At 40.5% G+C, this 288358-nt stretch overlaps 2 protein-coding genes and 1 long non-coding RNA gene across 9 annotated transcripts; 2 read left to right on the top strand and 1 right to left on the bottom strand.

Moving 5' to 3' along the window:
• Nucleotides 1-160476: 160476 nt before the first annotated feature.
• Nucleotides 160477-226342, top strand: HTR2A (5-hydroxytryptamine receptor 2A). Its single transcript, NM_001001157.1, is given in 4 exon segments — nucleotides 160477-160844; nucleotides 161319-162060; nucleotides 165597-165797; nucleotides 224091-226342. Coding segments are annotated over 3 exon segments (1413 nt in total). The 5' UTR covers nucleotides 160477-160844; nucleotides 161319-161648; the 3' UTR covers nucleotides 224891-226342.
• On the bottom strand, nucleotides 193561-250508 carry LOC132346740 (uncharacterized). The gene is made up of 4 exons (XR_009496661.1): nucleotides 250271-250508; nucleotides 242121-242725; nucleotides 212855-212964; nucleotides 193561-211577 (listed from the first exon to the last, which is right to left on the bottom strand). It is a non-coding gene; the product is annotated as an uncharacterized lncRNA (long non-coding RNA).
• Nucleotides 250509-257858: 7350 nt separating this feature from the next.
• ESD (esterase D) lies at nucleotides 257859-278746 on the top strand. 7 transcript variants are annotated; one of them, XM_024999919.2, is made up of 11 exons: nucleotides 257859-257969; nucleotides 261014-261085; nucleotides 261879-261927; nucleotides 264122-264196; nucleotides 264769-264857; nucleotides 266800-266898; nucleotides 268849-268973; nucleotides 270309-270428; nucleotides 271127-271225; nucleotides 273180-273347; nucleotides 277544-277774. In XM_024999919.2, the coding sequence occupies exons 4-11, from the start codon at nucleotides 264129-264131 to the stop codon at nucleotides 277622-277624; spliced, it is 849 nt and encodes a 282-aa protein (XP_024855687.1). In that variant the 5' UTR covers nucleotides 257859-257969; nucleotides 261014-261085; nucleotides 261879-261927; nucleotides 264122-264128; the 3' UTR covers nucleotides 277625-277774. The 7 variants fall into 7 exon arrangements, with proteins under 7 accessions (XP_024855687.1, XP_024855686.1, XP_005213717.1 ...); XM_024999918.2 differs by having other exon boundaries at nucleotides 264119-264196; XM_005213660.5 differs by having other exon boundaries at nucleotides 264079-264196.
• The last annotated feature ends 9612 nt before the right edge of the window (nucleotides 278747-288358 follow it).

Here is a 288358-nt window from a genome sequence, read left to right as displayed (position 1 = left end):
ATAGTGGTTTTGATTTGCATTTCTCTGATAATGAGTGATGTTGAGCATCTTTTCATGTGTTTGTTAGCCATCTGTATGTCTTCTTTGGAGAAATGTCTATTTAGATCTTTGGCCCATTTTTTGATTGGGTCATTTATTTTTCTGGAGTTGAGCTGTAGGAGTTGCTTGTAGATTTCTGAGATTAGTTGTTTGTCGGTTGCTTCATTTGCTATTATTTTCTCCCATTCTGAAGGCTGTCTTTTCACCTTGCTAATAGTTTCCTTTGATGTGCAGAAGCTTTTAAGGTTAATTAGGTCCCATTTGTTTATTTTTGCTTTTATTTCCAATATTCTGGGAGGTGGGTCATAGAGGATCCTGCTGTGATGTATGTCAGAGAGTGTTTTGCCTATGTTCTCCTCTAGGAGTTTTATAGTTTCTGGTCTTATGTTGAGATCTTTAATCCATTTTGAGTTTATTTTTGTATATGGTGTTAGAAAGTGTTCTAGTTTCATTCTTTTACAAGTGGTTGACCAGATTTCCCAGCACCACTTGTTAAAGAGATTGTCTTTAATCCATTGTATATTCTTGCCTCCTTTGACACCACCCTTATGGCAGAAAGTAAAGAGGAACTAAAAAGCCTCTTGATGAAAGTGCAAGTGGAGAGTGAAAAAGTTGGCTTAAAGCTCAACATTCAGAAAACAAAGATCATGGCATCCAGTTCCATCACTTCATGGGAAATCGATGGGGAAACAGTGGAAACAGTGTCAGACTTTATTTTTTGGGGCTCCAAAATCACTGCAGATGGTGACTGCAGCCATGAAATTAAAAGACGCTTACTCCTTGGAAGGAAAGTTATGACCAACCTAGATAGCATATTGAAAAGCAGAGACATTACTTTGCCAACAAAGGTTCGTCTAGTCAAGGCTATGGTTTTTCCTGTGGTCATGTATGGATGTGAGAGTTGGACTGTGAAGAAGGCTGAGTGCTGAAGAATTGATGCTTTTGAACTATGGTGTTGGAGAAGACTCTTGAGAGTCCCTTGGACTGCAAGGAGATCCAACCAGTCCATTCTGAAGGAGATCAGCCCTGGGATTTCTTTGGAAGGAATGATGCTAAAGCTGAAACTCCAGTACTTTGGCCACCTCATTCAAAGAGCTGACTCATTGGAAAAGACCCTGATGCTGGGAGGGACTGGGGGCAGGAGGAGAAGGGGACGACAGAGGATGAGATGGCTGGATGGCATCACTGACTCGATGGACATGAGTCTGAGTGAACTCCAGGAGTTGGTGATGGACAGGGAGGCCTGGCCCGCTGCGATTCATGGGGTCGAAAAGAGTCGGACATGACTGAGCAACTGAACTGAACTGAACTGAGGTTCTGTAAGGTATTACTTGTGACTCATCAATGCAGATGACTTATTTGCAATGTGTTGAATTTATCCTTTCACCTGATCCTTGTAAAAACAGCACTCATTTCTAAATCTTTATTTCTCAACAGACTAACCTGCCAATATTTAAATTTAAATTCTTCTTTCCCACCTTTCAGAAAAAACCTTGCCAAACCACCAGGTATAGACACTTCTTCAACTGGTTCCCAGCACTGCTTAATTTCACAGGCTATGTTATTTTTGTTCATTTGCTCAGTCATTTCTGACTCTTTGTGACCCCATGAACTGCAGCACACCAGGCTCCTTTGTCCTCTACTATCTCCTGGAGTTTGCTTAAATTTATGTCCATTCAATCAGTGATGCCATCCAACCGTCTCATCTTCTGTTGTCCCCTTCTCCTTTTGCCTTCAATCTTTCCCAGCATCAGGAGTCAGCTCTTCTCAGCAGGTGGCCAAAGTATTGGAGCTACAACATCAGTCCTTCCAATGAGTATTCAGGGCTGATTTCCTTTAGGATTGACTGGTTATACTTGGCTGTAATTTCCCTGATGCTGGGGTTAACTTCATTCTACTGCTGAGCAGTGAGGCCATCATTACTGACAACACCTTCATCAAAGGTTATTTCCAGAGACTGGAAAGTTAATTTGGGGTTTATTCCCATGTGTGCCTTTTAGGAAGTGTCTGTTAGCTTCTTTGTGATATCCTCAATTCTAGTTTGGTTTAAAGACATTTGCAACATCTACTCTTAGAGAAGGCAATGGCACCCCACTCCAGTCCTCTTGCCTGGAAAATCCCATGGATGGAGGAGCCTGGTAGGCTGCAGTCCATGGGGTCGCTAAGAGTCAGACACGACTGAGCGACTTCACTTTCACTTTTCACTTTCATGCATTGGAGAAGGAAATGGCAACCCACTCCAGTGTTCTTGCCTGGAGAATGCCAGGGGCGGGGAAGTCTAGTGGGCTGCCGTCTCTGGGGTTGCACAGAGTCGGACGCGACTGAAGCTACTTAGCAATAGCAGCAGCAACATCCACTCTAGTTATAATGAGTCTTCCTATGGCAAAGATGAAATCTAACTCATGTCTTTGAGTGACACGAATCTGCATGCACCCTCCAAGCAGATACCTGGCTTTTGAATTAGGTTTTCCTGCATTTTTGCTTTCTTTTCATAAAGTTTATAGCAAAGATGGACTTCTTCGTGATCTTTCTGGTCACGTTCCCAAATCTCTAACAATTCTTGACCATGTTCCAAGCAAATTTCTCTCAAAGATTTTCCAAATATCAAGTAGCTAACAATCAAAATCAGCCAGGTTTCATATATACACTACTAGGTATAAAATTAAACTCCGGGAGATAGTGAAGGACACGGAAGTCTGGCATGCTGCAGTCCATGGGGTCTTAAAGATTCAGATACAACTTAGTGACTGAACAACAACAATGTTCAAAATAGTTAACTATGAGAACCGACTGTATAGCACAGGGAACCCTACTTGATGATCTTTGGTGACCTAAGTGGAAAGGAAATCCAAGGAAGAGGGAATATATGTAAACATGTGACTGATTCACTTTGCTGTATGGCAGAAGCTGTACAACATTGTAAAGCAACTATGAAGTGAAGTGAAGTCGCTCAGTCGTGCCCGACTCTTTGCGACCCCATGGAGAGTAGCCTGCACGAAGCTCCTCCATCCATCGGATTTTCTAGGCAAGAGTACTGGAGTGGGTTGCACTTTCCTTCTCCAGGAATCTTCCCGACCCAGGGATCGAACCCAGGTCTCCCGCATTGTAGACAGACGCTTTACCGTCTGAGCCACCACCAATAAAATAAAAGGCAGGGGGGAATAAAGCATGAGAGCTGTGAATAGATTATATGCAAAAACTGTCATTTTACATAAGAGACTTGAGGATCCATGGACTTTGGTATCTGCAGGGAAAGAATTGTCCTGCAGATACCAAGTGTATGTGCTAAGTCGCTTTAGTCCTGTCCAACTGTCTGGGATCCCAAGGACTGTAGCACCCCAGGCTCCTCTGTCTAGGGGATTCTCCAGGCAAGAATACTGGAGTGGGTGGCCATTTCCTCCTCTAGGGTATCCTCCCGACCCAGGGATTGAACCCGAGTCTCTTACATCTCTTGCACAGTCAGGCAGGGTTCTTTACCACTAGTGCTACCTGGGAAGCCCAAGGGGCAAATGTACTTCCTTAAGAGGAATATATTTCAAATCAAAGTAATAAATAGCCTTGTAGAATGTTTTGATAATCGAATTACTTAAAAGGAGTGAATTATATCTTTTTCTTGGTGGGGCAGGGAGGATTTCCCTGGTGACTCAGCTGGTAAATAACCCACCTGCAATGTGGGAGACCTGGGTTCAATCTCTGGGTTGGGAAGATCCCCTGGAGAAGGGAACAGCGACCCACTCCAGTATTCTGGCCTGGAGACTTCATGGACTATACAGGGTCACAAAGAATTGGACACAACTGGGTGACTTTCACTTTCACATATCTTTTAAAAAAAATTAGCCAGGCTTCAAACTGGTAGCACTAACGCTCCAAGGCTGCTTCTTCATCATGTCATTCTCTCAGGAGATCTCAGCACACACATCACACAGTGCCTCCTTTTTCTCAACATGCGTAAAATGGCATGCAATTTCCCAGCAGCAAAATCTTCAAGTTTTGTTTTCTAGCCACATGGATCTAAAACACAGCTGTGTTTTCCATGAATCCTTCACTGCAAAGCACACACATGCTGCAGAAACTGGTATCCTATTTTCATGCTGCTGTTGCTCCAGAAATTTTTCAATCTGTTTCTGAAGCTGTTCTGATAAAACATTATGAAACAAAATATAGTTGTCTCTTTCTTTCCAAAAAGCAGCTCAGGCTGATTCTCACTTCACTATAGGACTCTGTGATATACGTCTGTCTGCTTTTCGGGGGTTTTCCCAATTCGGTTTCCAGGTTCTGCATATAATGCATAAATTTCTAGCTGCTGGTTTTTGGCTTTTCTATTTCAGTTTTCTTGTCCTGACCCACAATGTCTTTGGCTTGGTTTGCTTTTTCTCTTTGAATTTCAATTCTCTTGCAATTTCTCTGCAGGGAGCTCTCTAGCTCCTGCACTAACAAAAGATGCCAAAGAGTGTTCAGGAAGAAATAATAAGAACTTAGCATTACAATTTGGATCTATAAGTGAACCACCTTTCATAACCCCTGGGAAAAAATTGAATAAAACAGTGTAGTCAAATGTAAATTATCATGAGGGCTGGTATACCTGAGTAGTCTAGAGCCAGTCCAATTGTTGTAGGTACGGGCTCTATCATTCACCAGGTATTAAATAGCTGCTATTTGTGACCTTGCACGAGTTTCCTAACCTCTCTGATTGCATTTCCTCATCTGTAAAATGAGCAACAATAGCATCTATCTTATGCATGCACGTGTGTGTGTGTGTGTGCGCGTGTGTGCAAGCTAGGTCTCTTCAGTCATGTCTTACTCTTTCGACCCTATGGATTATAGCCTGCCAGGTTCCTCTGTCCATGGGATTCTCTAGGCAAGAATACTGGAGTGGGTTGCCATGCCCTCCTCCAGGGGATCTTCCTGAGCCAGGAATTGAATCCACATCTCTTAATGTCTTCTGCACTGGCAAGCAGGTTCTTTACCAACTAGCACCACCCAGGAAGCCCCACTTATCATACAGGCTGGAGTTAAAGATTAAATGAAAACACATGTCGATAATTAATTGCATACCTTCTCACAAATGTGAGCTATTTTTACTGTTCAGTCTAATGCAAAGTGTATGACAAAGGAGAGTGGTTAGGGACTTCCCTGGTGGTCCAGTGGCTGAGACTCTGCGCTCCCAACGCAGGGGGGCTGGGTTCCATCTCTGATCAGGGAACTAGCTCCCACATGCTACAATTAAAGAGCCCACAGGCAACCAATACCCGGTGCTGCTAAATAAATAATCAAACTTTTAAAAGATTATTTGTTTTCAGGAATTGTCTGTGTCATTTTGATCATTTGGTTCAGAGGGAAGCCTTATCTTTTCCACCTCCTCTCCAGCTCTAGGGTAAAGTCTCCCAGCCCTAGTAGCCTTTCTGCACACACCACCAAGCTGCATGCTTGGTTATGTAACTTCTGAACTGCATGTCACTGTTGGCCTGCTCTCTGGGTCTCTGCCACTGGATTGAATTGAACAACCATGTTGAGGCACAAAGGAGCTTAATGAATGATATCTCTCATCCTAAGAGAGGTTCTGAACCAAGTGACAAATAAAATTGGGACTTCCCTGGTGGTCCAGTGGGTAAGACTTCACCTTCCAATGCAGGGGGTGAGGGTTTGATCCTTGATTGCAGAGCTAAGATCCCACATGCCTTGAAGCCAAAAAACCAAAACATAAAAAACAGAAACAATGTTTTAACAAATCCAACAGTCTTTAAAAATGGTCCACATCAAAAAAAGAAAAAAGAAAGAAAACCTTTAAAAGAACCTTAAAAAAAAAAAAAAAAAAGAAAACAATATAGTAAGGCAAGTAGAAAAAATAGATAATCTTTTGGCTCCCTGGTGGCACTAGTGGTAAAGAACCTGCCTGCCGATGCAGGAAACATAAGAGATCTGGGTTTGACTCCTGGGTCAGGAAGATCCCGTGGAGAAGGGGATGGCAACCCACTCCAGTATTTTTGCCTGGAGAATCCCAAGGACAGAGGAGCCTAGTGGGCTTCAGTCCATGGGGTCGAAAAGAGTGGGAGAGGACTGAAGCAACTCAGCACAGACATAACACCTTTACTGTAATAAAGATGATCTTGGAGAAGATAGGAAGGAGGTGGGTTTCCTTATACCAAGTGCCCAAAACATACAGCCTTCCCCTCCCAGGTTGTAACCATAGGTCTTAACCTTGCCTGTGAAACTGATCGCATCGACAAGGACAGATGTACTGGCTGAGGAGATTTGCTTCCAAGGAAAAGAGGGAAAGGAAGGCATTGAAATAGACCGGCCTGTTTTCTCCATCTCAAATCCCCACTGACATTGTCACATCACCCTCTAGAGAACTCGCACGATGGGGTAGAAGCAGGCTGATGGCACTGCTAGTGATGCTCTTATCTACAGGAAAGGGTACATCAGGAGGGAGAGCTCAGAAGACGCGCTCCTCCCCCAACAGGCTGGAAGCATAAGACCAGCCAATAGCAGTGTTATAGCAGAGGTCAAAATGCAAGCTCAGAATCCTATCATCAGAGCCTTGCTTTCCTGTTTCCTGCCTTGAATTTCTCAACATAAGAAGAAAAAAAGAGCGAGAGAAAGAGAATAAGAATTACCCCCACAAGCCCACATTTGAGTTTTAAATAACTCAACTTTTCTCCAATTTGATACATCTATTATATTCCCTGACATTCCAGGAAGCCCTGCAAAACTGAAAAATACCGCCAATGCTACCTTTCTGGTGCCACATGTGTGCTCAGTCACGTCTGACTCTTTGCCACCTCATGGACTGTAGCCCACCAGGCTTCTCTGTCCATGGGGATTCTTCAGGCAAGGATCCTGGAGCGGGCTGCCATTTCCTCCTCCAGGGGATCTTCCTGATCCAGAGATTGAACCCACACCTCTTGCGTCTCCTGTGCTGGCAGGCAGATCCTTTCCCACTGAACCACCAGGGAAAGCCTTCTGGTGCCACAGACGAGCACAAAGTGACGGACGTGGGGATGGACCCCACCTCCATTCAGCTTCCCTGTTTCATTCCGGTCTCACCAAAATACAAGATGACCCTTGAGACTGACCACAGACTGTGACACAGTATTTTTTTGACCTGCTACTAAACACAGTGACCCAAGACTTTCTCAAGGAAAAAAATGCGGTGGGGTGGGGGGGTGGAGGCAAATGTTTTAATTACCACTTTTCATGGCTTTGTTTCTTAAGAAAAGTTCAGAGAATTGAATGGGCAAATCTCCTGTTTTCTCTTTGTTTCGTTCCATTAAAAAAGAAAAAAAAAAAGCCAACTTCCCTGCTTTGCCCAGGGTTGTGCCAGAGGGTTTCAGAGGTGGTCTTGTTGCACACCACACCCAAGCAAGGATGTGGACCTTGTAACCAAGCTGTTCTCCTTTGTCGGTCCCACTCCCTCAACCAGTCTATTTTCTCCATATTGTGGGTGTTGTGCTAGATTTCAGAAATAAGCCCAAGTACAAAAAAGAGCTAATTTTTTCCCTTGAACTTACACAGAGGTATCATCTTCTGATGCAAACACAGGTTTTGATTAAGAAAATTGCACTTATTGGAAGCAGGGCTGACCCAAGGTTTAAAACCCCAGGTAAGACAAAGAGGTACGAACAATAGAGACCCACATGCCTCCCAAGGGCATCACTGGGAGAAGAAACATTTTGAAAAATATCCTAATCTCTGAGGTGCAAATATTGGAATAAAGACAAACTTTTAATGTCATTTTTTTAAACATTTTTTGGGGGGGTAGGATGGTTGGAATAATTGCTTTACAATATTATGTCAGCCTCTGCCATACATCAACATGGATCAGCACAGGTATACATATGTCCCCTCCCTCCTGAATCCCACTCTCATCTCCCACCCCATCCCACCCCTCTAGGTTGTCACAGAGCCCTGGCTTGAGCTCCTCATGTCACACAGCAAATTCCCACTTGCAATCTATTTTACAAATGGTGATGTGTATGTTTCTATGCTAGTCTCTCAATCCTTCCCACACTCTCCTTCCCCATGGTATTCATAAGTCTGTTCTCTATGTCTGATGACTCAATAAAATGTTAAGAAATTCCATAAGTACATAAATAAGATCATCTTTCTACTCTAACTTTTGTCTGACACTCCCAAATTAAAGCATTTCTCCAAAGAATTGCCAGTAGAAAAGCAAATGCTACTACTATGCCCAGGTACTCAGAAGTTTTTCTTTCAATAGGCTGTCTCTCTGGGGTGTTGACTTTCTTTTTCACTAAGAGATAACAGTTCCCTTTCAGGCAAATAAAGTGAACTTCCATGACTGTGTCCAGAAAGTGGGAGGATTCTAAACAGGATGACTGTACAAAATCCTCATCTTAAACACATTGATGATGCAAATCGGACCAAAAACTATGTAAAAGAGTTTCCTTTAATTTATACAAAAACATTTAATAAAATGCAGAGTATAAACCATCTATTTCCCTGGGGCATACTTATCAATGCCTCCTCCTAAATCTTACAATTTGCCAAAAATCAAAATACAGCTCAGAGTCTGTCCCACTTTATAGCAGGACAAACTATATTTTAAATGTCTACAATTTTTTTTTTAATTTTGGATGTGGGCAGAAACAAGAATAAAATATGTTTTAGAATGAAAGAGATAGGATTGTGTTGTCAGCCTCTCAAAGCACAAGCCTGGTGTACTGCAGTCCATGGAGTTGCAAAGAGTCAGGCACAACTGAGCAATAACAAACATGCTGACCTCATCAAGCTGCAGAGAAACAGCCCAGAGTCTTCAGCTGTACCTATTAATATTGCCAGATAAAATTCAGGAGGCCTATTTAAGCTTCCCAGGTGGCATAGACCTTAAAGAACCTGCCTGCAATGCAGGAGACTTGGGTTTGATCCCTGGATTGGGAAGATCCCCTGGAGAAGGAAATGGCAACCCACTCCAGGAGTGGGACTCCAAAGAGTTAGACACAACTGAAATACTTTTAGCTAAGTTTGATTTTTCACTTAGTAATAAAAAATTCTTTTAATATGAGCATGTTCCGAATATTTTATGGGACTTGGTTTCATGAAAAAATTATTGTTTGTCTGAAATTCAAATTTAACCAGACCTCCTATGTTTTTTATTTGTAATGACCTAGAAGGGTGGGATGAGGGGACAGTGAGAGGGAGGCTCAAGAGGGAGAAGATATATGTATACTTATAGCTGATTCATGTTGTTTTATAGTAGAAACTAATACAGCATTATAAAGCAATTATACACCAATGAAAAATTAAATAATAAAAAATCATTAAAAAAAAAAAGATAGTTACCTCTACACTTTGACCTTTCACTCAACTGGGCTATTAAACTCTGGTAACTGGATAGAAGAAATTAAGCTGCTTCATGAGCAAAATCAAGGCAGAAATGGAATCACTCATACTGACCGAGTCTCAGCTTTGTTTTATTTCTCATCTCTACTTCAGAGGAAGCTTTTGAGAAAGAGGACATCAATCCACCCTGCCTCAAGCAATCTAGTTTTCTATATTAATAGCTATCATCTATAAGATCTCTTCTATTTGTAAGTCAATGTTTCAAAGTGCCCAGCATATGTCTCTATGAAACTGGAACCATTTTTACCACAGTCTTAACAATCAGGAAGCTCAGGCAACAAGAAATGAAGGCATTTCACCCAAAGCAAGCAATAATGGAGGCTGACATCGAACCCAGGCATTTTGACTCAGAGCTGGCACTTTGAACAACTAAACATTCTTCCTTAGTCATCTTGTGTGCACGCTAAGTCACACCTTTTGCGTGTGCTCAATTGCTTCAGTCATGTCTGACCTGTTGCTACCCTACAGACTACAGCCCCTCAGCCTCCTCTGTCCATGGGATTCTCCATGAAGGAATACTGGAGTGAGTTGCTGTTCCCTCCTTTAGGGGATCTCCCCAACCCAGGGATCAAACCCCAGTCTCCTGCATTGCAGGCAGATTCTTTACTTAGTGAGTCACTTGGGAAGCCCCAAGTCACACCATAGTCACCTTAATTTCTGATAAGATAAATCACCTCATCTCTGAATTTAGGTCAACTTATTTTGACCTTAACTCTATCTCTTCAATCATTTAGGAATATATTGCCAATAGCCTTGTTGTTGTTCAGTCACTCAGTCATGTCCGACTCTTTGCAACCCCATGGACAGTAGTCCAGCAGGCTCCTCTGCCGTGGAATTCTCCAGGCAAGAATACTAGAGTGGGTTGCCATTCCCTTCTCCAGGGGATCTTCCCAACCCAGGGATCGAACCCAGGTCTCCCACATTGCAGGCAGATTCTTTAGTCTCTGAGTCACCAGGAAAGCCCACTCTGTTAGGCAACCGTTGACCAAAACCACCTGCCTTGGCCAGGCATGATAATAACCTCTTACGTGAGTTGTCTCACAGCAGGAAGTCCCAAAAAGGAACATGATGCTGCTGCCAAAAACCAACTAGGGGAATTTGGGAGGGGCCAGGAGGAGGGAGGAGATGCCAGCCCATAATAAGTCCTGCCAATCTCCCAGAAACCCTCACACTGGATCCATCTTGGCTGAGAGATGCACGTGTCACCAGGAAGGACCCTGCGTCACAGCGAATATGAACACAAGCAAGATGATTGGCCAGAGACACCCCAGAAGGCTAATACCACCACCATAAAACCCGAGACTGTGAGCCGTGTGGCAGCAGAGCAGTTCTCTTAGGTTCCCTCACCCTGCTGCTCTCTACCCAAACACCCCTCCCCAATAAAGTACTTTGGTTTATAAGTACATGTGTTTCCTCAGACAATTCATTTCTGAGTGTTAGACAAGAGCCCACTCTCGGGCTCTGGAAGGAGTCCCCTTCCGGTAATACCTGAACTTGTGTTTATTTTCAGTTCAGTTATCACAGGCAGTTTCTGTAAGGGGCATGTGTGTTCTTGCTCTTATACTGATTTTTTTTTTTTTTTTCCTGAAACACATCAGCTCTTTTGGTTATTTATTAGGCATCAATCAAAGCTCTAGGTAAGACAAATAAAAGGCTCTCCCTAACATCAGACAGCTTATTTTTTCACATGACCAGGATAGACTTGAGTCAACCCACTCATCCTTGGTGCCTCTTCTCAGTTCTGTGTATAAACCCAGTCACAGACCAAGACCTGGTTGTTGTCAGGAATCAATCAGAAAGACACGTGAATAGAGGAGTTTCCAGAATCAAAGAGAAGAGAACTAGAATTCTGTTCTTTTGAAAAGAATTAACTAGAACATAGAGGGCAGGAGATCCCTTCTTAGTGGTGTCACTGTCTCAAAGGCAGAACTAGGAAAGAGAATAAAAAAGAGATTTCACAGGGAGATGGAAAAGACTGGTGAGAAAAAAAAAAGGCAGTAACAACAAAAACACCCTAAAGTCATCTGAAGTTTGAAAGCCCCGATTGAAACACTGAGAATTTCCCAACTGATTAAATTTTTGAAAGCTGTGCCTGTGTTTGGGAGTGGAGGGGAGGGAAGGTAGATTTCAGGCTTTGTTCCAACTGATTTAAACTAAGACAGGATAGTTGATCATTCTGCTGAAAAGCAACAGACTTACAGAACAATGAGGGTGAGTACAGTGTTTGAGACAAGTTACTATAGTTCTTTTACTACAAAAGCAAAACATTTTTTGTTCTGTTGGATTGGCTTTTATCCCAATCCCCAAGACTTCCAGTTCAGTTCAGTCACTCAGTCATGTCCAACTCTTTGCGACCCCATGAACCACAGCACACCAGGCTTCCCTGTCCATTACCAACTCCCAGAGTCCACTCAAACCCATGTCCATTGAGTCGGTGATGCTATCCAACCATCTCATCCTCTGTCGTCCCCTTTTCCTCCTGCCCCCAATCCCTCCCAGCATCAGAGTCTTTTCCAATGAGTCAACTCTTCGCATGAGGTGGCCAAAGTACTGGAGTTTCAGCCTCAGCATCAGTCCTTCCAATGAACACCCAGGACTGGTCTCCTTTAGGATGGACTGGTTGGATCTCCTTGGTGTCCAAGGGACTCTCAAGAGTCTTCTCCAACACCACAGTTCAAAAGCATCAATTCTTTGGCACTCAGCTTTCTTTATAGTCCAATTCTCACATCCATACATGACCACTGGAAAAACCATAGCCTTGACTAGATGGACGTTTGTTGGCAAAGTAATGTCTCTGCTTTTGAATATGCTATCTAGGTTGGTCATAACTTTCCTTCCAAGAAGTAAGCATATTTTAATTTCATGGCTGCAGTCACCATCTGCAGTGATTTTGGAGCCCAAAAAAATAAAGTCTGACACTGTTTCCACTGTTTCCCCATCTATTTCCCATGAAGTGATGGGACCATATACCATGATCTTAGTTTTCTGAATATTGAACTTTAAGCCAACTTTTTCACTCTCCTCTTTCACTTTCATCAAGAAGCTCTTTAGTTCTTCACTTTCTGCCATAAGGGTGGTGTCATCTGCATATCTGAGCTTATTGATATTTCTCCCGGCAATCTTGATTCCAGCTTGTGCTTCCTCCAGCCCAGCGTTTCTCATGATGTACTCTGCATATAAGTTAAATAAGCAGGGTGACAATATAGAGCCTTGACATACTCCTTTTCCTGTTTGGAACCAGTCTATTGTTCCATGTCCAGTTCTAACTGTTGCTTCCTGACCTGCATATAGGTTTCTCAAGAGGCAGGTCAGGTGGTCTGGTATTTTCATCTCTTTCAGAATTTTTCCACAGTTAAAGAATGAAATTAGATAAAATTCAGTAACTTTCATTGATCACTGCCTGAAACATTTAAAAATGTGATTCTATAGAGGTCAAATAAATCTCTGCTGCTGCTGCTAAGTCGCTTCAGTCATGTCCGACTTTGTGCAACCCCATAGATGGCAGCCCACCAGGCTTCCCCATCCCTGGGATTCTCCAGGCAAGAACACTGGAGTGGATTGCCATTTCCTTCTCCAATGCATGAAAGTGAAAAGTGAAAGTGAAGTTGCTCAGTCATGTCCGACTCTTAGCGACCCCATGGACTGCAGCCTACCAGGCTTCTCTGCCCATGGGATTTTCCAGGCAAGAGTACTGGAGTGGGTTGCCATTGCCTTCTCCACAAGAACACTCTACATAAATATAAAAAATAACTCTTTCAATTGCCTGTTAAGTGTAACTGTTATTTGTTCAATATGGAAGACATACAGAACAAGCAAAGACAAAGCCAGACATTTCCACCAAAGACCTACACTCTCAAGGTTCTTTCAACAGCAGGTAGACTGGCTGGTTGAGAAAGGAGAAAGCAAAAGAAATTGATCTCAGACAATCTCCTGGAGCATGTTTGTTTTTTTTCCCCCTTTATGGTTTCAGATCTCAACTACTAATAAGAGAAAGTTTTATTTCTACTTTATTGTGTGTTTTTTTGGTTTTTGCATACTTTGCAATTTTTTATTGGATTCCAGCCATTGTGAATGTTACCTTTTAGGTACAAAATATTTTAATATCCTTATAAATATTCTTGAAGTTTGTTCTGAGATACAGTTAACTTTCTTGGAAACAGTTTGATCCTTTTGAATATTAGTTTACTTTTTTGCTCAACAAGGCAAGAGCAGTTGAGTCTAGGGTTAATCATACTCCATTGCCGAAGTAAGATTCTTCTGATTTCTCTAGCCAAAGCCCCCAGGAATTGTGGGTTTTTCTAGCCTGACTGGTAAAAACAGGCATAATTCCTGGTACTGGGTATGCTCCAGGCACTGTCACTTCTCATTCTTTTTGGTGGTTCTTTCTCCAACCTTGACTAGTTTTCTCCTATGTATGTACTGATCATTCTCTGCTAAACACCCAAGGAGGAGCCTCAGCAGGTCTCTGGAGTTTTCTCTGTGCAGCTCTCTTCTCTCCTGTGCTTTGTCCTACAAACTATAGCTGCCTTGTTCTCCCCTGACTCTCAGCCCCATCTAACTCAACTCAAGGAGTTCTCCTGTGTTCCTCCTCCTTGCCCCATGGACTGGACGCTCTCTAAAGGCAGTGTTTGGGGCAGTCATAGAGTATACCTCACTTGTTTCTCATCTCTTAGGGATCACATCCTGCCCAATATGATCTCAGATCACACTCAAGGGCTAACATCCAGTGTCTTCAAAACTACTGCTTTATAATATTTTGTCTGAGTCTTTTAGTTTTTTTAGGCAGTATTGTAAATCTAATCCCTCTTTTTCCAGCTTGGCCAAAAATGGTCATCCCTACTAAAAGGTTTTTGAAATTTCCACATGTGAGCCTCACTGCAATGAAGGTGGGTGACGCTCTCTTCAATGCTCTTTGATGGGAAAACAGAGACCATTAGATTCTTTAGTTCCTACCAGCTACATAACAAGAAACCCAGCTGGTTTAAAAGGATCTGTTGCTTTTTGGATTCCAAGGCAAGCTGTTGACTTAATGTAGAGGACGCCAGGGATACATAAACCAGCACTCTTGTTTCTGTTTATAATCACCAATGTATGTGCCTCAGTCTCTGGTGCTGCAAAAAGAAGATATTCAACAGTTGGGGACAGTGTGTGTCTCTTTCTCTCTACTCCTCTCTCTTTCTTCCTTTCTTTTCATTTTTTTTTTTTTTTAAGATTCACCACCTGCTTCATATCTCCCAAGAAAAATCAAGAAGAGACTCATGTCCACATTCAGGTTAGAGACCATAATGGAGGTCTGGTATATGCCTTAAAACACCATTGAAACAAAAACTCCCCTACCCACCAAGAAGGCAAAATTCAGAAAGAAATAAGCAGAGTTGCCTGGCCTAGCCATCCTGTTTTCTACTTACAGATGAGAAAACCAAGATTCAGAGTTAAATGATTTGCTCCAAATACAATACAGTGAGTAAACAATATACATATGCACTCAAATTGAGACCTGATTCTAAAACGTCTGCCCAACACACCATAATAGCACACACCCTTTCTCCAAATGCAGACCATAGTTCTACCAGCTAATGGGATCAAAGTTAACAGGGTCTCAAACAGATCAGATCAAACTCCTACCTCCTTCTCCATGGCACCATTACCAGAGGGGCTGCAGTGCTATTCCCCAGCTTCCGCTCAATTCTTATCTTCTTAGGACTGCCCTTAAGAGTCACTTAAAAGTCCTCTTGTCTCCAAAGAGATGGGCTGGTGGGATGAAGGTTGGGCGGGCAGGCAGGCTATAGCCAAGGAATGATGAGACACCAAAAAGCACCCTCCTCTAACCCTGTAGTCTACTAGGGAGTTTTCTGGTAGAAAAATGCCCGAGTAGCTGCTCGTCCATCATGTAAAAATGTTTTCCTGCCCCTCTTTTCCTTACTGTTCTCTTTCTACTAAATACTCATCAGCAGTCCTGTTGCCACTTGGATTGTAACTCTCTGGAATGGACATTGGGTTGATTTGTGTAGGGTGGTCAGGAGAGATCATATAATATTCCCTCCTCTGTCTGCTACAGATTAGTAGAAGAGCTAGTGCACAGTCTTCTTTTTCTATTCATATATCTCACAGAAGCCAAATCTAGAGTATCAAAACTCTGAATTGCTTGTATATTGGCCCCTTAACTTGAAATCAAGGCAAACGGATGAGCAAGTGATTGGTAAAGATGATACAGTGTAGATGCCCTGAAGATGCTAATATCTTAGACAAATGCAGTGTTGCCATGAGCAAAGAATAAAGGGCAAGTTCTAAGAGGCTATGAGACAATATATTTTTCTAGAAATGATATAAACAACAACACAAATGCACTAAAACGGACAAAGTCTATTATCTTTAATAGAAGTTTCTAAGTTTTCAATGTATCTTTGCTTTCCTTGGTACCTATCATTTAACTGCATGCCCTTTCATACACCCATGCCAAGTGGAAGGTGCTTGATCATACACACTGGCACAGAAGCAAGCTACTGCTTGTTCTGGCATTTCCGCCTCTCTTTAAAAAAAAAAAAAAGTCTTAGAAAACAAGTAGGCAGGTTTGAATATGTTGTGTTAAGACATCATTCCAATACCCTGGTCACCCTTCAAACATTACATCAACAGCTCCATTCAGCACTTTTGTGACCTGTGAGGCATCTTCATCTCTCCCGAGGATTGGAGATGAAGGCTCCGTGCACAGTGAATGAGCTCTGGGGCAGAATGTAAGATCGGGTGCAGTCCAAGGGCAAGGATAAATCCTGGCAGAACACTGACACCATCAGTCATGCTTTGTCTGAAGGCCACACCATAAAATCCACCACCCATTAATGTGCATTTGCTATGAACCAGCATACAAAATCAAGCTCTCCTTAACGCATGTCAGAACTATGCTAATCCCACTGATTGCTAATATCCTGTGGATTTCATTTGAATATCTTGTTTTCAACTCCAGCTCAAACCCTCTTCCTTAGGCAGATTTCTGGATCTAGAATGACACTTCTAATTTTCTTCCTGGTGTTTTTATTACTTCCCTAAATAAGGTAATTCAGCTCAGGGATTATTTACTCATGAGAATTGCCTTTTCAGGGAACCAAAAACTTGACTCCGGACTAAAGAGACCAATTCTTAGGACTAAAGAGTACAGTTAGGCTGTACTCTAGTATAGGTGGTTTACAGCTTATAGTTAACTGGTTTACAGTTAAACTAGCTTAACTGTATTCCATACAAAGTTTGACTGTAGCTTTCCTGGCAGCAGTATGATATATACCTGATGTTGGAAACAGCTATGACATAGTTAAAAACACAAGGACACTGATTACATGTGAGAACTACAGCTGTTAGCCTAAGGATTGTCATTTTTATCAAAGCTTCACAAAATCCCCTTGGTATCCATACATTTGTTCTTTACATCTGTGTCTCTATTTCTGCATTGTAAATATAATAATTTTTTTCAGATTCTACATATATGCATTAGTATACAATATTTGCTTTTCTCTTTCTGACTTACTTCACTCTGTATGACAGTCTCTAGATCCATCTCTGCAAATGACTCAATTTCGTTCCTTTTTATGGCTGAACAAAATATTTCATTCTGTGTGTGTGTGTGTGTGTGTGTGTGTGTGTGTGTGTGTGTGTAGGCTTCCCAGTAGCTCACCTGGTAACCACATACCACATGTGGGGTGGGATGAATTGGGAGATTGGGATTGACTTATATATACTATTGATATTATGTATAATACAGAGAACTAATGAGACCCTACTATATAGCACAGGGAACTCTAGTCAATGCTCTGTGGTGACCTAAATGGGAAAGAAATCCAAAAGAGCAGGGACATATGTATATGTTACCTGATTCACCTTGCTATATAATAGAAACTGACACGACTCTGTAAAGTGACTATACACCAGTAATTTTCTAAGTTTCAAAAAGCCAAGGAAAAGCAATTTATTTCTCACCTGTGTTCATTCTCAGCAAATGTTTACTGAACACCTGCTGTGTACAAGGTATTGTACTAAGAAAGCTCTGAGAAAGTCCAAGTCCCTGCCTTCATGAGGATTAGTGAGAGAGCCAGGTAATAACAAATAGGAATGATGGAAATGAAGAAAATAAGACAGGCTTAAGGTATAGAAAGTGGGACTGAGTCCTACTATACACAGGAGGATCAGACAAGGCCTCACTGGGGATACAGCATTTGCACAAAGTTCTAAATAATGTAAAATAACGCTGGTGACAAGACCTACTATAGAGCTCATGGAACTCTGCTCAGTGTTATGTGGCAGCCTGAAAGGGAGGGCAACTGGGGGAGAATGGATAGTGTATATGTATGGTTGAGTCCCTTTGCTGTTCCCTGGAAACTATCATGGTGTTGTCAGGCTATACCCCGATACAAAATTAAAAGTTGTTTTTTTTTTTTTTTAAAGAATGTTGGTGAAAACTGTGCTACTGGCAGAGTGAAGAGCAAAGAGAAAGGTTCAGAGATGCAAATGAGCCTGGCATGTTCTGGAAACGATGAGAAGGCTTATGTGTGGCTTGAATCCCATGGGGGACATAGGAAGGAAAAGGAGGTAGAGATAAAGAGATAGGCAGGGACCAGGTCATGGAGGCCCTGTGAGACGTGGAAAAGCAGAGATTAAAAATGCAAAGGATGAAGCCTGGAGTACACTCTCAGAGATGACTCCTCTGGCTACTCTGGGGAGACAGACTTTAGAGGAGCAGGATTTGAAGCAGGGTCCAGTGAACTAGACACTAAGATGGAGATTGGTAGTGCTCTGGACCAGAGGGGTAGAGAATTAATTGTTCTCTTTTCAGTATGTGGAAGCTGAAAGGCCTGCTAAGAATCTAAGCGGACAACAATTGGGTCTAGAATCTGGAGGTCAGGGGACCAGAGCAGGACTAGAGACAGCTCAGGAGACAGCAGCAAGAGGGGTTACTTAAAAACAAGGAACTGCTCGAGATCTCAAAGGAAATCTCAAAGATCTCTGCGAGGGCAGAGAAAAGACTTCAATATCTAGATGTTAAGAAGAGCCAAAGCAAGAGCAGGAAACCCAGGGAGTAGAAAGGAATCAGACTACTGCATGGTGTTACTCTGCCATAAAAAGGAAACGAAGTTGAGTCATTTGTAGAGATGAGGATGAACCTAGAGACGATCATACAGAATGAAGTAAGCCAAAAGAGAAAAACAAGTATCATATATTAATGCATACGTGTGGAATCTAGGAAAATGGTAAAGATGAATCTATTTGCAGGGCAGGAACAGAGACACACATGGGGAAGGGGGGGTGAGATAAACTGGGAAAGAAGTGTTAACATATATACACTACCCTGTGGAAATAGCGAGTGGGAAGCTGCTGTACAGCACAGGGAGCTCAGCTCGGTGCTCTGTGAGGACCTAGAGGGGTGGGATGTGGGAGGGTGCCTCCAGAGGGAGGGGATATACGTACACATGTAGCTGATTCACACTGTTGTACAGCAGATACCGATACTATATTGTAAAGCAACCATATTTCAATTTTTGAAAGAAATTCAGAACTGTCTATTGGGATCTCCATGGAAGTTTTACATCCATCACTCCATGCTATTAGATGCTGACAACGAACAACAACAACAAAAAAGTGTTTTTAAATGTAGAAAAGTTAATTATGACAAACTCTACTGAAATGCTAATAAGGAAAATGACAGAGATTGAACCACCAATGCTTCAGTGTGAAGGGCAAGTTAAACTCAAAAATAAATTTCCAGGAAACTATTTAATCTAGTGTCCAGCTTGGAAAAAAATTAATTTTCTGAGCGCATCAAAGTGTTATAACTTTTGTACCGGAATGTTTAAGAAATTTAACAAGAATATTTCAACAGCTTTAACAAGAGTTCCGTTTGTATTAAACATATTGAACTAGAACTTTAACAAAAGTTCTAGTGAAATAGTTCAGTTCAGTTGCTCAGTCATGTCCAACTCTTTGTGACCCCGTGGACTGCAGCATGCCAGGCTTCACTGTCCATCACCAAATTTTGGAGCTTGCTCGAATTCACGTCCATTGAGTCGGTAATGCCATCCAACCATCTCATCCTCTGTCATCCCCTCTCCTCCTGCCTTCAGTCTTTCCCAGCATCAGGGTCTTTTCCAATGACTCAATTTTTCACATCAGGTGGCCAAAGTATTGGAGCTTCAGCATCAGTGCTTCCAATGAATATTCAGGGTAGATTTTCTGCAGGATTGACCTGTTTGATCTCCTTGCAGTCCAAGGGACTCTCAAGAGTCTTCTCCAACACCACAGTTCAAAAGCATCAATTCTTTGGTGCTCAGCTTTCTTCACAGTCCAACTCTCACATCCATACATGACTACTGGAAAAACCACAGCTTTGACTAGATGGACCTTTGTTGGGAAAGTAATGTCTCTGCTTTTAAATATGCTGTCTAGGTTGCTTATAGATTTTCTTCCAAGGAGCAGGCGTCTTTTAATTTCATGGCTGCAGTCATCATCTGCAGTAATTTTGAAGCCCTCCAAAATAAAGTCTCTCACAGTTTCCATTGTTTCCCCATCTATTTGCCAAGAAGTGATGGGACCGGATGCCGTGGTTTTTGTTTTCTGAATGTTGAGTTTTAAGATAGACTTTTCACTCTCCTTTCACTTTCATCAAGAGGCTTTTTAGTTCTTCTTCACTTTCTGCCATAATGGTGGTGTCATCAGCATATCTGAGGCTATTGATATTTCTCCTAGCAATCTTGATTCCACCTTGTGCTTCATCCAACCTGGCATTTCACATGATGTACTCTGCATATAAGTTAAATAATCAGGGTGACAGTAAACAGCTTTGATGTACTCCTTTCCCAATTTGGAACCAGTCTGTTGTTCCATGTCCAGTTCTAACTGTTGCTTTTTGACCTGCATATAGATTTCACAGGAGGCAGGTCAGGTAGTCTGGTATTTCTATCTCATGAAGAATTTTCCACAGTTTGTTGTGATCCACACAGTCAAAGGCTTTGGCGTAGTCAATAAAGCAGAAGTAGATGTTTTTCTGGAACTCTTTTGCTTTATTGATAATCCAGTGGATGTTGGCAATTTGATCTCTGGTTCCTCTGCCTTTTCTAAATCCAGCTTGGACATCTGGAAGTTCATGGTTCATATACTGTTGAAGCCTGGCTTGAAGAATTTTGAGCATTACTTTGCTAGCATGTGATATGAGCGCAACTGTGCTGGAGTTTGAACATTCTTTGGCATTGCCTTTCTTTGGGTAATCCCAAATTCATTCTAATGAATGAAAACTGACTTTTTCCAGTCCTGTGGCCACTGCTGATTTTTCCAAATTTGCTGGCATATTGAGTGCAGCACTTTCACAGCATCATCTTTTAGGATTTGAAATAGCTCAACTGGAATTCCATCACCTCCACTAGCTTTATTAGTAGTGATGTTTCCTAAGGCCCACTTGACTTCACATTCCAGGATGTCTGGCTCTAGGTGAGTGATCACACTATTGTGATTATCTGGGTCATGAAGAATTTTCTTTGTACAGTTCTTCTGTGTATTCTTGCCAACTCTTCTTAATATCTTCTGCTTCTGTTAGATCCATACCATTTCTGTCCTTTTTTGAGCCTATCTTTGCATGAAATGTTCCCTTGGTATCTCTAATTTTCTTGAAGAGATCTCTAGTCTTTCCCATTCTATTGTTTTCCTCTACTTCTCTGCACTGATCACTGAGGAAGTCTTTCTTATCTCTCCCTTGTTATTCTTTGGAACTCTGCATTCAGATAGATATATCTTTCTTTTTCTCCTTTGCCTTTTGCTTTTCTTCCTTTCTCAGCTATTTGTAAGGCCCTCTCAGACAACCATTTTGTCTTTTTGCATTTCTTTTTTTGGGGACTGGTCTTGATCTCTGCCTCCTGTACAATATCATGAACCTCCATCCATATTTCTTCAGGCACTCTGTCTATCAGATCTAATCCCCTCAATCTATTTGTCACTTCCACTGTTTACTCATAAGGGATTTGATTTAGGTCATACCTGAATGGTCTATTGGTTTTCCCTACTGTCTTCAATTTAAGTCTGAATTTGGCAATAAGGAGTTCATGATTTGAGCCACAGTCAGCTCCCAGTCTTTTTTTTTTTTTTTTTGCTGACTGCATAGAACTTCTCCGTCTTTGGCTACAAAGAATATAATTAATCTGATTTCAGTGTTGACCATCTGGTGATATCCATGTGTAGAGTCTTCTCTTGTGTTGTTGGAACAGGGTGTTTGCTATGACCAGTGCATTCTCTTGGAAGAACTCTATTAGCCCTGCTTCATTCTGTACTCCAAGGCCAAATTTGCCTGTTACTATAGGCATTCCTTGACTTCCTACTTTTCCATTCCAGTCCCCTATTATGGATAAAACTGGAGCCTATTATACAGAGTGAAGTAAGTCAGAAAGAAAAACACCAATACAGTATATTAACATATATATATATATGGAATTTAGAAAAATGGTAACAATGACCCTATATGTGAGACAGCAAAAGAGACACAGATGTATAGAACAGACTTTTGGACTCTGTGGGAGAAGGTGAGGGTGGGATGATTTGAGAGAATAGCATTGAAACATGTATATTACCATATGTGAAACAGATCCCCAGTCCAGGTTTGATGCATGAGACAGGGTGCTCAGGGCCTGATGCGCTGGGATGACCCAGAGGGATGGGATGGAGAGGGAGGTGGGAGGGGGGTTGGGTTCAGGATGGGGGGACACATGTACCCCCATGGCTGATTCATGTCATTGTATGGCAAAACCACTACAATATGTAACGTAATTAACCTCCAATTAAAATAAATAAATAAATTTTTAAGAAAGAAAAGGACATCTTTTTTGGGTGTTAGTTCTAGAAGGTCTTGTAGATCTTCATAGAACAGCTCAACTTCAGCTTCTTCAGCATTATGGGGCATAGACTTGGATTACTGTGATATTGACTGGTTTGCCTTGGAAAGGAACAGAAATTATTCTGCTGTTTTTGAGACTGCACCATTGAAATAGTGAAATAATTAGAAAAGTATATTTCATTAGTAACAATCACAAGATCATTATCTCATACTATGTGTTTAAACTTACAATAATTTTTCCTACAGGATTATATGGGCTAATTCTTATTCTTTTCAGATGCTGTTGAATATAACTTTAATGTGAAACACTAATTCCCATTTTGAGATATTTCTGTGATTTAGATTGAAACATTCAAAAAATTTCTAACTGAAATTATAATTCTGAGTTGTGTCTTATTTAAGTTGAAATCTAATTTTAAATTTATAATTATTGAAAATGGCTCATATCCTTTCAAGAATTTGCAAAAGAAAACTAAGAATAGTTATGTTTTTTTTTTTTTAATTTTTGTGTTCAGAAGAAATGTTTATTAAAAATGCAAAACCAGTTTAAAAATAATAATAATAAAGTTAACAACCAACAAGGACCTACTGTCTAGCACAGGGAAATCTGCTCAATGTTATGTGGCAACCTGGATGAGGGTGGATTAAGGGAGAACGGGTACATGTATATATATGTATGGCTGTGTCACTTTGTTATGCTCTTAAAAATACAAAACTATATCAAATGGGTTTGAGTGAGTGCCCTGGTGGAACTGCAGCTCAAACAAGATGAAAACACAGCCCTCAGAGTTGGAGAAAATATTTGCAAATTAAGCAACTGACAAAGGATTAATCTCCAAAATATACAAACAACTCATGAAACTCAATGTCAAAAAAAAATCCAATCAAAAAATGGGTGGGAGACCTAAGTAGATATTTCTCCAGAGAAGATATACAGATGGCTAAAAGGCACAGGAAAAGTGCTCAACATCACTAATTATTAGAGAAGCGAAGACCAAAACTATAACGAGGTATCACCTCATACTGGTCAAAATGGCCACCATCAAAATATCTACAAACAATAAATGCTGGAAAGAATGTAGAGAAAAGGGAAAACTCTTGAACTGTTCATGGGAATGTAAATTGATATAGCTACTATGGAGAACAGTATGGGAAGTTCCTTTAAAAACTAAAAATAGAACTACCATATGACCCAGTAATCCCACTACTGGGCATATAGCTTGAGAAAACCATAATTTAAAGTTTAAGCATTCAAAAAACTAAGATCATGGCATCCAGTCCTATCACTTCGTGCAAATAAATGGGGAAACAATGGAAACAGTGACAGAATTTATTTTCTTGGGCTCCAAAATCACTGAAGACAGTGACTGCAGCCATGAAACTAAAAGACACTTAGTCCTTGGAAGAAAAGCTATGACCAACCTATATAGCATATTAAAAAGCTGAGACATTACTTTACTGACAAAGGTCCCTCTACTTTAAGTTATGATTTCCCCAGCAGTCATGTATGGATGTGAGAGTTGGACCATAAGTGCTGAAAAGCTGATGCTTTTGAACTGTGCTGTTGGAGAAGACTCTTGAGAGTCCCTTGGACTGCAAGGAGATCCAACCAGTCCATCCTAAAGGAAATCAGTCCTGAATATTCATTGGAAGGGCTGAAGCTGAAGCTGAAGCTCCAATACTTTGGCCACCCGATGCGAAGCACTGACTCATTGGAAAAGACTCTGATGCTGGGAAAGATTGAAGGCAGGAGGAGAAGGGGATGACAGAGGATGAGATGGTTGGATGGCATCACTGACTCAATGGACATGAGTTTGAGCAAGCTCCGGGAGTTGGTGATGGACAGGGAAGCCTGGAGTGCTGCAGTCCATAGGGTCACAAAGAGTCAGACATTGACTGAGTGACTGAACTGAAAGTTTAAGCAAATAGAAAAATGATATTTAAAAGCATCTAAAGAAAATGGAAATTAGTCAAAACCCTATGGGCAAATGTGAAGTACTGACAAGGTAAATCGTGACATGAGTAATCAATAAAAGTTTGCAGAAATACGATAAAGCAAAAGGTAAAATCAGATAGGTGGTGAGGACAACTAAAACTCCAGAAAAGATTGCTATTCTGGATCAATAAATCTGAACTAGTGAGAAAATAACACAGATACGTCAAAACAAAGACGTCAAATATTAAAGCTGAGATACTAATTGCCAAAACTAAAAACACGAAGCTGACAAGCTACCAGAGAAAATGCATCAAAGAATATTAAAAAGGTAGAATGTTTGGAAAGAAAAACAGATTTGACACAAATATTTAAACTGAATTTAATTTTCCTTGAAAACATCAAAAACGCATTTTACATGAAATGATGTGAATTAAAAGCCATTTTAATCTCAACTTAAAAATTTCAACTCGCAAGTATTTCCAAACTAGCAACACAAGAAGAGAATGAGAGTCCTATATTTTAAGCATCAGTGTAAATAAATGGCATTAGTCGGTATTTTCTGTTTTCAAGTCACAAGAGAAAAACTTCTAAGAGGTCCGGTTCATCTATTTAAGCCAAGACTCACAAATTACAAGTGACAGTCCAGCCAGCAGACTGGCTTTGGGGGGTCAGGGTCCTTCCCTGTCATTTGTGCTGAGGAAAGACAGAGACAAGAGGTACAGGGCAGGCGTTAGGGCACCATGGTTCAGAGACTCATCTTTGGAGCCAGACTCCAGGGTTCAACACTTGGATCTTTTATTTACAAGCTGTGTGACCTTGGGCGAGTTATTTAATCACTGTGTCTGAGTTTCCTGATCTGAAAAGAGATAATAGTAATATCTACCTTACCAGTGTGAGGATTAAGTGAAATATTTAAACAGTACTTAGAACAGTCCTTGGCACAGAGTAAGCTAACCAAGTAATGTAAGTTATTATTAGAGTCCGAGTAAAGCCAGAATTAAGAATATGAGCTTCACCCAGAAGAAAATAAACACTGGTGATTTTGGAGCAGGAGAGTATGGTATATAAGAAAATTAATCTGACAGTCTTGAGAGTGAAATTCACGTCTATAGCTTATCTCCACTGCTAGGTTACAAGGTCCCTGAGCACAGAACTTGTATCATGCTGCTGATGTGTTATGCAGCTGATCACATAGCTTTAAGCACAGAGCTGTGCCTAATAAGAGGCTTCCAGTAGATGAGTTTGTAGAATTGAACTGAGTAACTTTAAAGAGGAATTGGACTCCCTGGAAGTCCTGTGATTAAGATGGTGCTCCCAATACAAGGGGTATGGATTCCATTCCTGGTCAGGGAGTGTGGATCCCACAGGGTGAGATGCAGCTAAAAAAAAAAAAGTTAGGAAGAACTGGTGGAATTTGGTGACAACAGGAAGATACAGGAAAATAAAGAAGATCCAAGCATATTTTTCATGTTTTAAGGGTGCATGGTGGGAAAAACATGGCTACCATTTTTTAAAAAAGAAAGTTGGAAGAAAAGTTTAAGACAGTTTGAATTTGAGGTGCGGGTAGTACGTTTAGATGCAAATGTCTAGCAGATATTTAGAAATGTAAGGCTAAGCTTGGAAGATAAGATACGGCTATAAATACAAATTTGGGGATCATCTGCCTCAATGTGTAAAAATGAAGTTGCTCAGTTGTATCAGACTCTTTGCGACCCCATGGACTGTAGCCTACCAGGTTCCTCCGTCCATGGGATTTTCCAGGCAAGAACACTGGAGCGGGTTGCCATTTCCTTCTCCAGGAGATCTTCCTGACCCAGGGATTGAACCCAGGTCTCCAACATTGTAGGCAGACGCTTTACCATCTGAGCCACCAGGGAAGTCCCTCAATGTGTGAGTTACCACTATAAGAGCAGATGGAGCTACTAAGAAAGAGAACATAAGAATAAAAGAAGAGGCCAGAGCAGGACGTGGGAAAAGCCAAATGATTAGAGAGGTTTACAGAGTTAGATTCTGGAAGGATCAAAACAGGACTGCAATGAACAGAGGTAGAGCAGTTAATTTTAGATATCTACCAAGACACCACTTTCTTGATTAAAAACACATCATACTACCTTGGTCTGCCATGGCTCAGCTGGTAAAGAATCTGCCTGCGAATGCAGGAGACCCAAGAGACAAGGGTTCAATCCCTGGGTCAGGAAGATCCCCTAGAGAAGGAAATGATAACCCATTTTAGTATTCTTGCCTGGAAAATTTAATGCACAGAGGAGCCTGGTAGGCTACAGTCCATGAGACCCCAAAGAGTTGGAAATGACTAAGCATACGCACATACTGCCGAGCTTCCAAAAATCAACATAGCTTCTAAACAATTCTGCCTTCATCTCCTTTCTATGGACTAATTTGAACAGAAACCTTATCATAATAGCTATTTTCTCCTTTTCCTCGGTAAATGTTGAAGCACTCAATATCAAAAATCCAAAATGATTTACTTCATATACTTGACCAGAGCTAAAATAGGAACTGACATTCCTGCAAGGAAACAGTAAAATTTGATGTCAGACAGAGCATGTTTTTTTCTTCTCGCAGTAGGAATTTTCTCTTTGTTAAGGTTTACTTTTTTTTTTTACTTCATATTTTCAGTAACTTAATTTGGGCTTGGTGGAAACTTTTTTTGAGGTGAATGACATAATAATAGCTAGAATATTAACTGGCATGTTCAGACAGGGATGAAAAACTATTTGAGAATAATGCAAATTGCAAGAACAGGAAGAGGGTGCTTAAATATCCAGAAGAACAAGTACAAACTGAATCTTTTTTTTTTTTTCCCCTGCACTCTTAGCAATTGGCACTTGGGTAAATCATGTGAAACAATCAGGAATGAGAAGTTTCTGACCGATCTGATAGCCTCTAAGAAACGTGTAGGAAGCTTACCTAAGTAATGGTAGATATTTCACAAAGATTTTTTTTTTCTTTTTTTTTAAATGTGAATACATGGAAAACAAAGATATTAGGGTTTGCTTGGGACTATATCCTAAAAACAAAACCCTAAAATTATGGAAATATATTATTATCTATTACAATTAACAAACACCTTTACTTATGTTATAACCACAACAGGGCATTAATTCTTAGGAAGAAAAAATGAATGTTGAAATATGACTTTTCTTTTTTTTGTTTGACTTTTCAAATACAAGTATGCTAATCAATTCATGCTTGATTCTTATAGATGATCATAAAGAAACACGTTTCACACACACAAAAAGGAATCTAATTTTCTCAAGGGCCACTTAAGCCTCTGATATCCAAATCAGTATTTTTAAATCCATCGCTTCATGACCTTTGTTTCTCTTTGTCAAACAGTGTAAGTCTACCACATTTTCAACTCACAGCGGCTTTTCAGGTGATTAATCACCTTCATGGGTGGTATAAAATCTAAGCTCGCCGCACCAGTATTTGAGATTTCCCTTCGCAACTGATCTCCGTCCCATTTGCATTAAACTTTCAAGTGTTTACAGTATTTGACATTGGACAAGGCTCTTCTTTATTTTCACAATGCATATGGAATAGATGCTCATGTTGTGACCAGTGAGATGCTAGAAAACAGAATCATTTTTTAAGAGCACACTTGAACAGAGGAACGTATTCCTGTAAAGACAATTTTGGTTTCCTCTTCAACTGTGTAAGGTGTTTGAATTATAAATATCGATTCCACAGACTTATCAGGCTATTTTTTAGGTTGGGTCATCCCTGTCTCTAACCCCAAAGACATGACATAAAAGAACAGGACAAACATCCAAAAGCTGAATAGCAAAGAAAGGACTATTTTCCTCTATCCCAAGGTTCAAATTAAATATGTGAATTCAAAGTAAATGAGCACTTTTCATTGGTAATAATAATAACTCAAAATTTACTGACAGATCATTATTTCCCAACAATGTTTCACTTGCCTTAATTCTACTTTTCTTTCTCTCTCACATAACCCTTTAAGTTGAGTATAATATCATCTCCATTTAACAGGTGGCAAAAGTGAGACTCAGGAAGGCTAGGGAACTTGCTAAATTTATAAAACTATTAAAAATATATATTGGTGTATAATCACTTTACAGTGTTGTGTTTGGTTCTGCAGCACAACCAAGTGAATGAGCTACGTGTATCCATACATTCCCACCCTCTCGGACCTCCCTCCCACCACCCTCTAGGTCATCACAGACCACTGAGATGAGCTCCCTGTGCTATAGCAGCTTCCCACTAGCTATCTGTGTTACAATCCAGTCCAAAAATAGGCAGAAGACCTGAATAGACATTTCTCCAGAGAAGACATACAGATGGCCAAGAGGCTAATGAAGGGATACACAACATTGTTAATTATTAGAGAAATACAAATGAAAACCACTATGAGGTATCACCTTACACCAGTCAGAATGGCCATCATCAAAAAAATCTACAAAGAATAAATGCTAGAGAGGGTGTGGAGAAAAAGGAGCCCTCTTGCACTGCTGGTGGGAATGTAAAAAAAAAAAAAATTAATTATGAGATTTACAAGGGGAAAGATAGGGGTAGGGAATTTAGATATAAACTACTATGTATAAAATAAGCTACAAGCATATATTGTACAGTGTAGGGAATAGAGTTAATATTTTATAATAACTGTAAATGGAGTACAACCTTTAAAAATCACGAGTCATTATGCTGTACACTTGAAACATATAATACTGTGAATAAATTCTACCTCAATAAAAAATTTATAAGAGATATACAAACTGACATGGTTTATATAAGAAAGGTTAAAGATTTTGATGCAATGGCATATGCAAACATTTTATTCTTTGGGGAAATGGTAGTTTAAATTAGACTTATACACTAGCTCATAGATAAGACAGCTTACTTATGGTGATTAGAGATAGAGAGAGATGAAAGACCAACACATTCTTTACATGCCAAATAAACTATGAGCTTATGTTTCTAACTCAGGTTAAATATGTTCCTGCACATTAGCTGCCAAGGACCGGAAGAATCTAGGAGATTATCTTTTGAGAACAGAGGTTAATCCAGAATTCCTTAGAACCATAATGGTGTCTGTGAGGGGGTAACCATGGCTTCAGTTGTTCTGTCTTATATATCCAATAATCACTACATCTGACACTGATTTCCTTATGGGAAGGAAGCACTGGAACGAACTCTCAACAGCTAGACAATTGCACGACCATTAATTACTGAAACAGTGAAAATACAAGCAAATGAAGTCAAATCAGTAGCAGTGGTGGTGGTGGTGCTCATTTGCAAATTATGACTACTAACAAGCCTTAGGCAACACTGACATTACATGATATATTCACAGTGCTCTGTGGTGAACTGAGGGGGAAGGAAATCCCCAAAACAGAGGGTTTATGTATACACATGACTGATTCATTTTCCTGTACAACATAGAAACTAACAACATTAGAAAGCAACTATACTCTAATAAAAAATTATTAAAAACATGAGAGTATCCAATTTATGACCATGGTTTAGACAGATATTTTGAGCATTAGGAACAATTTCCAAAGTGCCTCCTTCTATAGAACCAATAAAAACCAAATCCTTTCCCTTAAAGTCCATTGATGGGTTATTTTGAATAAGTGGCAGAAACAAGGACTGGAATCTCTAACATTAAGTTATTCTTTAAACATTCTAAAAATTTCAAAGGTTTATGATTCCTTTTGCTAGTTCTCCTAGAACTATAAAAATGTGCATTCATCAGTGCAAGTCTAACCTGAAAACAAGCAAATAAATAAATGAGAAAACAAAAACCTACAGATCTACCAGCTCCCTGGATATCACTGATGTACTTTGGGATCTTCACTGAGAGGTTTTTCAAATGACTGTTCAGTTCCCATCCATGGAGAATAACGGTCTCCTTGAACACACTTAAACCAAGCTCCTCCGAGCCATTGGCTGGTCTAGGCTTGGCCTTGGGTTTCTGTCTCTTGTCTTTGTAGAGTCCAGTTTTTTGCAAGAATTTTTCTAAATCAGCTTAGACAGACTTTCCCACCCAAATTACTCACTGACTACCATCCTCCAGGTAATAGTTGATTACTCTGGTCTGCCTATATCAAGAATTCTATTAGTTCATTTTAGCAAAAAATTGGGCTTCCCTGATGACTCAGCTAGTAAAGAATCTGCCTGCAATACAGGAGACACAGGACGTGCAGGGTCAATCCCTGGGTCAGAAAGATCCCCTGAGAAGGAAATGGCAGTCCATTCCAGTATTCTTACCTGAAAAATCCCATGGGCAGAGGAGCCTGGCAGGCTACAGTCCAAAGGGTCACAAGGAGTTGGATGCAACTGAGCACGCACAGCAAAGAATTACTCTACAGTCTTAGAAATTTTCTATCTTCTTACCCCTACCCTGCTTCTCGGCTATAAATCCACACTTGCCCCTGCTGTATTGGGAATGGAGCCCAGTTCTATACTGAGTTCTCTTTCCCCAATTACAACATTTCCTGAGTAAAATGTGTTTTGACTACCTTCACCACCATCCAGTTCTGCTTTTCTGTGACAAATGGATCCATTCCAGTATATGAAATTGATATTGATGATGACTACAGTCCAGGTACTCTTCAGATATCTCCAACTGTCTTTGAATCTATGCCTTAGTTTCTCTATCTCCAAGTGGGAGATAAAAATTGAATCTCCTTTACTTCGAGGACTAAATGAATTAATACAGGTACAACACTTAGAAGAGTACCTGGCATATACCAAACATTCATGACATGTTATCTACTTATTATTGTTACCAAATTCTGTATCTATAAGTTGTTTTAAACCTCCAGTGATTTAACCATATGGATATTTCAGTATTATAAAGTCTTCTAATTAAGCTCTACATGCTTGCCCTTCAAACAAAATTTTCAGATACCACATATCCCACAAGTAACTCCAGGTAAAGAAGTGGAAATCTGTAAGTGACACATGGAAAATTATTTCATTGTTTTTTGTTCATACATAGGTGGCTCACATGGCAAAGAATCTGCCTGTAATGCAGGAGACCAGGGTTCAATCCCTGGGTCAGAAAGATCCCCTGGAGAAGGAAATGGCAACCCACTCCAGTATTCTTGCCTGTGGGATTCTATGGACAGAGGAGCCTGGTGGGCTACAGTCCATAGGGTTGCAAAGAGTCAGACATGACTCAACGACTACTACTTTCAAACATACCAGTATAAATGCATGCTACATATTCACATGTGAATGGATTTTAAATCTTTCAGGGTTTTAAAAAGAAATAGTACCAGAAATATGAAAAGTGAGTCATCAAGAAAAGCAAGGTAGGTATCAATAAATCAACCTATCAGAGACTACAAAAGGAAGGGATTAATAATATTCTGTCACATTGAACCATGCCTGACTCTCACTGGGCTCCACATAAATTTATCAAGTTGAAATAATCTGAAGATACCAGGCTGTAAATAAGTTTTCCTGGGACTCAACAAATGCTAACTATTGTTACTATCAGTGAAAAGTGCTGAGTCACTTCCAACTTACACATTTGGTATTTGCAACACCCATTAGTTTCTTTTTTTTTTTTTTTTGATTTACCAAGCTTTATTGTGCCATTGTTAACCGTGCCCTCAGCCCAATGACCTGCCTTAACAATATGTATGCATTTTAAATTTTTGTGCAAGCTAATTATAGTGTTATATTATTAATAATATATTGACTGTAAGACCCTGTGCTTATTTTATACAATTTAATTTTCTCAACAGCCCCATTTTATAGAGGAGAAAATTGTTTCTTGTTTAAACAAATTGAGCTAGTAGGCGGCAGGGCCAGCTTCTATCTCAGATATGTCCTGTTCCTAAAGTTAGGCCGTTAACCATTTGGCTGAGCATACTTTGCAGTTCTCTAGAGAGGGAAATGTACAGTAAAAAAATATTTGTTGATCAGTAAAACTGCTTTTGTTTATCATTAGGACTTTCAGACATTTGCTTTCTTGATTTTAATCCCTTGTTCATGTTCATTGTTAATTTTATGAAACATGGGCCTGTGTGTTTTGTAAGCAGTATAATTATTTTTCCCAACCAGTTCTGTTTTGCTTTTATTGCTCTTGAATAGGAAGAAAAAAAGAAATTGTGATTTTTTAAATTTTCAAAATGACCAACCTGTCTTGGTAATTACAAAGGAAAACCAGAGGATATTTTAAGAAAATATATTTATTTGGCAGGTGTGACCTAATGGTTAGGGTATTGGCCTCGGGTTGGATAATAAAATTATCTTGAAAAAGTGAATTTCACTTATAAAAATAGTTATTTTATTCCTTAATGATTAAATTGGTATTAAAAAAATCTTTTATTTTTCATGGGAAAGTTGTGAAAAGTGTTATAATTATTTCAATCAAATGTTTAAGTCATTCTTAAGACAATTAAGAATGACAGTTTTAATTTTTTTATTGTCATTTCAGAAAAATCTTAGCATTTATTTTTTTTAATCTTTATTTTATTTTATTTTTTTTAATTTTATTTTATTTTTAAACTTTACATAATTGTATTAGTTTTGCCAAATATCAAAATGAATCCATCACAGGTATACATGTGCTCCCCATCCTGAACCCTCTTCCCTCCTCCCTCCCCAACACCCATTAGTTTCCAATCAAAAAGTTCTAGGGAAACGTGTTGCACAGATGAATAGATAAGTAAACAAATGAGTTAGGTCAATATCACTGTAACATGAGCATCTCTGGTCTTCTGTCTTTCCTCAGTCTAGGGCTGAAATTTCCTTTTTCTCTACCTGTGTATATCTCCTTCTTGAGGTTGCTTCCTCCCCCTTAGTTTTACTTTATTTACTCCCTTTTTTTAGTATGTGTGCTGCCTTTTTTCCTTTTCAATCTCTCCAATTATGTAAACAAATTGGTAAGTTTTAGCTTAAAAACAGAAGATTGGGAGGTTCAAGAGGGAGGGGACATATGGATACCTTTGGTTAATTCATGTTGATATATGACAGAAACCAACACAATATTATAAAGCAAGTATTTGTCAATTAAAAATAAAAAGGATGATTGAATGAATGCACATTTTAAGCTTACTTTTCTTCTCAAAACACCTCTAAAATGAATATACAGATTTATTTTTCCCCCAAAGGCATAAATCCTCAAGGGCAAAGAGACAAATGTCAACAAGATTTGAGAAGCTAGGAACCAGATGGGTGGGCAGTAAATGACTTAACAAACCTGCAAACCCAAAGACCAGTCTGGTTAATGGGGAGGCTCTCGAAGCAACCAGTGTATACTACAGTTCCCTGGTACTCAGAAATTGAAGTCACCTGGTACCCCTGAAAGGACTGGGTGAAGGTAGAGCTGACTGGTTGAAAGTCTGTCTAGAAAGAAAAGAGATACCCTCTTCAATCTCAAGGAAGGGGTTTCCCTAGTGGCTCAGATGGTAAAGAATCTGCCTTCAATGCAGGAGACCTGGGTTTGATCCCTGTATCAGAAAGATGCTCTGGAGAAGGAAATGGCAATCCACTCCAGGATTCTTGCCTGGAAAATCCCACAGACAGAGGAGCCTGGTAGGTTATAGTCCATGGGGTCACAAAGAGTCAGACATGGCTGAGCAACTAACAACAACACCCTTCACTCTCAATGGAAGAGAGAAAATTGACTCTCTGAATATGATAAACTGGGCAGATTCTCAGGAGTACCCCCAGGCAGAGTTAGGAACAAAAATATCAAACCCAAACTTGGCTAGACTGAGCGAAAATCTACTCACCAAATGGTGAGATCCCCAGCCACTCCCCCACTCAGATCTCAGAAGAGAGTCAACTAGATATTTACCTTCCAAAGGTAACTGAAAGTCTTTTCAAGGAAATATAATGAACCTAAGAGGAAAAACCTAATGATACAGAGGGGTGAGTGATCGCCACCACCAAAAAACAATGTATAGGAACCCCTATCCCCAAAACACACACATGGTGCTTAGCATCAGGGTTTTCAGTCCCTCACCCTTAAATAAGACGGGTGAGCCTGAGAACACCAGGTATTTGAATAGGGCCTCTCACGTAGCAGAGACTGAATCCATCAGGGAAAGGGAAATTGGAAGAAACATAGATCTTGCAGGGAAAAGAAAATAAACCAAAGATCCTTTTCTCTCAGACAAGGGAGAGAAAACCTTACAGCTATGAAAAAAAAGAATAGGATACTACAAACGTGATATTCTGGGACAAAAGAGAGCTCTTGGAAGTTAAAAATGCAATGATAGAAAGAAAAAAATTCCAGAGAAGGGTTAGAAAGTAAAATTGCAGAAATCCCTCAGAAAGTGGCTCAAAAGAGCAAAAAAAAAAAAGAAAGAAAGAAAATTAGAGAATCAGCCTAGAAAGCTCAGCATCTCAATAAAAGAATTCCATCAATAAAAAACAAAGAGAATCAATACAAATAAACCAAAGAAAGGATTCAGACAAAGTTTCCAGAACTGACATATATGAACTCTCAGATTGAAGACCCCACTGAGTATCTAGCTCAAGAGAAAAGGTCAATCCCAAACAAGCCTTTTCCTAGTGGAACTCAGAGTCTACGGGGAAGGGTTCACAGAGTCCCTTCTTTAAAGTTAGGTTCTAGAGAAAGAGGAATCAGAAGGATGTTGGTCTATTCAAGATGACCCCAGAAACTAGGAGACAACTGAACAATGATTTCAGTATTCAAGAAAAAGTATTCCTCATCTAATTTTCCCTGAAAAGGAAACTACTAATGGTGAGGATTAAAAAAAAAACTCAAAATTTACTCTTCTGCATCCTTTCTTAGAAATCTGCTGGATGAACTGTGCTATAACAGGAATATAAACAAAGAAAGAAAACAACGTGGACTACAGAACTCAGGGCTGTCAACACAGAAGAGCAACAAACATAATCTTTGAGATAATGGTTAGAGAGATCCCAGGACTAGAGTTGTGCGACAGGTCTAGAGAGGTTCCAGTACTGGTCAGAGCAGAAACGCACAGGGCTCCATGCAGGATATTGGGCTTCCCTGGTGGCTCAGCACTAAAGAATTCACCTGCAGTGCTGTAGATGCAGGAGACATGGGTTCGATCCCAGGGTCAGGAAGATCCTCTGGAAAAGGGCATGGCAATCCACTCCAGTATTCTTGCCTGGAGAATCACATGGACAGAGGAGCCTGATGGGCTACAGTCCGTGGGGTTACAAAGAGTTGGACACGACTGAAGCAACTTGGCACACACCAGGCAGGATGTGACCATGAAGACTGAGTTTACAGGGTGTTTGTCTATGAATACATACAGAAGAGATTTACATTTTAAGCAGAGTCCTGAGCTGGATTAGTAATAAACCCCTAAAAAGTAAGTAAACCAGAATGCAATTGTTAAAAATCAAGGAATAAGGGAAATGTAGTATACCACATGGCCAAGTTGTGAAGAAATGCCACAATCACAATTAATATACAAGCTGAACATAGATCAAACTAAAAATTAGATACAGGAAGATGAGTGAAGGATGTATGTGTGTTGACTGGAGGAGGAAGAAGATGAAATTTTCATCCGTCATACAGGGTGGTCACTTGAGAAAAATAATTTATTCAAAATAAATTATTTAGCAAGATGAATATAAAATACTCAAAGAGGCAGCAAAAATAGCTAAAAGGGGTGATATTTGGAAAATAGGAATGAGGGGAGAAGGGAACCAGAGAGCTCTATTTTTCACAATTGACCTCATAACATCATTTGACCTTTTAAAAATTATGGATGTGTACCACTTAATGAAAACAAAAACAAAATTGATAAAGGGATTGAGGAATTTACATTATTTTAATTTTAAAAAGTCTTGCTTCTTATTAATATTTTAAAACTCAGATAGTATGAGATGGCTGCATTTTCTCTTTTACCTGAAAGATCACATTTTTTAAAAATTTATGTGTGATCTTCTGCTTATCCCCCCCCCACCACACACACTGAGAGTTATGCGTTTCGAGTAAGAATGCAGTGACCATTCCTATTTCAGAGAGGAAATCCTCTACGAATTGCCCCCACCCCCTACCCACTCTGGCCTTTGTATTCCTTCAGGACCTACCCACAGTCCTCTCATAGCAATTCTAATTCTTCATTTTAATTATTTCTTTCCATGTCTAACTTTTGTTAGTAAATACCGAATTGCTTGAAGACAGAATTTATCTTATTCATTTTGCATCTCTACATCTAGCCTAGAGCCCAGGAAAAAAAAAAAAAAGAGAGAGAGACTACTCAATTAAGAAGGGAGAGAGGGAGAAAGGAAACGAAGAAGAGACAGAGAGAGAGAGAGTTTAAGGGGGAAAGGGGACTCATTGTGAGCAAATGTCTGGATGTTGGATATGACTCACAGAAAAAAAGACATTTGGAATATTCCAAGATTTATTAATAGTAGTGCAGTCTAGGAAGAGAAGCTAGTGAGAAAGAATGAGAAGGAGCTGCCGGAGGATGAGAAGGAAATTGAAGATATGGAATCACAGAAGCACAGGGACGTAGAAAGTAAAGATTGGGATGGACACATATACACTATTAATACTATGAATAATATGGATGATTAATGAGTATATACTGTATAGCACAGGGGACTTCACTTAATGCTCTGTGGTGATCTGAATGGGACTGAAATCCCAAAGGGAGGGTATATATGTGTATGTACAGCTGAGTCACTTTGCTAAACAGAAATGAACACAACATTAACACAACACAAAATTAGCACAACATTGTAAAGCAACTATAATAAAATTAATTTAAAAAAGAAAAAGGAGCATTTCTTGGTCCTTCAAGGTCTACAGCATCAATGCTACCTAGAGACCAGGTTAGATGAGGGTGGAATTACCCACGAGCTTTGCACACTGACATAGCTGGGGTCCTCCATAAGAGCCACTTCCAGGGAGGGGTGGAAGGAAAAGCCACATTGGGCTGGTTGGCAGGACAATGTAACTGAAAACACAAATACCGGAGGAAGAACAAGCTCTGTGGGAGAGTTTGCTAGAATAGAGGGCAGTAGCAGGAAGAATCGGAGAAGGCAATGGCACCCCACTCTAATACTCTTGCCTGGAAAATCCCATGGATGGAGGAGCCTGGTAGGCTGCAGTCCATGGGGTCGCTAAGAGTCGGACACGACTGAGCGACTTCCCTTTCACTTTTCACTTTCCTGCATTGGAGAAGGAAATGGCAACCCACTGAGTGTTCTTACCTGGAGAATCCCAGGGATGGGGGAGCCTGGTGGGCTGTCGTCTCTGGGGTCACACAGAGTCAGACACGACTGAAGTGACTTAGCAGCAGCAGGAAGAATATGTGAAGCTTAGAAAAACATTCATACAAATATTGCTGAGGCATAATTGCATGCTAATAGCAACAATCCAGTAGAGAGAGAGAAATGGTGATGGGAGAGGAAGAGGACGCTACAGCAAGAATAGATCTTCTGGGAAGAGGAGAGAGGGGTTGTGGAGAGGTTGGCTGACCTTAGCAGAAAGAACAGACACTTCTGTTCTAAGGGGGTGGGGGAACATGCAGGAACAGAGAAAGTGGGCTTGATACAATTGACACTAAGAAAGTGAAGTAGTTCTCATCTGATTGCATCTATTTTTCTAATAAATATGCAGCATTTATGGACAATGAAAGGAGAGATCTCTCTTCTGAAAGGAATAAGACTGAGCTGGACAGACAAGGAGAGATTCCAAATAGGTTTCTAGAATAAGATATATTTGCTGGAGATGAATAATAATCATAACTACAATACCAAGCTCTGAAACATGCTCGAGGAAATAGTAAAAGGTTTTCTATATTTGTAAAGAGAAAGGTACACAATTTGACTTTACAACCAAGAAACCACTGTGTTGTTTTTAAGCTCTAGGTAATAGTCCAATTCAGAGAGCATTTAATAATAGACATTTTCAAAATGCAAAACAGAAAAAAAAAAAGCCCATTATATAAAGAGCTTACATATGTTTGGCATGCTCTATTTTCTTTAATTCTCATGGCAACCCTATGAAATAATTATTATTTCTCTTTTGAAAATGAGAAAACCGACTCTCCAAAAGACTAATTCAGCCAAATCACACCGCTGCCAAAGAGCCAAACTGAAAACTATGTCAGTTTGATTCCTAAGTTCAGCTCTTTCTATGACCCTCTACTCAGAGTCATCCATAACTTCATAAAATGCCATAATTTGTAAATGCTCTCTTTAGCTAATACTCCTAACTTTAAGAGATTTGTCATTTGAAGCACCATTTTTAGTTTATTCAGAATTATGTATAACTCAGTTTTATAGTGATATATGCGGAATTCATTCCTTTTCTTTATACATATTAATAAGCATCACTTAGGTATACCTCTCAAGAATGGTGGGAGATGTAACTAGAAACAAGAATCTATTTAGAAATAGCCTGAAGAGCAACAGGCTCTGTTTCAGGGCTCAGATGCTCAACATATGTCAGGATTAAAACAAACAAACAAAGAAAACCACTGTCTTCTGTTAAGTAGTACAAAGTACAGAAGCACTCTGATACAACATCTGGCACAAGTGAGCAGTCACCTGATCACATAAGAGACATCCCCAGGCACTCTAAGAATTTATTCTAAAACTACTGATCAGACACAGATTGAAGGGGTATCGGACATAAGGAACTTTTAGTTATTTGTTTCAATTCTAAGTGTGGCAAGTGTGGAGAAAATTGAAGGAAAGCACTGAACTGAAAGCATTGGTAGATATCTGAGTGCTAAACCTGGGGAGGCTGTTCAGTTCAGTTCAGTCGCGCAGTCCTGTCCAACTCTTTGCAACCCCATGAACTGCAGCACACCAGGCCTCCCTGTCCATCAACAACTCCCAGAGTTCACTCAAACTCACATCCATCGAGTCAGTGATGCCATGCAGCCATCTCATCCTCTGTCGTCCCCTTTTCCTCCTGCCCTCAACCCCTCCCAGCATCAGAGTCTTTTCCAATAAGTCAACTCTTCGCATGAGGTGGCCAAAGTACTGGAGTTTCAGCTTTAGCATCAGTCTTCCAAAGAACACCCAGGACTGATCTCCTTTAGAATGGACTGGTTGGATCTCCTTGCAGTCCAAGGGACTCTCAAGAGTCTTCTCCAACACCACAGTTCAAAAGCATCAATTATTTGGTGCTCAGCTTTCTTCACAGTCCAACTCTCACATCCATACATGACTACTGGAAAAACCATAGCCTTGACTAGACGGACCTTTGTTGGCAAAGTAATGTCTCTGCTTTTCAATATGTTATCTAGGTTGGTCATAACTTTCCTTCCAAGGAGTAAGCGTCTTTTAATTTCATGGCTGCAGTCACCATCTGCAGTGATTTTGGAGCCCCAAAAAATAAAGTCTGACACTGTTTCCACTGTTTCCCCATCTATTTCCCATGAAGTGATGGGACCAGATGCCATGATCTTAGTTTTCTGAATGTTGAGCTTTAAGCCAACTTTTTCACTCTCCTCAACAGGCTTTTTAGTTCCTCTTCACTATCTGCCATAAGGGTGGTGTCATGTGCATATCACTGATGTCAAAGTCCATTTTGACAATGGACAATCATCCCCTCCTGTCTGGCCCCATTTCTATTTCACAAATTAAATAAGAGGTTTGGCCCCTTTCAGTGGTCTTCAACCCCAGCTGTGTGTGCTTAGTCGCTCAGTCATGTCTGACTCTCTGAAACCCCATGGACTGTAGCCTGCCAGGTTCCTATCTATGGGGATTCTCCAGGCAAGAATACTGGAGTGGGTAGCCTTTCCCTTCTCTAGGGGTTCTTCTCAACCCAGAGACTGAACCCAGGTCTCCCACATTGCAGATGGATTCTTTACTGTCTGGGCCACCAGAGAAGCCCTCAACTCTGGCTATGCACTGAAATCTCTCATGGAGCTTTGAAACAATATAGGGTCTGCATTGTAAATCAACTACTCTTCAGTAAAATTTAAAAACAAACAAAATATAGAATCCAAGTCAACCCAGATCAATAAGATTAGGCTCTCAGATGGTGTGACCCAAGCATTGACAACATTTTATTAAAACCTCCCCAGAGGATTCTAACATGTCAGTCAGTTCAGTTGCTCAGTCGTGTCCAACTCTTTGCAACCCCATGAATCGCAGCACATCAGGCCTCCCTGTCCATCACCAACTCACAGAGTTCACTCAAACTCACGTCCATTGAGTCGGTGATGCCATCCAGCCATCTCATCCTCTGTTGTCCTCTTCTCCTCCTGCCCCCAATCACTTCCAGCATCAGGGTCTTTTCCAATGAGCCAACTCTTAGCATGAGGTGGCCAAAGCATTGCAGTTTCAGCTTTAGCATCAGTCCTTCCAATGAACACCCAGCACTGATCTCCTTTAGGATGGACTGGTTGGATCTCCTTGCAGTCCAAGGGACTCTCAAGAGTCTTCTCCAACACCACAGTTCAAAAGCATCAATTCTTTGGCGCTCAGCTTTCTAAGGGACTAAAATTCTCCAGGCCAATGATGAGTTCTGTGTGGGAAGTTTATGATGCTTTAGCTAGACCTGTGGATGGGATCTTGATCAGAAGACCTAATCATACTGATTAAACCTCATCCTACTTTCTTAAGTCTATTGGAACTAGCTCATACCAGTGCTTAAAAATTCTCCAACCTTTCAGAGCAGTTGAGTTCTGCCTCTCTCCCTATTGCAAGAGTCTTGAATAAAGTTTTCCTTGCCCATATGACTCTGTCTAGTGAGATTTTTCTTTAACAAGGAGTTTGAGTTTCTAGTGATACTCACTGCAGAAAAATGCAGATGAGCTGAGTGGTCTCTTTTCAGGGAGATTCAGAAGCAGAACATATAAACCAAAGATCTCTCTCTTGCTATCAATACCACGTCCCAGGGCCCAGGTTCATCTCTAAAAGACCTCAGCATCTCTGAGATTTTAGATCCTCTCGGGCCCTTCCTTGTCATTGATATTATTTTGGATACTTAAGTCTGCACTAATTCATTTATTAATGTTTATTCAACATCCATACACATCACCCAACAATGAATGGGACCTTCTATGGAAATCTTACCAAAAAAAAAACAAAACAAAAAAGAGAGAGAGAGTCCCTTGGACAGCAAGGAGATCAAACCAGTCAATTCTAAAGGAAATCAACCCTGAATATTCATTGGAAGGGCTGTTGCTGAAGCTCCAATACTTTGGCCACCTGATATGAAGAGCTGACTCATTGGAAAAGACTCTGTTGATAGGAAATGTTGAAGGAAGGAGCAGAAGGGGGCAACAGAGGATGAGACGGTTGGATGGTATCACCAACTCAATGGACATGACTTTGAGCAAACTCCAAGAGATAGAGAAGGACAGGGAAGCCTGACGTGCTGCAGTCCATGGAGTTGCAAAGAGTTAGACACGACTGAGCACCTGAACAACAGCATTTACTACTCCCTGAGGTGCAGCATGGAGAGCAGAAGAAAAACACTGGTTAAAATTAAATAAAAGAGAAAGAGTGTTTTCTATGTATTGTTAAGTCAAAATAAGCTCAACGTGCAATTTCTCCCTTGACACTAAGCATAAACACCACTGTCTGCATATTGCTCCAAGACCAACTTGGGATTTGAGGTAGGTTGTTCCTCCTCTTTGTGCTGCAGTTTCCTCAGCTCTAGGATGAAGGCACGGTACTGGATGCTCTTATTTTTTGCATTATAAACATGATTTGTCTTTTATCCCAGCATAACAGAAGGTGACCCTGGAGAAGTATTCTGGCCTGGTGACCCTGGAGATGTATTCTGGCCTGGGAAACCCCATGGACAGGGAAGCCTGGCAGGCTACAGTCCATGAGGTCACAAAAGTCAGAGCCAGACAGGACTTAGTGACTAAACCATCAACACCACCAACAGAATGTAAGAGTGAAACAGAATCAAAGGGGAGGTGGAGGAATTCGGCCTGAGATTTCCCTCACCTCAGCCTAGCACACAGTCTGATACTGCCTTGATTGATAGCTGAACCCAGTGATGACATGAAAGGCATTCTCAATTTTCCAAATGAAGTACCTTCTCAAAGATTAGAACAGAGAATCTCAACCTTGACTACACGTTAGATTAACCTACAGAGTCTTAAAACTGATTCTCGGGTCCAGCACCCCAGTATCTAATTTAATTGGTCTGGAGAGCAACCTGCCTGTGGATCAGGTTTTTTTTAAAGCTCTTCAGATAATTCTAATACGTAACCGAGGGTGGGAACCACTACCTGAGAAGATGGAATTTAAATGCCTTAATGCATTTCAGAGGTGCTTACTTCTAGTGTTAAACTAACAGAAGAATATGTAGGAATGCACATCTAGGAGTAGCAAACCGCATTAATATTGTTAGTAGTGTAAGTGAAGCAAAGAAAAAAGTGGGCGTGATGATGAACCAAAGGATGATGGGCTGTACTAAAGAGAAGACGACAATACACACAAGCATAAAACGGCATGCCCAGCAAGGGTAGGCTGCAATAGAAGAGCGGAAGGAAAAGAGGAAGCTGTGTGCATTGAGTGTCCACTGTATTAGCCATTCTGCATTTGTTTCCCTATTTTTTGACATCCCCCAGAGACAGGTGTGATGAGATAGCCATTGTTATCATCATCTCACCATTTGGAAAGTGGCTCAGTCACATTATATAACTTCCCGCAGGGTTATCCAGGGCCCATGCTTGTACTAAAAATTCAGGTCCATCCAAAACTCATAGTCTATTTTGTCCAGATTATTAATGAAATGACTAAGAACAGACTTGGAATTCATCAATTTGACAACTACTTCTTGCCACAAAATAGACACTCTTATCATGTGCTGGCACTCAGACCACTGTCTATTTTTCAGCGTCTATTTTTCTTCTGGACATGGCCAAAAGAAAGTATGTTAATCTGATAACTAAGACTTGGCAATTTCTTATCAAAGTCAGCTAGGCCAACTCAAAGACTCATTATTTTAAGAAAAAAATTTGTAGTTCTACTACATAGATGTTATGTTTATAACTTAACTTTGATCATCTTCACAGATGTTGAGTTTTTCCTTGTTGTTTTAAGGTTGGCCTGTTAATCATACTTACACATATAGGTGATGTGTTTTTGCTATTTGACTTTTCTCAAATTACTAGTTTCAAAATTATTTTCTCAATTAGACCATGAAATTTTGTTTCCTTCATTCAGCTTTCTTGGATCTATGCATGTTGATCTAATCATTTAGGGTCACAAGCTTCCAAGTAACTGCTTTTGTGCCTTTCCTCAATAGATATTCTGTGCTCTTCATCAATACATATTAAGCTCTTAGGCTATATTTCCTTCCAGCCACACTTTTTAATCTAACATCTAAGCCCCTTTGGTCATCACCCAACTCCTCATTTGTCAATGTCACATCAATGGCAGCTCTTTCCCCTGGCAAATTTGTAAATACAAATTCCATTCTTGGTTCTCTCCCCCTCTTTAATGAGTCACAATTCATTCGGGTCTTCCTCTTATCTTCTTTCTGCAAACCAGAGACCTACAATCTGAGTCCTATTGTGCCATGCTCTTTCCGTCTAATTTGCTCTGTGCCGTACTGGTTCAGCTTTTGGCTCTGCACTAGGAGAGATGGTGTTTTGGGCCCCCTTTCATTCTTCAGAGAAACAGAAGCAATTTAACTTCCTTAGCTCTGATTCATAGATGCTTTCTCACGCTTAGGGCTTTTGATGTTCTGTTGCTCACTCGATTCAACAAATAACTGAACATTCCCAAATTTACTTGCTGGCCATCTAACTCCTTTGTCAGGGAGTGTATTTCCCTAGCGCTTTCAATACCTGACATTCAATTAAAAGTGGGACACAGAGAAGCAGGCCATGGTGAGCAGAGCCTCTTCCTCCAGCGCTGTCTTTTTTGATTAGTTGGCAGCCAGAAAAAGGCTCCCGGATGCCAGCTTTCAAAGTCCCTGAGCTAAGAACAAGGGAACAACTGGACAAAGTGATAATTCCGCTTCCTGAAGGGGCTCCAGGCATTGAGCCAGGGAAAATGAATGCCATCATATTTAATAGTTTAACCCAAGAGAAGTTGAAAGGGGTAAGGGAGGTTGGCGAGTTGCTAGAAACTGGCTGAAAGCCAGTCCATCCCTGGATTCAATCCTAGACTTGCCAGCAACAGGTAAAAAAAAGTCCTAGAAAGGCAGTGGTCACTGTGGGTTAAAGAACACTGGATCCTTTTCATAGAGTCTGTACAGTAAAGGAGCTCAGATTCTCATACATCATGAGAGAGGGAAAGGGTTTCCCTGGCCCTTTTCTCTCCCACAATGGAGACTGAATTTTCCTCCAGTGAAGCAGCTTTAGGGCTTCCCAGGTGGCGCTGGAGGTCAAGAACCCACCTGCCAACGCAGGAGACAAGACACAGGGGTTCAATCTCTGGGTCAGAAAGATCCCCTGGCAGAGGGCATGGCAACCCACGCCAGTAATCTTGTCTGGAGAATCCCATGGACAGAGGAGCCTGGGGGGAACTACAGTCCACAGGGCTGCAAAGAGTAGGACACGACTGAAGCAACTTAGCACACACGCGTACACGCAGGCAGGAGATTCAACTAATTTAAGAGAAGGCAATAGGCCATTTCTCACTATCCATGCCTACCACAAAAGCATTTGTGAGTGTTCAATACAAAACCTAGAAAACAAGTAATCAATACATTGTATTATTCTTAATTAATTGGCTGCAGTGAGAACAAGTTCCTTGTAAAATTAAGATAAAAATACTTCTTTATAAAGTTGTGATGAGAATTCAAAGATTAAAAATGCCTATAAAAGCAATCAAAATAATGTTGACAAATACTCGATAAACTGGAGCTACTCTTAACATGTATGCATATTTCTTTTACTCTTTTATTTAGGAGCTAATAAAGTTCTGGAAGCAAACTCAATAACAATAACCCAAAAAATGTCCCCAGTGATAAGAAACATCAGCCACACTGTAGTCTGTACTGCTCATTCAAACCTCACTATCTCACATCCTGACTCTCCAAGCAAAATCATCAAAACATCTCCAGTTCCGGAAACTCTATCCCCTAGATTTTAAATGGTAAGAGATAAAGGTCCCAGGGAACAACAGCCTTTAAGAGTATAAATAAAACAACAACAAAGTAAGTAATAAGGAAAAGCAATCAAAAGCAGAGGGATGAAGGAGCCCAAAAGAAAGCACCATTAACAATGCCAAACTCTGCACTGATGCAGGATCAAATAGGAAAGTGCTTTGGGGTCTCTGGATGCAAGGTGCTCCATGGATGTCAACAACCGCATTATTCTTGCCTTTACTACAGTGAAGAATGAAGTCACATGAACAGAGGGCACGTGATCTCAAAAGCTCTGTATCTGCCCGTGGCAATTTTCAAACTAATCTGCACAGCTCAACTCTGTAAAGAAAAGAAATAAAATACGTCTTAAATTACCCCATGCATAACACACTTTGGCGGAAGCTGATGGTTAAGCCCATGTCCTTGTTATTAGCATGTGTTGCTACCCCAGCTCCAACTGTCTTAGGTCTTTAATCACTGGGAAAATTAATCTCACAACAAGTTTGTTCACAAGAGAAAGAGGCTGCCATGTGACAGCTATTATGCAAAATATTAACCAACACAAAGTACATGACCATTATTTTTGTTTTCAACAAATGTTGACTCTAAATTGTGTTAGATGGAGTTAATAATAGCATAGTTCTTTGGACAGAAGAAAATATATTGGCACACGGGAATACTTCTATTAATCATCAGATTGGAATGATCATTTCAGAAGCCTGTTTAGAACATTTTATTAGTATCTAGCAGAGAAAGACAGGTAAACTCTGAAAGCATTTTACAGTGATCCAAAATGAACATTTATTAAGTGTTACTTCTGAAGACAGAAGTACTTATTTCAATATCTCCAAAATTCTTAATGTGTATATACCAAGCTGCATAAAAGGTCAGGTGACCTTCCCAGAATAACAACTCCCAGTTAATAGCAAAGGTGATGGTAGCAAGCCTTACCTGTATGACCATACATACTCCCATCACAAGAGAAATACAGGCTGGAACTATGAAGGGATTGCAGACTACTGCACTATAAATGCCATTTCTAATTTTGTTAAGAATGCTGATTCTTTATTTGGACTAAAGTCTACCCCAACTTACTTCCCCTGGTGCTTAGCTAGTTATGACATCATTTAAATATCAATAGAGTCAAATCAATATTTGTCATTGTTATGTTAAATGAGAACAACAGAGAAAATATCAATAGTGACTTCTTAGCTGTCCAAATGGGCCAATTTTGCCAAAAGACACTTTCTAAGAGCATTGAGTTATCTTATATAATCCTCTGATTATATCATCAAACTGAAGGGATCTCTAAGACAGGGCATGGTGAACATAGGGACATGTATAAGTGCATGTAAGGGACATATAAATGCCTGTCGATGCTTTTACTTTTTATTTACTAAAGGGTACACAGGACTCTGACAGTTATCAAATTTATAGATACAGATTCACATGCAATTGTAAGAAATAACACAGAAATTCTGTATACCCTTCACACAGTTTGCACATCTTGCAAAACTATGATACGATATAACAGGGATACGGGAATTGTTAGAATCTACCAGACTAATTCAGATTTTCCTTGTGTTCAATGGTGTGCATATGCATATCACATTCTATAAAATTCTATAACATGCATAGGTTTGTGTATCCACCACAACTTCTGATTTTTTTTTTTTTGGATGGATTATTCTATTTTTTAATTGGAGTACAGTTGCTTTACAATGCTGTGTTAGTTTCCACTGTACAGCAAAGTGAAGCCCTACATGCATACATACATCTCCTCTTCCTTGGGTTTCCTTCCCATTTAAGTCACCACAGATGTTTTCTTTTATAATGCCAACCACCTAACCCCCAACCCCTGCCAACACTCATCTGTCTTCCGGTTCTCTAATATTATCACTCCTAGAATGTTATACAATTGGCTTTTAGAGTCAGCATAATTCCCTTGAAAACAGACGCACGTCATTGGTTGTCTCACTAGTGCGTTCCTTTTTATCACTGAGTAATATTTATCTGGGCTAAATGCCCAAGAGTGGAGTGGCTGGGTCCTATGGTGATCGAATGTTTCTCTTATAAACAATGGCCAAACTTTTCAAGTGGCTGTACTACTTTAAATGTCTACTAGCATGTACGAGTAATCTAATTTCTTTACATCTTTGCCAGAATTTGGTGTCACCATGTCACTAAGTTTTTAACTTTTTTTGACTAGGAATTTTCTTTTAATTTAATAATTCTTATCATACAAACAAGACACCTCTTTATAGAAAAATCAGAATACAAAGAAAACAAAACTTGTCATAATTCTACCAGTCATTGATAACTACTCTTAATATCTCTTATTATCCTGATATATATTTCTAAAATCAGTGTTAACTTTTAACAAAGTAGAACCTGCCATTTGTGACCTTTTTCATCTCTTAACAAATGTATCATAAAGCCTTTTCATACACAATAACTCCCTGGTTGTCCAGTGGTTAGGATGACCGTTTCACTGCAGAGGATGTGGGTTTGATCCCTGGCTGGGAAACTTAGATCTCACATACAGTGAGATGTGGCCAAAAAATATATAGACAGATACAGATATACTAGAGCTATACTATATTATATTGTTGGCTACATGATAGTTTAAAGAGTAATTTCTGTAGACTGTCTAGCTCTCTAGCAACTAACTATTTAGAAACTTGGTAGCAACATGTATAATATTTTCATTTCTGGGTCTAGTGGAATTGATCCATTTATCCAGGCATGTAGTGATATCTCATTGTGGTTTTAATGTGTATTCCTTAAGTGTTTCATAATGTTGAATGTCTTTTCATGTGCTTATTTGCCATCTGTATATCCAGTGTGGTGAAATGTCTGTTCCTGTGTTTTGTCTATTCTCTAATTGGATTGTAATTTTACAGTTGAATTTTGAGAATTCTTATATATATACATATATATATGAATATACACACATGCTATTTTTGTAAGCTTTGGAAGCATTAAGCCACTAAAAATGCTACAGTGAACAGTAGATCTTACGGCTTTGAAAGAGCCATCAGGTCATCTGCCAAACTACCTCCTCTCTCACAGGCAAGGCTGCTAATGTTCACTGAGCATATAACCAACTGGGCCCCGGCAGAGCACGTGGCCTGCCTGAGTCGTGCATTGTTAGTGGATGACAGGGTAGACTTGCTGGTGATGGAGAAACCACCTCCCTCATTTCCTCCAGGGCCCCGGGACTACATCTGCAAAGTTGAGGTGACACTGATGCCGTCTCCAGAAATCCTAAAATCCAAGTCTATCCAGAAGGTCATTTCTTCTCAAACTCGTAATGACACTGGCCGAGCAATCAGTGTCATCTGTCCCTGGTGGCAGAAATGACTGTTCTGGTCCATAGCTTCATGCCTCTCACCAGAGCTGGATAAAATAACAATTCATAAATTGAAGAGCTTCTGTTCCACTGCTCAAATAATAATTTATCAAGTAACACTGACTCACGCTCCTTAGAATACAATGAATGTGCATGACAGAGTCAAGTTCTGAGAAATTTTAAATAATGTCATTTGCAACAACACAGGATGGACCTAGAGACGGTCATACCAAGTGAAGTAAGTCAGACGGAGAGGGAGGAATATTGTATGGCATACCTCATATGTGGAATCTAAAAAGAAACCACTCAAATGAACTTATTTACAAAGCAAACAGACCTATGGACTTAGAGAACAAACTTAATGGTTGCCAGAGGAGGGATAGTTGCAGAGTTTGGGATGGACATGTACACTGTGCTATAATTAAAATAGATAACCAGCAAGGATCTTTGCTGTATTCTACTGGTTAGAAGCACCTCATAGATTCCACCTGCACTCAAAGGGGAGAGTTATACAAGAGCACATTAGTTTTCTGACAAAGGTCCCTATAATCAAAGCTATGGTTTTTCCAATAGTCTTGTATGGATGTGAAAGATGTGAGAGTTGGACCATAAAGAAGGCTGAGTGCCGAAGAAATGATGCTTTTGAACAGTGGTGTTGGAGAAGACTCTTGAGAGTCCCTTGGACTGCAAGGAGATCAAACCAGTCGATCCTAAAGGAAATCAACTCTTGAGTATTCATTGGAAGGACTGATGCTGAAGCTGAAGCCCCAATACTCTGGCCACTTGATGCAAAGAGCTGACTCATTGGAAAAAGACCTTGAAGCTGGGAAAGATCAAAGGCAGGAAGAGAAGGGGATGACAGAGGAAGAGATGGTTGGATGGCATCACTGACTCAGTGGACTGAGTTTGAGCAAACTGAGGGAGATAGTGAAGGACAGGGAAGCCTGGCATGATACAGTCCATGCGGTTACAAAAAGTCAGACATGAGTGAGTGACTGAACAACAGCAAAATAGTTCATTGGAAGTGATCTACTGATGTTTAATTATAGGGGGGAACCTTTCTTTTTTAATATCACCCAGAAGGAATCAAGACCACAGAGTCCACAGAGAGTAAAGTTACATTTAAGGTAGAGCTGCTCAGTTTTCAGGGTGGCAGGTAGGATGGACACAATCAAGAAACCGATGCAGGGGCTTGCTGTCTTAGGAATGTGTCTCATCTGAATCAGCATGAAGGGGGAAAAAAGGCAATTTTTTCACTCAGTGTTTGTTTGGGGAAACAACATGGTTCAGTGTCCATTTTGTAGGGGAGTAAAATGACATTGCACAGGGTTAAATAATTATGTTTCCAAACATCTTGACAAATTCAGGGATATTTCTGCTTTATCCTCTAAGCCATTCCCTCCAATCCCAGTTCTTCTACAGTGTCTTGTCTTTCTCTCTCAAACTTCAAAACGAAAACAAGTCACTTCTTCTCTCCTCCCTCAACATTCTAATGAAAGATTCTGACATTTGACAACAGTGATGTCATCTAATTAAAATTCTTACCGCAGGGAGTGGAAGGAAGAATGAAAAATGTGTCTTAATATGAAGGATAATTAAGCCTTCTTTCTCCATTTTAAAAGAAACTCATGATGTCTTTTGATAACAATCTGTCCCAAGAAATGTCTCCATCCATGTTTCTTCATCTGGTTATGAAACCTGCAGATTTCATTTATAAAGGTTCCAATATCATCACTCTGGGTCACCCATTCCCACAGTTTCAGCCTTCTGTGTAGATGTCCTCCAAGTGAAATCACGTAACCTGAACATGCATGATCATTGCACTGGCATGACCTTACCATATATGTGTTCCTGATGCTTCAAAAGCAATGTATCTGAAAGAGCCCCTCTCTTCATCTTTTAATCTCTCTTGCCTTCACTATTCCTGTTAAAAGGACCACCCTCCTCCCCATTTCTCAGATTGAAATTCTGTCATCTTTATTTGCTCCCTCCCTCTGGGGGATTTTTTTTCCTTCCATCCAAACCTCTGGAGTGTTTTACCAGGTGTCCTAGCTCTTGCACCCCAAGCTCCCACCTCCTTTCCTGCCCACCTTCCTTATCTCCTGTTGTGGAGTTTATTTCTCCTTCCACCCTTCCTTCCGTTCCTTTTATCATCAATTCTACCCACGCTACTTCCAACATGATCTTTTTAAAAACACCTCACATCATGGCATGACCCTATTGAAAAGCAGTGAATAGCTCTCTAAACCATAGGGAAAAAATTCAAACTCCTTGGACAGGGGTTGAAAAATCTTCAGAATAAGGTACCGACTTATCCCAGCATTATCTTCTGCAGTAATTACACTCCCACTGTGTCACCCAGTCACAGGCACTGACTCACCAATCTTGAGCCTGCCTTCACCTGATTTCCCCTCCTGCCTCTCATGCATCTCTCTGCCTGGAAGTCCCTATATCTCTATACGTACATCCTCTCTTCTCCTCATCTATAAGCAGTTAATTTCATAGCCACATGTCTCCTGAAGTTTTCCAGACTTCCTCATCTATCTCCTCATTTTTGGATAGGACATACAGCAGTGGAGCACTTCCATGTCACTCCACATTAAAGAAAATAGAACACAAAGGAGGCCCCTTGTTCTCTAGGACATCAAGAAGTCTTTGATTACATAAAGGTTCCTTTTCAGAAACTTTCCTAGGAAACAATTTCTCAAAACTCACCTTTTTCAAATATTCATTAATTTTCAAATTATATTCCAGGAACCTATTATAGGTGTTAAAGAAACAAAGATAGGAAGTCTGACTACAAGGGACTCAGGATCTGACAGGAAACACAGATAAATAAGACACTATGGTGGGGGTTTAGTTGCTAAGTTGTATCCGACTCTTTTGTGACCCCACGGACTGTAGCCTGGCAGGCTCCTCTGTCCGTGGAATTCTCCAGGCCAGGATACTGGGATGGGTTGCCATTTCCTTCTCCAGGAGATCTTCCCTGACCAGGGATCAAATCCTCATCTCCTGCATTGGCAGGCGGATTCTTTACCACTGAGCCACTATGGGTTGCCACTATAATAGATTATAAGCGAATCAAATAAGTAGATCGGATTATTCTGTTGGGAGATGGAGGAAAAGGGATTTGAGAGATGGCTTTACTGAAGAAATGACATTTAAGTTGGACTGCAGATTGTGATTTCGGCCATGAAATTAAAAGATACTGACTCTTTGGAAGGAAAGTTATGACTGACCTAGATAGCATATTCAAAAGCAGAGACATTATTTTGCCAACAAAGGTCCGTCTAGTCAAGGCTATGGTTTTTCTAGTGGTCATGTATGGATGTGAGAGTTGGACTGTGAAGAAGGCTGAGCGCCGAAGAATGGATGCTTTTGAACTGTGGTGTTGGAGAAGACTCTTGAGAGTCCCTTGGACTGCAAGGAGATCCAACCGGTCCATTCTAAAGGAGATCAGCCCTGGGTGTTCTTTGGAGGGAATGATACTAAAGCTGAAACTTCAGTACTTTGGCCACCTCATGTGAAGAGTTGACTCATTGGAAAAGACCCTGATGCTGGGAGGGATTGGAGGCAGGAGGAGAAGGGGACGACAGAGGATGAGATGGCTGGATGGCATCACCGACTCAATGCACACGAGTTTGAGTGAACTCCAGGAGTTGGTGATGGACAGGGAAGCCTGGCGTGCTGCAATTCACGGGGTTGCAAAGAGTCTGACACGACTGAGCTACTGAACTGAACTGAACTGAACTGAACTGAAATGCTATAACAACATTTTTGAGCATTTTTTATATACCAGGCACTTTAAATATATTTCTTTCACATGATCTTCTCAATCACCATATGAAGTTGATATTATTATTATTCCATTTTACAGGTTAGAAAAAAACAAGACTCAGAGCAACTGGGTAATATTGCCCAATCCATGCAGTTAATAAGTGGAATTGGGATCCATACTCAGGTCTGGATAGATCCACAGTCTAGGCATTGGTCATTGCTTCAACCTGAACTCTAGATCACAGCAAACTGGATGACAATATCCCCACTTTAGCTTCTCACAAGTTTCAATGTTGAGCTTAGCACTGTAAGTTTTCTTACCAAAAAAGTACACTGAAGCACAAGCAACACGTGGCAACATAAGCTTTATTGTGTATTTTGTAGAGAAAATTTTGGAGAAGGTCACACAAACACCCTTCAACTAATAGTTCAAATTTTTCTATTAAGACATTTCTAAGTTCCTATTGATACATCCCTTGTCACCCAGCCACCATCTGGCAGTTTCTCCTCCTCTCTCTTTCACGCTATGCTCTTCGCTTCTTGCTCCTAAGATATACAGAGCAATTCCACTCAAGCACATGAAAAGTCATCAGAGTGATCAGGAAAAAAAAAAAATTAAATGCCTCTCATGAGGATCCTTGATCTAATATCTAAAATTCTATCTGTAATTTGCTGCCTGGGGACTTACCTCACATGCTAAATATATTTATCAGGAAATTCTTCCTCCAAAATGCCACGCTGCCACCAGAAATAACTCTGGTAAATAAAAATTTCTCCATAGTTCTACAGTATTAGAGTGGCATTCTTATTTTGAAATATATTAATGTTATTTTCTCTAATGCATTTCTGTATATGCAACCTTTCAATCAGATCCAGTGAGGAAGATAAAATCTAAAAACTAGTAGTATAGTTTAACAGATATGAATTTGCTATACGCGTGTTAAAGAATTGAGAAAGCAAAGGGAACACAGAAGTAACAGGAAAATAGTAATTGCAGGAAGCAGCTACCCCCTGTAGGGCTGGAGGAACAAAGAAAAGATCACTGAAGCTCAGAAGAAGGCTCAGGAGCCAGGATTCAGACCTCTGAGGAGGAGGAACAAATAATGCTGGTTCTGGAAGTGTGGAGAGAAACTCACAAGTGGAACTAATTGCCATTGCCCATATTAGAGGCCAGTGCTGGGCCATGTGATGAAACAGGAAGCAAACAGGAAGGAGTAAGTCTCTCCTCCCTTATCCAGTCTTCCAGTCTCCTACAAAGTCCCAGGGGGCCCTAGTGATAAAGAATCTGCCTGCCAATGCAAGATATGCAAGAGATGCGGGTTCGATCCCTGGATTGGGAAAATCCCCTGGAGAAGGAAATGGCAACCGACTCCAGTATTCTTGCCTGGAGAATCCCATGGACAGACGAGCCTGGTGGGCTACAGTCCATGGGGTCACAAAGAGCCAGACACGACTGAATGACTAATGCTTTCACTTCCTTTCAGTCTCCTTCTGGTGCCGCGACTGTTAAAAGACAAAAGTGCTTTTCTCTTTATAATCTCACCAGTACAAATCCTAGTAGAACTAGACATCTTAGGTTCTGAGAGAGAATAGTTTGACAACCAGGAAATGATCTCTCTAGTTAACCTGAGTCAACTACCTGCCTGAGCAACAGAGGCAGCAACTGGAGTAGTGGTGGAGGATAAAGATTTGTACAACAGGGATTCCATGGAATGATGAGATTCATATTTATCTTGTAAAATTTACACAGTGATTTCTGAATCAGCAAGCAAGATGAGAGGCTAACACTGTTTGGAGACAGTGACTCTAGACACTGTCTGGAGAGAAAGATAATTTTCTAACTGCTTTTATCTCATCTTAAGAGATAAGCCTAGAGGACCAGATAATTAAGTTTATCTTTATGCATAGGGTAAAGCTCTATACAGTCAGCAAAAACAAGACCAGGAGCTGACTGTGGCTCAGATTATGAACTCCTTATTGCCAAATTCAGACTTAAATTGAATAAAGTAGGGAAAACTACTGGACCATTCAGGTATGATCGAAATCAAATCCCTTACGATTATACAGTGGAAATGAAAAATAGATTCAAGGGATTAGATCTGATAGAGTGCCGGAAGAACTATGGACGAAGGCTCGTGACGTTGTACAGGAGGCAGTGACCAAGACCAGTCCCAAGACAAACGCAAAAAGGTTGTCTGAGGAGGCCTTACAAATAGCCGAGAAAAGAAGAAAAGCAAAAGGCAAAGGAGAAAAAGAAAGATACACCTATTTGAATGCAGGGTTCCAAAGAATAGTAAGGAGAGATAAGAACACCTTCCTTAGTGATCAAGGCAAAGAAATAGAGGAAAACAACAGAATGGGAAAGACTAGAGATTTCTTCAAGAAAATTAGAGATACCAAGGGAACATTTCATGCAAAGATGGACTCAATAAAGGACAGAAATGGTATGGACATAACAGAAGGAGAAGATATTAAGAAGAGGTGGCAAGAATACACAGAAGAACTATACAAAAAAGATCTTCATGACCCAGATAATCACAATAGTGTGATCACTCACCTAGAGCCAGACATCCTGGAATGCAAAGTCAAGTGGGCCTTAGGAAGCATCACTACGAACAAAGCTAGTGGAGGTGATGGAATTCCAGCTGAGCTGTTTCAGATCCTAAAAGATGATGCTATTAAAGGGATGCACTCAATATGCCAGCAAATGTGGAAAACTCAGCAGTGGCCACAGGACTGGAAAAGGTCAGTTTTCATTCCAATCCCAAAGAAAGGCAATGCAAAAGAATGTTCAAATGACCCCACAATTGCACTCATTTCACACTCTAGCAAAGTAACGCTCAAAATTCTCCAAGTCAGGGTTCAACAGTACATGAACTGTGAACTTCCAGATGTTCAAGCTAGATTTAGAAAAGACAGAGGAACCAGAGATCAAATTGCCAACATCCACTGGATCATAGAAAAAGCAAGAGAGTTCCAGAAAAACATCTACTTCTGCTTTATTGACTACACCAAAGACTTTGACTGTGTGGATGAAAACAATATGTGTAAAATTCTTAAAGGGATGGGAATGCTAGACCACCTCACCTGACTCCTGAGAAATGTGTATGCAGGTCAAGAAGCAACACTTAGAATTGGACATGGAACAATAGACTGGTTACAAATCAGGAAAGCAGTATGTCAAGGCTATATACTGTCACCCTGCTTATTTAACTTCTATGCAGAGTACATCATGAGATATGCTGGGTTGGACGAAGCACACGCTGGAATCAAGATTGCTGGGAAAAGTATTAATAACCTCAGATATGCAGATGACACCACCCTTTTGGCAGAAAGCAAAGAACTAAACAGCCTCTTGATGAAAGTGAAAGAGGAGAGTTAAAAAGTTGGCTTAAAGCTCAACATTCAGAAAACTAAGATTATGGCATCTGGTCCCATCACTTTATGGCAAATAGATGGGGAAACAATAGAAACAATGACAGACTTTATTTTGGGGGGGGCTCCAAAATCACTGCAGATGGTGTCTGCACCCATGAAATTAAAAGATGCTTGCTCCTTGGAATAAAAGCTATGAGCAACCTAGACAGCATATTAAAAAGCAGAGACATTATTTTGCCAACAAAGGTCCATCTGGTCAAAGCTATGGTTTTTCCAGTGGTCATGTATGGATGTGAGAGTTGGACTAAAGAAACTGAGCACCGAAGAATTGATGCTTTGGAATTATGGTGTTGGAGAAGAGTCTTGAGAGTCCTCTGGACAGCAAGGAGATCCAACCAGTCCATCCTAAAGGAAATCAGTCCTGACTATTCATTGGAAGGACTGATGCTGAAGCCGAAACTCCAATACTTTGGCCACCTGATGCAAAGAACTGATTCATTTTAAAAGACCCTGGTGCTGGGAAAGATTGCAGGTGGCAGAGAAGGGGACGACGGAGGATGAGATGGTTGGATGGCATCACAGACTTGATGGACATGAATTTGAGTAAGCTCTGGGAGTTAGTGATGGACAGAGAAGCCTGGCGTGCTGCAGTCCATGGGGTGGCAAAGAGTTGGACGTGACTGAGTGACTGAACTGAACTAACATGAACTTTTACATAGGATATAAGGAGAAAATTACATAGATAAAATGATAGCTTAAAGTTTGCTTCTTCCAGATCAGAAGACTGCCGGAGGAAAGAGGGATACTGTAAAAGTGAAAAGATCAAAAACAAAGGTTTTCGTTCCCTTGATCCCTCTTGATGTCAAACCTCAAGGGGAGAAGGCAGTGGGAAACCTCAGGGTAGAAGAAAGACAGTTCAAACACATTGTCATTGGAGACACACTCCCTGGGCATGCTAGGGGAAGCCTTGTTCATAGCCATTATCAAATGGCACAGGTTAATGCAGCAGCAATGTGATGGGAGGTAAGTAAAACGCTCTGATGTGAGGTGATGAATAGTCCTTGTTTCCCATGAGCTGTGTTAGGTACACAGGGAAAGAAGAAGGGGCCACATGCCCCAGAGAGCAGATATGAATGCGCTGAAAGGCCAGTGGGTAGGCGGGAGCCTGGGGAAGAATAAAAGAAGGCATAGCGTGCTGGGTCACCAAGATGGACATAGAGATCAATGGCTAGAACCACAAACTTAAGGTAGGCTCCAGCCCTTTGCCCAAGTTTGGGCAGAAGAGTAGATGCAGCCCAAGGGCCATCGACTGAAGAGAGGGCTGCACTCATCTAAAGAGTCTAGAGAAGATCCAGAGGTCACTGTGCCAGTCCAAGCACTTCGAGGGCTCTGTTGACTGGCACGAGGCTTCTTTTTTCCTTTCCTTTCCTTACTCTCCTTTCTTCCTTCTCCCCCATCTCCATCTCCTCCCTGTCTTCTAACACAATATTCCTTAAGTTTAACTTGGCTAAATAGCTTCGATTCCTGATGTATACTGTCACAGACTATACACATGCAAGGTAAGGAGCAAGGCACAGTTGACCCTTGAAGAACACAAGCTTGAACTGCACGATCCACATGCAGACTCCTCCAACAAATATACTGGAAAGTATTTTGGAGAGCTGGTACAGTTTTAAAAAGCTCTCAAACCACAAAGCCTGAAAATACAGAATTTTTTTGTAAAGTTAGGTATGCCATGAATGCATAAAATATATGTAGATGTACACATTTTAACATTAAAAAATGTGTTAATCAACCATCTACATTATCAGTAAATCTTCTGGTCAATAGTAGGCTGTTAGTAAGTGGGAAAATTAAAATTAGAAAAATTTAAAAGTAAACTATTGCTCTATCTTTAAATATTGAGTTTCAGGCAAGCAAGTTTGTGTCCCCACTATAATATTAATTCATATGTTGAAACACATACTATTATTTTTAACATTGACTCTGAATTTTCAAGAAGCCATGTAATATAAGAATTTATGGACATCTAGGTTGCTTCCATGTCCTGGCTATTATAAACAGTGCTGCGATGAACATTGGGGTACACGTGTCTCTTTCCCTTCTGGTTTCCTCAGTGTGTATGCCCAGCAGTGGGATTGCTGGCTCATAAGGCAGTTCTATTTCCAGTTTTTTAAGGAATCTCCACACTGTTCTCCATAGTGGCTGTACTAGTTTGCATTCCCACCAACAGTGTAAGAGGGTTCCCTTTTCTCCACACCCTCTCCAGCATTTATTATTTGTAGACTTTTGGATGGCAGCCATTCTGACTGGTGTGAAATGGTACCTCATAGTGGTTTTGATTTGCATTTCTCTGATAATGAGTGATGTTGAGCATCTTTTCATGTGTTTGTTAGCCATCTGTATGTCTTCTTTGGAGAAATGTCTATTTAGTTCTTTGGCCCATTTTTTGATTGGGTCATTTATTTTTCTGGAGTTGAGCTGTAGGAGTTGCTTGTATATTTTTGAGATTAGTTGTTTGTAGAAGAAACTCTTTAGCTAGACCACCTGCCCAAAAATCTGAGCTCCTTCACTTCTTACCTGGGTGGCCTTTGATAATTTGCTTAACTATGCTTCACTTTTCTCATCTTTAATAGAAGTAATAACAGTTCCTATTCAACTTTATATATGTAGAGCTTTCAGAAAATTTCCTGCACACTGTTCAATAAATGCTATTATGATGCTAATGATGATTTATCAGGAGCCTTATCCGAGTTGTAATCATCATCCTTTATCACCTCCAGGTTGGAAGGGTGGCACAAAGCATAAAAGATACGAACTCAACTGAAAGGGGGCCAGCTCTTTAAGATCATCACCATACTCCACAAGAGAAGTTAGTTTCTCTGAGTAACCAACATGGCAGGATCTGAGAGTCAAAAGAGGTCTTTTCCACCCATATGTAGTGGGTTGGCCAAAGGGTTGCATAAGACATTACAGAAAAACCCAAATAAACATTTTGGCCAACCCAAGTGGTACTAGCGGTAAAGAACCACTAGATCTTCCCGAGTCAGGAAGATCCCTGGGGAAGGAAATGGCCACCCACTCCAGTACTCTTGCCTGGAGAATCCCATGGACAGAGGAGCCTGGCAGGCTGCAGTCCTCGGAGTAGTACATGACTGAAGTGGCTCAGCACATGCAATAGAACGGAACCACCAAAAACAACAAAAAAGCAGGTGAGAATTCCAGGTGCTGCTCTATCTGCACCTGTCCCTTTCTCATTATTTCTAAGTGTTTAATTAAGAAGGACCAAATACATTTCAAATCTACAAATGAGATTAGAGGCTTCGTACTGTAAAAGTTTAGATGCTGGAATTTAGATGGTCCTGCAGAGCATTCCTGCCTTCTGTAATTCAGAGCAGTGGCAACAATGGCAAAGCCATTAGAATCATATCCACTCCCTGGCATTATTCAGTTTTTATCTTCTGAGGAGGAACAAAAGCCATAGGGTTAAGAGGTGGCAGTACTCCTCTCACTTCATTCTCCCTCCTAACAGCTATCACTGCAGGTAAGTTAGTAATAAAACACAAAGGGACTCTTCTGAATGGATGTATCTCCCTTGGAGCCTAATTGATACCATCATCTTAGAATTGAAAGGTATGATATAATCAGGAAAAACAGTGTTCCATATCTGTTCCAATTTCTTCTGATTTACTGCATTTTAAAAGTAATTTAAGACAAGGTTTGCTGATTGCAGATTTTTGTGTGTGACAATTCCCAGGTGGTGCAGTGGTAAAGAATCCGTCTGCCAATGCAGGAGACACAGGAGATGCAGGTTTGATCCCTGGGTCGGAAAGATCCTCTGGAGTAGGAAATGGCAACCCACTCCAGTATTCCTGCCTGGACAATTTCATGACAGAGGAACCTACGCCATGATTCGGACACAACTGAGCATGCACACGCACACAAGAACCATTCTTAACTGTTTCATTGAAAAAAAAAAAAAAGCAAAGGAGAACTTTTAAAGAGTTGGACCTCATTCCAAAGAAGCCTGAGATAGTCACATGATTTTAGCAAGACTCCTGCCCAGCACCCCCCCTCGCAGCCACATATCGTCATCTGCTTTAGGATTAATCTGATTCATTTCCTTTCTCTCTGTTTATATCAGCCACCTAGAGGCCATCCAGACTCCCAGGTCTTTCCTCAGGTCCCAGACATTATTTCTGGAGACGTCTCAGCATAAACACAATATCAGACACAGCATCAGCCCTACCCCAGCACTCACTACCCTCTTTCTTTTCTCCACACCACTTCTCAGCACCTGACTTACTACAGGCTTGTTTGTCTGCCCCTCCACACTAGACTTAAGCTTTACAAAGGCAGGAAGTTTTGTCTTGATCACTGATATAGCCCACAATTTAGTGTCATGTAGATGGCATATAGTTTGTTGAATAAATGAATGAGTGAATTCACCCCTCCTGTAAGAGTGGAGATGACTCTAGAATTGATCTCCCTTCTCCTTTTCTCTGGTGGACAATTTCACTGGGTAGGCAGAGGGGAGGGAAAGAAATGCCATAAAGTTGGGAAGATCATCCATTTTATTTTTTCCCAAATTTAAGATCTTTTCACCTCTAACCTCTGAGGGTCTCTGAGTTCCTTTGTGACTTGATTAAAGGGATGATTCTAAGCAGGAAAGTCAAGGTCTGTGCATACACATGGCCATAAATCAGGCTTTTCTGCATTAAAACCCTTCTGTAACTCCTTGGGTGAAAGCACCCTAACAAGTAAAGCCAAATATTTAAATGTAGGAAAGGCATATCCACAGTAGGAATACTCAAGAACAATGAGAGTGCTTGATAAAATCTCCATGCTAAAGCTAGAGTCTGACTCTGCATTTGAACAGACAGTATAACTTTGATTCAATTCAGTTTTTCCATCTATAAAATAGACTTTTCACTTTTAACTCACAAAGACACAAGAATTTGATGTAGGACTTTCACATTCTGATTTGGGGAAATTCCATCTTGCTGACATTTTACATCAGAGAGAGTCTTTATAAAGTCTATTATACAAAATCTTAATATTGTCATTTGATCATGTTACAGACTTGATAAGCCGCGCTAGATAATGTGGCCAGGCTAATTTGGATGGGATACAGAATAGGAAGGAAATGTTCAGTCTTGAGAATGGAGTAACTTTAGGTATTTAATTAATATGCTGATTCATTTCAGATTCTGGAAGCAGAATATCATCTGCTTACCAGCAGTCCAGGACGATACTCAGAGACACAATGGTGGATAGTAGTGTAAGAGTTTCAGGCAGGTACAAGCAAGACTGTCCTGCTAAACTTCAGATTTCCTTTCCTAAGCATGAGGAACTTTCCATTCTAACCCATAGAGCTCCAAGAAGTAAAGGGAGAAGGATGTTTATGGAAAGCAACACTTCCCTCCTACTGCTGTTTATTTCTTGCAGAGACAGCTTAATTAGTGTAACTCTGACCCTCTTCACCCTTATACTTTGCTAACGTTGGTTAAGTGAAGTGACTTTTCTAATTGATAAATTTGGGGACAATACTGGGTTGGCCAAACAAGTTCATTCTTTCCATAAGATGATATGGAAAAACCTGAACGGCCTTGCTGGCTAACCCAATAGTTGGGGAAGCTTGACCTAATAATTTTTCCCCTTGGGAGAGAGCTGCCCTGCATAGCATCACTCTATAAACTAATCAGAGGTTGATTTCTGCAGAGGTAGGCCTGTCCTGGTCAAGCTCTGTCTTTAACAGTAAGAGCAAACCTGGCCAATCCAAGGATTTAATTCAGGCCCGTTGTTTCTTACACTAAGCTATTTGCCAGTCAAACTCCGTCTTTACCTGTTTCTCACATGGTTCAGAATCCAAGCAGCAAAGAGAGTTTTATGTATCATGACCTCAACACCTTATGTTCTCTTTTATTCATTCCATTTTCTAGTCAGTCTGAGCTATTAATTGTTCTCTATACTGCATCAAAATGTCTTTGTTTTCATCTCTTTGCCCCTACTGTTATTTCTGCCAAAAGAAAATATTCTTTTGTTTAGTTGCTGCATCTTCAGAAATTGTTTTCATACTTCAAGACCAATGCAAATACTTCCTTTTTCAAGATAAGCTATCTGCCCTCAGAGACGCTGTCTTTTGTTTCTGTTTTATCTCTAGTGCCTAGCATAGTACCTGGCACATATTAGATTGCTAAATGTATTAAGAACTGTTGGAATAAAATGAGTTGGGTATTAGGAAACAGATGATCTCCTGCTTAGAAAGGATTCAGGCATCAGTTCCAAGATAATTCATGTTCTTACCTTCAAGAAAATCAGTCTGAGGGATAAATACGTATAAACAAAAAGCAAAAATCCATCACTTTCTCCTTTAAAGTATGATTTTTTTTTAATGTATGTGCTTCATATCCTCAAATAAATCCTAAACCCCTTGAAGAAGGGCAGAATTCAGAATGCATTATATTGTATATTGTAGAAAATGTGTATCTTTCAACAAATAAATAAATGCATAAGTTGTTAAAGTAAAAACGACTTTCCAAAACTCTGAGGTTTCATTAAGCTGCTACATCAATGAATGCTATAACCAACATGAGCAATTCTCCTTCTCTACTCACCACCCCAAGTCAACAATGGATTCAGTCCTAAAATTCCCAGTGAGGTCAAGGAGTGAAAAGTTGAATCAAAGGCACTTTCTAATGTACCTGATGCACACTTCAGTAACAATCATGGCCACTTATGATGGGAGGCTACTGGATATTCTACTGGATTCTGTCAGGCCTAACCTCATATTCAGGAAGTTTCATTACCTCCCGCCCTCTTTGGTTCATATGCTGTGTGATTTCCTATTAGTGAGGCTGTATTCCCTGACTTTAAGTGTGAGATGTGTACAGCTGGGCACCAGTGGTGATCCACATGATGATGATGAAATGCATGTGTCATTATTTCTCTTGTCTTATCAAAAAAAAAAAAGAAGAAGAAGAAGAAGCTTGAAGAGCTAAACTGTAGGTATTTGGAATTTTATGAGAGCACTCAGGACATTAGGGATGTGTCTATGCTTTAAATGTGTTCTTTGGAAGTGCTGATACTCAGACCCAGCTTTTGAGTGTTTGTTCGCTAGAAGACATGCACTGAAGCACTCAGCATAGTTTTATCTGTAATAGGCCAAACCTGGTTACAACCCGAAGGTCCATCAACTGTAAGTTAATGAAAGCATTGTGATACATTTGTAGAATGAAATACCATACAAGGAGAAGTGTGAACTACTGCTACACAGTTCAGTTCAGTCGCTCATCGTGTCCGACTCTTTGCGACCCCATGGACCACAGCACGCCAGGCCTCCCTGTCCATCACCAACTCCCACAGCTTACTCAAACTCATGTCCCGAGTCAGTGATGCCATGCAACCATCTCATCCTCTGTCGTCCCCTTCTCCTCCTGCCTTCAGTCCTTCCCAGCATCCGGGTCATTTCAAATAAGTTGGCTCTTTGCATCAGATGGCCAATGTACTGGAGTTTCAGCTTCAGCATCTGTCCTTCCAATGAATATTCAGGACTTATTTCCTTTAGGATGGACTGGCTGGATCTCCATGCAGTCCAAGGGATTCCCAAGAGTCTTCTCCAACACCACAGTTCAAAAGCATCAATTCTTTGGATGCTCAGTTTCTTTATAGTCCAACTCTCACATCCATACATGACCACTGGAAAAACCATAGCTTTGACTAGACAGACCTTTATTGGCAAAGTGATGTCTCTGCTTTTTAATAGGCTTTCTAGGTTGGTCATAGCTTTTCTTCCAAGGAGCAAGCATCTTTTAATTTCATGGCTACAGACACCATCTGCAGTGATTTTGGAGCCCCCAAAAATAAAGCCTTTCACTGTTTCCATTGTTTCCCCATCTATTTGCTATGAAGTGATGGGACTAGATGCCATGATCTTAGTTTTCTGAATGTTGAGCTTTAAGCCAACTTTTTCACTCTCCTCTTTCGCTTTCATCAAGAGGCTTTTTAGTTCTTCACTTTCTGCCAAAAGGGTGGTGTCATCTGTATATCTGAGGTTGTTGAGATTTTTCCCAGCAATCTTGATTCCAGCTTGCGCTTCATCCAGCCTGGTATTTCTCATGATATACTCTGCATATAAGTTAAACAAGCAGGGTGACAATATACAGCCTTGCGGTACTCCTTTCCCTATTTGGAACCAGTCTGTTGTTCCATGACCAGTTCTAAGTGTTGTTTCTTGACCTGCATAAAGATTTCTGAGGAGGCAGGTAAGGTGGTCTGGTAGTCCCATCTCTTGAAGAACTTTCCACAGTTTGTTGTGATCCACACAGTCAAAGGCTTCGGCGTAGTCAATAAAGCAGAAGTAGATGTTTTTCTGGAACTCTCTTGCTTTTTCGATTATCCAACAGATGTTGGCAATTTGATCTTTGGTTCCTCTGCCTTTTCTAAATCCAGCTCGAACATCTGGAAGTACCCAGTTCACGTACTGTTGAAGTCTGGCTTGGAGGATTTTGAGCATTACTTTGCTGGCATGTGAGATCCTATGAATGATAAGCTATCAACCAACAGATTGTACCAGCACAGATGTTTAAGTTGTAAAAGTCAGATGCTTTATGTACCTGTAGAAATGCCCCATAAAACCTCTTGTTCACAAAAAAACAGGAAGGGGGATCTGAGATGACAAACTAAGAACTTCCAGAGTAAAACTTTTATTTCCTGAGCAGGAAAAACTATAAAACAGTGAGGCTTAGTTTGAATCTTACACTGAGAGGTAATCCAATTTAGTTTTTCTCTCTAGGATTTCAGAAATTCAAACAGGTTTAAATAATTTCTTAGCCCCCTTTATCATAAATTGTATATAGTGAATACTAAATAGAGAAGGCAGAGTTTAACCTGAAAATGCACAGCCCCAGTGCAGAGAGTTTTGGAAACAGACAACTGGAATTGAAACATTTGAAAATCACCGTAGATTCAGAGAGCATCCCCTTAAGCTCTGGAAGAAGGGGGCCCTGCTTCACGGTCCACAAGTCACATGTCCCCATGACTTGGAGGACTGCTCTTTAAACTTCCTAGGACTCCTCTGGTGTCAGGGACAAATGGCAGCCATCCTGGCACAGCACCACAAACCCAAACCCATTCCTTCTTCTTAGGGCATCCTCTGACCTTCCACCCTGTATGGAAGGTTGACCAAAGCCCCAGGAAGCTCTGTGGCTTAGGCCTGTGGGGTCACCCTGGGACTCCATGTTCAGCCCCGTTTGAGGAAGGGAGGGCCATGCAGGCAGAGTATTTCTTTTCTGGGATTGATATAGGGCCTCCTGTAGAGAGCTGACACACTGATTTAGGGTAACTTACATTTTTTTATAGAGGAAGATCCCCCAAAGGAGGAAATGGCAAACCACTCCAGTAATCTTGCCTGGAAAATTCCATAGACAAAGGAGCCTGGTGGGGGGGTCTATAGAGTCATTGGGGTCAAAAAGAGTCAGACACAACTGAGCGGAAAAACTGCTTAGAGACTGGGCTCCATAAACTCTAGGAGCAACCCTGGCTTCAGAAAGTTCAGAAGATGTTTTTTCCCCTGATTTCTAATATTGAATATATAAAACACTTGGCAATAGAGAAGTGCATGGAATTATTAACAGAGAGAAAAGATAGAGGCGGAAGAAAAAAAGAGATTGACTTCAGGTTGGTGCAAAATGACAGTGATATGGACACTATAGTGTCCATTTTACAGATAGCAAAACTAAGGTTCAGAGCATAGCTTAGCCCTTGTTAACACAGCCATTAATCACCTCCACCATCTCTAGGATGTAACTGGACCAATCTTAGATTCGAGAAGCAAACACTGAATCAGAAACAGAATGATGCAGAAAGATATCTAAACATTCGACAGACACGTTCTACACCCCTGTCTCCATGGAACATGACAGACACTCCTGTCACCATGGGAACCCAAAGACCTACAAAGACATGGCTCGACAGGCGATTCTCAATAGGCCATTTTCATAGCTATCCTGTAGCAGTGTTACTCTCCACACGCCATCCTTTTTTGTTCTGGACCAGAGTGACTTGATTAAACCATCACACAGGGTCCCACCTGGACCTTCAGACAGTGGACAACCCCAACTGGGATCACCAATATGGCTCCAAATATGTTTTTTCCTTAATTTTATCCTAGACACACTGAAAAAAATGCATGCTTTGTGTCACTCATGATTTTTTAAACTATAGAATCCATGTTAAACCTATATTAAAAACTCAAAGAATATTACAAGGAATGAGCCTGGAGAAAAGAACTACTTGAAGGTAAAACTCAGAGAAATTAGCTAATTAATTATACAACTGACTTAAAAGGTGCCTGAAAGGTAAAGAAGCCCAGAGACTGGAGATAGTTTTCCAGGAATCATGTGTGGGTCGAATAAAAATTACTTCTGCATAGTGAAATTAAGTTAGAGCTAGAAATTTCTGAGAGGAAACAGCCTTTAGAGGATAGCTTAATCTTGAAACATTTATCACCTGAGTAGGAGAGGAGACAGAAATGCCCTGTGGGTGGCAGTGACTTAGGTTAGGCGACTCCATGGCTCTCTCCCCAGTTTTATTTTAACCTTAGCAGGCAGCCCAGTATAAAATAGAAAATTCCTTAAAAAAAAAAAAAAAAACACCTTTCAAACAGTCCTCACAGCTATATTCTGAAGGATGGCATCCTTTTGCCTTTTCATTTTTAAGCCCTAAACCTTCCCCCACCCCCAAAATCAATTATTCATGAAAACTTTACTAAGCAGTTGCCTGTCCCAGCAGTAAGTGTCTCTTTAAAGTTACTCTGCTGGATAATTAGACTTAATGCATACAGGAGCAGAACTAAGATCATTTGTGTTACAATGTTTTAATAATGGCATTTCCTTTTTACTGTGTAGACATAATGGGCTTCCCAGGTGGCACAGTGTAAAGAACCCCTCTACCAATGTAGGAGACAGAGATGCAGGAGATATGGGTTTGATCCCTGGGTCGGGAAGATCCCCTGGAGTAGGAAATGACAACCCATGCCAGTACTTTTGCCTGGGAAATCCCACGGACAGAGGAGCCTGGCAGGCTACAGTCCATGGGGTTGCAGAGAGTCAGACACGACTGAGTGACTAAGCACACACACGCATGTAGACATAATACGTATGAACTCTTCTAACTTTTCAGATCAGGTGCATCTATTTCCCTATTCCAGATCTAACATAAAGAATATTCTTGAGCCATTTAACAAACCAAATCATTTCAGCATGCTTTTAATAAAGAAAAATATTAAAATAATGAGGCATTAGTACTAATGATCAATAATTACTTTTAAAAATTCTGAAAAAAAAAATTTAAGTCTAAAGTGCCACAGATAAACGTAAGAAATACAAACATACGTACAAACTAGTATCTGATTTACCCCTATGATTCATAACCTTTGCGTAGTTGAATAACAGTGCTCATTTCCAAAGCTAAAAAGGAAAGATTCAATACTCTGTCTTCACTTTAAAGAAACCCCAGTTGAATCAAGCATCAGTTTCAGTTCAGTTCAGTCACTCAGTTGTGTCCGACTCTTTGCGACCCCATGAATCACAGCACACCAGGCCTCCCTGTCCATCACCAACTCCCAGAGTTCACTCAAACTCACGTTCATTGAGTCGGTGATGCCATCCAGCCATCTCATCCTCTGTCGTCCCCTTCTCCTCCTGCCTCCAATCCCTCCCACTATCAGGGTCTTTTCCAATGAGTCAACTCTTCGCATGAGGTGGCCAAAGTACTACAGTTTCAGCTTTAGCATCATTCCTTCCAAAGAAATCCCAGGGCTGATCTCCTTCAGAATGGACTGGTTGGATCTCCTTGCAGTCCAAGGGACTCTCAAGAGTCTTCTCCAACACCACAGTTCAAAAGCATCAATTCTTTGGCACTCAGCTTTCTTCACAGTCAAACTCCACATCCATACATGACCACAGGAAAAACCATAGCCTTGACTAGATGGATGTTTGTTGGCAAAGTAATGTCTCTGCTTTTGAAAATGCTATCTAGGTTGGTCATAACTTTCCTTCCAAGGAGTAAGCGTCTTTTAATTTCATGGCTGCAATCACCATCTGCAATGATTTTAGAGCCCCCAAAAAATAAAGTCTGACACTGTTTCCACTGTTTCCCCATCTATTTCCCATAAAGTGATGGGACCAGATGCCGTGATCTTAGTTTTCTGAATGTTGAGCTTTAAGCCAACTTTTTCACTCTCCTCTTTCACTTTCATCAAGAGGCTTTTGAGTTCCTCTTCACTTTCTGCCATAAGGGTGGTGTCATCTGCATATCTGAGGTTATTGATATTTCTCCCGGCAATCTTGATTCCAACTTGTGCTTCCTCCAGCCCAGCGTTTCTCATGATGTACTGTGCATATAAGTTAAATAAGCAGGGTGCCAGTATACAGCCTTGATGGACACCTTTCCCTATTTGGAACCAGTCTGTTGTTCCATGTCCAGTTCTAACTGCTGCTTCCTGACCTGCATATAGGTTTCTCAAGAGGCAGGTGAGGTGGTCTGGTATTCCCATCTCTTTCAGAATTTTCCACAGTTTATTGGAATCAAGCATAGCTTTTAACATAGGTTAGACATAGTTCAGGATCACAAAGGAACTTACTCTCAATTCCATTTAGCAGAAGACACTAGCTGCATACGTAAAACAAGTACATACCAAGTTATGGTTCTTCTTCTAAGTTCCCCAAACAACTCTCCTGGTATTTATGGAGCTTCATTTTATTCTGAAGTAAATGTAACTCTCCTCATATGTAACCCAAACTCACCTTTTGATGAAAATGGCTGTAACTGGCATGTTTAAATTTCTCTCCTCGCCCTCCATTCTTTTGGGTGAAACACGTGACTCAGAGATGAGAGCTCTATTGCCACGTTCAGTAGAGACTTTTAAAGAGGCATCAGATGGCTGAAGTGACACTGAGGAAGAACTATAGGAAAGGAGCATTGCCCCACTGGCTGAGCTCACACTCCAGCTCCCCACTACACCTGCAGCAGACTATCCATCTATCATTAACCGATGTGAAGCTGGATCCCCTTAGGAATGCAGTGAAGTACTGAATTTGCCTCAAGGACAACATCGGGGTAAGAACTGCAACCGTTCATGACTGATTCTGGGATCTGACATGATAAACACCATGGGAGAGACACACATGGGAATTAGGAGAATGGAAACGGAGCAACTAATCCCAATAAATACTAACTGTTATGAATACATTGGGAGACTTCCCTGGTGGTCCATTGGTTAAAAATCTGCCTTACAATGCAGGGAGCTCAGGTTTGATCCCTGATCTGGGAACTAAGACCCCACATGCCCCTGCTGTGGTGCAGCTACTGAGCCCACGCGCTCTGGAGCCTGCCTGCCGCCACTAGAGAAGCCGAGCGCGGCAGCGAGGATCCCATGTCCTGCAACTAGGCTGAACACCAGCCAAATAAATATTGCCCCCAAAAAAGAGCTTACTAAATGTTGATTTGCTAGATGGGTGGAAGTTTTAAAAAAGAAATGAAGACATGGGGGGAAGACTGCTCGGGGTGGGGGCCCTGAAATGGGCCTTGGGAGTTTGGAAATGACAAAGCCAAGTGTTCATGCTTGAGTTTCAGATACAAAGATTAATCTCAGTCACTAAATAATTATAGAAAAGGGATCAGGAGAGATGATAAGTTTGGCAAGCAGACAGTCACTCAAAGAGGTCAGCTAGTTGCAGTGAGAGACCCTGAGGGGGAACATGGGAGGGAAGAGTTCAGCCCCCTGGGGATGTCAAGACCCTGGAGGGTCTTCCCCCCAGGTCTTCATATCATCTTCCAACTACACATGCCCTAATGTGCCCTAATCTCCTCTTATAAGAGCACCGGTCGTGTGTTCTGGATCTCATTTCAATGTCACACCTCTTTAAAGGCCCTATCTCTAAAAATAGCTACATTCTCAGAGATTGGGACTTCAGTACATTATGATTTTAGGAGGGACACAATTCAGGCCATGACAGATGACCAAATTCTGACTGAGTTTTAAGGGTGTTTATCCTGAGATTAAAATAGTACTCTTCCTTGACTGTATGTAAATTAATGGGAACAATAAAGTATAAGCATCTAAGTAGGCTGACTGGTGTAGACAAAATTATGAGGAAAATAAGACCTTTATATTTTCATACCTGTATATGGGAAATGTATAGATCTTTTCATTTTCTCTGAAGGAAAAAAAAAAAGTACATCTTCAAGAGACAATGAGTAAATCTCAAATAAAATGTTCAAGTAAAAGAACTCCAAGTGAAAAAAGCAGATGAAGGCTAGACTTGTGGAGAGCTTTGAATACAATCTAAGAAATGTGGAATTGGTAAAAAAGGAAGGTAGGGACATTTTTTTCTTTTAAACAAAGGAGTACCAAGAACCAAACAGTTCTTTTCTAAGCTTAAATTGATGGGTGGGTTGGTGAGAGAAAGAATGGGAATCTCACAGAAAAGAGAAACCAAGCAAAGAGAGCGTAAATCAAATGGCAAATGTGCAAAGACCGGATGGGGATGATGGAGAGAAAAAAAGAGAAAGTAGATTAGATTTAATAATGAGTTGGAACTCAGGAACTCGCGATAAGAATGAATGAAATTTAACGCCAAAATTTAAGCCAGCTTATTCATTGCCACCTTTCATAGCAAACAGTGTTTCTGTTTTTCCATTTTCAATACCTAATTAAATTGTCACTTGAAAAATATGGAACAACAATTTCTGTTGTTAGATGTCTGTGTATTAACTGATTTGCTTTTGCAGAGCAGTGAATACTATTTAGAGAGATAGCTATATTTCCCCCTCAGAATGATCTTTCCTTTGGTGAAATGTTAAATTACTCACAAAAACTTACTTATTAAATTGGCTGTAACTGCCACTGTTAAAATATGATGGCCAACATAATTGGCCCAAAAGTGACCGCTAATGTCTCGTTCATAGGGAACATGCAAATTAATTGTATTGTTTCCAGTTCCAAAGCTCAACACTTCCATTACCCATCAGTCAGTCCCTGTCGGCATAGCCTCTCTCTCACTAGGCTTACTTACGCCATGACTGCAACTCCCTTCTTCCTGAAATAACAGTGCTGTGGCAGGAAGTAACTGCCTCAACCTAAACAGTGGGAGTTTATAGCCTCACTGCCATGGATTTAGGTTCCAGGTGCCTCAGGTAAAACTCACAAATCATAGATGGCTTCATGACTCATCCCTTTCACTTCTTCCTCTTCTAAACCTTCGCAAGGGCATACACGCACATGCACACACACACGTGCATTGCTCAACACTGGCCCAGCTCACTTTGAGCATCTGGCTTGGCTTCCTCACTCAGAACTTCTGTTTTTCTGATATTATAACTCTGCCCTAACTGTAGCCCACCTGATTAGAGCCCTTCTGACTTGAACTGCTTCTGACAACTCCCTTCTGCTAAAAGCTGGATGCTGTACTTAATAATCGTAGGCACCCATTAAGGTCTTTCCAGGAACTGTTACAGGGAAAAGCCAATTATGACTCCATATTGGATCTGTTTCTTTTACTCTAACCTTTGCTTCCCATTGCTTTTTTTTTTTTTTTTTCACTAAAACGATACTCTCCATACATAATAGCCTGCCTTGGGGAACTCTGCCCCTATGCCTAATGTTATACCAAATGCCTTTGTTCAGAACCCTGTGCACCTGTGGATGGCTACAGGAAGCAAGAAATTAACACATCTCCTCCCTGATCACCTGACCTGCCTCCTGAGAAACCTGTATGCAGGTCAAGAAGCAACACTTAGAACCAGACATGAACACTGGACTGGTTCCAAATTGAGAAAGGAGTACGTCAAGGGTATATATTGTCACCATGCTTGTTTAATTTATATGCAGAGTACATCATGAGAAATGCCAGACTGGATGAAGCACAAGCTGGAATCAAGATTGCCAGGAGAAATATCAGTAACCTCAGATATGCAGATGACACCACCCTTGTGGCAGAAAGTGAAGAGGAACTAAAGAGCCTCTTGATGAAACTGAAAAAGGAGAATATAAAATCTGGCTTAAAACTCAACATTCAGAAAATGAAGATCATGGCATCCAGTCCCATCACTTCATGGCAAATACATGGGAAAACAATGGAAACAGTGAGAGACTTTATTTTGGGGGGCTCCAAAATCACTGCAGATGGTGACTGCAGCCATGAAATTAAAAGATGCTTGCTCCTTGGAAGAAAAGCTATGAAAAACCTAGATAGCATATTGAAAAGCAGAGACATTACTTTGCTGACAAAAGCCCATCTAGCCAAAGCTATGGTTTTTTCACTAGTCATGTATGGATGTGAGAGTTGAACTAGAAGAAAGCTGAACACCAAAGAATTGATGCTTTTGAACTGTGGTGTTGGAGAAGACTCCTGAGAATCCCCTGGACTGCGAGTAGATCAAACCAGTCAATCCTAAAAGAAATCAATCATGAATATTCATTGGAAGGACTGATGCTGAAGCTCCAATACTTTGACCACCTGATGCAAAGAGCCGACTCACTGGAAAAGACCCTGATGCTGGGGAAGATTGAGGCAGGAGGAGAAGGGATGACAGAGGGCAAGATGGTTGAATGGCATCACTGGCTCAGTAGACATGAGTTTGAGCAAACTCTGAGAGATAGTGAAGGACAGGGAAGCCTGGCACGCCGCAGTCCATCGGTCAGAAACAACTGAGAGACTGAAAGACAGCAACTTCTCCCTGAGGTTGGCCATTCCAGTAGATATTTCAAGATTAATGGCTTTTTTACTTCCTCACCTCCCACCCTGTTCTAAGAAAGAACATGGCATCCAGACCCCATAAGATGGTTATTTTGAGACATCAGTCTGCTATCTTCTCAATCTGCCAGCTTTCCAAATAAAGTCCAATTGCCTGCCTCAACACCTCATCTCTTGGATTTCTTGGCCTGTTGTGTGGCAAGCAGAGTGAGACTGGACTTGGAACAGAATGGACCAGACCACAACCACCCACCTGAACTTCATTTCCTCGGCTACCAGAGCTTGACTCAGACCACCACGCTTACCAAAGTAGACATTCTTAAAGGTTCAAAAATATTCAAAAGCAGAGACATCACTTTGCCAACAAAGGTTCGTCTAGTCAAGGCTATGGTTTCTCCTGTGGTCATGTATGGATGTGAGAGTTGGACTGTGAAGAAGTCTGAGTGCTGAAGAATTGATGCTTTTGAACTGTGGTGTTGGAGAAAACTCTTGAGAGTCCCTTGGACTGCAAGGAGATCAGCCCTGGGATTTCTTTGGAAGGAATGATGCTGAAGCTGAAATTCCAGTACTTTGGCCACCTCATGCGAAGAGTTGACTCACTGGAAAAGACTCTGATGCTGGGAGGGATTGGGGGCAGGAGAAGAAGGGGACGACAGAGGATGAGATGGCTGGATGGCATCACCGACTCGATGGACATGAGTCTGAGTGAACTCCAGGAGTTGGTGATGGACAGGGAGGCCTGGCGTGCTGCAATTCATGGGGTCGCAAAGAGTCAGACACGACTGAGCGACTGAACTGAACTGAAAGGTTCAAAGCAAACTGATTTGATTGTACTTATTTGATACATCCTTAGGAATTAGATCATATCCCATACAGACTGGGTTTCCTCCTTCTTCCCCTTGAGTTTTTGTTTCTAAGCTCTCCAAGCTAAGCCCATGTGAATTATAATACTAATTCATCCTGAAATTTCAACACAGTTGGCTTCACCAGAGAAGGGGAAAAGTTCATGCTCCATGTATCCACAACTCTAACTTATTCTAAAAATAGCCACAAAGCTATCATTATGGTTAGTCAGGTAATCAATGTAAGGAAATATGAACAAACCTGAGGCTTAGTTGACAATTCTAAAACCCTTAGGGAATCCATAAATTCGCTGTCTTCAAAACTGCAATAAATAACATGTCAGATTGCAGTTAATGAAAGGACAAACAACTCACATTTTTCATTATGGAAACATAGTTCATTGGTTTTTAAAGGGAATCCTACAAATAACCAGTGACAACAATCTGTTAAAATTGTCTTGACTCTAGAAATTAATTTAAAACCTTCAAAAGTGAAAAATTCTAAAAATTAGTTGTCACAAAGTGTCCCCATGTACTCTGTGAGTCTATTTTACTTTATCTTAAAGTAATACTTATGTGACTAACCAAATCCACTTGGCTATATATTTTCTTATGGAAAAAAAAAAGTGTAATAAAGCAGAAAGACTAGGAAATTGGAATAAGAAGATATAGTGTACCTACCAGTGTTCAGTTGAAAATAACCAAGTCCATTCTGGGAAATGTAAGCAGACAGGGAATTTGTAAAAGACTTTTGAACTGACAGAATCTCTGTGGGTTCTGGAGAACCAAACATACTTGCTACACACTCTGACACATTGGAGCTTGTTATTTCTCAGCCCCAGAGAACAGCTAGCAATTCTCCCAGGTGTCACCACTGGACTAACCCCAGAAGCTTGGCCATGGTGACCCTACACACTCAGACCCACCCCAACATCACTTCCTCCCTGCTCACAGCCACAGCGGTTCCTGTCTGTATCCTTCTTACACAGCTTCATCAGTTTTGTAGAACCTAAGCCACTTGTCTGCGCTGTAAGCAGGAAGGGAATCCGAGAAATCGTTGTGAGAACGGTCTGGAGTGAGCCAACCTAAAGTATCAATCACAGTCTGTTCCTTTGACAGTTCAATGTCCTTTCACACTTTCTTATAATTAAACTTCCAAATAATAATAAAGCAAAACAATGCTTTTGCTTAACTTTATGCAATGTTGGCTTAGATGAGTAAAATGATGCTTACCTCTTTTTTAAAATTGGTTTTTATTGGAGTATAGTTGCTTTACAATGTTGTGTCAGCTTCTACTGTGCAGCTATACATGCACAGTAGAATCAGCTATACATATATATATATATATATATACTCCCTCCAAAATTTAAATAGTTGTTCATAGCAACACTATTTATACTAGTGAGGACAAGGAAGTACGCTGAATGTCTACAATAGTGAGGATATGGAAGTATCCCTTATGTCTATCAACAGAGAAATGGATAGAGAAGATCAGTGCATGTATGTGTATATATATGAGTGTGTGTGTGTGTGTGTGTATAAAATGGAATATTACTCAGCCACTAAAAGGAATGAAATTAGGTAGTTTGTAGAAACATAATGGATCCAGAGGGTGTCATATAAAGCGAAGTAAGTCAGAAAGAGAAAAATAAGTATCAAACTCTTACCTCTTGCTGCTGCTGCTGTTGCTGCTAAGTTGCTTCAGTCGTGTCCAACTCTGTGAGACCCCATAGACGGCAGCCCACCAGGCTTCCCCGTCCCTGGGATTCTCCAGGCAAGAACACTGGAATGGGTTGCCATTTCCTTCTCTAACGTATGAAAGTGAAAAGTGAAAGTGAAGTCGCTCAGTCATGTCCGACTCTAGCGACCCCATGGACTGCAGCCCACCAGGCTCCTCCATCCATGGGATTTTCTAGGCAAAAGTACTGGAGTGGGGTACCATTGCCTTCTCTGTCTTACCTCTTAAACCCTTTCAAAAAGACCTATGGTCTTATCAATCCCTGTACCCATCTCATGTAGTTCTCCTCTAGTCTAGTACAATCTTATCTTGATACTCTGTAGGCTAGTGACTAAATTATGCACATGCACAATTTACCCGTAGGGGAAAGAGTGATGGAAATGAAAACTTTGAGCCTGTAAGTCGTCTTCCTTGAAGCTTTGGACCCCAGGAAGTAGGATCCAGCCCACTGGCCAGTATTCCTTGTGCATCAGAACTATACTGTGAGGGATGCCTCCAGGTCTGCCCAAGCTAGCACTTCATAGGCACCTCCCACCTGATAACCTCAGCTGATCATTTAAATGGCCACCACACCCCTAAACCCCTGTGTGTCCCACTCTAATACTGCAGGACCTTCACGACATTCAAACATGTCAGATCCCAAATCCCATATTTCCAATTAATAATCTTGGTCCCAATTACTAAGTTAACCTATAGATTTGGACACACTGGTTCTACCAGGTCCTAGCTCCATTAACTGCTTCAGGTTTTTGGACAATAAAATGGGAACAGCATGGTATGGTTTTTTTGAGGATTAAAAAATATGGGAAAATTCCTACTATAATGAAATGAAATTTATCTGATGGGTTGCCATCAAAATTGTTTTGGGTGGACAGAACATAGAATAGGTGAGGAAAACAGATAAGATACTGGACTAGAGTACAAGGAAATGTTATAGCAGAAGTTACAAGAGGATACTCCTGAGGGAGATTGTTTTAGCCAGTTCAGCTGCTATAACAAAAACAGCATAGATTGAGTGGGAAAAACAACAGTTCTGGACCTAGAAGTCCAAAATCAAGGTGCTGGCAAATTAGGTTCCTTGTGAGACCCCTCTTCCTGGCTTGCAAATGGCCACCTTCTGGTTATATCCTCATATGACCAAAAGAGACAACTCTTAAGTCTTTTTCTCTTCATTTTTTTTTCTTCTTCTTTTTCTTCTTCTTACAGGGCACTAAGCCCATTATGGGGGCTCCATCCTCATAACCTCTGTTAAACCTAATTACCTTCCAAAGACCCCAGCTCCTAATATCATCCCACTGGGGTTAGGGCTTCAGCATATGAAGTTTGAGACGGAAGCATGCAGTACCTAACAGACTTGATGAGAGAAACCACACGCAGGACAGCACTGCTGTTCAGGAAATATAGTAAGAAATAAGCCAGCCTCATACATTACAGGAGCCCTTGAGAGAATCCATTTTACAGAACGGTACAACGACCACAAGAAGCAGTGATCTGGAGGCATTGCCACATAGCAGCAACAGGCTGACCCTCTGGAGTCAGATAGAAACGCAAACCCCAGCTCTGCAAGTTACTAGCTTTATGATCAGGGGTGCTTCAGTCTCCTCATCAGTAAATTTTAGACATTTTAGCAAAGCTGCATGACAATCATGAGAGACAGTGTATATAAAATGCAATACCTGGCATGTGGAAGATACACAATAAATATTTTATTAATATCCACATCTATGTTTTAGGTACCATGTTAGGTTCTTCACAAATCAAGTGGCAAATGTGAAAACGGGGGCTGGGGATCACTTCAGTTGTGTCCAACTCTTTGCAACCCCATGGACTGTAACCCACCAGGCTCCTCTGCCCATGGGATTCTCCAGGCAAGAATACTGGAGTGAGTTGCCATGTCCTCCTCCAGGGGATCTTCACAAGCCAGGGACTGAACCTACATCTCTTATGTCTTCTGCATTGGTAGTCGGGTTCTTTACTATAGAACCCAGGAAGCCACCTGGGAAGCACACTCTCATAAGAGTCTAGGAAAATCCTGTGGTAGTTTGTTATCATTGACATGGCCATTTTACAGATGAGGAAACAGAAAAGCTAAGTGGCTTGCCCCAGATATCAGCTAATAAAAGGCTGAGTTGGGATTCACACACCAGTGACCTTACTAAAGAGCTTGGATTCACCTGATAATTTCTTTGTCCTCTAGAAAAGGGCAGATATAAGAACTAGAATAGATTATCTTAGCCTCATTACCAATTCTAATCTAAAACATCAAAAAATATTTACTTAATACTCTCTAAACAGTAAAGAAGGAAGTATTATGTTGGCCCAAAAGTTCATTCAGATTTTTCTGTAACATCTTATGGAAAACCCAAATGAACTTTTTGGCCAACTCAATACATAAAGCAGTTTCAAAAAATCTTTCTGTCAGTAGCAGATACAAAGTAAATATTTCCAGACCAAAAGGAAGAACCCTCACTTAAAGTGAAGTGAAGTCGCTCAGTCATGTCCGACTCTTCGCAACCCCATGGACTGTAGCCTACCAGACTCTTCCGTCCATGGGATTGTCCAGGCAAGAGTACTGGAGTGGGGGTGTCATTGCCTTCTCCAAACCTTCACTTAACTTGGGGACAAAAGCCACTAATCCAAGATGCTTAATTATTAAGGAAGACTAAGAAATAAAGAAAGAAGACAATTTGGGGCACAAGATGGCTGCAGAACAGTCCCATAAGGGAGGAGTAGACACCTCAAAACACAGTAAAATTCAGTGTAAGGATTTTCTAAACTGAAACATTTAGCAAAGGATAAAGACGATGATTCCCTGACTTTATCACAGTGTAAGAACTAGAGTGAGTAGGAGCAGACAGAGAGGCTAGTTGGAAGCCCAGAGAAGTGGAGCAAACCATAATAGAAACTCCTTACAGCAAAGCAAGCCATTCCTAGAATGCAGAACTCAGCCCAGGCACTGGCTGGCACTTTCACGGCAGCTTTCTCTGTCTCAGGGGAGCAATGAGACTGAGGCTCATTATGGAAGGGCCTTAGGACAAGGAGTGGGCTTCCCTCGTGGCTCAGCTGTAAATAATCCACCTGCCAATGGAGGAAACTTGGGTTCGATCCCTGGGTCGGGATGGTCCCCTGGAGAAGGGAATCTTCACTTCAGTATTTTTGCCTGAGAAATCCCACAGACAGAGGAGCCTGGCAGGCTTCAGTCCATGAGGTCTGTAAACGAATCAGCTGTGACTGAGCAACTTCACAACAAGAGTAACTCAGAGGAGGAGGAGGTGCATCTGGTTCCCACTGACAACTCTCAGACCAACTGGCACAGCAACGTGGAGCCGAGGGCCTATACAGCTTTGCCTTCATGGCCTTGGTGGGCCTCAGAGTAGATGATCTCAAGCAGAAAAAAGTGTGATAATCCAGATCAACAATTAGCCTGGGTGAATACATGTGAATGCAGCAGCAGCAAGGCAGTGAAATCGAAGCTGTCCCTTTAAACCAGGCAGGGGAAAAACCCAATAAACTGTAAAAATTGTGAGGAAGATGACCTTCTCCTCCCTTATGCCTAGAATTAATTTGAACACTGTCAGACTATAAGTCAATTTTAAATAGGTTATGAATAGTCAGATCAGAGGGGGGAAAATGAAATGTGCTTGTATGAAAGTTTACTCTCTTTCAGATCAAAGGGCAGACACTAAGAATATGGCGGGGTGGGAAACCCTGGAGGTAAAAAAGATTCATTTACCAAAGACACTGGTTTGGGAAAGAAGAGGTGGGGAAGAAGAGATATTGTCTTACTGTCAGGCAGTGTTCTCCACCATACTTTGCAGTATCTTCTGCCTCTGATGCCTTAATCCCCAGTTGGTAGTAAAGTGAACGTGTTAGTCGTTCAGTTGTGTCTGATCCTTTGGAACCCCATGGACTAATAGCTCGCCAGGCTCCTCTGTTCATGAGACTCTCTGGGCAAGAATACTAGAGTAGGTAGCCATTCCCTTCTCCAGGGGCTCTTCCCAACCCAGAGATTGAACCCAGGGCTCCAGCACTGCAGGCAGATTCTTTACCGTCTGAGCCACCATTCTGGTTAATCTGCTATCAATAAGAGCAACATTTAGTCATCAGTGGAAGAGCTTTAAGTACTCTTTTCCTTTTGATGTCTGTACTGATCTACTTTCCATCAGTCTGGATTCCTGAACAAGAAGAGCAGAGAGCACAGCCTATGACAGTATGAGGCACAAGGGAAGACAGGCCATCACCATCTGAGCTGAGATTTCAGAGCTATTTGTTACAGCAGCATAACCTACCCTGAATGAAAGCAGAAACTGGTACCAGGAATATGGTGACCCATATTATAGAGGGATAACATTTGACAACATGATCATCTATGATAGTTTGGAAAGCTAACATATTAATACTTAGTGAACATGTTGAGCTTCCCTAGTGGCTCAGATTGGAGAAAGCAATGGCACCCCACTCCAGTACTCTTGCCTGGAAAGTCCCATGGTGCAGCAGCCTGGTAGGCTGCAGTCCATGGGGTCGCTAGGAGTCAGACACGACTGAGTGACTTCACTTTCACTTTTCACGTTCATCCATTGGAGAAGGAAATGGCAACCCACTCCAGTGTTCTTGCCTGGAGAATCCCAGGGACGGGGGAATCTCGTGGGCTGCCGTCTCTGGGGTTGCAAAGAGTCGGACACGACTGAAGTGACTTAGCAATGACTCAGATGGTGAAGAATCTGCCTGCAATGCAGGAGACCTGAGTTTGATCCCTGGGTTGGAATAATCCCCTGGAGAAAGGAATGGCTACCTATTCCAGCTGGGAAATCAGCTGTGAAAACAGTGACTATAGAAAGCAACATAATAATAAACTCTAAGAATTATCTTATTCTCTTCTTACTCTTGCCTGGAGAATCCCTTGGACAGAGGAGCCTGGTGGGCCACAGGCCATGTGGTCACAAAGAGTTGGACTCAACCGAGCAACTAACACTGAGAACTGAACATGTATCTCCAGAAGTGGTTAGATATCAGAACAGTATAGTATGTTCTTAGCATCCTTAGCTTCATCTATGGGGTGTATTAATTTGCTATCACAAACTGGGTAGCTTTTACAATAGAAAGGTATGCCTCAGTTCTGGAGTTTAGAAGTCCAGGATCAAGGTGTTGGCAGAGCTGCTTCCTCCTGAGTATTTAGAGGGACAATCTGTTTCATGTCTCTGTGCTATTTTCTATTGTCTTAATGACAATCTTTGGCATTCCTTGACTTGTACATGCATTACTGTGAGATCAGCCTTCATCTTCACATGGTTTCAGTGTCTAAATATTCTGTCTTTATGAGGACGTATGTTATATTGTGCATCCAATGACTTCAACTTGATTACCTCTATAAAGATGCAATTTCCAAATAAGGTACATTTGGGGTCAGGGAGGTCTGTGGGGCTAGAACTTCAATGTATCCCTCGTGGAGAATACAATTCAACTCCCTACATAGGTATGACAAGAGAGTTGAAATCAGGCAAGAATAAGTCACATTCCTAAAGATGCTTAATGAACACAGTGTTGCTTTCCCAATTAATCTTAGGCATATGTGATAACCAGCATCACAAGTTTGAGCCCTTTCTAGGGCTCTTTGCTCCCCAGACCCCTTGAGCTGTAGCAAGAGGCATGACTGCCATGGAATAAATGGACTCAGAGCAGGGCTTCCTAACAGAATGAAGTTCAAGCAAAAAGAGCTTAGAAATGAATTCCCATTTTTCCTAATGCAAACTTGTGCTAATTCTGAGTCTGAATTCTCCTCCTGCTGCACACATTTCTCATGGGGGATAAATGGTATAACTTGAGGTAATGAGCCTTTGCAGTTAGGAAACTGATGGGAAATCTAACAAATTGCAAGATCTTCAAGTGGTTCTTTTGGGAGAATCCAGCATAACAGTGAAGGCAAACAGAAACAAATTCACATAAAGCAAGAAGAACAATTCATATGTTTTTCCCTAAGGATGAAAGAATATATTGTTCTCAGTGTTTCTTCCGGCAATGATTTTATCCCACAGTTGCACATGTCTCTGGCTTATAAAATGAGTGAATCAATCAAAAGTGATTAGGCACAAGCATGTTCTGTTATCTGGAGAGTGTAAGCAGCCCCTGTCATTCTTACAAATCTAGGATTCCTGAGCTAGGATAACAATTCTATGGTCTGAATCTAGGGAAGTTCAAGTAACACATGTTTTACAAAGCCGACCTGAGGAAGCAGGAGGCTGATTCTCATCTAACGGGATTTATTCAACCTCTACTGACCTTTCTCTGCTCTATGATATTTAGATTCTCATTCATTATCACTTAATCATCCTCTAGCAGTTCCATATTTTAGTTTTTCTCTCCCAAATTATTCAGTGTATGCTTTTTGAAAACAGAAACCATATCTAACAGAGGTTATAGCTGTGAAAACACTTAGTGACTATAAAAAGCAACATAATAATAAATGCTATTATCATTGTACCTTATTCTAAAACAGCATGGAAAATACCATCATTCAAGCTCTATAACAAATGATTACATTTCTCTCAAGTCTACCAGAAGACTAAAATTAATTTCATACTAATTAACTCCAATCCACAAACTAAATCTCAGTTTTCAGCTTTAATCTTGGCTTTACATTTATGATCACCAAGAAAAAAGGCCACAGGTTACAGAATGTCATGATTTCACAGTTTCCAAGGGGGAAGATTAAGATATGGTATGATGATAAACTCATTGAGAGATTTTGAAAGTTAGCTCTTTGACGTCCTTGTTATTTTTTCAGGAGAGAGGAGACTTTCAAGCTTTTTAAAATATGAATGCATATTTAATCTGAAATGATATCACAATGACAATAAACGCGGTGCCTGAGAACATAGTCAGTAAACACTTTCCAGCTGATTAATAGGTGTGAGACAACAACATGCCATACGCTTCAGCAGGACTTCTCTGACACAGAAGGCGCGAATGACCCACAACAGAAAGTTCCTATCACCACCCTCCAAGAATCCTCAAGCCTGAGGACCTTCCTGGGGATAAACGTGCTTGTGTGTCAAACCAGCAAATAAAACTGAGAATACAGAAAAGACCACAGAGGTAGAAGTGAAGCAGAGGCGCTGTGAGGAGGTGGCTATGAGTCAGGATCTGGAAATGAAAACCAGGCAGACAAGACATAGATCAGAACATTGGAACATAAGGCAAAAACCTACAGCAGAAAAGAAAATGGAACATATATCCAAAATAAGGAGTGAATACAAGCAACGGCATCTGGCACACAGCCTAGTTCACAGAACGTGCTTGGTAAGTGTTTGGGGTTTTTTAATGATGATGTCATAGTTCATGGGCTCAGACGCACTGCATTTCTGCCAGACTCCATACAGGGTCCTTTTGTCCTTCCCCATCGCTATAAGACACACTCTGACATACACTGGTGTGCTAACCTGACAACAACCAACAACAGATACCAACAAATTACATCATGAGGAACATTTGGCTGAAGAGATGGGTTAAATAGCAGAATCTTCTCTTCTCAGGATTCATTTGGGATGCTCTACAAAAGACCGATCTTGTCACCAGCGCCCACCCAGTGTCTCCCACGGACACAGCCTGATACCCAAGTGGAGGGATGCGGCTAACAGCAGCTCATCACAGCTCTCTGCTCCCTTCTTCCTCCTGGCCAAATCTGTTATCTCAGACACAGCAACCAGAGGAAAGGGTCTCCTGAGTTTTACAGAACCGACAGAAGATCAGACGTTCAGTCTGGGGAAGTCTGGCCACCACAGGTACTAAGTCAAAACCAGGGTATAGTCTGAAAAGGAAGAACCATATTGGAAACTGGCTGCATGATGAAAAGACAAGGAAATCAATCTATAAGTCAGACAGATTGATTTCCTCATTTTACAGATGAGGAATCCAGGTTTGGGAACTGCTCTCAGGTGCCTTGGCTGGCTGGTAGCAAAACATGGGACTAGAGACACATTTCCCAGCACCCAGAGGTAACATCTCACCTGCCACGCTGCGGCTCCTCAGGACAAGGGGTGGTGAACACACCTGGCTCGGAATGCTCAGGGACCAGGCATGTTCTGGTGATGTGTCTCCTGAAGCTCCCCTTCCCATCTCAAAACCAATCACCCTTCCTCCATCCCCAAAGTAAAGGGGAAGAGCACTTCCTCTTTTATTTTTTAAATTTCCAATGGCACTATTATTATATCCACTTTAATGTCTTAAATTTTACTTTTTTCTTTTTAAATTAATTTTTATTGGAGTATAGGCGCTTTACAATGCTGTTATAGATGATCTTATCACAGTCAAGCACGACCGAAGCGACTTAGCATGCATGCAAAGTATACACTGCTATATATACACTAGGTTGGCCAAAAGGTTTGTCCAGATTTTTCTGTTATATCTTATAGAAAAACCCAGATGAATTTTTGGTCAACCCAATATGTATAATGCTCTATATTGTATTTCCATATATTAGTGTAATATTCAGAGAAGGCAATGGCAACCCACTCCAGTACTCTTGCCTGGAAAATCTCATGGGCAGAGGAGCCTGGTAGGCTGCAGTCCATGGGGTCGCGAAGAGTCGGACACGGCTGAGAGACTTCACTTTTACTTTTCACTTTCACGCATTGGAGAAGGAAATGGCAACCCACTCCAGTGTTCTTGCCTGGAAAGTCCCATGGGCAGAGGAGATTGGCAGACTACAATCAATGGGGTCGCAAAGAGATGGACACAACTTAGCAACTCAACGAACAAACAAAACTGATGATTTGCAAATATTCTTCACTCTTTTGAATGTTTCCTTTGCTGTGAAAAAGCTTTTTTAGTTCGATATACTCCCACTTGTCTATTTTTGCTTCTGTTCCCTGTGCTTTTGGTGTTATTTCTAAGAAATCAAAGATGATGTTATCAAGATTTTATAGTTTTCTTGTAGGAATATCATAGTTTCAGGACTTATGTCTAAGTCATGTAATTTTTATCCTTCCTTCTCTTTATGTGGTATATCATGCTGATTTTTTTAACACTGAACCATTCTTATATCCCAGGGATAAATCCCACTGCTCACGTTGTACGATCCATTCGATGTACTGTTGAATTTGGCTTGCTAGCACTTTGTTGAGAATTTTTACGTCTATATTCACCAGGGATATCACTCTATGCATGTGCACCCTGTAGCTAAGTCGTGTCCAGCTCTTTGTGATCCCACAAACTGTAGCCCACCAGGCTTCTGTGTTCACAGAACTATCTCAGAAAGAATACTGGAGTAGGTTTCCATTTCCTCCTCCAAGGGATTGTCCTGTAGTAGTATATTTTTTGTAGTGTCTTTGTCTGGCTTTGGCATCAGGGTAATGCCAACCTCAAAAATTTAGTCTGGAAGTCTTTCTTCCTCTTCAACTTTCTGGGAGAGTTTGAAAGGGATTGGCTTATCATTATCCTTTAAATTTTTGGAAGAATTCTCCAAAATTCCTGATGGCTAAGCCATCAGGCCATAGCCCTTTCTCACTGGGAGGTTTTTGGTTACTGATTCAATCTCCTTACTAGTTACACGTATGTTGAGATTTTAATCTTCTTAAATTTCTTAAGACTAGTTTTTGACCTAACCTATGATCTATCCTAGAGAATATTCTGTGTGTTCTTAAGAATGTGTCATCTGTTACTTTTGGATGAATATTACACATAGGTCAAAAACCAGTCTTAAGAAATTTAAGAAGATTAAAATCACACCAAGTATGTCTGTCTGGTCCATTTGTTTTATAACATTGCTCAAGTCCTCTGTTTTCTCATCTTCTGTCTGGATGTTCTATTCTTTCTTGAAAGTGAGATTTTGAATATTTTTTACTATTATGTCACAGCCTCTTTCTCCCTTTAGTTTTGCTAATATTTGCTTCTTGTATTTGGGTGCTCTAAGGTTGAGTGCTTACATATTTATTATACATATTATAGTTTCCTACTAGATTGACTATTACTATGTAAAGTACTTATTTGTCTCTTGTGACAATTTTGACTTAAAATCTATTTCATCTGATATAATTACAACTACTTCTGCTCGCTTTTCATTACCATTTGCATGGAATTATTTTCCCATCCTTTTACTTCCTGCTTATGTGTGTCCTTTAATCTAAAGTGATTTAGCCATGTACCCCAATATTCATAGTAGTACGATTTACAATATCCAAAACATGAAAACAACCAAAACACTCATCAAAGATTACTGGCTTGAGAAGATGTGGTGTATATGTACACAATGGAATAACACAAAGTCATAAAAATATTGCCATTTGCAATCACATGAATGGACCTAGAGAATATCTTAGTGAAGAGGGTCGAAGACAAATACAATCACTTATATGTGGAATCTAAAATATACTACTAATGAATCTGTATACAAGACTTCAACAAGCAGACATAGAAAACAAACATGATTATCAAAGGGGAAGGTAGGGAAAAATCAGGAGTATGGGATTAACAGATATAAATACTACGTATAAAATAGATAACCAACAGGGATTTACTATACAGCACAGACAGACGAGCCTGGCAGGCTATAGTCCACGGGGTCGCAAAAGACTTGGACACGACTGAATACGCATGCACGTGCAAGGAATTATATCCTGTAAAAACCTATAATGGAATGTAGTCTAAAAAAACAACTGAATCATTTTGTTGTACATCTAAAACCAGCACAATATTATAAATCAATTATACCTCAATTAAAATAAATTAAAAAAATTTAAGTGATTTAGCATGTAGGTATCTTTTAAATTCATTCAGTCACTCTATATTTTGATTATGGAGTTTAATTCGTTTACATTTATTTACATCAGTAATTACATTATCAGTAATTACTGATAAGGGAGGTATATTATTGTCATTTTGATCATTGTTTTCTGCTTTATATTTTTTGTGTTCCTCTTTGTGTCTCTTGCTGTATTTCCTGATTCTTCGTGGCTATTTTGTAGTGTCATACTTTGATCCATTCTTATTTTCTTTTTTGAATCTTCCATAAATATTTTCTGTGGTTACAATAGGACTTACATAAAACATAGCTATCACAATCTATTTTGTTGATAATAAATTATCAATCACAAACAAAATCATTTTTATTCTTCCCACATACTTTGTGATATTGATGTCACAATATCCAATAAGTCTCTACTCATCAGAATTAAATTTGCCTCCCATTTTAAACTTAATTATGATGAGTAGAGACTTAACTCTGCCTCCCATATTAAAGGGCTTCCCTGGTGGGTTAGTGGTAAAGAATCCATCTGCAGTGAGGTAGTGCCAGAGACACAGGTTCAACCCGTGGGTCAGAAAGATCCCCTGGCTGAGAGTCTGGGAACCCACTCCAGTATTCTTGCCTGGGGAATCCCATAGACAGAGGAGCCTGACGGGCTACAGTCCATAAGGTCACAAAAAGTTGGACATGACTGAAGCAATTTCAAACTACCGCTCAATTGCACTCATCTCACATGCTAGTAAAGTAACACTCAAAATTCTCCAAGCCAGGCTTCAGCAATATGTGAACCGTGAACTTCCTGATGTTCAAGCTGGTTTTAGAAAAGGCAGAGGAACCAGAGATCAAATTGCCAACATCCACTGGATCATCGAAAAAGCAAGAGAGTTTCCGAAAAACATTTACTTCTGCTTTATTGACTATGCCAAAGCCTTTGACTGTGTGGATCACAATAAACTGTGGGAAATTCTGAAAGAGATGGGCATACCAGACCACCTGACCTGCCTCTTGAGAAACCTGTATGCAGGTCAGGAAGCAACAGTTAGAACTGGACATGGAACAACAGACTGGTTCCAAATAGGAAAAGGAGTACTTCAAGGATGTATATTATCATCCTGCTTATTTAACTTCTATGCAGAGTACATTGTGAGAAATGCTGGGCTAGAGGAAGCACAAGCTGGAATCAAGATTGCTGGGAGAATATCAATCACCTCAGATATACAGATGACACCACCCTTATGGCAGAAAGTGAAGAGGAACTAAAAAGCCTCTTGATGAAAGTGAAAGAGGAGAGTGAAAAAGTTGGCTTAAAGCTCAACATTCAGAAAACGAAGATCATGGGCATCTGGTCCCATCACTTCATGGCAAATAGATGGGGAAACAGTGGAAACAGTGGCTGACTTTATTTTTCTGGGCTCCAAAATTGCTGCTGATGGTGACTGCAGCCATGAAATTAAAAGACGCTTACTCCTTGGAAGGAAAGTTATGACCAACCTAGACAGCATATTAAAAAGCAGAGACATAAAAAAAAAAAAAAAGCAGAGACATTACTTCGCCAACAAACGTCTGTCTAGTCAAGGCTATGGTTTTTCCAGTGGTCATGTATGGATGTGAGAGTTGGACTATAAAGAAAGCTGAGCACCGAAGAATTGATGCTTTTGAACCTGTGGTGTTGGAGAAGACTCTTGAGCATCCCTTGGACTGAAAGGAGATCCAACCAGTCCATCCTAAAGGAGATCAGTTCTGGGTATTCTTTGGAGGGACTGATGTTGAAGCTGAAACTCCAATACTTTGGCCACCTGATGCAAAGAGCTGACTCATTTGAAAAGATCCTGATGATGGGAAAGATTGAGGGCAGGAGGAGAAGGGGACGACAGAGGATGAGATGGTTGGGTGGCATCACACACACAATGGACATGCGTATGGGATGGACTCTGGGAGTTGGTGATGGACAGGGAGGCCTGGCGTGTTGCGGTTCACAGGGTTGCAAAGAGTCAGACACTACTGAGCAACTGAACTGAAGCAATTTAGCATGCACACATGCTAATTTTAAACGTCATTTTCAACTTTTACAAACAAATTTAAATGTCTATTTTGTACTTCAAAACATTAAGGAAAAAAGACTTTTCATAAAAATTATTCTCATCTTAAATTTAGTATGATTAGTTAAAACAAAGTAACAACTACAATGCTGATTAGCATGATCAAAGTAACAATGATACACATATTTAAACTGAAAATGTACAATCACAGATGCAAATTTATAAATGTATCCACTATCTTTGGTCCAATTTCTACCATGCTCACCATTCTAGCAGCTTCTCAGATAGGAGAGCATGCATCTCAAGCCTTCTTTGCTGGAAGCTTAGCAACAAGAACCTTCAGGCATCCACATACATTTCGTTCCTCTTTTGTCTCTACTATTATACACGCAGTTTGACCTCTTTTTAAATGGCTTAAATAAAGTCCTGCCGTAAACAAATGCTTGTTGACAAATACAAGTGTAATACTCAAAGAACAATCTGCCTACCTTCCAACTGTTCTTAAAATGAGAAGCCACAGAAGAAATGTGTCAGAAAAAAAAAAACCAAAACACACAGATCAAGCCAATGAGGAGCAAGTTTTCATGCTATCTCCAATCCCATTAAAAGGAGCTATTTCATAACATTTGCAGTGTAAAGAGTCCTGCATATTAAATACCTACATGATGCATGCATGCTAAGTTGCTTCAGTCGTGTCCAACTCTTTGCAACTACGCCAGGCTCCTCTATTCATGGGATTCTCCAGGCAAGAATACTGGTGTGGGTTGCCATGCCCTCCTCCAGGGAATCTTCCCCAACCCAGGGTCAAACCTGTGTCTCCTGCATTGACAGGCAGGTTCTTTACCACTAGCGCCACCTGGGAAGCCCTTTCTGCTGCTAAGTCACTTCAGTCATGTCCGACTCTGTGTGACGCCATAGACGGCAGCCCACCAGGCTCCCCTGTCCCTAGGATTCTCCAGGCAAGAACACTGGAGTGGGTTGCCATTTCCTTCTCCAATGCATGAAAGTGAAAAGCGAAAGTGAAGTCGCTCAGTCGTGTCTGGCTCCTAGCGACCCCATGGACTGCAGCCTACCAGGCTCCTCCATCCATGGGATATTCCAGGCAAGAGTACTGGAGTGGGGGTGCCATTGCCTTCTCCAGGGAAGTCCTTACATACCTACAAATTTTAACACATGTAGAAATACCAACTAACTTGTCTAGGACCTGAATGATAAGGAGGAATCTGGGCCTGAAGTTTCTGGAGGCAAGGTTTTCAGACAGAATAATCTGGGCACATGCCTAGAGATTGGATGAGTTTGATGTGCTTTAGGGAAGAAACCAGAGACCGTGTCTGAACGGGTTTCACATGTGATAGGAGAGCGGGAAAAAGATGAGCTTAGAGATGGAGACACGGGCCAAGTCAGGTAGGAGACTTAGACCTTGGCAAGAATCTGAATTTTATTCTAAGAGATGTAGAGAGCCACTTGACAGTTTTAAGAGATCTGGTAGATGTGCCAGAAGGCTCGCCCCAGCTGGTATGAAGCTTGTGGGCTCTCTAGATGGGGTGGGAATGGAAGCTGGTAGAAAGCATCAAGACAGGAGGTGGGGGCAGTTTAGAATAGAATGGTATAGTGGAAGCTGGGAGAGAGGGCAGATTCAAGATAGATTTTGAAGATGCTGCTGATAAAGACATAATCAGGAGATAAAGGCAAGAGAGCTAACAAGAGTGAATCCTGGGCTTTGGGCTCTGGTGGCAGAATACCTACACTAATAGAATATGGACAGTCTGAACAGTGGGCTTAAACATGCAAGACAAACGTTCATAAAGATCAACTTAAAATTCTGTACCTAAATTATTACTTTTTAACCCATTGCAAAAGTTTTAAAAGATTTGGTTTAACACAAGTGTATGTGAAACTGGTTTTGGAGTTTCCATTGAGTCCATACTTAATAGAACCCCAGACAGCAAGCAACAGAAAATACGGTTGCTACTGTACCCATATGTGTGTTTTAAATACATATGTGCAACACGTAAACACAGTGTTATAACTCAACATTGTATTACAGAATTGTTTGCTATTATAAAGCTTTCATAACGATCATTTTATAAACTGCATAATATTCTATTAAGTACATCAAAACTTAAATAGCCCTGTATGGAATATACAGGTTATTCCCAGTTGTTCTACGATCTATGAGTTCTCATAATGACTATCATGATGCACATAGTATTTTCAATATTTGGGCTCATTTCCTCTGAGAAAAATCCTAGAGATAGAATTTTTGAGTTGGGACCCATTAATATCCAACCAGTACATATTAGTACAGCCATTCTGATTGATGTTCATATTTAGTCATACTGAAACATGCCATGTAAGTTAGGATATAACCACTGCCCAGCACCTCCTGAGTACCCACTTTTCCCATCATTAACCCCTCCTTTGGAAGTATTTTGACATCTCGAGGATCCCAAAAGGAAAGTGTCAACACCTGGCTACACAAAGTGGCTCCAGCATTGTGACCAGGGTCCTGACTGGTCACTGGTAAAGCATTATTAGTTGTTAAATATCGTGATACTCCAGGGTCACGGGTATTTAAGTTCATCATCGTCATGGTGCAGTGCTCAGTCGTGTCCGACTCTTTGCGGCCCCGTGGACTGTAGCCCGCCAGGCTCCTCTGTCCTTGGGATTTCTCAGGCAAGAATACTGGAGTGGGTTGCCATTTCCTCCTCCAGGGAATCTTCCCAACTCAGGGATTGAATCCACATCTCCTCTGTCTCCTGAATTGCAGGCGGATTTTTTAACCACTGAGCCACCTGGGAAGCATTTAAGTTATAACATTTATATAAATTAGTCCAGCTTTAACAAATGAACCGTAACTTTTATTGATAAATTGGTTCTATAACATTCAAGGTGGAATGACTATTTTATCCAATTCATTCTGATTCTTCTAGACTCTTCTGGGGCTAAGACTACCTCATTAAGTTGCCCTGGGTATTCCCCAGCTCCCACCCCATTCTCCATGTACCACACAGAGGCCTTTCTTCCTCCCTGAGACATTACAAAATAGTAGAGTCTATTTCTTTTTCTGCTATCCCTCTCCTCACCTCCACTTCAGTACATTTTGGTCTCTACAGACAGGTTTTCTTTCCTCTGTCCCGTGTAGGAAGAAGCCTATAAATATTTTTATTTGTTGATGGTGCACAGTCTATATTTTTACATTTTTGATTTGTTGGTGGTACACAGTCTATATTTTTTTGTGTTGTCCTAAAGAAACACAGGCTGGAATCAAGATTGCTGGGAGAAATATCAATAACCTCAGAAATGCAGATGACACCACCCTTATGGCAGAAAGTGAAGAGGAAATAAAAAGCCCCTTGATGAAAGTGAAAGTGGAGAGTCAAAAAGTTGGCTTAAAGCTCAACATTCAGAAAACGAAGATCATGGCATCCAGTCCCATCACTTCATGGGAAATAGATGGGGAAACAGTGGAAACAGGGTCAGACTTTATTTTTCTGGGCTCCAAAATCACTACAGATGGTGACTGCAGCCACGAAATTAAAAGACGCTAACTCCTTGGAAGGAAAGTTATGACCAACCTAGATAGCATATTAAAAAGCAGAGACATTACTTTGCCAACAAAGGTTCATCTAGTCAAGGCTATGGTTTTTCCTGTGGTCATGTATGGATGTGAGAGTTGGACTGTGATGAAGGCTGAGTGCCGAAGAATGGATGCTTTTGAACTGTGGTGTTGGAGAAGACTCTTGAGAGTCCCTTGGACTGCAAGGAGATCCAACCAGTCCATTCTGAAGGAGATCAGCCCTGGAATTTCTTTGGAAGGAATGATGCTAAAGCTGAAACTCCAGTACTTTGGCCACCTCATGCGAAGAGTTGACTCATTGGAAAAGACTCTGATGCTGGGAGGGATTGGGGGCAGGAGGAGAAGGGGATGACAGAGGATGAGATGGCTGGATGGCATCACTGACTCCATGGACGTGAGTCTGAGTGAACTCCGGGAGTTGGTGATGGACAGGGAGGCCTGGCGTGCTGTGATTCTTGGGGTCTCAAAGAGTCGGACACGACTGAGCAACTGATCTGATCTGATATGAAAGACATTAGAGCTTTGAAAGATCACAAAAGCAGTATTTTCAGGGCTGGTAAGGGACCAGACAGCTCCGAACTCAATAAGTTATTTTTCTCTCTCTGAAATAAGTATTTGAGGATACCTGATCTTGGCAAAATCATTGTCTTTATTTAGTTAAAAAAAAGAAAAGAAAAGAAAATGCATATAAGTGATTTATGCTGAACATGCTTTTCTAAAAACGTTGAGCCAAAGCAATCAATCAGACATGGATTATTGCATGGTATGATAGTCACTACTCAGGTGGCTATTGCAATATACACCCTAAATTTAGTATACTCCAAGTCACTTTTGGAATATTTTCCACAGCTCATCTCCTTTCCTTTTAGCAGTTAGCTTTGAGAGTCACTCCTAAAGCAACATGGTAAGTATTGATATAACATCATTCATTTAGAATAATAATAGAACAGGTGGACCCAGTTCTGAATGAGTGGTGATTTAATCCAGGGGTCCCCATCCTTTTCAGCACCAGGGACAAGTTTCATGGAAGACATTTTTTTTTTTCCCACAGACCAGGGTAGGAGAATGATTTGAGGATGATTCAAGTGTATTACATCTATTGTGCACTTTATTTCTATGACTATTACATCAGCTCCACCTCAGATCATTAGACATTAGGTCCTAGAAGTTGGGGACCCCTGATTTAATCCACAGAGAAAATATATGATGGAAATCTGAGATGCTATGAGGCTATCTTAGGAAGAATCATCATTTTGCAATCTACTAAGGAAAAGTATCCCCACAAAAGTGAGGGTAGGAAAGATGATGCTCTTAGAAGAAAGATGGCAGCACTGGGCCAGCTCACACTCAACCCTATGCTTCCAATTATGCATTCAATTTAGTTGAGACAGAATTATGCTCCAGAATAAGGCTTCCTACTTTGGATTTCTTTTTTAATGACTATACCATGGCCTGCCCAGAAAACTTCTCCTTGACAAGTTGAAATAGAAAACAAATAAAGGAAAGTAAATATAATCCCAGTCCCTAAAATGACGTATATACACGTACATACTTGAAGCAGAAAAAGAACGGCAACAGCAATCCAAGTTGACTAATAAATTTTAGAAAAAGTGATAAAAATCCATAAGAGTCATCATAGCAAAAATAGTGATGAAATTGGTGGTTAAATATAAAATAGAGTTCTTGGTGAATGCTCTGAGTTTAATCTCAGAAAACATCAGCTTACTATGAAGATACCATGTGGATTAATGCAATTTAAGTACCAGAATGATTTTTCAACTATTGGATCAAATATCATTCAATTTACAAGAAAGCAAAATAGATCGGAAAACAACAGGTCCATGTCTTCTGTATATTAAAAAATCCAAGAGTTTGCAACAGCAGTGATGCTATATATTTAACAACCAGTTTTACAGAAAAGAAACTGATCTGTAGTGCTTGCCTATTTCCATGGTGTAAATATTATTGCCATGGCAGATTTCAACCTGCTGACACAAGTCACCGATTAGATTTGGAAAAAGATGGGCACAGTTGGCTCCTGCAAACTGGTACAAGCTATCTCCAGCACACCACTGATATAGAGGGCAACAGACAATATATCATGTGAGTTCCAGTCATAAAAATAGCTTCATTAAGTATTTATAGTCTGTGGAAACAGTACAGCTTAGTGGCAAAAAGCTACACTTTGCTGTTTATATATTTGGGTGATAAACCCTTCCCGTTTACTATTGCGTGGTCATTTGCACATAATAAAGTTGCAGTGGCCCCCCTGAGCCGCAGCTTCATTTTTCAGTTTCCCAGTTACCCAGGGTCAACCACAATGGGAAAATATTAAATGGAAAATTTCAGAAATAAATAATTCATAAGATTTAAATCGTGCACCACTCAGAGTAGCAAGATGAAACCCTGCACTGTCCTGTTCTGTCCCACCGGGGATGTGAATCATCCATTCGTCCTGCTTATCCCATTCATTAGGCACTCAGTAGCCATCTGGTTCTCAGACGGACTCTCTAGGTACTGCAGCTCTCATGTTCAAGTAACAATTATTTTACTTAATGATGGCCCCAAAGTCCAAGAATAGTGATGCTGGGACTTCAAGCAATGCCAAAGAAAAGCTATAAAAGTGCTTCCCATCAGTGAAGAGGTAAAAGTTCTAGACTTAAAAAGAATCCTGTACTGAGATTGCTAAGGTCTATGATAAGAATGAAGCTTCTGTGAAACTGAAAAAGGAAAAAAAAAAAATTCAAGCTGGTTTTGCTGCCACACCTCAAACTGCTAAGTTACACCTGTGGTGTGTGACAAGTGCCTAGTTAAGATGGAAAATGCATTAAATTTGTACAAGAAGATACTTTGACAAGAAGATAAACACCACATTCACATAACTTTACTATACCATATTGTTGTAATTGTTCTATTTGTAATTACTGTTGTTAATCTCTTACTGTGCCTAATTTAGAAATTGAACTTTATCACAAGTATATACACATAGGAATAAACAAGTATATATACATATATGTCCATGGAATTCTCCAGGCAAGAATACTGGAGTGGGTTGCCATTCCCTTCTCCAGACCATCTGCTTGACCCAGGGACTGAACCCAGGTCTCCTGCATTGCAGGTGGATTCTTGACCAGCTGAGCCATCAGGGAAGCCCTAAAATTACTTAAATTAATTTTTATAATTGTTCTACTTTATAATTACTGTTGTTAATCTCTCAATGTGCCTAATTTAGAAATTAAACTTTATCACAGGTATGTACATATAGGAAAAAAACAAGTGTATATACGCATATATAAACACGTGTGTATATACACACACACACACACACACACACGTGTCGTGTGTGCTGCCACTTCAGTCATGTCCAACTCTTTGTGACCCTATGGACTACAGCCTGCCAGGCTCCTATCTCCATAGGATTCTCCAGGTAAGAACACTGGAATGGGTTGCCATGCCCTCCTCCATAAATACTCTCACTATCTGTGGTTTCAGGCATCCCCTGGGGGCGTTCTTGGAAGTATCCCCTGTGGATGGGGGAACAATTGTATTTCAGTGTACCTAGATTTACTTTTCTATACACACAACGTGCATAAGAAGAGTATTCGCTCTATATTACATAAGAATATAACAATGCATGTGATCACTGGGCACAGGACCTAGTACGTGTGTGTGTGTGTGTGTGTGTGTGTGTGTGTGTGTGCTTAGTCGCTCAGTGGTGTCTGACTCTTTGTGACCCCATGGACTGTTACCCGCCAGGCTCCTCTGTCCATGGGGATTCTCCAGGCAAGAACACTGCAGTGGGCTGCCATGCCCTCCTCAGGGGATCTCCCCGACCCAGGGATCAAACCCAGATCTCTCGCATTGCAGGCAGATTCTCTGCTGTCTGAGTCACCAGGGAAGCCCCGAGTACATAGTATAAAGGAAAAACTTACATGTTCAGCTATGGATAGAATACACCCAAACTCCTTAATATAACCCACATGGTCCTTTCCTAGCTACCTGGAAAACCACAGCCCTCAGCTTTCTTCTCTTACACCCCCTTATAGCCAATGGCCAACTATAGTTCCCTGAACAGGCTCAGCAAGTCCAGACATCGGTTTGTTATTCCCTCTCCCACTTTCCTCTGGAGTAAATACGTATTCATCCTTTAAGTTCCTACAAAAATCTTTGACTCCTCTGCCAATCTTTCCTTGACCACTTAGTTCCTGGATCTTTATTTTTATTATTGGACAATAATTGTTTTACAAAATGTGTTAGTTTCTGCTGTACAATGAAATAAATCACCTATGTGCATACATGTCCCCTCCCTCTGGAGCCTCCCTCCCACACCCCATCCCAGCCCTCTAGGCCATCACAGAGCACTGAGCTGAACCCCCTGTGCTATACAGCTGCTTCCCACTAGCTGTTTATTTTACACATGGTAATGTATACATGTCAATACTACTTTCCCAATTTGTCCCACCACTCCCTTCCCATCTAGTGTCCACATGTCCATTCCTCCTGTAAAATTGATCACGCCTTTCTCCATGCTTCTTCATCCCTTGTTCATATCTTCAACACTTACCATATTGTATCTTAATCATTTGTTTACGTATCTGTCCACCCAATACATAATTATTTTGTAAATGATAGTCTAGTGTCTTGACAGTAGGTTAGCATGCTCCTCTTTATACCCCAAGCCCCCGATAGAGTTCTTGGCCTAGTGCCTCACATATTTTTTGATGATTTATTGAATAAAGTCCAAACAATAACTGAAGAGCTGGAACAAGAGAAGAAATGCAAATTGAGTTCCCTTAAGCAAAACTAGTACTTCTTAGAGAGTAATAAATTCAGACAGCTTGCTATATTCATTGGGGTCTAATTAGAAGACAAAAAAAAAAAAAAATACCAGTAATTTGAACAAGGACAGTATTAATACCAAGAATTGTTACCTGGGTAATAGGTAGTTAATTACTGAAAGGAGTAAAAGAAAATATTAAGGTATAAAAGGGCAGCCACTTCAGAAAGCTGTTGCCACTATTAAGCTCAAAGAAGTGAATAGGGAACCTAGAAACTTAAAGGAGGGGTCTTCTCCCGCAAGAGAGAGATTCTGACATTTGAGAAGGAACTGGCGGCTGCAGAAACACGTAGCCGCTAACCAAGGTGAATAAACAGGCTCCAGGCTACTTGCCAGAACCATAGGCAAGCGACCCACTGAGCTCTGCTCTGCTTGATGTCACAGGAGAAAAAGAGGAAACAGAAGGAAAAAGGTCCTTCTCATATTATCTTGCTGTCCTTTCCACAGCACCATCTATTGGCAGAGCTTAATATCAAGCCAGTTGGTAAAGGATAAATGCAGCCGTATAGCCAAAGCTATAGTTTTTCCAGTCTGCATGTATGGATGTGAGAGTTGGACCACAAAGAAGGCTGAGTGCTGAAGAATTGGTGCCTTTCAATTGGGTGCTAGAGAAGACTCTTAAGAGTTCTTTGGACCGCAAAGTGATCAAACCAGTCCATCCTAAAGGAAATCAACCCTGAATATTCATTGGAAGGACTGATGCTGGAGCTCCAATACTTTGGCCACTTGATGCAAAGAGGTGACTCACTGGAAAAGACCCTGATGCTGGGAAAGATTGAAGGCAAAAGGAGAAGAGGGAAGCAGAGGATGAGATGATTAGATAGTATCACTGACTCAATGGACATGAATCTGAGCAAACTCTCAGAGACTGAAGGACAGGGAAGATTGGTGTGCTGCAGCCCATAGAATCACAAAGAGTTGGACATGACTTAGTGACTGAACAACAAATGCAGTTGACAAAGCCTATATCCATTACCAAACATTAGGACAAAGAGTAGGTTTAGAGCTGAGAAGTAACTGATAGCCAGCACATTCCTGCAACTGTAATAAGTGAAACAAAAACCAAGGACCGCTGCTCAGGTGCTAGGAGCAGAGACTCAAACCATCAGCATCTTTTCTCTCCAGTCCCATCCTGCTCTTCTCTTAGCGAAACCCTCATTCTACCTTTCAACCATGGATGGGCTCTTTCATGAGTCAGAGATCATGACCACTATCACCAGCCAGGACCATCCTTTCCAAATCAAGACCGAAGTGGAGGCTGAGGATTAGCAAGGATCCTGAAGAATCTCTGCCGCATTATAAATAAACTCTGAAGGAATTTTGAATCATGGTCCCAGACCCCTGCTGCCTTCTTTAATGAGTTTCTGTGCCCAAGAGGGTGTACAACTCCAGTGTCTTAAATGACACATGCTCATTTCTATAGGGCGGAGATAATGGGCTATAACTGTAGACGCACACGGGGAGGATAGAGAAAAAGGAAGAGCTCCCCCAAAAGAAGGGGCAGAAGACAAAATAACAAACACCTGCTTCAGATACTTCAACAGTATCATCCTATGCCTCATTTCTCTCTCCTTCAGACCATTATTTAAGATCCTGCTACAAAGCTCAGTCTGCAGATCTACTACTCAGCAGGCAAATTCTGCTTCTACACAACCTACTTGTTCAGTGCGTTTGATCTCCTCTGCTTCCATTTCAGCAATGACAGAAATAGATGGCCAAGGGCTGGTGGTGGACACCATGATCAATCTCCGTGGAGTGAGTCATAATGCTGGTCTCGTTTCATTGCCGCAGCTTCTTGATGCGGGGTGAAAAGAATTTGAAAGGCAAGTTAAAGTTTCATAGACAAGAGAAGATATGTTTAAAATTAAAAACCTCCTTTATAGAGAACCAATCATGATTATGACCAAGGGGGGTTTTATTTAAGGAGAGGAATACCCACTTAGATAGTACCTCATTTAGTGAGCCCAAATTATTCATCTATGATTTTAAAAACTTTCAAAATTGTTTTACTGAGCACCTGGACATCAGTTAGAAATGTGATTAATTCCCTTAAACTGTAATTATAGATTTAATATGGTTGATTGCTTTGAGGTTATTAAAGTATCTAAAATAGCAAATAACTGAAGTTCAGTGATTCCAAAATTTATAATACCTTAACATTAAAGTTAGTTATCAAAATGGTGAAAAAAAATATTTAACTTTGTTTCTTCTTGCCCCGTACTCTGACACAGTGATAGTGCTATTTTCAGATGCTCTTAAGAGTTTTATTAATCTAACCAGACACAAAAGAAAAAGATCATAGCCACACAAATCAAGGTTGCAGATTCTAGTTGTTGGCTAGGAAACTCTGCCTTGGGACCTTGATCTGACTGTAATGACCACAGTGATTCAAAGAAGTGACACTGAGCATCATAAGCTGAGTCTTTTTATATAGTAAATGTTTTAAGTTTCATTTAAGTTGGTGCCTTTTCTGAAAATGATGTATTCTTCAACTTTTGGATTTCTTGGTCCCTAATCCCTTGGCCTGTCTCTATGATATATGAATCTAGTCTATTTGCATTATTATTAAAAGTATATACTTTTTCTAGAATCTTTAAAATTTTAATTACTAGAGCCATCTAGGGTTTAATCTCTATCTCACCTCTTGAGCTGTTAGACTCAAGAGATTAGGCTATTAGAGATTAGGCTACTTTACTAGAAATGAATTTTTGAAATTTCCATCTTCTTGATCAACAGGTCTGATTAAATTTTACATTTAATTTGCTGGTTATTTCATATGACCACAGTGCTGATCACTATTTCCTTTTCTTGGTAGAGCTCCTACTTTACACTGGATTCCTTTCCTCCTTACACAGAAACAAGTGTGTATGTGCATGCACGCGCATGCATGCACACATATATTTAATTAAAAATACCACACATAGTAATATTTCCACTGTAAAAAATAAAAACTTTAAAACTATCCAAATATATCTGTGCTCCTTTTATATGATAACTATTCTTCGCACACTTAACATCAACCATTTTTACTCAGGGTGTTAGAAATTAGCATCTGTAAAAAGCCATGAATTTATAACTATTATTATTATTTGATGCAAATTTCTAAGGGTTACTGTTGCTGAGTCCTCTTAAGTAGATCTCCTCACTCTTTTACTGTCCCTTACATCTCCAAAAGCATTTTTGCTTTCTGACAACAGAATATTCCACACATAGATTGATTTCTTTCCTGGCTTGAGGAGGAAATCAAACACCTCCACAAGATCTGGTCCCTTCTATGCAGAGGACAAAACTGGACATCAAACAAACTCTGGACACTAGGGGTGCAGTAAAGACATGCTGATGGGCGAAAGACAGATGCTATTGGACATTTTTTTTAATGTCTGAGCCGGAATATGTATTTATCTTAAAAGTATGACTTCAAGTTAATTTTTCCAATTTAATGTATTTTCATTCCCACCTTTCCTTATAATATGCTATTTCATCAACCACTAGGATTTGTTTCTACACTGAATTAAGATCTTGATAGTTCAAACAAACAAAAAAAAACCTTGAAAAGGATAAAAGTTTAAGATTCTGCATTGCTTATACATCCAGAGGATATTTACATATAACAAACTAAAAGTAGAGTCATATGAGTAATTTTTTAAGCAAAGTATAACTCAGAAGTAAAGAGAATTTGGAAGTAGAGTATGGTTCATGATTTTGGAAAGCAGGATTACAATATAACAGTGGGAAATCCATGTCTGTCGTTCTAGACAAAGAATTATCATTCTTCATCTTTCTTCTTTGAAAAAATGTAGAGCAGTAGAGGCTGGAGGACTAACTGAAGAGAAAAACATGAAACATGTTCATAAAATAACTCAGTCAATTTCATGAGTCCATGGATAATGATGATAGATAAATCATTCCTACTCAAAGGAAAATTTTATGTATTTTTGTCACAAAAATATTTAGTTCAAAATCATCTATTTGTTGAAAGTAATGCCATGGATGGTGATATACTACTTCATTTTGTATTCATGAACGTAATGAAATTTGATTCAGCGAAGATGGTGGCAGTGGCAGTTTAGTTTTTCTTAAATTCTTCTTAAGAAGAATAATCCTACCATTCAGAAGACTGAGATCATGGCACACGGTCCCATAACTTCATGGCGGATAGATGGGGAAACAATGGGAACAGTGAGAGACTTTATTTTGGGGCTCCAAAATCACTGCAGATGGTGACTGTAGCCATGAACTTAAAAGATGCTTGATCCTTGGAAGAAAGGCTATGACCAATCTAGACAGCAAATTAAAGAGCAAAGACATTGCTTTGCCAACAAGGGTCTGTCTAGTCAAGGCTGCGGTTTTTCCAGTGGTCATGTATGGATGTGAGAGCTGGACTATGGAGAGGACTGAGTGCCAAAAAGTTGATGCTTTTGAACTGTGGCATTGGAGAGGACTCTTGAAGGTCCCTTGGACTACAAGGAGATCAAACCTAAAGGAGAATCAATCCTAAAGGAAATCAGTCCTGAATATTCACTGGAGGGACTGATGCTGAAGCTGAAACTCCAATGCTTTGGCCACCTGATGCAAAGAATTAACTCATTGGAAAGACCCTGCTGCTGGGGAAGATTGAGGGCAGGAGAAGGGGATGACAGAGGATGAAATGGTTGGATGGCATCACCAACTCAATGGACATGAGTTTGAGTAAGCTTCAGGAGTTAGTGATGGACAGGGAAGCCTAGTGTGCTGCAGTCCATGGGGTTGCAAAGAGTTGGACACAACTGAGCAACTGAACTAACTAACTAAATTCTACTATATACAGCAGGCGAGTAGCCAGAAAACAAAGAGATGATCAACATCTCCAACAAACTTAGGTGACAAAGTATCTTCATATACCCCATAGTAAGGGCTGGTATAAACAAACTTTTAGTAGCTATCAGATACAGAGCATCTGTATCATAGGAAGCATAAGAAAGAACTGGGTATCCTCCACAGTCTAAGACTACAGTCCTAAAATAGCCAACAGAAACTCACTGGAAATTCCAGAAGGCCAATGTGAGAACAGCAGCCGGCACTGGGTGAATTTTGCATAGTCCAGTGGTGGGTGAGGGTGTGGGCCCTTGTGGTGAGTTTTGAAGAGACTGGAGCAGTCTGTGTCCCATGGACTCAAAGTCAACTGCCTAAACTCCCTTACAGGACAAAGTCCAACACTGAGCATGAAGTGCTAGGAACAGAATCCAATTGAAAGACACAAGGTCAATGGAGAAAAACGAAGGAGGTGCTCACATAGAAGCTGAACATGAGAACAGAACCAGGAGATTGAGAAGACCCACGATACTTTGTGTGGGTGCAGTGAGTCGTGTCCAACTCTTTGTAACCCCATGGACTGTAGCCCACCAGGCTCCTTTGTCCATGGTATTCTCCAGGAAAGACTACTGGAGTGGGTTGCCACTTCATTCTCCAGAGGATCTTTCTGACCCAGGGATCGAACCTGCATCTCTTGCATCGGCAGGTGGATTCTCTACGACTAGTGCCACCTGGGACTGTGTAACCCTACATAAAAGAGTTAGAAGGGTTAACTGTGGAGCATACAGTTAGAGAAGTTATCTTGAACGAATGGCTTTCTATAAGTTTAACAAAACTGATTTTATATAAAAATAAGCAACAGAAAAGAGAGGTCAATCTCATAACAAGTTAATTAATGCACATATTAATATAAGGGGAAAAAAAGTAAAATGTGCCCCTGTTACAGTAAGAGATCCGGATGTTGGAAAGCAAACAGGATACCTATGGAAAGATAAATACATCAAACCAACTTTGATTTTACACAGATCTAAAGGGTTTGTGGTGTTTTTCTGCAGAGAATTGGAAAAGTCCACAGGACAGACATCAGAAGCAGAGCAGCCATTCCAAGCAATGCAGATACAATCAGCCCAAGAATGAACAATATCCCTCAATCAGCCCAAGAATGAACAGAATGTTTCAAAGCAGCTGAACATGGTGTAATTTTATTTCTGAAATGAAGATAGCTTTATGCTTGGCACAGAGATCAGATTAACTTTGATTACAAGGAAGCTAACCTCTATAGATGGGCTTCCCAGATGGCTCAGTGGTAAAGAATCCACCTGCCAATGCAGGAGACGGAGGTTTGATCCCTGGGTCAGAAAGATCTCCTGGAGAAGGAAATGGCAATCCATTCCAGTATTCTTGCCTGGGAAATCCAACAGACAGAGGAGCCTGGAGGGCTACAGTTCATGCGGTCGCAAAGAGCTGGACATAACTGAGCGACCAAACACACAACCTTTACAGAGGTTTCCTTAGAGAAATCTCTAACAGATTTCTTTCCAAGGAGACAGGTACCTATGAGAGTTGAACTTGAGCAAGTTTACAGTTATTTTAAGAGATCTGTGTATCTTACATGTTAGTAAGCAAATGCTTATAGGCTGAAAGAAGATGTCATCCACATAAAATGTTCTGACTGTTCAAATATAAGTAGTTGATTTTGTATTTAATAAAATTCCGAGTATTTCAAAAATTACTGAACTCAGCTTTCTCTAACATTTAAGAGACGTTCATGTATGTTCAAATAAATAAGATTTTCCCCTGCTTTTTATTTTGAACAATTTCAAAGCAATTGGAAGCACAGCACATGAACAGCCATCTGTCCTTCACGTAGATTCACCCATTTGTGACATTACTGGCAATATAGTTCCATTCTCTCTCATTCTCTTGGGTGCTCATCTATTACTTTTTTTTTTTCATTTTCCTGATATATTTGTAATTGAATTTTAGACTTCACCTCTTCACCTTTAAATACTTTAATGTCTCCTAAGATTAAAATTAAGGAGATATCCATTCTACACAACCACAATATGACTCTCATACCTATTGAAGAGGAGAAAGAGAGGGGGAAGGGAGGGGAAGAGGGACACTGAATTTAAATTTTACCAATTCCTAAGAATATTTTAAAAGTTGGGGTTTTTCCTCTGATCCAGGATCTAAACAAGATTGAGAAAATGAATTTGGTTGTTTTTCTTTCAGTCTCTTTTAATACAGAAGTGTACCCTTTTTCTTACGGCATTGAGTTTTTGCCAGAGGCCAGGCCAATGGTCTTGTAATAGAATATGTCATGTAATTAACTTGTCTGATTGATAAATCCACTGACTAAAAGATTCAGCTAATATATATATTTTTTTGCAAAAAATGTTACAGGGGTGCTATTGTATACTTATTTCACTAAATCAGGACACATAATAATCATTGTCTCACAATAAGGAACATTAATTTGATCACTTGCTTAAGTGAATCACAGGCTTATGTTCTCCAATGCAAAGAAAGATTCACTTCTGCCTCTGTAAATCATGTTAGCTAATTCTCAACAAGATATTAGCAAACTGAATGCAACAGCACATTAAAAAGAATCATTCATTATTATCAAGCATGATTTATCTCAAGATAGCTCAACATACACAAATCAATACATGTAATACACCACATTAACAGATCAAAGGTAAGAATCATATGATCATCTCAACTGATACAGAAAAAAATATTTAGCAAAATTGAACATTCTTTCATGACAAAAAACAATAAGTTGGGTAAGAAGAAAGTCCAGTATAGAAGGAACATTACTTAGCATAATCAAGGCCATTTACAACAATGCCACAGTTAATATTGTGCTCAGTGGTGAAAAGTTAAAATCCTTTCCTCTAAGATCAGGTACAGGCATAGAATCCTACTTTTTGCCATTTCTATTCAATAGAGTATTGGAAATCCTACCCAGAGTAATTAGACAAGAAAAATAAAAGACATTCACATCAGAAAGGAAAAAGTAAAATTGCCTGTTTGTAGCTGATATGATTTTATATAGAGAAAACTCTAAAGACTTCATTTAAGAAAAAACTATTAGAATAAATCAATTCAGTAAAGTTGCAGGGTACAAAATCAACATACAAAAATCAGTTGCATTTCTATACAGTAAGAGTGAACTACCTGAATGAGAAATTAAGGAAGCAATCCCAGTTATAACAGCATCAAAAATCAATAAAACACTTGGAAATATGTTTAACATGTTTAACCAAGGAGGTGAAACATGTGTACAACAAAAACTGTAAGACATTAATGAAAAGATTGAAGAAGATACAAATAAATGGAAATAGATTTCATGTTCTTGGATTGGAAGAATTGATATTGCAAACATGTATACTACCCAAAGTGAACTACATATTTAATGCAATCCTAATCAAAATCCCAACAGCATTCTTTACAGAAATAGAAAAAAATTACTCTAAAATTTGAAATCACAGAAGACCTTGTATTAATATACTCAAAGCAATCCTGAGAAAGCACAAAGCTGAACCCATCACATTGCCAGATTTTAAGCCTTATTACAAAGTGATCAAAACAGTATGGTACTGGTATATAAGTAGGCACACAAGGCAGGGGAATAGAATAGAGAGTCTGGACATAAACAGTATGTATAAGGTGAACTCCCGGCAATCTTGATTCCAGCTCGTGCTTCCTCCAGCCCAGCGTTTCTCATGATGTACTCTGCATATAAGTTAAATAAGCAGGGTGACTATATAGAGCCTTGACATACTCCTTTTCCTATTTGGAACCAGTCTGTTGTTCCATGTCCAGTTCTAACTGTAGCTTCACACAGACTTCTCAGGAGGCAGTCAGGTGGTCTGGTATTCCCATCTCTTTCAGAATTTTCCACAGTTTGTTGTGATCCAATCAAAGGCTTTGGCATAGTCAATAAAGCACAAGTAGATGTTTTTCTGGAACTCTCTTGCTTTCTCTATGATCTAGCAGATGTTGGCAGTTTGATCTCTGGTTCCTCTGCTTTTTCTAAAACCAGCTTGAACATCTGGAAGTTCATGGTTCACTTACTGCTGAAGCCTGGCTTGGAGAATTTTGAGCATCACTTTGCTAATGTGTGAGATGAGTGCAATTATGCGGTAGTCTGAGCATTCTTTGGCATTGCCTTTCTTTGGGATTGGAATGAAAACTGACCTTTTCCAGTCCTGTGGCCACTGCTGAGTTTTCCAAATTTGCTGGCATATTGAGTGCAGCACTTTCACAGCATCATCTTTTAGGATTTGAAATAGCTCAACTGAAATTCCATCACCTCTTCTAGCTTTGTTAGTAGTGTTGTTTCCTAAGGACCACTTGACTTCACATTCCAGGATGCAAGGAAATCAGTCCTGAACATTCATTGGAAGGACTGATGCTGAAGCTGAAGCTCCAATATTTTGGCCACCTGATGCAAGAACTAACTCATTTGAAAAGATTCTGATGCTGGGAAAGATTGAAGGCAGGAGGAGAAGGGGACAACAGAGGATGAGATGACTGGATGGCATCACTGACTCAATGGACATGAGTCTGAGTAAACTCTGGGACCTGGTGATGGACAGGGAGGCCGGGCATACTGCAGTCCATGGGGTTGCAAAGAGTCAGATACAACTGAGTGACTGAACTGAACAGAACAAGGTTCTTAACTGGAACTGAGTAAGGAACTGAACTGAATAACTAATTTTTAACAATGGTTCCAAGACCACACAATGAAGGAAAAGGACAGTCTCTTCAATAAATAGTCCTGGGAAAACTGGATATCCGCATACAAAAAAATAAAATGGACCTCTATCTTACACCACTAACAAAAATTCAAAACAGATCATCTAAACATAAAACATAAAATTGTATAACTGCTAGAAAACATAGGGAAAAAGATTCTTGACACTGGCTTTAGCAAGGATTTCTTGGATAAGACACCAAAATCACAAGCAACAAAGACTGCAATAAGCAGGACTAAATTGAAGAGCTTCGGTGTAGCAAGGAAAACAGTGAATTGAAAAGGCAACCTACAGAATGGGAGAAAATATTTACAAAGCATACAGATGATAAGGGCTTAAAGTTAAAATAAATATTAATAACTCATAACTCAATAACACAAAAAGCAAATAATCTGATTACCAAAAAGGCAAAAAACCTGAAGACATTGTTCCAAAGATTACATATAAATGTCCAATAGGTATATGCAAAGATGCTCAGCATCACTAGTCATCGGGGAAATGCACATCAAAACCAGTGAGATATCTCCTCATACCTGGTAAGATGGCTTTTATCAAGAAGATAAGAGGTAAAAATTCCTGGTGGAAAAAAGAGAGCCCTTGTATACTGTTGATGAGAATGGAACTTGGGTTAAGCCACAGTGGAAAACAGTAACAGGTTTCCTCAAAAAATTAAAAATTCTGTTAATAATATATTTAAAAGGGGAAATCTATGTTGTAACCTAAAAGACAGATCAAGGTGGACTTTCTGGATCATGAAGTTAAAATATTTATCAAAGTATATACCCAACAACAATGATACTTTATAGTCCTGAAGAATTTAATATTGAAATAAACAGCTGCATAAAAATAAACACCATCTTTTTTCACATAAAGAACCTATTAGTTCCATATAATTTGAAATAGGTATTAAACTACAGATATGGAAATAAAAAAGAACCAATGGTATAATTAGAAAAGATTAAGCATAAGTACCAGGTAATAATATTATAAAAAAAAAATTAAAAATTCATCTATCATATGATCTGGTGATCCCATGCCTGGAATATACATTCAAAAGAATCAAAACCAGTAGCTGAAAGCAATACCAGCACTCCCATATTCATTACAGTGTTATTCTCAATAGCCAAGGTACAAAAACAATAGCCTAAGTGTCCATCCACAGATGAATGGATTAAGATGTAATGTATCAGATCAGATCAGATCAGTCGCTCAGTCGTGTCCGACTCTTTGAGACCCCATGAATCGCAGCACTCCAGGCCTCCCTGTCCATCACCAACTCCCAGAGTTCACCCAGACTCACGTCCATCGAGTCAGTGATGCCATCCAGCCATCTCATCCTCTGTCGTCCCCTTCTCCTCCTGCTACCAATCCCTCCCAGCATCAGAGTCTTTTCCAATGAGTCAACTCTTCACATGAGGTGGCCAAAGTACTGAAGTTTCAGCTTTAGCATCATTCCTTCCAAAGAAATCCCAGGGCTGATCTCCTTCAGAATGCACTGGTTGGATCTCCTTGCAGCCCAAGGGACTCTCAAGAGTCTTCTCCAACACCACAGTTCAAAAGCATAAATTCTTCAGTGCTCAGCCTTCTTCACAGTCCAACTCTCACATCCATACATGACCACAGGAAAAACCATAGCCTCGACTAGACGAACCTTTGTTGGCAAAGTAATGTTTCTGCTTTTGAATATGCTATCTAGGTTGGTCATAACTTTCCTTCCAAAGAGTAAGCGTCTTTTAATTTCATGGCTGCAGTCACCATCTGTAGTGATTTTGGAGCCCAGAAAAATAAAGTCTGACACTGTTTCCACTGTTTCCCCATCTATTTCCCATGAAGTGGTGGGACTGGATGCCATGATCTTCGTTTTCTGAATGTTGAGCTTTTTTTTAATTTTATTTTATTTTTAAACTTTACATAATTGTATTAGTTTTGCCAAAAATCAAAATGAATCCACCACAGGTATACATGCGTTCCCCATCCTGAACCCTCCTCCCTCCTCCCTCCCCATACCATCCCTCTGGGTCGTCCCAGTACACCAGCCCCAAGCATCCAGTATTGTGCATTGAACCTGGACTGGCATCTCATTTCATACATGATATTTTACATGTTTCAATGCCATTCTCCCAAATCTTCCCACCCTCTCCCTCTCCCACAGAGTCCATAAGACTGTTCTATACATCAGTGTCTCTTTTGCTGTCTCGTACACAGGGTTATTGTTACCATCTTTCTAAATTCCATATATATGCGTTAGTATACTGTATTGGTGTTTTTCCTTCTGGCTTACTTCACTCTGTATAATAGGCTCCAGTTTCATCCACCTCATTAGAACTGATTCAAACGTATTCTTTTTAATGGCTGAGTAATACTCCATTGTGTGTATGTACCATAGCTTTCTTATCCATTCATCTGCTGATGGACATCTAGGTTGCTTCCATGTCCTGGCTATTATAAACAGTGCTGCGACGAACATTGGGGTACACGTGTCTCTTTCCCTTCTGGTTTCCTCAGTGTGTATGCCCAGCAGTGGGATTGCTGGATCATAAGGCAGTTCTATTTCCAGTTTTTTAAGGAATCTCCACACTGTTTTCCATAGTGGCTGTACTAGTTTGCATCAAGACAGTATGGTACAGGCACAAAGACAGAAATGTAGATCAATGGAACAAAATAGAAAGCCCAGAGATAAATCCACGCACATATGGACACCTTATCTTTGACAAAGGAGGCAAGAATATACAATGGATTAAAGACAATCTCTTTAACAAGTGGTGCTGGGAAATCTGGTTAACCACTTGTAAAAGAATGAAACTAGAACACTTTCTAACACCATACACAAAAATAAACTCAAAATGGATTAAAGATCTCAACGTAAGACCAGAAACTATAAAACTCCTAGAGGAGAACATAGGCAAAACACTCTCTGACATACATTACAGCAGGATCCTCTATGACCCACCTCCCAGAATATTGGAAATAAAAGCAAAAATAAACAAATGGGACCTAATTAACCTTAAAAGCTTCTGCACATCAAAGGAAACTATTAGCAAGGTGAAAAGACAGCCTTCAGAATGGGAGAAAATAATAGCAAATGAGGCAACTGAATGTTGAGCTTTAAGCCAACTTTTTCACTCTCCTCTTTCACTTTCATCAAGAGGCTTTTGAGTTCCTCTTCACTTTCTGCCATAAGGGTGGTGTCATCTGCATATCTGAGGTTATTGATATTTCTCCCAGCAATCTTGATTCCAGTTTGTGTTTCTTCCACTCCAGCGTTTCTCATGATGTAATGTATATTTACATATATAATGGAAATTATTCAGCCCTGAGAAAGAAGGAAATCCTGACAGTGTGACCATGAGAATGGACTTTGAAGGCATTATGCTAAGTGACAAAAGTCAGGCAAGGAAAGACAAGTATGATCTCACTTATGTAAGGAATCTAGAAAAGGTAAACTCATACACAGTAGAATTGTGGTTACCAGGGACCGGAGGTCTGGGGAAATGTTTAAAGGTACAAACTTGAAACCAGTAAGTAAGTTCTGAAGATCTAATATATCGATATCATAATACAGGTAGTAACAATCCAGTATTACAAACTTTAGAGCTGTAATACAAACTTTAGATCCAGGAATACTAACTTTATATCTATATATATATAAATATATAGTGGGTGCTTGTGCTCAGTTGCTTCAGTCGTGTCCAACTCTTTGAGACTGCATGGACTGTAGCCTGCCAGGCTCCTCTGTCCATGGGATTTCCCCAACAAGAATACTGGAATGGGTTGCCATGCCCTCCTGGCCGAGGGATTGACCTGCGTCTCCTGCATTGCAGGCAGATTCTATACCGTTGAGCCACTGGGGAAGCCCCCATAAATATATCAAATAGACACATTATATACCTTAAAATTACACAATGCTGTATATCAGTTACATCCCAATATTTTTAAATGTAAAAAAAATAACAAATTATCCAAGGGATGATATTTCAAGACCACGTGAATTTCCTGTTCCCAACAACATTTGACCATTAGCTTAAATAACTATTGATATAATTCTGCTGGAAGTACCAAGACAGTGATTTTCTAACTTTATTCTTTATGCATTTATTTGGGCTTCCCTGATGGCTCAGTGGCAAAGAACCTGCCTGCCAATTCAGGAGATGTGGGTTCAGTCCCTGGATTGGGGAAGATCCCGTAGAGAAGGAAATGGCCACCCACTCTGGTATCCTTGCCTGGAGAAAATCTCATAGACAGAGGAGTCTGGTGAGCTATAGATCATGGCGTCACAAGAGTTGGACATGACTTCACAACTAAACCACAACAACAATGCATTCACTTACTAATGATCAATAGAAATGAAAAAAACTACTGTGATTTGAGAGTACAAGTCTTCAGAGAGGTTAGAAGCCACTTTGTCTAGGCAGACATGAGACATTAGGCTCAAGATTATGTAAATGTCCCACTTCCCCCACACGCTCACTGCACCACTGCACAGGACAAGTATTTTTCCTATTAGAAGCTCTGATGATTGACAGCCCTGCTGTCTGAATTATTTGCAAAGATCTCATTATTAGATTTAATAGGGATAAACATAATTTTCTTTAAAAAACTAGAACCTCTTTATTCCTGACACTTAATATTAGGATTCTAAAAAGCTGTATGAAGTAACTGAAAAAGCTGGCTTAATCTAGACTGTGAAAACACTAAGCAAATGACTCTACAACCTCTACCTCCATACATGCTGAGAACAATGAAATTTTAATATCTGCTGCCTAATTTATTTTTATTTTCTTTAATTTATGATATATTTAATACAAAGACTACATGAGGCCAAGTTGTTAAACTCTTGTACAAGACTGGTTACTTTGTAATTTGTGATTCCCTGGATTTTTCTTGAAAATCAGCCAGAAATTGCTACAGGTATAGAATTTAGCAGTTTTGAAACTGCATTGAAGGATAAGAGGGACCATTTTCACTATGGAGATCCTTCAATAGGCTCTCATATAAGAGCCTGACCTACTCATATTCAATGCCAAACCAAGATCAGCATCAGTCCTGACTCTGTGAGGTTCACAAAAGCATATGTTCAAACAGGGGTTTCATTCTTTAGAAATGTCTCCACAATGTGTATAACAAGGTTTTTGTTGTTATTGTAAAGATTTCAAGATTTATTATCAAATCTGCTTGCATGATTAATGAGCCACTCTTTTCTAATCAGGAGTCATCTTCTCCAAGGGAGATAGATGGTAGATATTTAAAATATAGCAGAAATCCAAGGTCATTATAGTCAGTAGTCCATACTTACCTTCTGGATTCTGCTGTGCGATTTTTTTATTTTCATTGTTAATCAAATTTGAAGGATAATAATGGAGTAAATACTTGCTTGTTGAAAACATTAATTTGTAGGAATTATGAAAATGAAGTATATAAAAGTAAATAATCCTTGAATGAAATTGAGAAATGGTTGAAATCTGGGGGTGGATCCTGAAGAAGGGCCAGCTTCTTGAGAGAGTCAATTCCTAGGCAGGTTGGTAAGAAGTCCAGGGTCCCCAAGGAGGAGAAAGGGGTCTGGGGCTCTTGAAGCAAAGACAGGGGTCTAGAATTCTCGAGGAGGAGGAAGAGACAAACATTTTTTTCTCTCTACATTCCTTAGTCTTAGTCACACAGAATGTTTTTTTCTTTAAGCCCAGAACTGATGATTAACCAACAAACAACTCAGTTTAAACTCTGTACTAAGGATTTTATGGAATTGTCACTCAGTATCTTCAAGGAAGATTGTTTTCTGCTAGAATATATCTTCAGACAGAGAAGGCAATGGCACCCCACTCCAGTACTCTTGCCCGGAAAATTGCATGGATGAATGAGCTTGGTAGGCTGCAGTCTATGGGGTCCCTAAGAGTTCAACGACTGAGCGACTTCACTTTCACTTTTCACTTTCATGCATTGGAGAAGGAAATGGCAACCCACTCCAGTGTTCTTGCCTGGAGAATCCCAGGGATGGGGGAGCCTGGTGGGCTGCCGTCTATGGGGTCCCACAGAGTCGGACACGACTGAAGCGACTTAGCAGTAGCAAGGATTATACAACAACAATATATCATGCCTGAGGACAGTTTCTCCTTCCTAAAAACCTTCTGGCTAATCCTGTTATCTTAAATGTATATTATGGGAGTGAGTCCAGTAAAATTTCTACAACCTTGAGACATTCTTTTGATTTATTGTAAGAACTATCTTAAAAAGTCGATAACTCCCTTGCTAAAGACTAGCAGGGGGACACTCTCTGTCCCCCTGCTGATGTCTATGTCAGAAACTTTCTCTGTCCCTTTTTATACTTTAATAAAACTCTGCTATACAAAAGCTCTTGAGTGTTCAAGCCTGGTCCCTGGCCCCGAAGTTAAATCTTCTTCTTCGGAGATCACGAATCCAACACCATTCACCATAAGCTATCATTCTCAAACAGACGATGCTTTTTCAGAAAAGACTTTTTTTCAGATCAAAACAAACACTATCCTAACAGAATCCTAATAAATTTTTAAGTATATTTCCAAGTATGTTTCAAACAGAATTCTTCTACATAAACATCCAACTGTAACTAGCAAGTTCACAAAATACATAGAAGTTGGCTTGTTAAAAGCAAAATGCATTTGTTCTTGAAATCTATCCTTTGAATAACTATAAATAAGTCATTCATTTAAGACTCTCCACCTAACATTCAGCTTGGATTAGCATAGTTCTTACCAGAGTTCTTACTCAGAATCATCTGGTAAGATTTAATTTTAAAAAAAAGAAAATGTGATGTACCCCAATGTTCATTGCAGCTTCACATAGCCAGGACGTGGAAACAACCAACATGTCAACTGACAGATGAATGAATAAAGAAGTTGCAGTACATAAACAACGGAATATAACCCAACCATAAAAAGGAATGAAGCTGAGTCAGTTGTAGTGAGGTGGATGAACCTATAGACTGTTATACAGAGTGAAATAAGTCAAAAAGAGAAAAACAAATATTGTATATTAAAGCATACATATGGAATCTAGAAAAATGGCACCAATGAACCTATTTGCAGGGTAGGAATAGAGATGCAGACGTAGGGAACAGACTTGTGCACACGGATGGAAGGGGAGGGTGGGACAAATTGAGAAAGAATTGACATAAATACACCACCATGTGTGAAATAGCTAGCTAGTGAGAAGCTGCCATATAACATAGAGAGACCAGCTTGTTGCTCTGTGACGACACAGAGGGGTGGGATGAAGGGGTGGGAGGGAGGCTCAAGATGGGGGGGATATATATATATATATACTCACGGCTGATTCACAGTGTTGTACAGCAGAAACCAACACAACATTGTAAAGCAATTATCTTCCAATTAAAAATAAATTTTAAAAAGTACATGTGCTGAAACACACACCCAGGCACTCAGATTTACTGGAGATTATTACTAGAGTCAGGAATATACATATTTTTAAAACTCCCCCAAATGATTCTGAGATGTACTGCCATTTGGGGTGAGTCAGTGGAGAGAGTAAATGCAGATAGGTTCAAGCAAATATTGCCTAACTAGTTAGACAATCTTGAGAAAGACACTGAATATCTCTGAACATCCTTTCATCTGTATGTAACTGAGCCACACACCATGAAATGTCATCAAATATTATATTTCACATTTTAAAACCATTTTTGTAACTGTTTTAATTCTAAAAATCTGTCCACATAATTAATGTTTCATTTTTATTTTAAAAAGCTATTACTAAAGTCAAAGTGAGTCTTAGAGTGAGTAGTATCCTAGGATAAGGAAGTAAGAATTAGACCCAATGAAAATGCCCCAAAGTTGATGTTGCCGCTAGCTACTGTCTCTGCTGCGCCTCAGTACCAGTCAAGAAGGGCCTTAGAACCTTAAGAAAATTCAGTCTTAAAAGTCAAGGCAGGCCATTTGAGTCCCTGAAAACATGAATCTTTGTAGGAATGACACCTAAATTGGGGTTGTCAAAGTCCTTTTTTTTTGGGTACCATCTCAGAATGTGATCTTAAAAATATTACCTTAAAAATAAAAGTACCCAGAATTCATCCTAACCAAAATTTCAAGTCTCAAATTTAAGTTCTTATACAAGTTCTGCCTCTTTATATCATCTTCAAAAGACCCATATGTTCTTGCTTCTTTGTCTTAATTGCCTCTCCTAAGATAGTTCTCAGGAGGATAGCTAACCTTCATGTGCTTGGGACCATCACATATTAATACTGTTCATCTCATTCTATTGAGGAGGAAGAGCTTTCTAACAGTAACACTGGAACACCTGCAGTAGGGGCTTCTCTTCCACAATGTACCGCTAGGGGTTGTTGGATTATGACCTCTCTCAGTGTATTGCTGCTGCTGCTGCTGCTAAGTCACTTCAGTCGTGTCCGACTCTGTGCCATCCCATAAACGGCAGCCCACCAGGCTCCCCCGTCCCTGGGATTCTCCAGGCAAGAACACTGGAGTGGGTTGCCATTTCCTTCTCCAATGCATGAAAGTGAAAAGTGAAAGTGAAGTCGCTCAGTCGTGTCCAACTCTTAGTGACCCCATGGACTGCAGCCTACCAGGCTCCTCCATCCATGGGATTTTCCAGGCAAGAGTACTGGAGTGGGGTGCCATTGCCTTCTCCGATGAGAGCTTCTAGTATAACAAATTTAAAAAGGGGGCAGGGCAAGATGGCATCAATGGAAGACCTTGAGCTCACCTCCTCCCATAGGGAGATTGAACCTATACCCACATATAGAACAACTCATCCTGAAGACCTGAGGGCTGAACAGCTATTGCACGTTGAAGGACCACGTGTAGAGAAGACAGACGTGGTATCCATGGGAAACCTACTCCAACCTGCAGTAGGGAGGGATATAGCTGAGGGGCCTGAGCATCTGGGACGTAGCAAAACAAACAAAAAAACCCACAGCAGTTTAAAGGGCATCTAGACTATGGGGAAAGAAAATCCATTTACTAACCCTACAGCTTCTGCCAGAAGATTAAGGAACTGCTGGAGCCCTCTCCAGGGTCAAGGGCTCTGAGGAGCATCACCAAGTCCCTTCATGAGTCATCTCAGCCCACACCTTCTACTGAGTGGTTGTGAAGATTAATGATATGCTTTCATATGAAAGTATTAAACTATTCTTTTTACAAGAAATGCTGGTTTCTCCTATTCTTCTTTCATTTCTTCTTTCTATCCTTTCTGTTCTTATTATCAGCTCCTCAAAGAGGAGAGTATGGCAAAGCTCCTCAAATAAGAGTTGCTGAAAGTAGGGTTAGCAGAGAGGTCTATTGGACAAATCAATGAGAACCCCAGACCACAGCCTCCTATCAGCTTCCACTAGATGTGAAATTCTTAGGCAAGTGGAAGTCTCAGTATCTCTACAGATGCTGCCTTGCTCAAGACTGACCAGACTTTAATCTGAAATATGAAATTGAAAACTGCATTTATCCTGACAGGTCTCCTCTTGAAATCAAGACAGTACATCTCTGCCAATTCTCCTTGGTTCTTGGGATCTCAGAAAACTGTTTCTGTTCTCTTGGTGACAGTAAGCGGGATAATATTCAGCCCTGAGAGGCAACCCAAGTAGACCCTCATACACATTTGTTTCCACACTTGAGCACTAGTTGAGTTTCTCCAGTCAAAATGTACTTCTAATTGAGTTGTGTTGGCCTGGGGACAATTGTGAAAGAGAATGTTTCTGATTAACCAGGACTAAGATCAACAAGCTTTGATATGGTAAATAGCAAAAATATTGTGCTGCTATGTCTACATGAGTTAGTAGAAATGTCACTCTTGTACTATGAAATAGACATTGAACAAAGACACAGACATTGGCAAGAAGAGTGGAGGACTGCAACTTGGCCTATAACTCAAGTAGTAATTCTTTAGCACTTAAATGCCTAGTGGGGTACGATACAATAGAGGGGGAACATCACAGTTTTTAAGTGAATCAAAATAAAATAGCTAGTAACTCTTGAGACTTATCATCCACGCTAGATTTCAACATCGAAATTATAAAAGAAAACATTTTATATTTCCTATGGCTGTTCCACATCCCTACCAGATAAACATCCTCCACTCAGTAAGCCTTGAATTTAGTAAGCCTAAAACAGAGATTGGCAAACCATGGTCTGCAAGCCAGACACCTATTTTAAAATAGAATCTTACTGGAACACAGTCATACCAGTCATTTGTGTATTACTTACGGTTGCTTTTGTAACAGAAGAGTAGATAGGGCAACAGAAATTGTGTGACCAATAAGCCTGAAATATTTACTATCTGGTCCTTTAGGGAAAAAAATAGTCAATCTAAATTCTAAGCAAAAGTTTCTGGCTCTGGGTAAGATGGAATGAACAAACTCCTCGCTGTCTCTTCCACTGAATTCAGTTTTAAAACCTGGACAGAATATAAAAGGAAATGATCAGGAGACTGAAAAGTAGTGGCAAGTGGGTTGGTGAAAAAGACTACAATTCAGAGTAGTACCAAACCAGTGGTGAGTTCGCCATTGTCTCCCCTGTGTTTGGAAACCCCATCATTTGTTCCCCTACGTGGATGCAGCAGTGGACATCCATTCCGACCAGGATAACTAAAGCCCCAGATTTCTGGCCAAAAGTCTGAAAAGGAGATCCCCAGAAAGCTAAAAAGTACTGAAGATATTGTAGTGGTGAAGAAGCATATGAAAGTGACTTCACAAAGTTTATTAATTCCTAGGAACACCCCTGACCTGTGTACACATGGACAAGATCTTAATCAGAAAATGAAATATTTTGAGAACTGGTCCCAGGCTTGTCACTGGCTGATGCACACGTGGCATATATTCAAATAACACTGCAAAGGCTTTGAAAGCTGAGTTGACGTTAGAACTACAGTGCAATGGAGGCAATTTTAAACTTCCAAATTAAACCTGATTGGGCATCCAACGGAGAAGGCAATGGCACCCCACTCCAGTACTCTTGCCTGGAAAATCCCATGGACAGAGGAGCCTGGTGGGCTGCAGTCCATGGGGTCGCTGAGGGTCGGACACGACTGAGGGACTTCACTTTCACTTTTCACTTTCATGCATTGAAGGAAATGGCAACCCACTCCAGTGTTCTTGCCTGGAGAATCCCAGGGATGGGGGAGCCTGGTGGGCTGCCGTCTCTGGGGTCACACAGAGTCGGACACAACTGAAGAGACTTAGCAGCAGCAGCAGGCACCCAAAACAAATTTTTTTTCAGCGTTCACTGTAGAATTTAACAAGATCTATAATCTCACAGCCTAATATTCAAAATGTGTCAGATTTAATCCAGAATTACTGAGCATATGAAAGACAAAAAAAAAAAAACCCATCTCCACTTCACATGGGAAAGAAAACCTACAGACATCAACCCGAGATGAGATAGATACTAGATCTATCTGACAGACTTTGAGGCAGCTGTTGTACAAATGCTCCAGCAAGCAAGTCTAAATACTCCTGAAACAGACACAAAAAATAGGCTGCAAATCAACAGATAAAGAAAATCTGAAATTCTAGAACTTAAAAATACAGTAAAAGAAATTTAATGGAAAGGACTAAGAGTTAAAACTCTCCTACCAGAGTCACTAGTACACATTTTTTTTTCTTACAACCCTATACAGACATCCCTTCACCAAAATAGTATAATTAAAAGCTCTGGGTCTCAAATTCTATAAAATTTTTCTAAAGATTCATTGTTGCTCTTTTGAACTACCTCTAAAATAAGTTTCAGTTCAGGTTCACTTGCTCAGTCATGTCAAACTCTTTGAGACCTCATGGACTGCAGTACGCCAAGCTTCCCTGTCCATCACCAACTCCTAGAGCTTACTCAAACTCATGTCCATCAAGTCGGTGATGCCATCCAACCATCTCATCCTCTATCATCCACTTCTCCTCCAACCTTCAATCCTTCCCAGCATCAGGGTCTTTCAAATGAGTCAGTTCTTTGCATCATATAGCCAAAGTACTGGAGTTTCTGCTTCAACATCAGTCCTTGCAATGAATATTCAGGACTGATTTTCTTTAGGATGGACTGGTTGGATCTCTTTGCAGTCCAAGGGACTCTCAAGAGTCTTCTCCAACACCACAGTTCAAAGCATCAATCCCTCAGCACTCAGCCTTCTTCACAGTCCAACTCTCACATTCATAAATGACCACTGGAAAAACCATAGCCTTACTAGACAGACTTTTGTTGGCAAAGTAATGTCTCTGCTTTTCAATATGCTATCTAGGTTGGTCATAACTTTTCTTCCAAAGAGTAGGCGTCTTTTAATTTCATGGCTGCAGTCACTATCTGCAGTGATTTTGGAGCCCAGAAAAATAAAGTCTGACACTGTTTCCCCATCTGTTTGCCATGAAGTGATGGGACCAGATGCCATGATCTTCGTTTTCTGAATGTTGAGCTTTAAGCCAACTTTTTCACTCTCCACTTTCACTTTCATCAAGAGGCTCTTGAGTTCTTCTTCACTTTCTGCCATAAGGGTGGTGTCATGTGCATATCTGAGGTTATTGATATTTCTCCTGGCAATCTTGATTCCAGCTTGTGCTTCTTCCAGCCCAGCGTTTCTCATGATGTATTCTGCATATAAGTTAAATAAGCAGGGTGACAACATACAGCCTTGACGTACTCTTTTTCCTATTTGGACCCAGTCTGTTTTTCCATGTCCAGTTCTAACTGTTGCTTCCTGACCTGCATACAGGTTTCTCAAGAGGCAGGTCAGGTGGTCTGGGATTCCCATCTCTTTCAGAATTTTCCACAGTTTACTGTGGTCCACACAGTCAAAGGCTTTGGCATAGTCAATAAAGCAGAAATAGATGTTTTTCTGGAATTCTCTTGCTTTTTCCATGATCCAGCAGATGTTGGCAGTTTGATCTCTGGTTCCTCTGCCTTTTCTAAATCCAGCTTGAACATCTGGAAGTTCCTGATTCCTGTACTGTTGAACCCTGGCTTGGAGAATTTTGAGCATTACTTTACTAGTGTGTGAGATGAGTGCAATTGTGCAGTAATTTGAGCATTTTTTTGGCATTGCCTTTCTTTGGGATTGGAATGAAAACTGACCTTTTCCAGTCCTGTGGCCACTGCTGAGTTTTCCAATTTTGCTGGCATAATGAGTGCAGCACTTTAATAGCATCATCTTTGAGGATTTGAAATAGCTCAACTGGAATTCCATTACCTCCACTAGCGTTGTTCGTAGTGATGCTTCCTAAGGCCCATTTGACTTCACATTCCAGGATGTCTGGCTCTAGGTCAGTGATCACACCATTGTGATTATCTGGGTCACGAAGATCTTTTTTGTACAGTCCTTCTGTGTATTCTCACCGCCTCTTCTTAATATCTTCTGCTTCTGTTAGGTCCATATCATTTCTGTCCTTTATTGAGCCCATCTTTGCATAAAATGATCCCTTGGTATCTAATTTTCTTGAAGGGATCTCTAGTCTTTCCCATTCTATTGTTTTCCTCTATTTCTTTGCACTGATCACTGAGGAAGTCTTTCTTATCTCTCCTTGCTATTCTTTGGAACTTTGCATTCAAATGGGTACATCTTTCCTTTTCTCCTTTGCTTTTCGCTTCTCTTCTTTTCACAGCTATTTGTAAGGCCTCCTCAGACAGCCATTTTGCTTTTTTGCATTTCTTTTTCTTGGGGGATGGTCTTGCTCCCTGTCTCCTATACAATGTCATGAACCTCCATCCATAGTTCATCAGGCACTCTATCAGATCTAGTCCCTTAAATAAGCTTACTAACCACACACACACAAAAAAAAGTTTGTTATTTTTACTTTATGGTTATATATTAGATTTGCTTGTTTGCTTTAAATAAAACTGGTATCATCAAGCTCTGTTTTTCATTATAGGCAACCAAGTTTCTGACAAATACATGTCAGATATTTGCCACATTTACTGGGATATTTTGTGCCAGTTAGAATGTATCAAAGACAACTGGGTTATATCAAGAAGGTAAGGAGCTAATTAGAAAGAGTTTCTATCCAAAAAAAAAAAAAAAAAGAATGAATGCAATTGATTGGAAAACAGTGCACTCTTAAAAATCCATGAATTGATAATATTAATGTTAAAATAGGTAAAGGGAAAGACCAAAAAACCTCATTTAACAACTTTGGAAGTAACTGGGTCAATAATTCTTTATTCTGAAAGTTAACAATTAGAAATTAAGAGGAAAGAATTAGTCATTCTACCTTAACCTACATGAACTACATTTCAGGATAACTAAGTAGTCTTGACTGATGATGGAAAGCTATTTCTTTAATCAAAATACTCTAGCTAAATCATGTAGGGAGGAAAAACAGATTTAGAAAATCACAATTTTATAGTCCCAAAGTAAAATAATTGAGCCAAGCAACACAATCAATGGAAAGAAACCATTAGATGGAAAGTTGATGGGGAGCTTCACAATGGAGGGATCAGGATTTCAGGATTAAGACAACCAGACATCACTGTCTTATGTGATGCAATGGGAGCATGTAGCATCCTTCCTATGAAGTATTCTTGCCAAAAATGTGGAGCTAAAATCAAATCAAATCTCTAAAGCTAATGCTAATTTATCAAAGCAAAACAAAACAAACAAACCAAAAAAAAAAAATAATAATAATCAAAGAGTAGCATTAAAATACACATATTAGACAACAATATATGTTGTCTACAAGAGACCCACCTCAAAACAGGGGACACATACAGACTGAAAGTGAAGGGCTGGAAAAAGATATTCCATGCAAATAGAGACCAAAAGAAAGTAGGAGTAGCAATACTCATATCAGATAAAACAGACTTTAAAACAAAGGCTGTGAAAAGAGACAAAGAAGGACAATACATAATGATCAAAGGATCAATCCAAGAAGAAGATATAACAATTATAAATATATATGCACCCAACATAGGAGCACCACAATATGTAAGACAAATGCTACAAGTATGAAAGGGGAAATTAACAATAACACAATAATAGTGGGAGACTTTAATACCCCACTCACACCTATGGATAGATCAACTAAACAGAAAATTAACAAGGAAACACAAACTTTAAATGATACAATAAACCAGTTAGGCCTAATTGATATCTATAGGACATTTCACCCCAAAACAATGAATTTCACCTTTATCTCAAGCGCACACAGAACCTTCTCCAGGATAGAGCACATCCTGGACCATAAATCTAGCCTTGGTAAATTCAAAAAAAATGAAGTCATTCCAAGCATCTTTTCTGACCACAATGCAATAAGATTAGATCTCAATTACAGGAGAAAAACTATTAAAAATTCCAACATATGGAGGCTGAAAAACACGCTGCTGAATAACCAACAAATCACAGAAGAAATCAAAAAAGAAATCAAAATATGCATAGAAATGAATGAAAATGAAAATACAACCAACCCAAAACCTGTGGGACACTGGAAAAGCAGTCCTAAGGGGAAAGTTCATAGCAATACAGGCATACCTCAAGAAACAAGAAAAAAGTCAAATAAATAACCTAACCCTACACCTAAAGCAACTAGAAAAGGAAGAAATGAAGAACACCAGGGTTAGTAGAAGGAAACAAATCTTAAAAATTAGGGCAGAAATAAATGCAAAAGAAACAAAGGAGACCATAGCAAAAATCAACAAAGCCAAAAGCTGGTTCTTTGAAAGGATAAATAAAATTGACAAACCATTAGCCAGACTCATCAAGAAACAAAGGGAGAAAAATCAGATCAATAAAATTAGAAATGAAAATGGAGAGATCACAACAGACAACACAGAAATACAAAGGATCATAAGAGACTACTAACAGCAATTATATGCCAATAAAATGGACATCGTGGAAGAAATGGACAAATTCTTAGAGAAGTACAACTTTTCAAAACTGAACCAGGAAGAAATAGAAAATCTTAACAGACCCATCACAAGTACGGAAATTGAAACTGTAATCAGAAGTCTCCAGCAAACAAAAGCCCAGGTCCAGATGGCTTCACAGATGAATTCTACCAAAACTTTAGAGAAGAGCTAACACCTATCCTACTCAAACTCTTCCAGAAAATTGCAGAGGAAGGTAAATTTCCAAAATCATTCTATGAAGCCACCATCACCCTAATACCAAAACCTGACAAAGATGCCACAATAAAAGAAAACTACAGGCCAATATCACTGATGAACACAGATGCAAAAATCCTTAACAAAATTCTAGCAATCAGAATCCAACAACACATTAAAAGGATTATACACCGTGACCAAGTGGGCTTTATCCCAGGGATGCAAGGATTCTTCAATATCCACAAATAAATCAATGTAATACACCACACATTAACAAATTGAAAAATAAAACTCATATGATTATCTCAATAGATACAGAGAAGGCCTTTGACAAAATTCAACATCCATTTATGATTAAAAACTCTCCAGAAAGTAGGAATAGAAGGAACATACCTCAACATAATAAAGGCTATATATGACAAACCCACAGCAAACATTATCCTCAATGGTGAAAAATTGAAAGCATTTCCCCTAAAGTCAGGAACAAGACAAGGGTGCCCACTTTCACCACTACTATTCAACATAGTTTTGGAAGTTTTGGCCACAGCAATCAGAGCAGAAAAATAAATAAAAGGAATCCAAATTGGAAAAGAAGAAGTAAAACTCTCACTATTTGCAGATGACATGATCCTCTACATAGAAAACCCTAAAGACTCCACCAGAAAATTACTAGAACTAATCAATGAATATAGTAAAGTTGCAGGATATAAAATCAACACACAGAAATCCCTTGCATTCCTATACACTAATAATGAGAAAATAGAAACAGAAATTAAGGAAACAATTCCATTCACCATTGCAACAAAAAGAATTAAATACTTAGGAATATACCTACCTAAAGAAACTAAAGACCTATATATAGAAAACTATAAAACACTGGTGAAAGAAGTCAAAGAGGACACTAATAGATGGAGAAATATACCATGTTCATGGATCAGAAGAATCAATATAGTGAAAATGAGTATACGACCCAAAGCAATCTATAGATTCAATGCAATCCCTATCAAGCTACCAATGGTATTTTTCACAGAGCTAGTGCAAATAATTTCACAGCTTGTATGGAAATACAAAAAACCTCAAATAGCCAAAGCAATCTTGAGAAAGAAGAATGGAACTGGAGGAATCAACCTTCCTGACTTCAGGCTCTACTATAAAGCCACAGTCATCAAGACAGTATGGTACTGGCACAAAGACAGAAATATAGATCAATGGAACAAAATAGCCCAGAGATAAATCCATGCACCTATTGACACCTTATCTTTGACAAAGAAGGCAAGAATATACAATGGATTAAAGACAATCTCTTTAACAAGTGGTGCTGGGAAAATTGGTCAACCACTTGTAAAAGAATGAAACTAGAACACTTTCTAACACAATACACCAAAATAAACTCAAAATGGATTAAAGATCTCAATGTAAGACCAGAAACTATACAACTGCTATAGGAGAACATAGGCAAAACACTCTCTGACATAAATCAAAGCAGGATCCTCTATGACCCACCTCCCAGAATACTGGAAATAAAAGCAAAAATAAACAAATGGGACCTAATTAAACTTAAAAGCTTCTGCACAACAAAGGAAACTATAAACAAGGTGAAAACACAGCCTTCAGAATGGGAGAAAATAATAACGAATGAAGCAACTGACGAACAACTAATCTCAAAAATATACAAGCAACTCCTACAGCTCAATTCCAAAAAATGAACGACCTAATCAAAAAATGGGCCAAACAACTAAATAGACATTTCTCCAAAGAAGACATCAGATCAGATCAGATCAGTTGAGTCACTCAGTCATGTCCGACTTTTTGTGACCCCATGAATCGCAGCACGCCAGGCCTCCCTGTCCATCACCAACTCCCAGAGTTCACTCAGACTCACGTCCATCGAGTCAGTGATGCCATCCAGCCATCTCATCCTCTGTCATCCCCTTCTCCTCTTGCCCCCAATCCCTCCCAGCATCAGAGTCTTTTCCAATGAGTCAACTCTTCCCATGAGGTGGCCAAAGTACTGGAGTTTCAGCTTCAGCATCATTCCTTCCAAAGAAATCCCAGGGCTGATCTCCTTCAGAATGCACTGGTTGGATCTCCTTGCAGTCCAAGGGACTCTCAAGAGTCTTCTCCAACACCACAGTTCAAAAGCATCAATTCTTCGGTGCTCAGCCTTCTTCACAGTCCAACTCTCACATCCATACATGACCACAGGAAAAACCACAGCCTTGACTAGACGAAACTTTGTTGGCAAAGTAATATCTCTGCTTTTGAATATGCTATCCAGTTTGGTCATAACTTTCCTTCCAAGGAGTAAGCGTCTTTTAATTTCATGGCTGCAGTCACTATCTGCAGTGATTTTGGAGCCCAGAAAAATAAAGTCTGACACTGTTTCCACTGTTTCCCCATCTATTTCCCATGAAGTGATAGGACCGGATGCCATGATCTTCACTTTCTGAATGTTGAGCTTTAAGCCAACTTTTTCACTCTCCACTTTCACTTTCATCAAGAAGCTTTTTAGTTCCTCTTCACTTTCTGCCATAAGGGTGGTGTCATGTGCATATCTGAGGTTATTGATATTTCTCCCGGAAATCTTGATTCCAGCTGTGTTTCTTCCAGTCCAGCGTTTCTCATGATGTACTCTGCATAGAAGTTAAATAAACAGGGTGATAATATACAGCCTTGATGTACTCCTTTTCCTATTTGGAACCAGTCTGTTTTTCCATGTCCAGTTCTAACTGTTGCTTCCTGACCTGCATACAAATTTCTCAAGAGGCAGATCAGGTGGTCTGGTATTCCCATCTCTTTCAGAATTTTCCACAATTTATTGTGATCCACACAGTCAAAGGCTTTGGCATAGTCAATAAAGCAGAAATAGATGTTTTTCTGGAATTCTCTTGCTTTTTCCATGATCCAGCAGATGTCGGCAATTTGATCTCTGGTTCCTCTGCCTTTTCTAAAGCATACAGATGGCTAACAAACACATGAAAAGATGCTCAACATCACTCATTATCAGAGAAATGAAAATCAAAACCACAATGAGGTACCATTTCACGCCAGTCAGAATGGCTGCTATCCAAAAGTCTACAAACAATAAATACCGGAGAGGGTGTGGAGAAAAGGGAACCCTCTTACACTGTTGGTGGAAATGCAAACTAGTACAGCCACTATGGAGAACAGTGTGGAGATTCCTTAAAAAACTGGAAATAGTACTGCCTTATGACCCAGCAATCTCACTGCTGGGTATACACACTAAGGAAACCAGAATTGAAAGAGATATGTGTACCCCAATGTTCATCACAGCACTGTTTATAATAGCCAGGACATAGAAGCAACCTAAGATGTCCATCAGCAGATGAATGGATAAGAAAGCTGTAGTACATATACACAATGGAGTATTACTCACCCATTAAAAAGAATACATTTGAATCAGTTCTAATGAGGTGGATGAAACTGGAGCCTATTATATAGAGTGAAGTAAGCCAGAAAGAAAAACACCAATACAGTATACTAATGCATATATATGGAATTTAGAAAGATGGTAATGATAACCCTGTATGCGAGACAGCAAGAGACACAGATGTTTAGAGCAGTCTTTTGGACTCTGTGGGAGAGAGAGAGGGTGGGATGATTTGGGCGAATGGCACTGAAACATGTATAATATCATATGAGAAATGAATAGCCAGAACAGGTTCAATGCAGGATGCAGGATGCTTGGGGCTGGTGCACTCGGATGACCCAGAGGGATGGTACAGGGAGGGAGGTGAGGGGGGGTTCAGGATGGGGAGCCCATGTACACCCGTGGCAGATTCATGTTGATATATGGCAGAACCAATACAATATTGTAAAGTAATTAGCCTCCAATTAAAATAAATTTAAAAAAAGATAGTTTTTCTGTAAAAAAAATAAAATAAAATAACATAAAAAATAAAATAAAATTACCATGTATAAAAAAGATAGCAAGTAGGAAGCTGCTATGTAGCATAGGGAGCTCAGCTCAGTGCTCTGTGATGACCTAGAGGGATAGGATAGAGGTGTAGTGGGAGGGAGTCTCAAGAGGGAAGCTAGGTGCATACTTATGGCTGATTCATGTTGTTGTACGGCAGAACACAACGACACACAACACAATTTTATGTATGTACACAACATTGTAAAGCAATTATTTTCTAATTAAAAATAAAAAATTTAAAAAGCAAACACAAAAAACAGGAGCTAGACATACAAATTACATGACACCACAATGAAGCAAACAAAACCATTCTAAAATTAGGAACTTCTAGAGGTTTCTGTTGACAAGCCATTGACCAGGTGTTGCAACTAATCAAAATGTTATGAAAGTGAAAAATAAGGATGGGGTCCGTATAAATGACGGAGAAGGCAATGGCACCCCACTCAAGTATTCTTGCCTGGAAAATCCCATGGATGGAGGAGCCTGGTAGGCTGCAGACCATGGGGTCGGGAAGAGTCGGACACGACTGAGCGACTTCACTTTCCCTTTTCCCTTTCATGCATTGGAGAAGGAAATGGCAACCCACTCCAGTGTTCTTGCCTGGAGAATCCCAGGGACGGGGGAGCCTGGTGGGTTGCCGTCTACAGGTTCTCACAGAGTCAGACACGACTGAAGTGACTTAGCAGCAGTATAAATGAAAAGTCTTAGGATACATAACATCCAATGAATATATCTTTCTTGGATTCTAAGTTGAAGGAAAATTGCAAAGAGGCTTCTTTGCACCTTTGAAATGATGGTACTGCATAATATTAAGGAATTAACTTTTATTAAGACAGTGGCACTGTAGTTATATTTAAATATGTCCTTTTTAGAGATGTACACTGAAGCATGAAGGTATAAAATGACTGATGTCTTATATTTGACTTTTAACACTTCAGAAATAGAAAAAAAGAAAAAGCTTTAGATAAAGCAGTACGGAAAAAATTCTGATAATATACCTTGATGTTGAATATACGGAAACTCATACTAGTCACTCTACTTTTCTGCATGTTTAAATTTTTTTCTTAAAAATATTTTCACTAAAAACTGCTATTGATCAAATCTTAAAGATACTCCAAAATCTGTCAGCTAAGTTCTAAAAGTATCTCTGAAATAAAAGATTTGGGTGCATTTGCACCCTCATTCAAATATGTGGTTGTTCTCCCAAGGTGCATATTTTGAAGGAGCAAAAGAAGCAAAACTCTGAGCTCTAAGTTCTAATGTATTTTCTTTAAACTGCAGGCACTTTTATCTGTAATCTTAACATGTCTTATTATTCACCATAGGTAAAATCATCACACCTTTTTTAAAAACATCAAAGCCCAGATCCTCCATTGATAAGGGAAAGAATATGAAGTGGAGAGAACACTGACTATCTGAACCACATGACCATCCTGCTCAGCCAGAGATTTACCTTCTTATTACTTATAGCTGCTCCAAGGGGGCCTGCCACTCTTGTTTAATATTCTGACCTAGGTCACAACATGGGCTTCCCTGGTGGTTCAGTGGTAAAGAACACACCTGCCAATGCAGGAGATGTAGGTTCGATTCCTGGGTCAGGAAGATCCCCTGGAGGAGGAAATGGCAACCCCCTCCACGGTCCTGGCCTGAAAAACCCCACAGAAAGAGAAGCCTGATGGGCTACAGTCCACAGGATGGCAAAAGAGTCAGACACGACTTAGCGACTACAGAAAAACAACCAGGTCCTAACACAGGACCCTTTTCTTACACCCTCAAGTAAAATTGAGTCGATGCTGAAACATTTACACAAGATTTTAGTTAAAAATTGGGAATAAAATGACACCAGGAGTAACATAAAACTATATCAGGGCTGCTCACAGAGTGGCCATTGAACCAGCAGCATCAGTATCACTTGGGAGTCTATTATGAATGCAAATTCATGGACTCCCACCCCAGACATACTGAGTCAGAATATCTGGGGATAGGGCCCAGGAATCCTTGCTTTGAGAAGTGTTGATATAATTCTTTTATAAGTTCAAGAATCACTGAACTTGATAACCTCTAGAGATTCTGAATCGGTTGGTTTATGATAATCATCCTCAAACTTGGCAGCACATTAGAATTACCTGGGGAGCTTTTAGAATTCCTAACACCCAGGATTTACAACAAACCAATTAAATCAGAACCCTGGGGTATATTCCAGGCATCAATAGCTTTTAAAACTCTCCAAAGAATTCCAATGCACAGCCCAACTTGAGAACCATTGGTCTAGAATATGGCATGACCCAGACATCAGAATCTTTTATAGAGCTCCAAGATGATGCTAAGCGCAGCCTGAGTTGAGAACCAATGAATGATATAGTTTAAATTCAAGGTACATCAGTTTCAACAAGGGGTATTCTAAATCATCTCACTGTCTGCTTTCACACATCATGGGTCATTTTTTCCCCTCCATGCCAGGAATCCCCACAAGCATGCCTTGATGCCGAAAAGTCCAAGGAAATAACAGTGAAGATGGTCATTCTCTCTCCTCCCTTTTTGTATGTGCCTTTCAAGTTCTGATGATTTGCCTTCTGCAGATGTATGATGTCAGGAGTATCAACCTGATTTTGAGAGGCCCCACTTCTTACTCACAGGGAGGAGAACTTATCCAAAAGACTTCAATAGAAATTGTATCAAAAAAAAAAAAAAAAAAGAAATTGTATCAGAATCTGCCTCAACACAGTAACTTCAACATTTGAACATGAGACACTAACTTAAAATAGTAGATAAAACAGTTTATGTTACCTATGTATACCAAAAATAATGCAAATAAATATTTCAGTGTCCAGAAAAAGAGAAGTAATTAAAGATATATGTATACTATATATATGTGTAAGCTACTCTGTGGTTTATACTTTAACTGATAATAGAGCCTATGGGAATTAAATACTTTAAATTTCCAAGTTTTCTGAGAGCTTTAGATTCTAAAGAATAAATCTGTCTCTTACTGATGCCATTCTGAACTACCACCAGGGTGATACCACCATATAATGAACTGTGCTTGAGATTTATACAGACCTTCATTTGAACCCAAATCCACCACTTACTAGGTATATTGAATTAGTGATCCTGAATGAGTTATGTCCTCTATTTGAACTTTGATTTCATGTATAAAATGGGAATAATAATCCCTATACTGAAGGGCTTTTGGGAGAATCCATATATGTGATACACTAACAATTTGCTTACCATATGATTTGTGATCAATGATGGATGTTTATTATTGTTTCCAGAATATTCATGTCATTTCATGCCTCCAGGATTTTGACACTCTATTTCCTCTGCCTGGGATGCCTTTCCCTTTTGTTAACCTTTCATTCAACTAACACATATTTTTTAATATTTACTATGTGCTGGACCTTACTAGGCACTAAGGATAATTTAATTCTTCATGTAAAGACAACCCAAATTGACAAATGCTATGAAGGAAAAATATAGGATAAAATTCAAGTGGACCAAGGGGGCTTCTAGTCTGAGGTGTCATCAAAGAGTGACAAGGTTGAAAGCATGGACTGTGGAGACACTTCCGACTCTGCACTCCACTAGTTGTGTGACCTTGGGCACATTATTTCAACCTCTGTGTTCTGTTTCCATAGTACTTAACATACAATGTTGTTGGGACAATTAAATGCTGGGCAAACAGCATAATATCTGGCATATAGCAAGTACTTAAGTCTTAATCTGGTGAAAATCCTCTTGCCTTTAAGTGTTATTGTTTTCTATGAAATTTTTCCTACCATTAGTGTAGTCCATATAGTAGAACACAATAAGTGTTGAAAGAATAAATTCCACATGTACTGCAAAAAAGTCAGAAGTTTACATTAAGTTATATATAGTATTTCAGTGAAGTATGGAAGCATTCACTTGGCCATCTAGCTCAAGGTCTTCATTTTAACTTCCATATAATAACTGCTCATATATTCCACTGGCTTCCTCTCTATAAGAATTTCAAAGGGAAGCTAAGTTTTAACATAGAAAACAGATTCTTTGCTTGAGGATAGCCTTTTTAAGTTTATTTGTGAATTAATTTTGTACCTGTCCATAATATTATCTTTAACTTATAAAGTTATATTTATCAATGCTTAATTAATGTTATTTTCTGTGTATGGCTATTATTAAAATTTCTATTTTATAAAGGAATAAATTATAGCTCAGAGGCTAAGTAACATGTCCATGTGCATAACTAGTAAATGGCACAAACTCCCTCCAACATGTTTCCAAATTTCATGACCTCTCACCTTCTTTCACTGCAGCTGTAGACCAAAAGACACTTGTCATACTTAAACCCATCAATTTTAGTAAATGATTACCAACATCTCCTAAATACTCCAGTCTGAATCTGTCTTTATGTTCACAGATGCCAATGCTCCACTACAACTAAGCCCCCATATAATTAGATTATGTCTAGCAAATCAGCTTTGATATAATTATAACAAGAATAAATCTTAACATTTATATTTATTATGTGCCAAGCACCAATCAAAACACTTTACAGGCATCATTTCTTTTAATTCTCTCAACACCTCTGTAAGGTAGCCAGTCCCATTACTCTATTTCACAGATGAGTAATTTGAAGCTTAGAAAGGTTAATCTAAGCGACAGAGTTCAATTTCCACCTTACATTCATATTCAAAGCACTAATTTTTAGCTGTTTTTTTTTTTTTTTTTTTTCAGTCTTCTCAGCCTATCTGTGTTCTTGGTTATGGACATAATAGCATTTTAACATTTCATATTCCCAGTCTTTCCTATTGCTGGAATTGTTGTTTCCTGCTTCAACGTTATTGTTCTTCTTTATCATAAATTGCCTGTAAAATTTTTTCACTGAAAGGGTACCAGACTGGCTTTGACAATCTCTCTGTTGAATTGTCAGGCCCCATTCCTAAAAATTGTGTCTATCGGGGATCTGGGGGTAGGTGGCTAAAATAGAATTACTAAGCTAGGCCTCTTTCTTAGCTGGTATGGACTTAGAAGTCCATGAACTTAGCTGGACTTAGAAGTCCATGAACCAAAAATACATCCCCACTATGACTCTCAAGCAGATAAATGCAGAATAGCCAGCAATTAGCTTGAATCAAGTCATGATGACCCCTGGGCACCACTTACAAGTTGAATAGAAACTGCTGAGCTATTGTAGCACCATCATCACAACAGCTGGGGAAATATGCTATTAGTTATTGAGTGTTCCAGATGGTCAGTCAGACACGTGCATCACAATACAAGTTACCATACCAGCTAAGTCTTGGATCAATTTACAGGTAGGAAATTGTGTGTAACCCAACCTCTACAAGAGCACAGATCCCTAAGAAATGGAGAATTTAAGGAAGGAGAAAGGAGAGACAAGGCAGATAAGTCTTGGCTAATTCAAGATCCCCACCCTCTTCCACCTGCTGAGACAGGATTGCTTGAAGACAGCTATTGCTGGGGCTAATTAGCAAGCAGACAAAGGAACCATTGGCAAGACCACATACCATTGAAACCTTTCTCAGGAAGAACACAGGCAGGAACAAATAAGACCTGAGTTGTGTGTGTGCCATTGAATAGTTACTGGAGTATTTAATCTTGAAGGTAGCACGAATTTTTGGAAATCACATAATGTTTTGTAGAATAGGGCAGTAGAAGGGGCTTCCTGGTGGCTCCGTAGTAAAGAATCTGCCTGCAGTGCAGGCGACACAGGAGACATGGATTTGATCCCTGGGTCAGGAAGATCGCCTGGAGGAGGGCATGGCAACCCACTCCAGTATTCTTGCCTGGAAAATCCCATGGACAGAGGAGTCTGGCAGGCTATAGTCCATGGGGTTGCAAACAGTCAGACACGACTGAAGCAACTGAGCACGCAGCACACACAGGACATTAGAAGCTACACGTGCTCTCAAATCCACAAAAGCCTCCATTTCTCTGGCAAGATAGCAAATGGCATTTAAAGGATTAGGTGGTAAAAATGTCAAACGTATTATTTAAAATAACATGAGAGAAGGATCATGCAGAGAAACAAACTTGGATCCCTATCTTACATCACCCACAAAAATTAACTGGAATAGATTAAAAACTTAAAGACTTGAAACTATAAAATTCCTACAAGAAAACACAGGAGGAAAATCTCCTTGATATTGGTCTTGGCAATGATTTTTTTGCATATAGTGCTAAAAAAACAAACAAAAAAGACAAAGATCAACAAGAGACTTAGATACAGAGTGAAGTAAGTCAGTGAGAGAAAAACAAGTATTGAATAATATTGCGTATATGTGGAATCCGAAGGAGGAGCCTGGTAGGCTGCAGTCCATGGGGTCGCTAAGAGTTGGACACGACTGAGCGACTTCACTTTCACTTTTCACTTTCATGCATTGGAGAAGGAAACGGCAACCCACTCCAGTGTTCTTGCCTGGAGAATCCCAAGGATGGGGGAGCCTGGTGGGCTGCCATCTATGGCGTCGCACAGAGCCAGACACGACTGAAGCAACTTAGCAGCAGCAGCAATATGTACAGATTAACGTATTTGCAAAGCAGAAACAGAGACACAGATGTAGAGGAAAAATGTATGAATACCAAGGAAGGGAGTGGGGAGAGGTGGGATAAATTGGGAGATTGGGATTGACATATATACACTATTGATGCTATGTATAAACCAGATAAATAATAAGGACCTACTGCATAGCACATGGAACTGAGTGCCCTGAGGTTAACTAAATGGGAAGGAAATTCAAAAAGAGGGGATATATGTATACATATAGCTGATTAAGTTTGCTGTCCAGTAAAAACTAATGCAACATTGTAAAGCAACTATACTCCAATAAAAATTTTTAAAAAACCAAAATAAGAAAGAAGCCATTCTGCTTTTCTATCTAGCACTGCCTAACACCATAACCCAAGCTTGGGGGCTTAAACAAACTCTTTGTATCAACCTCATAGCTTTGTGGGTCAGGAATTTGGAGAAAGCCTGTCTGGGCAACTCTTCTGCTAATTAACTCTTCTGTGATGGCATCACTGTGGATCATTCATTGGTGGTTATTGGTAGGAATAAAAGGTCCAATATGTCTGTGTTCACAGGCCTGGCACCTTAAGGTGGGGTCTCCTCACCTTCTTCATGCATCCTCAGAGCCTCTCTGAGGGCCCTTCAGCAGGGCAGTCTGACTATGTGTTAGACTGGCCAAAAAGTTCATTTGGATTTTTCCGTATGATTGAATAAGCTTGAACGAATGTTTGGCCAACCCAATACATGTGGCCCAGGGGCCTAAAAATGAGCATTTTAAGAGACAAATAGAAACAATGGCCAGGCCCAGAGCTGGTATGGGGTCAATTCCCCAAACTCTATTGGTTGAGACATCACAAGCCAGCCCAGATTCAAGGAAAGTAGGCCCACCTCTCAATGGAGCCATCTTTCATCTGCTACCAAAGAAAACAAGTTTGGTCCAAGGACAAGTAGGTATTTTCCAAGGAGAAGATACTCTGCACATTTATAGAGTGTGCTACACAGACTGCCCAATCACCCAGCCGTACACACTGATTTTTATGGAGGGGACCTGCAGAACAGAATGAGCATAAACGAAAGTCCTCAGGGTGTTTGTAGAAAATTGAGGAGACTAACAGCTCTACTTCAAGAGAAAATATAGCCCAGGCTGAGGTAGAGGGTCTTGTCAGTGTCAGACATGGAAGAGACCAGGAGCCACTTGGACCCTAAGCCTCCCTTCTGCACCCCAGCCTAAGGTAGGCAGGGTACGGTCACCCCGCATGGCCACCTCGTTACCTCACACAGGTAAGGTGTTTGCAACCCCAGACCTCAGGGAAAAGGGGCTGATTTTGTGGGTGTAGAATGAGTCAGAGAATGCACTTCTGTTTATACTCTTATGATCTCCCTTTTCTGTTAAGGAAACATGGGGCCATTGCTTAAAAGCCAGTTACCTTGAACTTCTGCTGAGAACACAGAAGCAAAGTTTGCCCCCCAAGTGGGCTTGTACACATTGTGAAAGAAAATGATAGTCATTCAGTCATGTCTGACTATATACCCATGGACTATAGCCCCCAAGGTTTCTCTGTCCATGGACTTCTCCAGGCAGTGGGTGGCCATGCCCTCTCCTCCAGGGGATCTTCCTGACCCAGGCATCAAACTCGGGTGTCCTGCATTGCAGGCACACTCTTTAACATGTGAGCCACCAGGGAAACAAGGAAGTACCCACTGTATGAATGGAAATAAGCAATTCCCAGTGAATAATGGAGAAAAGGAGACGAGGGTGGCAGAGGATGAGATGGTTAAATAGCATCACCGACTCAATGGACATGAATTTGAGAAAAACTCCTGGAGACAGTGAAGGACAGGGAAGCCTGGTGTGCTGTAGTTCTCAAGGTCAAAGCATCAAGTACAACTTAGTGACTGATCAACAATACTTAGTGACTATCAACAAACAATGGATTTCTTCCTCATTTCGGCATTATTGCCAGACTGTCTATTCAAATACTGCAGTAAAATGTTCTTGCGGAGGTAGAGGTAGAGTTTCTTGTTCCAGTTGGGAGATTTTCCTTTATATTCATGAGAATGTAATACGATGGGTTCCCAGGATGAATGTGGGTTCATTCACTAAGCAGACACAGTCAGCTCTCATAGTCCTACAGACTCAATTACTCTACAGGCATCTCAGCACTATACCAAAACCCATGCACATGGCAGCCAGCATGGACAGTATCATTTCTTTTAGAGGTGAATGAAAATAGTAATCTGAGGGAAGAAACCAAAGGAAAAAATATACAACAGACATATTTCTCAGCTAGTTTCCTCTCTTCGTATATCCACCCCTATTCCAAGCAGAAATGGAAATCCTATATGGCAACCAGAACATTGTTTTTGATTACCATTCTGATCATCTGATACTCTTGGCATTTTTTTAAATATGTCATTTGTTAACTGTGTGATAGAATATGAAGCAATGTTAGGACTCTGGCAGATGCAACTGACAGAAACTCAAAGTCAAATGACCTTAAGCCTAAAGAGGGAATTATTGGCTCAGGAAACCAACAACGTTAAGGGAGGATGCTCTCAAACCCAGATAGATCTGGAGGCGTGAGTGATGTTGTTCATACTCTTTTTCTTCACCTCTGGGCTCTGCTTGTCTCCACTTCTTTGTATATATTTGTCTCATTCTTTCCTACTAGAGGCTTACAGGTTATTCCTCAAAAGCAAGAGACATTCTGTCTCCTAGGATCAGTATTTAAAACCTCACAAGATTCCACTTTAGTCCTCTTGTATCCTATATCCTCTCATCCAGGAGTGAGAGACATGGGGGTCCCATGATCAGCCTGGCTGGGTTCTGTGACAACCCCAAGGCCAGCAGGCAGCATACAAGGCCCATCAGAATCCTGGGCTTAAGAGAGAAAGATGGGCACTGGGCAGTCATGTCCAGGATTGATCATGTCCCCATCACATGATCAATCCTGTGTTTCGTTAAACTAGAAAGCATGTGTTAAGAGATTGGGGTTGGGGCGGGGTGGGGAAGTAAAAAAAAATCTAACAGTTTACAATGCAAATAAAAGATTTTATTCATTTATTCTTTTCTATGCCACTCTAATCTGCTTTTATTTTGTTGTACTTCCATTCTATTCTATCCTATCTTAATCCCCATGTTATTCTACTTTACATAGAATGAGTTTAACGTAGCTACAACTATCTCTTCTCTCATAACACTTTCAGTGCCCTTGCTATGGAATCATTCCTATCCTACAAGCACACTGCCAAGTTTCCATCAGAAGTGGGCCCACCTACAATTTAAGTACCCTGAAATTACCTGGATCCGCCCAGATAATCCAGATAACCTCCCTGTCTCAAGGTCACCTGGTTAAAGACCTTAGTTTCATCTGCAGTTTACTTCCCCTTCACCATTTAATGTATTTCCAGGTTCTAGGGTTTGGGACACGGACATGTCTAGGGGTTGTTATTCTGCCGACCACAGACCCCAGGGCTGGCTGACCCTGGTTGACTTGCCGAGATACTCTTGTGATGAGGACTTTTGCTTCTTCTTCCCTCAGTCATCTTGATTTACTTTTTTTTTTTTTTTAAACTTTACATAATTGTATTAGTTTTGCCAAATATCAAAATTAATCTGCCACAGGTATAGATGTGTTCCCCATCCTGAACCCTCCTCCCTCCTCCCTCCCCATACCATCCCTCTGGGTCGTCCCAGTGCACTAGCCCCAAGCATCCAGTATCATGCATCGAACCTGGACTGGCAACTCGTTTCTTAGATGGAGAAATATACCATGTTCATGGATTGGAAGAATCAATATAGTGAAAATGAGTATACTACCCAAAGCAATTTATAGATTCAACGCAATCCCTATCAAGCTACCAACAGTATTCTTCACAGAGCTAGAACAAATAATTTCACAATTTGTATGGAAATACAAAAAACCTCGAATAGCCAAAGCGATCTTGAGAAAGAAGAATGGAACTGGAGGAATCAACCTACCTGACTTCAGGCTCTACTACAAAGCCACAGTTATCAAGACAGTATGGTACTGGCACAAAGACAGAAATATAGATCAATGGAATAAAATAGAAAGCCCAGAGATAAATCCACACACATATGGACACCTTATCTTTGACAAAGGAGGCAAGAATATACAATGGATTAAAGACAATCTCTTTAACAAGTGGTGCTGGGAAATCTGGTCAACCACTTGTAAAAGAATGAAACTAGACCACTTTCTAACACAATACACAAAAATAAACTCAAAATGGATTAAAGATCTCAATGTAAGACCAGAAACTATAAAACTCCTAGAGGAGAACATAGGCAAAACACTCTCTGACATACATCACAGCAGGATCCTCTATGACCCACCTCCCAGAATATTGGAAATAAAAGCAAAAATAAACAAATGGGACCTAATTAACCTTAAAAGCTTCTGCACATCAAAGGAAACTATTAGCAAGGTGAAAAGACAGCCTTCAGAATGGGAGAAAATAATAGCAAATGAAGCAACTGACAAACAACTAATCTCAAAAATATACAAGCAACTCCTACAGCTCAACTCCAGAAAAATAAACGACCCAATCAAAAAATGGGCCAAAGAACTAAATAGACATTTCTCCAAAGAAGACATACAGATGGCTAACAAACACATGAAAAGATGCTCAACATCACTCATTATCAGAGAAATGCAAATCAAAACCACTATGAGGTACCATTTCACACCAGTCAGAATGGCTGCGATCCAAAAGTCTTCAAATAATAAATGCTGGAGAGGGTGTGGAGAAAAGGGAACCCTCTTACACTGTTGATTTACTTTTTAAATAAAAAAATTTCTTAACAACCTCAAAAAAAAAGAGAGAGAGAGAAACAGCCTCCCCCTCACCCCCGCCAATCCCTTCCTGCGCTGCCAACTACTGCAGCTTCTCAGCTCCTCTTTATAGCCCCGAGCTCCTCACCAGGACCTGCATAGCCCCATGCGATCTGACTGCTGCCTGTTTCTCCAACCTCACGTTTCTTCCCCTCCCCTCTTACTCTCTTCTCAATCTATGTCAATCAGACTTTCATCCCACTCACATCCCAAACTGACCTCTTATCAACAAGGTCATAAAACAGTATTAATTTTGTGATTCTCAATTCCCAGTCCTCTCTTTGGTCATGCCTCAGCAACATTTGGTGCTCCCTGGTCATCTTGGAAGACCTTCCTCTCGGACTTCACAACACTTTTCTATCCTGGGTTTCCTTCCATCTCAGTGGCTGCTCCTCCCCATTTTCCTTTGCCAGCTAGCCCCCTGCCCCCCAATTCTCTTACTGACTTCTCTCTGGAGCACCTTGGAGCTCAGGCATTTTCTTCTTTTCATCTCGATTTACTCCTTAGGCAATTTTCTCCCAATCCTATGACTTCAAAGATCATGTAAATGATGAGGAATCTCAAATTACTCCAGTCCTAATCCCAATTCCAGGCTCACGTATTCAACTACTTAATATCTCTATTTGAGTGTCTAAGAAGAACCTTGATTTAACAAATTTAACATTTGCTCTCCATCTCAATATATGCTTCTCCCATAATTTTTCACGTATCAGCAGATGGCAACTCCATCTTAGTTACATGGGTCAAAAACTTCAGAGTTATCCTTGACTCCTATTTTTTTTCTCATACCTCACTTTTACACCATCAGCAAGTCCCACTGGGTCTACCTTCACAATATATCCCAAATCCAGTGATACCTTATCACATTCACCAACACCAGCTGGCTCAAGCCTAGATTATTGCAGCAATCTCCACCAAGACTTTCTTCTTCTATTCTTGCTTCCTTCAGTCAATTTTTAATCCAACTCAAAGCATTCTTGTGTTCTTAGGCCCCACACTTCTTACCAAGACCTGCAGAGCCCTACATAATCTGATAGTTGCCTGTTTCTTCAACTTCATATCCCACCAGTTTTCCCCTCACTCCCTTCACTCTAGCTCCACTGGACTGTCTATTGTTCCCCAAGTATCCCAAGTCAATCATACATCTAGGATATTCACATTTGCTTGTCCCTCTCCCGTTAGCTCAGATGGTAAAGACTGCTTGCAATGCAGAAGACCCAGGTTCGATCCCTAGGTTGAGAAGATCCCCTGGAGAAGGAAATGGCTACCCACTCCAGAATTCTTGCCTAGAGAATTCCATGGACAGAGAAGCCTGGCGGGATGCAGTCCATGGGGGTCACAAAGAGTCGGACACCACTAAGCCATTAATCCTTTCTCCCTGGAAAGCTCTTTTCCCAGTTTCCCAGGATTCTGCTGGTTGTTCAGCTCTTAGCTCTAATATATCCTCCTCAGAAAGATCTTTCCAAAGAATACCATCTAAAATACTCCCCACTGCTCTCTATCCTCTAACACTATACCATTGTCCTCCTGGGCAGTCGTCATCACCTGGCCCAACATTTACATACTAGTGTATCTATGGTGATCTACCTTCCCAAATAGAATGGACGCTCTATAAGGGAAAACCATAATTCCATCCTGTTCACATAAGCATGGCTCAGCAGTAAAGAATCCACCTGCCAATGCAGGACAAACAGGTTCCATCTCTGAGCCAGGAAGATCCCCTGGAGAAGGAAATAGCAACCCACTCCAGTACTCTTGCCTGTGAAATCCCACGGACAGAGGAGCCTTGGCAGGCTACAGTCCAGAGGGTCACAAAAGAGGTGGACACAGATTAGTGACTAAACAACAACAATTCACATAAGTATACCCAGCACCAAGAGCGCTGCCTAGATAGTGGGAGGCCATTAATAAACAGTTAACAAATGAGGAAAATGCCGGAGGCTGTTTAAGAGAAACTGGGGGGTAGGAGGGGAGGAGAGCATGAAGAGCTGTCAGGGTAACTGGAACTGGAAAGAGGTTACAGAAAACATCCTTCTTTTCAATTAGAGCATTTTTATCAGACAGATAAAATCTAATTACATTTGCAGGAATCTAACTGATTTTTAAATACTGTTCAAAAGGCACAGAAAACACTGTAGAGACTGTCAAACTCCTGACAGGAAAATGACAGTTGAAATTTGTCAGGAATATGTAATGAACATCTTCTGCCGGAGGAGGCGATGATTAATAGATTGTATTTTAGAACTAATATGTTGAAGTGATGCATATGGAATTTGATAGTTTCAAAGATGTACAAAGATGGTTATATGGTATTTCTTCCTCATTTATTATTAAAGATTATTGATATTCATGATTTACTTATAGTTTAAAGTTTCTCTCTTATAATCAAAAAGAAATATTCAATACCTCATGCCTCTCCATATTGAATTTGTTCATTTATACACAGTTCTCAGACTGCCCAAGTATTGCAGAACTAAGTAATTGGCATCTCTTCTCAAGAAGAGAACACATAAGGAATAAGGTAATAGTTCTTAAAAACTTTAAGAGTATATATATACACACATATATATAGATAGAGAGAGAGAAATCATCTCCCAGAATAGCAGCCTGCTTTCACTATCCCAACTGAGTAGGTAATGAGCCACAGGACTGCTGACCTTCCTAAGGAGAAGCAGAACAGATGTGGACAACTGATCCCCAAGCGGACCATTCAGATGGTCTCTGCCTATAATTCTGAGATGGTCTTCAAAAATTCCAGCAAGAGAATTTTCACTTCCAAGAATAAAGAGTAGACATAGTTTTTCCTATTCCTTCCACTAAGCATAGGTAAGACCCCTAGATGTCATATATAAAATCAACATAACACTCTGAAAGGTAGAAAGTGGGAGGCAGAGTGCTGAGGGCCCATGAGACCTAACAATGCAACACACAGGTGGTGAGTTTCTGGGTTTTCTTTTGGTCTCATGTAACCCAAACCAGTGCTGGAGAGAATAGCAAGCAACCTGGAAACACCAACAGCAATAAACAAACAAACAAACAAAATGCCTCAACCAGAGCCTCTCTCAAGCCAAAGGATCAGGAAAGCAATAGCCTGGGAAGACAGAAAGGCCCTAGATAATAACCACTCTACTTTGCACACCAAAAAGTAGACTGTGGTCCCCATTTTGTAAACATAGCTGTGGTCGTTAGAAATAGGTGTTGCAGTGGTAAAGAATCTGCCTGCCAACACAGGAGATGTAGGAGATAGATTCAGGTTTGATCCATGGGTCCGATATATCCCTTGAAGTAGGAAATGGCAACCTACTCCAGTATTCTTGCCTGGAGAATCCCATGGACCGAGGAGCCTGGCGGTCTACAGAGTCACAAAGAGTCAAACACAACTTGAGCACGCACACATCACCAAAGGAACTTGATCTAGAAGGACATGGGAAATAGTCTTATTACACTTAAATCCCCTACATACAAACAAGTTCTGCTCCTAGAACATTTTCCTAAGTCCAAACAAGTTAGCCTTGGTACCCAACTAACACAATCAGCTACTTAGCATCATTGATTATAATTGTAAACGTGCACTTGCCCAGAGTAATTAACCTATGATATAGGATGAGATGGTTGGATGGCATCACCAACTCAATGGACATGAGTTTGAGCAAATTCTGGGAGATGGTGAAGGACTGGGAAGTCTGGTGTGCAGAAGTCCATGGGGTCCCAAAGAGTCAGAGAAAACTTAGCAACTGAACAATTAACCTATGATATAAGTATATAATGGCACTGAGATGTTCGATTTCAATGGAAAAATCTATTGTTTTTCCAGTAGTTGAATCAAGTTGTTTTGATTCTACCTCACTATTTATCATTAGCTCATCCTCAATAATCATAAAAATGAGAGGAGAATATTTAAGGGAAACATAATTGTTTATAGGACATATTTTTTCAAGCTGGATAGCATGAAGTGGAAGTCACTCAGTTGTGTCCAACTCTTTGTGACCCCGTAGACTGTAGCCTGCCAGGCTCCTCTGTCCATGGGATTCTCCAGGCAAGAGTACTGGAGTGGGTTGCCATGCCCTTCTCCAGGCTGAATAGCATGAGTGGTCAACAATTTTTATTACTGGGCTATGTGGAATTGTCCAATTAGCCTAAGCCTAATTGATATGAATTGATAGCCTAAGCCTAGTGCATATCAATGATCATTGATCATTCTTATGTTCTCAATGTGCCCCCAAATAAATGCAAAAGGTGATTCTAATCCTGTCTTAAAAATAAAAGAGAGAGAGAGAGAAATGATACAATCTAAGACATAATCCTCTCCGAAGCATTTTTCTCAGGTTTATTTAAAATAGCAATTATCCCTCTCTCTCATGAAATCCAGATTGACAAAAACTAGTCTCTATAACTGTTTCAGAACATGTTTGCTATACACAGCAAGGGGCACTCACACTGTTACACATTAAGCTTGGTCTACTAAATATAATCAGTTTTTAACACTCTCACAGACAATAAGGGGACCACATCTGCAGTGGGCCAGTGAACTGATTGTCCATGAGTAAGGATTCTGGGATATGCAAAGGTAAGCAGCAAAAATTACTCCATTCAAAGTGAGGCTGGTGAGGTTGTATTGATGACTTTGTGTGTAAATCTAATCACTTTGACCTATCTCATAGCTAGTTTTATGACAGCAAAAGGTAAGCCGGAGCCTGGAGCCTGTCATGAACTAGTCCTATTGAGAATAAAAAACTCAAACCAAAAAGCAATACAATATTTTAGAAATTAGAGACCTTGTACTATGCCACTAACAGAAAGTGAAAGTGAAGCTGCTCAGTTGTGTCCGACTCTGCGACCCCGTGGACTGTAGCCTGCCAGGCTCCTCTGTCCATGGGATTCTCCAGGCAAGAGTACTGGAGTGGGTTGCCATCTCCTTCTCCAGGGGATCTTCCCGACACACAGATTGAACCCGGGTCTTCCACGCTGCAGGCAGACTCTTTATCACCTGAGCCACCAGGGAAGCCCCATGACACTAAAAGTGCTTTTTAAATAGGGAGATATGAACCAAAATTGCAAGATGGTCGCACACACTGTGAATACCAGGATGGCACTTCGTCATATACTCTAATCTTAAGAGAAGTCTGGACCCCAGAAACGTTACCTTCAGGCAGTTTGACATTTTAACTCAGCAAATTATAAAACCATTATGCCTGACATTTTCTGTGAGTGGGACAAGTTTCCAACTTGCTTCTGCTCCTGTGCAAGTAAGGATTCAAATGAACAGACATTTTAATAAGATGAGCAATGCTATCTGAGTGTATCATACACAGCGCCTTCCTTTCTTACCTCATAAAAGTGCTTTGTTATGGAAGCAGATTAACAGCTATCATAATTCTAATCCTCTCGGTTCCATTTAAATTCTAATCCTCTCAGTTCCATTTATTGAAGGCCCACCACACACCAGTTACTCTACTCGGTACCCCGCAGCTGTCATCACATATGATCCTCACAATAATCCTATGAGGTAGAAGAGGAAATGGAGGCTCAGAATGATAAACCAGCCTAAGGTCACAAACCAGAATACAATATTGCTGCCAAGAAAAGTCAAACACCTCCTGAATGCTTAGAAAAAGGGAGGAGAAAGATGATGGTTGAGGTGGTAGGTGAGCAGGAGAGGTGGTGGGTGAACAAATGGGACTTTTATTCTTATTTTCTATATCTACTTTTTTTTTTTTAACTGGGAAAATAGGGTTACTTTTATAATTAAACAGAAACTACTGAATTCCTTGATCTGATAAGACACTTGTATGGAAACTGCAAATCCCTTAAAAGCGAACACACAGCCTGCTCAAAGTAAATATTAGACAGAACTGAATAGGGTTAAAGTAATTTATTCTTCTTTCAAAACAGTGAAAGCTAAAACCAGAGAGCAATTAGCAAAGTATAAGTAATGTGATTGTATAATATGTATAAAGTACCATTAGATTACAATAAATGCACAGATACCCTTGTATAAAATATAGAAAAGGTATCTAGGGAGTATTTATCAATGTTCTAACATTAGAAAATGTCAATGATTCTCAGCTTCTGCTGCACAAGTATTTCTATGGAGTTTTTGTTTCTGTTTTAATGAAGAAAATTTGTCCCCATTCCAGATGACCTGAATCTAAATTTCTAAGGCAAAATCTAGGTATAAGTATTTTGAAAAATCTCCATAGATATTTGTTGAACAGACCAGTAACTGAGAACCCCTACTAAAATTGTTCCTTTAAAAAAATAACTCAGGGTCCTCCCCACCTACACCCTATAGTACTGCTGATTTTATTGGTATTTGAACTACAAAGAAAGGAACTGAAAATTAGAACTCAAATCTTTTTTTGTTCTTTGTATTTTGATGAAAATTTTTGTTTTGATGACTTTTGCTTAAGAAAATAGTGTGTTTGTTGTTCATTTAAAGTGAAGGCAAGATCATGTGAATTTTTTTTCATGTAAGGGTATGCAAATCTTTTTTATACCAAATATCTCAGTTGATAGAATATTAATTTTTTACACATTTTCCAAAACGTTTTAGTAAATGTTTACTGAGCATTTGTATACCAAAAACTTCTCAGCAATTCTGCTCCTAAACATATGTTCAACAGAAAACACTTATTTACCAAAAAGACATTGACTAGCCGAATAATAACAATTCATAGTAGCCCCAAACTAGATACTATCCAAAACACTCGTAACAACAGAATGAGTAAATTGTGGTCTTAACCTAGTAACAACAGGATGAGTAAGTCACACAATGACTGGCATAAATCAGTCAACAGCTACACCCAACAAGGATGAATCTCACAAAAAGATGTTGAATAAAAGTTGCCAGCAAAATAGTACATACTGCAATAATTCTACTAACATAAACTTTAATAATTGATAAAACTCATTTTGCTGTTAGAAGTGGACAGAGTGACTGAAAGGGAAAATAAAGGGGATCTCTTATATGCTGGAACTTTTCTGTTTCTCATCCTGAGTGCTGGACACCTGGGTATGTTCATTTAAGGAAAAATGCATCAAGCCACACACTTATAATATGCGAACTTTGCTGTAACATATTATATAACAATATAATAAAGGCAAAATAAAACTAAAATGTCCATGGCAAAAGAAACAGGAGGCATTAGGCAGTTTAAAATTTAAAAGCCAAGACATAATAAAATCCAAAATATATAGTCAAAGAAAATATGATGCAATAGATTAAGAAAAATGGAGACACAGATTAAGATTCCAACACCAGCATGGGCCTGTGAGATTAAACTTGGACATAACTCTTGACTTCTGAGGGGCATCTGTGTCATGGACTCTTACTTCACCTGTCTTGCAGATTTGCTCCCAGGACCATATAATATATACATAAAGCATAGTACTTGTCACATGGTTCTATAAGCATTTATTTCTCTTCCTTGGCTTTAGAATAAGACATGACTGTAAGTTTCAAAGACATCTGCTGGATGAATGGACAAAGAACCTGTGGTACATATATATACAATGGAATACACTACTCAGCCATAAAAAGGAACGCACTTGAGTCAGTTCTGATGAGGTGGATGACCCTAAAGCCTATTATACAGAGTGAAGTAAGTCAGAAAGAGAAAAACAAGTACCATATATTAACACATACATATGGAATCTGGAAAGATCGTACTGATAAACCTATTTGCAGGGTCGCAATGGAGACACATAGAGAAAGACTTTTGGACAAGGGCCAATAGGAGGAAGGAGAGGGTGAAATGAATGGAGAGAGTAGCATGGAAGCATATACACTACCATACATAAAACAGATAGCCAATGGGAATTTGCTGTATGACTTGGGGAAGCCAAACTGGGGCTCTGTAACAACCTAGAGGGGTGGGAAAGGGTGGGAGGTGGTTGGAAGGTTCAAGAGGGAGGGAATATATGTATACCTATGGCTGATTCTCCTGATGTACTCTGCATATAAGTTAAATAAGCAGGGTGACAATATACAGCCTTGACATACTCCTTTTCCTATTTGGAACCAGTCTGTTGTTCCACTTCCAGGTCTAACTGTTGCTTCCTGACCTGCATACAGGTTTCTTAAGAGGCAGGTCAGGTGGTCTGGGATTCCCATCTCTTTCAGAATTTTCCACAGTTTATTGTGATCCACACAGTCCAAGGCTTTGGCATAGTCAATAAAGCAGAAGTAGATGTTTTTCTGGAACTCTCTTGCTTTTTCCATGATCCAGTGGATGTAGGCAATTTGATCTCTGGTTCCTCTGCCTTTTCTAAAACCAGCTTGAACATCAGGAAGTTCACGGTTCACATATTGCTGAAGCCTGGCTTGGAGAATTTTGAGCATTACTTTACTAGCATGTGAGACTAGTGCAATTGTGAGGTAGTTTGAGCATTCTTTGGCATTGCCTTTCTTTGGGATTGGAATGAAAATTGACCTTTTCCAGTACTGTGGCCACTGCTGAGTTTTCCACATTTGCTGGCATATTGAGTGCAGCACTTTCACAGCATCATCTTCCAGGATTTGAAATAGCTCATCTGGAATTCCATCACCTCCACTAGCTTTGTTCGTAGTGATGCTTTCTAAGGCCCACTTGACTTCACATTCCAGGGTGTCTGGCTCTAGGTGAGTGATCACACCATCGTGATTATCTGGGTCGTGAAGATCTTTTTTGTACAGTTCTGTGTATTCTTGCCACCTCTTCTTAATATCTTCTGCTTCTGTTAGGTCCATACCGTTTCTGTCCTTTATCGAGCCCATCTTTGCATGAAATGTTCCCTTGATACCTCTAATTTTCTTGAAGAGATCTCTAGTCTTTCCCATTCTGTTGTTTTCCTCTATTTCTTTGCATTGATCACCAAGGAAGGCTTTCTTATCTCTCCTTGCTATTCTTTGGAACTCTGCATTCAGATGCTTATATCTTTCCTTTTCTCCTTTGCTTTTTGCTTCTGTTCTTTTCACAGCTATTTGTAAGGTCTCCTCAGACAGCCATTTTGCTTTTTTGCATTTCTTTTCCATGAGGATGCCTCAGATATGCAGATGACACCACCCTTATGGCAAAAAGTGAAAAGGAACTAAAAAGCCTCTTGATGAAAGTGAAAGAGGAGAGTGAAAAAGTTGGCTTGAAGCTCAACATTCAGAAAACGAAGATCATGGCATCTGGTCCCATCACTTCATGGCAAATAGATGGGGAAACAGTGGAAACAGTGTCAGACTTTATTCTTCTGGGCTCCAAAATCACTACAAATGGTGATTGCAGCCATGAAATTAAAAGATGCTTACTCCTTGGAAGGAAAGTTATGACCAACCTAGATAGCATATTCAAAAGCAGAGACATTAGTTTGCCAACAAAGGTCCAGCTAGTCAAAGCTGTGGTTTTTCCAGTGATCATGTATGGATGTGAAAGTTGGACTGTGAAGAAAGCTGAGCGATGAAGAATTGATGCTTTTGAACTGTGGTGTTGGAGAAGACTCTTGAGAGTCCCTTGGACTGCAAGGAGATCCAACCAGTCCATTCTAAAGGAGATCAGCCCTGGGATTTCTTTGGAAGGAATGATGCTAAAGCTGAAACTCCAGTCCTTTGGCCACCTCATGTGAAGAGCTGACTCATTGGAAAAGACTCTAATGCTGGGAGGGATTGGGGGCAGGAGGAGAAGGGGACCTCAGAGGATGAGATGGCTGGATGGCATCACCAACTTGATGGACATGAGTTTGGGTGAACTCCGGGAGTTGGTGATGGACAGGGAGGCGTGGCATGCTGCAATTCATGGGGTCACAAAGAGTCGGACACGATTGAGCAACTGAACTGAACTGATGGCTGATTCATGTTGATGTATGGCAGAAATCAAACCAATATTGTAAAGCAATTATCCTTCAATTAAAAATTTAAAAAGACATCTGCTGTTATACTTAAATGCAGGAAGAGTACATAACCAGTAGTCTAACTCAACATCAGTGTGGACAAGTGTACTACAAAGAATGTCCATGCCAAGATAGAATTAGACAATTCCAGGGGATTTTTGAATATTCCAACATTACATGCTTTTCTAGGGTGGGAAAACAAATGGTAGGTGGTGACTAAGCTACCAGACAGACAGATATGTGTATATATTGTGCTGCCTGAAAGAATATCGGCTGTGACAGAGTTTTTAACAACCAGGAGTTGTGATCCTGATTCAGCTGAGTGTCACTGTAATAAGTGTCACTGAACATTGAAGGAAGAAGTGATGATCAAACTCCAGGAGCCAAATTCCAATGCAGCAAGTGGAAAAAGAAGACTGTATATTAAAAGATTTTAAACTGCATGGCAATTGGCACTAGCATGTTTCCATTTAAATAAGGCAAGTCGGTATCAAATTTGGCAAGAGCTAGTGTATTGTTAGGCTTGGTGCATTGACTGGCCTCAGGAAGCATTACTATGAACACAGCTAGTTGGGATGATGGAATTCCAGGTGAGCTATTTGAAATCCTAAAAGATGATGCCATTAACATGCTGCACTCAATATGTCAGCAAATTGGGAAAACTCAGCAGTGGCCAGAGGACTGGAAAAGGTCAGTTTTCATTTCAATCCCAAAGAAGGGTAAAGCCAAAGAATGTTCAAACTGGACAACTGCATTCATTTTACACACTGCTGCTGCTAAGTCGCTTCAGTCGTGTCCAACTCTGTTCAACCCCATAGATGGCAGCCTACCAGGCTCCCTCGCCCCTGGGATTCTCCAGGCAAGAACACTGGAGTGGGTTGCCATTTCCTTCTCTAATGCATGAAAGTGAAAAGTGAAAGTGAAGTCACTCAGTCATGTTCAACTCTTAGCGACCTCATGGACTGCAGCCCACCAGGCTCCTCCGTCCATGGGATTTTCCAGGCAAGAGTACTAGAGTGGGGTGCCATGGCCTTCTCCACATTTTATACGCTAGCAAAGTGAAAAGATCAAGCCCAAAAGCATAAGACAGAAAGGGGAAACAGCCTCATTAACCTCATATTTCTACAGTCATACTCAACCTCAGAAGATGGGAAGAAAGTATATACAATGCCCTCCTACAGTAGCCAAAAACATGGAAGCACTGGAAATAAATATTCACTGATAAATGAATAAAGAAAATGTGATGTTCACATACAATGGAATATTATTCAGCTTTTAAAAAGAAGGAAATATTCCCATTTGTGACAGCATGAATTGCCACTGAGGCTTCCCCAGTGGCTCAGTGGTAAAGAATCTGCCTGCAAAGCAGAAGGTGAAGGAGGCCTCATGTTCAATCCCTAGGTTGGGAAGATGCCCTGGAGGAGGGCATGGAAATCCACTCCAGTATTCTTGCCTGAAGAATCCCATGGACAGAGGAGTCTGGCGGGCTACAGTCAGTCCATGGGGTCGCAAAAGTCAGACATGACTGAAGCAACTTAACGCACACATATAAATACACACATAATGTTCTCAAGGAAAGAAAATGTGACAAGAATTTTAGACTAAAGTGTAGAGTAATGTTTTTGAACTATTAAACACTCAGGGAATACAGTTCCATGACTTGTTTTTTAAGAACCCACTAGAGAACAATCTTCAATCAACCAAGAGATAACTAGACAGCAATGGCAAAAATAGATGTTGGTAAGCATTCTCCCCAGCAAACTGTAGGACTAAGCCTGGAGCAGGTGTGAGGACTATGATCACAAAATGGATTTTATGTTATTGGGCCCCAGAATCATTTAGAAATGATATAATGAATACAATTGGAAAAGTCAGAAAGAAGGTAAGAATGTGAAAGAAGGTAAGAAAGAAGAATAAGCATGCTGATTTTCTCTTCCCTCATAGATATTATGTAAAGCTGATAAGTAAAGGTGCATGTTGTGCATGCTAAGTCGCTTCAGTCGTGTCTGACTCAGAGCAACCCTATGGACTGTAGCCCCCCAGGCTCCTCTGCCCGTCGGATTCTCCAAGCAAGAATACTGGAGGGGGTTGCCATGCCCTCCCTTCAGGGGGTCTTCCCAACCCAGGGATTGAGCCCACATCTCTTACATCTCCCAGGTACACATACACTTAAAGTAAGAAGAGCTATAAAGACCTTGTCCACAGGCACAGCTCTGCACAAGTCCTGTGTGTTACATTTTCACGGTGCATTTGTACGTGAAGTTATTTTCTCCAAATACATTACAGCCTTTGACTTTTCTTTATGGCAAATTATCTAGAGGAAAGCACTTGATCTTTGTAGAGAAATTATGTGGAACCAAGTTTCTAAAATGCACTTAAAATAAACATTGATGGAAATGGTAAAAGCAGAGAATCTCCAACTGAGGGATAAAGATACTCCAAGGAGAAGTCAGGGTTTTAAGTGGATAAGATTGTGGCTTCCAAAAACTGTTATATTTCTTAGGCCTTGAAAGTTAACAGACATATGAAAAGAAATTTTTCATAAGCAGCAATACTTCACAGACATTATATTCACAGATACCTTCATTAGAATAATTCTCTTTTATAGTGAGTCGTTTTATTAGAGCCCAACAGTGGTTCATAAAATGTGAAAATGTTCGAGCTGCCAATTTAAAGAACCCTGTGTTAGATGTGGGGAAAATATTAATAAATTGTTTGTAGAAATATAAGTTAGTATATTATTTTAGATAGGTATTTTGTAGTATCTTTGAAATTTAATATTTTCAATACTAAGACATGATTTAGCCTGTTTAACAAGAAGAGACCAGTCAAGTGAATCATAGTGTACCCTTCACTAGAATTCTATTGCCCAAATTTGTTAAAGTTATACATATAATTAAAGTTTTAGTAGATATATATATATATATATAATCTAGGCTTCCCAAATGGCTCAGTGGAAGAGAACCCACCTGCTAATGCAGGAGACACAGGAAACGTGGGTTTGGTCCCTGGATGAGGAAGATCTCCTGGAGGAGGAAATGACAACCCACTCCAGTGTTCTTGCCTGGGAAATTCCATGGGTAGGGGAACCTGGTGGCCTATATAGTCCATAGGGTCACAAAGAGTCGGAAATGACTGAAGTGACTTATAGCGTGCCTTATCCTGGAAAACACAGTCCAGAGTAACTTGAGACAGAAAATAGAACAGAAAGAGTAACTGTATCTCAGTGGATAGCATGGCCTTAGGAGAAGCTACATCGCGGTAACGTTCTTTCCCATTTCAGTAGTTTATGGGGCCCTACCAGATATTTTATAAAAGGCCCTGAGGAGTTTAACTGCCTGAATTATCAATATCAGGCGAAGAGAGGAAACAATAATTTGGCTTTAAAAAGTGACCTCATGAAGGTGAAAACTTGCCTTTTCTGCTACACTTCTGAGGAAGTCAATACTTCATCTTGACGGGCTATTGAACCCACTGGAACTGACGAACCCAGTGTACAATCCACTCATTTCATCCCATCAAAATCCAAGACTCCCTTTCTGCCACATGGCCACTCACCACAAAGAAGGGAGAGCTCCAATCTGGGTCAAGACCAAGGTCACGATTAGGACATAAGTGCTATTTAATAAAAGATACAGCCTTCATTGAGAGGAACAAAGAGGTTAAATAATCTATTCCAAGCAGTGAGCTCTGATTATTTGCCTTTTAGATCAGTGTATTTTTCTCTCACAGGCTGTTTTTCTCATAGCACTAGTTTGGGAAAATTGACCAAAAGTGTTTCTGTTTCTTGGAAAGTACCTCAACCGTCCATCTCCCCACCCCGACTGCCTTATCTAGAACTTGAGTGGAAGACAGAAGAATTGTCCAAGAGGCTGTTAGGCATGGCTCTGACCCAACAAATTAACCCTCACAACCCACGGGGTTTAGTCTGGCTCACTGCGTTCCCTAGTTATGAATAAGAAGTAAATTTGCCTGGAATATTCCTTCAGCACATACCATAGACAAATCAACTGGGTGTCTATGCCCACAGTTGAGACAAAATTTGGAATCATGCTCAAACATCTTTGAGATTCAACCAACAGATGTATGTAGAACTTTATGAAGGCAATTCTTTGAGACTAGCAAAAACACTGCCTCACAATAGCTTTCTTGTCTTTTTTTAAGAAAAAGGTTATCCTTTTGCTGTATAGTGAGCATCTAAGTAATAATATATTCATTTTTCCCAACTCTAGGATATGCCTGGCAATGGCAACCCACTCCAGTACTCTTGCCTGGAAAATCCCATGGACGGAGGAGCCTGGTAGGCTGCAGTCCATGGGGTCGCTGGGAGTCCGGCATGACTGAGCGATTTTACTTTCACTTTTCACTTTCATGCATTGGAGAGGGAAATGGCAACTCACTCCAGTGTTCTTGCCTGGAGAATCCCAGGGATGGAGGAGCCTGGTGGGCTGCCGTCTATGGGGTCGCACAGAGTCGGACATGATTAAAGTGACTTAGCAGCAAAGTAGATATATCAGGAAACAAACTTACACTTTTCAGACACTGACCAACTGGAGTACTATTTGCCTCTCCAGTGAGAATGTACCAAGTGGCCTCATGACCTGAAATATATGCCATGTCTCTTAAAGTACCTAAGTATGACTTGGGCACCAGAGCCAGTCTGATGGAATAAAAACACATAGCAAAAAAAAAGAAAAATGGATAAGCCAAGTATTACCTTCCACTAACAGTGGATAGTCATTGTTTTACTAGTCTGGGCAAGAAATCTTTATTTGACAAAGGGGTCCATTCCATACAGTCCCCATGAAATAGTCAATCACTTTGCCCTCATCTCTCCCAACAGGTATGGGCAGGTACAGGTCCCAGACTGGCCACCAATTCAAGGGCTCCATTCCCCCAACCAGAAGAATCTGCCTGCAATGCAGAAGACCGGTTTGATCCCTTGGTTGGGAAGAGCCCCTAGAGAAGGGAACAGCTACCTACTCCAGTATTCTGGCCTGGAGAATTCCATGGACTGTATAGTCCAGGGGGTTGCAAAGAGTTGGACATAACTGAGCGACTCACTTTTCATTCCCCTAGCCACCATGACTGGTTTAGAGATGGGCATGTGACCCATGCAGGTCCAATCAGGGTCTTTCCTGCAGGTAATATAGGAATATTATAAAGTTAAATCATAAATTATGTAAATTCAGAACCACCAACAACCATCTTTCCCAGCTTCATGAAAGAAGTCAGGTGTAGCCCAAGAGAATCAGGTTAACTGAGAGGAAAATAGATTTCAGAGACAGAAATAGTCTGCATCTTTTTAGCCACTGGATCCAGCCATGCCTGAAGTATCAGTTCCATCCCTGGACTTTTCAATTACATAAGAATCTCCTTTGATGCTTCTTTGTCTTGGATTTCTCCCATTTACCAACAATAATCTTGAATAATACAACTGCCATGCTTAAAAGAGAAGCTATTTTTTTTAACATCTCACCTTGAAGCCAGTGTATCTCAGTCATCTTCAGAACATAAGATCATTCCTGGTTCTCTTCTTATGACCTTTAATTAGTTTAAATATTTTAAAATAATTTTGTTTATAAACCTAACACATACGTGCTTCAGAGAATTTATCAAATCCAAAGTAAACATAAACAAGAAAAAATGACTCTAACTCTTGACCTAGATGATTACTATGAATGCTTTCATGCATTTCCTTTTGGTCTAGGATCATGCATACGTGTTTTTTAAGGCTGAGGTCACACTCTATGGAATTTTTATCCTGCTCTTATTTGACACATGAATAACTTCCCACGTAATGAAATGCTCTTCAACTATATGACTCTTAAAGCTAAATGCTCTTTCCTTTGCCTTCTCTCCTCCCTGAAATATCTCCTTCCCTTGGCTTCTAAGACTAAGCGAAGAGAATATTTCTGTTTTTCCTCCTTCCTCACCATGCCTACACCGTAGCTTCCCTGACTGGTTCTTACTCACCTCTAAACATTGAGGTATCCCTGGATTCAGCTGTCCAACTGCTTCTTTGTCTGCTCAGATGTTTGGAAAATCTCACCCTATTTCATGTCTTTCAACATCATCCATACACTGACAATTTCCTAATTTACATTGTAGCCTTGTATATCTGGACCCTTGTATACAGCATAGTCACTTGTTGGTCACAAGACATCTTAAGTTTAACACGTCCAAAACTGATTTGATATTCACCCAAAACTTGCTCTCCCTTGAGGCACTTCAATGAAGGGCAATTCCATCCTTCCAGCTATCCAGATCTAAAAAACCTAGTAACCTCTCTTTCTCATATGCCATATCCTATCTATCCATCAACAAGTACTCTTGACACTGTCATCAAAATATACACAGAATCTGACCATTTCTCACAAACCCATTACTACTACCCTAGTCCAAGCCGCCATCCTCTCACGTGAAATGGACATCCTGCTTCCCTCCTACCCACTACCTAGCCCTCACCTTATTCTGTTCCCAAAGCAGCCAGAGTGATCAATTTAAATGTATCTAAGAGCATGGCATACTCCCACCCACATCAAATGGCTTCCCATGTCACTAAAGGATGAGCCAAATCCTTTCTCTGGCCTGTGTAAGGTTCTCCACAGAACTCCCAGCCCACTCATGCTATTCTAGCCACACCGGCCTCCTTGTTTTTTCTCACCCATCCCAGGCTTGCCCCAGCACCTCAAGGTCTTCACTTGGAGAAAAACTTGCTAAACATTCTTCACCCACTCCCCATATATATGCCCGAATCATTCTATTTCAAGTCATTGATCAAATACAAGCTTCCCATAAAGCCTTCTCTGACCACCTACCATTACAAATCTACTCCAGTCCCTATCCCAGGCTTTATTTTCTTCTAACACCTATCACTTGTAGACATTATGTAACTTACTATTTATATCCTTCCACCTCACACTCTCAGGACAAAATCCACTCACCACATCGTTCTTGTATACTTTAACATTTTCAGTGAAACTGTTCTTATTTCTTAGTAAGGTCACCAACCAACCTGTGTTGCCAAAATCAATGGATTCCTCAATGCTTTCATCTAAACAGGCATCTCAAGATGGTACACTTCTCAGTTGGCCTCTTTTTTTTTTTCATTTTTATTTTATATACGAGTAGAGTTAAGAGTTGGCCTTTTTCTTTTTCTTGAGACACTTTCCTCTGTTGGATTCTATGACATGGGACTCTCCTGCTTGTCTTGCTGCTGCTACTGCTGCTAAGTCGCTTCAGTCGTGTCCGACTCTGTGCAACCCCATAGACGGCACCCCACCAGGCTCCCCCATCCTTGGGATTCTCCAGGCAAGAACACTGGAGTTGCCATTTCCTTCTCCAATGCATGAAAGTGAAAAGTGAAAGTGAAGTTGTTCAGTCATGCCCGACTCTTAGCGACCCCATGGACTGCAGCCTACCAGGCTCCTCCATCCATGGGATTTTCCAGGCAAGAACACTGGAGTGAGTTGCCACTCCGCCTTTTCCACCTGCTCGTCTTACCACTTCTCAAAGGGGTTTTTTTGTTTGCTTGAATCCTTCAAACCCTTAAGATTTAGAGTATAAATGTTGGCATGCTTGGTCCAAGGCTTCTGTTCTTCTCTGTCATAACCTTTGCTCTTTAAAGTACTGTGATGTGGGTTGAGTAATGATCCCCAAAGATGCCCATGTCTCAGTCCTCCAAACCTGTAACTATGGTACCTTAAAATGGTAAGCACAACTTCACAGGTGTGTTTAAGGCTAAGGGCCTTGAGATGGGGAGAGTAGTCTGCATTTGTCTAGGTGAGCCCAATCTAATCATACAAACCCTTAAACATGGAGACTCTTTCTCAGCTTCAGAGAACCAGGGTGGTGACAGCATGAGAAGAAATCACCTTCTAGCCTCTAGCTTTAAAGATGGAAGAAGGGGCTACAGAAGCCAAGGAGCACAGATGTCCTCTAGAAACTGGAAAATAAGATTAGATCTAAGCTCCCCTAGACTCTCCAACAAAAATGCAGCCCTCTTGACTGTCCCTCTACACCTCCCTGACTGGAGTAATCCAGGGCTCAGCCCTCAGACCTCTCTGCTTTCATAATCCCATTCACTCTCTGGCCGATCTCACCAAGCTTCAGACTTCAGGTACCATCAACATATCACGGACAGCCAAGCTTATACCTCAACTCCATACTTATGCTTACCACCACCAAAAACTCCTTAAGCAAATGAATTAAGGCAGAAATACTGTCCATCTTCACAGTACTAGCTCCTCAAACTGTCTGACACAGCACTTACTTTTTATCTGTGAAATTAATGAGTATTATTAAAACTAGACACCCGTGTTGGCAAACTGAAAAGACAGACGACAGGGTCATTAGCTCATTTCAAGTAGTGGTTTCTTTTCACACATGCCAGTGGCATTAACAGAAGGCAACACAGGACCCTGCTTTCCAAGCGTGCAGTGGTCAGGGGGCCTGGCTTGTTCCAAACCTCAAAACTGGAACATCCAAAGGAAATGATGGACTGATTACACACCACTTGGGAAATCTGTGAATATTTTTTTTCTTCTCATTCTTAGACGATTAGTAAGATTTGAGTAATAGAAATCTCAGGGGCATATTCTGAAGAAAGAACATGGAATAAATAAATTCTATGCTGCCAATTCAGCACAAAATCAGATACAACTAAGTGGAGGTTAAAGCGGCCGCTGTCTTTAAAAATAAAGCATAAAAGGACAGACAAAAGAAGGAGCTAGTTAGTCTATGCTTCTTTGAATAAAAATGAGTGACTACCCCAGACATCCCGGCCATTTAAGTTTCCCAGATTGCAATCTACTAAAAAGAAAAAAATCAGTATACTTGCACAGCAATATGAATGACTCTTACAGTCATGCTATTAAGCAAAATAAGACAGACGCCAAATGAGCACGTACTACATGCTTCCATTTAAATGAAGGTCCAAAAAAGGGAAGTTGCACCATGGTGGGAACGGTAGAGATCTTGATTTGAGTAACGGTTACATGAAGGTATATATTTATCAAAATGCATTAAACCATTTCAGATCTTAACAATTGAATGAACGCAAAATATAATGTGATTTAAACACATAGAGGTTTCCTGCAGTGAGTACTCTGGGGGCTGGAAGGGGAGTGGGAAAAACAGAAAACAAATGCCTTCACAGCAGGATCTCTCAGAGCCCTTAACACGCTTCTGTGCACTGCTCAGTGGTAAAGAATTTGCCTGCAATGTGGGAGACCCAGGTTCAATCCCTGGGTCAGGAAGATTCCCTGGAGGAGAAAAGGGCAACCCACTCCAGTATCCCTGCCTGGAGAATCCCATGGACAGAGGAGCCTTGTGGGCTACAGTCCATGGACTTGCAAAGAGTCAGACCCAACTGAAGCGACTTAGCACGTGCACTGTAAAGTCCTAAGATGAGGCTACAGGATACTGCATGTTCCAGACTCAACTGCTCAAAGAACTTTATTTTTTCTTACATATATTAACATTTATAAGGCATGAATATTTCAGAACCCAGTAACTTTAGCCTGGAAAAATTCACACAAGGGCCATGAATACAATGTCAGTCATTGAAAACATAAAAATCAACGTTTTTTAGTGAATCCCCCAGAATAAACTAGTTGCAAAACGCACACTTAGAGAAAGTCCAATTAAGTACTGGAGTACCTCTGCCCAAAATAATAAATTTCATTTTTATATTAGTGACCTCCCAATTCCTTCTGGCAATAATTAGACAGTAAACCCTATCTCTACTACCTAAGTGACAGTGAAAGTGAAGTCCCTCAGTCGTGTCCGACTCTTTGCGACCCCATGGACTGTAGCCTATCAGGCTCCTCTGTCCATGGGATTTTCCAGGCAAGAGTGCTGGAGTGGATTGCCATTTCCTTCTCCAGGGGATCTTCCCGACCCAGGAATTAAACCCAGGTCTCCCGCATTGCAGGCAGACGCTTTACCGTCTGTATCTATTGAAGAACTCCAAGTTAGTAGCAAGAAAGCACTCATCCATATAGTCAATAATTATCTTTCTGTCTCTGTAAAACATGCAAGTCTTCCTTAAGTGGCATAAAGGCGCTGAAACGCAAGTTTAAAATTGGAAGTCTTAGCTTGGGCTCCTCAGGAACACTTGTGTGTAGATTCACTAGGGAAAGCTCCAGACCAACAGCTGTAGGGAAGCAGGGCCAGACAGGGGGAGGACTTTAACTGTGATGTAACCACCACAAAGGTGGGGCACTCTGGAAGAGGGGAGGGATCAGCTGAGAGCTGACAGCTGCCAACACTTCCGGCAGCAGATAGAGTGAGAGCCTTAGCCCTGAAGGGAGAAATGAGTCCCACCACAGTGTCCACAACAGCAGCCAGGGCACACCCTTTTCACCAGGCCCAAAGGGGTGTCTGATCTGCAAGAAACCATCCTGACCAAGTCTAATTCTCACGCTATTAATAAACAAGCTCTATTTAAGTACCAGGAGCCAAGGATTGAGATTTTGCCCATATTGTTTGGTCCTTAAAAGATTTCATGAAACTGCAATAAAAACTACAAATTATCTCAGATGGTTACTAATAGAATTCCCTCATAATATAAACTATATATCAAGAAACTCACACGACTACCTTTACCATGACTGGAAGCCCAGCTTTTTTCAGGTAGAATAATGGTCTGAGAACATGAGCTTTAAGACTGATAACACAGCACTCAATATAACAAGATTTAGCATCAAAAAGCTTTAGAGTCACTTTCCAACACTAAAGTGTTTCTTTTTTTAATATATTCTCCTTTGCCTTTCTTTTCATTTGTGATTTTCAAAGTGATTCAATTTTATACTTTAATTTTTAAATTGATATATAATTGACTTACAATGTTGTGTTAGTTTCTGGTGTACAGCAAAGTGATTCAGTTATATATAGACACATATGCATACATATACATATATACATACATATATAATATATACATATGTATGTATGTAAATATATATTCTCTTTCATATTATTTTCCATCATGGTTTATTATATGATATTAAATATAGTTCCTTATGCTACACAGTAGGACCTTGTTGCTTCCTTTGCCTTTTATAAATAAAATTAATTTAGTATCCCGTTGGATAAAACAATGAAAAAGGAGTTAGAATTTTCTCCCTGAATCAGTTCATTTATTCCTTAACAATGCATCTACCAAGGACATCCCATTAGGGGACATTGTGTTTGGTACTGAAGGTACAGAGATGAATAAGAAGCTCACCATCTAATAAAGACGACAGACATGTGAACAAGTGACTATAAATCATTCATTCATTCCACAAATACATCTAAGAACCAACTATATATACCATGAATAATAAAAACATAGTCTTTGCCCTTCCAGCGCTTGCATGCAATGTGAGACACATTCAAATAGAAGGTGTTGTAGTCTCTGCCTCCATGGAAAAAATGCATGGAAAGCTTTCTAACAGTAAGCTAAACAACAATAGTAACAACAGCAACTAACCTTTACTGAGGGTGTAAAATGTTCCAGGCAAATACACGAATCTTAACCCTCAAATCAATCCTCGGAGGTAGGTGTTATTATTACGTCCTATTTACAGATGAGGAAGTCACAGCACAGAGAGGTTAGTAACTTCACCCACATCACACAGGCGGTAACGGTTGGCCTGGGATTCAGAGGACATAACATTGGAACTGAGCCTTGAAAGCTGAGTAGCAATTTGCGAAATGGACACAAAAGTGGTGGGGGAGTATTCCAGACACGGTGAACTAGAGTAAAAATGCTTAAAAATCATCAGAAATTGACAAATTCATCTGCATGTAGGCTGCTGGTGGGAGGTGAACAAAAGACCCAGCCTGAAAAGTGGGAGCAGTGGGGGATGGACAAAGACAGGAGCCACGTGCCCTACGGAGACGGAAGGAATGTTGGCACAAAGTAATATCAGTAAGAATACTAATAAGAATTAAAAACATAGGCTAAACATTTCTACTCCTTATCACATTTTAGTTTTACTAAATGAAAATGAAGCAGCTTGACTGTCTGGGGTTCTACTCCTTGTGAGTAACAGAGCTGTGGTTCAAACCTGGGGAACTCTGATTCAAAAGCCCATGCTCTCTCCATAGCTGGCTCTACAATATGTGGCAATCACCCCCCACCCCACCCCATCCCTACAAGGGAAGCAGAGGAGTCGGAGGAAGACAGGGAGGCAGAGGGGGTGGATTCCTGCTCCAGCCCAGGAGACAATGAAAAAGTGAAAGTGTTCATTGCTCAGTCCTGTCTGACTGTCTGAGACCCCACAGACTGTGGCCCGCCAGGCTCCGCTGTCCATGGGATTCTCCAGGCAAGAATACTGGAGTGGGTTGCCATTTCCTTCTCCAGGGACTCTTCCCCACCCAAGTATCGAACCCCAGTCTCCCGCATTGCAGGCAGACTCTTTACTGTCTGAGCCACCAGGGAAGCCCAGGAGAATATGATACAGCCTTTAATCAAAGAAGTGAGGGTTGTAGGCTGGAGAAGAGATTTGAGAAATGTGTACACAGAGGTGGCCCTGGAGACTTCTTAAGATCAGGCAGTGAAAAGGAGGGAAGAGATGTGGAAAATAGCCAGCTGTCTGAGAGACAGTGATTCTTTAACCAAGTGGAAGGATGGAAATAAGCAGGAAAAGGTGGGGGCAGAATGGGAGAGGGGAGATTAAGATGCTCAGGCCAACATCTCCCAAGCTAGAGATAAAAGGGCCTGCTGGACAACTAAATATCTGAGGCAAAGCCACCGTGAAGGTACAGTTTTGGCCAAAAACATGAAGGAATGAGAGAGGAGGTGTATTTGGCTAAGAAAAACGTAAAGAATAAAAAGATGAACAGAAACCTAGAAAACCTCAACTATTCAGGAAAGAATCCATTTTCCCATCTGTAAAACTAAGATACATAGACAGAGATTCCTGACATATCTGCCTTCTTTAAAAATCTGAGAAGGGGCTTTCTTACAAGTAAAGGTGATTCGTTAGTGTTATCTCTGGAAAAACTTATTCTCTTCCCTGTGTGAGGTATTGGATTACTTCTAGGGGGTATATTTCTGCTGAAGAAAATAAGCTAGTTGAATGGTGTGTTTAAAAATTTGAAGAAAAAAAAATAGTACTAAGAGCTTCTCAGCGTTATTACCAAAAATCTGCTAGCCATTCTGAGCCCAAATCACGGATGTCAGTAATGCCACTTCAGGAATAAGCTCTCTGCCTGGAAACACCAGCGCTCCGAGGAAATACCATTCTCCGCCTTTATTTACATTCTCTCTTCACCCTTCACCCTAAACAGTATTACAGTGAGGCTTACCTGCCTTAGGAATCTGTACCAAAGGCGATTTCTCCCGTTTCTCTCTTTAAAATTAAAAAAAAAAAAAAAGAAGAAAAAGAAAACTTCCCACTGTTAATATGTAGCAAATGGGGGGAAAAAAAAAACAGCCCTTCTGGTCCGCCCTCCCTGACTGTTGCTACCTTGCAGTTTATGACATAGACAGAGGGAGGGCTGCCGGAGTGAACCAGGCGGCGGTGGGGAGCAAGTCCCTTGCCGGGGAAGCGGGAGTCCCTGGAGCGAGCGGCTCTGCCCACTGGTAGCCCGCGACGCGGTCCGCTCGGCTCCGAGTGGGGCCGGGGACCATGTCTCCGCGCGCCCGGCCCGGCGAGCCCCGCGGAAGGGAGGGAGCACCCAGCCGGGCGGGGGCAGAGGGAGCCGCCGCGGACCTGGCAACGCTGGCACTGGCTCGACTCTCCCAGACAGTTTTGAAGTCAGCAAAACAGAAATCGAATTACTATGATGCTGGCAGTGGCCGCTCGGGGAGAAGGGGCTCTCTCTGCCGGCTTGATCACCAGGAGAGATGCAGAGAGTCACAGATGAGCCAAGCGTGTCTCCCGGGCGGACCCTGAGGACCCGTGTAAGTTGCCGTGTTCTCCGGCTTGCTGTATTTTACGGTTGTGTCGTTTTCTTTCTTTCTTTCAAGCCTTTCTGGCTTGAAAGGCTGCTTGGCCGCCATGGAATTGTTTCGATGAGAATTCCCAGTGTGGAAAGTTGATGATCCTTAAGACTTTTTTTTTTTTTCTTTCCCCTTTTCTTTGATTAACTAAGCCACAGAATACAAGCTGAAATTCCTGAAGGCAGCCGGGGCAATGCAACCCAAGACTGACAACTATAACCCGAAGTACCACTATACTTACTATGGGGTTAACCCTGGATGTGTTTTTAATAGCCTGCCGGTACTGTAGGCTGCCTGAAGCCCCACTGTTTGGGATCGAATGCTATGTTAATGCTGCTGTGGCTAAACTAGTATGATCAGTGTAACCAATGGAATGAGATAGAGCTAAATGACAGTCCTGGTAGTTAACAAAACTTTTCTCTTTTTTTTGGCCAGGATCACATTTTTATCCCTGACTCCTCAAAACTGAGCAACCTCTCTCTTAAAAGTTCATGCTGCTTTTCTGATCTTACTTTGGAGAGAAAAAAGAAAAGAAGCTAGACAGAGGATTCTTCTGAAACTGTGAAGGAAAGCACTATAAAGAAGCCACCGCAGTTCTTTAGCTACTATTGTAATAATGGAAGAAGAAAAGCCAACCGATGGAGCCCAGCACATACGCCAGCCTCATTGTGACAGAGCTTGGGGACATAAAGCTGAATGGTGACCAGAGCCTGTAACCGGTAAGGTTTTTCTTACACTTCATCTGCTACAAGTTCCGGCTTAGAAATGGATATTCTCTGTGAAGAAAACACTTCTTTGAGCTCAACTACGAACTCCTTAATGCAATTACATGCTGACACAAGGCTCTACAGTACTGACTTTAACTCCGGAGAAGGTAACACTTCGAATGCATTTAACTGGACCGTGGACTCAGAAAATCGAACCAACCTTTCCTGTGAGGGCTGTCTCTCACCACCCTGCTTCTCCTTACTTCATCTCCAGGAAAAGAACTGGTCTGCTCTGTTGACAGCGGTAGTGATTATACTAACCATTGCCGGAAACATACTCGTCATCATGGCAGTGTCCCTAGAGAAAAAGCTGCAGAATGCCACCAACTATTTCCTGATGTCACTCGCCATAGCTGATATGCTGCTGGGTTTCCTGGTCATGCCCGTGTCCACGTTAACCATCCTCTATGGTGAGTGGCATTTGCTTCCTAGCTGTACCCACATGGGTAACAAAACGCGTGCATGTCATTAGCAGATGAGTCCGGGCTCAGGGGACCAACTAAGCGTAAGGCTTTGTTTATGGAGGAGGGGCTACCATGTTACACTACTTAAATTTTAAAATGAGATCACATTTTAAAAGATCAGACAACCTGTACACTGTGATCATTGGAGAGTTTTGTGCTTTGAAACATATACAGTTTACGTAGGGAGATAAAGCATTGTGCTTAAAAGCACATATGTTTTACTCCTGTATTCTTGCCTGGAGAATCCCAGGGATGGGGTCGCACAGAATCAGATACAACTGAAGCAACTTAGCAGTAGCAGTAGCAGCAGCAAGACAGTCCTAGAGCAAGAGCATCTGTCATATCTGAATCCATTTGGTTTTCAAGCCTTTATATTCCCAACCAAATATCCCAGCCTTCAAGACAGGCCAGTTTGATCTTGGTCACACTGCTTTCAGCACTTCTAATGGAGTGGTAAAACCTTCCCAGTTCCCTTGGAATATTTACAGAGAGAACATTCGTGGTGCAGTGGGTTCAATGTTAAAATATGCAGCGTCTCCATTAGAATAAATGACTTACACCAATTTTAATTGTTCCCTGCCTGAAGCCGCATTAATTTGGAGGTGTGCATTTGAATTCTACCCCTCAGCTCTTTAAAAATGCATATGAATAAACTCCTCCCGAATTGTTTGGAGGAGGGTGGGAAACAGGGGAAGAGATTCATCTTGCTTCTTCTCAGTGGAGTTTGAAAGAGTCAAACCTCTCAGCAATTCAGCAAACACTGGGACGACTTCAGCGGGAAGCAGAATGTGATATTCTTTCCAAATTATGAGTAATACAGCCAGATTCCTCCCTTTAAAAGTGGAAGAGGAGGGGAGAATATTGAGAGTGCTGACTCAGGCACACCAGCCGGTCACCCAGAGCTAGAAACAGGTTATGGACATTGTTAGAAGGGATTTTTCTGGCTATGTCTTAAGAGCTAAAATATGTGTATCAATCCATCCCCAAGGAGTATGGAGGAGGAAGGAGGTGAGCAAGGGAGCGTGGGCATCGGGTTTGCACAGGGTCCACAGCGCTCCTTGCAAGGCCAGCCCCCGCTTGACGACTCAAAATGTCACACCAGGATGATCTGATTAAATTCGCTTGTCATTTCCCAGACATCCGGGAGAGGTTCCCGCTTCCTAAAACCCTGCCACGTGGAAGGCAAACTCCAGGAGTGGGAGATGACTCCCAGAGGGCCCATCTGGGAACCCAAGCCTGAGTGAGAGGCGGGGAAGGGTAGGTACTCCGGAGCGGCGAGTGGGGCTGGCAGCAGTCAGCCAGGTTAGCAAGTCGAGTCCAGCCCGGCGCCGCCGGCTCGGGGTGCAACGGCGCCCCCTGGTGGCCACGGCTCTGTGCGCAGTTGATTCCCATCGAGAGACGTGCCTCTCCTTTGGCTGGTCCCCAGACTCCACAGAAATGCCCCCTCCTTATCCCCACCACTAGAGAAAGCAATGGCAACCCACTCCAGTACTCTTGCCTGGAAAATCCCATGGACGGAGGAGCCTGGTGGGCTGCAGTCCATGGGGTCGCTAAGAGTCGGATACGACTGAGCGACTTTACTTTTCACTTTCATGCATTGGAGAAGGAAATGGCAACCCACTCCAGTATTCTTGCCTGGAGAATCTCAGGGACGGGGGAGCCTGGTGCGCTGCCATCTATGGGGTCACACAGAGTCGGACACGACTGAAGTGACTTAGCAGTAGCAGTATCCCCACCACGGAAACCCAGACTACGGTCCCCCGCTGCCTCCTTGCAGAGAAAACTCCTCCCACGGTCAGCATCAGTTCCGACCAGGCAGAGGGTGGCTTCCTCCCAGGCACTGGGCTCTCCTTGGAGCTCAAGCTCTCTGCATGTAGCATGAAAGGCTCCACGTCAGACTTGTCTCCTGCACTTTAACTTTTCTAAACATCAGTGGTGGCATCTTGGTAGAGATAGTTTGTGGATAGAGAGTTTGTTCAGCTTTGTGGGTCCAGAGCATGGGGAAAGATGGTCTTCATAATTTTCCTTCTTAACATGTGTCCAGATCTAACACCACGGCTTAGATTGTCATCAAAACTAATGAAGGTTCCTATAGCCATTTGATCTCCCTCTAAAACAGATACAGGAGACTGTGTGTCCCTCAGACATATCCTATCTTCTTAATATAGCAGGTGACTTCCTGCCCTGCATCTCACAGTGGATCCTTTGGGTAGCTTTAAGTCAATTTAATGTTGAGATCCAACTTCCACCCACCCTCCTAGATATCAGATCAGATCAGATCAGTCGCTCAGTTGTGTCCGACTCTTTGCGACCCCATGAATCGCAGCATGCCAGGCCTCCCTGTCCATCACCAACTCCCGGAGTCCTGGATATCAGGACCCCCAGAAAAGCTGTCCAACTGATTCTAATGTGCACCCCCGGGTGAGAACCACTGCCCTAGGTAGTGGTTGCCCAAGTGTGGCTCCTGGACGGGTAGCATCGGTACCAGCTGGGAAATTGCTAGAAATGCAATTCTTCCTGCTCCACTGCACATGCATAGAATCAGAACACCTGGAGGTGGGCTCCAGTGGCTCATTTTAAGAAACCACCTCAGAGAGTCTGAGGCTCCTTCAAGTTTAAGCATCATTTCCCTGAAACAGTTCTCAGAAGAATACCATCCTTTTCTTCATCATTATCTTCATTCCTCCTTCCCCACCTCACGTCCCTGCAGTTTGAGTTTAATCCCCAAAGCATTATTAGGGAAGCTTCATTTTCATGAAGGCATATACCCAGTCTGTGGAGAAGGGCATGGCAATCCATTCCAGTATTCTTACCTGGAGAATCCCAGGGAGAGAGGGGCCTGGTGGGCTATAGTCCATGGGGTCGCCCAGAGCCAGACACGACTGAAGAAACTTAGCATGCACACATGCCCAGTCTGGATTTTTAAACATTTCTTCATTCACACCAATAGCATTTTTGGCAGACTGCTAAATGCCATCACTGTGCAAGACTGAGCAATTGTAATAATGGCTAAGAGGTGGCCTAACCTCAGAAAACCTACAGTCTGAAAAAAAGTAAGTCAATAAATAAGTAGCTATAGGATTCTTTGACCAGGCTCCCCTGTCCATGGAATTCTCCATTTGATAGAGGAACCCAAAGTACATCATAACTCCCAACCTAAGTCATTAAAAACAAAAAGAAAAGTAGGTATTGTTAGGCAGAGGAGACGAAACAAGAGAAACCCTGAAGAGACAACAGCCTGAGTTCACAACACACCAGCATGATTCTAGCTATAAGTTTTCAAATCTTGCATTCAACCAGAGCAGTCTTACTCTACTTCAGTACAGTTGACATCAGGCTCCTCTGAAGTACTGAAAGTATCTTGTGTTGCCCTTTGCTGTTAACTGTGCCTTTTCCCAGGATGAAAACTATCCAAGCAGGGTAAATTTCATACGCCAGAGAAGCTCCAGGTCATTCACTAATGCTAACCTTCTGCATCCCAGGGTACCGGTGGCCTCTGCCCAGCAAGCTCTGCGCTGTTTGGATTTACCTGGATGTGCTCTTCTCCACGGCCTCCATCATGCATCTCTGTGCTATCTCCCTGGACCGCTATGTTGCCATTCAGAACCCCATCCATCACAGCCGGTTCAACTCCAGAACTAAGGCGTTTCTGAAAATAATTGCTGTTTGGACGATATCAGTGGGTAAGTGGAACAGTATTTCAGACTCTCACTTCAAATGACAGTTCATGCCTTCTAAGTAGACTTCTGTTGTGGTTTTTTGTTTGTTGGTTTTTGCGCTGAACCCTGACATCCTCAATCGTTCTATTTGCTACAAGATAATGTTTATAGCATAGTAAATCTCAGCTTTGCTTTAGGAAAGAAAAATCTGTTAATGTCACAGGCTGACAACGTAAATTTGTATTGTTTTGCACAAGTAAGAATATACATGTACACCGATAGACTCAAATCAGAATAACTGTGCTATGCATGTGTTCAGCACTAAGTCCTATCCAACTCTTTTGCAACCCCATGGACTGTTGCCTGCCAGGATCTTCTGTCCATGTGATTTCCCAGGCAAGGATAATGGAGTGATTTGCTGTTTTCTTTTCCATGGAGATCTTCCCAACCCAGGTATTAAACCTACGTCTCTTGCATCACAGGTGGATTCTTTACCACTGAGTCACCAGGGAAGCAATGGTGCTATAGCCATCTTCAAAAACTTTTCCTATCTTGTGCTTTCAAATGCACAAAATTCAAGTGCCTGAATTTCTAAATCTTGAGTTTCCCAGAGACCTCAATATTTATAATCACTGGATTTGTGGTCAATGTAAGAAAACAGAGCCCAATACTGGAGAATGCACAGTTTCTGTGGGTAGAGAAAGGTGCCAGGCACCGTAACTCAGAGGGGGAGGTAAGGATGACAGACGGTGGCAGGACTTAGTCAAAGAGAACCCAGCACCTCCGTAAGCTTCCTCATCCTGTTATGATACAACATGCCAGAGGATTTCAACCCACTTCACTTAGGCTGATTACACACCTTCACCTGTTGCCAGTATTGATTTTCTGTCAGACACCTAATAGTCAGAAAAGCCCAGGTAGTGGAAGCCAGAGAGAGCTCCCAGGCAGCTAAGTGAATTGCACCCATCACCTCAGCCCGCGTGGTTCGTAACCAAAGACTCCCTGGGAGTCTTTTTTTTAAGTTTTAAAGTTGCCAAGTGGAAACCACAGTCCCACCAGGACCACTTAGCTGCCAGTGTCTGCTCACATGAGAAACTATGGATTCGTTGGCAGGCTTGCCATCAAGGACTCGTGGGAGTCTACTCACAGTTTTGTAATGATGAAAAATGCAAATGAATTATTGTTGAGTCACTCAGTCATGTCCAACTCTTTGCAGTCCCATGACTATAGCCCGCCAGGCTCAAGACATTTCCTGGGCAAGAATACTGGAGTGGTTGTCTTTTCCTTCTCCAGGCGATCGTCCCAATCCAGAGATCAAATCTGAGTCTCCTGGGTCTCCTACACTGGCAGGTGGATTCTTTACCACAGGGATAGCAAGCACAATAATAGAATAGCTTTGTGGTTTTCAGGGCCTATGGTTTGCCTTGCTGTTAAATACATCATCTGCAGAGGAGGTAACTCCGTTTTATGGATGAGGAAATGGGTTCAAAAAGTAAAATGGCCAAAGCTAGTGAATAGCAAAGATTGTGCTCGATTATGATGGGAACTTATTTAATTGACTTAAGGGATCACCCCTGGTGGCTCAGACAGTAAAGAATCTGCCTGAAGTGGAGACTCAGGAGACCCGGGTTCGATCCCTGGGTTGGGCAGATCCCCTGGAGGAGGGCCTGGCAACTGATTCCAGTATTCTTGCCTGGGAAATCCCATGGACAGAGGAGCCCGGCAGGCTACAGTCCATGGAGTCACAACAAGTCGGACACAACTGGGCAGCAAACATGATGGGAACATTAACAAACTGCATTGGTGTGATTTCAGCATTTTTAGAAGTCCTAGCTATTCTCCATTTTAAGCTTCACAATACAGTCTGAAGCAGACAGAGTGGAAGATCTTATTTTTTATTTATCTGAAGGACTGAGGAAACAGGGCGGAGGAAAGTGTGTGGCTTCCTGGGTCGCCTCTCCAACTAGTGCCAGGGCTAGGACTCTAAGCTTCCGACACCAAACCCTGCTGTCACTGCTGAACTTGGTAAATTCTTTCCTGAGTAAACAGATGTTGCTCCCAAAATATGCTTGCAGTTTCTGGGCCTGTGCAGTCTTGAACTCATCCTAGTGGGATCAAGAGAATGAAGGATTGGTGGTGCTCAATCTCAGCTGCATGTAAAAGCCCTGGGGAGCTACTGATTTCACTGGTGTGTGTGGGTGTGGGTGTTGGTGTGTGTGTGTGTGTACTCAGTCACTCAATCGTGTCCAACTCTTTGAGACCCTATGGGCTTATGGCCCACCAGGCTCCTCTGCCTGTGGCATTTCCCAGGCAAGAATACTGGTGCAGGTTGCCATTTCCTACTCCAGGGGATCTTCCTTGACCAAGAATTAAACCTGTGTCTCTTGCATCTCCTGCACTGGCAGGTGGATTCTTTACCATGTGCCGCCTGGGAAGCCCTAGTAGTATAAGGGCTATTTCTGCACAGCGACCAGAGACACGGTAGCGCTCAAAGCACCTTACAGGGGATAAATTGCAGAGAAAGACGTTGCACAGGATGACATAGCTCATAACCAGGAGTCCCCCCAGGGCAATTCTATTTGAAAGCCAACACTCTTACTACTGCCCAAAGCACAATCTGCTTCCTGCTCCTTCCAGCCATCACCCCAGGAGTCAGGCAGGCTGGAATGAGTTGTGAAGGAGACAGTCAGGAGCCATCACTCATCCATTTGGCCAAACTTTTATTGCATAGCTCCTATGTCCTTGGATGCGCGTTTTGTGGTCCCTGACCATGTGGTCAGAGAAGGGAGATAAGAAAATACAAGAAACCCTGAGGTTACCTAGGCTCTGTACCAGAAATCTGTGAGAGATATGGCTGAGGAGTCGGTAAAGGTTTTAAAAAAAGTCAGTTCTAGTGAAGATGTGCACATACTCAATTGTCTGACTCTCTGTGACCCCATGGACTGTAGCCCACCGGGCTCCTCTGTGCATGGAATTTTAATGTAGCATAAATATTCTCCTGAATTACTTTTTTAATGTTTTCATTTCCACTGATTTTTGTTGTTGCACATTTAAATCCTTAGGCTGGAAATTTGGTGCGTGGTCTAACGTGCTTTCTTCTACCTATTAAAGCCTTTTCAGCATCTACAGATTTCAGTTTTTCCCCTTCAATTTATTGATGTATTTAGTTTTCTTTCAGATTTGAATATCAAACTTTTCTTGCTTGCCTGGAATATATTCATAAATGAAGCTGGTTTGTTATTCTTATAAGGTTTCTTTTGGTGGCTTTATTAAATTTGGGAGATTTCTTTTTTTCCCTTAAGATCCTGAAATATTTAAGTAGGAATGTGCTTTAAAGGTTATATAGAATTTAATTCTAAATCTTTCTCATCCTGGTGGCTTTTAAAATGGTATCTTTAACTATATCACAAACCTCTTTAAACATTTTAATCTACATTTTCTACTTTGTTTTGGGTTATTAGCTGAGTGCAAAGTTTGTCTTTTGTATTGATTCATTATCATTAAATGCAATGCTTCTTGCTTTAAAGTCTGCTTCTTCTGAAATTAGTATAACTATGCCAGGTTGTATTCTAGGGTCTTATTTTCTAGATATATTCTATTCCATCCTGTTACTGCCAAACTCCTTTTTGACTTCATATATAAATATTAAGTACATTGCTTGTAAGAAGCATATGAAGTTTTTCTTTTATTCAGTCTGTCTTTTAATTGGACTGTTTTATTTGTATTTAATGTAACCCACATATATTTGGATTTAAATTGACCACCTTGATTTTATTTCCCATTTTTCCTATGTTCCAGATGCTTTCCATTTTTGCCTTCTTTTGCACTAATCAAGAATTGTCAATTCATTATACCCATTTCTAGAACTGTTAGTTATCTCAATCTTCTAAATCCTTTTAGTGATTATAACATTCACTTTTCCCCTAAAAGAGGCTAATACAACTACTTTATCACTTCCTAAATGATTCAAAGACCTTAGCATATTTAAGTCAGTTCACCCCATCCTTTGTATTGTTTTTGCTACTTTCTATTTATCTTTTTAAAACCTGTAAGTCATCGTAAATGTTCTGTTCGCCTAGTATTTGTTTTTCACATATTGACCCTTTCTGTTGCTATTTATTGCTTCTGTCACTTCTGTGATTCTGCCTGGGTTTATAGTCCTAATTCCTGAAGAATTTCTTTCAGAATATCACATAGGTTTATTTCAGCTTTATTGTTTTTATAACAAACATTTTTATTTCACCTTCATTTTAAGCATATTTTTTTTTCATTATAGAGTTCAAATTTGGGAGTTATATTTTTTCAGCAAGTTGTGGATGATGTTCTAAAGTTCTAGTTTATATTGTTTCTTAGTAAGAACTTTGCTGTCAGACTTGTTTATAATATACCACCTCTTACCACCCTTTGCAGCTATAGGATTTTTTTACCTTTGTATTTTAACACTTTTACCATGATATACCTCAGTGTGGGTTAGTTTTGCTCTTGTCCTGAGTGAGTGAGTGAAGTCGCTCAGTCGTGTCCGACTCTTTGCAACCCCATGGACTGTAGCCTACCAGGCTCCCCACTCCATGGGATTCTCCAGGCAAGAGTACTGGAGTGGGTTGCCATTTCCTTCTCCAGGCGATCTTCCTGACCCAGGGATCGAACCCGGGTCTCCCGCATTCCAGGCAGACGCTTTAGCCTCTGAGCCACCACGGAAGCCCTTAGCCTGTGTGGTGTTTGTATGGATTCTTAAATTTGTAGCTCAATGCCTTTTGTCAGTTTGGGAGAAATCTTGGTCGTTATCTTTTCAGATATTGCTTCTGCTCCATTCTCTCTCCCGTCCTCCACTTACTTCTTAGATTCCAATTTCTCATATGATAGAACTTTTATTCATGTTTATGACTCTTAAGGGGCTTTCCAGGTGGCTCAGTGCAGTAAAGAGTCCTGCAACACAGGAGACGCAAGACACATGGGTTAGATCTCTGAGTTGGGAAGATCCCCCTAGAGGAGGAAATGGCAACCCACTCCAGTATTCTTACCTGGAAAATTCCCTGGGCAGAAGAGCCTGGCGGGCTACAGTCCATGGGGCCGCAAAGAGTTGGACACAATTGAGCATGCACACATGACTCTTAAATGCTTTTCTACATTTTTCACTTTTCAGTTCATACTTTAGTGTGGATCATTTTACTGACTTTTCTTCTCCTGGGTTGTTAATCCCCTCACCAGCTATTTCTAATTGGCTGTTAAGCCCATGTTTGTATTCTTAATTTGCTACAAGCATGTTTAGTTTTTAGAATTCCCACTCGATTCTTTTTTGTAGATTCTAGTTTGTAGGTGGCGCTAGTGGTTAAAAAAAAAACACAAAACACCTGCCTGCCAATGCAGCGGACTCGAGAGATGTGGGTTCAATCCCTGGGTCAGGAAGATCCCCTGGAGCAGGAAATGGCAACCCACTCCAGTATTCTTGCCTGGAGAATCCTATGGACAGTGGAGCCTGGAGGGCTATAGTCCATGGGGTCGCAAAGAGTCGGACACGACAGCGCGCGTGCACGCGCACACACACACACACACGCAAGTACTCTGGAATAACTGTTTTCATCTGTTTTCTTAAATATTAATCACAGGTATCTGGGTATGTGAGTCACCTGGGAATTTCTATTTTCTAGAGTCTTTTTCTGTTAGGTTCTGTCAGCTGCTAAGCCTGGTAATGTTATTAAATATAGACACTGGAAAAAAAATATGTGCATACTGTGTTGTTGATGTCATTCTTCAGAGAGGGGTCCATTAACTTTAGCGGTTAGGTCTCCTAAATCCAGCCAGGTTTAGGATGAGTTTTTGTGAGCACTGGTCTATTTTCATTTTACCCGTATACCTAGGATATATTCCTTCTCGACCTCAGGTGAACATGACTTCCGTCTCCATTTTTAAGAGCTCTCAACTCTAGTTTTTGTCTCCGTCGCACCGTAAGGCTGCTGCTAACCCTTCTGTTGTTCACTGGAGCATAATTGATTTACAATACTGCGTTAGTTTCTGCGGTGCAGCCAAGTGAAATGGTTATGTGTATATCCACTCTTTGAGATTGTTTTCCCATATAGACCATTGCAGAGTATGAAGAGAGTTCCCGGTGCTGTAGCAATAGGTCCTTATTGGTTGTCGGTTTTATATCGAGTAGTGTGTATATGTCTTTTCCTCCCAATCTGTCCTTCTAACAAGTTGGTAAATGCCTTAAAGGGAAAGGAGGCGCATACCATTACATTCCTGTTTTCCTCTTCCTTTCGCTCCAGATCATAACCCCTGAAACCCTGACTACTTTGACAGCCCTAACTCCCAATTTTTGACCTCCCAACCCCTCCCAAGACAAGGATTGAGGCCTTGAATTTTGCTTTATTTGACACTAGCATACCGTACCTCCTTCTCCTTGTTTGAGTCTTTCCAATGTATCTTTTCTCAGCCCTTCATTTTTAATATCTTTGTTCTTTTGTTTAATATACTTATTTTCACAGATAACTTACAGGTGGACTTTTAAAAAAAAATCTGATACTCTGCCTTTTGATAATGAAATTCAGTCTGCCTACACTTACTGTGACAACTGACATAATTGGTTTTATTCCTCCCATTTTACATTCATCATGTACCTTTCTTTGTAAGAATTTTCTTCCTCATTTCATATGGTTGCTGACTTGCAAAATGTTTTGCTTCTTTCACCCCGTCCCAGTTAGTTTGAATTTCTTCTTGGCTTTTCCATTCCTTTTTTGATTATAAAAGCTGAGTCGTGTCCAACTCTTTGCAGCCCCATGGACAGTAGCCCACCAGGCTACTCTGCCTGTGGAATTTTCCAGGCAAGCATGCTGGAGTGGGTTGCCATTTCCTCTTCCAGGGGATCTTCCCGACCCAGGAATCGAACCTGCATTTCTTGCATCTGTCTCCTGCATTGGCAGGCAGATTCTTTACCACTAATACCACCTGTAATCTTATCCCAAACAATCATTATACCGACATTTCTATTACTATTAATATATGTAAAATTCATAGTAACCCCACTAAATTGTTTTATTTCCTCATACACCCTGAGTCCCAATCATAGATTTTTCCGTTATTTTATTTATTTATTTTAATTGGAGGCTAATTACTTTACAATATTGTGGTGGTTTTGCCATACATTGACATGAAGCTAATGGCACAATAGACCCTTTCTAAGCAAGTCAAAAAATGCAGAAACCATAAAGATCAATATAGACATAGCTTAATACATGAGAAATAGTACATTTTATATGGCTAAAATCAGTATCAACGAAGTCAAAAGCAAACTTTCAATGTCTGGATAACAGACCAAAGAGCACCCACATTTTGATAAAAAATGAAAAGGCAAGCAATTGAACAGGGAAAAAATTAACAATACGAACAGGCAATTCACAGAAACCTAAGTTAAAATGGACAAACCTCATGAAAAACACTCAGCCTTTTTAACAGTTATGGAAATATAGTTTACAACAATAATGCAATATCACTTTTTACCCATTTGATCGGCAAAATTGAGTGAAAACACCCACTGCAGTTTTGGCTATGGTGCCCTGTGTACCCATATTCAGTTTGTGTGAATATGAGTTGTTTGTTCGTGAACCATCTAGCAAAAGTTATTAAAATTTGGCCACCAGCCTCACTTGAGAGGATCTGTTCAACAGGAAAACAAAAGTACATGTAAGAATCTAAGACAATTTGAGGGAATAGCAGAAAAGCTAGGTCATTGTTGAACATATTATTTTTATTTTTTTTTTTTTTTGCTTTTTTTTTTTTTTTTTTTTTTTATTCTTCCAATTTTATTTTATTTTTAAACTTTACATGAACATATTATTTTAAATTATGGAATATTCTGCAGCTCTTAAAAATCTTGAGTTGGGGTTATTGGAGATTCAACTGGAGGAATGTCTGTGAAGTTAAGTGCAGAAAGCAGGTGGCATGCATGGTCTGGACCCATTCTGGTACGGTAATAGTAACAGTACATGGAGATGTTTACATATCATTAATAGCGCTGAGGAACTATTAAAGGACTTCACACTTGCCAAGAAGGTAAAATTAGGAAGAATGGCAGGATTATTTTATTTTCCCTCACATAGTTCTGTACAATTTTTCACACAAATATGATGACGATAAAGTGTTTTAGATCAGGGGTCCCCAACCTCCAGGATCTAATGCCTGATGTTCTGAGGTGGAGCCGATGTAATAATAATAGAAATACAATGCACAGTAATGTGATGTGCTTGAATCATCCCCAAACCATCCCTCCCCAAGTCCACGGAAAAACTGCCTTTCACAAAACTGATCCCTGGTGCCAAAAGAGTTGGGGACCACTGATCTATATGTCCACATATGAAACAGTTACACCTGTGTCATAGGAGAGAGGGCTCTGTGAGAGGTGGTGGTGGTGTTTAGTTGCTAAGTCGCGTCCAACTCTTTGCAACCCCATGGACTGTAGCCTGCCAGGCTCCTCTGTCCATGGGATTTCCTAGGCAAAAACACCGGAGTAGGTTGCCATCCCTTTCCTCTCTTCCTTTCCCAGGCAAGAATATTGGAATGGGTTGCCATTTCCTATGCTGACACTCAAAGTTTGCAAGGATCTAACAGATGGCAAGCTTGGTAACCACATCAGAGATGACTCAGGTTTTCTTGCTCTAAGTATCTCTGAGATTGGCTGCTTCTCCCCAGCTCCTTACAGTGACCAGCTTGGTCAGTTTACTTTTGCCAAGACCTCTATCTAACTCTGAGGAACAATGAACATAATTACAAATTGATTCCATTTTCTATGTGTGAGTTTCTCTGAGTAAAGAAGTGATGACAGTCAAGATTGAAGCATTAGATTAAGAATGATCCTGAGCTTCTCTGAATTTCATTTTGCCTTTATAAACCCAATTCCCTTGATCAGAGGGAACCGTGACTTCAACTACAATATATAAAATGAGCAGACCTCTTCCTCATGATGATTGCCTTGCTAATGCTGTATGAGAAAAGAAAATAGATGCTGTTTATTCCCTGACTGTCTTTAGCAGGTAAAAGTATATATCAGATAGAAAATGTGAAAATGACTATTTTCACATTGTCATATCCTGACAAGCAAGTAAAGACACCAACTTAATTTTTTTTCTTGAACTTATTTCATTTTAGAATTGTATTTGCAGCTCATGAGTAATTTTGAAGTATCATGAGTGTAAATAAGATTTTTTTTCCTCCATCAAGGCTAAGCATGACCTTGTATTTTATGCACAATTACTTTTATAATAGAAGAGACAAGCTGTGTCCATTTATTCAGTCCTTCGCCTTCACAAACCGGGACACCACATACAGGATCCTAGACTAAATGTTTAGGTCCTTGGATCCAACCTCATGCCTTCAGGCAGGCCAAAACTTACCTTCCTAGATAATGTAGATGAATGAAGCAGCTTTGAGGGACAATGAAAATGCTACGTCTCACTACAGTTTTAATTTATATTTATCTGATTATATAGTATTTGAGCATCTTTTTATGTTTTGAGCAAATTTATATTGTTTGCTGTGGTTGGCTGCCTGTAGTTTTGACTGTAGAACTTGGTGGTTATGAGCAAAAAGTCTGGAGCCAACTATCTGAGTGTGTCCCCTGTAAGCCGTGTAGCCTTGGGCAAGTTACTCAGCCTCCCCGCACCTTCGGCTCCTGGTGAGTAAATGACAGTAACAGTACCTACATCGTGAGGTTGCTTTACTAATTGAATAAATACAGCATTTGTCTCATGTTAAAAGCTTACAGCATCCTTTGAACTCCTTCCTGTAAGGTTCTTGGACTTTTCCTAACACAAAATAAGAGAATTAGCTGTTTGTCCATGTTTTCACAATGTATCTATATATTCCCAATAGGTTGTCACTTGCCATTACTTATGGTGGTTTTTTTCCCCTCACATACTTACACATATGATTTTATTTATAGATGTTCTTTTCTCCTTTACGGCTTCTGAATTTTGAAGTGTTACTAAAATTACTTTTCCCACTACAAAGTTATAAGAGGAATTACTCCATATTGTCTTCCATTATTTCTATGGCTTTGTTTTATACATTTAAGCCTTTGATCCAATTAGAATTTAACCTGTGGCTTAATTTTATTATTTCTACATTGCTTTTTTATACTAGCGACTTATTGTACCACTTATTTGGCCTTTGATTTGATATGCCACTTTTATCATATACTCAGTTCTCATATATGTATATTTGGGTTTATTTCTGAACTTTATGTTCTGTTGACCAGTCTGTTCATTCACTTACAGCATACTTTTAACTGGTGAGATGACATATGGCCTTTATTATCTCTTAAAACTAATATTCCCTCATTGCTCTTTTTCAGAGTTTTCCTGACTAAAATTTTCACTTGCTTTTTTTGAGTCTCAGTTTTTATTAGAAATCAGCTTCTGTCTAAGTCCCAGAAAATAAAATTTTATTAGAGCTGCATACAATTTTGTAAATCATTTTTCTAGACCTTTTTGCTGGCATATCTGTATACCTCTGGTCTTGTTTAGTGTGTGTTCATAAACAGCCTCAAATTCCCTTTGGAATTAGATGAACGTACATACAGGTAACTACCAAAAATGTTAGCACTTAGGTTTTAAAAACTATGTGTATTTAGGTCCAAAAGGAATGATAGTGAAACATGTATGTTGAGTTTTCCTATCACACCATGTCTTCTGGGGGTGGGGAAAAGCTTGGAAAAATACAAAATACATCAGCAGAATAAAATAGGCTCAAAACCAGATGGTGTTCTGTTGGCCTTCTTAGTGGGGTACACCCCTAGCTCTGCTGTCAGAAGCAGATGTACCTGGGGAGCCCACTTGGGGTTCTCTCCTCTGAGACCTTATAGGTTTATGCCCAAGCCCCTTGCTGCCAGGAATCAGCCTAGGAACTGGGTTTCAGAGACTCACCACACAACAGGACAGGAAGGACTTGGATTACCTGCTCTCTCTCCCACTGAGTAGAGATCACATTGTAGGTGAGCATCTACCAAGACACTAGGCTGGCCAAGAAGTTCATTCAAGATTTTCCATGCGATGTTAACCCAAATGAATTTTTTGGCCAACCCAATACAAAAGGAAAGTGCTGAATAATTCGTCTAATTCGCCTTTCCCTCAGTTTTCTCTGTCTTCTGATTTCTCTCCTGGGTGCAGTAAGATCGCCTCCCCTCTTTTTACCCCCGGCCTCAATGCATTAGCACATCAGAGATCCACAAGGAAGCTCTGGGAGCTGCCCCAGCCTGCAGGTGAGTGGGTTGGTGTCCAGGAGCAGCGATGCCCACAGCCCAAAGGGGCTGCCATCCTTCCTTAGGGTGCTACAGCACCAGAGAGCTGCCAAGGAGCCTGCCACACTGTCTCTGCCCTGAAACAAAGCCTCTGCAGGGCCACCACACTGTCCATCTCCTTCTCTTGACCCCCGAGTGAAGCACCCTTTTCCCTTTCCAGACACAGGTGCGAGAATTCAATGACATCTCCCCCAGCAGACCACCTCATCTTGTACTTCTCATATACTTCCTCCAAATCGATCCTTCCCTTTGGGGTCAGCAGGTAGGAATCTTCACTAAGTCAGGAACAATAGCAGATCACACGATCAATTTGTTAGAATGTCACATCACAAAAAGACTGGGCTCTTAGAAGACATGTCCTTGGTTGTCCTTTAGCACACTGCCCTCCATAGATAAGAGGAGGTTTAATGGCCTGAGTTGTTTAGAGCCTGCCAGAGTGACAACCGACTTCTGTATGCATGGCAGATTCTAGCTGTAGCCATGGGACTATGTACTGAATAAAACAGCATTCGGTAGCATGCCTTCTCCATGGCCACTGGAAAGTGGTGGGGAAAATTCAGAAATGATCCAATGAAAAAGAAACACTTTTATCCTTTATGGACTGGACCTTCATTGTAGACTGAATTTCTTGGCTTTTTGCTCATCATTCTTCTAAGGTGGAAGAGTTACAGGAGGGGGCACAGGACTGGGACATTTATAGCTTCTGGGCACTTACAGCAGAGAACTAGTATCCATAGATTGCCCCCTCCTGCCCTTGGGCTGCATCAGGAGCTTGCAAGCTATGGAAGCATCTGCTTCCTCCACATCTATCATTTCCTTTTGGGCCAGCAGGTAGGAAATCTTCACTAAGTCAGAAAGGGTAACAGATCATCTGATCAACTTGTTATCACTCTCAACCGTGGTGCCCTGGTACTTCTTCCTCCAGTGGCCTGACAAAACCCCAGCCCTGGACACCCAACCCTTTACTGTTGCTGGAGAAAATTACACTCTGTGAATCGGGCACCACCCACCCGTGGCCTCCACACCTGCCTGGACTCTCACTGTTTTCAGTCCTTTGGTTTATCTTTAGTGGATGTATTCAAATCTTTTTCCTATTAAAGTCTTATAAACCCTGGGTACCATGCTCTGAGCAGACAATCTTATTCCCTTTCAACCTAAGAAGGGGCCATCAAGCGCAATTCCTTTTCTACTCCCACTTTCTAATTCCACTTTCAGTTTTCAGTTTCCAAATGGGCGTCCCCAGAATAGCCAAGTTCTTCCACACTCTGTCTCTGCGTCCTATCCCTCCCACCAGAACCTCTGACTTCTCCCCATCTCCCTCTCTCTGAATCAATTTCCTCTAAAGGTTCTGCTCACCTGCTCCACTTTGTCACCTCCCGTTCACACCCCCACACACCATCCGGCTTAGACCTCTCTCCTTTGTACTGTTCTTCAAGGTTACCTAATTCACAATCCAATCCGAAAATCTGTTTCTATTTTAATAACATACTCAAGTAACACATGAATGCATCCTCAATGTGAGAAAGTCAAACAGCTCTGACTATAGAATGAAGTTGTCCTTCACCCCTCCTGCCTCTCCAGACCAGCACCCACAGGCACTGTGCTGACCTTGAACCTCACTGTGATTGCTCAGTGCAGAGCATAAACAGGAGAGGAGGGAGTACCACCAGGCAGAACTCCCCAAGCCCCCTCCCACTGGTATATCCTTTGACTCTGCTTGCATTTCCAGCTGTACGCTCCAGATCCTATTGACCTCTGCTGCAATTTCTTTGTTTCAGCCCTTTCTTCAGCTTCTTCTCTCTAAACCTAGCCCCATCTGCTGTCTGTCTTCCAGAGATGCCTCCATCATTTGTGAAATACTAATAAGATGATATTTTCGTGGGTCCCATGGACGGAGGAGCCTAGTAGGCTGCAGTCCATGGGGTCACTAAGAGTCCGACACAACTGAGCGACTTCACTTTCCCTTTTCACTTTCATGCATTGGAGAAGGAAATGGCAACTCACTCCAGTGTTCTTGCCTGCAGAATCCCAGGGACAGGGGAGCCTGATGGGCTGCTGTCTATGGGGTCGCACAGAGTCGGACACGACTGAAGCGACTTAGCAGCAGCAGCAGCGTAGTTTATTCTGATCAATGTGCTTTATCTTTTTTTAATCAGTAAATGGAATTTTAGGAGGGAATATAGACACATGGACATGTGCGCTTGGATAATATCTTGATCCAAGCTTTATTTATATATAGATAGACCATTCTTTATCTACAATCCTTTCTTGCATTTAACTCTGTATTGACATCTCTTCAAAACTGTCTCTTTCTTCAGAATCTTCCCCTCCCTCTCTGACCTGTTGCTTGTACAGTCTCCTTTTTCTCTTATTCTGTATATGGTAGTGTTCTCCATAGATCTATTCTCCACCTTCTCATTTTTTTATTCTCCTTGCTTTGCTGGGTCCCTTTCTTTTCCATAGATTCACCTACTAGCAGAACACTGAGGAACTAACAAATCTATGTTCTAACCCAAAGTGCTCCCCAGAACTTCAGACTCTGGCATCCAACTATGTGATGAGGACTTCTAGCCAGAAATCCCACAAGAGCCTCAGTTTTACCAGATCAAAAGCTGTGCTCACTGTCTGCCGTTCCTCCTCCTGAAACCTCTAGTTCAGAATATGGCATTAATATCTACTCGATTACTAGATACCCAAAAGTCCTCCATATCTAAGCAGTTGGCTACTCCCTTGGCTTTGACTTGCTAGTCGTTTCATACATCAGCTTCTCCTTTCATTCAGCCCTGCCATCTGTCCTGTTCACAGGGTTTTGAGTTTGTTTGGTGTGGGTTTTGGGAGGCTGTTGTTCTCCACCTTGTCACCAAAGTCACCCTGTGAAATAAAGGTTTAACTAAATCACTCTCCTGTTGGAAACCCTTTGGTTTGCTTGTTCCCAAAGGAATGGCTTTGCTGCCTGTAGATTATAGATCCTTACATGAGAGACACAAAGCCCCATAAGTCTGGTCCCTCCCACACCTCTATTTCACCTCCTACCATACTTTGCCTCACATTTTCTTCTCCAGCTACAATAAATTGCCCGTAATTCCCGTGTCATTTCACCTTCATCTTTGCCTATTCTGCTGCAAACGCCTTCTCACCTCCTCACTTGGCTAATTTCTACTTCTCTGTTGGTACCGCCTCCTCTGGGAAGCCTTTTTCATTTCTCCCTTCTCTCCAAGGATGAGTTATTTGCCTTGCTTTGATTCTTCCACAACTTTTATATGTAGTATCTTTTCACAAATTTTAATCTGTTTATTCCCTTGCTAGATGATGAGTTACCAAACAAGAAATGAAAATACATATATTTAATCTTCAGCCCAAGTTACATAATAGATAATGCCTTTCCATGCTTGCACACAAAAATTAATTTCTAGAGTCAGACTGAAGGTACTTTTAAGAAATTTAGTGTTTAAAAACTGTGTTTTTAAAAAAACCTATTTTCAACCTATTTTTAGATTGCTTTCCCCAAACTTCATGAAAGCCTAACATTTATATCCAAATAAACTGCTACTTTTATTTTTCTACTTAATACCTCCCATGCTGTGGTTATTATAAAGGCCTAATTAATAGGATCTGTAAGAAAGTTGTTGAATCTTTTCCCCCACCAGTTGATGAACTTTGGTTTGAGACTCTGTGGCCTGTTTGGAAAGCGTGGGACAATTCTCCTCCTTCGAAACCAGGTTCTCTCCTGTCAGAATCAACAGAGCATCTCAGTGTAGTTTTTCACTGGCTGCTTTTTTAAAATAGTAACAAGAAGGTAAGTAATATATCTCTTGGAGGCCTCAAGGATGTCTCAGGCAGAATCTCATCATTGCAGCTGAACATCCCTAGGGTCTCTACATTCTGCAGTCCAAACACCACCTTTGCAAGTTCATATTTTTCCTTCCTTTACCCCAGAATTATGCCACTCTGGGGAAGCTGACGAACACGAGTCCAATTCAAATAAACTGACTTCTTTGATACATCGGTAATATATACCCATCTTGCTGGACCCATTCACCTGCTTGGCATTCTCCTTCCTGGCTGGGCAAGCCTCTCAAATGGCCGTACAAAATAGCGATGTGAAGTAAGGGAGGGTCCACAGTGGGCCAGAGACAGGATAAGCGTGTAAGGGACATAGTGAGGCCTGAACAAACCTACAAGCACCTAGCAAAGGGCCTGATGCATACAATTTCAAGCTTTTTTGTTTGTTTGTTGTGAATCAAAATATAAGCACACAAAGGGCTTTATAGTCTAATGGAGCAAGAACTGTTACAGAAAACAGAACTGCCATTATAATAAAAATGCAAAGAATTCAGCAGCATTTGAGGACGAGAGAATGTTGTATAAAAATAGAAATTTGAGTTGAACTTTGAAGAAGGGAGGAAAGTTGGGAAAATGGAGAATGAGACAGAACTCTCCAGAAAGAGAATAACGCAGGAGAAAGACGTATCGCTTGACAAATAAAAGGACTGAGATCTATGAGTGTAGACAACCTTTAAAGGATATTTTTATAACAAACACTGATGAATTGCCCTTTTCTACTCTAGGGATTGTTGTTGTTCTTTAGTCTCTAAGTCATGTCCAACTCTTTTGTGACCCCAGGGACTGTAGCCCGCCAGGCTCCTCTGTCCATGGAATTCTTCCAGGCAAGAATACTGGAGTGGGTTGCCATTTCCTTCTCCAGGGATCTTCCAGATCCGGGGATCAAGCCCATGTCTCCTGCACTGGCAGGCGGATTCTTTACCACTGACCACTAGAGAAGCCCCCGCCTCTAGGGTTGTCTGTCTTTAAATAAGCCAGACCAGTCATCTTGAATCAGAGCAGCTTCCCCCCCGGACAGCACTGAAAGAAGGCTGAAGGTTTCTTAGCTCTCAGCTCTCAGCCTCTTTCAATATTTCATCTCAGTCATCCAAATAGTTCATTATACATTAATGTTGAGCTCTAAGATTAGCACTTGCTGGCCTTAGTCATGTTACAGGTGCTGGCTAAGAGAGGTGCCTTGGACCCTCGGATACACAGGGAGATACGTTTTTATCGGAAACATTTTCAAGCCTTTCTTCTAGAGAGTTGCTTCTGGGAAGACTGCTGCAGGTGAAGAGCTTCATCATTTTATTATAATCCTTCTTGGTTTTCATTCTAGAAGGTGGCACCTTCCGACAGTCCCCTGCATTTTGCTCTCTTGCTTAATGAGGGGGAATGGCCTTTGTTTTGGCCACAGAATCAGGAAGCATGAAGAATGCTGGCACTCTAAAATGTCCCCCTAAACTTAGTTTCTAATCTATCCTCATATTTCTCATTTTTTAACGAAGGCTGATTTCAAGAGTTAGGACTGCTTGCTATGGTGGGGTGTAGAGGTGGATAGAAACTTCTTGCTCAATTTCTATTAGAGTGTGCCCGTAAGAACCTTTATGATAAGTTATTGTCTTAGCTTTTTAAAACATTATCCGAAACGAATTACTTTCTCTCCTACATCTCCCTATTTTCTATGGAATGGCTTCTTTCTTGTATCCCTATTCCTTTTAACTCCCAGATGAACCGTTGTAAAGGTGTGATGGGTGACTGTGCTTACAGGCTGTCCACAAATGGTTAAAACATGACCAAGTTAATGCCCACTGTGTGTTATGTTCAAAGAAACTACCCAGTTTCTACATTTGACATAGAAACTTTGGCAACCACTCAGTTGATACAGAAACCAAAATCTGTCTATTCAGGGGTGTTCTTTTTTCTCTAATACAGAAATTAGCCTATCTGTTGGGTAAGGGCTGTTGCTTATTCAAACTTTTGCTTCATTCCCTGAAAGATATTCAAGCCTGTCTGGAGGAAATCTGATCTCCATTTATTGCCTCTGTTTGGCACACTGGTTGTCGTGTCTATGCCTGTTTCAGGCACTGGCTTCTGAGCCCCTGGTAGATGCCCACGGTGGACCACAAACCATGTACCTGTCTTGTGTCTACTTAAAGACAAAAGAGAGATGATTATTATGTTTCCCAGCTACCAACTCTCCAGCACCTTCTTATACAGGACTCTGCCGGCATTCTGTTGTGGCTCCATGCTATTCAGGCATCATTATTCTTGATGCGAATTGAGCCATCAAGCTTTGGATGGTTGGTATGCCCAACCCTGCCCTCCATCAGTGTGTTTAACAGATAGTCTCCCCAGGTACTTAAAGGCAAGGTTGTATTCCTGTTGGATTTGTCTCCTAAAGCCATCTATCTGACCCATATAAGATGGGGAAAAAAAAGTCTGTGGATTTAACCTCATATAGGAGCTTGTTTATACTTGTTGATTGAATAAATAAAATGAATGAATGAGAAAAGAAAGGAGAAAAGGAGGGGAAAAGGAGAGGATAGGAAAATAAATGGAGGAAGAGAAACAGGGCTTCCTAGAAACCTTTGTTGTTTTCCTGATAGCAAGTCATCTTTAACATGTTCACCTAAGCCTGTTTTGCATATGAGGCCTCACCTGGCAAAGGATAACACATGAAAATTTACAAAAGCATCTCCATAGTAGCTTCTCTAGTATTTTCGCTTAATGTCCGTTTCCATAGAAACGGATTTGGCAAGGCTAGTCACAGAAGCTAAGAATGAAACACACATACCAGGAGAATTTCAAGTTCTAACTTCAAGTAAAAGCTGAAAGTCACACTTTTGTCTTTTCTATAACTTTCTGCTTTAAACCCAGTAGAGAGCCTTATTAATTTAAGAAATAGTTTCATTACATTAATGATGTTTTCATTTTTGACTGTTTATGTATCTCACAAAGTGAAAGCCATTGTAGGAGCAGTGTTCCTAGGGGATGTGCTCCAGGGAGTGGAGAACTCTAGATTCCAGGTATGGCATTCAGAATGAACACCCCACCGACCACCCTTTTTTCAATGAATGGTCTTAACCAGAACTTGCTCATCTGCCTGTTTTCTTCACATTTGGCTAAACCATTTATAAGAATGTTAGAAAAAGACTGAGTGAAATACTCAAAGATGGAGATTAAACAGTGAAATGGTTTTCTAAGCATCCATCATAACCATGTTATGTTTCTGAAACAAGACGAAAGACACAAAAATAATGACCCATGACACAAAAATAATGAACCATTTCATCCTTGGATGAGAACCCATTTCTGTGAAGGATGGCTTTCCTATAAGACAACAATGGAATTGATTTAGAGTCATAGGAAAGTGCATATTCTCAGGGTCACGCCCAGATAATCTGATTTTGCAGATAAGAAGCAGCCGTCCAAGGATTGGTGTGCACTAACAGGCACCTTAGTGCCTTACTCCTTGGAAGATAAGCTATGACCAATTCAGACAGCATATTAAAAAGCAGAGACATTACTTTGCCAACAAAGGTCTGTCTAATCAAGGCTATGGTTCTTCCACTAGTCATGTACAGATGTGAGAGTTGGACTGTGAAGAAAGCTGAGCGCCAAAGAAATGATGCTTTTGAACTTGGTGCTGGAGAAGACTCTTGAGAGTCCCTTGGACTGCAAAGAGATCCAACCAGTCCATCCTAAAGGAGATCAGTCCTGAATATTCACTGGAAGGACTGATGTTGAACCTGGAACTCCAATACTTTGGCCACCTGATGTGAAGAGCTGACTCATTTGAAAAGACCCTGATGCTGGGAAAGATTGAAGGCAGGAGGAGAAGGGGATGACAGAGGATGAGATGGTTGGACGGCCTCACCGACTCAATGGGCATGAGTTTGAGTGAACTCTGGGAGTTGGTGACGGACAGGGAGGCCTGGTGTGCTGCGGTCCATGGGGTCGCAAAGAGTCAGACATGACTGAGCGACTGAACTGAAGAGGAACCACCTGAACTATCAGTTTGGAACTGGGATAGATTTTTTTCATGTATGTTCTCATGGAGTGCCTCACATGCACTTTAAGATTTCAGACATATACATTTTATGTACATTTGTTTCCAAGGAACCGATGGTTTAATAGTGGTACACAGAGCTGTCGACCCATGCAGTAGGGCATGCTGGGTTTTTAACCTTGCACACACATGGTCCATACTGTCTTTGATTCATTCATCACTAGCATAGTAGGCGCTTGATACATGCTGGCAAAGCTGACCATTAAAGAGCCCATTCCGATTTCCTCAAGCCAGGGGTGCTGGCCTTGATTCTTCATAGTCTCTTACATTATCTTGGATTTAAAATCTAAATTTAAGAGGAGTTTTCATTCCAAGTTGGTCAAAGTCACAGGAACTGTCTCACACCTCAAAAAGCACCATACTTTAAAGCTATCATTGTACATCACGAACTTTACCAGAATTGAAGAGGAAACAATTGAAGATACAACTTAAGTAATTTCCCTGGAGTTCTTTTGAAATCATAAGACTTATGTGGGATTTGTCTAGAATTAAATTACATTTTGATAATCCTTTCCGGCCCTATAATTCCATTTTCTACTGTTAGATCTCAATACCTAAAATTGTCAGCAAGCCACTGAACAAAGAGGCTTTTGTTCTGGTTCCAAGGGATTCTATGCAACCTTCAGAATCATGCTCAGAACAAGTTAGGTGTCAAGATACAGAGAAAGACACTGAAACCTCCGACTGGCCTCACCAAGACCGGTGGTGTTACCTGCAACTCTTGTCCATTTGCCTACCTGGAGAGTCTTATCAACACTCTGTTTTGAAGCAGAGTTGGATTTTGGTGAATAAACTAAATCACAGACTATATCAACAGAGTAATGCTATAATGTCTATTTTCAGAATGATTTGCTTGTTTTTCTTTTTCCATAATGGTTGAATGCAGAGTAGACGATGGATTGTTTAGTAACCCAGTAATCAACTCAGAAGCTTGAATAAGGCCAGGAGGGGACTGATGGACCAGAAGAGGTTCTCTTTTAATCTACTGTCAAGTAGAACTGAGTAAATAGTCATAAAAGCAGATAGGGTTTTGTGATTGATTTCCTTTTTGTTTTTCAGGTCAAAATGGACCTATCTAGTTTATGGGATTTTAACCGATTTCTCACAAGATATGAAATATGAATCAGGTTGCATTTATAGTTCTTTAGGAAGCTCTTTCTACATTAAGCTTCTAGCATGCAGAAAAGTCCAGTTACTGGTAAGTTGAAATAATTCTCACAATGTAAAATGCACTGAAAGTTGGAGGAGAGAAAGGATGACGGGTTTGATTAGCGTAATATTAATAGCAGTAATCTAACAACTTTTTAATGGGCTTTCCCAGTGGCTCAGTGGTAAAGAACCTACCTGCAAATGCGGGAGATGTGGATTCGATCCCTGGGTCAGGAAGATCCCCTGGAGAAGGAAATGGGAACCCACTCCAGTATTCTTGCCTGGAGAATCCCATGGACAGAGGAGTCTGGCGGGCTACAGTCCATAGGGTCGCAAAAGAGTCAGATATGACTTAGTGACAAAACAACATTTTGAAGATACATCTTCCAGCACTGAGCTCCTCTGGTTATAATACAGTGTCATGCACAGTTCAGCACAAGATATGAGAAGAGTATGAAGACTCAGGCAACCTGGGCTACTGTCCAACTTTGACTTTTGTCAGAATACAGGCAGTGTATATTTCCTCACTTGTAAAATGAGTTTTGACTACTGAATTCCTAACTATTTAGTCATGTCAAAGGATCCCTGAAGTCTTGGCATTAAATGAGAGTATTCAGTGAGATCCCAAGCAATGTTTAATTGGAATTTAACTTCAGTTCAGTTCAGTCGCTCAGTCGTGTCCGACTCTTTGCAGCCCCATGAATCGCAGCACGCCAGGCCTCCCTGTCCATCACCAACTCCCGGAGTTCACCCAGACTCATGTCCATCGAGTCAGTGATGCCATCTAGCCATCTCATCCTCTGTCGTCCCCTTCTCCTCCTGCCCCCAATCCCTCCCAGCATCAGAGTCTTTTCCAATGAGTCAACTCTTCACATGAGGTGGCCAAAGAACTGGAGTTTCAGCTTCAGCATCATTCCCTCCAAAGAAATCCCAGGGATGATCGCCTTGCAGTCCAAGGGACTCTCAAGAGTCTTCTCCAGCACCACAGTTCAAAAGCATCAATTCTTCAGCGCTCAGCTTTCTTCACAGTCCAACTCTCACATCCATACGTGACCACAGGAAAAACCATAGCCTTGACTAGACGGACCTTTGTTGGCAAAGTAATGTCTCCGCTTTTCAATATGCTATCTAGGTTGGTCATAACTCATCACCTTTTAACCACTGGTTTAACTCTGGTCATTAATTTTAGCCCAATTTAAATTTAAGTCTTCAGATTAAAATTGAATATAATTGATACAGCTCCAGGATAAAGGGATCTAGTTCAAACCAACATTACTTTGCATGATATCTAATTACTAGAGATGCAAAGTATTGAGCCCACCAATATATTTCACTTTCCCTTTAATCAAAAGAAACAAAGCAACAGCATTAGAAATATTTTATTCCTAGAACTTTTTGTTTTGACTCCCACATAAAATGTGTTTTAGCAAAGATAATATTATACGTACTATATACTATATTCTGACATTTCACATAATGTTGTATTAATGTATTTTTATTTTTCCATATAGGCTTCAAAGTTAAGATTTTAATGGCTACAACTAATTCCCTCATGTTGCTGTTTTAAAATCTATCAGCCATTTCCCCAATTCTGTTTCTAGTTTTGACTGATGAAGTAGTGTATTCAAAGCAGGGGTTTGGCATATAGAATATCTTATCCCATCCCTACAGTAGTCTGTTCGTCCTTTTACTTCCACTTGCCTATAAATTACCTCAGATATGCTTCCTTTGGTCCCAATAAATTTACTTTTTCAGTTTAAACAAGCCTTTGACCCATTTAGAAGTTAAATTTAAAAGTCAAAAATAAAAGGCATGTACATTTAAACAAATTATGGTTAACAGATTTGCCATTTTAAGAATATAATTTAGGAGTGTTATATTCATAATCTCGTGCAACCATTACCATTATTTATTTCTAGACTTATCCCGGCAAACAGAGACCCTGAGCGTTCCCTCCTGCTCCAGCCCCTGGTAACCTTCAATCTATTTTGTCTATGATTTAGCCATTCTAGATATTTCATAAGTGAAATTTTATTTATCCTTTTTTGTCTGGCTTATTTCACTTAGCATCTTTTCAAGTTTCATCTATATTATAGCACGTATCAGAGCTTGATTCTTTTTTATAGCTGAATAGTCATTACATATACATTTTGTTTGATTTATGTGTTAGACAGTTGGGTTGTTTCCATCTTTCAGGTTTTGTGAATAATGCTATAATGAACATTGGCATACAGAGATCTGTTTGAGTACCATTTACTGCGGAGTGTAATTGCTGGGTCATATGACAGTTTTATGTTTAGCTCTTTGCTGCTGCTGCTGCTGCTAAGTCTTGAGGGACTGCCAAATGGTTTTCCACAGTAACTATGCCATTTTACATTCCCACCAGTAGTGTACAAGGATTCCAGTTTCTCTGCATCATTACCAACGCTTATTTTTTGTTTATAATAGCCTTCCTGCTGCTGCTGCAGCTAAATCGTTTCAGTCGTGTCCGACTCTGTGCAACTCCATAGACGGCAGCCCACCAGGCTCCCCCGTCCCTGGGATTCTCCAGGCAAGAACACTGGAGTAGGTTGCCATTTCCTTCTCCAATAATAGCCTTCCTAGTAGTCGTAAAGTGTTATCTCATTGTGGCTTTGATCTGCATTTCCCTAATGACAAGTGTTATTTCACATACTTACTGACCTTTGCATATCTTCTTTGAAGAAATGTCTGTTCAAGTCTTTTGTCCATTTTAATTAGAATGTTTGAGTTTTAGGAGTTCTTTATATATTCTGGTTATTAAACCTTTGTCAAATACAGTTTGCAAATATTTTTTCCCATTCTATGGGTTGTCTCTTTGCTTTCTTGATGGTGTTCTCTGATGCGTGGGATTTTGATGAAGTCCAGTTTTTTCCTTCAGTTGCTTGTGCTTTTGGTATCATCACTATCCTCTTAGTCTCATTTTTACTCCTTCACATTCCTTTAAGTGACTTTATCACCACAAGTATTACTGTCAAATAGTAAACCAATGAGAGTGAAAAGTAAAGACTTATAAAAAGTTATTTTCCTGTAATTTCTTAAGATATTTAAAAACAAGTATTGGCACTTCTGTGTAGCCATATAAATAGCTGATAATTTTTCCACCTTTTAAATGGCAATCTTCCAGTTGTTAGTGAATATAGATGTGGTTTATAAAGTCCTTTTGGATACTTCAATGATGAATAGCCACCCTAGACTTCCTTGGGGAAGTGCTTGAAGATAAATACTGAAAATTCTGTGTAATGGATAAAATAGAAGCCCAGACAAATATAAGGACTTTAAGGTATTCTCCCTGTGAGCAGATTCTTTCAAAGAACTAAGTATAATAATTACACATCTTTAAAGATGTGATTTCCTTGTTTAAAAGGAAAAAATTCCAGTGATGATATTTTAGGGAAACGCTAGTCTGCAATTCGAGTAGAAGTGTGTTTTCAGTCATATGGTCAATTCCTCCAAATTCATCTTCTGAATAGCATTGTTCGTAGCAATGCCTTCACCCTCAAAGACCTTGTACAAACGTTAAATCTCAATCCCAAGCTGTCTGAGTTTTGGCTTCCATTTCATCTTCAGACTCCTTTTCCAGCTGCACAGACCCTTCAGTGATTCCATTCAGCATGCCTCTCTGACCCAGCTCTGGCAGCTTTACGCATCCAGGAATGCTGAGCTTTCAGATAATCCAAGTATTATGTGCTCCCCAAAGTCTGACCTCCTTAGGGAAAAGACATCCCCATAACTTTACAGAGATGGAAAGAAAAGATATTTGAATACAGAAACAGAATGTCCACTGATGACATAAAATTGTGAATTTAACAGACTAACTAGATTCCCAGCTGCCTAAGGAAACCAACTGCTTAAGAACTGACCATCTCTTTGCAGCAGTGCCAAGACAATTGATGAACTATCTTTTTTGTTTCTTTTTCTGGATATTTTTTCCTTCAGTCAGGACAAAGTTAAAATGTAGACTTTAGGAAATTCAATCCGTGTATAAGCTTTATCATCAGTTCTTACGTTCCCTTAACTATTTCATTGTTCTACCAAAATTACTAATTCATTCAGAAATTACATGTGATGCCTAAAGGGTGCATCTTAAGATTTTACTTTACTTGCAAGGTATCAGTCACAGGTTTACCTGCCACAGTTTCACAGATGCTGGCAGATGACATGAGACTTTTGGACCAGAGGTTCCTGGCAATGATAGGCAGAATATCATCATTTTCTTGAACTGGTTGCCTGAGCCTTGTCTCACACAGGGCAATGGAACCACATAACGACCACACACAGTACACTACATTATAAGTAAGAAATCTGCATGTAACAAACACAAATCCTTTATGATAAGCAGCAAGCAACCTTCCCTTTGCTTCAGATGGATACACTATCTCTATCATCCAAGACTGTTCACTATTCAAACATCCTTGGTAAGATATTCCGGAGGAAGAGCAGGTCAAAGTTCCACGGAGAATTGCCTGCACAATTTTATAACTCACTGTATACACATTTGTATCCCATTATGTCATAATGTTGATGTAAATTCATAAGCGGTAGATTGCAGAATAAGACACATTCAAATTGAAAATGGCCCCTTCCCTGAGACTGGCAATTTGTTAAGATTTGGTGGTTAGCCTTCACTTTCCAGGATGAAGGTCACCTGTAACCAGCTTGTAGAGTAGTTATTGTAGATGCAAGATATCCGCTAGCTAACTTTGTCTACTACACACCTAGGAGAGAGTAAGCATTTGAAGAGTAGCTGTTGTCATTGTTATTAGTTCCAGGCAAGGGTCAAAAGCTAGTTTTTAGTTTCCTGTCTTCCTGTGTTTAGACTCAATTTGGAAAGTTCTTCCCAAGATAGGTACATGTTCTGTTGCCTCTTAAGCCTTTGCTCAAATGCTTGTTTCTTGCAAGACCTACCCTGATCTCCCCAAAGAGGTTATCCCATTCTTTCTTATCCATTCATTTTACGCAGCTTTCTCTCCCCACCACCTTATTTTATTGCCTTTTTAATGTATTTACTTATGTATTATCTTCACCTAGAATGTACACTCCATGAGGGTAGTCTAGTTCACTGGTGAATCTCCAACCCCACACACTGTACCTAGCCCATAGCTGATATTCAGTTGTTCAATCGCTCAGTCACGTCCAATTCTTTGTGACCCCAAGGACGGCAGCACCCCAAGCTTCCCTGTCCTTCACTATCTCCCAGGGTTTGCTCAGACTCATGTCCATTGAGTCAGTGATGCCATCCAACCATCTCATCCTTTGTGGCCCCCTTCTCCTTCTGCCCTCAGTCTTTCCCAGCAACAGGGTCTTTTCCAATGACCCAGCTCTTTGCATCAGATGGCCTAAGTATTTGGCATCAGTCCTTCCAATGAATATTCAGAGTTGATTTCCTTTAGGATTGACTGGTTTGATCTCCTTGCTGTCCAAGGGATTCTCAAGAGTCTTCTCCAGCTCAAAGAGACTAAGAACCTCGTCTGGGTTTCATAACTAACAAGGCTGTACTGTGCTGTGCTTAGTCGCTCTTTGTCCAACTCTTTGTGACCCCATGGACTATAGCCTTCCAGGCTTCTCTGTCCATGGAATTCTCCAGGCAGGAATACTGGAGTGGGTTGCCATGCCCTCCTCACTAACAAGGCAGGACTGGTCAGATGCAGGTCTTCTAATCTGACGTTCATGACTACTGCTGCTATGCAACACTTTCTTTCCTCAGCCTCACCCTATGCTAAGACCTCTAGGCAGGTCCAGGATAGCTCTAAGAGCTGAGAGACCTCAGAAAAAGGAGGGAGGCAGAAAAGGAGAACTGTGAGGCCAGGCTAAGGCTGAAGGACGGGTCAGCTTCACAGGTAAGCAGATCAGGAAGTGGATCACCTGATCCCACTGTATCTATAGGAGCCGGCCTCCTGGGTTAAGAACCCAGATGCTGAGCCCTGGAAATGGGAACTGTCAGAAGTCTAATCTCTCCAAGTCAGGACTGCCTGTAGTAATCAACACTTTATAGAGAATTTTAATCTACAAAGCAATTTATAAAACTCTCACAAATGAATCCTCTTAGGAGTTCCAGCATGTGGGCAAGATAAAGATAGCAAAACTTAATAATGAAATGTAGACAGCATAAAGGTCTCATGAGATGGCTAGAGGAAGCCTGGGAAAGCTTACCCCCTTCTGAGCATCCACATGTTCCCATTGCTGCTACCATCTTTCAGGTGTGCTTCAACTGGTCCATGCCTCCTCCAGTCAGTGAGAAATGCTGATCAGCATTCCATATTGCAGATTTATCCCCTCCCCCTCCTGCATCAGTACAGGTATGTGTGTATATATAAATATACTCTAAGTAAATGACCCCAAAATACTGGGTTCACCAAAAAGTTCCTTTGGGTTTTTCATTGCATTTTACAGTAAAACCTGAACCAACTTTTTGGCCGACTCCAAAAAATTTTGCCTGGAATCCAGTAATCCCGAGTTATCTCTAAAATAGCCACTAGACTAATCTATTGCTATTTTAAGGCCCTATGTCCCTTGATGGCATTTCAAAGGGTTGGCTCCCTGGTCCTTAAAGACATTCCTAGTTGTAAGACTTGCAAGAGGCTTTGTAAAAGATTTAAAGCTCAGAGTCAGAGAAAGAATTTACAACTGTACAAAAGAAAATGCTTTAAGGGAAGGAAAGGGAATGTCTTTCGCCTTATTTTTAATAAGGAGAATTTATCCTTTTGATTTTGATTTGCCCTTAAAGTCTATACAAGCAATATACTGACTCAAAGTTGTATAGCTATTTGTAATGTGGCCTTACTTGACTGTTGGGAAAATAAGTCATAATTAAAGAACTTAAATTACAGAGTTTTTAAAAGAAATGTTTACTCTCAAATGCACATGGTAAAACAGGGTTATACCAAAGAGAATCAGTACAGAAATCCTTAGTATTTTATTTGAGGAATAAATTGAAAAGTTGTATAGAGATTTAAGTCATTTACACAGAGATGACCAAGTGCTTAGAAGCATTCTAAACATTAATATTTCCACCAGTAACTTCTTTTCTTCGTGGATCAAATGCCATTTTATAAGTAGTATCAGTATTTTTCTACATAGTCCAAAATAGGGCTTTCAAATACAGAAAGTGGTATAATTAGCCAAGCAAAGAACTTAATTTTCCTTGACTGTGTTACCTTCAGTTCACTTCAGTCGCTCAGTCGTGTCCGACTCTTTGCGACCCCATGAATCGCAGCATGCCAGGCCTCCCTGTCCATCACCAACTCCCGGAGTTCACTCAGACTCACATCCATCGAGTTGGTGATGCCATCCAGCCATCTCATCCTCTGTCGTCCCCTTCTCCTCTTGCCCCCAACCCCTCCCAACATCAGAGTCTTTTCCAATGAGTCAACTCTTCACATGAGGTGGCCAAAGTACTGGAGTTTCAGCTTTAGCATCATTCCTTCCAAAGAACACCCAGGGCTGATCTCCTTTAGAATGGACTGATTGGATCTCCTTGCAGTCCAAGGGACTCTCAAGAGTCTTCTCCAACACCACAGTTCCAAAGCATCAATTCTTCGGCGCTCAGCTTTCTTCACAGTCTGACTCTCACATCCATTCGTGACCACAGGAAAAACCACAGTCTTGTGTTACCTTACTATAGGTCTTTGCCTCCTTTGTTGTGCTATAGAAGATGTTACGTGTAATGATCATATGCTCTCAACAACTTCTGTTATAACTTAGGAAAACTAACACCCTCTACTGCTTTATTAAAAGCTGGTTTCAATACTTGGTAAGATTCATCCTCAAGGAAGGGTCACACCATCATTTACTTGAAGGAAAATTCCAGCTGTTATTCACGTCCTCTGTAGTTCATTCTTATAAAGTACCTTCATGTTAATCAAGTGGTCAGAAAAGTGTCAAAATTTTTACATACTCATTAATCTGTGCAGCTATTAACCCAGTTAACTTGTAGATGAACACTTGAATGCTCAAACCATCTTAAGTTTGATGCCTTATTCAGCAAAATTCTGAGATAGGAGTTACGTAAATAAAGATCTTTAATAACTTTTCAATGGTTTCCCATCACCCTTTGGATGACTTTGAAATACTTTTCTTTATGTTTGAATGCTTAAATGAGTCCTTCTGCCCTCAGAGACCTGCCCATTTCTCCACCTTCACTGCACCCCACTTGTTCTGTGTCTCCCTTAGGACCTGCCTGGTATTTCCCCAATTAACAGACTTTTTGATGTCAGGGTTGAAATACCACCCATCCTTCACTTCAATTCCTACTCTTTCTGTCAGTCTTGGCTCCAAATTTTGTAAAGTAGTGTACTTTACCACGGAAGTTCTCACCAATTAGAGGAAGTTCTTAGAGTTATCTGACCCAACAGATGTTTTGTTTTAGGAAGGCTTCGTTTGCTAGAAGTCACTAACAACAGTGACAGACTTTATTTGGGGAGGGGGGGCTCCAAAGTCACTGCAGATGGTCACTGAAGCCATGAAATTAACACTTGCTCCTTGGAAGAAAAGTTATGACCAACCTAGACAGCATATTAAAAAGCAGAGATACTACTTTGCCAACAAATGTCTGTCTAGCCAAAGCTATGGTTTTTCCAGTAGTCACGTATGGATGTGAGAGTTGGACCTTAAAGAAGTCTGATTGTAGAAGAATTGATGCTTTTGAACTGTGGTGCTGGAGAAGACTCTTGACAGTCCTTGGACTGCAAAGAGAGCCAACCAGTCCATCCTAAAGGAAATCAGTTCTGAATATTCATTGAAAGGACAGATGCTAAAGCTGAAACTCCAATACTTTGGCCACCTGATGCAAAAAACTGACTCACTGGAAAAGACCCTGATGCTGGGAAAGATTTAAGGCAGAAGGAGAAAGTGGTGACAGAAGATGAGATGGCTGGATGGCATCACCGACTCAATGGGCATGAGTTTGAGTAAGCTCCAGGAGTTGGTGATGGACAGGGAAGCCTGGTGTGCTACAGTCCATGGGGTCGCAAAGAGTTGGACACGACTGAGCAACTGAACTCAACTCATTGGAAAAGACCCTGATGCTAAGACTGAGGGCAAGATCAGAAGGGGGCGACAGAGGATGAGATGGTTGAATGGCATCACCAACTCAATGGACATGAGCTTGAGCAAACTCCAGGAGATAGTGAACAACAGGGAAGCCTGGCGTGATGCAGTTCATGGGATCACAGAGTCAGATAAGACTGAGCGACTGAACAGCAACAACTGCAAGACAGTATTTTTTTCTTCTAAAGGAAGTTGCCCCTACACGTATCCACTATTCATTATCTTGGGCTCTTTGGCACTATATAAAGGCATATGACAAACTGACTTCCATCAGGTCATTAGTGATCCAGGAAGTTTTGGCAACACAGATTAAACCAGAGAAGGAGCCTTCTATTCAGAATTGTAGGAGGGCACTAACAGGCTTTTCCACTGCTGAAAAGTAGCACTTGGGGAAGGAAAAACAGTAATTTCCTCAAAATAATTCATTGCACCTGCTTCAGCACCCATAGGACTTCTATTTGGGATAAAGTGTTAGTTGATAAGAGCTAATAGGTTCTAAGTTATCAGCCCTTTCAGAAATGGGTGCATTTTAAGTAGAGAGTGCCAGAAAGATCGAGATGCTCAACAGATACAAAGAAATGCATCTGTGATGGGAAAACCTAGGCAAAGTAGGAAAGAATTTGAGACCTTCCTTCCCAATGTCTCCCAAACTGTATCGCAAGAGCAAGTTTACTCCTTGGCCCAAAGCTGACAGGGGAGCCCCAAGGATTGGTGGAAGGAGCTGTGTGGATATTTGTTGCTGGGTCATGTGTCTGGAGGTAAAGAAAATTTAATAATGGTTTTGGGGACAAGGGAAGGACATTTATCACAGTCTAGAAGTATGTCAAGGGAGAAGGAAGCTGCTTAGAAGAAAAAAATAAAATCCTATCCTTTGAGAGCCCAAGCTCCAAGTTTCAAAAATGCCAGCACTCAATCGGATTTCAGCTTCTTCTCTTTCTCTTGCTTCTAAGCCTTTCTCCTCCATTTCACTCTGAACCGGTTGCTTTCTTCATTTTGGCATCTCAGTTCAGTTTCCTACCAGCTGTCGGGAAATAACTAGGACCTTTTAAAAGGATAAATTCTTTTTTCCTCCTGCTTAGTTTCCCATTTCTGCCTACCACAAAAACATCTGGTGAGTCTACTTTTAAGTAATCAACCTTTTCAACATGGTGTTAAAAGATATATATCTGAATTTGCATTCATTTGTAGAAATGCTTCCTGGGAGCCATTCATTTTTCATCAAGCTCCCTGTGCTTTTCACTACTTCCTGCCATCCCCCGGTGGTCAACCTGCCTGAGTAAGCAGCTCTATTTCACCCCCATCTCTTGCTCAGCAAATGTGAAACCATTAGCAAATGTTAATAATAGTAACCCATCAGACTTCATTATTTCAGTAATGGAATCTGTCAAGGTCGGCCACTGATAGCTGTTAATGACCACTTTGTTGACAAACAGGGAGTAACTGCAACAATATTCATTTTAAGCAAATAAAATATGTTCTGATGAAGAATTCATTCTCCCCAGTTGGAATCCAATTAAGCCAGCTTCTGCTGGAGAAAGGCTCACTCAGATCTCTCCACTTAAGAATATGGTCATTTCAGGATGGGGAACACATGTATACCTGTGGCAGATTCATTTTGATATTTGGCAAAACTAATACAATTTGTAAAGTTTAAAAATAAAATTAAAAAAAAAAATATGGTCACAGAAAGAACATAGTTTTAAGCGGGACTTCTTTCAATAAGTCTTTTCCTCTTTAGAAGCAAAGAGCTTTCCTTCATCCAAAAGAAAAATAAAAGGAGACTGTTTGGCAATCCTTCTTTGCCCCATCTCAGGCCCCAGCACACAAACGCACACCCACAGGTCTTCCCGCCACTTTTCCATGGTTGACCCCGTGTGCTTGTGTGCTAATTCGCTTCAGTCCTATCCAACTTTTTGTGACCCTATGGACCATAGCTCACCAGGCTCCTCTGTCCCTAGGACTCTCTAGGTGAGGATACTGGAGTGGGTTGCCGTGCCCTCCTCCAGGGGATCCTCCCAACCCAGGGATCGAACCCGAGTCTCTTACATCTCCTGCATTGGCAGATGGGTTCTTTACCACCTGCGCCACCTGGGAAGCCCAGTTAACACCATGGTTTAAATTTGTTCATGTTACCACTGAGGATCTCTTTTTCATGTAGGGAGGGGCTACACTGTGTAGCATGTGGGATCTTAGTTCACCAACCAGGGATCAAACCCTCACCCCCTGCTGGAAGTGCAGAGTGTTAACCACTGGACCACCAGGCAAGTCTTGGGGATCTCTTCTTAATTAGTATGGAGGTTTCCATGTATTACAAAGTAGACTTAGACCTCCAGTTAGAAATCCAGACAGGGGAACAGTCAAAATCCTTACTACTCTATATGACGCAGATACCGACCTAGGACCCTATAGTACAGTGAGACACAAATATATAAACAAAATATAATCTGAAGCAGATAAAAGGGCTATGAATGAATGGGACAAAGTATCAATATCACAACAGTAATAATGGTAACCATTTAGAAAAGATGTTCAGAAAAGACTTTGAGCATTTTTATTTCAACTGAAACTTGGAAAATAAGTAGCCACATAGTAATATCTTGAGGCTTTGGACAAATTATTAAAAACTTTGTTGCAGAGATTTGTGTGTGATTATTTGGGAGAGAAAAAATGCCTACAAATGCTAAGTTACAGTAATATTTTTTTCCCATATGTTGAGTACTGCTGTCTCCTTGGGAGAAAAGTAGTTTTTCAGAGTGAAATAATTCCTGATCCTTAATATTGATAGAAAAGGATAATATGACATCACTGCAAGTTCTTTACTGCAGACAAAAGTTATAAATGTTTCTTGTAGTGAACAAAAACCCCAGTCTTTTAATAATTCATGAGTTCAGTAGAATGAAAACCCAAGGGTCAAGGTGCATCTGTCCTGCTTTTCTCAATAGTTACTTTTTCCCATCACCCATCTTGTCTAGCTTATGAAGTGGCCAGGTCAGATCCCTGAACATCATTCTTGCCATTTTTCTTGCCCCCCAGAGTCCATAGCTAGGTCTTTTGTCACTTGGTATCGCCTGGTTTCATTCCTTTTTTCTCCATCCCCTCTGCCTTGGCATTCATTCAGGACTTTAACTTTGACAGGAATAGTGCTATATTATCTAAAGTGGCCCAGCTTATTCCCATTTCCAGTTCACGCTTGTGTTAGTGCCCAATCTAATTTGTAAAGCACAGATGTAACCGGGGCTCTCCCCTGCCTAGAATCTGTTTGGCTCCTTCCTGGTTCATCGTGCATCACGTGTGACATGGAAAGCCCATCAAGAATTATTTCCTGGGACTTGCCTGGTGGTCCAAGAGTTCAGACTTCACCTTCCAATGCAGGGGGTACGGGTTTAATACCAGATTGGGGAGCTAAGATCCCATATGTCTCGGGGCCAAGAAAACATAAAACAGAAGCAGCATTGTAACAAATTTAGTAAAGACTTTAAAAATGGTCCACATCCAAAAAAAATATATTAAAAAAAAAAGAAATATTTCCTGCCTTTTTACTCCATCTCAACCCCTCTGTGTTACCTGCAACTCCTCATTGTGTTCTGATTTCTTTCACTAAGATGCTCCCCCTGTCTGGGGCATCTTCCACCTCTTTATTATGATCGCTGCTTTTCATCCTTCAAGGCTCAACTCAGTACTCCCTTCTTCCTAAGATCCTCCCTGACAACTGAGGTGCTGGTCCTGGAGGAATCCTTAGCACCTTCCTGTCCAGACTCCTGCCTATTTACCAAGCAGTTCCTCTTGGTTGTGCTCTATCTCCAAATCATTGCAATCAAAATTGACATTACTTTCTCCCTAAAACTTGTTCTTTTCTAGTTCACATTCCGTGAGGGGTAGGTACCACCCCACAGAGCTAAAAACCTTCAGCCTTCATTTTTCTTTCTGTCCTCACATCCACACCTAGTCACTATGATCTACTGATACTTTTAATGTTTTATTAATCCCCCACTTTCTTTGGCTCCACAGCTGTCACTTCTCACCTTGTGTTTGACACCAGCCTCTTTACTGGACTTCAGTTCAGTCACTCAGTCGTGTCCGACTCTTTGCGACCCCATGGACTGCAGCACGCCAGGCCTCTCCGTCCATCACCAACTCCCGGAGTTGACTCAAACTCATGTCCATTGAGTCGGTGATGCCATACTGGGCTAGTTCCCTTCTGATTCATTTTCCACACTGCCAAACCTTTCATCCCATCATTTCCATTCTCTGCCTTAAGTCATTTAATGGCTGTGTGTCACCCTCAGGATAAAGTTAAAACTTCTCCAAATGGCTCACAAGGCCCTTCAAGATGCGACTCTTGCATACCTCTTCAGGCTCATCTCTCCCTGGAGGATCCTTACCTCATATTGAATTACTTTCACTTCTTATTACATGCTGTGCTTTCCTGTCTCTAGGAAATGTATTCAATTTGTCTGGATAAAGCCTTCTTTTTGAGGTCTCAAGTTTTTGATCACTTTCTGCAGAAAGCTTTCTTGATCTGATCCCCAAATCTAAGTGTCTCTCTGCGCTCCCTGTTGTACCCCAAAACTGCTGCCACCCTAGAATTTCTTACCATTGTTAGTAATTTTTCCTACTGAACTGTAAACTCATAGCAGGGACTGCTTCAGCCAAGGGGGTATCCTTGGGGCTCAGCATCATGCCTGACACTTAGGAGATATTTGAAAAGTATTTTCTGCATAAATGATAAGTCATTAAATAATGATAGCCCTTTAACCTAAGTTACAAGCCTTTTCATAAGAAACCCTGATCCCAGGATGTAAATATCAGGTTGACCAAAAAGTTCATTTGGGTTTTTCCATGCCGTCTTGTGAAAAACCCAAACAACTTTTTGACCAACCCAATACTTTGTGAGTACTTCCATAAGAACCACCATACAAGCCCCATTCACTCTAATACTTTGTACTAAGAGTTGAAGAGGTTCTACTAGAGAAAGGCAAGCTGATCTTAGCTTTTACCAATTTTAAGGTATTTATAAGATCTGTATTCACCCTAAACCTAACCTGAGCCACAAGAGAAGCCCAAAAGTATTGGAGTGGGTAGCCTATCCCTTCTCCAGTGGATCTTCCCAACCCAGGAATCAGATTCTTTACCAACTGAGCTATCAGGGAAGACCCTGTATTCACATAAAAGATCGATATTCCATAAGGTTGAAGGACAGCCAAGCCCCACATCCATTTAGAAGACTCATTTCTATTCAGAACCCTGCAATTTTTACCTTCAGTTTCATAGGTTCATAGCGAATGAAGTAACATTCTTACATCTTTACTTCCTATCTGTCTTTGTTGGGAAAAAGAGAGGTTAAGCTATGAGGTTTATTAAGAGTTCACTGGAAAGATAAATGAAGCACTAGGTACAACTTTATTTCAAGTCCTTTCTAAATCGCATATTAGGTTGATTAGAAAGCCATGAGGGATCACTGTTTTATTTTAATGAGAGATTTTTATAGAGAAGAACAATTCAAATTGAGTACTTTTACAAGGAGGTTAAGATTCATATTGGTAGGACACAAATGCCTGAATCTTGTTCTTAACCCATTATTCAGAACACTATCATTTTTCCAAGAGAAATTTATAACCAGAGATGAAGCAGGACAAAAGATTGCTTTGTTCTACCCTGTTTTGCCCTAAAATCCAGTCTCTTATCTTGAATGTCAAGAAATAAACCAGCAAGGAACAAGTTGTAAGAATAAGACAATGGTGATTAGAGGAAAGACCATTTTTCCCCAGAGCCAGGGTTGTTTAAGACTTTTGGGGACTAATTTTTAGAGGCTCCATCCACATAAACTTAAATATGTAAGTTTTGTTCAATGTGGCATATTAAGGTAGCTAGGTAGCCAGCTCAGCACCGATAGTTAGACGTTACTTTGCATAGACACTAGATGTTCATTTTGAAAAGGTTACATATTTGTATTTTGGATCCTTTTTTCCAGGTCTTATAATTTTTATAGGCCCTTCAGAACACTAAAAGGTCTCCAACTTCAGACCTTTTTAGGGAAAGTAAGCTTTGCGGTTCTGTCCCCAGGTACAGTTTGTCTGTCTATATGGAATAGAGAGCAACCAATATCATAAGGAAAAAGCCAAAGAAAAAGGTGGCCAGGATACCCCGTAGGGAGTCCCTTCCCATTCCAGACAAGGGAGAGACAACCCTCCATACCACCCTAATGAGGTTTATTTAGGGGTCTCACACACAAAGAATGTTCTATGTTGGATCATGTGACACTCACCTTTCCGAAGATCAAAGATGGCTAAATAGCAACATTTTCAGGCTTCACCCTAACAATTCAGTGAGTGTCCTTGAACCTAACCGATCCATAGCATCACTTCTCCCAGGAGGCAGAGTGAGGGTAAAGGGGTGTGTTACTTTTCTAGGCTGCCATACCACAAACCGGTGACTTAAATACATTTGTTTCACAGTTCTGGAGGCTAGCAGTCCAAAATAAAGGCCCGGGCAGGACTGGTTCCTTTTGAAGGCCGTGGGGGAGAGAGTGTTCCATGCCTCTCCCCCAGCTTCTGGTGGTTTGCTGATAATCCCATTTATTCTTTGTTTTGGTAGATGTACCATCCAATCTTTACCTTAATCTTCATATACTGTCATCCCTGGGTCTGTCTGTCTCTGCATCCTAACTTCTCCTCTCCATAAGGTCAGACATACAGGATTAGACATAGGGCTTATTCTAATGACCTTCTTTGAACCTGATCAAGGAAGTCTATTTTCAAATAAGGTCATGTTCACAAATACTGGGAATTAGGACTTCAACTTATTTCCCAGCAACACTCTAGCTCATAACCTTAAAACTGGGGCAGGTTGCAGCAGGTGGGGGGGTGGGGGGGTGGGCAGGCAGAAGGTAATCTATGATCACTTGACCAGAGGCCCTGATCTGTTTTTCCCTTGAGTGTTATCTAATGTTAATTTTATGATCACATACCTGAACCTAGGAGTCTCTGCTGATTTCTGTTATTAGTGACGTATACCATAAAATCCCCGGACAACACCTAGATAGAGCTGAAGTAGGGCCAGACCTGGAATAGTGATATTTTATTCTAATAGCGGTTCAGAAAAAAAAAGAGAAAGAAAGAAAAACCACCACTATTGGAAGTCCTAACAATAAAAGTCAACTCGAGCAGTGTCTGCCTCGAGCCAGTACAAGCCTGAAATAAGCTAAATAGCTTATTTCTATTTTGCTTCTAAATAGTTCTGCAAGTTCTATTATGCGCCTTCTTGTAAGCTAACAAAAAAGTCTAATTAACTAAATTCTAACAAAATCTAATAAGCAATCCCAACAAAAGGGAACACTAAAGGTATGACTCACAGCCACCAAGAAACACCTAAGCCATTTGTAACACCACCTGCTCGAAGATTCTCTTATTCTCAGCGCACTGATCCTCCTGTAACACATTAATGTTTCCGTCCTCTTCACACCACAGGAGTTCAAGTTCAGCTAACACCTGTGGGCATCTCCTGAAAGATGACACTGCGGGGGAGGGAGGGTCTTTCCACTTTATCACATTAAATCCTCACAACAACTCTGAGGGGCAAACTTGTTAGGTAAGAATCAAATCCCAGGGCTTCCCTGGGGGCTCAGTGGTAAACAATCCACCTACCAATGCAGGAGACATGCGTTCAATCTGGCCAGGAAGATCCCACATACTGTAGGGCAACCAAGCCCGTGCACCCCAACTACTGAAGTCCATGTGCCCTAGAGCCTGAGCTCTGCAACAAAAGCCACTGCGGTGAGAAGTCCACACACTGCAACTAGCAAACAGCCCCCTCTCACCTTTGCTGCAATGAGAGAAATGCCCAGGCAGCAATGAAGACTCAGCACAGCCAAAATAAATTAAAAAAAAAAAAAAGAATCAAATCCCAGACTTGGCACTGTGTCCAGAGTCCTGAGATTCCACCACCATCCACCCACCCCCCCAACCTGATAGAAGATACACGTGGTGCTGATGACCACAACCCGTCCAGCTTAGTCTCTCAGGCTGGCTCCCCTTTATTCTTCCAGGTGTAAAAGTAAAGAAGAGCCTCAAGGTGCTGTTACAAAGGCAGACCCTTTGGAACTGGAGACTATCTCTTCCCAGCCTAGCAGAAGAAGGTTATTAATGACTCTGAGGACTAGCATCAAGGCTACGGCAAACCTCTAGGAAAACCGGTCATCAGGTCCACACGTGGCAGACACATGATCTAGAGAGGAAAGCAGTGAGAGCCACAGACGGGGCAGAGGGCCCCCTTAGGGTCTCCCCACCACCCTTGGCAGAGGCTGCTTCCCTGGTGACCAGGCAAAGCAAAGAAACCGCAACGTCCGCCAGCACCTTCTCCAGCCAGTGGGCTTGTTCAGGCCAACCAGGGTTGAGGCCGCAGAGCTTGGCCTCCACAGCACATGAGAATCACCTGTGGAGTTTTAAAATCTTCTGTCTTGGGCCTCACCTGGAGCTCAAGCTCGGCCCAGGTGTCAGTATCTTAAAGCTCTGAGATGTTTTAAACGTGCCCCAAGGTCCAGAACATTGAATGAGAGCACACGGGAAGCAGGGGAGCAGTCAGCTGGTCCCTGAGCTTTCTCTCCTCCTGCTTCTCCCAGCCCGAGGGCCAGGGGAGGGTGAGCTAGATCAGCAGCCCATGCAGGTGCTCATAGAGGCATCCAGGCAGGCTATGGACAAACAGGAATTTGGGGCGCACATTTTAATGCTAGAGATTCTCTGCACTAAAGTCCTTCTTCCTTCCCAACCAAAATCACCAGGAGGCATATGGGCTAGGGTGTGAGCTGTGTAACCCCTTCTCCTGGTGTCTCCATAAGCTGCGGCACAAACTTAAACAAAAGATACTTTGGCCTATGAGAAGCAATTCGATAAAGGGAATGCGTCCCCCAGTCTTTACTCAGTAATTCAGAGGTAACACAGCATATAAAGGAACAACAGCAACCACGCAGATGGATATGGGCAAAAAAAAAAAAAGGCGGTAACATAAGAATCCTCAAGAACTTTATAAAAAATAAAAAAGCCTTACACTATTATGAGAAAATAATAAGACAACTAGTTACAAAGATATGTAACGTGTTCATATTGGGATAATTTGACATCGTTAATAGCACAACTTAAGATACTAGTTTTCCCCTAAATTAAACCCACAGTTTCAATTCAAAGATCAAAAGGATTGGAGGAACTTGACAAAGCTGTTGTCACTGTTTATGAGAGATCAAAATCCATACACCCATGGCTTGTCTGAGGAAGAGGAAGGACCAAGGACGGAAGGCAGTGCTTCCCAACCCCAGCCTCCCGCCTGTTTATTTCCCCCCACGTGACCACAGCTGTGAATGGCACTTCAATAGCATAAATAAAGGTGAAAAACAAGGCCGCTTTTCATATTCTGGAATAGGTTTCTTCCTCACAGGAGAGTTTAAAAATTAACACAGGAGCCTGGATAAGCATCAAAACTCATGAAGTTTTGAAGGATTCATCAGGTGAATCCCACTCCAAACACACAAAAGCAATGCCATTAAAACAATGAGGGCAGGGAGGGCTGTGCACAAGCAGAGGCTGTGTTCATGAGCTGGAGAGCTCCCCCCACCCATTGACCATCTCCCTGAATGTGCTGACCTACAGCAATACCCAAGTATCCAAGCAGGAACTGCTCCAAGCAATGTGTATCCCTTTCTGGGGCTGCAGTAATAATTGTCACAACTGCGCAACAGTTTGGTCAAGAGTTTTTAGGAAACCCATGAATGTATTACTTACAGTTTCAGGTAGAAGTCTAAAATAGGTCTTACCAGACCGAGTCAAGGCATCAGCAGGGCCACATTCCTTCAGGGAGCTCAGGGACAAAGTATCACTTCGCTCCTTCCAGCTTCCAGAGGCCAACGGCTGCCTTCTTCAAAGACCTGGTGGCTCTGATCTGACCCTCCCCCTCTCTCTTCCACTTTAAAGGCTCCTGTGATTACAGTGAGCCCACCTGAATGAACCGGGATTCTCGCCCTGGCTGAAGGTCAGCTGACTGGCATCCGTAATGCTCACCTGCAACCTTAACTCCCTTTCACTGTGAAACAACGTATTCAGGTTCCAGGAGTTGGATGTGAGTATTTCAGGGCATCATTAATCTGTCCCCCACAAAATGTTTCAGTGCAAAACTTTAGTGCGCTGGAATTAGTTAAACCATGTCTCTGCTACTGTCACAAAGTTTAGAAAAGTAGTGAGCATATAATCAAGAAGTTCACAGTTTACTTGGCCATATCCGCCACTACTCAAATGCCCAAAAGGTTGTTAAAAGGAGGGTCTCTCTCCCCCTTAGTCTAAAACCATCCTACCCTTATAAACTAAGTGGAAAAGTGAAAATGAAAGTCACTCAGTCTTGTTCGACTCTTTGCTACCCCATGGACTATCCATGGAATTCTCCAGGCCGGAATACTAGAATGGGTAGCCTTTCCCTTCTCCAGGGGATCTTCCTGATCCAGGAATCAAACCGGGGTCTCCTGCATCACAGGCAGATTCTTTACCAACTGAGCTATCAGGGAAGCCCACAACTAAGAGGACGACTGAGGAATTTTTCAGAAGTCCCTGTTTCCATGGTATGGAAGTTATCTATATGAGAGTCTAAGTCAGTCTTCTGGTCTGACTTATTCCAAGAAGAGTTTCAATTTTAACATGTAACTGGCAAATTAACTTCTTGGACCATAAAGACAGCTTAGTGCCAAAGAATTGATGCTTTCAAATTGTGGTGTGGACTCTTGAGAATCCCTTGGACAGCAAGGAGATCAAACCAGTCAATCCTAAAGGAAATCAACCCCCGAATATTCACTAGAAGGACTGATGCTGAAGCTGAAGCTCCAATACTTTGGTTACCTGATGCGAAGAGCCGATTCATTGGAAAAGACCCTGATGCTGGGAACGATTGAAGGCAGGAGGAGAAGGGGACGACAGAGGATGAGATGGTTGGATGGCATCTTCAACACAATGGACATGAGACTGAGCAAACTTTGGCAGATAGTGAAGGATAGGGAAGCCTGGTGTGTTGTAGTCCATGGGGTTGCAAAGAGTTGGACACGCCTTAGCGATTGAACAACAACATAACTTTATAGAAGTTAGAATAAATGAAATCTTACTGAGTGGCAATTTTATTATCACTCACTGAAAATACAGTCTGGGAGAAATCAAAACCCAAAGTTCTTCATCTCAGGCTTCCTTAAACCGGATGGGAAGTTTAGAGGTCTTGGCCAACCAGTGTGTGCATGCGTGTTCAGTCACTTCAGTCATGTCTAACTCTTTTGTGATGCTGTGGACCATAGCCCACCAGGCTACTCTGCCCAAGGGATTTCCCAGGCAAGAATACTGAAGTGGATTGTCATTTCCTCTTCCAGGGGATCTTCCCTGATGAGTTTTTGATAAAAGAGTGGGAAGGTACAAAGCTCTACAAACCTAGCAGTTCAAGGAGAGAGTGGCTAAGACAGGAGGGAGATACAGAAGGGTAGCTTACGTTAGAAAAGGGGGTCACCAGTTGGTGACTTTCCGTGTCCCCCTCCTCCAGGGACACTGTCAGAAAAAGGGCTTACCTATCTGTGTGGCTATTGCATTGATCTGTGTCCAAGGGGAGTATGTCTGTCACCCACGCTGATAAAGACCCTGCTTGATCACAGGACTTAAGAGCCAAATTAAAATGTGTTTGAGCCTTCTGGTAGAAACAATGTCAGTTTAGCAGTACAGGGACAGTGACCCCAAAAACATGGCAAGATAAGAAACCTATAAGAGATGGGAGTAAAGAAGAATCCACTTAAAAACACTTTAATTTTTTTTTTTTTCCACCAACAGGAGATGCAGTTTATTTACACCAGCAGCTATGGGGGCAGGGCGAATACACAATGCAAAAAAAAAAAAACTTTATAAAGCTCCAAACCTATGCCAAGCTAATTGAATAATGAAAAATTGGTCTGGCGTACAGATGTTTTGTTTGGCTCGCACAGTGTGTTTTTTCCTTAATTGAACCTGCTCGTCCTTAGACACTGTTCCGCTTACCAAGCGCTACTCTTCCATCTTCTTATACTCCAACACAGAACTCAGTTATATGACTACACCAGTGCCCTATGCATTCAAGTTCACACCTGTTAGTATGTAATTTCCAGAATGATCTATGTATTAAATAGTTGAGCATGTGCTGACTGCAGGGATGACAGAGAAAGAGGACAATCACAGGAAGGAAGAGGAAAGTAGCAAAAAGCCGGGAATTCCAGCACTGTCATCTTTGAAAAAGGCATTTCCCTGCCCCTAGCCCAGTGACAACAGCTGCAAACCGCACCATAGCTAGGTCCGGTGAGATGGGTATCTGGCATAGTCATAGCTGGCCATCTCTTCCAACAAACCTTTCTGTATTTGGAGAAATTCCCAAGAGGCAGAACTCAAATTCCCAGCCTTCCTTGCCGGTCAGACATTGGCTCATGGCCGAGGTTCCTCCAAAGAGCAGCATTTGGCAAAACTGTGATATGGAAAAGAGCAAAGTGGAAAAAACAGAATGTCTTTGCCAGCATGGAGGTAGCTGAGGTGTCAGGTTCCCAGTGGCAACAGAATTGAGTCCCTGGTAGAGACGTGCCATTGATGAAGCAGGAAGCTCTGATACTCAGTGGATGAGGAAAACAGAAGTTTCCTCATCATACCAGTTCTGCAATGAAACTTTGGTGGTTCCAGCCACAGCAGAGATTTTCACATAAAATGAAGGACTCTGCACATTAAGAAAGGCTGTTGAACATTTTTCTCTGTTATTTCTGTCTGCTAGACAGAATAAGACTTAACAAGTTAAGACCTAATATTTACTACCAACAGTAGAGCAATTCTCGTTTATAGTCCTCATGAGAATTCTTTAATGGGGATACTATTAAATAATCCCCCATTTTATGGGAGAAAAAACTCAGATGGATTAAGTGGTTGGCTTAAGGTCACAGGGGATCCAAACTTGAGTTTTCTGAGTTGAAGCTGGTGGCTTTTTCTTCTCTATCAGTGGTTTTCAGTGTGGGTTCCAGGGATCTCTGGGACACTTTCAGGAAGTCTAGCCAAGCTAATACTATTATCATCACCAACATCATCATCGTCATCAACATTGTTATCATCATATCCAAAGGAAACGAGATCACTGTCCTGAAGAGATGTCTATAACCCCACGTTGTTTGCAGCATTATTCGCAATAGCCAAGATATGGAAACACCTAAGGGTCCACTGGTGAATGGATAAGAAAATGCGGTGTGTGTAGATATAGAGGGAATATTGCTCAGCCACTAAAAAGGATGAAATCCTGCCTTCTGTGACAACGTGGATGGACCTTGAAGGCATTATGCTAAATGAATGTCTGGCAGAGAAAGACAAATACTGTATGACCCCACTTACATGTAGAATCTAAAATCATTGAACTTTTACAAACAGATCAGAATGATGGTTACCAGGGGCTGAGGGTTGGGGGAAATGAGAGTACAAACTTCCAGTTATAAGATGAATAAGTTCTGGGGATCTAAGGTACAGCGTGGTGACTGTAGCTAACAATACCATATTGTATATTTGAAAGTTACTAAGAGCACAGCGCTTAGTAATGGTAATTTTATGAGATAAAGGATGTGTTAAACAACCTTATTGTGGTAAACATTTTGCAAACTGCATGTGTATCAAATCATCACATTATATACCTTAAACTTACACAGTGGTATATGTCATATATCTTGATAAAGTTGGGGAAAATAAGGTGTCGTTTTCTCTTTTCCCTTTCATTGTTTTATGAGAGTGCAGTGGAATTTTCCAGAAGATGCATGGCATGTGATGTAACAGGCTGAAGCAGAAGCATGTGTGAGAATCCAGCTGTCTTCCATTAAGTCAGACATAAAAGAAATTTCCAAAACTGCAAAACATAGCCATTCTTCTCACTGTTTTATTCTGGGAAACATAATTATTTTTCATAAAAATGTTATTTATGTTAATATGTAATGGGTTATTAGTTTTGTTTTAAAATGGATTGGTAAATTATTATTCTCAGTGTTCTCAGCTTTCTTTTCTAACACAAGAAGTATTTATAGATATAACCCACAGAAACAAAAACTCTTTGGAGTCCCTAATAATTTTTCAATGTGTGAAAGAGTCTTGAGACCAAAATATTTGCGAATTGCCATCCTGCATTGTCGTTGTTAAATCACATAGTGGGTTCTGACTCTTTTGTGACCCCGTGGACTACAGCCCACCAGGCTCCTCTGTCCATGGGATTTTCCAGGCAAGAATATTGGAGGGGCTTGCCATTTCCTTCTCCAGGGAATCTTCCCAACCCAGGGATCAAACCTGCATCTCCTGTGTTGGCAGGTGGATTCTTTCCCACTGATCCACCTGGGAAGCCTGCCATCCTGCATTATACCTGCCTTAAAAAAAAATCAAGATTTACTTTAACTGCATTTTAACAATTTGATGCCAGGGCTAAACCTAGATTTTCTGCCTACACCTCTGTATGCTCTTCCTCCCTAGTCTTGATTTGGATTGATGAGTTCGTGAATGACAGCCAGAAGTCTTGAATTGCAGTGATTATAGACTTAAGCACCTTCTTCCTGTCAGTTCCGAAAGTACCTAGTTCTCTGTATATTCAATTAATATTTGATCACTGGATGAATGACTAAAATAGGTTGCTATCACAGAGAGAGGAAATGCTTCTTGTCGCTGACAAGCATGTGCCCTTCGTCCTGAGTTCACAGTTGCATGCCAAACACAACTGAACTCAGCCCTGGCCAGTGCACCCTGGCAGGTGTACTACAGCCATGTATATTCAGCAATAGTATACCCGCCCCTCTACCTTTGGACTTGACCCCTGTCCAGAGTCTGTTGACCCACAAAACCCAGCTTAACCACACAGTGTCCTACACAACTCTTTCCCAGAGACACTAACCCACAATGACCATCACGTTCTGACATCGCGTAGGAGGGTTTATCCACATCACCGGCTTCTCCTCTTGGTCTCATTCTATCCTACACTGCTCTCTTCTTCTTTATTTATTTAATTTTATTTTTTAAACTTTTTTATTTTAATTGGATTATAGCCGAATAACCTCAAGTATTCTTGCCTGGAAAATTCCACGGACAGAGGAGCCTGGAAGGCTACGGTTCATGGAGTTGTAGAGTCAGACACGACTGAGTGCATCAGATCAGATCAGATCAGATCAGTCGCTCAGTTGTGTCCGACTCTTTGCGACCCCATGAATCGCAGCACGCCAGGCCTCCCTGTCCATCACCAACTCCCGGAGTTCACTCAGACTCACGTCCATCAAGTCAGTGGTGCCATCCAGCCATCTCATCCTCTGTCGTCCCCTTCTCCTCTTGCCCCCAATCCCTCCCAGCATCAGAGTCTTTTCCAATGAGTCAACTCTTCGCATAAGGTGGCCAAAGTACTGGAGTTTCAGCTTTAGCATCATTCCTTCCAAAGAAATCCCAGGGCTGATCTCCTTCAGAATGGACTGGTTGGATCTCCTTGCAGTCCAAGGGACTCTCAGGAGTCTTCTCCAACACCACAGTTCAAAAGCATCAATTCTTCGGTGCTCAGCCTTCTTCACAGTCCAACTCTCCCATCCATACATGACCACAGGAAAAACCATAGCCTTGACTAGATGGACCTTTGTTGGCAAAGTAATGTCTCTGCTTTTGAATATGCTATCTAGGTTGGTCATAACTTTCCTTCCAAGGAGTAAGCGTCTTTTAATTTCATGGCTGCAGTCACCATCTGCAATGATTTTGGAGCCCAGAAAAATAAAGTCTGACACTGTTTCCACTGTTTCCCCATCTATTTCCCATGAAGTGATGGGACCGGATGCCATGATCTTCATTTTCTGAGCTTTAAGCCAACTTTTTCACTCTCCACTTTCACTTTCATCAAGAGGCTTTTGAGTTCCTCTGCACTTTCTGCCATAAGGGTGGTGTCATCTGCATATCTGAGGTTATTGATATTTCTCCCGGCAATCTTGATTCCAGCTTGTGTTTCTTCCGGCCCAGCGTTTCTCATGATGTACTTTGCATATAAGTTAAATAAACAGGGTGACAATATACAGCCTTGACGTACTCCTTTTCCTATTTGGAACCAGTCTGTTGTTCCATGTCCAGTTCTAACTGTTGCTTCCTGACCTGCATACAAATTTCTCAAGAGGCAGATCAGGTGGTCTGGTATTCCCATCTCTTTCAGAATTTTCCCCAGTTTATTGTGATCCACACAGTCAAAGGCTTTGGCATAGTCAATAAAGCAGAAATAGATGTTTTTCTGGAACTCTCTTGCTTTTTCCATGATCCAGAAGATGTTGGCGATTTGACCTCTGGTTCCTCTGCCTTTTCTAAAACCAGCTTGAACATCAGGAAGTTCACGGTTCACATATTGCTGAAGCCTGGCTTGGAGAATTTTGAGCATTACTTGAGTGCATACACATAGCCAAATAACAATATTGTGATAGTTTCAAGTGGATAGCAAAGGGACTCAGTCATACAGATACATGTATCCATTCTCACCCAAACACCCCTCCCATCCAGGCTGCCATATAACACTGAGTAGAGTTCAGTGTGCTATACTGTAGGACTTTGTGAGTTATCCCTTTTAAATATTGCACTGCTATCTTTCTAGAGGCTTCCCTGATAGTTCAGTTGGCAAAGAATCCGCCTGCAATGCAGGAGACCCCAGTTTGATTCCTGGGTCAGGCAGATCCGCTGGAGAAAGGATAGGCTACCCACCCCAGTATTCTTGGGCTTCCCCTGTGGCTCAGTTGGTAAAGAATCTGCCTGCAATGCAGGAGACCTGGGTTTGATCCCTGGGTTGGAAAGACCCCCTGGAGAAGGGAAAGGTTTCTCCCATCCAGGCTGCCACATAACATTGAGTAGATTTCCCTGTGCTATACAGTAGGATTTTGTGGGTTATCCATTTTAAATATTGCACTGCTGTCTTTCTAAATCACCTGTGTCTATTTCATTTTCCCTGCAAGATCTTGGGCTTCACAAAGGTTCTCAAAGGTCTTCTGTGGTATACTCAGAGTTAAGCATAGTGTCAAGGACATTATAATAACTGCTATCTTAAAAGTTTGCAAGATAATTCAGACACATTACCTTGTTTTCTCACCAAGGCCCTATAGGTAAGTTAGGGAAGGCCTCTTTTTATTATCTCCACCTTACAGAGAAAGGCGTCACAATTAAGCCGTCTTCGGTCACCCAGCTAGTGACTGACAGAGTCAGGATGCAAACCTGTGTCTTGTGATGCCTTATTCTGTGTTTTCCTCACTGTCTTGTGCTACTTTCCTAATATGTAACCTGTGTCATTTACCTGAAGGAGAACTTTGAGAAAAACAACAACCTTAGATCTAGGTTATGAATCAGAACAGACAGGAATAAACCCAGGTCTCCTGATTCTCCCTCAGACACTGCATTTCTCAGCATCTTTTTCCTGTGATTATAGCTGTTGAGATGGTCAGCTCATGTGCTGGTTAATCCTCTATGTAGTTTTCTCAGAAGGTATACAAGTTAAGGATCCCGGAATTATCTGATTTCCCTCTCTCTGCCCTAGGTGGCTAACTGGTAAGCTCATGTATTGTGTTTTTCTGGCAAAAATGAAGGATAACATTATGAAATAATCCAGTAAATTCAAGTTATGTCTATAAGAATTATTATTATAATTTACCTTTGTAATTCCTCATCTTTTCTCCTCTTTCCATTCATTCATTCAGTCAGTCCCACAAGCATTTGCCCAGACCCACGTATGAGCAGCGCTGTGTTAGCTACTGGAGGAACCTGCAATAAGTAAAACAATCGATGTCACATAATCGATTATCATAATGAGATTATCATCTCATGGTTGAAATGGCAATTCTAGAGAAAAATTCTAAGGCATTAGAAGGGTGGGTGAGCTCAATATAAATGATTTATGGAGGTGATGAAGGTCTATAGCAATGCTGGAGATGCACAGACCTGGGTCCGATCCCTGGGATGGGAAGATCGCCTGGAGGAGGGCACGGCAACCCACTTCAGTATTCTTGCCTAGAGAATCCCATGGACAGAGGAGCCTGGTGGGCTACAGTCCATGGGATAGCAAAGACTCAGACACAGCTGAAGCAACTGAGTACACACGCTCACATAAAGGTCTATAAAGGAAAAAGGCTCTTATTTTGGAGAAAAACAATTAGGGAAAGGCTTCATACCAGGGGTGTCTTAAAAGAATGATGTCATGAGATACGTCTTAAAAGAAATGTAGACTATGGTCTGGGAACATGATCTCCATCTATAGCCCCCAGATCACCCCCAAATCATCATACAGTCAAAGTAAAAACAAATGTAGCCACAAGACAAGTTGCCTTGCTCCACACACCCAGCCAGCTGCCACCCAGGTCCTTGCTACAGAGAAATTCTGGAGCACCCCCAGGAGCTGGCAGAGCATTTCAGGGGAGAGAGTGGCATTGGAACTGATCTGGGGCAAAATGGAGAAGTGAGACTGTACCTTCCAGATTCTGCATACAGAGCATCTTCCTTCCCCAGAGGTGCTCAAGGCTTTTACGAACAAACCAACGTGCTTTAGATACCGCATTCCTCTCTGCCCTGCATCCCCAGATATTCTCAGTATTTCTCTCCTACAGTGTGCTTCTTTCCAAGGCCTGTGCCCTCAGGAGTCTCTCCTGCTATGCACTTCTGTGTTTCCACAAGTTGAGCTTGGATTAATAGGTAACCCTCCGAGGTACTGCAGGTACACAGAATGGGACCCCTTGCTCCAGCAGCGGGACACCGCCATGCCCCAAGTACGCCACTGGAAGACACAGGTGGAGCAGGCAGATCTACTAGCTGAAGAGTCAGTTCAGTTCAGTTCAGTTCAGTCGTGTCCAACTCTTTGTGACCCCAAGAATAGCAGCACGCCAGGCCTCCCTGTCCATCACCAACTCCCGGAGTTCCCAAACTCATGTGCATCGAGTCAGTGATGCCATCCAACCATCTCATCCTCTGTCATCCCCTTCTCCTCCCTCCCCCAATCCCTCCCAGCACCAGAGTCTTTTCCAATGAGTCAACTCTTCGCATGAGGTGGCCAAAGTACTGGAGTTTCAGCCTCAGCATCAGTCCTTCCAATGAACACCCAGGACTGATCTCCTTTAGGATGGACTTGGATCTCCTTGCAGCCCAAGGGATTCTCAAGAGTCTTCTCCAGCACCACAGTTCAAAAGCATCAATTCTTTGGTGCTCAGCCTTCTTCACAGTCCAACTCTCACATCCATACATGACCACAGGAAAAATCAAAGCCTTGACTAGACGGACCTTTGTTGGCAAAGTAAGGTCTCTGCTTTTGAATATGCTATCTAGGTTGGTCATAACTTTCCTTCGAAGGAGTAAGCATCTTTTAATTTCATGGCTACAGTCACCATCTGCAGTGATTTTGGAGCCCAGAAAAATAAAGTCTGACACTGTTTCCACTGTTTCCCCATCTATTTCCCATGAAGTGATGGGACCGGATGCCATGATCTCGTTTTCTGAATGTTGAGCTTCAAGCCAACTTTTTCACTCTCCTCTTTCATTTTCATCAGAGGCTTTTGAGTTCCTCTTCACTTTCTGCCATAAGGGTGGTGTCATCTGCATATCTGAGGTTATTGATATTTCTCCCGGCAATCTTGATTCCAGCTTGTGTTTCTTCAAGTCCAGTGTTTCTCATGATGTACTCTGCAGATAAGTTAAATAAGCAGGGTGACAATATACAGCCTTGACGTACTCCTTTTCCTATTTGGAACCAGTCTGTTGTTCCATGTCCAGTTCTAACTGTTGCTTCCTGACCTGCATACAGGTTTCTCAAGAGGCAGGTCAGGTGGTCTGGTATTCCCATCTCTTTCAGAATTTTCCACAGCTTATTGTGATCCACACAGTCAAAGGCTTTGGCATAGTCAATAAAGCAGAAATAGATGTTTTTCTGGAACTCTCTTGCTTTTTCAAGCCACATGTAATATCCTTTACAGTTCAAGATATGACATAAAGAAGACAGAGAACACCACATGGCTGTGTCAGAATCGAGAAAGGTGAATAATGACATTAAGACCAGATCACAGAGACCTTACAGAGTGGGCTCGAGCACTAGGGACACTGTTCCTGACACGCCTTCTAAGCCCAGAGGCCAGGAAGTGAGTTGTCACGTGTGAAATTCATTCTTCAGGCTTTCAGAAGGAATCACTCCAAAACTCTATCCCTTTTTAAACACATGGAAGAAAAGATATAGTTCTTCCAAGATGTATGTTGGGCAGAGATGAAATTTTGTAAATAAACCTTTGCTCTTGAGCACATGGCTAAATATACGGTCTAGAAAAGGACACTTTTCCATTGATGGATAGTGTGATGTCCACTTATTATCAATACAGATGACGAGTTGAATGAAAGAATTTGAAAAGTTTCTCTGTTGTATTCCAACGAGAAAATGAGACTCTGATCGTTTTTTTCAAATTCCATCATATCATTCAGATTCTATCTGGGCTTCATGACATATGGTCAGGTGAAGAAGGTGGTGGAAAGACACCAATCTGCCTGGGATGAGGCACGTGGATGGACTTCCAGGTGAACTGTCCACAGCTGAAAACACACCTTCAGCAAGTCAGAATGTAGTCTCTTGACCTTTCAGTACAAGATGGTCACACTAAAATCACAACTTCATTGGGGCTGAGGGTGGGGGGTAAATCAAGAGTTTGGGATTAACATATATACACTATTATATAGAACAGATAATCAATAAGGACCCACTGTATAGCACAGGGACCTCTACTCAGTATTCTGTAATAACCTACACAAGAAAAGAATCTGAAAATGAATGGATATATGTATATGTATAACTAAAGCACTTTAGCTGTATACTTAGTAACTATCTTGTGGCTGTTTAGTTGCCCAGTTGTGTCTGACTCTTTGCAACCAGATGAACTGTAGCCCGCCAGGCTCTTCTGTCCACGGGATTTCTTCCCAGGTAAGAATACTGGAGTGGTTTGCCATTTCCAGCTCCAGGGGATCTTCCCAACCCAGGGATCGAACCCGCGTCTCTTGCATTGGCAGGCAGATACTTTACCACTGAACCACCTGGGAAGCCCTAAATCATCTGTACACCAACATAAAATAAAAATTAAATTTAAAAAAGCACAACTTCTGGGCTATAAACACAATGGAAAAGGAATGAGGGTCAGAAGAGCAAGAGGTCACCTTTCTAGGAAGCAAGGAGAGGGAACCAAGACCACCAGCTTGGGCGGTGAGTGCACAACTGCATGTCCCGCGGGCAGACTTGGATCATTCCTTCCAAGAATCGTATATGGACTGGGGCAGAATACAAGCTTGAAAGGCTTTTTGGACATTTAGTCATAGTAGTTAAAGAATTGCGACAAAGACTTGGAGCTTAACCTCACTCAACACTTTTCTCCCCCAATTAACTACTACTCTCCATCAATTCTTCACGTTGCCTTGCTGTTTGCTGCAGGAAGTTGGCCTGAGTCGGTTGGAAAATTAATAGATTTATTTAATGAAGGCAAAGGGCAGAATTGTTAAATTTTACTTGATTTGGTTTTATTTCACAATCAACACTTTTTACTGCACTTTTAATCCTATACATCTTGGGTTCTTGACACCGGTTGTAGATTAAGATCAGCTAGGTGTTCTTTTGTTTTAATAATAATGTCCTAGCAGGACCTGAGCATTAGTATTGTTCAAAGTACTAATGTCAGAACTTCTGGGAATGGAGCCCAGGTGATGAAATTTTCAAAAGCTCCCCAGGTAATATTAATATGCACACAAGGTTGAGAATAACTGCAATATAAAAAAGAAACTAGGTATTGATTATAAGGATTTCAGTTTTTAAATATCTGTCTGGCTTCAAAGATAATGTCTCACTAGAGAAAGTTTCGACTTTGAGAGTAAAGAATGAAAAAGAAAGCATCAAGGTACAGAGGATCATTGGGGATTGTGTGTGTGTATTCTATAGGTAGGGCACTGATATAATTTAGGGGTTATTAACAGCCTTGGGAGCAGGAACTTTTCTGATAATCTAATTAAGGCTCTATCTTCTCTAAAACAATGTACATATACATAAATTTTGGAAATGTTAGGGCTATCACCGTGTTCCTACAACCAATGTTAAGGACCTCTGATACAGTCATAGACTGTTATAACTACCATAAAAGGAATAAATAAGCAAGTAAAAAAAAACAGCCATAAGAACTGAGAAGCCTAAGACTGGGTCTTGATTTTGCCCCCAAATTGCTGTGTGATTCTAAACAAATTACCTAAGCTTGCTAAACCTCAGTTTTTCTATAAAGTGAAATGTTTATCTGCCTATAGGGCAGTGTAGATAACATTTTTACAATTTTGTAAAAATAAAATCAATTCAGAGTAAATGCATAACTGTAAAACTACTTTGAAAAGCTACAGTTTATTAATAGAGATATGCAGGGGGCTTCCCTGGTGGCTCAGTGGTAAGGAATCCGCCTGCCAACACAGGAGACATGGGTTCGATCCCTGACCTGTGAGGATCCCACATGCTGTGGAGCAACTAAGCCCGCATGCCCCAACTACTGAACCTGGGCTCTAGAGCCCGGAAGCCACAATTACTGAGTCCACGTGCTGCAACTACTGAAGCCAGGGAGCCCCAGCGCCTGCGCTCCACCGATGGCAAGAGAAGCCACCGCAATGTACTCGTGTACTGCAGCTAGAGAGTAGCCCCTGCATGCAACTAGAGAAAAGCCCAAGCAGCAGTTAAGACCAAGCACAGCCAAAAATAAATAAATAAATAAGATCATTTAGGGAATAAAAAGAGATATTCAGAATTTATCTAAGAAGAAACATACAATTTCTTGGGTAACTGACATGCATATCTGGCTTTCCCTGTTATGTACACCTGCCTCGTTAGCAGACCATCGATTTATAAGGAATTCAGCAACTCTTGAGCAGACTCAGAGCTATATTAGAAGCTCTGTACTAGAAGGATGGTAAGTCCCAGCGCCAATTGGCCTATATATGCAACCTATCTCTCCCTACGCTACAATGGGTAGCCTGCTGTTACCATGTGTGGTGTTTTCTGTCAAACTGCTAGTAAATCCATTCGTATTACTTAAAAAAAAACAAAACTCATGTATTATAATGCAAAGGAAGACTAGTAGTTTCAGGAGAAAGAAACCTATGAAGCAAAATTTGGTCTTTGAGGCCCTGGGGATTCCCAGTGGCTCCCTATCAGAGAATCTCTGCTTCTTATTTCACAAGGAAACACTGTCTCAGAAATACCTTCAGACCCAAGGTATTAAAGTGTAAAAATCTAGGACTGAGAATAAAGTTTGCTTTTCACAGTCAGTGCTGCAGAGTTAAGGCCATTCACCCTGACTGTGGTAAGATGTTAACCAGAGGGGCAAACTTTGTATGCAAATTCTAAACAGGGTTACCCTAAAAGAAAGATCACCAGCCGAAACCTTCATGTTCCTGGGTGTCTAAGGTTCCTATTCACTTCATTGTCTTAGTCTTAATAAAAGGAAATAAGCAATGCGCAAGGAGGATCTGATACTGATACTGAATTTCGTTGGCTGTTTTCCACTCCTCAGAAAAATATATTAAAATGCAGAGTAGCTCGAACTACTGTCTGTCTGTTCATAAAGGAAAACGCTTTATGTGCAGAAATTTCAAGTGAGAGGAGATCTCAGGTCTTCAAAAGCAGCTATTATCAAACAAAGCAACCAGAAAATTAAAGCACTGTAGACGGTTCCGACCACAGTCTCGGCTGTCTGCCAGCGTCTCCATCTCTCTTGGTAGGAGCGTTTTTGAATTGCTTATTGTGTCCACAAAGTCTCTCTGAGTGTTCTGCTTCTTTGACATAAAATTCCTCCCCCTCCTTTACAGACTATTACTTTAACTGTATAGTTAGTCTCTCCCTAAACCCCTATTTACCATCTGCTCTGAGCGAGGCACTGAGAAGAACGGTATCTGAGAGCATTCAAGGTGTTTCTGTTACACGTAAAGAGGAATGGCCATTAAGGACCTAAGCACTTCATTCTGTCCCTCCCAGCCAAGGTCCCCCGAGTTGAGGACCCACCTGTGCCTCTCGCCCCACCCACTTTACAGTAGCTCTTCACCCCAGACCTAATGGAGGAATCTCAGCTTCTATGGTCATTCCTCTCCCTCCCTGACCACAGAAGTTGGGCCATTCTGGAAGGGTGTATGTATGAAAGAGAGAGAGAGAGAAAATGTCTTCTCCCCAAACAAGGACACACATTTGAATTCCAAATGATTGAAAATGATTGAAGAATTTGGTCTCTTAAGCAATCCTATATTCTGGTTAATTGAGAACTGCCACTTATATAAATTACCAGGTCACATACAAATAGGGCAAGAGGCTCTCAAGGTGGTGACTTCCTCTGTATTAATCAGGAAAATGCACAGCTAAGAGTTGAATAACAAAATAAAACACTTTTTTTGGATGGTTGGTATTTTATTTATGTGTATCATGACAAATCGTAATGGCTGTAATTCATCACATTAGAGAAGCAATCAACAGTTCTAGCTGGACAGAATTAAAATTGATTGAGACCCTTCGTCACCCTGGCAGAAGATAATAATTACATCATTATTTATTAACTATAGAGCCAATAGCCAACAGTCTTTTTAATTTCTTTTGATTTAAGATCTAATATACATTAAAGTGGGCTTCCCTGGTACCTCAGTTGGTAAAGAATCACCTGCTATGCAGAAGACCCTGGTTCAATTCCTGGGTCGGGAAGATCTGCTGGAAAAGGGATAGGTTACCCTCTCCAGTAGTCTTGGGCTTCCCTGGTGGCTCAGCTGGTAAAGAATCCACCTGCAATGATGGAGACCTGGGTTCAACCCCTGAATTGGGGAGATCCCCTGGAGAAGGGAAAGGCTACCGACTCCAGTATTCTAGCCTGGAGAATTCCATGGACTAGATAGTCCAACAGGTCACAAAGAGTCAGACACTACTGAGCAGCTTTCACTTTTTCATACATTAAAGTCCAGAAAATATAAGCAAAGCAAAATATGACAAAATTAGGGGAAAATCAAGTGAATGTATTTAATCTGAATAATCCTGGGAAAAGGCTGCTCTTGTGTTTATGTCTCATTGGCAGAACAGCTAGTCTGCACTGAACACTGTCCTGGGTCCTCTGCATCTTTGGTTCGTTTTCTCCTCACCACATCCATAGAAGCATATTGGTTGCAACCATTCTAAGTAGTGAACAACTACACTAACAAGGATTGTGTAGATTAATATAGGAAACACCTTATATAGATAGTGCAAACACCTAGAAAAACAAAATACTCTTCTTAGAAACCGCATCTCAACTTGCAGGGGAGCAACAGAGACACAGACACAGAGAACAGACTTGGCACAGTGAGGGGAAGAGGGTGGCATGAACTGAGAGAGTAGCGTGAAAACACACACATTACCACGCGTAAAATAGGCTGCCAGTGGGGATTTGCTGTATGACACAGAGAGCTCAACCCAGTGCCCTGTGACGATCTAGAGGGGTAGGATGGGGTGGGAGGTAGGACGGAGGTTCAGGAGGGAGGGGACATATGTATACCTATGGCTGATTCACGTTGATGTATGGCAGAGACCAGCACATTATTATAAAGCAATTATCCTCCAATTAAAAACAAGTATTTTTTTCCTAAAAAAAGAGTCTTTTGAAGGATAAGCAAAACTGGTATGTATCCAAAACGTCAGAGGATGTTCTTCTTGGAACCACATTTCTTCCATCTCTTCTTGGCCCACAGCATGTTCCCAGAAACAGGCCAGGGACAGAGAGGAATGAAGGAAATGAAGAGTCATCGCGCACACTGAGTGTCCTTAAGAAGAGTTCTGATGTCATTTATCTCCACCTTCCAAGAATCCTGGGATGGCCTCGCACAGACAAGTGACAGATACTGTCGGTTCAGTCTGTGACCATAATGGCCAATGTCACTGAGGAAGATCTGCGTCCAGCATTACAGTAACTCAAGCTGATGTACCCTCCTTGCAAGGATGGCCAGCGTGAGGTGACGTGAGGTTAGGACAGTCCAATCCCTGGTTGGATGGAGATGAACTCAAAGGAAGTTTTCCGTGGATAGCAAGAGTCAAGCAAGCAGTAGCTCCTGGCATGGGTATGAAACTGTTGTTGGCTGGTTTGTGACCACTTATTAGACTCTAAATGGTGTCAGAAGCAAGGACCAGGGCACCCCCTGTTATACAGTTCTGAAGGAGCTGAAAACATGGGCAGGAGATAGAAACTTTTTGCTGACTTTCTCTGGGGTGCTGCTGTGGTTTCTACCCTTCATGAAGGAAGCAACCTTAAACTAAGCTATAAAGAGCATTTGAGGACTTCCCTGCTGGCTCAGTGGATGGGAATCTGCCTGCCAAAGCCGGCGACACGTGTTCCATCCCTGTTCCGGGAAGATTCCACATATGCAGAGCAATTAAGCCCATGTACCACAGCTACCGAGCTGGCGCTCTATGAGCCACAACTACCGAATCTGTGTGCCGCAACTACTGACCCCCACTCACCTAGAGCCTTGCTCCACAATGAGGGAAGCCCTGAAATGAGGAGCCCGTTCGCCGCGACAAAGAGTAGCCCCCACTCGCTGCAACTAGAGAGAGCCCACACAAAGCGATGAAGACCCGGCACAGCCAAAAATAAAACAACTAAAAAAAAAAAGAATATTTAATTATTTCTGCATCATCCTGATCATCCTGATTCTTCCTTTATGACAAACACATGATTTCCTGGCCTGACCATTCCCAGACCAGAAAAGGAAGACATTCCCACTTCCCCAAAACTGCACAGTGATGGTGGTGGCCATCTGGCCTAACACCATGGAAGAGAAACTAGCATGATTAGAGGCCAACTATTGCCTTTATTCCCTCTGCTCCTTCCTCTGCCTGAGCCTAACAACTCTAAAAGTTCCCCAAATTTGAGTGAAAAGGCAACTTGACCATGGACTCAAATTCCCATATATTTGGCTCATTCTGTCCCCAAATCTTATATGTGTCAATAAGAAAAGCCCGTGGCTGCTAATTTGTTTGTAATCCACCCTTCTGAATGCTTTACTTACAAAATTATTTTTAAAAATATATAATACCTTTTATGGGACATTAGGAATGTGGATACCAACTCTGTATTTAATAATATTAGAGAAATATTAAATTTCTATGTAGGAATGGGAATGGTATCATGATAATATCAGGATTTTTAAGAGTGCATGGCTTTTATAAACACACTAAAGTATTTACAGATTGAATGATATGATGTCTTAGATTTGTTTCAAAATAACATGGGAGGGTTGCAGCAGGTGGGGATATGGGTGAAACAAGATTAGCCTCCAGCTGATCATTGTTGAAGCTGGGTGGTAGGCTCATTGCGCTGGATTTTGTGTTGTGGTGTTTGTATATGTCAGAAGTTTTCCATAATAAAAATATTTTTTAAAAAAAAGAATCAAAACAGGTTAAAGTTACTTTAAATTCACATTAGAAAATCATATTTTTCAAAAATGATTAAAAATAGATGTAGTTATATGATTTAACATTAAATGAGATTTAAAGCTATACATAAAATATTGCCTGCATATATATATATATATATATTTACATATGCATGTAAATGGAAAACTAAAACTACAGAAAAAGCAAATTATGGGTGCCCCTGACTGGCAAGAATACATATTATTTGTAACTTGTTACTTTTTTTTTCATTTTCCTAATTTTCTAGAAAGAAATACATTAAGTTTTCAATTTTATGAAGTTATTTGTATAAATCATGCTCGTGATGCAGAAGGTGAAAAACAGAGTTATAGAACTGTACATGAAATAGAATCTGAATTTGTTTTTAAATGTGTGTGCATGGTGTGTGTATATGTATCTAAACTAAACATCATCAAATTGTTAATGATGATAATCTCTGAGTGATGGCATCATCGGTCTTTTTTTTTTTTTTTTTCTTGGTCTGTTTCTTTTTCAGTTAATATCTTTGTCTCAGTCTGTTTCTTCTTCAATCAATAAGTATAATGTTATAATCAGAAAAACATAGCATAAGAAAAGTAATTTATTGCTATTTCTTTATAAGTAAAGGATTATCTATGTAGGACAATATAAATATAAGGAACTATGTAATGTATACTTAATGAAACAGATAAGTAAGTCCAAGGGAATTTTAATTCTCTTTGAAAGTATATGTTAAGCCTTTATTTTTTTTTATTTTATTTTTAAACTTTACAATATTGTATTGGTTTTGCCAAATATGGAAATGAATCAGCCACAGGTATACATGTGTTCCCCATCCTGAACCCTCCTCCCTCCTCCCTCCCCATACCATCCCTCTGGGTCATCCCAGTGCACCAGCCCCAAGCATCCAGTATCGTGCATTGAACCTGGACTGGCAACTCATTCCATATATGATATTATACATATTTCAATGCCATTCTCCCAAATCATCCCACCCTCTCCCTCTCCCACAGAGTCCAAAAGACTGTTCTATACATCAGTGTCTCTTTTGCTGTCGCATATACAGGGTTATTGTTACCATCTTTCTAAATTCCATATATATGCGTTAGTATACTGTATTGGTGTTTTTCTTTCTGGCTTACTTCAGTCTGTATAATAGGCTCCAGTTTCATCTACCTCATTAGAACTGATTCAAATGTATTCTTTTTAATAGCTGAGTAATACTCCATTGTGTATATATACCACAGCTTTCTTATCCATTCATCTGTTGATGGACATCTAGGTTGCTTCCATGTCCTGGCTGTTATAAACAGTGCTGCGATGAACATTGTTAAGCTTTTAAACAACGCTGATATAAAGTTGTTCTAACAGCCACCATTATGCAGTAATGCTCTTGCCTTCATATACTCACTTCCTTAATAATCGTGGCTCATTTTCCGTCCATCTCCAGGTATATCCATGCCAATACCAGTCTTTGGGCTCCAGGACGATTCCAAAGTCTTTAAGGAAGGGAGTTGCTTACTCGCGGATGAGAACTTTGTCCTGATTGGCTCTTTCGTGGCCTTTTTCATTCCCTTAACCATCATGGTGATCACCTACTTTCTCACCATCAAGTCGCTCCAGAAAGAAGCCACTTTGTGTGTGAGTGATCCTGGAACACGGACCAAATTAGCTTCTTTCAGCTTCCTGCCTCAGAGCTCCCTGTCTTCGGAAAAGCTCTTCCAGCGGTCCATCCACAGGGAGCCAGGCTCCTACGGCAGGAGGACTATGCAGTCCATCAGCAACGAGCAGAAGGCTTGCAAGGTGCTGGGCATCGTCTTCTTCCTGTTTGTGGTGATGTGGTGCCCCTTCTTCATCACCAACATAATGGCTGTCATCTGCAAAGAGTCCTGCAACAGGGATGTCATCGAAGCCCTGCTCAACGTGTTCGTTTGGATCGGTTACCTCTCCTCAGCAGTCAACCCGCTGGTGTATACACTGTTCAATAAGACCTATAGGTCTGCCTTTTCCAGGTATATTCAGTGTCAGTACAAGGAAAATAAAAAACCATTGCAGTTAATTTTAGTGAACACTATCCCGGCCTTGGCTTATAAGTCCAGTCAACTCCAAATGGGACCTAAAAAGAATTCGAAGAAAGATGACAAGACGACAGATAATGACTGCACTATGGTTGCTCTAGGAAAAGAGCATCCCGAAGATGCTCCTGCAGACAGTAGCAACACAGTGAACGAAAAGGTTAGCTGTGTCTGATGGGCTGGTTGCCATAGCAACCGTGGAGGGCAACACGGAGTCCGTTTTCCCTCTCTGGGAGGGGAAAAACATTGGGAGACTGGAGAAAATTAGGCCAGTCTAGTGGAACCAACAATAATATCTATATGCCTCATTTTATTCTGTCAATGAAAAGCAGGGTTCAATGCCACAAAACGTGCACTTCAAAAATATTCTGACAGCATTTCAGCTGTGAGCTTTACCGATATCATTTTTAACATTGTAAATGATGTGTCTTTAAAGTAATTAGCTTTTATTGTATAATTACAATGAGGCCATAAATAAATCTAAATTATCTTCTATTTTCAAGTGGAAACCTCGCTGCTATTTTGTCAATTGATGGCATGAGTTGGGTACCTTTTGCTGTAAATAAAAATAGCTCTAAATAGTGAAATATTGGTTACATATAATGGCCTCTTACATAAAGAAAAATTCTCTGTGAAACTTGCCATGATACATATTTTGAATGACAACAACAAAAAGACCCTAAGGACAGTGTTAGGAAATCTGTATTGCTATGATACTTAATTTTAAGAAACACTTGACAACTTTTTCATTCCTGCTTTTTCATAGATGCCATTTTGAAATATTCACAGAGCTGCTGGCATTTGCTGCACTTCAAGTTAATTCTTCTCCAAAGTGAACAAGATTTGAAATGTTATTTAGTAACTATTGCTGCTTTCTCTTCTACTACTCCTGCTTTATTCTGAATTTCCAATGTGATCTTGTTTAGTGTTTGCTCTACTAGGTAAACCTATCAAAAGGATAATCAAACATTACCAGATACATTTCTAGAAATTGCTTCTCCTAAACAGCACCGCAGAAGTCTTTGGTATCTTGCCCGTTAATGACTGCATTGTGCATGCGCTCCTCTGAGCAGTAAAGCAGTATTGATGTAACTATCAGGATTGAGGAACAAACTCAGGTTTTTTGGCTACTGACTGCAGTAGAGTCTTAGGTTTGTTTGTTCAGTTGCCCAGTCTTGTCCAACTCTTTGTGACTCCATGGACTGCAGCATGCCAGTCCATGGGGTCTTGGGACAACTCTGTAAAACTCAGTGATCCTCCTGTTGGCATCCATTAGGTAAATCAATGCTTTCAGATCAATGTATGTTATTTACTTAAACCGCTCCGTTTTGGATTCACAATCGGTGACTGAGTGTACACTACGTGTGAAGAAACGCCCTAGGTATAAAGTTATAAAAATAATTAAAAAAAGATCTTTGCCTTTAAAGACAAATAACCTAATTACAATGGTTCTTATCAAAAATAGTAATTAACAGACATTTAGAGAACCAGTTCAATTTATCTCCTTCTCATCTGGCTCAGAAACAGGTTTGTCTCCACTCTGAGGATCGTCTTGTCAGTTTCCTGACCGTTTGCCCATGAATACCCACCAAACGAAGGAGGGGGAAAATACCACTGAAGGTCAAAATCTGCAAATTAATTCAGGAATACGCACTTCAACCTTGACCCCCAACTCTGACTAACAAATACTGAGCGAAATTTTTGCTCCACTTTCCTAAAAACAAGCTCATTTATTACTCACTGACGCTGGACTTCCTACCCCTAAAAAAGTGGTAATGTAATATTTTGTAGGAAAGTTTGCTAAAGAGACAGAGATGAACAGCAGTTAATTCACCTTGATGTTACATTACTCTAATTTAAACTGCACTTTCTTATTGGAACAGATGTTAGATATGTTATTACAATACTAACGCCTCTGTATAAGTCAAAAATAGTTTTCTGCTCTACGACATTTCAAAAAAATCCTCTATTTGAAACCTAAAGAATGTGGGAAATACCATTGTGTAATTTGGAAATGCATTTAGGGCTATCCTATTAATAATTATGTTCTTTTAAGTACATTGAAAGGTGTCTTTTTCAAAGCTAGAATTTATGGTAGGCTGCTAATATCTAGGCTCCATTTGAACTGAACTATTTTAATGATTATACCATACTGATACAAAGGTTAAAAAGTCTCTGCTCTAATGTATTTTGCCTTAGTTTATAACTCTGTACATCTCATTATATAGTAAAGACTACAGATTCTACACCCATATTCTCAATCTTGGTCAGAATGAACATAAATACTGCCTGATATGTCTTTTGACTACGTATATATTACAAATGTGTCTGTTTTTCTCTCCATAATTATCTCTTCAAGTGTATATAGACAAACATGTATCTGTATACTTGTACAGACATGTTCCCATGCACTTTATTCAATATTTATATATTTATATGGAGGAAAGCAAGAGTCATTACTGAAAACATTTAGTATATACACATGTGTGCATGTTTGTATCATGTCAATTTAAATGTGAATTTCATGTTCTAAGGTTTCTATGATCTTCCATTGCTGTCAAAGCAGATTAAAATGTAACAGAGGTGTCAGCTCTCTAAATAAACTGGAAGTTGACCTAATTTTGTGGGAAGACTAACACAATTCAATGAGGGTGATGAAAGCACTGTTCCTTTTACATACTTGATTGATCCTAAATAAAATGGTAATTTTAGGCTCTTTGTTAAGTCTGGGGATTTTCAAATCACTACGTTTTGTGGGTGTTTTAGTTTTTTTTTTTTTTTGGCCCCATCACACAGCTTGCAGGATCTTAGCTCCCTGAACAGGGATTGGACCCACACCCTTGGAAGCAAAAGCACAGGAATCCCAACCATTGGACCACCAAGCAATTCCCACTAAGGCTTTTTAACATACCTCTTACTCCATTGAAATAGTCCTTGACTTATTTATGGATCTGTGACTAAAAGACTCATTCCTAGTCAATATTAAAGTAGAGTGACCAATCTTATTTTACTTTAAGTTGAATGGTAGATTCTTCCACATTTAAAGAAAAGAATTAAGTGTCATAGTTAGAGATACCTGTTTAAAACATGCTTAATCTACTTGGGCACAGCACCATCTCATGGTCATTTTTTAAAGTGCTACCATAGAAAAATTGAACTAAGCTACTGTAACTGCTTTTACAAAGGGTGCTTTCTCCACTTGTGCATCAACAAAACATATTTATAAAGTGTTAAATTATTCTGTGCCATATGGAACACATAGAGTGAAGATTATTTTATGTTATGATTTTAATCAAGGCTAAATCGATTTTGAGAAAGAATAAATAATTGTAAATAAAATATACTCAAAAATAAAGGCAGTTTTGTGAATCTATTGCTATATCTGCTAAAGAGAGTTGCCTGAAACCTCCCAAGTGATCGGGCTGGGAGCTCCAGGTACCATCCAGGTATTTTGAGAGTACAAAGCCTGTGCTTCTGGAGCTCAGTCACAAGAGCTAGGACCCTCCCGGTTGAGTTAGATTTATGGTGATGGTCCAGTTTCTAGTTATCTGTAGCAGACAAATGCTCCATGTTTCGTCACCATATCTGGTCCCACCTGTGGGTACACCTGCCTGTGAGTACAGATATATAGGTGTACCCAAAGACATTCATCGGTACCTACACACACACATATTTTCACACAAGCTAGTTTCAAGAATTATTTAAAGTAGAAATGCAATACCATTGAATTACAGGAAAGTTGCTCTGATTCATCATTTCACCTCTGAATGTAGGGGAAAGGGAAGTAGGAATAGCAATGATCTTTTCCAGGTATTTCCAGCTCCATGTATTGAGAACCTATCTTGTGCCTGGCAGTAAGTTGTTTGCTTGGCTTGCTTCACCTGATGGAATCATCACAAGCCTACAGGTATGTATTGTTATTCCCTCTTTTTTTCAGATGGAGAAACTGAGATTCAGAGAGGTTAGTAACATGCCTTGAGGTCACACAGCTGGCAACAAAAGTGATGAGTGCAAGCCTGGGTCATCTGACTCTGAAGCAGAAACTGTCCCCTGCTCAATTTGGTGTAGGAGAAAGAACACTGGACTTAGAACCAAAAGATGCGTGTTCCCATCTTAGCTCTCTGTGCACTGATTATTTGAACCTGGACAGGTCATTCCCTGTGCCTCAATTTCATTGTCTCTAAAATGGAACTGCCAGTACTTGTCTTGGCTAACTAACCATGTTGCTTAAATGAGATCATGGCTATGGCTGCGCTTGATAACCTATGAAACACTATATAAATGTTGTAGATGTGTTGTTATTAAAAAGAAAAAAAGCCTCTATACATTATTAGCCATCAGAGAAAATTCTAGACAAAACTGGGGGCTAAGCAACATTATTATTCAACAGCTTCTACTATCCTTTCTCTGAATGCTTCTTATTTTTGACAACTATTTGTTTCTGTTTTGTTCTTACCGTAGTGGAGAATTCCCTTCACTGGTTTTCTTCTATTTACATCAAAACTTACTTATGTTATGCACCATTCCCTCTAGTTTCTCCTCTTTTCTGGAGCGCTAGTAAATAATTCTAGCAAGAGATTTGGGCTTCCCACGTGGCTCAGTGGTTAAGGAATCCACCTGCCAATGCAGGAGATGTAGGTTTGATGCCGGGGTGAGGAAGATCCCCTGGAGGAGAAAATGGCAACCCACTCCAGTTTTCTTGCCTGGGAAATCCCTTATACAGAGGAGCCCGGCGGGCTACAGTCCATGGGATTGCAAAGAGTCAGACATGACTGAGCAACTATAAACAACAACAAATAAGCAACTCAAGCTGATAACTCACTGTCTCTCACAGATCCCTTCAGCTGCCTACCATGAGGATAAACCAAAGGCAAAAATTTTTAACACTAGAGAGACAAGTTAGGAAGAAATCTGAGGGCAAGAAACATCCTCCCTGCTGCTGCTGCTAAGTCACTTCAGTCGTGTCCAACTCTCTGCCACCCCATAGACAGCAGCCCACCAGGCCCTGCCGTCCCTGGTATTCTCCAGGCAAGAACACTGGAGTGGGTTGCCATTTCTTCCTCCAATGCATGAAAGTGAAAAGTGAAAGTGAAGTCACTCAGTCGTGTCTGACTCTTAGTGATCCCATGGACTGCAGCCTACCAGGCTCCTCCATCCATGGGATTTTTCAGGCAAGAGTACTGGAGTGGGTTGCCATTGTCTTCTCCGAAACATCCTCCCGATATTACTCAAATGATCCACAGAAAAACAGGTGCCTTCAGACACTCCATAATTTATATAAAGTTTTATAACTTAACGCTGACCTTTAATCCACAGTAACAACAGTGATTTTGAAAGAAACATCTGTGACTTTAACGATGTCATTCTAAAATGAGGACATTATAATATTACTAAGCTTTCTCTGAATGGATATTTTCCCCCGGTTGTTGAAAACAATTTGCACAACGTGAGAGTTGCATGTTAAGTTTTACTTGGGACAAAATGGACTGCAGCCCAGGGTACCGCATTTCAGATAGACATGAGAAACCGCTCCAAGGAGGTGAGGGGAAGAGTTAGGATGTACAGGAGTTTTGCAACAAAGGGCAGGTAGCTGGGAACATCAAAAAATTACTGTTAAATAAAGAAAGCAGATATGTCAAGTTAAGGAATTTAGCACTTTTCTATGTATTGGAAGATGCAAGAGTCTGGGCTCACTGAAATCCTTCCTTTGGTACACACCTCAGCTATCTGGGGCCAGTATCCTGTGCTTGCACATCTGAAATTTCCTCAGGGCTCAACATAGGGAGTGGCTGCAGCCTGATGGCTGCTAGATGGCTTATATTCTTTCCTTCCTGAGTTTCTTCAGGGCTCACCAGCGCACGGTAGAAGGCTGCAATCACTGATGACGATAACACCCTTGTTTATTGACATGGCAGAAAATATTCCTTTTCTCACAGTAAATATGCAATAGAACAGAACTTCTTTGTTAATTTTTATCATTTTTTAAATGATAAATGTTATCATTTTGCAGACAGTTTGCAAAAACAAATAGCTTTCCCATTTTCCCTTAGTGGCACTCCCATCATCTCGGTTCCATTATTTGTTTTTGATATTTAACACCAGATGTCCACCTAAGCCAACAATGTTACTGGGAGTTTTCACATCCAGTTGGAACCTCAGGATTTGCTGTGATTCCACTGGAGCAGAAGACTGAGTGAGACAGAAAACCTACATCTGCTGCTAATGTCTGACCTTGGTCTTAGTTGAAGCCTCTTTTCCCTCAAGTGTATAATGAATACTTAGAGTCAATGATCTTTGCAGAGTCTAAGGCTATGCTTCTCTGAGTGCTAGGGAGTCCAGTCAAGGCTTTGATGAACCAAGGCATAACTTCCTGTGCACAGAATATTCTGGAACCCACAATTCACACATTTTCTTAAATTCTTTATATTAATTTCAAATAAAAGACAGCTTTAACTTTTATATGGGGATCTTATGAGAAAAATCAAGCTGTTAATGATTTCAGGAGTTTCTAAGATATGAGACCAAGAGTCTGATATCAATAGGAAGGATTTCTGCTGTGGCATTTTTCTCAAAGTCAGCCCCTCTTTTGTAGTTACTAGCTGTTTTAAGATACCAAGTTACTCTTTTAAACAGCCCCCAGGCTCCCTGAAGAACAAATGTTCCCACTATTCAAGTCCTTGAAGGGTTAAAATTCAATGTCCAAACAGATGTAGAATGCACAATGCAGAGAAAGCTCTCTTTTTAAAAGCTAGATTTTTGTTGAAAATGAGCCAAGGTCATTTAAGTTTTTATTTATAATTAAGATTATGAGGCCTTAAAAGTGTGCTTATTCTGGCTTCTAGAGAAGAGTACGATTTGTACTTCCTTCTTACATTGATTTCAGATATTGAAAGGTAATAATATGCTATTATTCAAATGATCTTGTCTTAGTTGAGGTGGCCCCAAGTGCAGAGCTGCGACAAGGACTGGGATGCAAGTTGTTTATGTGCGAAATGATGCCAGGAAGCAGAAAGAAATAAGGAAGATATAAAAGTCTAATTAAGGGTATGGTATCAAGGAAACTATAGACAATTAGAACCCAATTCCACCAGCAGTAGGAGACAACTTGGAACTCTGCAATGCAGGCAACTGAAATCAAAGGTGAGCCAAAGACACCTGATCAAGATCTTACTTATGTGTTTTATTCAGTTTATTCATGGTCAGCTTCCCTGGTGGCTCAGCTGGTAAAGAATCCGCCTATAATGCGGGAGACCTGGGTTCGAGCCCTGGGTTGGGAAGATCCCCTGGAGAAGGGAAAGGCTACCCACTCTAGTATTCTGGCCTGGAGTATTTCTCGGACTATGTAGTCCATGAGGTTGCAAAGAGTCAGACACGACTGAGCAGCTTTCATTTTCAAAAATCATTATGCTTCCTCAATAGAAAATGGTATCATTATAGTCAATGACAATTTTTAAATAAAGATATCTTCATACTACATGATCACATCTAAATTTATTCCTGAGACCCTCCAACCAGCATGCATGTTTCATACAGAATCGATCTCAGAAGCACGCTGCAGATAACTCTTTTCAACTCTGCCAAGACAGTTATGGACAGTCATCATCATTCCTACAGGAGCTGTAGAAGATGTAAAAAAAAAAAAAAAAAGTAATCTACAGTCTGGATATGTAAAAGAGAAATTCTTTGTATAAGTTACATTTGTTTAGCCCAATGTTTTGTATGAGTTCTATTTATTTAGCCTAAGTGATCAATCTAAAGTATTGAAATGGAAAGAACAGAAAGAAACATAGTCAATATATTTAAGAGCTAGAGGAGCCTAGACACCATGAGGTTCAGGCTCTTTATTAGCGGAAGTGGTGATGAAGAGTCAGAAAATTTAAGTAAATTATCCAAGGTCACCTGACCTAGTAGCATCCAAGTCAGCTATGGGATTCAGGCCTCCCAGTCTCTACTTTTCTCCTTATACGAACAATGGATCTAAGAAGGGTCCATTAGTTAATGGACTATGTGCCTTATTTGGTCATACCACTGAATATATATTCAAGTCAAGTTCAGATACCAGTGTTGCAAACTCACTTACTCTCTCAACAGGTTTATTAGTGAGGTCTACTATGAATGTTATACCTAAGACATCACTAAGTATGAGAAGACTAGGAATGGAATTACTTAAAAAAAAATAATAGAAATAAGACATTTCAAGAGGAATTATAAAATTATGTCTTCTTTATAAAATTTATGTTGATTTTGTGGAACTTACTAACTTGGTCAAAAATTGGCCTAGATAACATGTGGATAACTTGACCTAGCTACCCAGGGATGCCTCTCATGAGACTGCATCTGACAGAGGTCCCCTGAAGCAATGCTACCACCATTGGCAAAAGTGTTAAGAACAGCATTTGGAAATTAGTTTTAAAGGGAAAAAAATTAAAATTGGACAAAATGTTCAATATCACTATCTGCAGTTTCCACTACTAAAATCTACATCAGAAGACCCATGGTTCAAAATAGAGTATATATAAAAAAAAAAAAAGAATATCCAAAAGATGGGAATCAAGTCAACATAGAAAAGCAAATGAAGAAGAATTTTTTTTAAATAAAAGGGAAAAAATTTTAAACTATGATAAAAATTAAAACTAATTTGCTCAGCATGCACACATTTAATAATTTGAAGTTGCCCCTTTGACCTCTAAAATGAGATATATAAGTATTTAATTTCCAAAAATGAGATGATGGTTTTTTTCTAAATTAGCAGGAAAACAGAAAATAGTTATTCATGAATGATTTGAGTATGACACATTTAGGAAAACTAAACATTTTCAAGAAAGAAGAGTGATTTGCATGAAAATGTATGTTATACTTCAGATCAGATCAGTCGCTCAGTCATGTCCGACTCTTTGTGATCCCATGAATCACAGCATGCCAGGCCTCCCTGTCCATCACCAACTCTCGGAGTTCACTGAGACTCATGTCCATCGAGTCAATGATGCCATCCAGCCATCTCATCCTCTGTCGTCCCCTTCTCCTCCTGCCCCCAATCCCTCCCAGCATCAGAGTCTTTTTTTTTTTTTTTGGCTCCTCTCCCCCCAGAGTCTTTTCCAATGAGTCAACTCTTCGCATGAGGTGGCCAAAGTACTGGAGTTTCACCTTTAGCATTATTCCTTCCAAAGAGATCCCAGGACTGATCTTCAGAATGGACTGGTTGGATCTCCTTGCAGTCCAAGGGACTCTCAAGAGTCTTCTCCAACACCACAGTTCAAAAGCATCAATTCTTTGGCACTCAGCCTTCTTCACAGTCCAACTCTCACATCCATACATGACCACAGGAAAAACCATAGCCTTGACTAGATGAACCTTTGTTGGCAAAGTAATGTCTCTGCTTTTGAATATGCTATCTAGGTTGGTCATAACTTTCCTTCCAAGGAGTAAGCATCTTTTAATTTCATGGCTGCAGTCACCATCTGTAGTGATTTTGGAGCCCAGAAAAATAAATTCTGACACTGTTTCCACTGTTTCCCCATCTATTTCCCATGAAGTAGTGGGACCGGATGCCATGATCTTCGTTTTCTGAATGTTGAGCTTTAAGCCAACTTTTTCTTAGCCTTCAAATATAATCACCAGAGGACTCAACTATGGTTAATTCATCCCTGCAATTGTCTGAAGTAGAAAGTGGAAGCTATTACTCACAGTTGGTCCTCTACCCATTCACCAGATAGATCAGACCGAGTCCAAAAACCCATTAAGACCACTCAAAAGGAGTTCAAATCATAATCATGATGCAAATAGCAAGTTATCTCAATTTATATTAAGTATATAAATAAAATATTGAAGCTATGGGTGTACTTATCTAATGTTCTTTAAGAAATTTGTTTTAATGCCTTTGAAAGACAAAACTATTTTCCCCTTGGAGAAGAATACTTTTTACTTAAATTTAGTAACAGCTTCTGTTGCTCATGGCTTTGAGCAGTCCTACTTGGTTCTAAGAATCCAGATAAAGTACAAGTACCCACTTATAGGTAGATAGGTAGGTGTGTCTATAAATGATAAATTAGCAATGTTTTGACATTTGGGGGGGAAACAATGAAATTAAACCCAGAACCTTCAGCCTACCTTCCTTATTATAGGAGAGAAAAGCAGAAAGAAGATACAGATGTAAATATTTATTTACATTCTGACGACCATCTGTTTATCTCATCATAACCAATGAGGAAACTGAGTCTGAGAGGGAAATTAGCTCAATTTCACCAAACTAAGGAGCAGAATTCAAGAGCAGATCTGTATGACTTAAGTTTGTACTGTTTCCTGTTTCTACTATGCCGAAGATCAGAAAACATTTTCAGTAAAGAGTCGAATAGTATATATTTTAGGTTGTGTAGGCCATATAAACTGTCATGGCCATTCAACTCTGCTGTTGCAATGTGAAAGCAGCCACAGACAATAAGCAAACGAGAGGATGAGGCCCTCTTCCAGAAAGACTGTATTTACAGAAACAGGGTGGGTCCAGACAAATCCCATTGGCCATGGTTAGCCAATCTCTGAATTACACCATTCAAGAACAATAAAAGCAATTACATTTAATACTATGGGCTTTCTTGCTGGCTCAGTGATAAAGAATCCACCTGCCTAGGCAGGAGATGTGGGATCAATCCCTGAGTCAGGAAGATCCCCTGGAGAAGAAAATGGCAACTCACTCCAGATTCTTGCCTGGGAAATCCCATGGACAGAGGAGCCTGGTTCATGGGGTTGCAAGAGTTCGACATGACTTAGCGAATGAAAGACAACAGCAATACAGACTACAAACTTCATAACTATGTATTTGAGCCCTAATTGAAAGCCAAGTATTGTGTTATGTCTTTAATATATCATTTTATTTAATTCTCATAAGATAAAAACTATATGCTTAATACTACCATCATCTGCATTTTGTGTATAAGGAAACTGGAGATTAAGTGACATGCCCCAGCTCATACAGAGTAACTAACAGAGTCAGATTTTGAATCAATATTCATATTCTCAGTTATTTGCTCTATTTCTTCCCTAATTCAAAAATGCAAGAGTGGGAATTCCCTGGTTGTCCAGTAGTTAGGGCTCTGTGCTTTCACTGCAGGGAGCATGGGTTCAGTCCCTCGTTGAGGAACTAAGATCTCACATGCCACACAGCACAGCCAAAAAAATAAAGTAAAATAAAAACTTAAAAAAAAAATACAGGAGCACATCACCATCAGGCCTGAATCTGCCTGGCCTAAGTTAAACTGAAAAATGAAGCTTAACAGAATTCTAATCTTGAGACTTTAAGCAAGCTCTGGGAGTTGGTGATGGACAGGGAAGCCTGGCATGCTGCAATCCATGGGGTTGCAAACAGTCAGACATGACTGAGTAACTGAACTAAACTGAACTGAGCCTTGAGAAGGCACAGTTTTTCCCAAAGTATCTAACTTACGATACAGGTTAAATTAGACTTTGCTGAATAAACATAATTTTAACCCATAAGGACAGTTCACCATCAACAAGATTAATTCTCTCTATAAATGATGGTTCTTGATTTTACATGATACAATCGTGATAGGTGGATTATTGTTTGTTCTCTTGGTTCATCTTCATGCCCACAAAATATAACATTAAGTTCCTCTTAAAGGGGAAAACAAATAAACCCTATGCCTTTTATTCAGTAAAACTATACCCCAAAATAACTTTCTTATATATCCATTCTATTTCTTGCACTAACAAATAAAACCTGAAGAGGGAAGATACTATTTAAAATGAGTGTTAGGCCTGCTAATTTGTTGAAAAATCTCCATCAAGTTCCTCCATCAATAAAGGAGTTTATGGTCAGGATACACACAGGAATGAGCAAGCAGGAATCACTGATGTCTAAGAGGCCCCACAGAAGCCCAGAAAGAAAAGCACAGCCAGCTCTGTACCAAACCTAGGGCTGCCTGAGGTCACACAGGGCCGAGTTCCCCACACCTCCATGGGATTCAGCTGCTCTCTCCCAGGCCGTTCCTCTCTGTGCCCCTCTTCCTTCTCCAGCTCCTACACTGACTTCCTTCACTTTCTCCTTCCTTTTCACATCCTCACTCATGGTCTACCATGACCGCGTTTGTCTTCTACACCTGCCACTCATTACTTAGTCTTTTCCATACTCCTCTGTTCGGATTTCTAAGAGAGGGTGAGTGGGTTGCTTGAGGGTCTCACTGTCAGGGCAGAGATTTTGTTCCAAGCTTCTCTTATAGCCTTCTCACCAGAGTTTGGCCAGATGCCCCAATCCAACCAGCTGTGGTGGGTGGTGCAGAGTGTTTCCCTGCTGGATCCCTGGACAAAAGAAAAGTTTTCACACAAGGATCTAACAAATGTCAGTACTGTGTCTGGTCAAAACCTTCTCCAAAAAAAAAGAGAGAACCTATTGACTCTGCTAAGGGTTGTTGTCTCTTTCAAATAGCACTGACTCAGTGATGCCATCCAACCATCTCATCCTCTGTCGCCTAATCTATAACAACAGAACATTCACACTTTAAAGAAAGTCATCAAAAACTGAGCCAGCCAAGTTTTCTTTAATGGCACAATCTGCAAAAAGAGTCATTGCTAAAAATATACAGAAGCTTAAATGTGAAGTTCAGGAAATACAATGGAAAGGAGATAAACTAAGCTCAATGATGCTTCTCCAACCACGGAGAATCATGGGGATCATGATTTGATGACCTCAACAAGCAATCATAGTGCATTGTGATTAAAATAGCCATGTTACAATCCAAAGAAAATTAGGCAATTCAGGAGGGAAAATCTGCCAAGCCTCAGGAAGGAGAAAGTCATTTAGTGTCTGAATTAGAAACATTCATGTCATTGGGGTGACATAGTCCTCCAACCATCTAGTCCCCTGATGTTTTGAAGAATTACCTAGGAAAGGAAAGGCATAAAATGATACACAGAACTGCAGCCCTCAGCCAGATACCAAATTTACACCTGTGAGTAGAGAAGAGCATGGATGTGATTATCTATAAACCCAAACTCTGAGGAAAAATGAGAGAATTAACTATAGGACATTAGTGAAAACAAGCTAATAAAATATTTCCCACTGCCATGCAGCAAGAATTGTTTGAGGTTGAGAATTAAGAACTCCTCAGGTTCACAAAAACAAGAATTTATATAACAGAGCTTGGGAATCTTGTGTTAGTGAATTTTGCAACGATTTAAAGTGCATGGGAAGCTATTAAGGGAAAAGTGAAAGTGAAGTCGCTCAGTCACATCTGACTCTTTGCGACCCCATGGACTGTAGCCTACAAGGCTCCTCTGTCCATGGAATTTTCCAGACAAGAATACTGGAGTGGGTTTTTATTTCCTTCTCCAGGGGATCTTTCCAACCCAGGAATCGAACCTGGGTCTCCCGCACTGCAGGCAGACGCTTTACCATCTGAGCCACCAGAGACTGAAGAAGGGAAGGTTATATTTTAAATTGAATGCTAAAAGATTTAGGAAAATGCTTGAATTTCATAGGCTTGAGAGTTACACAGATATTGCTTCCAAGTCTGCCTCTGCAGCGAATACACTGGAAAAATGAAAAAAAAAAATGAAAGAATCATTTAACCTCTGTAAGCCTCATCTGTTAAATGGAGATGATAATGTCTTGTGGCGTTGTGAGAATTAGAGGTAGAGCCTTGAACAGGATTTTGCCTATTGCAGAACATGTGATGTCATGAACATTACTAGCTAAAGAGCAAGAGGTAACTGCTTGTTAGGAAGACCTACCTGACTATATCCCGCAGAAAGGGGGACAGAAATGAAGCTGAAGGTACCTCTAGAACTAACAAACTATGGGACTTCCCTGGTGATCCAGGGGCTAAGACTCCACGCTCCCGATGCAGGGGGCCCGGGTTTGATTCCCTGCTCAGGGATTTAGATCCCACATGCTGCAGCTAAGATCCAGTGCAGCCAAACAAAAATACGTTTAAAAACCTTAGGCAAAATTTCCACGAGGTCTGACAGCCTGTCAAACTAATCTATCCCCTTGTTGTTTTCCCTTGGTGTTCATATAATAGGGTGAGTTATCAAGGAAAAGAAAACCAACCTACTGTAATTTGGGGTTCTTTCAACAATGTGGACTTAAAAAGAAGGCATCTCCTTTTCTTACCTGCATCTGTCTCTAAAGGTCTGAGGCTCCTTTCCAGAGGGGGCTGGTCCACAGGGCTGCTTAAGCCACTGAGGCATGTCACATCAGATGCAGAGAGGCTGGGATCCAACACTTTAAACTGCAGTTGCGGGTGAGGGCCTATGCCAAGGTTTCCCTGAGACTCGGGGAACTAAAGGGATGAGCGCTCGTACAAGCGAGAAGAAGTAAGGCCTCTATCAGGCTGCGGCTGAAGGGCAGAGAACAGAAGACCAGGCGCCTTGATGAAAGAATCGCAGGCCTGATGCTGACATGGGGGGAGAGAACCTCCCAGCCGGCCTCCACTGCACAGCGCAGACACGAGCATCTTGCGGTTTCTGAAATTGTGACCTCTGGATTCTTCTAAAGAGGATTCTTGTTCCCAGGCATCAGTGACAACACTGGACTCTCACCAGCCTCTGACAGGGGAAATCAGGCACAGATTTCTTTTCGAAAAATAGGTGATTTTTTTTTTCCTCCAGTGTCATTGTATAAGGCCTTCCCAGGTGGCGCTAGTGGTAAGGAACTTGCCTGCCAATGCAGGAGACCTAAGAGTCACAGCCTCCATCCCTGAGTCGGGAGGATCCCCTGGAGGAGAGCATGGCAACCCACTCTAGTGTTCTTACCTGGAGAATCCCATGGGCAGAGGAGCCTGGCAGGCTATAGATCATTGGGTCGCAAAGAGTCGGACACTACTGAAGCTGTTTAGCATGCATGCAGGATTGGACCCAGGAATTTAAAGTTTGTATAAGAACTTGTTTCTTCAACAATTAGTCCTTGAGATACTTTTCAGAAAATACTGACCTGAAAGTAAGACTGCACAACAGTTAGTGAAAGTGAAAGTGAAGTCCGCTCAGTCGTGTCTGACTCTTTGCAACCCCGTGGCCTGCAGCCCGCCAGGCTCCTCCGTCCATGGGATTCTCCAGGCAAGAATCCTGGAGTGGGTTGCCATTTCCTTCTCCAGGGATCTTCCTGACCCAGGGATCGAACTTGGGTCTCCCGCACTGCAGGCAGACGCTTTAACCTCTGAGCCACCAGCACAACAGTTAACCATTCCTTCAATTACCTGTTAAAAACACACTGAGGTACTGCGTTAGATGCTAAGAATACAGAGATGATGGAGGCATGGTCCCTGCCCTCAGGAAGACCAGAGCCTAGTTGGAAACACAGACAGGTAAATAAAATCCGCAAGAGTTTCATCAGAGCTACGCAAGCATCTATCTAACACACTGGTGATGTGAAGGAGTGCTAGACTCTAATTCAGGAGGGCTGAGAAACTTTCACTGATGACATGTTTCATCTGCATCATAAACGGTACAGATGAATTCACCAAGCTGACCTCAAGGAAGGGCACTTAAATATTAGAGGAGCCCAAAGGTGGGAAAGTAAGGAAGTTCAGTGAACTGTAAGTCTTACACTGAGAGTGAAGGGAAGAGAGAAGCAACAGAAAGTGAGTGGAACTGTACAGATGGGGGTTGGGCCAAAGACACCCAAATGAAGTGAAGGGAAGTGAGAGTGGCTCAGTCGTGTCCGACTCTTTGTGACCCCATGGACTCTACAGTCTATGAAATTCTCCAGGCCAGACTACTTGAGTGGGTAGTCTTTCCCTTCTCCAGGGGATCATCCCAACCCAAGGATTGAACCCAGGTCTCCCACATTGCAGGTGGATTCTTTACCAGCTGAGCCACAAGAGAAGCCCAAGAATACTGGAGTGGGTAGCCTATCCCTTCTTTGGGGGATCTTCCTGACCCAGGAATCAAACCAGGGTCTCCTGCATTGCAGGTGGATTCTTTACCAACTGAGCTATCAGGGAAGCCCACTAACCAACTGAGCTATCAGGGACACCCTAAATTGGAAACTTTCACGTTGGGAATCTCTCCAGCGGTCAGTGGGGAGCCGTTGATGAATTAGTGAGATAAAATGTAATCAAATTTGCAACTCTGATCACTCAGGTCCCAGTGGGAGACCCAGCAGAGTTGAAGGTGGAGGCTCTGATGGTTGCAACTATATAGCCCAGGGCTTTATCGAAAGCAGTGGTAGCAGAGGTGAAGAAACACAAAATGTGGAAATTGTTTGCTAATAAAAGGGATGAAGTAAAGATGGGAGAACTGTAGCTCCAAGCCCTCAGGAAACCTTTATATAACAGGCTCACCACCTTTTAACCTGAATTCCAAAATTCTTTATCCTCAATTCTAAAGTCCTAAAGTTCTGGACATTAAAAAATAATTCTTAATAACAGATTTTGTAGCAATACCTGACCTGATCTAAAGTCTTTTGTGGCAAAATCTACCCTGAGTTGAAATGAGGTGGCATAATTTTTAGTTATCTGCTTGGTGTGACTATTCATATGTTTCACTGCAGAAATTTAAAGTATGTGATTCCTGAGAGCTGGTCTAAAACCTGTTGGAGATGTATGTTATGGAACATATTGGGTCCAGATCACCTTTCCAAAACCAAAACAGTCTAAATTCATAAATACTAGCAGCAGAGAGAAGACACCCAAAGACGTATCTATAAATATAGTGGAGAGAGAAAAAGAAAAAATTCATTTTGGGTTTGGGTTTAGGATAATAAAGATTATCACTATCCAGAATGACAAAGAAGGAGCCCCCCAAATTAAGGAATGTTCTATAGGAGTTTAAGAATTTTCCGATTCAAATTATTCATTTTTTATAACAGTGTTTAAAGGCACCATTATACATATCTAGAAATCTATGTGTCTGGCATATCTAAAACCTCTTCCAAAGCAGTTAAGTGAGAACAAACGCCATGCCTTCAAATCACTGTAGTGCTTTAGAGCTTATCAAGCAATTTCCTATAATTATTACACTGAATCCTCTGAACTGCAATGTATTTTTGTATACATGTGCTCACATTTAGCTAAATCTCAATTTTAAAAAAATCTTTCAGTTTATTTTTACATATTTTATGCTTCAAAAAATATATTCAATACCAGAAAAGCCTCTGTGCAGAGAAAAGCTTAATATTCTAGGGAAAAGAGTCCACAGAGCCACATGCATTCTAATTAGTTGTACTTGCATATCAATGTGAAAAATGTGGAAATATATACCGAATTTATCAAATAATACAGCACTATGGGATTGCTGTTGAAAGAAGGTAGGGGGGCAGCCTACACCCCTCTCCCTTCAAGCATTCTAACAGTATGCTTTGACCACTATTTTCTTTTCAATCAATAAACTTTTCTCCATTCTAAAAATAATGCACCACAATCTATAATCATACATCTGTTACCCTCAATTGTACTTACATTTCAGTCTCCTGAGTGAAAGCGAAAAGTGTTAGCTGCTTAGTCGTGTATGACTCTTTGCAGTCCCCCTGGACTGTAGCCCACCAGGCTCCTCCGTCCATGGAGTTCTTCAGGCAAGAATACTGGATTGGGTAGCCATTCCCTTCTCGAGGGGATTGAACCCGGGTCTCCTGCATTACAGGCCGATTCTTTACTGTCTGAGTCACCAGGGAAGCCCAATCAATCTCTTGAGGCAATAACAAATTTAACTGTTCCATTCTTGATTACATTGTCCTTTCTAATGCTTTATTTATCAAATGGTTCCATGGCACTATGCAGTGCCCTTGCTAACTGTAAATGCCAACTATTTCTCTTGGTTAATGTGCATCTCTGCAAAGCTCATGTTAAAATGACATTGTTGGTTGTTTTTTAGTCACTAAGTCCTGTCTGACCCTTTGCAACTCCATTTGGACTGTAGATTGCCAGGCTCCTCTGTCCGTGAAATTCTCCAGGCAACAATACTGGAGTGGATATTTCTTTCTCCAGGGGATCTTTCCGACCCAGGGATCAAACCTGCATTAGTAGGTGGATTCTTTACCGCTGAGCCACCTGGGAAGCCATGTTGCCTAAATGAAAAGAAACGTATCCTTAGTAAAAGCTGTCAGTCTTACCCACAACCTTTAAAACACTTAAGCAAGTAACTTAAGGCTATATTGTTGTTGTAAAACATTCAAATTCATAGCCACACACACAGCCAAATGGAAAGGCTCCTTTACAAAAGTTGAGGCTCTCCTACTTCTCGCCATTGATAATATTAATAGTTTGGTAAGTCATTTCACCATCTGCACCCTTTCCTATGCTCAGGTAGTTCAAAGGCAGAATTCAGTTGTTTTTCATATATAGTTTTCCTTTTATTATATATTTAATAAATATTATATTGTTATATAAATATATTATATAAATATTATATATTTAATAAAAGGAAAGGTACAAAGACGAGGAAAAGGAGGAAAAAGTACAAAGCTACAAAGGAAACTGATTCATTAATGATTGAATTCATGGCTGTGATGCTTGACCACTCATCAGCTAGCAATCCTTGATTAATCATCTCAGTACTATGGTAGATGCTAAGCAACACAAAGAAACATCAAGATGAGTTTGAGATGAGGGAATGTGACAAAATGTTCATTTTCATCTAAAATAGAAAAACAAGTGGAGAGTTATGTGGCACACACTTTCAGCAGTACAAGGCCATCTTTCCCTTAGTCATAGTCCTTGATTCAACTATGAATGAACAGAACTTTTAAATAAATGATATATCTGTTTCACAGCTAAGCACATATCCACTCCCTATAATTTGTTCATAGTTAGCACACTTTAGTAGTGCTAATAGACCAGACTAATAGACCAGAACTTAATGAGCGAACAACATGAGGCATTGAAGACTTTGCATTAAATCATAAGGATAACAAGAGATGAGGGTCTGTGGGCCAGTGGTAGGCTGAATTCAGCAGGACCTGGGTGGAGGTCTGGCAAGACTGGGGTTCGTGAAGAGGCGATAATAGGACATCATAGGCAGGAGAAACAGAAGTGTGAAAAAGAAAATGATCACAACAGGAATGAGGGACACTGAAAAAGTCAGTTTGGCTACAGAACAGGGCTTAATACAAAGCAGTAGAAAATGAAGTTGCAAAAGCTAGACACAGGCATTTGGACTTGATGTGATAAGAATAGGGAGCTGTGCCAGATTTTTTTCTCATTTTATTTGGAAAATTTTCAAACATCAAAACTCAAAGAGCTGTATGCTAAACACCCTATATGCATCGTGTGGATTCTATAATTTACATGTCAGTATGTTTGCTTTATCCCTATCTAATCACTCCTGCATTAATCATTCCTATTAATCCATCTTGTGTTTTGAGAATTTTTAAAAATGTGGTAGATTTATTCTTCCAGATGAGTCTTGAATCATTTCCCAAGTTCCACAAGAATACTCTTGGAATTTTGATAGGCATTACACAAAACTTGTCAATAAATTTGAAAGGAATTTACATGTTTAATTACCTGGTTTTCTTTTCCGGAAAATACTCTCAGTAACGTTTTGTGTTTAGCATTTTGTATTTTCCGCTTGCATGGAAGTGGAAATTTGCCAATTTATGATTACACTTATTCTTAGTTGTTTAAATGGTGATGTGACTATCTTTCCCCCAGCTACCACCATCTTATGTTTCTAATCGGTGGCCCAGATCTTTCATCTCTTTTTCCTTCTTTTACCCAGACTTGGCTCATCTTGTATGTTTCTCTTATCCAAGACTCCATTATAACCTGAGCTCACAGTGCCAGGTTCAGGGCTGAGATCAGACGGAAAGACTATACTCACAAACTAGCATTCTTCTCGACAGTCCATCTAAGTTACTCATAAGAAAAGACATCTTTCTCAGTAATTATTGACTCTTTTGCTAACCTAATATACAAAAGAACAATTTATTCAGAAAAAGTTAAAGAGTCAAGGGAGTAAAAGACTTGGCAGCTGACAAAATTTCATAACCGCTTTCAATAATTGGTAGTATTCATTTCCTGAATCAACCATGTATTTTCTTTTGAGAGAGAATAAAAATCTGGGATATACATGTGGGTTATTTAAAAGCAAAGATAAAAGAGAGGGTATGTGAGAACATGTTCATTTTCATCTAAAATAGAAAAGCAAGTGGAGAGCTACATGGCATATACTTTAAGCAGCACAAGGTCGTCTTTAGTCACAGTCCTTGATTCAACTATAAGTGAGCAGAACTTTTAAACAAATGATGTATGTGCTTTATAGCTAAACACAGAATCTAAATGTTTTCATTGTGCTTTAAAATTAATTTTACAGTAAATATATTCAGGTATTTCAAAAATCAAATGAATATAATTAGGAATCTCATTGCTTCCTGTTCCTTCATATCCTCTATAATTTATTTACAGTTAGTACACTTTAGTAGATTTGTGCATTCTCCTAGTATTTCTTTCAGTTCAGTTCAGTTCAGTCGCTCAGTTGTGTCCGACTCTTTGAGACCCCATGAATCGCAGCGGGCCAGGCCTCCCTGTCCATCACCAACTCCCGGAGTTCACTCAGACTCACGTCCATCGAGTCAGTGATGCCATCCAGCCATCTCATCCTCTGTCGTCCCCTTCTCATCCTGACCCCAATCCCTCCCAGCATCAGAGTCTTTTCCAATGAGTCAACTCTTCGCATGAGGTGGCCAAAGTACTGGAGTTTCAGCTTCAGCATCATTCCTTCCAAAGAAATCCCAGGGCTGATCTCCTTCAGAATGGACTGGTTGGATCTCCTTGCAGTCCAAGGGACTCTCAAGAGTCTTCTCCAACACCACAGTTCAAAAGCATCAATTCTTCGGCACTCAGCCTTCTTCACAGTCCAACTCTCCCATCCATACATGACCACAGGAAAAACCATAGTCTTGACTAGACGGACCTTTGTTGGCAAAGTAATGTCTCTGCTTTTGAATATGCTATCTAGGTTGGTCATAGCTTTTCTTCCAAGGAGTAAGCATCTTTTAATTTCATGGCTGCAGTCACCATCTTACACACATACAAATGCCTATTTGTAATTTTTCACTTTAATACAAAAGCTAGCATACTACATTCATTGATCATTGATCTATGCTTGTTTTTTCTTTGGACTTAGAGGTCATTTTACATTTGTACAAAAAGAATTTTGTCATTCTTATAGCAGGCTGCATAGTATCCCATTTTGTGATGTACCAAAGTATATTTAACCAGTCCTTAACTGATGGAGATTTAGGTTGTTTCTTTTGTTTTGGTGTTATAAACAATGCTGCAATTAATGTGGATGTATAATATTTCACATATTTGTAGTCATATCATGGGGTTTATAGTGTATGTACTGTAGATAAAATAATAATAATGAGTTAAAAGGAAGAGGAGTGGAAAGATGGAACAATACTGGTTACAAAATTCTCACTTTTTTTTTCATGAAATGGCATAATATTAAATCAAGGTAGATTGTGATAAATTGAGAATATATATTGTGATTCCTAGAGAAGCCACTTAAAAAATATAAAGGTAAAACTGAAGAGCCAATAGAGAAACATTGACCAAACACTGAAAATGGAATACTGAAAAATATTTAACAAATCCAAAAAATATCTATAAAGAAGAATTAGAAAAATAAAAAAAACAGATAGGACAAACAGAAAATAAATAGCTAAAGACCAAAATCCAATAATATCAATACTTACATTAAATATATATAGACTAAACATCCCAGTTACTTTATAATGATAAATTATAATAATAATACCAAAAAGATATAATAATAAAGGTTTCCATGCTTAATATCAGGGTTTCAAAATACATGAAGCTAAAACTGACAGAACTAAAGGAAAAAACAGGCAATTCCACAATCATAGATATGTACTTTAACACTTTTTTCTGAATAATTAATAGGACACATTTAAGACCAGACAAAAATTAGTAAAGATGTGTCATATCTGAGCAACATTATCCACTAACTTGACTGCATGAATATTTAGAAACCATATAATCTACAACCACATGATACATATCATTTTCTTTTTTTTTTTTTTTGAAGCCGTCTGGACCTGGGCTTTTGTTTGCTGGAAGATTTTTGATTACAGTTTCAATTTCCGTGCTTGTGATGGGTCTGTTAAGGTTTTCTATTTCTTCCTGGTCGAGTTTTGGAAAGTTGTACTTTTCTAAGAATTTGTCCATTTCTTCCTCATTGTCCATTTTATTGGCATATAATTGTTGATAATAGTCTCTTATGATCCTTTGTATTTCTGTGTTGTCTGTTGTGATCTCTCCATTTTCGTTTCTAATTTTATTGATTTGATTTTTCTCCCTTTGTTTCTTGATGAGTCTGGCTAATGGTTTATCAATTTTATTTATCCTTTCAAAGAACCAGCTTTTGGCTTTGTTGATTTTTGCTATGGTCTCTTTTGTTTCTTTTGCATTTATTTCTGCTCTAATTTTTAAGATTTCTTTCCTTCTACTAACCCTGGGGTTCTTCATTTCTTCCTTTTCTAGTTGCTTTAGGTGTAGAGTTAGGTTATTTATTTGACTTTTTTCTTGTTTCTTGAGGTATGCCTGTATTGCTATGAACTTTCCCCTTAGGACTGCTTTTACTGTGTCCCACAGGTTTTGGGTTGTTGTGTTTTCATTTTCATTCGTTTCTATGCAAATTTTGATTTCTTTTTTGATTTCTTCTGTGATTTGTTGGTTATTCAGCAGGGTGTTGTTCATCCTCCATATGTTGGAATTTTTAATAGTTTTTCTCCTGTAACTGAGATCTAATCTTACTGCATTGTGGTCAGAAAAGATGCTTGGAATGATTTCTACTTTTTTGAATTTACCAAGGCTAGCTTTATGGCCCAGGATGTGATCTATCCTGGAGAAGGTTCCATGTGCGCTTGAGAAAAAGGTGAAATTCATTGTTTTGGGATGAAATGTCCTATAGATATCAATTAGGTCTAACTGGTCTATTGTATCGTTTAAAGTTTGTGTTTCCTTGTTAATTTTCTGTTTAGTTGATCTATCCATAGGTGTGAATGGGGTATTAAAGTCTCCCACTATTATTGTGTTATTGTTAATTTCTCCTTTCATACTTGTTAGCATTTGTCTTACATACTGCGGTGCTCCCGTGTTGGGTGCATATATATTTATAATTGTTATATCTTCTTCTTGGATTGATCCTTTGATCATTATGTAGTGACCTTCTTTGTCTCTTTTCACAGCCTTTGTTTTAAAGTCTATTTTATCTGATATGAGTATTGCTACTCCTGCTTTCTTTTGGTCCCTATTTGCATGGAAAATCTTTTTCCAGCCCTTCACTTTCAGTCTGTACGTGTCCCCTGTTTTGAGGTGGGTCTCCTGTAGACAACATATGTAGGGGTCTTGTTTTTGTATCCATTCAGCCAGTCTTTGTCTTTTGGTTGGGGCATTCAACCCATTTATGTTTAAGGTAATTACTGATAAGTATGATCCCGTTGCCATTTACTTTATTGTTTGGGGTTCGAATTTAAACACCATTTTTGTGTTTCCTGTCTAGAGAATATCCTTTAGTATTTGTTGGAGAGCTGGTTTGGTGGTGCAGAATTCTCTCAGCTTTTGCTTGTCTGAGAAGCTTTTGATTTCTCCTTCATACTTGAATGAGATCCTTGCTGGGTACAATAATCTGGGCTGTAGGTTATTTTCTTTCATCATTTTAAGTATGTCTTGCCATTCCCTCCTGGCTTGAAGAGTTTCTATTGAAAGATCAGCTGTTATCCTTATGGGAATTCCCTTGTGTGTTATTTGTTGTTTTTCCCTTGCTGCTTTTAATATTTGTTCTTTGTGTTTGATCTTTGTTAATTTGATTAGTATGTGTCTTGGGGTGTTTCGCCTTGGGTTTATCCTGTTTGGGATTCTCTGGGTTTCTTGGACTTGGGTGATTATTTCCTTACCCATTTTAGGGAAGTTTTCAACTATTATCTCCTCAAGTATTTTCTCATGGTCTTTCTTTTTGTCTTCTTCTTCTGGAACCCCTATGATTCGAATGTTGTAGCGTTTAATATTGTCCTGGAGGTCTCTGAGATTGTCCTCATTTCTTTTAATTCGTTTTTCTTTTATTCTCTCTGATTCATTTATTTCTACCATTCTATCTTCTAATTCACTAATCCTATCTTCTGCCTCTGTTATTCTACTATTTGTTGCCTCCAGAGTGTTTTTAATTTCATTTATTGCATTATTCATTATATATTGACTCTTTTTTATTTCTTCTAGGTCCTTGTTAAACCTTCCTTGCATCTTCTCAATCCTTGTCTCCAAGCTATTTATCTGTGATTCCATTTTAATTTCAAGATTTTGGATCAATTTCACTATCATTATTCGGAATTCTTTATCAGGTGGATTCCCTATCTCTTCCTCTTTTGTTTGGTTTGGTGGGCATTTATCCTGTTCCTTTATCTGCTGGGTATTCCTCTGTCTCTTCATCTTGTTTAAATTGCTGAGTTTGGGGTGTCCTTTCTGTATTCTGGCAGTTTGTGGAGTTCTCTTTATTGTGGCTTTTCCTCGCTGTGTGTGGGTTTGTACAGGTGGCTTGTCAAGGTTTCCTGGTTAGGGAAGCTTGTGTCGGTGTTCTGATGGGTGGAGCTGTATTTCTTCTCTTTGTTCAGTCGCGCTGTGGGGAGGGAGGGAGGGATGCTGCAAACAAATAACACTGGCGTGCGCTCGCAGTGCCTCAGCCACACTGGGTCTGCCCCCGCTCACGGCGCGTGTAGCCTCCCTGCCCACACTGCTCGGGCTCTAGGTTGTTCCGCCGGGAACAATCCGAGGCTGGCCCTGGGTTGCATGTACCTCCCAGGTCCAAGCAGCTCAGGTTCAGGCACTCGGGTAGTCCTCAGAGGCGCAGACTCAGTTGGGCCTGAGTTTTGTGCTCTTCCCAGGTCCGAGCAGCTCAAGTGATGAGGTGTTTGGCGAGCGCCAATGCTGCGACTTATCGCCTCCCCGCCACTCGGTTATCTGGGTGTAAAACCGGCGCACCTTCTCAGGCAGATGTTAACCATCCAGACCCCCAAAAAGTTTTAGTTAGCAAAGAAGCCTGCTTACAGTTTTATAGATAATGTCTCTCTGGGGCTGCGATTGCCCCCTTCCGGCTCTGGCTGCCTGTCACCGGGGGGGAAGGTCTGCAGCTGGCTATCTCTGTTCAGTCCTTTGTTCCATGCGTGGGCCTGGCAGTCTTAGGTTAGGGCTGGCTTTTCGCGTGGTAGATATCCCACAGTCTGGTTTGCTAGCCCAAATTATTTCGCTCAGATACCGCTCAGGGTATTCAGGCCAGATTCTTACTCTAAGCGATGCAGCCCACGCTGCGCCTCCCTGCCCAGCCCCCGCTTGCTAATGGCGCGTGCAGGCGTCTGCGCTGCTTCTCTGCTGGGGGAGTTACCGTAGGACTCGCAATCTTCGAGTTTTAATTGTTTATTTATTTTTTCTTCCTGTTATGTTGCCCTCTGTGCTTCCAAAGCTCGGCACAGATTTGGCAGTGAGAAGGTTTCCTGGTGTTTGGAAACTTCTCTCTTTTTAAGACTCCCTTCCTGGGACGGAACTCCGTCCCTCCCTCTTTTGTCTCTTTTTTTGTCTTTTATATTTTTTCCTACCTCCTTTCGAAGAGTTGGATTGCTTTTCTGGGTGCCTGATGTCCTCTGCCGGCATTCAGAAGTTGTTTTGTGGAATTTACTTGACGTTTAAATGCTCTTTTGATGAATTTGTGGGGGAGAAAGTGTTCTCCCCGTCCTACTCCTCCGCCATCTTGGCTCCTCCCTCGATACATATCATTTTCAAGGGCAGATGGAACATTTATGAAGATAGACACTATGCTGGGTCATAAAAGTATCTCAATACATTTCAAAAGATTGAAGTCTTTCACAGTATGGTCTCTGACTACAAGGGAATTAAATCGGAAATCAATGACAATAGAGAGAGAAGATGGAAAGGAGAATTACAAGTATGGAAAGATTATAATGGGGTCTCATTCAATAGGAACATGACCAATAGGAAACTAGATTGATATTCCCCAAACTGTGTTCCAGACAACACAAATCTATCAGAATGCTCTAAGACAAAAACAGTAGTGTATCACCAAGTGGGAGTTTCATAATTCATACCTTAAAGATTCCTTAAATCTTTAGTACCTTAAAGATTCAATGAAGTCCTTCATTTAGCCTAGCATTCTCATATTTAATCCTAGAAACATGAATCTAAATAAAATTCTAAGGAGTTAGAATTTCTCAGTGTCATTTGGAGAAATGTGGGGCCAGATTTATAAAGAAAGTCTGTTCATTAATCAAGCTTTGTCAAGTGATGATAAAATTTAAAGTGAGATAAAAATTGTTATGTAAGCTCTGACTTCACCTAAGTATATTCCTGAAACATCCTAGCCTATGATTTTATATAACTAGTTTATGGAAATTCCAAAAATTTGTCAGCTTTGCAAGAACAGTCTTTTGTATATCAGGTTATCCAAATATAACAATAAAATTATCACTGTTTTCCTGACCATTTCTAGTAAGTTCAAAATGGTCCTGGCTTTTCTTCAATTCTTTCATTTTGAATCAAGTTTCACTCTATAAAAATCTCTCCTATTCACATATTTTATTCTCTGATTATTCTTATTCTCCACTGACTCCTTTTTTTCAGAGTTTTTAAAACAGTGCTCTTCTTCACTTGTTGATTCCAACAAAAACATTTTTAGAACATTGTAAAGGGCACATTACCCCCCTACTCACAAGGTAAATTTCTATAGTGCTTGCATAACATTTCTGACTTACATGTTCTAGGTTAATTTAGTTGGAGGAAGACGGGAAAAAAACCAGAATTTAAAAGAATCAAGAGATACTAGCTATGTCTTCTTAAATCCAGCTGAGTTAGTCTGGGCTGAAAGCAACAGTCATTTACACTCTGGATTTCATTCTGTGGGACTGATGTTGCCTTTCTTGAAGACCCTGGTCTGCTTCAAGCTAACACATAGTACTAGAAAGATAAAATTCTAAACACAGTAATGTTTCAAAAATACAGAATCGGAAACAGATTATTTCAGAATGTCAATCTAAGGATGCTAGATCTATCACCGTGATAAATGCAAAATATTAAAATGTGCAGTTGTAACTGACATATATACACTACCATGTGTAGAAGAGATAGCTAGTGGGAATCTTCTGTATAGTTCAGGAAGCTTAGCTCTGGGCTCTGGGATGACCTAGAGGGGTGGGATGGGGGTAGGGTGGGAGGGACATTCAAGAGGGAGGGGACATATGTATGCATATGGTTGATCCACTAAATTGTAGAGCAGAAACTAACACAACATTGTAAAGCAATTATATTCCAATAAAATTGTCTTAAAAACTCTTCTACACTAGTTCTGTGTTGTAAAAGAATCCATTAGATGTTTTATTAAATACAGTTTATGAAATCAAAATTAGATCAAGCCTAAAATAAAGACTTTGATTACTTCCAGATTTCTATATTCTTTTGCTAGGCACAGAAAGGTGAAGAGCAAAATAACTCACACCCTAACTTTTAAATTGCTCTGAGCTCATAGTATTACAAAAATTAATACATAACTAGCCCAACCTCCAAATCATCTATATGATTAAAGATGTAATTTTTATCAACTGATTTAAAACCTGAACTTCCCTCTCCATCATCTAAAAGTTATTGAGGGTATATTAGTTGTAGCAAGAGCCAAACATTCCAAAAAAGAGACAGAAATAAAAATTAAGTAGAAGAAAACAAAATTTGTATTTATAAAAAAATTGATTAAAGAACGTGATAGTAGTTCAGTAAAACTTAGTTATGAACATCCTAAAAAACAGGCCAAAGAAGGAAATACAAAGCATAGCACCTATTAATGGACAGGAAGTAGAGTAGTTTACTGGGGAAAGCAAATTTTTATTCAGACCCCTAGTGCTAAGAGAAACACTTTTGGGAGACTGTGTAAGAGGGTATTAAACTGCTTTATAAATATTATAAAACCATCTCAAATGTTACATGTTTTCATTTCAGCTATCTAAGAAAATGATGCCAAAACATCATTCTGAAACGTAACTATAGTAGTGCAGTCTAGGTATTGAGTTTTCTAATTTTTTTAAACACATGGTACTCATCAAAGAGACACTGCATTCATCAAAACATCTCCTTCATGCAGAATTACAACTAGACAGTTAATCTATGTGATTTCTGAATTCACATTGGGAATGTGTAGTGAAATGTGCTTCAGGTTGCACGCTATAAAATGCAAAGTGCCCCTCTGGTGAAGAACATTGCCTAACGAAAAGAGCATAAAGAGATGGAACACATAGATGGGAATGTAAAATGGCATAAGTGTTTGATATTTAGGCAATACATATCAGGAGGCTTAGGGGTTCCCTGGTGGCTCAGAAGGTAAAGAATCTGCCTGCAATCTGGGAGACCCAGGTTTGATCCCTGGATGTGAAGATTCCCTGGAGTAGGAAATGGCAACCCACTCCAGTATTCTTGCCTGGAGAATCCCCATGGACAGAGTAGCCTGGCGGGCTACAGTCCTTGGGGTTGCAAAGGGTCAGACACGACTGAGCAACTAACACTTTCACTTTCACTTCACATCAGGAGGCTTAAAAAGGAGAATAAATTTCGACGCAGAGATTCCATTTCTAAGATTCTGTCCTTAGGAAACAAGAAAGTCGCAGGGACTCCCCTGGTGCTCCAGTGGCTAAAACTCTGCTCCCAATTCCGCAGACCCGGGTTTGAGAGAACTAGATTCCACATGCCACAACTAAGACCCAGCATTGCCAGATAAATAAATTTCATTTTTTAAAAGTGGGCAAATTTCTTACAAAATATACATCATCAAGTTCTTTATAGTAACAAAAAATCAAGAACAATCTAAACATGCAATGAGAGTGGTAAAATACATTGTATGGAAAATTAGTCATCCATTAAAAACTCCTTCATAGAAAAATATTTTTTTCTTGGAAATATGTTCAAATATAAGTTAGTGTTAGAAAAGGGATAAGGAAATAGTTTCTTTCATGTGCTGAAGGCTGCATAAATTTGGTGAACTCTTATAGGAGTGTTATGAAGTATACTTATCAAAATTCTAAATGTGCATGCCCTATTTGTGGGAAACACTCTGCAGGAATCCTTGCTGTGTGCACACAGATATACGTATGTACATCTTTGTGTTGTGTTGTTGTAATGAACAAAACCATAGACAGTCTACATGTTCGTAACAGGTGTGGTGGTTTTAAAACACACCCACAAATTCTTTGGCTCTTCTCCCATCAAGAGGTGGGTCTAGATTCCCCTCTCCTGAAATCAAGGAAGGCTTGTGACTACTATTCAACACAGAAAAGGCTGTGCAGTTTCTGCCTGATTCTCTTGGGACTCTCAGCATTAGCGCCCTCAGATACCACGTAAAAAGTCCAACTACACTCTCGTTGTCATACTGTAAGGAAGTCAGACCACATGCGGAGGTAGGTGCTTTAAAGAGCCAAAATCAAGCAACAGGCATGTACGTAAAAATGTCTACTGATGATTTCACCCTAGTTACTGAGTCACCTCAGTTCTTAGTTCTCCCCAGCTGAGGCCCCAGACATCATGTATCAGAGACAAGACATCCCCACTGTGCTCTGTCTGAATTCCTAACCCACAGAGAGAGTGCATAAAAATGGTATTTCATATGACTAAGTTTTAGAGTCATGTTTATGCAGTATTGATAGCCAGAGCAAAAAGGCACGGGTTGAATAAAATATGGTATGTCCACAGAATGAAGCACTCTGCTGCTGCTGCTGCTAAGTCACTTCAGTCATGTCAGACTCTGTGCAACCCCATGCGCAGCAGCCCACCAGGCTCCTCTGTTCACGGGATACTCCAGGCAAGAATACTGGAGTGGGTTGCCATTTCCTTCTCCCATGAAGCACTATACTGCTGTTAAAAAGAAAAGATGAAGTAATTTTAGAACAATCATATGATATGACCCTAGTCTGTTTTTTATTTATTTTTATTTTTTTCCAATTTTATTGAGGTATAATTGGTCACTATGACCAATTTGTGAAAGGGAGAAATAAACACTGCACGTGAGTCTGATGAGCTTTCTAGAAACCAATTTTGCAGTATATCTCAAGAATACTAAAAACCTTAAAAGAGTTGACTCAATAATCCCTCTGGTAGGAATATATTTTAAATTTCCATTTAAAAATTCATACATAAATCTAAGTATTGTTCTTTGGAAAGACCACCTAAGAAGAATCATCTCTGAATGAAAAAACAAAGCTAAATGAGAATGAACACGAACGGTACTAACAAGGGGGAAAGTATGATAAACACAGGCATGGAGATTTTTATTTTTAAAATGAAAACACTGCAAAAAATATAAAATCTGGATAAAAGAGATTAACTTTTTGGAAAACATAAATTATCAAAATTTACCTGAAAGGAATTTTAAAATCTAAACAATCATGTTAGAAAGTGGAAAAAGGTTTCACTACTGCTTCCAAAAATTCATCAATCAGGCACAAAAGCTTTGCAGGCAAATGTTTTCAAACTTTAAATGATCGGATGACCTAGCAGAAAAATTGAATGAAATTCTCTCTTAAACAGTAGGATTATTGGTAATTTTATTTTTATTAATTTTTATATTTGTAAGTGCTCTTTTCAAATATATTCTTGTATCATTAATATAATTAATACTGTATATTTTAATGCAATTAAAATTTATTAAACATTGGGATGAAAAGAAATGAAATCATGAAAGCGGAAATATGTCCTTTTTACTTTATGAAACCTTTGAAATCAGTGAAAGACAAGTAAAATGAAAGTGGTATCAATTTGGGGATGTTGAGATAGTTAAGAAGAGAGGAAAACAGAAATGTAGCCTGCCTCTTAAGGCGAAGCTCCAGGACAGGCAGATCGGCCTCTTTCTCAGAAAGATTGGGGCTATGCTTCAGTCTGTGTGAGCATGCCCTGGGGTGGTGGTCTGCTGCTCTGACCTCCAGAGACAGGTGGTCAGTGGGCACGCCCTGGGCTGCAATCACAAACCCCAGGGCTCTAGATGTGTGCAGAAGCTCCCTTCCGGGAGATTCTGCCACTGTGGACTGTGTCAGGAAGAGCTGGAAAACAGTGCCCTCCACACCCCCCAGAAAACGAAAGAAGTCCAAAGTTAAAAATAAAAATGGCACCCACCAGCTTTAGTAAGACAGAGGAACAGCATGCAAATGGCCCCTGCCAGCACCCCTTCCCAGGAGAGCATCTCGACAGGCCTTGCCCTCCCCACTACCCCCAAGCCAACCTGCGATATTTTAAGATTAGCAAATAAATCTCTTTCACATAAAGTCTGAAAACTTTTCAACCACCGGGTGCTTCTGCCCTGAGCCCTGGAGCAGTTTAGCCCAAACATGCCCGCCCTTTGGAGGCTGCTTCTCAGCTCGCACAGCCTTTTGGGTCTCGTGGTTTTCAAAGCCAGACGATTCAGGGGGGCTCATTTCTTAGATGCAGGTCTTAAAGGTTGGAGTGCCTAAAGCAGGAGATGAACACTCTCTCCCACACAGAAACTCAGATTCTGTAAGGTCAGGTTTTGCGAGGTCCCTCCAGATTGTGGGCTGCCACGCACGAGTGGGATTTAGGGCGAGACTCTGTCTCAGCCTTTCCTACCTGCCTGGACATGTGCTGATGTGAAGGAGTTGCTCAGATAATTTTCAGGTCATTTTCAGAGTGAACTGTACCCTCAGTAGCTGTAGACTAAGTGTGTCCCTCGGAGGAAGTGAGTTGAAGCTTTTTCTATTCTGTCATTTGAACTGCCTTCCAGGACTCATTTTCCATAACTGGAAGTCTGGAAAGTCTAGGAATCTGGATGCTTTTGCTCATCCCAACCCTCCATCCCCGAACCTGCACCCTCCCTGCTCCCCTCCACCACCTCTGGCAACCATCAATCTGTTTTTAATATCCAGGAGCTCTTGGTTTGTTTTTGTTTTTTTTTTTAAGATCTGACATATAAATGAAATCATTCACTATTTGTCTTTCTCTGTCTGATATATTCATTTAGCATAATGCCCTCGGGTTCATTTACCTTGTACCAACTGATATTTTCCTCTTTTTTAAGACTGAATAACATTCCATTGTGCGTATATACATAAAAATCTCACATCTTTTTCATCCATTCATCCATCAATGGATGCTTAGGATGCTTCAATGTCTTGGCTATTCTAAATAATGCCGCAATGAATGTGGTGGGTGCATACATATATCTCTTCAAATTACATATTATAAAATTATATATATATAGTATTAAAGAAGAAACAAATTTATTGAAGCTATAAATTATAGCTGTATTCATGTTGAGTAAAAGGTATTTCAAATTTCACTTGTGGTTATCATCACACTGTATCAACCCAAGAACCTTTCAATAGAAGACTTCATGTCACAGTTCTTAGGCTAGTCTGCACCCCACAGCAATCAATTTATCAAATAAATACCCTTAACTCTCCCCAAATATTTCCTATCAATTTTAAATAACTTGCAAGTTTGGGTATTCTATTTTAGTTGTGAAACTCAGTTTGAAGAAAATTCCCTTTTCAGTAATTTATATTAAAAAATAGTAGAAAGTAAACTGAAATTTTCATTTCAATGGTTTCTCAGAATATAAACATCATTTTGATTAAATAAATACTATCTTCAGCCTGAATTCCACTGGATCCACAGCTCCTCAGATTAGTTCAATCCACAGCTGACTATGGCCAAACGGGCCTGAGCCACTGGAAAATTGCTGACGGGTAATCTCCTGTGTGGCATCTATACTTATAACAACAGTTCCAATTACCACTCTTTCGTGAGCAACAGTTCACCTACCACTGCTTTCAGACATCATTTGCACTGAGTGCCTAGTGTAAAACGGAAATACGGGGGCCCTTTCAAAACTCATTAACAATGTGGCATAGCAATCAATTATACTAAGCGCAGGTCCCTTTTGACGTCCTGTTCCACTGGGCATGTTGCATGCCCCAAAAGCCAGCCTTGTCTTTTAGAAGATGTCATTAAAATTTCTCAGTCTAACTATTGGCTAAAAAAACTTTTTTTAAGCTTTTTATGTAATCATATTTAATTTCTTCAATGGGCAAAGTACACTAATGATCAATTTGGTTAAAACAAACAAGCAACAGAAAGAGAAGGTCAAGCAAGTATTTGTTGTTAAGTCAGCAACCAGCAACTTTTGTTGCTCAATTCATCTAACATTGAGAGAAGGGAGAAAACAGGACACTGGCGAAGCTCCTTCTATGTTTCCAGCACAGATTTTTTAAATGGCTCCGATTTCACTCCAGCAACCAAGTAGGTGAACTGGAAAGATGGGGATGGTGGGGGGCTATGGACTTGAAGTTATCTCCTGGTTTCTAAAAAAACTTCAAAAGATCACATGAAAACATTTTACACGAGTTAAGTGGGGGCCAGAGTTCAGGTTCACTCAAGCCTGGGCATTATCCTGCGTCCTCCGGGACGAGTCTGGAGGGAGGGAGTCGGGGAGGGTGGGGATAGGGGGAAAGGCCTGTCCTTGACGTGGGGGGCGTCTTATCTTACGACAGGGGGCTGCGGGCTAAGTTGCTTCAGTCGTGTCTGATTCTTTACGAACCCATGGACTGTATGGAGCCAGCCAGGCTCCTCTGTCCATGTGATTCTCCAGGCAAGCATACTGGAGTGGGTTGCCACGCCCTCCTCCACTGGCTCTTCCTGACCCAGGGATCGAACCCTCGTCTCTTACGTCTCCTGCATAGGCAGGCCGGTTCTTTCCCACTAGCGCCCATCTGGCAAGTCCTGGAAAGGGAAAAGCGGCTCACAAGCGCTGTGGGAGGGGCAAGTCTGAGGGAAGGGGCGGGGACAGGGGCGAGGCTTTAGGGCGGGGCCAAAGGGAGGGCGGGGCTGAAAAGAGACTCCGGAAACAGGACCCCAGGGTGGGGGGGCCCGGAGGGGGCTGGGCCGAGGCGGTGGCTCCCGCGGCCATATTTAGGCCGGGCACATCCCTTCAGGTGCAGCTGCTTTTCCCGCCGCCACCGTAGGTGAGCCTGGTTTTGGGCAGAGGCCTGGTTGTCCTCGGGCCGCCGGGGTCTCGTGTTGCACGGGTGATACTGGGGGTTCCGGTGGGGACGGACTCTCCTGAGCCCTTGCGGCGGGTCGCGTGTGTGCGATCGCGGAGAACGCGGCCCGTGGGCTTGGCCGCAGAGAGCCGGAGCTGGAAGCCGAGGGAGGGGCGCTGGCCGGAGGACTTTGTACCCAGGCTCGGCGCCTGTCCCAAACCCCTGTTCCCCACTAAGCCCCCAAGAATTGTAACTCCGGGCGCTCGGGCCTGCAGTCTCTTTCTTTGAGCAGCTGCTTGCTTCTCAAGGGCCCACTGCGTTTCCGTAGCTGTTTCTGTGTGAAATTGATGTGCACCCCACTCATGGAGGAAGCAGACCCTAGACGTTCGCAGTCCCCACGGGAGGGGGAACCCGCTTCTCTGCACGCAGTTGCAAGCTCTTGGGAAGTCCGATCGTGTTGTAAATGCGCTGTCAGAATTGTCTAGGAGCGTGGAGGTCATCTCTAATGGGGTGGTCAGGGGGACGACATTTGCACGGACCTTGGAGGGCATTGGAGGTTGCAGAAATAATAGTGTGAGTAATCATAGCCAGCAGCGTTGTAAGTGCATGAATTAACAACCCTATCGCATTGGTCCTATTAATATCCCCATTTTATAGATGGGGAAATGAGGCATAGAAAGTTTGCCCCCAGACACTACCACGGCCAGAATACTACCAGGAAGTGGTACCTAGAGAAGCCAGAATTTGAACCTGGAGCGTCTGGCTCCACAACCTGCTTTAAAATCACTGTACCATGGCCCCCAGTAGAAACATCCAGACTATACTAGACTGATTGAACTTGACTAAAATAAACAAGCCCAGAAAAATAGTGTGGGACCATTGAAGACAATTTAAGTTGTCTGGAGTTCATGAATGCTCTTTTTTCCCCCAGGGTGGATTAAAAATTCTGTGGGCAAGCCATGTGAATTTTTATGAAGGAAAAGAGATTATGATTAGTACACAGTTAATAATATGACCGAAGTATATATGGCGTTTTATTCATCCTGCTCTTTTTGTCAGTTCATAGTCTGAATTTTGTGAACTTTTAATTGAATCAAACTTGAAAAAAATCGTATAGTTAATGCCAATGTCTTCTACTTCAGTGACATACTGGTTTTCAGCTACTGGCCTGATAGTTGGGTGGGATTAACTCTCTACACCTGTAGCAGGATCCTGGCTGTGGGCCAGCATTTGTCATCTGCTAGTTAATGTGAGCAAGCTAACCATGTTTTCAAATGGACAGACTATACTTAACACTATACAACTTAACACTATTGAACTATGCACTTAAAAATGGTTAAGACAGAAGACTTTATGTTTTTATCACAGTTTTAAAATAAAATTAAAAATACATTTAAATGATGAGTGATTCCAAGTAGACCATGTTAGACCTGACTGTGACTTGTGTAGGGCTCCACTGAGCAGTAAGGTAAATGGATTAAAGCCCTAGGCCTCTACTCAGGATCAGTTTTAGTGAGACATAAAAGAAGAAAACAGAGTAGGAAGCTAAGTTTTAATTTCTTGTATATAATTAGGATGGTAGTAATGGGAATTCAAAGAGGGGATTACGTTAAGACATTACAAACAGAATTGGGTAAGATGGGCATAGATGAAAAGAGAGCAGAAAGAGGAATAGAAAAACGTGATTTGAAGGTAGGAGATTGAACTTAACTTCAGCTGTGTTGAGTTTTGCTAGCCAGAGGCACATCAGGTGAGATGGGTTCAACAGGAAATTTAAATTCTGGCACCAGTGTTTGAGAACGATTGAGTGGAGAGAGGCAGATTTATATTCTTTCACACAAAAAATAGTTGAAACTTTGGGGATGGGAGTTAAGGAAAGAATGTAAACAAAAAAGGAAAGGAAGATGGGAGGAGAAACAAAGAATGGAAGAGAGCTCAGATCCTGTAATTTCGTTGAGGAAAAGAATTTTTACGAAGAAGTGCTGGAGAGCAGTGCCATAATTGGGTGATGTTGGGGAGACCTGTGCAGATCATTTAGAGCCAGTGGGGTGGGGACACATTGCAGCCAGAGAAATGGATCAAAGTCCATGAGAGAATGGGAATGGAAATCCAGGTAGAGATAGGTAGAAAACTTTTGATGCTCAGGAGAAGAATGAAAGAATGGGTAAAATACAAAGAATACAGATTTCTGGAGATAGATAACATTTAGCCTCAATGAGTAAAGGGAACAAAAGTAAAATCTGACAGTTTGGCCTTTTGGAGGAGTACATGCTTTGTGAATAAAGACACCTTTCTCTTTAATAGTGTTTACCTAATCGGCGTTCCATGTGTTGATACCATGCAGTGAGAGAACCTTTTTCTCTGAAGATTATTGAGGTACATTTCATTGACTTTCTAAGAAGATTGGCACTGTGGGTTTTTTTTGGGGGGGGGAGGGGGGTTGGTTTTTGTTTTGAGGTTTCAGAGAGGGGTGTTTTTATTATTCTGTCGCACTCTGTAATTTCATTTCTCCCCAAGATCTCTTCCTAGAACTGAAGTGAAGCGTCTGTCAGACAAATGTCGCTTCGTGTGCATCGCTGCACACATTTCTGTTGTTCCTGTGTTGCCCTCACTTCACCATCTTTCATAAGCCTAGTCAGTTTTCTCACCAGGTCATGTTTTCTAGCCAGTCAGCCCAGTGTCCTTAAGTTCTCATCTCTTCGCTGCTTTATCCTCCCTGCATGACAAGTTTGACCTGCAACTCAGGTGGATTTAGGCTTCCTCTTATCTTCCTCTGCTTTTCTAGTCTCCATTCCTGTTTTCATCACTCTCAGCAGTTGATCATATCTCATACTTTCAAATTACGATTTAAAACTTTTTTTCTGTTTATTTAAAAAGAAAAAAGAAAGAAAATAAAAAAACCTTTCTTCATTGGAATCTTATTCCAGGAAAAGTTTTTAACCAAACACGAGGCCTTGTGGCAAAGTAGATATTAAGGTTACTTAGACTATGGGCCTAGGTAAAGCGACGATGCTGTTCCGTCAGCTGGCCTTCCCATTCTGCCACACCCAGGGTGGATGGTCATCTACCTTAAGAAAGGAAGATAACTCTACTGAGAATGTATAGTGGAACTGTTACCTTTGTTGTAAAAAGTATGTCCCATTTATACATCATTTGGTCTTTTTTTCAGGATCATCTACCCTTTGGTACAGACCAAAAAGCAAGTAGTAATTGGACAGGTACATTAAACTTTATTTTTGATATATTACTTTTGAACTTGAATATAAATCTAGTAACTTGGCTTAAAATATGCTGTGTTTAGCTTAGGAAAATTTTAGTGAAAAGTGTAATCGCCTAGTATATCATATATTGAAGTATATCATATCTAGTTCTTAGCTTATGTCTTGATTTTTTTATTGAGCCTTTTTTCTTAATTCATAATTGAAGACAGTTTCTAAAATGGGTGGTTAGGGGGAAAAAGAACTTTAAAAGGTTTTAAAAAAAATTCATTCTACCAATTTAAAAAACAGTATTTTCACTTTGTCTTCTTTGCCCAAATGGAAAGTACTTGATTTTGAATTTTAATTAAAAGCATTCAAAGAGTAGAAGAAATAGACCAGTGATGAGTTACTAAAATAGGTGAATAGCAAAGTATAAAAACAATAGAGGTAAAGATTAAGTTAATTTTAAAAACGTTCACATAATTGGTAGCTAGAAGTTTAAAAATGTATTCATTAATTCAACAAATAATTTTTAGATATCTTTCATGTACTAGATATATGCTCGGTGTACCATGTTTTGGGAAAGCAGATATAGTCCCTGCTAGGTCTAAAAAATAGAAATTCCTTGCAGAATAATTCCACCAGGTAAATTTTATTCTTTGATCTCATGTGCATATATTTTAAAAGTGTATTTCTGTCTCTTAATTCATTGTTTAAGATAGAGTAGTGAACAAGAATGGCTGGTTAATATTCAGTAACTAATAACATCATTTTTTTCTAAAATTGGCCTTTTGAAGATTAAAAGCATAAACCTTTGAATAGAAGGTAATTCCTCTGTGTGTAATTGTAATACCCTAATGCTATCAAATTGTCAATCTTTTCTGGGGGAAAAAAAAAGTTTTTTTTAAGAGTATTTAGAAACCCTCTGGTGAGGCAGGAAAGCAGAGCAGCAGAGGGGCTCTGAGGTCAGACTCTCTGGGTCACACCCCAGATTTCCAGCGTGAAGCTCAGTGTTTGGATTTATCGAGGAGATTACCTAAAGGTAAGGTTGAAACTAATCTTTTGCAAAGACATTTCCCAAATAAGCTTTCCAAGATTATTTTTACATGTCTTTTTAGAGTAACTGTAGCACCACAGCTGGACTAGCACGCAGTAGAGCCTTTCACGGAGAGACCACCAGAGTGGTAATACCGGTTCCTGGGGTCCGAGGATTTTTATATTTAGTGTGTATGATTTACTGATTTATAATAAGGAGAGAAAGGGAATCCTTCCTTGAGAAATACAAATCAGAATCAGTCTGGTTTTTCTTTGCTCAATGGGTGCTTAACCATACATAAAAGATGGTCTTCCAGTTTTTTGTGGGGGTTTTTATTGGTATTATTATTAAAAATTAATAATGTGTGGTATTTTAACATTTAAGTTTAAAATTATTCATGAAAACTTTAAGATGTTTTGGAGAGAAAAGAATTAACCAAACTTCAAAAATTTTTTCTGTCAAATTCCATAGACTGAGGAGACTGGTAGGCTACAGTCCATGGGGTCGCAAAGAGTCGGACACGACTGAGCGATTTTACTTTCACTTTTAATTCACTTAGGACAGCCGTATGTTTTACTTGCTGGTTTGTTTTAAAAGGTGAAATGTTGATCTGAAAGTTGTACAGCACTTTCTCTGAAATACTCCGCTAGGATGAGTAATTTGACCTGGTTTAATGTATAGGAAAGTGCCTGTGCTGTAAGTGTTGAATACATGTTCTTTCTTACTATTATCAAAACCATTACTGTTACATCATTTTCCTCCCATTTTCTTACCAGCCATAATCAGTCATACCATTGACTCTTTTGTTACAGTTGACAGCAAACTATTAACAATGTTTAATCTTCTTAGCTAAAGTAATCAGTTAATAACTTATTTGTATTCTCTCGCTTTCTTAAAGGAACTTGGGGCAGTCCACAGACATACACACCATGAAGCTTGTTAATAAGTAATGACATACCAGAGTACTTAAGTTTTCTAAAGTGAATATAACAACTCTAAGTGTACCTAATAAACTTAGTCACTTTCATAATACTATTTATCAGAAAATTAGCATGTGAAAAAAATTCGAGGTGGCAGACAGCCATATGTTTAGATACTTTATCTGAAAGCAGTTCTGTTGCAAATTTTTTAAGAGCTAATTCTCTGGAGATTGATGAGGTCCCTCTTCACTAGTAGGGGAAGAATGGCCCTGAAACAGGTTTCCAGCAGCAAGTGCTTTGGTGGACTGCAGAAAGTTTTTGAACATGACAGGTAAGTACAAAGAGGATACAATTTTAGATCTCTCTCTGCTTCCACCTACTTAAATCTTTAAATAAGCCCATGAAAGATCACGGTTGCATGAATAACTGTTCACATAGAAAACCTGTGGTTTTTATCAAATTTATCTTACCTAGTTTTGACATTGGTGATAGTAATAAGATATTTACTTGTAAATTACATATAAATTTCATATTTATACAAAAAGAGAATTAAGGATGTGGTCCATTTCAGTGTCTGTGAGCAAACATGTAGTTTAAGATCTTTAGATTTGTTATTTCATACATTTCTTTAGAAACAATTTTTCTTTTAAAAATTTTCGTGCTATATTGAGGGTATTACATTTATTCTTTTAATTCATTCTTCTCCAGATGACTGTGTACCATGTACAGCATAAGCTCAGGTTGATTAGTATGCTAAATTGGCCCTGTTCTTTCTTCAAGGGCTAGGGGCTATACCCTAAAATGTTGATGAGATCACTTATTCTGGACGTTAAATCACTTGTTTTACATTTCTTTGTGACTAATGAGGGGCAATTTTTTTTTTGATGTCTGTTAAAATTATAGTGTTGAACTGAAGTGCAAAATGAAATTTGCTGTCTATTTACCACCAAAGGCAGAAACTGGAAAATGCCCTGTGCTATATTGGCTGTCTGGTAAGTGTTATGCATTTGAGTTTTGTAAAGGGGTTTCTTTTTCTTTTTTCCTGGCTTATCTTACTCTTCCATCTTGACTTTTTGGTGTGTTTTCTTAACCATCTATAAAAAACTTTAGGAGCCTATAGTCTGCTCTTACTTTATCCTGAGAACAGTTTCAAACCTACTGAATTACATTTCTTTTATTACTTCTTTTTCATGTCTGTGTTGTTATTGTGTAATTGCTAAGTCATGTTGGACTCTTTTGCGACCCCATAGACTGTAGCCCTCCAGGCTCCTCTGTCCATGGGATCTCTGGGCAAGAATTCTGGAGTGGATTGCCATTTCCTTTTCCAGAGGATCTTCTCGACCTAGGGATCGAACCTGTGTCTCCTGCATTGGCAGGTTGATTCTTTACCACTGAGCCAACCAGGGAAATCTACTTCTTTTTCAGTTAGACCACATAATTTAGCAGAAAATATAAAGTTCTAGACTCATTGGCAAAAGCTTAGAAAACTTATTTAGTTTGTGCCTAAACCAAACATTTCTTAGAGTCTTTACCACTCAAATAGAACAATGTTAGGTAAAAGCAGGATACCTGTGATATGGTAATTAGAAACCACAGACAAGTAACTTCTTACAGCATTCTCTAGAATGTTTGAATTGGACCCGGATCTTCTCTGGCAACAGTCTGGAACATCCCAGAAGACTTCTTCTTAAACACTGGTGAATATCAGACTATCCAGTGGATTGTGAGAGCTCTTTCACAAGATCCTGGCACTTCATCTTTAGAAGCAAACATTTTAAGAGACTCATAGAAAACCAAATTATGTCATAGAGTTGTATTGTTGTTTCTTTAAAATTGCTTCTTATAACTTTGATTTACTAAATCCTCCCTTAATGTATGTTTTCTCACCAAATTATCAGTCTTTGAGAACTATGTTTCATTTTAAAAGGTAAAAATTAAGTACCTACATAATTTTAACTCAGCTTCACTTTCACTTTTCACTTTCCTGCATTGGAGAAGGAAATGGCAACCCACTCCAGTGTTCTTGCCTGGAGAATCCCAGGGATGGGGGAGCCTGCTGGGCTGCCATCTATGGGGGTCACACAGAGTCAGACACGACTGAAGCGACTTAGCAGCAGTAGCAGTTCTCTTCTTAGTACACTGAGAAATTCAAAGATGATTAGTCTAAATTTTATTGCTGAGAACTACTTGTATATAAAAATATCTTAGTATTATGATGACCATAATATTATCTCACTGTGAACATTTATGCTTTGATGCAGGAATAGTATTAACATACTTGATAACACGCCATTGGGATTGTCATAGCATTTGGTTTATGCACCATATTACCATTCTACAGTTTGAAAAATTCTGAATTCCCAAACACATCTAGTCCAGAGGATTTCTGTAATTGAAATTGTAGTCCATGACTTTGAAAAGGCAGCTAAGGGATCATTTAACCTAAGACAATTCTTAGATTGATACTGTTACAAATTTTATGAGAAGAGAAACTTTAGTGTCTTTTTCAGCATGATTTCTTTAAAAAAAAAAAAACAAAAAAAAACCTTTTTAATAGTAAGTAAGGAGATCAGTCCTGGGTGTTCATTGGAAGGACTGATGTTGAAGCTGAAACTCCAATACTTTGGCCACCTGATGCAAAGAGCTGACTCATTGGAAAAGACCCTGATGCTGGGAAAGATTGAGGGCAAGAGAAGGGGATGACAGAGGATGAGATGGTTGGATGGCATCACTAACTTGATGGACATGGGTTTGGGTGGACTCCGGGAGTTGGTGATGGACAGGGAGGCCTGGCGCGCTGCGGTTCATGGGGTCGCAAAGAGTCGGACATGACTGAGCGACTGAACTGAACTGAGCTTATTTTCTTGTGTTGTTAAATAAAGCTTATAAGCCGTTTACAGTATATCATGAGATAACAATATTTTTGATCTTTAGGTTTAACTTGCACAGAACAAAATTTTATATCAAAATCTGGTTACCATCAAGCTGCTTCGGAACACGGCCTTGTCGTCATTGCCCCAGATACCAGCCCTCGTAAGTGTTCTTATTCCAGAGATCCTTTGTAAAAGTATAAATCTTGAAGACTAAGTTACAAGCAGAGTAACATGTACACAATTTATTTTGTATTTTTGCTATTTACTAATCTTTCAGGCAACATCATGACTCTAAAATACCATACTATATATTTTCCTCACTGAATTTTACTAACAGTTTTGCTACTCCCATTTTATAGATTGACACTTTAAAACAGAGACTGAGCAACTCAATTAATCTTTATCATCTTGGCACTAGTACCAAAATAACTTACAATGCAGAGGAAATAATTTTTTGTTCCTTGGGTAGCCTGTCTTGTCATGTAGTAATTTTCTTATTTCTGTTAGTCATCAAGCAGTCATGCAGCTAAACAAATATTAGTTTTAATACAAGTGATTATAATGTATACGTTAGAGAAATGAAAATATCAGGTATTTGAGAATTCAATCCATCAGATAGTTGAAACTTGTTTTGTGACCCTGGAAGGGTCAGGAAATGGAATTTAAATGGAAGCTAAAACTATCTGGAAGTTGAATGACCGGCCTTGGGAAGCAGTGCATTTCCTTTCACAGTCCCTATGATACAACAAGTAAAACATGTCTCACGGGAAATGTAATAAAATGTTTAATTCAGAAGGGCATCAAAAATATAAAATGTCTCCAGAATAAACTTTTAAAATAAGGTTTATTTTTAAGTAAAAACCATAAAAAATTCTTAATGATCATTAGTGGGAAAGTGCCATGTTCCTGGATGAGCAGAGACTCTTACAAAGAGGTCATTTCCATCCAATTACGTATCACTATGATTTTATTCGAAATCTCAGTGGTTGACTTTACTTTGCCAACAAAGGTCCGTCTAGTCAAGGCTATGGTTTTTCCAGTGGTCATGTATGGATGTGAGAGTTGGACTGTGAAGAAAGCTGAGCACCGAAGAATTGATGCTTTTGAACTGTTGGAGAAGTGTTGAAGTGTTGGAGAAGACTCTTGAGAGTCCGTTGGACTGCAAGGAGATCCAACCAGTCCATTCTAAAGGAGATCAGCCCTGGGATTTCTTTGGAAGGAATGATGCTAAAGCTGAAACTGCAGTACTTTGGCCACCTCATGTGAAGAGTTGACTCATTGGAAAAGACTCTGATGCTGGGAGGGATTGGGGGCAGGAGGAAAAGGGGACGACAGAGGATGAGATGGCTGGATGGCGTCACCAACTCAATGGACGTGAGTTTGGGTGAACTCCGGGAGATGGTGATGGACAGGGAGGCCTGGCACACTGCGATTCATGGGGTCGCAAAGAGTCGGACACTACTGAGCAACTGAACTGAACTGATGATTTTATTCGAAATCCCAGTGGTTGACTTTAAACTGCATGCAAGTATATAAAATAAAACCTAATTAATTAAAAAGGAATGTAAGAAAATTCCACTGGCGGGATGGATAAATAGGAGAAACAGGATGGAATGATTCCAGAGTATATAAGAAGACATTTTCACTGTCAGCTCAAGATAGCGAATTGAGCACAAGTGTTTGTCCCCATTCTCTTCTGAGATCACAGTGGTACAGAGAACAAAGAAGTGTTGGGGTAGTGAGGAGGGTCATCAGAGAAGAAATTTCAACACATTTACGAAGGATAAAAAGAAGGTCGAAACCCTTTGACAGGTAAAACAGAGTGAGAATATGTTCAGAACACTTAAGATCTTCTAACATCAACAAAGAAAGACAGTGAATACCCCAGCCTGGAGGACCATGTCCTCCTTTTCCTACCTCATTGTCTGGAACTAGTCATAGGACCGCACTCGAGGGCAAGGACGTATGTGCGCCAAAAGGCCAGAGAGCTCACAGTGTCCAGTGAACAGCTCTGATGCAACTGAATATTCAGGTTCATTTTAAAGTGTATTATTAAACGGGGGCCATTACTAACAGAGAAGATGAAACCATGAGACTTTTCTTTAATTAGGTGGCTGCAATATTAAAGGAGAAGAGGACAGCTGGGACTTCGGCACTGGCGCTGGGTTTTATGTCGATGCTACTGAAGATCTTTGGAAAACTAACTATAGAATGTACTCTTACGTAACGAAGGAGGTAACTTAATTTACATTGTAATTATTAATCGATGACTGTGAAAGTTTGATTTTGGACACAAGATCCTTCTAGTCTTTTAAACTAAGGTATGGTATTGTTGAATCTGTTTGGTATATGTGATATGATGTCCGACTCTATGCGGCCCGTGGACTGGCCCACCAGGCTGCTTAGTCAATGGAATTTTCCAGGCAAGAATACAGGAGTAGGTTGCCATTTCCTACTCCAGGGGATCTTCCCGACCCAGGGATTGAACCCACATCTCTTGCGTCTCCTGTGTTAGCCACCAGTGCCACCTGGGAAGCCTATTTAGTATATATTTACTAATTAACCTTTGTAAAGATTCCCAAGTTTACTGGTACTATACTCCTATTTTCTCAATAGGAGAATACTCCTATTTTCTACAATAGGAGTATTCTCCTATTCTCAATAGAATACTCCTATTTTCTACAATAGGAATATTCTAAATTCACTTAAGTACAATTTTAAGGAATTTAATAATTATTTTGATACCTGTTTACATTGACCAGGTTATACAAAGCAAATAGTATATGAAAACACTTCGCATTTCTCTGGTAGTTGGTTCATTCAGACATATTCACAGGGATTAATCATAATCAGAAAGGATAAGTGGTAAAGCATTGCTTCTATTAATAATATTTGTGTACAGTTTATGCATTTTTCTAAGTTTTATATGATTTTAACAATGTCCACATCATAAAAATTCAGAACTAATAGTATAAAATTTTAATCATGTGTAATTCTGTCACCCCAGACAACTATATTTTGGTATATTCCAGACTTTGTTTTATGAGTAGTTTTCATATAATTGTGAAACATTTTTATCTTATTCTTTTTTAGTTATAGAAAACAAATATTTTATAATATTCTGATCTATTTGTAACATAATTTTAAGAATTGGATAGTATTCCATCGTATGCCATGATTTACTTTTTTCTAATGGAGCTATTATATCTTTACATATGTTTTTTACCATAATGTTTATTACTGCATTGATTATCTTTGTGTATAACTTTTTCTACCCATAAGAACTTTTCCTGTAGAATAGATTCCAGGAAGTGAAATTATTGGATCAAAGTTTAGAACATTTTGAAGTTTCTTTCTGCATTATCGTCTTAAATTTGCTTTCTAAGTGTGATGTATCATATATTCTCCAGTGATATATAATCATTGTCTATCCTGCATTTTTAAAAAATCTTTACGGTGTAAACCATTTTAAGACTGTGATTTGGAAGTATTGATTTTTTTTATACAACTTTGAAAGAGTCTAAACTTCCTTATCTCATATCTTCTGTCCCACCATTAAATTCTCTCTAGCTTCCCCAACTTGTAAATGACAATTTCCCAGTGGACCCCCAAAGGATGTCTGTTTTTGGCCACTCTATGGGAGGCCATGGAGCTCTGATTTGTGCTTTGAAGAATCCTGGAAAATACAAAGTAAGATTACCTAAGCTTCTAGTGACAGATATTTCTCTTGAATAATATAATATTAGGAACTTACAGAGATTGAAATTAGATACTGTTGTTTAGTATTGGAACTAAACTTTTCTAGTGTTGGGAATTTCAAGAGATTGTGGGGGAAGACTATTAAATTGACCATACAATATATGCTGCAGACTCAAAAGAATAGGCCTTGTATCCCAGTGTTTTTTCATTGGTCTGCCAGAGGTATTATCAAGAAATTTTCATTGCTTCTATTCAAACTATAGTTTTCTAGGCTCTTTTTTTCTAAAAGTTAGTCTTGACTAATGTTATTATGGCAGTATATTATCATTTACCTATATTTTTACCAAGAATATTCTCACATAAAGTTTACTCTGATTTTCCATTGTTTTAAGTGGAAAAACTGAGTAGAAATTCATCATAAACTTCATTTGTGCCTTATTTAATGAAAATGTAATGTACTGCTTGGTTGCTTTAGCAATTATATTTTATTAGCTCTTTGAATAGAACACAAAGGATGATGGATCTTGGAGAGGCATATAATCTAAGCTCATAGTATAGCAGAAGAAAACTCGTTCACAGGGACTTTCATGACAAGTCAGAGTTTTTAAGCAAGTTGCAAATATCTGTGCATAGTCAACTTACAAAAATATAACTTGTTTGTAAATTTTATTTTATTTTTGTGCCTTAAGTCTGTGTCAGCATTTGCTCCACTTTGCAACCCAGTGCTCTGTCGTTGGGGCAAAAAAGCCTTTACCGGATATTTGGGAACAGATCAAAGTAAATGGGAGGTAGGTACTGGATGGCTGTCTTAAACTCATTCATAAGTTTTCAAATTTGTTGAAAAGCTGCACTACAGACATTCTATTCCTAACTTATTCAAGTAAGGATCCAGGGTCCCTTGCATTGCAAGCAGATTCTTTACCATCTGAGCCACCAGGGAAGCCCAAACATCCAGAGCTAAAACTAATTAACAAAAGTGAATACATATACCAATAACACCACCCATGAAGGATCTTTTTTAAATTGTATTGAATTATGGCAGATATTCTGAGGCTACATCTTTTTTCTGCTAATGATTAATTTATATGTTTATTTTCTAAATTAACATTATGAAAAATAGCCCCTATTACTAAATTTAGACTTATCTCTTAACTATGTGCTCGATTGTATGGTAAGAACCAGGAGGCCTGGGTTTTTATTTTGTGTATCTGTTTCAAAATCTAGTGTCTCTCAGGTTTAGATTTTTAATTCTAGGCTTAACAGCCTTTAAACATAGATACTGTGTATGTAATGTACATTTATGAGTCTATTTACAACAGCGAGATTGCTTTTTAAAGCATAAGAGCAGATGCTTCTAGATGAAAATAAACAGGCCCTTTTTTCCAAGACTGTGCAGAAATGGGCTATTTGAAAACTCCTGCCAAGAATTTGAATATTTTGCAAATGAGCTCATCACCATGCGCTTGTTAGCAAGTAGCAGATACTTGAGTTGGGGGGGTGGTGGGGAAACCTTTTTTGTCTCATTGCTGTTTATTCAAAATCATTTACACATGGACCCCTATTTTACTTAAGTTTGGTCATTGAAATTCTAACAGAATTGGAAAGTTAATCTCTTAGTCACTAGATTAAAGTTTTGTTTTGCTTAGGCCTAGGTTTTCATTAGGTTGGAGGAATGCCAAAAATTGTTACTATTAGTTACTTGGAGAACAACGCATTGACAATGCTTGTGCATCAGTAGTTTGAGTTTTCACCATATGCAGTGTTTGTGTGGAGTTTTGAAATCTTCTGTCAAGAAGGTGATGATCCTTTCCTGCCCACAGGGGCCTTATGGTCTAATAGAAGATTTGAGTGAAAGACCAACTGATAGAGAGAAGTAGGGGAGGGGTAGCCTATAAAGGAACGTGTATCGTTTTTCTCCAAGTGGCAGTAGATTTTACTGTCTTAATTATGGGGTGTTTAGGCCAGCATTTAATTTACTCTTGGAAGAAGGAGGCTATGCAGAATTATGAACTCATAGAACTTTACACTAGTTGGACTTTGTATGTTTCCTTTCACTCTCCTTTTAAGACTAAAGAAAGCAAGTCTGAAAAAGCATGATACTTTAGAAGGGAAAATCTTTTGTTTGTCTTGATCAATGCATCAGTGTGGTTAGTGAATATACATGGGTGATCAGCATTTAAAGATGGATGGTAAAATAGAAAATTGTAACTAGTGGCAGCTCCTCAGATACTAAATTTGAGTTGTTAACATGATTCAGATTATTCAAGTCTTCCTGAAAGTTCCTGGAGATGGTAGATATTTGGTGGTTTTCAGCAGATAGCAAAAGAGAGATTTATGTCTGGAATTAGTCAAAAAGCAGAAACAAAAATAGACTGCTTATTTGAAATAGTTAGAAGAAATAGTCAATTTGTGAAAGGATTTACAAAGGAAAAATATCAGGGTTTTTGAAGTTGAGAAGTGGTTAATAACCTTGATGATTTAGAAGAAAAAAGGTTACACAATGAAGAATACTTGAGATATAAAATCCTTGCTGTCGGTCTAGGACTGCTTGAAAGTAAGGAAGAGGCTGTAATGAGAATAGCATTCTGAAGACCTTATAAATAAAAACCAGACAAGCCAACTTAATCAGCCTTAGAGCTTGAATGACTTAAAATTTCTATTCGGTTCTAGTATAGGATATTCTGAAGAATATCTTTCTGGCGCTTGGGAATTTACTTTTCATTATTTCTCCTCTTTTTATAGGCTTATGATGCTACCTATCTTGTGAAGTCCTATCCAGGTCCTCAGCTGGATATACTAATTGATCAAGGGAAAGAGGACGAGTTCCTTTCCGACGGACAGTTACTGCCTGATAACTTCATAGCTGCCTGTACAGAAAAGAAAATCCCTGTTGTTTTCAGATTGCAAGAGGCAAGTACCAGGAAACCTTACCTTGCTCTAAATTCATTATTAAAAAAACAAGATTCCATAGTATTTTTTAAATTTTATTTTAGAATTTGAAAAGGTACCTCTAGTTAAGATATTTTCTAATAAGACAAAGTGAAAACCTTCCTATTAAGTCAATGATATCTAAGACCAGATTACAAAGAAATAGGAATGCTTTTGGCAGTGAAAAGGATTTACAATTTTCTGTCCTACTGTAAGATCAGTAAATAGCTCAAAGTTTGATGCTTGGGTGGTACTTAATCATCAACATTATCGGGTGTCTTTCTTTACACATGCAGCTGTTGTTGCAGTCAAATAAAAAGACAAGCTTACACCTTAATTTCTCTTCTCTTTAGGTACACATCTTAGCCTCGGAAGCTGTGTATTGTCTGACACACACATATGCACTATATATTGAGTTAGATACTAACCTATCTGTTGAGCTGCTTTCTCGTTGTTTGAGAACTATTACTGGATTTTGATTGGTTTGCAGATTTTCCTTTTTCCTTGGCTAAAATACTTTTGACTATTCACTACTCACCTAACTCTATGCTAATATAGTTATAATTAAAGAAATTCTGCCTTTATTTTTTAAAAAATTATATAATCACACACTTCAGAACATAATATAAACAAAATTTTTCTTTCAGGATGAAAAATGAACCCTGAAAATTATACATGGCCAGGCTTTTTAAAAAGATTTTTATTCATGTTTATGGGTAATATGCCATATGGATAATATGTTTATGGGTAATATTCCAGGCACATTGATCTAAAACTTATAATGATAAGTGTTACCTAGATCACTCCAGTGTTCTTGCCTGGAGAATCCCAGGGATTGGGGGAGCCTGGTGGGCTGCCGTCTATGGGGTCGCACAGAGTCGGACACGACTGAAGCGACTTAGTAGTAGTAGTAGATCAATGTGTAAGCTTACAAAACTGTTTTCACAGCATTAACTCATTTTATCCTTATATGACCAGATGAGAGACCATTCCTATCCTGTCCACCTGTTTGGGTTTTTTTTTTTTACTTTTTTTCAGCTTTTTTTTTTTTTATTGTGGTAAAATAACCACAATACCACATAAAATTTACTACCTTAACTCTTTTTAAGTGCAATTTCAGTGGTGTTAAATACATTCATAATGCCCTGCAGCTTTCACCATCATTCCTGTCCACAATTCTTTTCATCTTGTAAAACTGCAACTCTGTTCCCATTAAGCACTAACCCCCCATCCCTCCCTGCCCCCAATCCTTAGCAGCCACCATTTTACTTCCTGTCTCTGTGACTGCCCTGAGGATTTCCCATAAGTGGGCTCATACAGTATTTGTCTTTTTGTGACTAGCTGATTTCACTTAGCATAGTCCTCTTAAGGTTCATCCATGTTGTATCATGTGCCAGAATTTTCTTCCTTTTTAAGGCTGAATAATATTTCATCCTATACATATACCAGATTTTGCTTATTCAGTCATCTGTCAGTGAACAATGTAGGTTGCTTCCAAGTCTTAGCTATTGTGAATAATGTTCCTATAAACAGGGATGTGTAAATGTTTCCTGAAGATTCTACTTTTATTTATTTTGGTTATTATACCCAGGAGTGGAATTGTTGGATCATGTGGTGATTCTGTTTTTAATTTTTTGAGGATACTTCATACTATATTCCATAGCAGCTATACCACCTTACATTCCCATCAGCAGTGCACAAGGGTTCTAATTTCTCCACATCCTCCCCAACATTCCTTTTTTCTTTCTTGTGACTATCCATCATTTAAAAATAGAATTTTTTATTAATAGATTAATTTGAACGTTTATTATCAGAATTACATGTTTTAGATCAATGATCAACCTTGAGAAACTTTATTATAAAGATAACAGTGTGTTTAATTTTATTAACTCTAGCTATAAGTGATAGAACAAAGCGTGTTTTTTCCCAAATGACTTGAACTTCTTGGCAGTAGTGCTGTTGGTTGCCTCTTCTGCGTCCCTTGAGTTTATGCCAGGAAATTTTGTTGTTACCACTAACAGCGAAGTTTCAGCCTTGCTACAAAGACTGAAAAATTTCTAGAGTTTGTTATATAAGCAGCAGGGTTAGAACACTGATGAAATTCTTGAGGGGAAAAAATAAGTCAATTTATTTATTTCTAAAATGCCTACATCCCAAGCAACTGAAAAACGTAGTTGTCTGTGCTTAGTGAAGAGTCAAGACAAAGCATTCCTTTTCCTTTTTTATTTAAAGATAAGAAAGCATTGAAATCATCAGTCACAATTTTTAGCTCAGGCCCAGTTTTCTGTCCACTTTCCTTCCAGCATGGGCAGTTTGAGGGAACTGCACAGTGTGGAGCAGATCACGTTTAGGTTTGTTATAGCTGAATGAGCAGCACAATGTTCATACCTCGGCAGTGGCTCCAGAGAGGCAACTTTGCAGAGTTTTAAGCCAACTTCGGTTGACTTCAGACTACCTCAGGTCTGAGGGACTTACTATCTGCTTTATCGTTAGGGTTTCCCAGGTGGCTCAGTGGTAAAGGATCCACCTGCCAATGCAAGTAGATGCATAAGACACTGGGTCAATCCCTGGGTTGGGAAGATCCCCTGGAATAGGAAATGGCAACCCGCTCCAGTATTCTTGCCTGGAAAGCCTCATTGACAGAGGAGCTTGGTGGACTCAGTCTATGGGGTCGCAAAGAGTCAGACATGAATAAGCATACACGCATACCTATTTTCGATCGGGTCCATTTTTTTATCAGAAAACTGGCAGGTACCACTTGGTACTATGCTTTACAGGTTTTGTGGCCTAAAAATCATGGGCATATTTGACCTCTTAACAAGAGTTACATGGGTGCCAAGTGCTTGTCTCCTCCTTTCTTTATGTAAGAAACTGTCCTTCAGCTCTAAATTAACTGGGACTGGTCTAATCATTGAGTGATGTGAAACCAAATAATTCCAAGGCTCAGCCTTAATTTTGACAGCATTCCTGTCAGATTCACTTCTGCAGTTTGGCCACTGAAAATAGAAAACAGATGGCTTTTAAGTTTCTTTGATGATTTTAAAGTAGAACTCTTTATTAACTGGTCTACCCAAGATATGCTTTGCATACGGCTGGAAGTTAGAGATTGAGAACGTTTACTGATTCATCAAAACCTTAGGGATTTTACCTTGTTCCCTGAAATTCAGGTGATATTTTTTATTAGGCCCAGTTTTGTTTCTTCAATGCTTAGAAAAATTCATTTTTCTTCCAATCAGACCATTTGCTTGATCAGGTTAAACTTTCTTAGACTCTTATCTTCCCTGGTTTATTCTCTTTTATATTTTAATTGCCTCTGGCAGGGTAAGGGCTGTCCTAAAAATTACCTGGTTTTTAACACCTTTAAGTTCTTCCATTCCTATTTTTAATTTCTTTTTCCCTTGAAAGGTACTTACTTTGTACTCAGAGGACACCTTCAGGAGGGTTGCTTCTCCTTTTGCCACTGATCACCTGTCACTGATTTTATTTAACCAGATAGAAATCTGTTTCAACTCAATTACATTTTCTCTCTGCAGCATGGTAGTTTTTAAAAGTTTACTGACGTTTTACCCAATTTGGTTTATTGCTGAGAGATGTCAGCATTTAATTAATTATTCCTTTTTCCTCAGCTGTAGTAGGCTTTTACTGCACAGGAGGTCAAATTCTTAATGTGATTTATCATGGCCCTGTTTAACTTCCCAGGATAGGGCATTTGGCTGTTCACATGTTCTTTCCCTGTATTGTTTACATGTGCTTATTTTGTATCTTAGCATTTCCTTATCGGTGGTAGTGTGTTTCCTTTGGGATTTGGAACTTCTTGCCTGTGTTCCTAAACTCTCTAAATTCTGAGTCTTTTATGTCCTTGTTGATAGGACCACATGTTTACTCTGTGCATTTAATTAATGTGTTATTTCTTTTCTTTGCATATATTAATAGCATCTAGAAACTAGGCTATGCAGAATGTTTCTTTTTTTTTTCTTTTTACATTTTTGCTATTCTTTTTTCAGTGAAAATATTGAAGTACAAGTGTAATAAGCTTTACTTTGATTAGAAACCGTTCACATATGGTGATAGTTTAATTATTTACAAGCAAATTAAGTGACATGCAAGATATATTTAATGTCCCTTTACTGACTTTTCTGAATGGTAAATAAACATCATCTCTCTGTTTTGTCTTCTAGGGTTATGATCACAGCTACTACTTTATTGCAACCTTTATCGCTGATCACATCAGACATCATGCAAAATATCTGAATGCATGAAAAACTTCAGATAAGAGAATCTCTTCAGGATTATAAAATTGTAATAAACAGAATTGCAAGAAAATAAGATTTTAAAACTTTGGATTTCATAATGCTAAAAATACTTCATTCTGTAGTTGAATCACTCACTGAATAAATATATCAAATCTGCTTCTGATTTTTAAAGTTACTTTACCAGTGTTCACTTGGGAAATATTTGATACTTAACAGCTTTTTCAAGATCATTTGGAAATGATTCAGAGGCATAGGCTGTCTTTTTCCGTATTGTTTTGTATCTAGTGTCTAACAACTGCTTGGCTTCTAGTGGTCACTGAGTTGAATATTTGTTAGTTGGTGAATACAGAAATAGACTCAGAAAGATTAAGTGAATTTCCCATCATTACAGTTATTTGTGGGAGAGCTAAGATAGAAGTCAGATTTCCAGAACCCAGTCAACTATATTTCTTATCTGTTGAGTCAAATGGATTTGTGGACATTGGTTTATGGACCTCTCTCAAGAGACAAGAATTAAATACTAGATTAGATCTGAAATTCGATAAGGAAACTTGTTTCATATGTTACTGTGAAAGATATTTTCCTTTAATTACATGCAGAAATGTAGCTTGATAAACTCGGCCAAGAAAAGTAATGATTCTCCTTGTAAGTACCAGAGTGTGTTCCTTCGAGAACTTAATGGACACACTTTTGAAACATGATAGGTGAATTCTGGTTGTTTTAAAAGAAATATATTTTTCTGTTAAAGAGCACAAAAGTTATACATTTTAAACATTCAAGAAGAGTGCATATTACATGGTAATAGAGGAAGACATCAAGTTTTTAAAATTATAAAATAAGTACTGTGTAAATGTGAATTAGACTAAACTTTTTTAAAATTATCACTATTTAAATATCAGTATTCAAGATTGAACCCTACAATGAACTACACCCAAATGGTTCTAAGTCTTAACAAATTTGTGTCCTCTAATAAGAAAAAAATTTTAATTCACAAATTTTTTCATGTAGATAATTCCTTTATAAAGAAAAATAATTGTGTGATCCTATGATCTTTGTATTTGTTGAGGATTTAACCAAAGAAGCAGAACTATTGGTAGACATGTACATTAAAAGACATTTTAGAAGGAATTTGCTGTGTCATTGTGGGGGTTGGCCAACTGAGTCTGAAATCCATGAGACTTGGAAGGGAAGGGAAGGGAGGGAAGTGCAAACAATGAAGTGCCAGCGGGAGGGGAATTTCAGGAGCAGGGACTCCATGGGCAGGGCTGAGGCCATTGTCCACAGCTGGAGTTTCTTCTCTCTCAGCTTCAGCCCTTAATCCTGCTTTTATATACCTTCTGAGTAAGGCCCACCAGATAATCCAGAATAATCTTCCTTATTCAAAGTCAGTTAATTCGGGAATTTGATCATGTCTGCAAAAATCCCTTCATAGCAATAGCTAGATTAGCGTTTAAGTGAATTACTAGGGACTATTATCTTACAAATTGTCACAACATTATAAAAAAATCATCACTTTGCTGTTTTGCAGGGTAAATGCAAAACATTCAAATACTCAGTAAATAATTGCCAACATATAGCCAATGGTAACCAGTAACGACAAAACCCTTCAATTACAATACAGAATTGACCATTAAGGATACATGGGGAGCCAATAAATTGGAACTTGCTTTGATGTGTCACAAATACTGGCCGGGGGACGAATGAATGCTTATATATAAGAATATTCTTATATACTTGTATGATGTTTCCCCTACCAGAAAAAAATCCCAGTCTCTCATATAATAAGGAACCATTTCCATGACTTTATAATAGCAAATAACCTAAAAATGAACTCCTAATACTAATTTTGTGTGCTTCTGACAGTCACCTGACAGAAGGAGGCAAAGGAATTGACTCATTTCCCGGATCACTGTAAATGTAAAAGCTCTCTTTAATCTCCCTTTAACGAAACAAAACAATACAGTAAAGCCACCATTACTAGTAGAGGCAAGCCATGAAATGGGTGGAGGTGCTTGCAGAATGGGTATCTGACAGAACCTGAATCTAGAATGTATAAAGAACTCCATAAATTAATTATTTAAAAGATAAACCAACAGAAAAGTAGGCAAAATATTCGATTGGGTACTTATCAAAATGGGATGTAAGTATGATTAATAAATACATGAGAATGTGTTTAACTTCATAAGACCAGGGAAATGCAGACAATGAAGTGCCACTGTACACCTCCCTGAATGGCCACAGTTGGGAGAAATCGCAAGTGTTGGCCTGGCGGTATGGTGGCCTGCTAATGGGAGTGGAGCTGGCAGAGTCTGCTGAGATCCAGCATAATGTCCAGTCATATCCAACTGTTCTCGAGCCCATGGACAGTGCACGCCAGTCTTCCCTGTCATTCACTGACTCCCAGAGTTTGCTCAAACTCATGTCCATTGAGTCGATGATGCCATCCAACCATCTCATCCACTGTCACCCCCTTCTCCTCCTGCCCTCAATCTTTCCCAACATCAGGGTCTTTTCCAGTGAGTCAGCTGTTTGCATCAGGTGGCCAAAGTACTGGAGCTTCAGCTTCAGCCTCAGTACTTCCAATGACTATTCAGGGTTGATTTCCTTTAGGATTGATTGGTTTGATCTCCTTGGTGTCCAAAGGATTCAAAGGGTCTTCTCCCAGGGGCCCCCCTGGTAGCTCAGGTGGTAAAGAATCTGCCTGCAATGCAGGAGATGCTGGTTCGAATCCTGGATCAGGAAGATCCCCTGGAGAAGGGATAGGCAACCCACTCTAGTACTCTGGCCTGGAGAATTCCACGGACAGAGGAGCCTAGCAGGCTACAGTCCATGGGGTCCCAAAGAGTCAGACATGACTGAGCGAACTTCACTTTCACTTTCTCCAGCACTACAATTCAGAAGCATCAGTTCTTCAGCACTCAGCCTTCTTTATGGTCCAACTCTCACATCTGTACATGCCTACTGAAAAAACCATAGCTTTGACTATATGGACTTTTGTCAGCAATGTGATGTCTCTGCCTCTTAATGTGCTGTCTAGGTTTGTCATAGCTTTTCTTCCAAGGAGCAAGCACCTTTTAATTTTGTGGCTGTAGTCACTGTCCTCAGTGATTTTGGAGCCCAAGAAACTAAAGTTTATCACTGTTTCCATTTTTCTTCCCATCTATTTGCCATGAAGTGATGGGACCACACGCTATGATATTAGTTTTTTGAAAGTTGAGTTTAAAGTCAACATAACGGCCCTTCCCAACAATCCCACCAGAGGTGTACCCAGCACAAACATGTATGTAAAACCTATATGGGAATGTTCGTAGCAGCACTGCTCATAATATCCCAAATCTGGAAAAAACCCAAATGCCCATCTACAATAGTATGCATAAAATCGGTGTATTCATACAGTGGAATATTCTACAATGAGATAAACATAAAATTAGATGCAGCAACACAGTCTCAAACATTAAACACAATCTTTTTTTTTTTTTTGCCATACCACATGATATGGAGAAGGCAATGGCAACCCACTCCAGTACTCTTACCTGGAAAATCCCTTGGACGGAGGGGCCTGGTGGGCTGCAGTCCATGGGGTCGCTAGGAGTCGGACATGACTGATCAACTTCACTTTCACTTTTCACTTTCATGCATTGGAGAAGGAAATGGCAACCCACTCCAGTGTTCTTGCCTGGAGAATCCCAGGGACGGGGGAGCCTGCTGGGCTGCCGTCTATGGGGTCACACACAGTCGGACGTGACTGAAGCAACTTACCAGCTTTCCAGCACATGATATATGGGATCTTAGTTCCCCAACCAAGGCTGGAACCAGTGCCCCCGGAAGTGGAAGTGCAGAGTCTTAACCACTGGACCACCAGGGAAATCCCTCAAACACAATCTTGAGTGGAAGAATCCAAGTACAAAATTATAAACTGTATATGTCATTATCTATCATTTCATATGAGAGTCCAAGCCAGGCAAATCTCATCTGTTGTGTTAGAAGTCAGGATGGGATTACTTCTAGCAGAAGGAGTATGGGGCCCTGGGCAGAGGTGGTTAGAGGGTAGCATACAAGGTCCTTCAGGGAACTAGAGATGCTCGCTTCCTTTGGGTTAGTATATGAGCTTAGTATATGAGCATGTTTACTTGGCAAATTCATCAGGCCATACACTTAAGACTTATACACATTTTCATATGTGTTATACTTTAGTGAAGATTGTGTTAAAATCTCTTAAGTAGTCATGTTATAGAGATCATAAATATACTACTGCATGAAACAAAAGATTCTTGATGTTATACAAGAATGTTTATTTGGGAGAATACAGTTTTCAGTGGCCACATCATTTATGGAGTCAAATAATGTTATCTCACTTAGAAACCACTTAGAAGTGAAGGTGATGTGTGATGGCTTGTGAGCTCTCTGAATTTTGAATATGCAAGTGGAGCCCAGATAAAAATTATTTATTGAAATCTTACAGTGGAAAAATTCCAAACTGATATTTAAAAATATTTTTAATATGTGTAATAAACTGTGACAAGTAGACATGAATTTTTGTTTTGAAGAGTTCATAAACATTTCAAATTATCCAAACAGCTTTTTTACATATTCTCATCAGAAACAATGCTGTTCTTGTATTTGGCCCCAGTGAACATACACACTGGATGAGAGACAACGTGGCTTTAGTTTTGATGGCTGCAGTCAACATTACTAACAAGAAATTTGTGCACATAGCATATTTTAAGTTGGAAAACATGAATTTTAAACACTAATGTTTAATAAATGTTGAAAGCCAGGAAGAAAAAACAGTGCTTACACCCATCCATGTCAACATCTTTATGAGTGTGTGTGTTTTTGGCTGTGCTGGGTCTTCATTGCAGCAAAAAGGCTTCTCCTTGTGGGGAGCAGGCTTCTCGAGTTGCAGCACACAGTCCTCTTGTTGCAGAGCACAGGCTTAGTTGCTCTGTGGCATCTGGGATCTTAGTTCCCCTGCTGCTGTTGCTGCTAAGTCGATTCAGTTGTGTCCGACTCTATGCGATCCCATAGACGGCAGCCCACCAGGCTCCTCCATCCCTGGGATTCTCCAGGCAAGAATACTGGAGGGGGTTGCCATTTCCTTCTCTAATGCATGAAAGTGAAAAGTGAAAGTGAAGTCTCTCAGTCATGTCCGACTCTTATCGACCCCATGGACTGCAGCCTACCAGGCTCCTCTGTCCCTGGGACTTTCCAGGCAAGAGTACTGGAGTGGGGGTGCCATCGCCTTCTCCTACCAGGGACCAAATCCACATCCCCTACGTTGGAAGGTGGATTCTTAACCACTGGACCACCAGGGAAGTCCCATGCACTTCTCACTTTCTTTACAGCCCTGAGAATTTAAGTTCTGATTCAAAAACACTTTAAAGATAGAATTATTATAATGATACTTTCAGAAAAAAGTTAACCTGATATGTCTCCTGCTTCCATAAGGTAACTTGAGCAGCTCATTTCATCCTTATAAGTCTGGATTCCTCATCGGAAAATGTGTAGACAACAGCCCCTTCACCCTCTAACTCACAGAACCGTGGAGCATAGGAAGATAATATATCCGTATGAAATCACTCTAATCCCACCCAGATATTAGTAACAAATGCACTAGTGTCAGACGGAGAAGGCAATGGCACCCCACTCCAGTACTCTTGCCTGGAAAATCCCATGGACCAAGGAGCCTGGTGGGCTGCAGTCCATGGGGTCACTAAGAGTCAGACATGACTGAGCGACTTCACTTTCACTTTTCATTTTCATGCATCGGAGAAGGAAATGGCAACCCACTCCAGTGTTCTTGCCTGGAGAATCCAGGGACGGGGGAGCCTGGTGGGCTGCCGCCTTTGGGGTCGCACAGAGTCGGACACAACTGAAGCGACTTAGCAGCAACAGCAGTGTCAGAGGAGTCCTGAGTGAGATGTCCTGTCCTTAGAGATCACCCATAGGAATGTCATAGAGCTTCTGCCTTTGTTTATTTTCATTTCATTCCCTATTAAAATGTATATATTTTTCTATATGTCTTATAATATACATGATGCATTGGTAAATTAATATAGGCAACTGTAAATAATAGTTCATATGCTGAGGATGCCTATGCAAATATGAGACCCTCAGAAGTCCCCAGCTGCAACCTTTTGTGAAAAAAGAATTTGTGAGGACCAACACAGAGTATCTGCTGTGCCATTAATTTGTTTTTCTAAAAATAAAATACCTCCCTCCAGGAAGACATAGTTTGTATACTTCTTCACCTCCTTCAGTAGTCCTGGCCAGTCCAGGAGAAAATGTCCTTTGGGTCTTAAGAGATAATAAAAGGAATTTGGTTGTGTGTTCTGTTTGGCCTGATTCCAGGACTCCAATCCAAGGGCACTGATGCCTCCTTGCCTCTTTGGCATCAGGTGTCAGTCTTCTGCCTCTGGTGATACCTGATGAGTGGCAGCAGGTGCCGATGAGAAGCCAGCTCTTTCCCTTTAGGACGATAGCAGCATGTCCTCAACCAGTTAAGTCAGTGAACATTTATCGTATTGGGTTTGTTGGACAAATTCAAATATGAATAGAAAACGTGCTCTGGAGGAGGGAACTGAGTGAGAACTTTTTTTTTTTTTTTTTTCAAGATCGTATTTCAGAAATCTTTCTGAAATCTAGACAGGTGTCCGTGTGTGTTTTACCCCTGCATGCGGAGTTATAATATTGAGCTCAGGCTGCTTCAGTGGTGGATTCAAGATGCATTGCCTCTTTGGTCATTGCTGCATATGCACAATTTTTATTCTCAGAAGACTAAAACCTAGTCCTTCATGTTTTCTTCTAAAATCATTTCAGTAAAAACACTGCCACCTCGTGTTTTGATTAGGAGAAGCATGATAGACCATACACTGACAAAGTTTCCCAGAGTAAACAGCAAGTAATGGCACCCCACTCCAGTACTCTTGCCTGGAAAATCCCATGGACGGAGGAGCCTGGTAGGCTGCAGCCCATGGGGTCGCTAGGAGTCGGACACGATTGAGCAACTTCACTTTCACTTTTCACTTTCATGCATTGGAGAAGGAAATGGCAACCCACTCCAGTGTTCTTGCCTGGAGAATCCCAGGGACGGGGGAGCCTGGTGGGCTGCTGTCTATGGGGTCGCACAGAGTCGGACACGATTGAAGCGACTTAGCAGCAGCAGCAGCAACTCATTTTCTTATTTATATTCAAAGAAAACCTGACGGAGTATAGAAATTTCCTGTATTGATTGTAAAATAATTGTAGCTCATCTCTTGCTGCATAGTGCAGAGAGGCTGTCCCAGCTGTTGAAATTATTATTAAATATAGATTCTAAGGTAATTCTGCTAACAGCCCAGCTTTATTCAATTAGTCTGATCTGGCTCATTGCACAAAGTCAAGGCAGAGGGATTATGTAGGTGCTTCTCACAGGGTTGCTGTGAGATTTACAATACAAACATTTAACAGGGCCGGTCAGGTCATAACTATTCAATTTTGGGTGCATGCTAAGTTGCTTCAGTCATGTCTGACTCTTTGTGATCTGTTGACTAGAGCCTGCCAGACTCCTCTGTGCATGGGATTCTCCAGGCAAGAATACTGGGGTGGGTTGCCATGCCCTCCTCCAGGGGATCTTCCCAACCCAGGAATCGAACCCGTGTCTCTTACGTCTCTTGCACTGGCAGGCAGGTTCTTTACCACCTGGGAAGCCCCAAGTACTCAATAAACTTCAGCTATTGTATTTAATTTTCTTCGTCACTTGGATCTGTGACTACTCTGGTTATTAAGATTTCTATAAGAGAACAAATAAATTATTGTGAGTCTTATTATGTCCCTTTCCCCGCTGAAATTATTATTTGCCTAATATGAGCTTGATAAAAGACGTTTATTGGGAAGCAAACCTTCAACTACAGCAGAATGGGTTCTTTTTTCAGGAGTACCAAGGAGGAAGACATCATCTGGAGGGGGATGGGAAAGTTCACCGAAATGAAAGGCATTGACTGTCAGTCATCAAGCCTGGGTAGCACTCTGCAAAGTCAAGAAGAGATGAGAAGACATCTTAAGCCGTATGTGTAGCCTAGGAAACAAAAACATCAGAGCCCCTGGTGGTAACGGGACACTGGCGGGGCTGCGCCAAGTGATAAATTGCCAACAGGCTGGAAAGGCACACATGGCATTGAAACCTGTGAACAAGTAACCGTGAGGCAGTGAAGGTGTTTCTAGTAGGGAAGAGACATGCTAAGACTTGTGCTTTTTTTCATATTATGGTCACAGGAGAAGGTTGTAAAGATAAGATAGACAGGGAGACCAAATGGACCACTGACTACTCATCTCAGAAAGAGTTGATGAGCTGGCACTAAGGTGGTAGGGGTGAAGAGGTGGTGCTGGGGCAGAGAGATGTTTCTGAGGAAGAATCTACATTGTTTAGTGACCAACTGAAAGGGCCAGGGACACGTCAGTGATGACCCTACCGTGTCTAGCCGGGGAGACTGGGAAGGTGAGGAAACCACTGAATCAGGAGATACACGAAAAGACGAAGGAGTTTTGGGGAGGTATTAACAGTAGGGAGTCCAATTTCAAATACATTAAGGTTGAAGAACCTCCAAGTGGATGACTTTCACAAGGACATTCAAGTGAAGATACTCAGAGCTGCATTATTCTGGATCTCAGAAGGGAAGCAGGACCTAGAATTGTGAAATACGTAGATTTATACATCACTGCTGCTGTTGGAACCACCAGATAGATATCTTTCACATGAATGAAAGAGTGTCAACACTCCTTTAAAAAACAAGAAGAAGAAGAAGGTGGAGACTGTGAAGAAAATGGAAAATGAACACTCTGAGAGAGAAAAATAGCACCAGGACAGAACTCCTGGGTTTCAAGTAGCAAGGGCTCAACATCCCAAATGCTACAAGAGAGTCAACCAGAACAAGGACTGAAAAGAGGCCACTGGATCAAGCGACTGGGGTGGGATCCATGACATTATTATGAGCGTTTTCAATGGAGTGGTGAGGACAAGAGGGAAAATGAATGGAAAGTGAGGGCGTTGGTTCATTGGTTCAACAAACGCTTATCAAGTGCCTCCTAGATGTTAGACTGTCCCGGCCTCGTCCAGCAGGAAACAAAGACTCCTGTATTCATGGAGCTTGCACGCCAGCACTGTTCACAGAATACTCTTCAAAGAACATTCTCGAAGGGTCTGGGAGGACAAGAGACTGGACAGTTTTTTTGAGCAGAAAGGGTGGAATCAAGGGAATTGTTTCCCACAGGCTGGTGAGGCTGGAGTTTGTGGCTGAATCGCGAAAGATAGAGATAAGAGATTGGAGAAGATGCAAGAAGGAGGAAGTAAGAGAGAGAGACACAGAGACAGAGACCAATCACACAGAGCCCCCCGCAGCTGTGGAGCCGGCATTTAACCTTCAAAGCGTGAGCAGTGATTTTCACCTCCAAGACAGGAAATGATTCGACAGCTCACATCTGATGGTCTTCATTTTCCCCGTAAATGAAGAGACAAGCCGAGAGCAGAGCAAAGGAGACTTGAGACCACAATTCGAAGAACAGAAGCAGGAAGTAGGAAGAGAGCCAAAGGACACAGCGTCAACACTATTTTCAAGCAGAGTTGTATTCAGCTAAGCAATAAATATGTGGTGTGTCTGCTACTCACGTCTACACATTCATCCTCACCAGACGCTCCCCGGTGTCTTCCTCAGACAGAAGATGTGTCTTCCTTCTCTGTACCCAGCCCCCAGCTCTTGTGACTAGAGCAGATACTTATGTGGTGCTCACATTCCAAGAGATCAGATGCTTTCTTTTACCTCTCAAAGGAAAGCGAACATTGTTAGGGAGCATCTACCGGCCAAGTGCTCGATTTTATTTACTTAGGTCTAGTCGCAGTGGGGAAAAGGCAGCTTACCCCTACCTACGCTTTCTCCCCAATCCACCCCCACCTTACCCGATTTGATCCTGCAGAAATACCGAGTCAGCTGTCCTCTCTAAATCCTCAGCACTTTATTTTTCCATTAGTGTTGCTGTACCAATCAACCTTCAAGTCCAGCATTTCAAAACACAGAGGAGAGTCATAAGATGGATTTTCTACAGGCAACTACCTCCTGTTCCTTCAGTCTCATCACCTCTCTGAGTCAGAAAAGGCCTCTTTGCCCTCGGTCTGAGGACGTTCGTCTTGTCTTCTCAGTGACCTTGTGCTCAATGCAATGATCCTCATCTCCAGACCTGCCTGACAGGCCAGTGTCCTCCGTCCATTAAATGTGTACCTCTTAACACAAAGACTTTTTGGTTGAACACAGCTGTCCTAGATATATATTTACACAGATTTCAAGTACCACTTGCTGGAAGGTTCTCCTTAGCTATTCAGATGATTCTCCTCAACTGCCTTTTCCGAGTGATACTAATATAACTTTACTGGCTTTCCTTTTATTTATATTTGTGGAACACATACAAATCAATGTGTGGTCATTTCATTTTCAATTCGTGTCCTTATATTTCATGGTGTCTGTAAACATCATAGAGTTGGATTTTTAACCTGCCTTTTAGCTGTCTAGTTCTTTAGTATTTACTGTAATTGCTGATATATTTGGGTTTATTTCTACTCTGTTATTTAGGGCCACTCTGCTTATTCTGCTTCTTTTGCATCTTCTTCCCAATCCACTTCCTTCCTGTGACTTTTGGAAGAGATTTTTAACTTCATAGCTTCTTCTTTACTGATTTAAAAGCAATAAACTCTTTTCTTACATTAATATATCC

Source organism: Bos taurus, chromosome 12, assembly GCF_002263795.3.
Source record: "Bos taurus isolate L1 Dominette 01449 registration number 42190680 breed Hereford chromosome 12, ARS-UCD2.0, whole genome shotgun sequence".
Taxonomy (NCBI): Eukaryota; Metazoa; Chordata; class Mammalia; order Artiodactyla; family Bovidae; genus Bos; species Bos taurus.
Note: the sequence above shows the minus strand (reverse complement) of the source record. Positions and strands in the feature narration are given on the sequence as shown.

Bases quoted from the DNA above. Each gene is read 5' to 3' on its own strand.
- ESD (XM_005213660.5), top strand. From the start codon at position 264,099: ATGAGGTCCCTCTTCACTAGTAGGGGAAGAATGGCCCTGAAACAGGTT. The intron at 266,899-268,848 runs GTAAGTGTTCTT...TTCTTTAATTAG, and splicing joins TGCCCCAGATACCAGCCCTC to GTGGCTGCAATATTAAAGGA. The intron at 268,974-270,308 runs GTAACTTAATTT...AATTCTCTCTAG, and splicing joins ACTCTTACGTAACGAAGGAG to CTTCCCCAACTTGTAAATGA.